We start from the raw sequence: 232,029 nt of genomic DNA, 5'->3' as shown, positions 1-232,029 counted from the left end.
GACTTCCAGTTTTTCTGCACCATTTGTTGAAGAGGCTATCTTTTCTTCAATGTATGTTTTTTGGTGCCTTTGTCTAGTATGAGATAATTGTATTTATGTAGGTTTGTCTCTGTGCCTTCTATTTTGTACCGTTGGTCGCTATATATGTGTCTATTTTGGCACCAATACCATGCTGTTTTTGTTAGTATAGTTTTGTAGTATAGTTTAAGGTCTGGTATTGTGATGCCTTCTGCTTCATTCTTCTTGCTAAGGATTGCTTCTACCACATATTTTCTAAGCAAAAGAATGAGTGAAGTTTAAATTAGATAATCTTTTCAATTTCCAATAAGGTAAAATTCTGCGTGCGTATGTATTTTAAAGATTTGAAGGAAAATATTACCAGTAGTATTTCTAGAGGATGAGATTAAAGATAATTTTTTTTTCAAAAATCTTTGCCTTTTCCCCCCTACCAATTTTTTTTTTTTACAATGAGTAAGACTTTCTCTTATATTAAAATCACACAAACACAGTTATTTTTTTTAAAACAATAGTTGTACTGAAAGGCTTTGAAGAGAAACCAGAGGTGACCTACTTAGGGCAACAATTTCTGAGAAGGACAGGTCAGGGCCTAAAGGACTACCCTTGTGACCCATGAAATCACTGCCCAAGGTGAGAGGGGAGCAAAGTATTGTCGGAGTCCTACCTGTTGTGGCTCATGTTTACTCAATAGTGACAACAGCCCCCAGGATCATACAGATTATTTTTTGTTATCAAGACCCCCGAGGAGAAGGGGTAGAGGCTCCAGGAAGATATTATATTATTATTATTATCCAGGAAGAAGGGGTATGGGCCCCAGGATTATTCTTTTAATCCTCTTTTTTATACATAATGCCCCCCGTGGAAAAAAAATGCTGAGTAAGTGAAGGAGACAGGAAATAGAAAACACTGTGGCAACAGAAGATGTGGACCTAATTCCTCATCCTATAATTTGACCGCTGTTTGGGGTCACACTCTTAAGTTTCTTAAAGGCTCTGAGTCTCAGTTTCCTCAGTATTTAAAATTAGAGGTTTGTACTTGATCAATGATAAACAATCCAAAGTTTACAAATGAAGTGTCTTGTCAATTAATGTCTGTACATTCATGGCTTTCCCTCCTACCTCAGTTGCTTTTCTCTAGATGCACTTGCCTTGCATATGGTTGCATCTAAGTTTCATGTGCCACGATTTGCCTGTTGTCAAGATGTGCCTGTTTATCTACAGAAGCACACATGCTAACATCTGGTCTCTGCTTATCTTCTACATATGCTTGGCATCCACCGAAAGGCCCAGCCTCCCTTCCTGCCCTTGGCCAGCAGCCCAGGCAGGACCCTGTGAGTCATTCTTCATTTCCTTCCACAGCATCTCTGTACGTCTAATAACTCTTTGTTCCCACATCTGTGTTACTTTGGGGCAAAAAAGAAACAGTCCAGCCTCCCATGACATCTTGTAGTACAGGGAAGCTCAGAAAACTTATCTCAGGATCACTAGGCTAGGCACTTCACAGCTGATTCTGTCCTCTACAATGCCCCTAGAAGGGCTGGTCACCAACCTAGGTTCTCCTTGAGAAAGGACATTTTGCTCCTAGATCCCTGAAATTTGTTTGCTTGAGATTCTCTTATCCCCTACCCTCTTTCCATTTCTTGGCCTCGGAGGAGAGATTTCTGGACTCTTTTCTCAGATTCTACTTGCATCTAGAACTCTTCACTTCCAACTTTCTTTTCTTCCTCATTCCCAGGGTAACATTTCTCCTTACTCATCCCCCTAAATCTCTTGATTCTTTTGCAAAAGAGCAATACAGTGTAGTGGACAAGTACCTAGACTCTGGAACCAGACCAAAAATGCTTCTCTCCTGCCTCTAGTACTTATGAGCTATGTGGCCTTAGGAAAGTTATATCATCATTTGTGCCCCAGTGTTTTACATGTAAAATAGGGTTAGCAGGTGGGTACAATAGTACCCATCTGTATTAGTTTTCTATTGCTGCTATAACAATTTATCACAAACTTAATGGTTTAAAACAACTCAAATCTATCACCAAACAGTGCTGGAAGTCAAAAGTCCTGAGTGTGGTCAGGGCTATGTTTTTTCTGGATGCTGTAAAGGAGACTTTTTTTTTTTTCCTTTCCCAGATCCTGGTGGCCATCTGTGTTCCTTGCCTTGTGACCCTTTCTCCATCTCCAAAACCAGTAGCATGACATCTTCAAATAGAGCGCTCATGCACACTCTACTTCCATCTTCAGTCATCACATTTTTTTTCTTTCTCTCTCTCTGACTCCTCTGCACACAAGGTTTTGTGTGATTACCTTGGACCCAGCCTGGATAGTCCAGGCTAATTCCCCTTCTCAAACACCTTAACTTAATCACTTCTACAAAGTCTATTTTGCTATGTAAGGTAGTCTATCCACAGATTTGGTGGATTAGGGCATGGACATTTTCAGGGGTGGGGGGGCATTACTCCATCGACCATAGTATCTAATAGGATTATTGCGAGGAATTAAATAAGAGGATTAATGCTTGGTTTGATACAATATTATGATTAAGCCTATGCCCAGGTTTTGGAAATTCATACACCAATAATTATTTGTTTTCTGTTATGTTATTTATTTTTCTTTGGCACAATGCATACCTTGAGCTCTTTCTACTATACCAAATAAATAGAAAGACCAAGGCATTTGAATAAATGTGAAGTTTTAAATGTTTATTAAATTGCAAAGATCTGCTCCTGCTATTTCTGTAGGCCTTTTCATTTTTCCTGACATAGCCCACAAGTAAAGAAATGTATTCACTAGTGACCTTGATGACCTCCGAAGTTCACTTCCACTAACACTCTTCTTCAACATTAAAGTCTTTTTTTCTGAGTGAGTAGGGGCTTGTCTGGGATCCCCTTGTGGCTTTTATTTTCACTCTGCTTTCCTCTCTTCCTCTTCTTCCTTCTTACTAAAATTCTTAAAGAGTCATTAGTGGCAGGACAGAGATAGTGTAGTCAGGCTGGGCACAGTTGGAACTGGCATTCTAGAAGGAGAGCCTTACCCCACAGAGGAAAGCAAATAGTTTCTGGTACTCCATTAACATTTGTGAAGCATGAGCATTTCCAGGTGACAGTTGAGAGAGGCTGGAACGTGAAATTGAGGAAATCTTGCTTGGTTCATCTGAGTGGAACCATCTGGTCTTTCACAGTCCTCAATATCTGTGCTAGCCCGACTATGCTGGGGCAAGGCTGCAACCTATCAACTCTGAAAATGACAAGAAGTGGGCAGCATTTAGTTCCTTAAGGCCAGGAAAGAAATTCTTTTAAAATGCTGGGAAAAACTTAAGCATGTATTCCCCTAAGTGGGGTCAGGAAGTCCCCAGAGGGGAGCTGTATCTCATTTTGTGAAACGATCTCTAGAAATTTAAGTGTGGATCTTGTGGGAACCAAAGGACTGCTCTAAGGATTAGAATGAACACTAAAATAAAGGAGGTAATGGTCTTAGGAAAAAAAGTCAAGCTATGCATTGAAAATTAGAAGCAACTGTAATATCTGGACCTGATATCTAGTTAGAAGACACCAAGAAGCTCTGGTGTATTTCATTGCTCAATAATTGGAAGAATCACCAGTTATTAAGTTACTGCTATGTTCAAGATTTGAACATTTGGTACTTATTTATTTCATCTTTAACTATAAAAAAATTCTGAAAGATCATTTCTTATTATCTTATTATTTATGTACTCTCACAGCTTTAATTTTATCATTAAAATTGCAATGATCACATCTATCTATAACATTGCTAGAAAAAGTGGAATAAAGTATGTCAACATGCTTGTATTTAACATGAGTCTGATTTACATTTGTGAAATGATTGTTGAATCAGGCAGAAAAGATAAGGATATAAATGATATTTTTATTGGTTATTTCATTTGGCAATTGTTTAGGGTGCCTATTATATTCCAGGCCCAAGACAATTAAAATATAATCCTAACCCTAGCACTAAAAATTATATCAATATTTGGTATTAAAACTGAATGTACTGACTATTATATTATCAATATTATAATTTCAAGCAGGAGCTGAAAATTCAGCTCTTATATACCTAACAAATTTTTGTTAAGTGAGGGGAAGCCATTGGAAGACTGTATGAAAGGTTTACTCTGTTCAGATTTGTGGCTTAGAAAGATTATTTAGGTGATAGTGTGGGGGGAGTGGGGACACAATACTCAATGCATGGAGAGTTAGGATACTGAAATTAGGTGGTGTAGAGTAATGGTCTAAAGTAAGACGTGTGGAGATAGCCCAGGTCTGGCTTTGCCATATTCTGGCAGTGTTATCATGGATGATTTACTTAATCTCTTTGCATCCCAGTTTTCTTAAACATAGAATAAGAATAAAAATAATATCTACCTCACAAGATTGATGTGACATTTATAAGTGTTAATAGAATACAACAAATAGTAAAATAACTGCTGTATAATGAGACCAAATAAATACTATCTTGTTGTCATTGTTAAAATATTAGTGCAAAAGAGAAATGATGAGGACCTGGGCTGAGGCAGTGGCACTGGGGATGGAGAAAGGGGGAAGGTGTCAAGTAAGTGGAATTGAAAGGACTGAGTAACAGAGTTAAAGTGAGTTTAAAAGCAATGGAGGTTCATGGGAGCTCTTTCAATTCACTGGGTGAGTAGAAGAGTCTGGATTCAAAGCTGTTCTGATTTATATTTTCCTCAGTTGTTCTTCTTGAGTAGGTCACACTATGATTCTATCATCCTGCATGTCCTGGATTTAAATCTCATCTACAAATACAGTAGTCCATAAAACATAAACTTAAGTTTTTTAAGCCTTCTCTTTGGGTGACAGAAACACATTTCAGTTACTAGAGTTTTGCCTCCTTTTTTCCATAATTGCATAAAACTGTCTTCTACAAGTGCCAGGATGAGAGACTGGGACTGCACACTATTCCTCCATGCCATCCAGCCAGGTCAGCATCCATTAAAGCTATCGTCACCTTTAAGCTCACTCCTCAAGCCTTTTCACGTGTAACACTTCTCTTGGGCATGTCACAATCAATCATTCTGCTGCTTAGTCAGGTTCTACCACAAAATGCTGGAAACTAAGAATGTTAGGGTCTCTTTTAGTTCATTTTCTATAAAGTAACAGAACTTATCTAATTTACAGTTTTGGAGGTTAATTTCCTCCTGTTAGGCAAGGCCCCCCACCCTCTAAAGATTCCACCACCTCTCAACATTGCACACTGGGGATGCAAGCTTCCAAAATATGAACCCTTGAGAGAAGTATTGTGTCCAAACCATAGCAGAATCATTTCTTACTTCTGTCCTCTCTTGGCTACACAGTAATCATTGCATGGTTTCTGCAACACACTGGGAATGTGGGTGAGTCTAAGGTGCAAGTTCTTTACCAGTTTCTTGCCACCTGCAGGATCTGTTTTCTTGGATATCCTAAACCTAGCCAAGGTTTCAATAGAGTCCCTCAGATCCCAATCCACTTGAGTGATGGAATAAGGCAGTGCATATGCCCTCTTCTTAAGGACCTTAGCATCTCTGCTCCCATTACTTCCCCTTAATTCTCCTTTCCCTTCCTCCTGCAGGCCCAAGCCAGGTTCGTTCTTTTCTTTCTTCACTTATTTTCCTTTTTGCTTAATTGCCCTGAGTCTGTTCAGTTCCCCTCAGGCCTTGAGTTTTGAAACTCAAAAGCTAGGAAGAGGCTTTTTAAAATCCTCTTTCTTCTGTAACTTACCTTCCCCGAGGCAATGAAGGAGGGGATGTGCTCAAAAATGGGAAAGTGTCAAAGAAAAATAATCCATTAATACTTCATAGACATTATCCAGATACATTTTAAACAGAGTCATCAGACAATAACCTACAATATCTTTTGTTTTTGAAAGCCTTTTATCTTTTCCCTAGTTGACAGATATGAGACATGGAATTTTGATAGTCATTTGACTTATTGATTCTGAGAATAGGCAGGGCTGAATGTAACGGGTGAAGAAATCTTTCAAAGACAAGAAAAAGCCAGTCTCTTTGAATTAGAGAAAAAATTAAGGTAGGAAAGAAAGATGAGTCTCTCTTCAATACCATCTTAGTGCCATGGGCTTAGGACAAGGCTGATTTGGAAAGTGTCTATGGAAAGCTGGAATGGGAGAAGGCACTAACTGGACTAGAAGGAGCACACACATGGATTTTCCTGAGATGGTACTAGGTTATTCCTTTTTCTCATGTCCTTCAGGTTAGTGCCCACTTTCTCTCTCAGAACCATCCAGGGTTAAAAGGTAAATTATGTGGTGAACTGGTTTCTAGCTTATATAAGCCTCTATTGTTCCTATTTGGAAAGAGACTGGAGACATAAAAAGCCTTATTTACTAATTTTTCTCATGTAACGAGGTCAAAGAAATTACTCAAAATTCTGAGCTCAAGAAGGATCTTTGTTTTTAGATTCTTTGATATAAAAATCATGTTTTCATTATAAGTAAATAAAGATATAGAGGATAAATAAATATTTATTTCATTTATTCACAACTATTGCTGTGGATTTGTAAACCTTCTTTACTCATTTAATTTGTTGTGGCAAATTATCTCATGTTATCTACTGTCCTGTGTTTTATTCCTTTTTTTTGAATTCTTAATTGCTCATGGGTAAAGTAAAAATATATACTACCTAGGTAAAATTTTCCTTTTCAACCATTTATATAATCTTCCATTAGGATTGTTTCTAGAAAAATGGACAAACTTAGATATATTATTCACAGATTGTGTGTGTGTGAATGCATGTACTCAGTGTTCTATGAAGCTGATTAGATTCTGAAGGGCAAAAATGAGAGACCTGAAGCCATAATGATCTCCAATAAATACAGTCCCTACTGCAAGGAGATGACTTGAAACACTGATGCAAGTGTTAGTGCCATTGCTTTTAAAGAAAATAGCTGCATTAGGCCTGTCCAGATTAAATTGAAGTCAGTGTTCAAATATTAAACATGCACTTAGGAGGACATTTGACAACCACAGTCAGCAGAATGGAACTCTAAGGAAATCAAGTTGTAAGAATTATCAGTTGGTGAGATCATCGAGGCATCTTAGAATTTGATGAATGAACTACAGACCAGAACAATCCCTTTTTTAATATTTATTTTTTAGTTAGACACAATACCTTTATTTTTTATTTATTTTTATGTGGTGCTGAGGATCAAACCCAGGGCATCACATGTGCTGGGCGAGTGCTCTACCACTGAGCCACAACCCCATTCCTCACCCATTCTTGTTCCTAGAGTGTCTCAGTCCATTTGTGCTTTTATAAGAGAATATCACAGACTGAGTAATTTATAAAAACCCAAAATGTATTTCTCACAGTTCTGGAGACTGGAAAGAGTCCAAAATCAAGGAATCAGTAGGTTTGATATCTGGTGAGGGAGGCTCCAGTATACCTGCTTCCAACATGGCACCTTGTTGCTGTAATCTCTGGAGGGGATGAGTACTGTGTCCTCACATGGTGAAAAGAATGGAAAAAGCAAAAGATCTTTTGTGCAGGAATTCTGTGAAGTCTCCTTTATAAAACCCTCGATTTCATGCATGAAAGAGGTGCCCTCATGGTGTAATGACCTTGTAAAGGCCACACCTCTAAGGTTACCGCATTGGAGATTAAGTTTCAACATGAATTTTAGAGGGACATAAATACTCAAACCATAGCATAGAGGATTCCTTTGGCTGTTCTCATTAGAAATATGCAGTTTTGTGTAGGGAATGCTTTTCTTCAGCTCTCTTATTGGAAATATAGTTATTTTATTGTTTGTCAATTTAAAACAGTTTCTTGTGGAGATGACATTACTGGTCCTCTTTTAAATGTCTTACTCTATAGCATATCTAATGGTCAATTTTTAAAAAATATATTTTTATAGTAGATGAACAATACCTTTATTTTATTTTTATGTGGTGCTGAGGATCGAACCTCATACATGCTAGGCAAGCTCCTTGCCAACTGAGCTATAACTCCAGTCCTAAGATTAATTTTGATGGAAAAATAAAACAATTCTGTTTCTGCCAATTTTAAACAGGCCTATTCAACCAATTTTAAGTGATTCTGTAAGTATTATGAAACAATTTCTTTATAATTTACACCATTTCAAGGATAAAATTTAATGGCTGTTTTGAGGAACCTGTAGAACATGTAAAAGTTCATAAAATATTTAAATTGTGAACAATATTAACAGTGATACAGGATAATGTGACTTGTAACCAAAATGTTGCAAAGATAAACATATAAAATAAGAGTAGCTTTTTAAAAAATGATGCATACTCCTGTAACTTATCTTTTGGCTGTTGAATGAGTAAATTATTACTAAAGAACATTAAAAATATGCAGGAGCTTAATTATTCCTCCAGGATATATGTGCATTAGATGAAATACTTCAGTTTCCAGTGAAGAGACAGGAAAAACTGAAGACTATTGAGGCTTCATTAAATGTCTATTGCCAGTATTTCAAATATATTAGATAGTTCAGGAGATATTAGAGTCTACCTAGAGAAAAGGAGTTAAAAATTGGAACAAAGGATACATTTTCCATGGCAAATAGGACAGGAAGATATTTTATTGACCAGGTGAAGTGAAATATTTCCACTGGACTTATCTGACAATTTGTTACACTGGAATCAAGTCAGCTATTTCTCTCCATAGACAGGAGAATGAGTAAAATAGCAAGCAGGAAGGGTAAACAGATAGGCAGGCACATTAGCTTTTAATCACAATAATGAAATGCCTTACAGAGATTACTTAAAGAAAATTATTTGCTCACAGTTTTAGAAGTTCAAAGTCCATGCATGATCAGGTGGCCCCATTCTTTTGGCCTCTGGTGAGTGCAGTGCATGGTGGTACATTCATGGTGGAAGTGTGTGTAGGAGCAAGTGGTTCCATTACAAACAGGAGGAGAGAGAAAGCGTGGGCAGGTCCAGGCCTGATCTTTTTATAATAGCCATCTCTAAGAACTACCAAAAGGATTGCATGAGAAATACCTAATACTCCCAGTGATCTAAGGACCTCCTATTAGGCCCACACCTTAAAGCTTCCACCACCTCCCAGAGGTCCACCATGGGGACTGTTTTAGTCAGTTTTTTTCGATGCTGTGACTAAAAGGCCTGACAAGAACAACTTGAGAGGAGGAAAAGTTTGTTTAAGGGCTCATGTTTTCGGAGGTGTCAGTCTATATTCTAGCTCCATTCCTCAGGGCTCAAGAGAGGTAGAATAGTGTAGCAGAGGGAAGCTGTACACATGATAAGGAAGGAAAAAGAGAGAGAGAGAGAGAGAGAGAGAGAGAGAGAGAGAGAGAGAGAGAGAGAGAGAGAGACTGACTCCACTCACCAGATACAAAATATATACCCCAAAAGCACACTCCCAATGACCCACCTTCTCCAACCACACTCTACCCACCTTTAATTAACACTCAGTTAATCTCATCAGGGGATTAATTCACTGATTTGGTTAAGGCTCTCACTCATTTCTCCTCTAAACCTTCTGGCATTGTCTCACTCATGAGCTTTTGGGGGATACCTCATATCTAAACCATAACAGAGACCACGCCTTTAATTACAGTAGATTCCTAAGAGACATAAACCATACTCAAATAGCAGCAGGTATGAGGAAGAAGCCTGATCTTTCAGTTGAGTATTTATAGTTAGGTAAATGAAGGCAAAGAAAAGACAACATATCAAGTTGTAAAAAGCAAGTGGAAAGCAGATTCTATTACAGGTCCTTGTAATGATATAGCACTGACTCTTCTCATAATGATAATAGCATTACAACCAGAGTTAGTTATGACAGAGTGGTCTAAGCAGAGGAAGCAAGATTTTAAAAATCACACAGTTTTGTAGCTACATTACCAGTTGAAAGAAGTATAATTAGTTCAGTAAATTAAGAGTATACGGAAAGAAGTAATATGGAATGATACAAGGGTATCCACAGGCTACAAACAGAAATGCTTATAGAGGCCATGTGGATACAGCCAATGAGTAAAGCATGCTGGGTAAAATACAGAAAGTGCAGGCTATGACAGATCAGAGAGCCCACATGCCATCTAAATGGGCAAACTTTGCTCACTCCATCTGATGTTGCCTCTGGGAATGCAGGCCCAGATGTTGCCAGATAGTTTGTGTTATTTTTCAAAAGAAGTCTAGAATATAGATTTTTGTAAAATGTGAATTTCCCCAATGATTAAAATATCATATGGCCAGATGAAGTACATCTGCTTGCAGTATCTGGACCAAATCATGATGACCCCTGTATGTTAAGATAAAGAGATTGAAATTCCTCCTGAACACATTCAGAAGGACATCACAGGATGTTAGGTATTAACACAATCATATTTATGTTTTGCAAAGATTACAGTTTATTGATAGAAATATGAAAAATGCATTGGAGAGAGGCAACACTGGAAAATAGATGACCTGCTAGACATCTATGGTAGGAACCCAAATGTAGCTGTAAGAGGCAGGGATGGTAATGAAAAGAGGGGAGATACAAGGTCAGTTTGGGATTCCCTGCGCTTAGTGACTGAGTAAAAAGGAAAGACAAAAAGAGACTGGCAATCCCGGATAATTCCCCTGTTCTCTGCATCAACACTTTTCTAGAAGTCCAGAAACAAATCTCCTTTTGTGGAATGTTCTGCAGCTGTGACAGAGAACAGCAAAATATTCCAGAAGTTGTATGATGAAACGAAACCTAATTTAATGTGTTTTATGGACTCCAACCAGAAATTGTAGTACTAAGCCCTACACTATCCCTTCTGCATGACAGCTGGTTATAACTGTGAATTAGGTAGTTTTCCATTACCTTTTTTTTTCCCTTTCAGAACATCTCTTTTATAGCAATCAATTTATTTCAGATCTTCAGATCCTGGTTATTACAATGGCCACCTCATTATTCTTCTAGATTATCAGACTCCATTCTCCAACTGGTCCTTAATGTGCTTCCTCTTTCCAACTATAGCAAATTAAACTCCTTTTCTTGACTTTCAAGGCCTTCCAAAATCCAGCAACAACCCTCCCTTGAACTACTACCTAACTATAGTCTGACTTGTATCCTAGACAGTTCTCCTCAAAGTTCATTTTTGCCTTTAATACTTGACTCTGAATGTCCTGCCTCATTCTCCCTTGCATTCAGAATGTTCTTTCCTCCTTAAAGGCCTCTATTTATTTTGGTCTCATTGTTCCTCTAGGTTCCTAAAATAGCTTGTGGCCTCTGCTAGAAGAGCCACAAGAAGAGTCTTTAAAAGGACCTCCACAATGAGGAATTGCTAGTTTTTCCCAGGCACACTGCAATGACTCTAGCAGGGTACTTACAATGACTCCAACTCAGTGTCATGGCCATAGTGGACTGGACTGGACAGACATTTCCTGTGCCAGAAACAACTGTATTGGGACCAAGTCATCTCAAACATGATTTGTCACAATCCTGACACCACGTTTCATATGGTGGCCAGTCCTCTGTTGAGGAAGGTTAATTAGATGAACAACCATTGTATTCATGTTGTTATGAGAAATCACACTACATCGACCAGTGCAGAAGAAACACCAAATCCAGATGCTCTGAATGGCTAGCAAAGGATCTCCTTCTGCTTATCCCAGATTCAAGCATATTTTTGCTAATTATCTCCATCATTGCAGGAAGTCTGTGCATGTTTTATATTAAATCAAGCAGTGTGTTTTTTTTTTTTCAAACTATTTTTTCACGGGCTTTAGGCATCTTTCCAAGAAGACCTCAGAGATACTTCAAATGGAAAGCACATGGGTAACCCCAGGCAAGACCTACTGGCTGCCCTGCAAGAAGCTCTACAGAATGGATTATCTTAGTGAATTTACCACAGCCCATGATCTAGCTCTCAGCTTTTGCAGATTTAGAACTGGGTTATATCAACACAGCACAGATCTATTTGTCATTAGTGGTTCACATTAATCAGTCCTCAAAGACCGATAGAAAAAGCCAGAACATCTATATAATTGTCACTGTCTCAAGGCCTGGAATACTTGCTAGGAACATGAAATCTGAGTAAGGGTTAAAGAGAGTTCCATGTGTTATGACATTCGTGAGAGGGAGATGCGTAAAGTTAGTGTTAGTGCCAGGAACTACACACAACCAGCAGTTGATATTATTGCTGGGGAAGCTGGCCGCAAACTACCCTTGTCAGTGGATGTTTGTTCCAGATGAGATGGTTTTTCTTCAGTTTGGTGTTTGGTGGTGATCTATAATGGAGTTACAGCTACACAAGGCACTTAGATCTGTGGCCAAGGGTACTGCCTCCACTGGATGATGAAAATGACAACTCACATGTAAGAAGTTGACTGACTGATTGGATCTACAGGATGAGATAAGAATCAAGGATGGACTCACCCCACCCCCACAACATACACACCAATTACTTTATGGCTTGAATAACTGTATATATAATAGAGCCATATTATTATCTAGAGATAAGGAACATTAGATCATGAATTCAGTTTTGAACATACTGGTGATTTAGGGATTTTTTTTTAGAGATCCAAACTGAAATGTCTTCTAGGCGACTTAGATAACATATTCAGATTCGCCTTACTCAGAATCATGATCTGTGCCAGAGATGTAAATTTGGGATTTATCAGTGTATAGATAATTGAAGTCATGGGAATTAATAATATTTTCCTTGGGAGAAAATATAGAGAACAAAAGTAGAGGACCTAGGATAGAATTCTTAGGTACATCAGCATTTAATTGTTAGAATAACATAAAAGAGCAAGAGAGAATAGCCAAAAATGAGAAAGAAAATCAGGAGTGTGCTAGCATGGAAACCAAGACCAGAGACTATTTAAAGAAAAGTGTATTGATGCTGTCCAAATGGTGACGTAGGTTCTAAGTATAAAATGGCCATGGCACTGCAAAGAGTTGAGTGTTTTGGATTTAGCAAAAATCTACCAGGACCAAATACTGTCCCAGGTCACTGGCAGCTATGTGTCCTATCAGGGAGACTTGGAAAAACCTTCTGTTTCATTTGGGCTGAATTTGCAGATTATTTGCTATACAAAGAAGGGAATGAGGAGCTTAATAGACTTAACAAAGAGAGGGGGATATTTTGATGTAGCAATATAAAAGTCTTAGATGATATTACAGAAGCAATGTTAACATAGCAGTGGAGTGGAATCGAAGTGTGCTGAGGGACCAAAGGCTTTCTCCTGGAGGAATACGGTGTGTGTGTGTGTGTGTGTGTGTGTGTGTGTGTGTGCGCGTGCTCGCATGCCAAGTATGTTATTAAAGATCAGGGTAAGAACTGTATCAGAGTCTGCTAAATATCTTTTAAAAAGTTATTTTATATTCAACCTTAGAAATTTCACTATAGTATGCTAGTAAGAGCCATCAGTAATGACTTTTTAAAAATTAAGTCTAGAAATGCTAGACCATTTCTGGGAATATTGGAAGCCCAAGGAGACAACTTGAAACACTGACATGAGAAGAATGTTAGTGTCATTGCTTAAAAGCGAGTAGCTGCATCTGGCCTGTCCAGATTAAACTGAGGTCAAAGATCAAAACTGAGAAGTAGTAAACATACGCTGAGGATGACATTTAAAAACCACAGTCTGTGGGATGTGACTCTAATAAAATTAAGGGACATGTGCTACACTCAGGCACACATTCAACTTCCACTGCTACCTAGAGGCACCATTCTTGGCTAAACCACACAGATATAAAGCATGCCATTCTTTTGCACTCCCTTTGGGAACAAATTAACTTTTAAAAATCCCCCAAAATGTCTGATTCATGAAGGATCAAGTAAAGGGGAAAAACCAGGTGCTTCCATGAGTAGAAGATATTTTCTCCTTTTGGGGTAGAAAGAGGGCTCAGAGGAGAAGAGGGATTTTCCTCAAATAGTGATCCTATATTCACACACTAATCACAATTTAAAATAATTCTCAGAACTAACATTTTCTTTCTTCTCAATGTCAAAATTAAGCACAACTTTTTTTTTAAGAGAGAGAGAATTTTTTAATATTTATTTTTTAGTTTTCAGCGGACACAACATCTTTGTTTGTATGTGGTGCTGAGGATGAAACCCGGGCTGCACACATGCCAGGCAAGCGCTCTACCGCTCGAGCCACATCCCCAGACCCGGCACAACTGTTTTTTATCCACTTTCCATAGGACTAGGGTTCATTACACCAGGATGTAGCAGCTCCTGCAGTACAATTATCCTGGAATTGCAGTAACCACAACTTGTATGGTTAAAGAATTTTCAATGGTCTCTGGAAAGCAGGCAAATACCAATCTGTTCTAAAGACCTGGAAGGTATGCCAAAGGAACCAATCTGCTTTGTTGCTTTCTGAAATGCCCTCAAGTGGGACAGCATTATTAGTAGGGCCACACCATAATTTGGTCAAAGACTAGAGGCTTTGGCATCAGTTAGATTCTGTACCTACTATTTGCTAGCTGTATGAGTACTTTACTTTGCCTCTTGGTGCCTGTTTTATTATTTGTGTAATAGGCACAAAAAGGACTATTGTGAGAATTAAATGAGATGATTCACATAAAAGCACTAATACAGTATTTGACATAAAGAACTCTGAATAAATGCTTTAAATATCATAAATTTAACATAATTGGCAATAATATTTCAAGTAAAAAACTTATTGGAATCACAGATTTCATCAATGAACTTTATATATAATAGAAATTTTCTTCTAAAATTTAAATGACCTTTAAAGAGACTTTGATTATGATTTCTATAAGGGCAAGAATTGAGAGCCTCTTTTTCAGACAGTTCTTCATTACTATAAAACCATCCTGGGATATTTTCATCCAAAAATTCTCATAGCATCAGTGTTAGAAACTCAGGTTGAGATGACATTGGTCTCTTTCTGGCTCCAATCCCAATTTTCATATGTAATGGTTATAAAGTTGAATAAAACAATAAAGACATTTAAAGATTCAGCATAGAAATAAATGAGCTTTAAAAATTTACAAGGTAAGGGGCTGGGGATGTGGCTCAAGCGGTAGTGCGCTCGCCTGGCATGCGCGTGTTGCTGGATTCCATCCTCAGCACCACATACAAATAAAGATGTTGTGTCCGCCAAAAACTAAAATAAATAAATAAATAAAAATAATTTAAAAAAATTTACAAGGTAATGTAAATGTTGAAAATTCTTAAAACCAAAATTTCTGAAATACAGCTTTCATTTTTAGAGAAGAGAAACAGGGTGAAAAACACTTATAGAATGAATAAAAAGGATAAGTCTAGTTAATACTACAAGATATTATATTTTCATTAATCACTTATAAAACTAAAATTGACCTATCTGTAACTCCACTTAATGTATCGGTCATTGACTAAAAACATAACTCTCTTTCATTCATTCATTTAACAAACATTTATTAATAGCTACACTAAATCTTGGTTTTGTGGTGAGCTACAACAATCTTTAATGGTAAGATTTCTCTTGACAATAGAGCATCTCTACACACTGACAAAAATATGTTTATGCTTGGATCTTTTTTTTAGGATTTGTAATCCATTATGTCCTTCCAAAAGGCAAATATGAATGAAGGTCAAAGTATTTTGTATTTGTTGACACAAAATAATGTGAGACCAGACACTAAAGAATTTAACTTGAAGTGAATGTTCTTATAGCATACAAAGCAGTCTTTGTCTCATTTTACTTGGCTAAGGGTGATAAAGAGTTTGAAAAGCAACAATATTGTCCAGAAAACAAAAGATCCTAGAGGCAAAAAATAACAGCTGGCTTCTAAACACAGCCCAAGTCACTGGCATCTAGTAAAGAATGGATTTAGGAATACAGTAAACTTTGTTTTCTTTGGAATTCAAACAACCAGCATATGCAAATAGCTAGAATGTTTTTCTTTCCTATTCTGCACTCTATTTTTAGGAAAGGAGATAAATAGGAAACACACTATTGCCAGAATTTTGGGTTAAAAAACAAAAGAGGGTATGGCATAGATCAGAATAGATTCAGTATAATTTCTCACATATCACATACAGTTAGCTCTATATTGAAAATTGTTAAGAGTCACAAATCAAATTTAGCCAGACCAAAATTTACCATACATTTAGTTGTATAAGCAAAAAGTACGTGTGGAGCCACCACATGACAGTTATAAAAATAGTCCCACAATACAATTCTGTGCAAAGCATTCAGGGAATATGCATGGATTAGAATCTTCATGTAAGAAATTAGTGAGAGAATGTTGGAAAAGTAGTTTGGAGCCTGACTCTGAAAAGCCTGGAATAGCAAACTAAAGAATCATAGAAGATTTTTGAGTCAAAGAATGAGGTGATCAAAAGATTTTATTGTACTCATTTGGAAGAAGTTTGCAAGCTAGTGTTCTCTCTCTCTCTCTCTTTTTGTTGGACCTTTGCTGAAATAAAATGTACAAAGGAGGAGAGGGGTTCTGAGTTTGAAATCTTTCTGTGAAAATAGATGGTGCTAATTTGGCAGCTGTTGTCTATGTAGAAGTAAAGACAGTGAGGCCAGCTTTGGCACAAAGGTAGAGGGAGGGGTTGATTGCCTTGTTTTGGGATGGCTTTCTGGTCTCTGAGGTGGATTTCCCCAGAACGTGCTTGTAGGGTGCCGGTGTGAGTTCGGGAATAAAGAATTGCTGTTTGAATCTACAAAGTGTGAGTGGCTCGTGATTTTGTGCCCAGCCAGACTGCGGCATTTGGCGGCCCAGTGAGGGGAACATCTGAAGAGAAGGTAAGTGAAATTGCTTGCCCCTGAGAAGAGCGGAAAAAATGGGTGACCATTTCAAAAAACAATGTGTTCTTGTTTTGATTTATTTTGTTTTTATTTCAAGTTGCCTGTTCCTAGAACTTTCTCAGGCAAACTAGGGAAAATGGTTGACTCAAGGTTTGAAGTTATTCGCCTTCCAGGAAGAGAAATTGTTAGAGGAAGGAGGCACTCCAGTAAGACCAAGAACAGTAAGGACATATGTTGATACGATACAAAAATGTAGCCCATGGCTTTTTAAAGAGAAGTTGTTAAATATATCAATGGGACCATCATGGTATCCTGTAGAAGGATTTTTCTTCAACAAGAAAGAGATGGCTAGTTCTGTTTACTACACTTGTCTAAGATCTTGGTTTCTACAAAGATCTGATTAATTTACAAAGCTAAAGTGTTGAAACATCAACCACTAAATATAAAATCAAGTACTCTTTACTTACTAAGTTCCATAAGGTAATATATTTAAACATTATGTGTGTTTTCATAAATTGGGAAATAGAAAAAAGTTTAATATTGCTTTGGTCTGTGTCTTTGCTGAAACAAGATTACTAAGTGTTAAGATTCTATCATGTGTAATTTATATACATAGAGTATAAGAAGTTTCAGTTGGGTTTCAATCATAGTATTATAGTACCATAAAAAAACATGAAAGTATTTCATCTTATTAAAGTGGAGTAATTTGTCTAATCAGAAATTTTATGAGTTGTTTCAAAATGTGAATTTATAAAAAGGGTTAACGGCTAAAAAAGAGATATTAAAAGATTGAAGATGTGTAAATATATTTTAATATGGAAGGTTAAAAGAAAAAGAAATGTTTCTAGATGAGATAATCTCTGTGTGGTAAAGTAAAAAGTTGTAAAATGCCATTTAAAAAGAATTTGAGGAAACTAGACTTACTTTAAAAGCTTGAGAAAGGAAGAAAGAAAAAAATGGTATTTGTACATGGCAGATTGAGACAAAGCTTCTTAATGGAGTAAATAAAAAAAAAAGCCTTTAGTTGAAGGGCAGCCATGTAAACTAACATTAAGCGATTTAAACAGAATCTAAGCCTCATTTAAAAGAATGAAGCTGTAGGTGGTGAAAAAGTACATTTAAAAATACAGTACATTACCCATACTTAACATGAACAATGAAAATATCATGTAATAACCCTGAAAGGCAATTGTTATTATACCCTTCTTAACCTGTAATTGCTAGATTAGTTGTAAATATTTTGGTAAGTCTAGACTTTGTTTTGTGAATGCAACTAAGGTACCCTTAATTTTATATTTTCTTTTTAGGAAGTTACATAAGCACAAGAATATGTGGTAAAACGAAGGTTTTATAGAAACATGTACATTGTCTGTGTGCATAGAATACTTCCTGTCTGGGTTCACTACAGGGAATTATAATGGAAAATATCAAAGGTCAGGAAGTTCTAATCCTGCTCACAAATATGAATGGATGGAAGTTCCAAGAACCTGGACAAGAGATGTTACATATCTGCTTTTAAAAACCAGAAGTAGTCTTAACCATGTTATGCCTGTGGGGCTTGAAATAGTAAACTGTGCCTGACATATCTCATCTTTAATTTCTTTCCTATCTACTTCCTCTCCAAATAAAACATTTGGGTTATTGCAGCACCAGGCATTTAAATTCCAGAAGCATGTTTCTAAAAGGAGAGAGCTTGTGTTTTCCTTTTTCATCCTATAGTCAAGGTATGAATGAGCAGGGAAATAACCTAAAGGCAAGTAGTACTCATGAGGGTAGTAGGGATCTGAGGCTTCAGAATAAGCCACAGAATTAGTGTATAGGTCTGGAATAATAGCAAGTTCTATGAATGCAAAGAAAAGGAAATTCTATATAAAGTACTTATTAAAGAATTTTAATGCTTTATTAACGCCAAAGGATTTTATGAAAAAAAAAACAAAACAGTCTTTTTCTTTTTAACCCTGAAGCCTCATTTTTTTTTCTCCTAATAGAAGTCTTGAAACATAATGAGTATCTTTCTGATGATGAAACTATACACGGTCTGGAAAAGATATATATCTTTTATGATAATGGGAATTAGCTTATTCCTAATCATTACCAGAGTAAGATATTCTGAAAAAAATTAAAGATAATAGTAACAAATAGAATATAGCAGATGGGGAAAACATAAAATGAAGAGATATTAATTAAAATATATTTGTATTGGGCTGGGGATGTGGCTCAAGCGGTAGCGCGCCCATCTGGCATGTGCGCGGCCCGGGTTCGATCCTCAGCACCACATACAAACAAAGATGTTGTGTCTGCCGATAACTAAAACATAAATATTAAAAAAAAATATATATATATATATATAAATACCAGGAAAAGTTAATTGAAGATTATTTGTTGCAATGAAAATATTTCAGTTCCACACACTTATTTGCCCTACTTTGGGGGCAATTAATGTTAAAATCACTAATATTAAATTTCTCTTTTTAGAAGGGGTTACCAGGGTTTGAATTTAGGGGCACTCAATCAGTGAGACATTCCCAGCCCTATTTTGTATTTTTATTTAGAGACAGGATCTATCTCAGTGAGTTGCTTAGTGCCTCACTTTTGCTGAGGCTGGCTCTGAATTCAGGGTCCTCCGGCCTCAGCCTCCTGAGCCACTTGGATTACAGGCATGCGCCATCCACTTGGTTCCTTTTTTAAAAGACGATCCGGCCATCTAGTGGTAAGGAGACCTACCAATGACATTTGACAGTATAAATTCCCTATAGATTACCTATGATGGATGATAAATGAAGGTCAGAGTTCTTTTGAGTAGATCACCTACTTTTTACAACAAAGAACTATCATGTAAAGATATCACCTTAGCTATAGACAGTATTTTGTAAAAGCATGTTTTTTTGCCTAATGTAGAGAAAGGGAGAACTTCAGCACAAATACACACACAAAAACACATACACAAAATGACTGAATTGATAGTAAAAGAAAATTAAATAACTATTTTATATTCAAGAGTTTATTTCATATGGTTGAGTTTCTTTGATCAAACTGAATGTTGGAGTACTCAGTTTTCTTCCTAATGGCTGTTTTAGTCCAAACAGATTTTTAACTTGAATTATTTACACATATCAACTAAAAAGTGAAATTCCAAATAATTAAGGCTTACAAATAATCAAGGCTTATTAATTGACTTTGTCAAAATCATTGTTATATACTATGAACTCTATTCTGGAAATAGAAATGCAAATTATTCATCTAGGAATTTGAACTCACTGGTATATAAACATGAAGTGGTTTTATTTTTCTTCAATCATTGCTCTCTCAGCAGAATCTTAAGCAGATCCATAACTTCCTTGTCTCCTTCAGTTAGCAAACACTGTAATTGATTTAGAACTCTAATCTCATCTTTTTTCCTTCCTCTATCCTGGCTTGATTATGGCTCAAGAGCTAAAAAAGGAGAGCTAATTATTATTATTATTATTATTATTATTATTATTATTATCATTATTTTGTCTCATTGCTTTTTCTCCCTCTCACTCTTTAAGTTCTCTGAAGCTTGAAGACAGGGAGGAGAAATGAAAGAGAAAAGGCATAAGTCTTTTTACTTAGTTGAGCCTATTATTGAAATTGTGGTAAATGTTAACCAGGCATTTGTACCCTCTCTGTGTCAGTTAACCAACTGCTAGTTTTTGTGGGGACACTTACATGGTTCTCTAGAGGAACCACTTCCTTGACACCCTCATGTGTGGCGCACTCCATTGCCTCTTGGTGCTGGGGTCATGTTAACCAGTAGAAGGCCCATCTAGCCAGGACACCAACAGGGCTTAAGTCCTACTCTCTTGATATTTGACCCATGGGAAACGGTGTTTTTGCTGTGCAAAAACAATCACTTCTCTCTGCCTCTATCCAGTTACCTTCTCCTTGCTTGTGCAGTTGCAGAACCGGTTATTATGATATGTGCTAGGAAGATGCCCACCTAGGGAATGAAATTTCAGTCTATCTGTATTATGTACGCATCAATCTATTTTTTTTTTCTTGATGCACCATTCATGCACCGTTCAGGGCAGGGATACCCCATGAGAGGTTTCTAGATCATGGAACAGGAAGTGAGAATCCAGATGGAATCTAAAAGAATCTCTGAGTTAATTGCTGAGAGTCCAAGGAGACCAAGTCAGCTGAAGTTCACTGGAAAGAGTTTCAGAGAGGAGAGAGATACAAAGACAGAAAGAACTCCAGAAATCGCAGTCCTCTCAAGTGCTCAGCCGAGTACTAATAAGCACATCACATAAGGAACGATTCTTACCTTTAGATGGGGAAACATAGGGAGATTCTGTTCCAAAATAAAAAGGGCTAGGAATATACCTCAGTGGTAGAGTGCCCCTGGGTTCAATCTCCGGTTCCAAAATATAGTCAGAAAAAAAATTTAGTTAATTCAAAGATAGTAATAGAAACAAGCTAAAATCAGACAATGGAAAAAATTTTTTGAAAGAGAAACAAGCAGCCAAATACACATAATAAAAGGAGGTGGAGGAGGAAGAGGAGAAAGAAGGAAAGGAGGTAAAAGTACTTGAGGAAATAAAAGCCAAAAAGAGTTTAAACTTGATGAAAAAATATAAGCCTACAGAGTCAGGACTCAATGATACCAAAGCACAAGAAAAATAAAGAAACTTACACTGTTTAATTCTAGTGATGAAGAGAAAAATAATAAAGGCAGCCAGAAGAAAGAAAAGCCACCATATGTACAGAGGAACAAAGATTAGAATGATACCACTTTTTCCACTGGAAACAATGCAAACAAGGATGGTGTAGCAACATATTTAAAGTACTAAAGTGGGCATCAGCTTAAATCCCATATCCAGTCTATGCTGGGTATGAACTTTTAAAAATTGAAGGCAGATAAACACTTTACAACATACGCAAGGGCTGAAAGAAGTCATCACCAACAGACCTTCACTGTGAGAAATGCTAAATAAAGTCTTTCAGAAAGACGGAAGGAAAATTATTCTACACTGAAAACACGGATCTACACTAAGTAATGATGAGCTACAGAAATGGTATCTACATGGGTAACTTTTTTTTCACTTATTATTTATTTCTCTATAAAAGATAATTTACTATTTATACAAAAATAATAAGCATTATTATGGGGATTATAAGATAGATAAAAGTAAAATGATCACTGAACAAACACAATGGCTGTGAGAGAAGAGATGGAAAAATAGTACTATAAGTTTCTCATATTTGATTTTTTTGTCAGTCATAATATTCCCTTATTATACTTTAATGTCCATGCAATTGTTAGTGATAGTATCTTTTTCATTTTTTAATTAGTTCTAATCAGTTATTACATGAAGTTTCTTATATTTGAGTTGGCAAAATATCACCTGAAGGTAGACCTCATGACATATAACAATATGTTAACAATATACATTCTAAACTTTGAAGGAATTCCTAAAATTATAATAATACCAAATGTTCAATTAATAAAATAAGGCAGAAAAGAGGAAAAAGGGAACAACAAATATATGGAAAAATTAAAAAAAATCAATCATTAACTAATTATTAATCATACTAATCATTATATTTTATAATTTCTTACTTGTATATAAGATTTTAAAATCTTAAATAATGCAGTTAATATAAGTTGTATCTTTTGTAAGTAAAATTAGGATTGAATTAAGCCATCCTAATTCCAGAAGAAACCTAGAGGAGATTTTAGGGCAATGATGGGCTGGGCTGATGTTAACCAAGGAGCTCAGAGAAAAACGGATAAAATCTGTTGCCTCATTACATTCTTCAGAAAATAACAGTTCTACCATCTTCTTCATAGCATGAACAACTAAATTTAGTATAGGTAAGTACAAAAAAAATATTTTTGTAAATATATTAAAATTTATATTTTTGTTTTCTCCTCTGACAGTTCATAATAATGACATCAATAATGTTCATTAGTAAGTTTTCATAATGTAAGTTACTATGCCAGGCTCTATATGCAAAATCTTATTTCTTCAACACTTTTGAGGTTGTTATCATCTGTTCCATTTAATAAGTGAGGAAACTGGGGTATAGAGAAGTTCAGTGACTCATCCAGGTACATTTGGCTTTAATGTGGAGCTCCAGGGCTGGGGACATAACTCAGTGGTACAGAGCTTGCCTAACACATACAAGGCCCTGGGTTCAATCCCCAGTACTGCACACAATGTAGGTCTCCAACACAGGTTTGGGTAATGCCAAAGATCCTGCTCCTAGCCAAACCCTATGCTTCTCTCCATAACTTTTCTTCAAATAATAAGCACAATGATGACTTTGAAAGTCCAATTTTCAGAAAATAGTAAATTAAAAAATCAGATACTCATTCTAAGCCTGTGAGTTAATAATTGGCATAATAATAATATTGTAGGTAAGAGAAAGAAGAATCTCCTAATGGTCTCAAAAGAAAGTAATTAGTATGACTTCTTAAGCATTTACTATGAGCAAATCTTGGAAAACACTATTACAAATTATACTTTTTTCCATACTATAAATTGGTCTACTGAACTTCTCTTTGTAAGAAACCATGAAATCTATGAACTTTTCAGTCACAAAGATTATGGATTTCAAAAGATCTTCTATTGTACTATTTAAGTCAGAAATAAACTATAAGATTTCTACTTGTTTTTCATTCGCTTCCAATAAGAAAAAAGTTTGGAGATTTATAAGAAAATTATTTTAAACCCTAAGATAGAACAAAGAAGCACACTGAGCAAGAATCTAAATCCAAGAGCTTGTCAGAAGTGTACAGAAATCTCAGCAGGCAAATATGAAATGTTTTTGCCATACCCAGCAGACCATGCACTGAAACCCTGAGACATAAAGCAACCCATCAAAGCAGTAATCATCTAGAGAGAGGAAAATAACAGGTTTATCACTTAAGGCATTGGGCTTAAAATATTAAAGATGAGGCAATACTTTAGAAAGGACTCTGTGGCTATTGTTAAAACAGATTTTGCTTGAGGACTGTGGTTTAGTGTGTCAAAGTAACTAGTTCCCTGAAGCTGTTTTAGCCTATCCCAGTCTTCTCCTGATCTAGGAACACTTTGATTAAAGGGCTACAGACACACAGAAAACTTGGACCCTGTTTATTCCTTTGCATCCTTGAAGTTCTATTTCCAGTATCATCCTATTATACTATTGTTAGGGAAAAAATGAAAAAAGAAAAGAAAAATGCTGTAGCATTAAAGATGCCACTTTGTTTGTTTTTAATTTCAAATTGAATCAATTGGACAAGTAGTATCATTGATTTCTTTATTTTACTAAATAATGATAGTAATGTACCAACACATCATTATGAAACGTGTGGTTGATTGGAAGACTCCAAGGAATTCCCCACCCATGAATAATCCTTAAAAGTATGGGAAGGGAGACCGACAGGATGGAATCCTGTCCCTGTTAACTGCTTCTGTCCTTGCTTTAGGCAGAATCACTCTATTTACTGATTGCTTTGGACTTTGGACTTTTATACAAGATTAAATTTTTTTTCCCTCTAGCATTGGGGTATTTTTGTTATTCTTCATCTATATAACTTGTTGGTATACAGGCCTATGTTTGTTAAATTATAAATTCAGCAACAAGATAAAGACCCACATTAACAACCTAAACCAACCATGGCCAAGCCAATTCAATCAAAAACAGTTGAGATTCTGTTTAAAAACAATCATGGCAGGATAATTCACAACATCTCTAGTTATCATCACTAATGTAATAAGAAAAAGGGGAAGGAAGAAAAAGAGGAGGAAATAAAATAGGTGAATGAGAGGAGGAGAAAAGTCCTTAAAGGAACCTTGAAAATAATGACCTTTCTTATGAAAACAACACTCCAACCACAAGACAAGGTCTCATTGAGTTGCTTAGCTCCTTGCTGTTGCTAAGGCTGGCTTTGAACTCAAACTTCAACATTTTAAATTGAAGACAGATGTTTATTTCTTTATTTCTTCTTGTGTAACAGTTTGGTGGTTGGTCGTACAGGGACACAGGGGCAGTTTTACTCCAAGAGGCTATTCAGGCACCTAGATTTTTTTCTATCCTGTTGCCACAAGGTATTTCTCATGCACATGTTGCCCCAAGTGATTCAACACTTCAAAGGGGATATAAAACCAGTGAAGAGAATAACCCTTCCCCTTAAGGGTAGACCAAGAGGTGCATACTTTCTTCTGTTCAAATACCACCGACCAGAGGATAGTCAGATGGCTGTATTTAGATGTAAGAGAGTGGGAAGTAGAGATTTTATTCTGAGCAACTAAAATTCAGAATTTTCATAACTGAAGAAAGAAGGAGAGAATAGATTCTGCATAGCAACTCATAGCCTTAGGCACATGGCCTTAATTTTGTGTTTCTAAAATTAATAACCAAAATATTTCCACTTCATATTAATGAAGTTCTCTGGATACTTTCTGAAACTTTTTATATTTATTTTGTGAATATTCAGCAGATTTTAGACTGTTATCATTTTTAGGGAAAAGGGGGAAAGGACTTGGCTGTTGTCCATGTCTTAGCCAGAGCCAAATTTATAAGAGGGATGCAATGTGGGTACCATGGTGGCACTAAGTAAATTTAAGTGGTTGGAGTTCCCCAGACATTCCACTGTCCCCATCTGCTCAAATCTTGACAAGAGAAGGAAAATGTTTTCATAAGAAAAGCCATTATTTTCAAGGTTTCTTTATGGACTTTTCTCCTCCTCTCATTCACCTCTTTTATTTCCTCCTATTTTTCTTCCTCCTCCTTTTTCTATTAGTGATTATCACTAGAGATATTGTGAATTATTTTGCCATGATTATTTTTAAACAGAATCTCAACTGCTTTTTATTGAATTGGCTTGGACATGGTTGGTTTAGTCTAGGCAAGTGCTTTACCATTGAACGATAAGTCCACCCAGTGATTAGTTTAGTCCAAGAGTCCATGTTTTTTTTTTCTCTTTTGGTGGTGGGGTACCTGGGATTGAACTCAGGGGCACTCAACCATTGAGCAATATACCCAGTCCTATTTTGTATTTTATTTAGAGACAGAGTCTCACTTAGTTGCTTAGCACCTCACTGTTGCTAAGGCTGGCTTTGAACTCAAGATCCTCCTGCTTCAGCCTCCCAAACCCCTGGGATTATAGACAGGCATGCACTACCATGCCCTGATCTGTATGAAATATTAATAAAAGACTTCCACTCTAAGCTTTAGATGGTGGTGGCAGCTGGAAGTTTACCCAAAGTGGGGTTCATACTGTAGCCATTCAATCAATGAGAACAAGGTATTATTTTTATAGAAATAAAGTATCACTACCTCAAAGATAAGGGATAAATCTTCAAGTTAAAATACAGCAGAGTCAGAGGTCAAAGTTTTTTAATTGTGATTGATTATTCAGAACAGAACTTTCAGTTGAATATGTTCAATTGAATATGGTCCATCTGACTATCCTATCTATCTTTGATGATGTTAGAGGAAAAACCTGTATTCCCAGAAGGAACTTTTGATAGCTTCCAATAATATTACTTTTAAAATATTTATATATGCATATATCAATATTCAAATTGTAAAACAGAATATGTTCAACAGACTTGGATCCTACTTTCTAAGAATTGATGTCAAAATTGGCATTGTTAGCTCAAACTACCAAATTTCCTGCACAGAATAGTAATAAACAGCAAAATAATTAGTCTGTCTAGCTTTAGTGACCAACTTTGAGTTTTTGTGGCCTGAAAAGTCATAATTTTTTGACACCATCCAGGCATTGTGGTGCACACCTACAATCCCAGTTCCTTGGGAAGCTGAGGCAAAAGAATTGCAAATTCAAGGCCAGCCTGGACAACTAACCAAGACCCTAGCTCAAAATAAAACTTTAATTTCACTTTTTTTTTTTGGTACCAGAAATTGAACCCAGGGGCACTTAACCACTAAATCACATTCCCAGACTTTTTAAAATGTTGAGACAGAGTCTCACTAAATTGCTGAGGCTGACTTTGAACTTGTGATCCTCCTGCCTCAGCCTCCCAAGCTGCTGGGATTATAGTCTTGGCAGATGCTGACTCACAATAGGAAGCAGGTAGGAATGGAGGGGTGGAAGTTCACCAATTGGACAGTGGGGAATGGGGATGGGAAAGACAGAAGAATACATCAGACATAACTTTCCTATGTTCATATATGAATTCACAACCAGTGTAACTCCACATCATGTTCAACCACAAGAATTGTAATTTATACTGCATGTATGTGTGCTATGTCAAAATATATTCTACTGTCATGTATAATTAAAAAGAACAAATAAAACATTTAAAAAGAAAAAAATTAAAAATTCTTCATCTAGTTAATTAATAAGCTACGTAACCATAGTCTATTTTGTTGACATAGTATTCTAAAAGAAAAGGAATTGAAACACACACACACACACATCTTAAGTGATGTTCATATAAACCTCCAATTAACCAAACTTTAGATCTTTAGTTCTTTGACTTTCACGAATTTGGGCCTGACAGTTTAATATCCCCTGTCTCTGCATAGAAGGGTGTATTTGGGGATCCAGGGACCTGGAAGTAGTGGGGTCAGAGAAATGGAGGCTATGGTTTTGAAACAAAAGACTAATTGAATTTAAAAATGAAGATGGAAACAACTTGATAAATAATATGGCTTTACTTTAAATGTAGAAAGCTATGAAAAAACATTGTGACATTAGTTATATTTCAGATTTACCAGTGATTGTTTTGGTAAGGACTTTCTTATATACATAAATTATAAGTAATATTGTTTTTTCAGTTTTATGGATTAGAGGAAAGAAGTGATCTATTAAAATTTACTTATTCTTCTCTGGGTCAGAGTCTGTACTATGAATATGACACATGCTTCATGAAACAGATATTTAAACAAATGATAACAGTACAGCAATATGTAGCACAGAGTTATGTAGGCTACTGTGGGGACACAGGAGGAAGACCCCTTAGTCCAGGAATGGAGACAGGGATACAGAAGCATTGTGGAGAAAAACTTCTCGAGGCAGTAAGGAATATTGAAAAGAACAGAATATTGAAGACAAATTATTTACCAGCCTGGGAGAAAAGGACATTTAGCCAGAGGGTTTGTGAAGATTAAAGTTTGGACCCTTGCTCTCATGGGGAGTATGATAGTAACAGTGTTTGTGTGGCTGGTGATAGATGATCTATACTGAGAAGTGGTGGTTCATTCCACTTTGTCCCTAATCTTCCTCATCTACATTTATTAAGTCCTCTTGTTTCTGTCTTAAGAATATCTCCAGAATATGGCCACTTTATTGAATTCCATCTCCACTGTCCTCGATCGATCTAAGCCACTATCATCTCTATCCTCACCATTGTAGTACCTTCCCGAGTGGAGTGTTTCCGCTGCCACTTTCACTGCCATTAAAAATAAACTTTAAAAAAATAAATCAAGTGAAGTTACTTCTTACTATGGCTCTGTATAAACTGTCTTCTGTATAAACTGTCACTGTCATGTCATTAGCATGTACCTTAACTATATTAACTAATTAATGAAAGGAAACACACACACAAGTTTAGTAACATTCATATAAACTTAATTAGTTAATTTTTTAATTTTCAGTTTTACTGGCTCGTGTGAACTCCACCAAGGAAAGCCTTGATGCTTGTTTGTATTTCCAGTGTTGAACACAGAGCAGAAACAAATAAGGAAAATAGGAAAGGTAAAATAAAAAAGAAAGCAATAAAAAGCAAGTTGCTATGATGACTAAATGTAATGTAGAATCCTGACTGAGATCCTGGGGCAGAAAACAGATAAAAACTAAGGAACTATGAAAAAATATGGACTTTGTTTATAGTAATGTATCAATATTGGTTTGTTAACTAAATGTATCATATTAATGTAAAATGTCAATAAGGGAAAACTAGATTCAACCTATGCAGGAACACTGAACCATCTTTGCAATTTTTCTGTAGATCTAGAACTACTCAAAATGACAAGTGTAGTTAAAACAAACAAAGAAAAAAAGGAAGAAAAAGTAGCTAATATATAGCTGGGGAAGTAGGCAGGAATCAGTTAAGAAGTTCTTCATATGTTATTCTAATGAGTTTGGCTTTTTCCCCAAAATAAGTGAATGAAAAGAAGATTTGTATTCTAGCAAATAATGCTCTAATGTTAGAAAAAAAAATCTTTGTCCTAAAGAGCCAAGTAATCAATATTTCAGAATTGTATGCTATATTAGATGCCTAAGCCTCCAATTAAAAAATGACCACATCCATTGTGGCTTAAAACAAATGAAATTTATTCTCTCTCACATCTGAAGGCAAGAGGAACAAAGTCAAGGTGTTGGCAGGCTTGTGTGGCCCCCCAAAGCTCTAGGAAAGATGCTGTTCCTTGTGTCTTCCAGGTGTTCCTTGGCTTCCTTGGCTTGTGGCCACGTTACTCCAATCTTTCTTTGTCTTTATCTTTGCATTGCCCTTGGCTCCTTGTTTTCTTCTCTGTGCATTTCTTATTGAATTTAGTGCACACCTGGGCTATCCAAGATGATCTCATCTTGAGATCCTTAGGGTAATTATATCTGCAAAAACCTTCCCCCGGCCCAACTAAAGCAATGCTTTAAGGCCCCAGGGACTTGGAGATGAATTTATCTCTGGGAATGAGGGCATGATTTAACCTACTATGCAGACCATATGGTCTCTCACAAACTCCTCAGTTCTTCAGTAACACCAAAGCAGCCACAGACAATGTGTAAATGAATGCATGTGGCTATGTTTCAGTGAAAATTTATGGGCTGGCTTTTACCCACGAGGCACAGTTTGATGACTCCTGATGGCAGTAAGAAGGAAGAATTGGAAGGCAGCAAATGAAGGCAGTTAAGCAAGTTAGGAAGGAATTATAATGGTCACTATTAAGGGTGAAAAGTATTTGAATAATATAACAGCAATACAGGGGAAGGAGAAGAACTGAGAGCTAGTGAAAAGAATCAATAGGATTGGGTGATCTATAAAAGGGGAGAGATAATTAAAGTTCATTAGAAAGGTGGGAATCATTATGTCACACTATAAGGGCAATAGTTTTGGATATTTAGAAGACCAACTTAAAACTTGTTTACTTTCATTACTTGAAAACTATTACTTTTGTACTGGTGTTGTATCTCAGTGGTACAGCACATGCCTGGCACATGAGAATCCAGGGTTCAATCTGGCACCACAAAATAAAATAATAACTTAAAAAAATTTTAAACCCAAAGTAAGGGATATTTAAAAAAGAAGAACTATCATTTTTATCAAGGCAAGTTTGTATAAAACAGAGACAAGTACTAAAAATTAAAAAGGTTCAAAAAGTACTAAGATATTTTACTATGCAGTCAAAGCTACAATGTAAGGGAGATTTTTAAGTCAAAGAAGAAAATAGTCATTTTGTTTATTTCTTAAAAAGGAATAGGACAGGGTGAAGAAGGATGTCTTTCTTGTTAGAAATCACAATGTATGGATAGTCTTTCCCATCATGCAAATATTATGGTGGTTGAAGTGGTTAATTATATATAACAAACTTTAGTTAATTATAACTAATATTCATTTATACTTACCATAGCTCTAGCATGATACATCATGTTATTTGGTCCTAAAAACATCTCTGAGGTAGGGAGGGCAGATATAATATACCTGAGGTGAAGAGACGTTGAATGACATGTTCAAGGTCACCCAGGAAGCAAACAGCTGTTTATTCTGGTATCCTAATTCCAAATCTTAGGCTATTTCTTATCTCTTTTTTTTCCTTTCTTTTAATTGATTTTTTTTTAATAAACGACGACAGAATGTATTCTTATTACACATACATAGGTTATTTCTTTTGTTGTCTCTGAAGTTGGGTCAGAGAGCTGTGACAGTGTGTGGCTCCCATAGCCAGGGTGGTCAGCATGACCAGGCAGATAAGGAGGAGATTTATGGGGCAGTCAGGGTGGCCTTCCAGCTGTCCTTGGAGGGCAGGTGGCCAAAGAGAAAATGCAGCCTTGAGAGCAAGAGCAGAACACATCATGGCAGTGAACACATCATGAGAGAAACTGGACCTAGAGCAGGGTTACAGAAATTATAGAGTACAGAGATAAAGCAGCAATGCCATGAATGTAATCCAAAGGGGGGTGCCAAATTCTAGCACAACACTGACTTGCAGAGCTTGCCAGCAACACAGCTTCTCCAGTTTAGAAACTTAAACAGCACACTGAGTCTTTTGATTGAGTCAATCTTGCCTGGGGGGGCCATGAAGGTAGCCCCCCCCAGCCTAAGAAATCTGATAAAGTATATTAATAATCCAGAGAATAAAAGAAGCAGACAACATTTAAATAGATTTTTTTTTCTGAAGCAAAGTGTTGGCAATGTTAAAACCTGGGGTCTTCTAGGAAACTGAGATAGCACTCCCTTCAAACCTTGGTTCTTGTGATCAAATTGGAAAGATTTCAGACGTGTTGCTTAGAGTAACTGCCCTGAGTTTATTTGAAGGGATATGAAAAGGGAAAAGGAAACCCTGACAAAGAAGAGATTGGGTCCTCTCAGAGAGAGAGAAGTGTACCTCTCCTGTCCTTCAGTTTCATTGGGGTCTCAGGGAATTTTCCAGAGAGTATACCTCTAGGTCCACTTCTTGACTTTTGACTGTAGGTTGGATCAGACTTTCAAGCCCCCACTGCCGTGACAATTCTAGGTCCCTTTGGTTGTTACTGACCAGTTCTGATTTGAATTTGTTCTTACAGATTTTATTATCCTTAGGAGGAATTATCCTTATCTCCCTGAATTTCAGGATTTGGTCTGTGAAAGGGTCACAAAAGTTCCCCCTTCAGGGTAAAATGTGTTTCTCTTATCATAATTATCTGGGGCCTATATTTCTCCTTCAGATAACAAGTAGTTTGCTGAGAAATGTAACGTATCTTGTTCACTTAAGCCAGGCAGGGCTGCAGGTAAATTGCTTTTCAAAGGCAAATGCATGTGGGGGTCAGCAGAATAGGCTTGGTTTATAGAATTATTTCTTTTTTTTTTTAAGAGAGAGTGAGAGAGGAGAGAGAGAGAGAGAGAGAGAGAGAGAGAGAGAGAGAGAGAGAGAGAGAGAGAGAGAGAGAGAAGAGACAGAGAGAGAGAGAGAGAGAGAGAGAGAGAGAGAGAGAGAGAATTTTTAATATTTATTTTTTAGTTCTCGGCAGACACAACATCTTTGTTGGTATGTGGTGCTGAGGATCGAACCCCAGGCCGCATGCATGCCAGACGAGCGCGATACCGCCTGAGCCACATTCCCTAGAATTATTCCCTTAACTTCATGTTCCCACCACTCCTGTTGGACTGTCCCTAGCAATATAATGACTTCTATTTTAAGAAACAGCAGCAGGAGTCTAGGCCTTTCTTAGAAAATAATACTATGTAATTTTTTTTTTTTACACCCTCCAGTACCACTCAGTTGCTGGGGATATAGAAGTGAATAAGGAATTCAGACAGACTTAGTCCTTGTGCTTCTAGGTGGCAGACTGATATTAAATAATTATATAGTTATTCTATAATAATCAGTATTATACAATGGTATGAATGTATTTTAAGAGAGACATACAGGGTATCAAAAAGCAGGGGACAGGGACTGGGAATGTAATTCAGTGGTAAAATACATGCTTAGTATGTGTAAGGCTCTGGGTTCAATCTCTAGTACACATACAAAGTAAGCCAGTCACATAGGAGTACATATTATAAAATTCATTTTATATAAAGTTGCAGTGCAAGCAATATTAACCCATGAACATTACCTTTGGAAGATTTTATTTCTTGCTTAGGGATATGGTAAGGTGTTAGCTTAAAAAAAAAGATTTTTGTACTTTCTATATGTTTATATGTTATAGTTCAAAATGTTTACTTGAGACCATCTAAATCTCTTGCTCTTTTTCCTTAGAGCACATTTGTGGTTACAACCTGAATAGCAACCTACTAAAATTAATAGTAGAAAATTCTAGAGTTAAATTTGTTTTATTAAAAAGTATTTTTTAAATGTATCTTTTATGTGATTTAGTTTTACATGATTACTTCGATTCTAAATTCCCAAATGGAGGATATTAAGATATAATAGAGGAAAAATGACTTGGAGTATTAATTAAGGTAGGCAAAGTTACGATGTAGTAACAAAGTTTCCTCCCCTCCACACATACTTCAGCCCTGCTCCCAAATTTCAATGGATTAAAATAATAAAAATTTATTTCTAACACTTATCACAGTCTAATTAGGTATTTGACAGGTGGCCTTCCATATTCAAGGATCTAGCCTCCTTCTATCTAATGACTCACATTTCCTCTAGCACCTCCAGTACCTCCTGGATCCTACAAAAAAGAATGGAGAAAGCATACTTGGCCCCAAGATGACATACACCTTCTAGTCATGTAATAAGAATTAGTAACCTGGTCCAGTAAAACACAATGGGCTGGGAAATGTAGTAAGTTATACTGAAGAAGAGCAAACATATTTTGTGAGCTGCCAGATATCTGATACATATGGAACTAGAGTCAGATCATTGAGGTGTTTAGCAAGGAAATAGAAATTTGAACACAAAGAGTTACCCAGTGGCATCTTAATCAGGAATCCTATTGCATTAAAAGGTACGAGGAAGAAATGTCCTTTCATGATTTGAGAGGAGATTTTTTTTTTGAGAGGGAGATATCATTTTAAAAAAATGATCTGGGTGCTGTGGCATGTGCATGTATTCCCAATAACTTGGGAAACTGAGGTAGGAGAATCATAAGTTCAAGTCCAGACTCAGCAATGTTGTGTGCCTCCGCAGGGAGATCCTATCTGAACGTCAAAAATAAAAAGGGCTCAGGATGTAAGTCAGTGGCAAAACTCCCCTGGATTCAAACCCAGAAAGAAAGAGGGGGGGGGGAGAGAGAGAGAGAGAGAGAGAGAGAGAGAGAGAGAGAGAGAGAGAGAGAGAGAGAAGGAAGAGGAGGAGGAGAAAGAGGAGGAGGAGGAAGGGAGGGAAGGAGGGAGGAAGGAAGGAAGGATTTAGTTTTATATGATTACTTCAATTCTAAATTCCCAAATGGAGGATATTGATATATAATAGAGGAAAGGAGAAAAAGAGGAAAGAAAGAAAGAAAGAGAGAGAGAGAGAGAGAAAGAAAGAAAGAAAGAAAGAAAGAAAGAAAAAGAGCCTAGTGACTCTGGAAGGTTGAGGCTTGAGGACAACCAATTCCAGGTTAGCCTGGGCAGCTAAGCAAGATCTAATCTCAGGGGAAAAATAGAAAATGACTGGGGTGTGGGTCAGTGGTAAAACACCCCTGGTGCAAAAAGAGAGAAGGCCCCATCTCACCAGAGCACGCACGTGCAGTGAGATGAAAACTCTATGAATGGAGGAAGAGATATATCAAGATTAAATATTTGAAGCAGACTATGGGAAGTTGGCGAATTCAGGAGATATTGTATAGGTGAGACAAAACAGGGAGATGAAGCAGGTAAGACTATGGAATATTTAGCAGTCTTTGGCCCTTAAGAATAAAGTAAGTCAAGAACATCGCACATATTTCACCAAAAAGAATCAATTCTCACAGAAAATGCTGAAACTTATAGCCACCTCTCAATGTCCTTGGCAATGGGACTTGTATTTAACAGCAATAACATAATAGAGAAAAATATGTAGGAAACATTAATTAAACTCTAAAGTAAGGGCCCTGCAATTGTTCAAAATGGCTCCTGGGCCTCTGGGCCAGGCTTTGGGAAAGACTGGGAAGAAAAAGGTGGGTGGGGTTTGTGCCAAAGAATGAGGTTAGGAGTTGAAGAATGTGAAGTATTCTAAGATGTTTACTTTCAAACCTTTCATTTCAGAGAGCCTCTGGGAATGAAGCATATATGTTATTTCTTATGTTGACCTTGGTCAAAGTTACTGCAGATGATAACTTATATTTACATTGTCCCACTGCCTAATCAACTGACAGCTGCCTGGGGAAGGGATGTTCTACTTGGAGTGGCAGATGTTCACTCTTTGGGTGCCCTGTGTGAAAGGACATGAGGCAGTTGTAGAATCTGTTGCTTAGGCTGTTCTTCCCACCTTTACTGTCACCTAAGAGTTTAGATGTTAGTATTAGTAAGGACTAGGCTAGCCTGCTAAATCAAAGACACCTAACATTCATTCAGTTTTTTTTTTTTAAAAAAAAGGTAAAGTTTTATTACTCTTTCATATAGTCGCCTGCTATGAATATTACAGGTTGGCAGGCAGCTTTCTAACTGTGTTCATTTAGGGACCATGTTCTGTTCCTCATGTGGCACTGTCATCCCTGGGGCATTCTTGTCATCTGCTTAGTTAAACTGGATCATTGTGGGTTTAGTTGATGGGAAAGAAAATGCATCTTAATGTTTTAGTCAGAAGTGACACACTCTACTTTCATCATATTTTATTGCCAGAAAGCCCAGCCATGTGGCTATACTTCACTGCAAGGGAAGTTATAAACACTGTCCCTTGCAAGATAAGCCCAGTTATAACTTTGTTTGTATGGAAAGTGGGAAGATGTATTGGGGTGAATGTCTGGTAGTATCCATTCAAATAATACAAGGAGTAAAACAGAATTATTAAAATTGTTTTACATGAATTGGCTGGGGATATAGTTCAGTAGTTAGAGCACTTGCCTGGCTTAGCAAGGCCCTGGGTTCCATCCTTAGCACTGACAAATAGAATAAAATAAAATAAAATAAAAAAATAAAAGTAATATATAGGTGAACATTATTGTTATTAGAATTGTATATAGCATTTGTTATAAAATATTTTTAAATTCTGAAAATTATAATTTTTGAAACTACAATGTATATTACAGATTCAGAGAATTTTCACTCCCAATTCTGACTTAAATAGTCAAGATTTCTAAATCCATATCTTCTTTTGGGAGAAGAGGATACTGGAGATTGAACGCAGGGGCCCTCAATCACTGAGCCGTATTCCCAGCCCTGTTTTGTATTTTATTTAGAGACAGGATCTCACTGAATTTCTTAGCACTTCACCTGTTACTGACACTGGCTTCCTACTTGCAATTCCTCTGCCTCAGCCTCCCAAGCCACTGGATTTACAGGAGTATGCCACTGCTCCTGGCTCTAAATCCATATCTTTAAGATTTTTCTGTCCCATCCTTTCTTAAGCCATTAGTGATAAATGAGCAAATACTTTCAATGTTGAGAGAGACCTGCTGCAGTTACAATACAGGCAGGTGGCATGTGGCAACCAACATTTCCCTAGAAAGTTGCCCAGTTTCTGGATGGAGGACTCAGGTGAAGGATACTGGGGCAACCAGGGCTGCAGCAGACAAAGGGGGAGTCACCACTATGAGGCTGCAGCTTCACAGATAAATTGCTACATCTTGCATTCAGTTAACTGTTTCTAAGGGCATTTCACCCTGGATTCAGAATTACCACCTTATAGTTCTTTCCTTTAGTGGTTTAAAAATGTCAGCCCACTTATTTCTGGCTTTCATATTTTTTCATGAGAAATGCTGTTATTTAAATTGTTTTTCAACTACAGATTATGTGTCATTTTTCTCTGGATGCTCAACGTTTTTTGTTTTGCTTTGTCTTTAGGTTTCAGAAGTTTGATGATGATGTGTTTTGGTGTGAATTTCTTTGGATTTATCTGTCTTGGGTTTGCTTGGTTTCTTGGATATATAACTTATGTCTTTTCTAAATATGAGAAATTTCCATCCATTATCTTTGATTACTTTTTCAACTCTGTCCCTTTTAACTTCTTCTAGTATTCTGATTATCAACCTGATTCTTTTGTTGGAGAAAGCAGGCTTTTGTTGGTGTTTTGTATGTGCCCTTGGTGTTTCTGGTTTGCTGGCTTCATCAGCTCCATGTTTGGAATAAACGAGACAAAAAGAAAACCAGAAATTCATCACTATGTGATTCCTCATGCCCCAAAGTTCCTAAGTGGTTTGCCGCCTTCTCTCTACTTTTCAGAATCTCCTTATGTTTATTCTAAACATAATGTCCAGGGTCTTAGTTATACTAAGTGGAAGAAATAAAGAATAGTATGGCCATCTTGCCAGAAATGGACATCTCCAAAATGGAAATTTTACAAATGAAAACTATAAGCCCCAGAGACAGAAGATGGTGGAATATAAGAAACTGCATTCCAAGAGGTACTGTGGCATGGGACCAAAGCAGAGGGTGTACAGATTCTCAGTGAGGTGTGTGAAAGAGGGATTTCACTAAAATTTAATATTGGACACTCAAAGCAGCTTAGGGGACTCAGAAATTTAGGTACAATAAACAAAGAAGAAAGAATACATTGGAGCTGGCCCACTGACCCAACCCACTGACCCCACTGCGGGTGCAGATTCACCACAGGGGAGGGGGAACATAGTCTTAGTATGGAGAAACCTGAAGTAAAAAAAAAAAAAAAAATGCTACCTAATCTTAGCTGATCCAGAGGCTTCACTGCATGGAGGTGCTTGAAAAGCGTGCTTTTGACCTAGGAGATCAGAAAAGCAAAGCAAAAAAGACACACAACCACAGTATCCCAGCAGGTACCTATTGACACAGTGTGGACTGTACGCAGGGAGATTCCAGTCAGAAGGGCAAGGGGGAGCCTGACTGGCTTCTCCCTTGTGTCTGGTTGTTCAAATGACCAGCTAAAATGCACCAGGAGTCTGAGCAGTTGGGGGTGAATATACTCCAAGACGCTTGGGCAGCAGTGACTGAAGGATCAATCCCCCTTCCCCATTATTGGATTTCTTGGGAGGTTCCTGAGAACCAAACCTGCATCAGAGATCTGCTACTATCTACCACATGGGCAGGTCAATCTCGTCTCTCCTGTCGGAGTCCAGCTCCAACAGGGGGTCTCAGGAGACGTATGGATGGTGAATTTTTCTTCTCTAGATTTTAATTTAATTTCTCAAAAACTTCCTTGACAGAAATACAGGGAGTTTTTCATTAGACATTAACAATTTACACTCCACAGTGGAATCATTGCATTTAGAGCAAACGGATCAATTCTTTAGAAGTAGTTGCATTAATTGGGAAAGTCATGTTTTTTCCTTCATACTTAATGGTCATATAAGAAGTCACAACTATACTTATTAAAGGAATACAAAAACAAATCAGCCAATTCCCAGAAACATACTTTGCTCCTCCAGAGGACGGATGCCTTGCGCCATCCACCTCAGTAGGGCCTTGCCATTGCCTGAGTCAGGGGAGGGGCGCAGCACTCTCCAAAGAAAACACCATCAAACAAAGCCCCTAGGGTCCAATTCCACGTGACCTCTATCTGCTGAAATTCCCCTCACAGAATGCTGCAGAAGTGGTATCCTGGGCAATTGTCAACAGAAAAACAATAATCATTCCTCTGGACCTACTAAACTATTCTGAATAGACAAATCACCAACTGACAATACATTTTAACCCAATCCCATCTCATATTGCTGAGAAAGAAAGCAAAGTCTTATATTAAATAAAGTCTTATATTCAAACATTGGCTGCTCCAACTTGCAGCTCAGGGAGCAACAAGAAAATAGGAAAGGGTTATCAACCTCCACTGTTTACTCTATCAGTGTACTCAAGAAGAACTGGAAAGAAAGATTGTTGGACATAGACAGAGACCACCCAGCTGGTCAACTATTTTGACCACCTCAGTGGAAGTTTCCTTCATCCTTCATCTTTCATCCTTTTTATTATTTTATTATTTCTGTGTGTGTGTGTGTGTGTGTGTGTGTGTGTGAATGCTGATTAGAGACATATATATATACATATATGCATACACTTATGTGTTTTTTCTCTAATTTTTAGCATTCTTTAAATGTAATTATCTTTTCATAGCATTGTTTTTTAAAGATTTGGGTTTTTTAGAATGTATATTTTGGTTTGGTTTATATTATTTTCATTTGACTATGTCTCTTTTTTCTCTTTCTCTCCTATCTTCTGCTAGTGGACAAATTTTCAAATTTTATTGTTCTATCAGCCTCTTTCCCAATACCTTGCTTCTTCTAATTTTTCCCCCTTCTTTCATATAAATGTCACCTGCTACATCTCTTATGCATCATGTATGTTCATTTTTTGAAATGGTAAAGTCTTTTCCAACTTCCTAATACATTTCCTATTTCCCATAAATAACTGTATTTTAACATATTTCAGAATTAATTTGTTTACATAGCTCCTGTCCCCACCATTAATGATAATACGATCATTACTGTTGTGGATGATATTGTTGACACTTGCTGTCTGCTTTAAAGCCAGATCTAGTTCATGATTATTGTTTTTCTGTTGACAATTGCTGAACCCACCATTCCTCTTTACTGGTGACAATTAATGTTGATGGCATCGTAATAGGAACTAGGTATTTACTTTAACATTCTGAATTGTTCATTGTTTGCAACTGTTGTTACTATTGTTTTGCCTTATTCTGTGAAGTGCTGACAACCTACAGGGACACAACAGTTTACAAATTTGAGACTCTGCTTCTGAATTTAACATTCCCTGACATTATTTCAACTCAAGAAGTGAGGAAATAAAAACCTCAAACCAACAACAAGAACCAAAGGAGAAACAATCAGAGAGGGAACTCGGGTCCCTCCATTGGCATCTACATATACATCAAATACAGAGAGAAGTCCCACAACTTAGTAAGATAATCACACATAAAAGGACACACATTAATAAAAGATGTAGGGGGATCCACCTCCTACACAAGTCCAAGACCTCTGAAAACATAAGAAAACAGGCAATCTCTGCCCCCTCCAAATCCACAATTTCCCAACAAAGGATCCCACTGATAGGCAAAGTGAATGAAAACCCAGAGAAAGTTTATTAAAAACTGATTATTACAATGTTCAATTAACTAAAAGAAGATCTAAGGAACGAATTAAGAGAGCAATTATAGGAGAGGAAAGTCCACTTTAATAAAGAAATACAAATAGTAAAAAGAAACCAAGCAGAACTCCTATAAATGAAAGACATAATCACTCAAATTTAAAACTCGCTTGAAGCCATCACTAACATATTAGATTGCATAGAAAATAAAACCTCAGCCCTTGAAGACAGAACTTCAAGCACTGAAGATAGGATATGTGATCTTAAGAACACAGAAGGCAACAAAGGAAAAAAAATTATAGAGCATGACCGGAATATACAAGAATTCTGGGACCACTTTAAAAGACCAAACCCAAGAATCATTGGGATAGAAGAGAATGTGAAGACACAAACTAAAGGCATAAAGAAAATTTTCAATTATATATTTATAGAAAACTTTTCCCATATTAGAAACAAGATAAACATCCACATATAGGAGGTTTACAGGACCCCAAACAGACCTAGGCAAATAAGAAGCTCACCTAGACATACAATGAAAATGCTCAACATAGAAAATAAGGAAAGAATATTAAAAACTTCAAGAGAGGGCTCGGGATGTGGCTCAAGCGGTAGCGCGCTCGCCTGGCATGCGTGCGGCCCAGGTTCGATCCTCAGTACCACATACCAACAAAGATGTTGTGTCCGCCAAGAACTAAAAAATAAAAAAATACTAAAAATTCTCTCTCTCTCTCTCTCTCTCTCTCTCTCTCTCTCTCTCTCTCTCTTCTCTCACTCTCTCTTAAAAAAAAAAAACTTCAAGAGAGAAACATCAGGTCACATTTAGAGGCAAACCAATAAGGTTTAATTCTGATTTCTCAGTTCAGATCTTAAAATCAAAAAAAGCCTGGAATGAGATACACCAGGCCATAAAAAATACAGCTGCCAACCAAAGTTATACCCAGCAAAGTTGAATATCAAATTTGAGGGGAAATAAAAATTTTATATAACAAGAATAAACTAAAAAAATTCAAGCCAGCACTACAAAGAATATTCAAAAATAAATTGCACACAGAGAAACTAAAAAAAACAATTCCCCAAACTCCCAAAGGAAGTTCAATAAAATAATTCATTAAATGAGAATCAAGATAGGTTACATATAGCAAAAAAAACAAATTGACAGGAAATCACAAACATATGTCTATACTAACATTCAATGTTAATGTTCTCAAATCCCCAATTAAAACACACAGATTAACAAAATGTATCCCTCCCCCCCAAAAAAAAAGATCCACCAATATTCTGTTTATAAGAGACTCATAGGCAAAGACACCAATAGGCTGAAGGTAAAAGGATGCAAAAAATATTCGATAACTACAGTCCAGGAAAACAAGCTAGAGTAGCTATTCTCATATCCAACAAAGCAGATTTTAAGCCAAAATTAATCAGAAGAGATGAAGAAACTCACTACATCCTAATAAAAGGCAATAATCCAACATGAATATGAAGATATATAATAATAGTAAACATTTTTGCACCAAATGCCAACACATCAAATTTTGTGGGAAAAAATACTCCATGACATTAAATCCCACATACACCCCAACACAATAATATTGGGTAATTTCAATACAACCTTATCACTAATAGTCAAGTCATGAAAACATAAAATCAATAAAGATCTCTCCAACCTAAACAACAGTATAAATTGAATGAGCCTAATGTACATCTTCAGAATATTCTACCTCGAAACAGATGAATTTATCTTCTTCTCAGCTGTCCACAGAACTTTTTTCCAAAAGAGACAATGTTCTAGGCCATAAAACAAATCTTAGCAAATATCAAACAAACAAACAAACAACAAAAAAAAAACAATGTAATCCCAGATAACCTATCAGATCAATAGAATGAAGCTAGAAATCAACAGCAAGAAAAAGAATAGAAACCATATAAACACAAGGAAATTGAACAATACTATTTTAAATGAAGAACAGATCAAAGAATAAATCAGAATAAAAATCAAGAGATTCTTATAAACAAATAAGGTGGGTAAACAACATAGCAAAATCTCTGGGACAGTATGAGAGCAGTTCTAAGAGGTAAATTTATAGCAGTGTATGCCCCTACATTAAATAATTAAAGAGATCCCAAGCAAATACACCTATGCTGCATCTCAAGGCCTATGAAAAAGAAAAACAAACTAACTCCCAAATTAGTAGAAAACAGGAAATAATTAACATCAGAGTAAAAATCAATAAAGTTGAGGCTAAGAAAATAATACACAGGATTAATGTAGTGAAGAGTTGGTTCTTTGAAAAGATAAATAAGATTGATAAAACCTTAGCCAAACTAACCAAAAGAAAGAGCTAGAAGAAGCAAATACACAAGATCAGAGATGAAAAAGGAGATATCACCATGGATACTTCTGAAATCCAGAGAATTATCAGAACCTATTTTTAAAATCTATACTCCAATAAACTGAAAAATCTGGAAGACATTGACAAACTAAGAGTCACATATGACCTACCCAAATTGAATCAGGAAGATATAGAAAACCTAAAAAGACCAATATTAAGTAATGAAATTGAAACAGCGAATAAAAGCCTTCCAAAAAATAAAAGCCCAAGACCTGATGGAGTCTCAGCTGAGTTCTATCAGACTTTTGCTAGAAGAATTAACACCAGTCTTTCTCAAATTATTCTATGAAATTGAAAGAGAGGAAGCATCCTCAAATACATTTTATGAAGCCAGTATAACTCTGATACCAAAACCAGACAAAGATGTTGTTTTAGTCAGCTTTTTTGCTACTGTGACTGAAAGATCCAACCAGAACAATTGTAAAGGAAGTTTCAGAGCTCTCAGTCTACAAACCGCCAGCTCCATTCCTCATGGCTTCAGGTGAGGCAGAACAACATGGCAAAAGTGTATGGCGGAGGGAAGCGGCTCACATAATGATCAGAAAGGAGAGAGAGAGACTCCATTTACTAGATACAAATATATACCCCAAAGCCCCACCCCCAATGCCATACCTTCTCCAGCCACCTACCTTCTCCTACCTACCTTCTGTTTCCAGTCAATTGATCCCATCAGGTGATTAATTTGCTGATTGGGCTAGGCTCTAGTAACCCAATCAGTTCTTTTTAATCATTTATTAAGATTAATCATTAACCTTAATCATTTATTCTCTTAACCTTCTTGCATTGTCTTACACAATTGTCACATTGTCTTACACAATTTTGGGGGACACCTTATATCCAAACCATAACAGATGCATCAAGGAAAGAACACTGAAAACCAATTTCCCTGATGAACATAGATGAAAACATCCTTAATTAAATATTAGCAAACTGTATTAAAAAACATATCAAAAAGATAATACATCATGATGAAGTGGGTTTATTCCAAGGATGCAAGATTGGTTCAACATATGCAAATCAGTGAATGCAATTCTTCACTTAAATAGAATTAAGGACAAAAACCACATGATCATCTCAATAGATGTAGAAAAGGCCTTTGACAAAATCCAATACCAATTGATGTTAAAAACACTGATTGAAGGAATTTACCTCAATATTGTAAAGGCCATTATGACAAACCCAAGGCCAACATCATACTAAATGGAGAAAAATTAAAAACATTTTCTCTGAAATTTGAACAAAACAAGACTGTCTACTCTTACCACTTCTATTCAATATAGTCATCAAAACATTATCCAGAGCAATCAGGGAAGAAAAGGAAATTAAAGGGATACAAGTACATAAAGAAGTCAAACTATGTTTGCTGACGATATGATCCTATATCTAGAATACCCAAAAAACTCCACCAAAAGACCTCTGAGCTTATAAATGAGATTAGCCAAGTAGCAGGATATAATATCAACACCCATAAATCAATAGCTTTTCTATATTCCAACAGTAATCCAGCAAGGGAAGAAGTCAGGAAAGCTGTCCCATTCACAATAACCTAAAACAACAACAACAACATCAAATACTTGGGAATCAATCTAACAAAAGGGATGAAGGACCTCTACAGTTAAAACTATAGAACACTTAAGAAAGAGATTGAAGAAGACCTTAGAAGATGGAAAGATATCCTATATTCTTGGATAGGCAGAATCAATATTATCAAAATGGCCATACTACAACTAAAAAACAATATGCAGATTCAATGCAATCCCCATCAAAATACCAATGATATTCTTCACAGAATTAGAAAATGCAATTCTTAAATTAATTTGGAAGAATAAGAGACCCCCAAAAGACAAAACAACACTAAGCAAGAAAAGCAAAGCAAGAGGTACCATAATACCTGTTCTAAAATTGTAGTATAGAGCTTCAGTAACAAAACATCATGGTATTGGCATCAAAATAGACACAGAAACCAAAGGTACAGAATAGAAGACACAGAAACAATCCACATCGCTATAGCAATCTAATATTTGGCAATGGTGCCAATAAAATATTTTGGAGAGAAGACAGTCTTTTAAACAAATGGTGCTGATAAAACTGGATAGATGAATGTATACAAATGAAATTGGACCCCTCTCTCTCACCCTGAATAAAACTTAAATTTTAAATGAATCAAAGACTTAGGAATTAGACTAGAGACCTTACAACTGCTAGAAGAAAACATAAGTTCAACACTCTGTCTGGCTCTGACTTCCTTAACAAGACTCTCAAAGCACAAGAAATAAAACCAAGAATCAATTAATAAGTGGGAAACCTTCAAAATAAAAAGCTTCTGCACAGCAAAGGAAATGATTAAGACCGTGGAGAGAAAGCCTACAGAATGGGAGAAGATCTTGTCGGTTTACTCCTCTGATAGGGAGTTAATATTCATAATATACAGAGAACACAAAAAACTTAACATCAAAACACACACACACACACACACACACACACACACACACACACACAATGACTAGCCCAATCAAAAAAAATGGGGAAAAATGACTAAACAGAAACTTCTCAAAAGAAGAAACACAAATGGCTAACAAATATAGGAAAAAAATGTTCAACATTTCTAGCAATCATGGAAATGGAAATCAAAATAACACCAAGATTTCATCTCACTCCAGCCAGAATGGCAATGATCAAGAATACGAACATCAATAAATGTTGACAAGGTTGTGGGGGAAAAAGGTACACTTGTGCATTGCTGGTGAAATTGTAGACTAGTAAAATCACTCTGGAAACCAGTATGAAAATTACTCAAAAACTAGAGATGGAACCACCCTATGACGCAGCTCTATTTCATTCCTTGATTTTTCCCCAAAAGATCTAATATCAGCATACTATAGTGAAATGCCGTATCAACCTTTATAGCAGCAAAATTCAAAGTAGCTAAATCATGGAATCAACCCAGATGTCCATCAGTAGAAGAATGGATTAATAATTGTGAAATAACACACACACACACACACACACACACACACACACACACACACACACGGAGTTATACTAGTCCAGCCATAGAAAAGAATGAAATTAAGACATTTGCTGGTAAATGGATGGAAATGGACATCATGCTAAGTGAAATTAGCCAAACTCAGAAACTCAGAGGTCGAATGTTTTCTCTCGCATGTGGAAGCTGGAGTAAAATAAAGGAAAGGGGTAGGAGAGGATAGGATAATATAAAGAGCCAATAAAAGATAAATTAATAGATGAGCAAAATAAAGCCCAGTAGAATAGAAGAAGGAGAATGGAAGAGGGGAGTGAGGGTGGGAGGGAAAAGGGAGAGTCATGAAATAAAATCAATTTCCATGTTTGTGTGAGTTTGTTGGAATGAACACAGTTACTATTGTAACTAAAAAATAAAAAATAAAATTATAATAAAGCTCTAATAAAAAATAAAAGTATAATCCCTGAAATATAATTTCTATGACTATATCAAAGTGGAGATGACAAATTAGTCAGTAAACTAGAAGACAGCTTAATAGAAATGATTAACACTAAAGAAACAATATGGAAAAAAGGTTGAAAAAATAATTAACTGAATCTCAGAAACTTGTGGGACAAAAACAAAACATCTAACATGAATTTATTAGAGCTGAAACAGAAAAGAAAAAAAGGAGGAAGCAAAATATATTTGAAGAAATGACACAAAACTCTCCAAATTTGAAGTAAGACATAAATTTTTAGAATCAAGAAGTTTGATGGACTCCAAATGATAAATCTGGAGAAACAGAGCCTAAGCACATCACAAACTACTGAAAACCAAAGGGGAAAACCTTACACCAAAGTATAATGACACAAGTAACATAGTTCAGATGATTACAGACTTCTATAGAATCAGAAACCATGGTGGCCATAATACAATGGAGTAATATGCTAAAAGAAAAAAAATCAACCCAAAATTCTCGATCCAGTGAAATTTTTTTTGAGAAATGAAGCCAGATTAAAGACATTCCACGTTAGAAAGAAAGAAAGGAAGGAAGGAAGGAAGGAAGGAAGGAAGGAAGGAAGGAAGGAAGGAAGGAAAGAAAGAAAAGAAAAAAGAAAGCCTAAGGGGATTTATCCCCATGGCCCTATGGTACAAGAAATGCTAAAAGAATTTCTTCAAATTGAAAGGAAATTATACCAGATGGAAGCCTGGCTTTTCAGAAGAAGAAAGAGGATGAAAAAGGCTAAATATATGGGTTAAGGTAGAAAACTATTTTTTCTCATAATTTCTTTAAAATATATACAAATTTAAGAAGCAAAAACGAGAACATTTTCTTAATGGGTTTAAAACATAAGTGTAATACAGGGTGCACACATGCCTGTAATCTCAGCAACTAGGAAGGCTGAGGCAGGAGAATGGCAAATTCAAAGCCTGCCTAGGCACTTTAGTGATAGTCTGTCTCACACACAATAAACAATTAAAAGGACTGGGGATGTAGCTCAGTGGCAGAGCACCCCTGAGTTTCATCCCCAGTACTACAAAACAAAGCAAAAGTATGTAGAAGTCATACCTAGAACAGCCATAACATAAAGAATGGTGGGAATGGGGGTAAATATACCTAAATTGCTGTAAGACACTATATTAACAGTAATTAAATTGTGAAAAATTTAAGCATGTATATATGTGATACCTAAAGCAATTACTAAAATTTAGGAAGAGGTATGGTTGAAAAGCTAACATATTAAAATGAAAATCTAAAAACTATTTAAATTATTTGAAAAAACCTAGGAAAGGAGAACAGAGAAAGAGAAAAACTGAGATGACAAATGGAAAAATTAATAAAATGGTAGCTATAAATCCAACTGTATCAATAACTACAGTAAGTGTAAATAAACCAAAGATTCCAATGAAAAAAATAATGATAATCAGAACAAGCTAAATAGCAGGACTAACCATCAATTGATTATAAGAAATGTTCTTTAAATATGAAGCTGTACTTTAAATATAAAGCTAAGGTTACATACACACAAACACATTCACTAATGGAATCAGTGTCAAAAAATTGAATCTCAAATATATGTCAATTTATTTTCAATGAAATTGCAATAGCAGTTCAATAGGGAAAGGAAAATCCACAAACACTGATGGAGAAACTGGATATCCATATGAAAACAACAACAGCAAAAGAACATCTACTTTTGCTTCATATAATACATAAAATTAAATAAAATGCACGAGGGACTCAAAAATAAGCCTAAAGCTCTAAAATTACTAGAAAATAAAATAGAAAATTTTTTTTGTCAATTTGAGGTAGGCAGAGATTTGTCAGAACACAAAACGTATTAAAAAAATGAGAGAAAAAATTTTGTGAATTGGACTTCATCAAAATGAAATATTTGCTTTTTGGAAGACACTATTGAAGAAAGTGAAAGGCAAGCCACGGAATAGGAGAAAATATTCTCTATCATATATCTGATATATGACTGACTGGTATTCAGAATAAATATTCAACAATGAGAAGACAACTCAATAACATCTCACAAAAGTTATCTTAAGTAAATGATAAGATGCTTAATTATTATCAGAGAAATGCAAATAAAACCATGACAAGATACCACAACAAATATTATAAATGGTGCAGTGAAAAAGACTGGCAATAGAAAGTGTTGGCATGGTGGAACATTAACTGGGACTTTTAGACATTAGAGACAGGAATGGAGAATGGTACAGCCATTTTGGAAAATACAGAATTTTCTTTAAAACGCAGTCATTTGCTATCATATAGTCTATTCATCCTATTCCAAGGTACAAACACAAGAAAAATGAAAACATATGTCCACATAAAATCTTTTACAAAAACATTTATAGAAGTTTTATTCACAATAACCCCAAGTTGGGGGAAACCCTAATACCCATCAATCAGTGAATAAATAAACAAAATGTAATATATCCATACAAAGACTTCACTACTCAGCAATACCACTGAACTATAGTAAACAATATTCAGCAAAAGAAATAAATTGCTGATGCACAAAACAATAGGAATGGATCTGAAAATAATTAGGCTGAGTGAAAGAAACAGACACAAAAGGGTATTGATATATGACTCCATTTACATAAAATGCAAACTATACCATAGTAATAAAAAGCATATGAGTGGTTGGCGGGGGCTATGGACAGATAGAAAATTTGACTATAAAAGAAAGGAGGAATCTTGGGGGTTCTGTTGTATTTTTTTATTCAAGTGGTGATTTTTCATATATATACAATTGTCATAACTCTTTGAATTGTATATTTTAAATACGTGTAGTTTGTTATACATAAATTACTTATCAATGCAATTTATGAGAAAAAATAGAAAGGCCTTTTTCATATACATCTTCTTAGCTGAAATTCATTTTTCACTGAGTAGTAACTTTAATCCAGAGGTTCTGGTTCTGCCTTCTGAAATCATGCCTACAAAAGCACAAAGAAAAATATTTATTCCATTACAAGAGTCCCTCAAATATCAGAAAAGAGCCAGTTATTTACTGAGTATTTTCTTGTCCAAATTATATACTGTTCCTCTCTAGTCTCCTAGCCTGTTTCTATAAGATATTCTTAAGTCCTAGGTTCCTTAACCTTCCTATTTTCTCATCTTTGAACATGCTTTAGTTTGTCATCATTCCTTGTAAAATGAATCATCCAAAACTGAATGCAATACTCTAATGTTATTTGCTAAGTCTTATTCAATGGAAATAGTGTGGTTTGTAGAAAGAGCAGGGGACCAGCCAGGTGCAGTGACACATGCATATAATTTCAGCAGATAGGCTGAGGCAGGAGGATCACAGTTCAAGGCAAGTAAGGGAGACCTTGTGTCAAAAATGAAAAAGGAAAAGGACTTGTGAAGTAGCTCAGTTGTAAAATTCTCTGGGTTCATTCCCCAGTGCCAAACAAACAGACAGACAGACCAGGTATAGTGTAATTTGAGTTCTCTGTCTCTGCCTTTGACTAGTTTTTTTTTTTTTAAACAAAGCAATCATTCCAGATTTTTCAGAATTTTAAAAGAGTTGAAATTATTTGTTTGAACTAAGATTATTTTATTCATTTTTCCCATCCAGAAATGAAAGTATAGATAAGAAACATCTGAGAAACTTTCTCAATTAGGAAACAAAATCAACTGAGATATGTTGTTTATAAGTGACTGAGGCTTAAAAATTCTTTTTGTGACTTGAAAAGAATTATTTAGCTTTGTATTAGATTTGCTTGGAGTGATATACATTTTTCCATTTGCATGTGGATCAATACCACTAACTTTTGCTGTTGGAGATTTTTCCAGTTATGAGAGTGCTTAAGACTATAAGAACAGACACTACATGCTTGGTCTTGGCCAAAAGGCTGAGAAATGGTCCAATCATGTGCTTTAGACCATGCAGATTTGTGACTTGCTATGCAGCATCTGTGAGTTGGAAAAATTCAAAACATATGGGAGCTCAGATGTTAGGTTGGGAGAAATAAAATATTTAAAAATTTCAGAGCTATTTAGAGTATGCTATGCTATATATATTTTTATGTGATTTGTGTATAGGAATGTATTGGGAAGGATGCCACTTGGAAGTTAAGTCAAAAGGAAAAAATATATTTTATACTTTAGTTCTACTCCAGATAACAATAGGTGTTGCAAATAAAGTGTGAATTTGTTCAGAGCCAGAGATTTTAAAAGTATACTTTTTTCTAATTGCAACATTTAAACAACAACAAAAATCAATGTCCACATCTGTTCAAGGGAAATGTTATAATTTGTAGAAGGAGCTGGAGATCAGGTCTAGGGAAGTTTATACACAAAGTCATTATGTTAGATATCAAATATTTATGTCTAGGATATTTCCCAATTTGGGGAATATTTCAGTTAAATCTTAAAAATGGTATTTTTACATTGGGAAAAAATGTTTAAACTCACTAAATGAGTTATCCTATAGGCTATAAGCCAAAACTTCCCCCAAATAGCTTGTGATACAAAGCATTCTGCTGGAAAAAGAGGTTTCCTATTAGTTACTTGCTCATTCCTATATGTGTTGAATCAACAGAAAGTGTCGACACAGGTTGTGGAATTTTTCAGGACTTATTTTTAGAGATACTGCTGTAATTTTTTTCAAGGATAGCATGTTTTAAATGTACTGTTAAGTAAAAAACATAAAAAAATACCTAAATAAAGTTCCTACTATTCAATGACACCTTATAATTTGATACTTATTCATGAGTATCTGAAATTTTTCTAATAATACATATTAAATTATTTCATTAATGTATTAATAACTCTCTTACTTGTTTTCTGGACTTACAGGGATTTTATTTCAGATCAGGTCTCCTTGTATTCTTTTAAATTCTAAGCCTTCACTTTTTGGGATGTGTTCCTAGCCCGAACACTTTCACTTGGACTTACTTTAGCCCACACTGTTCTAGGTACTAATGGAAGGACAATATTCCTTCTGCTTGAATATATAATCCATTCTCTACCAGTTGTCTACTGCATTCTTCCCTCATAACACACACATATATATACACTATATATAATCTCTCATTCATTCACTCAGGCATGCACACACATACACCATTCATGTGAATTCTCAGGCATGTGAATTTTCCCACATTCAGTAAATGAGCAAATGCTTATAAAAGGTTGAATGATATCTCAATTTTTTGTGACAGTGGTGTTTCCTAGGCTGTTAATCTGATATACACAACATAAGATAACAATATAGAGAACTCTTTCCCCACCAAAGACAAATTATTACTCTGAGACCATTTTGTTGGAATCCTAGTTTCTCTGACATATCCCATTGACAAGAGGACAGACCCTCTTGTCTCCTAGCTGACAACTGGGGGAATGGACTTGATGAACTGTCACCTTTAGTAATATGCCCTATTAACCACTGGAAATAGCATGTGCCTTTCATAAGCCAGGTTCACCTTCCAAAGATGATTTCATATCCTAGTTGTTGTCTACAATTCTAGAGCTGTATGTTAGCTTTTCATGGTTGTGACCTACATACCTGACAAGAAAAACTCAGAAGAGGACAGATTTATTGTGGTTCATGGTCTCAGAGGATTCAGTCCATGGTTGGCCACCTTCATTTCTCTGGGCCTGAAGTACAGAATACTATGGTGGAAGGGCATGGCAAAGGATATCTGCTTAGCTCATCTCATGGCAATCAGGAAATAAGGAGAGGGGCTAGGGACAAGATTAACCTTTCAGGCCACACCCCTAGTGACTTACTTCCTTCAAGTAGGCTCTACATCCTAATATCCAGTTGTCAATGGATTGGTTAATCAACAAATGAAGTCATGATTCAGTCATTGCCCCCAAACCCACCTCTGAATCTATTTGCATTGGGAAGATGCTTTCATACATGAGCTTTTGGGAGACATTCCAGATCCATACTATAAGAAGCTATCCTTTAACCTTGGTGACACTTCATCTGCCTGTTTGAGCTAGGTGCTTTCTAAGGGTAGTGGATCTCTCCTAAGCAAGATGCTTGATGTTGGAAGCCTTAAGGGTAGGCCCAGGTAATGTCTGTGAGCATGGCTTAAATGCTTCTGCTCCACTGCTTCACATTCAGCTCTTTGCTTCCTGGATGTCAGTGCCTCTTCCTTAGGTTGCCTACAACTTTTAGGTGCCTAACTTAAGCACTGAGATGTTTTTATTCCTTCTAAAATTTCCCTCAAGAAAGATATTTCATGTTCTTAGGACTGGCAGGAGCCATGAACAGCCATAATTTTTAAAGTAAATATTCAAATTTAGCCCCCTTCCTTCTCTGGTGATAATCAATAGTGGAGGCTGTTGTGAGAAAACCGATGTGTCTATTTTCTTTGGCTTTAGACTCACGGCAGATATGGACACAACACTCTCAACATTGTTTCAAGGATCATCCAAAATGTTAAAATACATGCTATTATATGTACTGTGCTTTCTCAATGCTTTGACAAAATTAAACATAAGATAACCCATGGTTAAAAGCATTGTAAGTCAACATAGATCACAAATGAATAATGATCTGCCAGTTGCAATAGTATCTCTCACTACCCTCCCTCCCTTCCTGGAAAGGATTCTAGGCAAATGTATTATTCCTGCTTCTTCATGACATTTCTCATTTTTTATTCTGTTCACATCTTAATCTGTCCAATATCATAACTGGTTATTTATAACACAACAAGATCTCTTAATATAATCTCTAGAAACTATCTTATTTCTAAATAATATGTGGACAATATTAAATAACCCTTGATCATATTATTTCAAGATCCTGCCAATTATATTTTTGCCTTAAGATAAAGACAGAACAAAAATGCCGGTTTAAAAAATCTGATTCCTGACATTTAAATATCTTTAAAATGCCTTTTAGTGGCTTTTGAAAGTTTTTTCAAGTAATCTTTTTACAGATATAATGTGTTCCATGTTTAATTTTGACAATCTTATATAAGATCAGAAGATTCTGAATGTCAGAATCTTGTAAGAGTCAGCTGAGGTCTATTCCATTCAGGTTCTAACCACCTGAAGGAATGTGTTAATTCTTATTTATCTAAGGACTTTAAAATGGTAATGAAAGAATTTATTAAGAATGGCTAAACCTAGTGTATTCTGCAATGAGAAGTGTGTACATACTACACAGACTTCAATACAACTAACCATAGAAGACATTCACTGGTTACCACTTTCCACTTACCCCTCCTGAAGGAACTGGTATTGTTTTTAACTAGAAAATGATTTTATTTCCCAAGTTTGACCTTTCTCTCCCGGGATATATGTTTCTTACTTCAGGATTTTGTGTTACCACATTTTGGACTCTATTTATATAATCAAGTACAAAGAACAATGATTGAATACTAACTAAATCTTTATCAACTGACTTATAATACATTTTTTGCTATCTGGGAACCCTGTCTGGAAGTCCTATTAGAACGAACATGCTTGGCTTTGAAGAAGAGAGATATTTTAAATTCATTTTGCAGGAGTAATAAATTTGTTTTATCTGAAAAACATTTCTCTAAAGTAATTGTTTCACCTTTTGGTGATGCTCATAACTCAAAAGTTAAGAAATGTCAAATTTTCTTTTTTAATACTTTTATTAGTGCATTATGGTTGTACATAATAGTTGGGTTCATTGTGATATACTCATGCATGTACAAAGTTTAATTTGGTCCATTTTAGTCCTCATGACTCTTTTTTCCATTCCTCCCCTTATACCCTTTCCTCTTTTCTAGTAGTCTTCCTTATATTTATTCATTTTTAATTGGTGCTTTATAGATATACATAAAGGTGAAATTCACTGCAGTATATTTATACATGCATATAGTGTAATTTTGACAAATTAATTCCACATATCTTCTCCTTTCCCTATCTTTATAGCTCCCCTGCAGTCTCCTTTTTCTATTCCACTGGTCTTCTTCCCTCTATTCTATGAGATCTGATTACCCTACCATCTTAATTTCCCTCTTACTTTGCTATAGCTTCCACATATTAGACAAAATATTTGACCTTTGATTTTCAGAGTATGGTTTATTTCACTTAGCATGATTCTCTCCATTTCCATCTATTTACCAGCAAATGTCATAATTTCATTTTTCTTTATGGCTGAGTAAAACTCCTTTGGGTACATATACCCCATTTTCTTAATCCATTCACCAATTGAAGGGAATTTGGGATGGGTCTATAATTTGGCCATTTTATTTTTTAAAATTTTTTTTTTATTGGTTGTTCACAACATTACAAAGCTCTTGACATATCATATTTCATACATTAGATTGAAGTGGGTTATGAACTCCCAATTTTTACCCCAAATGCAGATTGCAGAATCACGTCGGTTACTTGGCCGTTTTAAATTGTGCTGCTGTAAAAATTGATGTGCCTGTATCACTATAGTATGCTGATTTTAGTTCTGTTGGATAGATATTGAGGAATTGAATATCTGGGTCATACGGTGGTGCCATTCCTAGTTTTTTTAAACAATCTTCTTAAATTTTTTATAATTTTGTTTTATTTATTTTTATTACTTTTATGTGGTACTGAGGATCAAGCCCTGTGCCTCATCCTTGCTAAGCAAGTGCTCTACCACTGAGTTACAACCCCAGCCCCCATTCCTAGCTTTTTTTTTCTTTTATGAATCTCCATACTGTTTTCCAGAGTGGTTGTATTAATTTGCAGTCCCACCTGCAATGTATGCATGTACCATTTCCCCCAAATCTTTGTGTTCTTGATAATTGCCTTTCTGACTGGAGTAAGATGAAATTTCAATGTAGTTTTTATTTGTATTTCTCTGATTGCTAGAGATGTTGAACGTTTTTTCATGTTTACTGGCCATCTGTATTTCTTCTTTAGAGAAATGTGTATTTAGTTCTTTAGCTCTTTTATTGATTGGGTTATTTGGTTTATGGCATTAAGCTTTTTGAATTCTTTCTATATTCTGGATATTGATCCCCTGTGAGAGCAATAGTTGGCAAAGATTTTCTCCTGTTCTATAGGCTCTCTCTTCACACTCTCCTTTCCTTTGCTGTGCTGAAGCTTTTCAATTTGATGCTGTCCCACTTGTTGATTCTTGGTTTTATTTCTTGAGCTTTACGAGTCTTTTTAAGGAAGTCACATCTGTGCCATGTATTGACCCTATGTTTTCATCTAAACATTCAAAGTTTCTAGTCTAATTCCTAAGTCTTTGATTGACTTTGATTTGACTTTTGTGCAGGGTGAGAAATAGGGAACTAGTTTCATTCTTCTACATATTGGATATCCAATTTTCTTTCCTTGATGTGTCTTTGTTAAAAAGGCTGTCTTTTCTCCAACATATATTTTTATCACCTTTGTCAAGTATCAGATAGTTGAAATTATATGTATTTGTCTCTGTGTCTTCTGTTCCACTGGTCTTCATGTCTTTTTGATGCCAATACCATGCTGTTTTTGTTACTATGGCTCTAATATAATTGGAGATCAGGTATTTTTAAAAAATATTTATATTTTAGTTTTAGGTGGACACAATATCCTCATTCCGTCCTTACATGATGCCAAGAATCGAACCCAGTGCCTCACGCATGCTAGGCAAGTGCACCACCACTTGAGCCACATCTCCAGCCCCAGGAGATCAGGTATTTTAATGTCTGCATCATTGCCATTCTTGCTCAAGGTTACTTTGGTTATTGAGGGTCTTTCATTCTTCTGAATGAATTTTATGACTTTTTTTTCTGGTTCTGTGAAGAATATTATTGGTATTTTGATGAGGATTGCCCTGAATCTGTATAATGCTTCTTTTAGTATGGCCATTAACTAAATATTAATTCTGCCATCCAAGAACATGAGAGGTCTTTCCATCTTCTAAGATCTTCAGTTTCTCTCTTCAGTGTTCTATAGTTTTCATTGTAAAGGTATTTCACTTCCTTGGTTAGATTAATTCACACATATTTTAATTTTCTGATGTTATTGTGAATGGGATAGTTTTCCTGATCCTTTTTCGGCAGAATCACTATTGGAGTGAAGGAAAGTTATTGCTTAATGAATGTTGATCTTGTATCTGCTACTTTGCTGAATTTATAAGCTCTAGAAAGTGTTCTTGTGAAGTCTTTTGGGTCTCCTAGATATAGAATCATGTCATCAGCAAACAGAGATAATTTGACTTCTTCTTTTCCTATTTGTATGACTTTAACTTTCTTCTCTTGACAGATTGCTCTGGCTAGAATTTCAAGAAGAATATTGAATAGGAGTGGTGAGAATGGACAGCCTTGTCTTGTTCCTGATTTTAGAGGAAATGCTTTCAGTTTTTCTCCATCCAGTAAGATGTTGGCTTTGGGTTTGTCATATATAACCTTTATAATATTGAGGAAAGTTTCTTCTAGCCTTAGTTTCTCCAGTGTTTTTAAACACGAATGGGTGCTAGATTTTGTCAAAGATCTTTCCTGTAACTATTGAGATGATCATATGATTTTTTCCTTAATTCCATTTATGTGGGATGAATTATTTTATTGATTTGCATATGTTTAATTAACCTTGCATCCCTGGGATGATACTCACTTGATCATGATGTATCATCTTCTTAATGTGTTTGTAAATGCTAGTATTTTATTAAGGATTTTTGCATTTATGCTCATCAGGGATATTGCTCTATAGTATTCTTTCTTGGATGTGTCTTTGTCTGTTTTGGTATCACAGTTACACTGGCTTCACAGAATGTATTTGAAAGTGTTCCCTCCCTTTCAGTTTCATGGAATAATATGAGGAAGACTGGTATTAGTTCTTCTTTAAAGGTCTGGTAGAACTCAGCTGAGAATCCATCCAGTCATTGTTTTTTTTTGGGGGGGCGGTTAATTGATGTTTCAATTTCATTGCTTGATATTAGTCAGTTTAGGTTGTCTCTATCTTCCTGGTTTCATCTGGCCAGATCATAGGTGTATAGAAATTTGTCAATAGCTTCTAGATTTATAAATTTTCAAAATAGTTTCTAATGATCCTCTGGATTTCAGAAGTGTCTATGGGGTTATCTCCTTTTTCATCTCTAATATTGTAAATTTGGGTCTTCTTTCTCTTTCAAATTATTTGGCTAATGGTTTATCAATCTTGTTTATCTTTTCAAAGAACCAGCTCTTTGTTGCATCAATCCTGTGTATTGTTTTTCTTTTTTATCCTCAGAGCTAATTTTTTTAAAATTTTGCTTCTCATCTTAATTATTTCCTGTCTTCTGCTGATTTGGGCATTAGTTTGTCCTTTATTTTCTAAAGCCTTGTTGTGTAGTATTAGATTATTTACTTGGGATCTCTTTACTTTTTAATGTAGAGATTCAATGCTATAAACTCTCCTCTTATAATATCTCATTACAGGCCCTCCTTAATTTTAAAATTTGATTTGAGAAGTCAGAAGTAAGCCTTATTGGTTTGCCTCTAAATGCAATCTGACATTTTTTTCTCACAGCTTTTAATATTCTTTTCTTATATTCTGTATTAGGCATTTTGATTATAATGTGTCTTGAAGAAAATCCTTTTTGATTTTGTCTTTTTGGGGGTTCTTTTTACACAGGAGGAGTAAATATTTTTTCCTGAAGAAAAAAATTAAAATGAGATTTCCTGAAATATAGGTATGAGGTCTTGTGCAACACCATTAAACATTCTCTTTAATAGCTGAAAGTTAGGAAGCTATTTTCTAATCAATGCAGTCTGTTATATTTTTTTGGTTACATAGCTGCTTATTGAATTTTTCCCTAAAGACCAATTATCCCTGGATTTGTGCTTCATTCCGTCATCCTTTTGCTTTTTGAGCATCTACTAAATGCATAGATAGCATTGGACTCTTCCACACAGAATTGTGTATAACTCCCTAAACTTCTTTTTCCTTCCAAGAATTCCATCCTCAAAAGAACTACCATTATTTCCTTTATTCTTTAATTTTCTCAGGTATTAGTGATACAGTTTTCAGTTTCTTCTCAAATGATTGCCTAACCTTTTCTTATCCAAGTCTGATAATATATAAAGCAACATATTTTGGCTCTCACCCACAAAAATAGTTCTACGTCTTCAACATTTCATAGTTCCTGCTTCTTTAGAGTCACCAATTTTAGTGTTTCCATATCAACTCCTTCTAAATAGTTGGAATTTAAAAGAAGATTACAGAGAAACATTTGATGATGTTGGATATATGTTCTAGAAATCATGGCATCAATTGCATTAGCCAAAAACTGTCTTTCTCAGTGTCATTAACACCTATTATTTGTCTTTTAAACTCCTCTAGTCTAGCAATTAAAGAAATGCAAATTAAATTTACACTGAGATTTTATCTCACTCCAGTCAGAATGGCAATTATCAAGAATACAAGTGAGAATCTTTTCTCACTGTTTTTGGTGCCTTTGTCTAGTATGAAATAACTGTATTTATGTGGGTTGATCTCTGTGTCTTCTATTCTGTATCATTGATCTATATACCCATTTAGAAGCCAATACTATACCATTTTTGTTACTATAGCTTTGTAGTATAGTTTAAGGTCTGGTATTTTGATGCCTTCTGCTTCACTCTTTGCTAAGGATTGCTTTGGTTATTCTGGTAAATAGACTAAAGAACTGAACAGACACTTCTCAGCAGAAGATATGTAATTGATTGACAAACATATAAAAAAAGTGTTCAACATCTCTAGTAATTAGAAAAATGCAAATTAAAACTGCTCTAAGATTTCATCTCACACCAGTCAGAAGGCCGTTATCAAGAATACAATCAACAATAAGTGTTGGCAAGAATGTGGGGGAAAAGGCACACTCATACATTGCTGGTGTGAAATTTTTGGTGCAACCAATCTGGAAAGCAGTATGAAGATTCCTTGGAAACTTGGAATGGAACCACCATTTGACCCAGTTATCCCACTCTTCAGTCTATACCCAAAGGACTTAAAAACAGCATATTATAGTAATGTACCTCAATTCACAATAGCTAAACTGTGGAAGCAAACTAGATGCCCTTCAGCAGATGAATGGATATCAAGAAGCTGTGGTATATATACACAATGAAATATTACTCAGCATTAAAAGAGAATAAAATTATGGCATTTGCAGGTAAATAGATGGAGCTGGAGAATATAATGCTGAGTGAAATTATCCAATCCCCTAAAAACAGAGACTGAATATTCTTTCTGATAAGTGACTGCTGATCCATAAGCGGGTGGGGTGGGGGGAGGTATGGGAAAAATGGAGGAACTGTGATTGGGCAAAGGGGATGGAGGCGAATGGAGGGGGCATGGGGGCAGGAAAGATGATGAAATGAGATGGACCTCATTATGCTAGGTAAATGTGTTACTGCACACATGGTGTGATGCTACATCATGTACAACCAGAGAAATAAAAAGTTGTGCTGCAATTATGCATAATTAATCAAAATGCATTCTGCTATTATATATACCTAATTAGAATAAATAAATTAATTAATTAAAAAAGAATACAAGTGACAATAAGTGTTGGCAAGCATGTGGGGAAAAATATATAATCATAAATTGCTGGTGGGAATGACAATTGGTGCAACCACTGTGGAAGCAGTATGGAGAATTCTTAGAAAACTTGTAATGGAACTACCATTTTACCCAGTTATCCCACTCCTCAGCATATACCCAAAGGACTTAAAATCAGCACACTTCAGTGATACAGCCACATCAATGTTTATAACAGCTCAATTCACAATAGCTAAGCTATGGAACCAAACTAGGTGCCCTTCAACAGATGAATGGATAAACAAAATGTGGTACACATACACAATGGAATATTACTCAGCCATAAAGAAGGAAATAGTGTCACTTGCTGGTAAACGGATGGAACTGGAGACTGTCATATTAAATGAGATAAGCCAATTCCAAAAATAACAAAGGCCTAATGTTCTCTCTGATATAAGGATATAGACTCACAATGTAGGGAGGAAGGAAGATTGGAGTGGAGGTTCACCAGATTGGACAGTGGGGAGGTGGAAGTAAGGGAGTGTGGATGAGAATGGCAAAGACAGAATGAATCAGACATAACTTTCCTATGTTCATATATGAATACACGACCAGTGTAACTCCACATCATGTACAACCACAAAAATGGGAAGTTATACTCCAAGTATGTATGTCAAAAATACATCGTACTGTCATATATAACTAAAAAGAACAAATACAAAATTTAAAAAATAAACTAGTCTTTCTGGAAATTATATATTGCCCTCCATTTTTATTTAAAATGGGGTCCTCCCTTAACTCTAGTCCACATGGATCTACTTTGTTGATTCATGATGATCCTACCTCCCCTTGCATTGATCTAAACATAAGAGCTTAATCTATAAAACTCTTGAGAAAAAAACCCTGGATAAATCTTTTTAATTTTGGATTTCACAACAACTTCATGAATATATCACTAAAATCAGGGCAACAATAGAAAAACAGATAAATTTGACTTTATCAGAATTAAGAACTTTAATGCACCAAAGTATACTATCATAAAAGTATCATAAAAGACAATCTATTGAATAGGAGAAAAGATTGCAAATACATACACACACACACACACACACACACACACACACATTTACAGATTCGCTGAGGGCAGACTTTACAGTGCACTGCAGTGATGGACCCCACCCCACTGTCTGGCAGAGGTCCCTCCCAACTGGCAGCACATCTCTATCCCACCAGGAGCCCCCACAACCCTAACACCCAGCAGTCCACTCCCCACCTAGTGGGACTCATGGCCTGATGATTCCTCTTGTATGAGGAACTTAGAATATCCAAGCTCAAAGACATGCAAAGTAGAATAGAGGTTGCTAGGAGTTGGAGGGGAGGAAAGGAAAAAGGAGTTCTTGTTTAATGAGTACTAAGTTCTTGTGGAGGATGATGAAAAACTTTAGGTATAGATAATGGTGATGGTTATACATCAGTATGAATGTATTCAAAGTCATTGAATTATAAACTTATGAATAGTAGAAATTATAAATACTATGCATATTTTACCACAATTTAAAAAGGAAGGAAAGGAGGGAGGGAGGAAGGGAGAGAAGATGAGGGGAAGGAAGGAAGGAAAGAAGGAAAAAGAAAGCTCTTTAGGTAGAAGCAGAGGCAGAAGGAGCCCTTTGTTCTTGACCATAAGAGTCTAGAATAGTCAGACTCTCTGTCTTGCTAAGCTGCAAGGCAGAAGGAGGAATCAGTCTTGGTTAAAATACTAGACTCTTGCCTTTCCTGCTGAACTTTCATAGATTTTGTTTTTTCCTTGAACAGACCGATTTTTTTTTTTTTCTGTTTGCTCCTATGACCATTTCCAGAGGACATGACTAGTTGTTTCTATAATTTCACCAGTTTCACTGGGGAATGAATTAGCAGAGCTCCTCACTCAGAAGTTGATATGTATGACTTTTTATTTCAAATGTTAAGTTATTCTATTTAATTTGGAGAATAGTTATAGCATTGATTGTAAAATTAAATCTTTAGGATTAAAATGTTCTCTTGAGAAATGTGGCAGCATGGCTAAAAACAAGACAATATCCCCAAAATGGGATTTTGAGTAATCAATGTCCTGATGTTTCCTTTTAAAAACTAAACCTTTCATACTTGTATGAAGTTATTTTAGGGGAAAGGCAAGGCTCTGTAGCATTCCTAGTACATTCTTGAATAAATGATTGGATTTGTTTATGAACATGGTACCATTTGCTACTGTGTGCTTTGACGATAGGTTTCTCTGTACTAGCCTGTTGCTGAATCCCTTAATTTATCACAGATGCTGTTTTAGTTTGGGTTGCTACAACAAAATACCATAGAATAGGTGGCTTAAATAATTTATTTCTCACAGTTCTGAAGACTGAAAAGTGCAAGATGACTGTGCGGGCAGATCTAGTGTCTGCTGAGGGTTTCCTTTCTGACTCTCTTTACATTCTCATAAGGGGGGAAAAGAACAAGTTGAGTCTCTGGCCTCTTCTTTTATAAAGGCAATAATGTTATTCATGAATGCTCTACCTCTTGAATTAATTGTCTCCGAAAGGTTCAAATACCATCACATTGGGGATTAAATTTCAACATATGAATTTTAACAGATTGGAGGATTCACAAGCTTTCAGTTCCTAACATATGTATCTTATTTTGCTAAGACAGTTTCTTATATATAGGTCCAGTACCTTTGAGAGAAATGGTAATTCAGCTTTTCTAGTATGAATAGTTTATGAGGTCATTAGATTATTAGTTACTTTGCCCCAAATACTTAGTTTATCATTATTAAAATATTTGGTTTACCAAAGTCCTAGGATGATTTTATGTTCCAGGGAAGATGAAAAAATATTATTGAGCATTTATCATGTGCTAGGACTGTTACCACTATTATTTTATTTATCCCTTTTGAATTAGGAATCATTAGTGTCATTGGGAATAATGAACTAAGACTTAAAGTTTGTGTTTTTCCAAGGCTACATAGCTAATAAACAGAGATGCAGAGAGAGGAACCAACAGGAATCAAGCAGATAGTAGCATATGGACTCTATATGTGAGATGTGGGGGGTGTCAAAGAAAGGATAAATATCCCTGAAAGAAAGACATCATTGATTAGTTGCTATTTTTCCATCTACAAAAGTTTTCAGCAAAAGCAACCCCTGTCAATCTTCAGACAACAATTCTATTAAGGAAATTTAAAAGGTTAACTTATAGTTTGTTCACATTTATGAGTACACACATTTATGAGTACATACACTGTTTCTGTACACCCTTGATGGTTAAACATTTTTCAATGTCATTGCACTTTCAAAAATATTCATTTTTGAAATTTAATTTTATCTCTAAAATAAGTTCATCAAGGTCTTATTGCCCTCATGGGTGTCATTATGGTGTTTTGATAAATTATATATAAATAAATAAATAAAGCACTTTTTAGGTAATAATAAAATGGAGGTCCCAGAGCTGAGGCCTAACTTCCATGAGAAAGGCAGCTTGGAGTGTGTTTGCGAGTGGGGTGCTGTTGGGGCAGTGGGAGAAGCAGGCTGTTATAGAAGAGCTATCACTTGGTAGACTCTTAACACCTAAAATCAAGATATTTATTTAATGAGAGTTGACACAGTACACTGCGAATAATGTACTCAAAGTCAATCATAAATACTGGGGAAACCAGGAGCAGTGGAAAAGGAGAAGTCGAGTCCCAGCGATCCATTGCTTGGAGCTCGGCTAAGACCCCTTGAGGGGGGTCCTCCGAGGGGCTAGCGAATCGGCGCTCCGCCTCGAGCTGCGGGCGGGGAGGTGAGGACTGGGAGCGCAGGCAGGAAAGGTGGGGACCGGCTTGGAGGCCCGCGGGGAGGTAGGGACCCAGCCCAGGCGGGGCGCGGTGTTGGCCAGCGGTCCCCAAGCTTCAGACCCGCGTTTGGGCCGGCGCTAGGCTCCTCAGCGCTTTCCTGTCAGAAGAAGACGGGGCCACCTGACTCGCGCACGTTAAGGGACCCGCCCGCCACGGGGTTGGTCTTGTGGTGTTTTGTCCCAGTAGTTGTGGCCCCCCCCTTGGGTGTGTGTCCGGGGTCTCTCTCCTGAGCTAGAGCTGGGTGGGCCTCCGCATCTGTTTAGGCGCCTCGTCTTACGGCGGCGGGAAGGAGGCCGCGGTGGAGTGCGTGGCCCCAGCGCTCCAGGCGTGGGCCGCGCGGGCGCCCTGAGGCTCCCGCGAGGCCCGGGGAGTTCTAGTGGGCGATCTGGGATCTAGCGCCCCGCGGGCCACCACGTGGGAGGGGGAGCCTCGGGCTGGGGCTGCGACTGGGGTGCTTTTCGCTACCTGAGACCTGGAGACTGCAGGAATGTGTTCCCTTACTGTGTCAAACTCCCTGCAGTTGCTGAATGTTGGTCTTGGTTTCTTCACTAACGATTTCTAGCAAGTCAGTAATTTATTTGTATGTGAGTTTCTGCACTTTTGAAATTATATTTTTAACATTAAAAATGATAAAGTCGAAAATTTTATCAATAAGGATTATAAAAGATAAAAAGTGCTATAATATTATCAATGTAATTAGAGAAGGCAGCCTCAGCCTCCAAAGCCGCTGGGATTACAGGTGCCAGAGTGCCCGGCTATAATAGTTTAAATGTGTAGTTTTATTGTCTTATTTGCAGCTTATTTTACTCAAGCTGGGCGTGGTGGCCCACACGTGCAATCCCAGCAGCTAGGGAGGCTTAGGAGAATCCAGTTCAAAGCCAACTTCAGCAACTTAGCGAGGCCCTAAGCAACTCTTCCGTGAGACCCTGTCTCTAAATATAAAGTATAAAAAAGGGCTGGAGCGGCTGGGGTTGTGGCTCAGTGGTAGAGCGCTTGCCTTGCATGTGTGAGGCAATGGGTTCCATTCTCAGCACCACATAAAAATAAATAAAATAAAGGTATTATGTCCACTCACAACTAAAAAAAAATAAATAAAATAATAAGGGAGCTGGGGATGTGACTCAGTGATCAAGCGCCCCTGAGTTCAATCTCTGATACCAAAAAAAAAAAAAAAAAAAAGAAGAAGAAAAAGAAGAAAAGAAACACAAGCATATAAATGATGTTAGCCTTCAGATTTTCTTAAATTCTGAGGTATTATTTTAAAGCCAAGAAACATTTGTTATTTTTTTGGACAGTATAAAAATGACTAGCATTTTTTTTTCATATAATTGTTTTCAAGTTTTAACATTGGTTATCTAATAACGATGTTAACAGATTGTCCGAGATATGTATAAAACCATATTAATTTTTTTTACTATATCTTTTTGTTGATGACCGAGTGATTAGTAAATTGAGAAAAATAAAGTGGCCAGTTAAACATATTAGAGGACAGAAAACCCAGCAACTAAAACAGTGAAAAACTCCAACGTTCTAGATCAGTAAGAACAGTCTTAAAGTCCATTTGCAGGTTTAGCCCTCTTATCAGTGGTATTTCTCCAGAGATGGACTTGGAAATATTCCTTTCTTCCCCACATCAGTTCTACTTGTATCTTTTTTCCACATCAGGGAATTCTCAAAATTGGTAATGAGGATTTCTCCTCAAGATGGTACTCATATAATTTCTTTGATTTTAATGTCTATCCTGAGGATGAATTTGTAATGTACTAACTATCACAGAGTAAGTGAAATATAATTCACGTTTATGATTTGTGCATCTTATTTCATGTTTTGACCTATAGAATGTTCTGTCTTGTTTCAGAATTTAGAGAAAAAATTGGAAGGTAGATTTAGTGTGCACAGGGAAGTAATTGGAATAAGAAAGAAGCAATGTGAACCTGTAGAAATGGTGCTATGGTTTCCTTTCACATTTGAGTCTTTTTTCAGCCCTACATTTTTATTATATTCTTGGTGGCCAGAGGTGAACATTTTTAACCTTTACATCTCTGAATATCTTAAAGCAAAAAAAAAAAAAAGATTTTACACCATTTTTGAGTGTAAAAATATGTGTTAAATTTGTCTTTTGTAAAAGTTCAAACACATGAAAAATAAACTATTATTATGAACCCACACATACACGTTACATAGTTTTAGCAGTTACCAACTTGTCACCAATAATATTTTATCAGTACATTTCTACCATTCCCCCTTTATTTTGAAGCAAATTCCTGCATAGATACATAGTTGTATTAGAGGTACACACATTCACAATAAATTGTAATATCTCAACTCAAAAATAATACTATAAACAAAGTATTAACCCAAAAGGAGCAGTTAATTTTGTGTTATTGAAGAGGACAAATTTAGAGAAGTCTTTGAAGAAAAAAATGACATTTAACCTATACTTTGAAGAATGGACAAGAATTTTCCTGGAAGAAAATATTTTAAATATTGGTACAGTATGAAGAAAGGGGTACAAAATGTGAAAATATATGAATGAGTAGAGAACACAGTATGTTGATATTGAAATGCTTTGAAAGTCACAGAAGTTGAAACTGTAAGACTCATCTGTGGTTATATTTTAAAGGATGTTCTGAGAAACTAATGACTATAGTTTACTTATCCATATTTTCTCCATCTTTGTAAATAAAATATAAACTACCTTTTCTATATCTTGTAGATTTATGACAAAGTCCAGTTTTCAAAGATGTCAAAACTAAATGACTGCTTGTTTTCTGTGGATAGTTTGTTTTTTGAAAACCCAGATGAAATTGAAAAGTAAGTCTATCTCAAGGGCTAATAATACAGTATATTATTTTAGAGTTTAAAAAAATTAGGGAGTTTATTTTCTTCCTGATAAATACACAAATAAAAATGGCAGATCAACAGAACGATTGTATATTTAGAAACATGGAATTCAGATTCACTGGTAAGTAAGGTTCAGCATCTTAAATGTTATAGTTTTAAAAATTCAATTAATTCCTGCCAGTTTTATGTTCATTTGCTTTACATTTCTAATTTGTCAAGTTGTTCTTGACTAAGGTAAAGACTGGAAATAATGGTCAAAGAGTAGCTGAGAACAAGAAGTGATGACATGTTTTGAAAACAGAATGAGCATGTACCAAAGACGTAACTGTGATAAACGTATTTAGCTCAGGCAATGTGTAGGGATGGAAATAAAGATGTGAGACCATGTAGATTGCTCTCAATTCTGAATTTTATATGTATTTGTTATAATAACCTATTTTAATGAACCCCCTTATTGCTTTCACTCCTTCATTCTAATAGTAATTCAAATATTGATTGAATGCTGAAAGGATATAAAAAGAAAGAAACTCACTTCTAAAAGTTAAAATCTAATTGAGTTTAAACACACATATGGGAAGTCATTAATAAATAATCTGACTATGTAAATCATGATCCAGACTGGAATACTTTTTTTTAACCATATATTTTAATATTCTGTATTTAAACTCATTACATAGTATGATATAACATATCCATGACTCATATTCAGGTTTTTTGGACACAGAATCAGTATTTGAAATATTCTATGGTTAGTTATAAAGGAAATACTTTTAAATATTAAAAACTTATGATGGTAGTGGTGGCAATGATGATGAAGGACAATAGTTTGTTCTTGTTTGAGAATTGTGGTTAGCTCCTTTTAAGAGTATGAGAAAGTAGAAATATGTCACTTGGGAATTATTTTTAATTAATTTTTTATATATATGACAGCAGAATGCATTATAATTCTTATTACACATATACAGCACAATTTTTCATATCTCTGGTTGTATACAAAGTGTATTCACACCAATTTGTGTCTTTATACATGTACTTTGGATAATAATGTCCATCACATTCCACTATCATTTCTAACCCCATGCCCTGTCCCTTCCCTTCCCACCCCTCTGCCCTATCTAGAGTTGTCTATTCTTCCCATGCTCCCTCTCCCTTCCCCACTACCAGCCTCCTTATATCAGAGAAAACATTCGGCATTTGGTTTTTTGGGCTAACTTCACTTAGCATTGTCTTCTCTAACTCCATCCATTTACCTGCAAATGCCATTATTTTATTCTCTTTTATTGCTGAGTAATATTCCATTGTGTATATATGTATAGACTCGAAAACTTTTGAGAGTAAAAAAGTACATCCTGTTGGAGCAGCAGGAGTAAATCAGGACTGTAAGTCAGTGTATTAGGATTAGGGTTAGGCAAATTTTGGAACATATGATTGTTCTAACAATAAAACATTAAAAATGTATGAAAAATGATTAATATTCATGCAATAAAATTTCAGATTTGGAAGAAAGTAACCTTTAGCAAGATGATCAGGTCAGGCTTTATGGTAGTGGGGAGAGGCTTCAGGAGTCTTTGAAATATCTGATAATTCTTTGGACATAGAGGAAGTAGGCATTGAAGGCCCACTGTTAAAGGGGAAGAAAAAGGAATGAAGATGGGACAAGTCACAGTACTTGAGGGGTTAGTATATAGAAGTTTTTTAGAGTAGATGGTTCATAAAGGAGATAAGTGGTGCATAGAGTTCTAAAGTTGAGCATAGATTGTGGTGGGTGGTAAATGCTGTATAATTCTCTATGTGTTACAAGCTGTGAAATTAAATCAACAAACATTTCCTGAACAGCACACCTAATTATATAAAACACTGTGCTAAGTACTGCTTATATAAATGGAAATAAAAGCAAAGCCCTTAGATATTTACAATCTAGAGACAGTATCAGACTAATTAGCTATTTCTATCTATTATCTGTATACACACATATACACACACATAATACAATAAGTATGAGAAATATTGTGGATTCAGTGTATAAAAAGAGGGGGAGAAAATCTTTGAGAACCTAAGGAAATTTCTTGGAAAAGGTAGAATTTGAAGTGGGTTTTAAATGAACTTAAACTCTAGTGCCTAGAAAATCACCTGGCATGTACTAAATAGTTGTTGAATGGATTAATGAATGAATAATAGTAGAATTTCTATAGGTGGATATGGGTATGAGGCTGAGTAAAAGGTCCAGAAGAGTATAGAGTTTATCTTTTTAAATTTTTTTTAGGGGGGAAGGTGGCACTGGTGATTGAACTATTTAATTACATCCCCAGTCCTTTTTAATTTTATTTTGTAAGATAGAGTCTTGCTAAGTTGCTAAGGCTGGCCTCAAACTTGGAATCTTCCTGCCTCAGTCCCCTGAGTCACTGGGATTACAGGTGTGTACCCAGTTCCAGCAATAAAGGATGTATCTTTGAATAAAGATGAGGAGGCACAGAATGTGTTGTCTGTTTGGTATTGTACTAGCTTTCCATCACTGTGACAAAATACTTAAACAAAGCAAAAGTTTATTTTATCTCGTAGTTTTGAGGAGTTTGGTCCATGGTCATTTGGTTTGTTGCTTTTGGGCCTGTTGTGAGGCAATATATCATGGTGGGAGCACCTGGTGGAAAAAGCCCTCACTTCATGGCAGCTGGGAATCAAAGAGAGGTGAAAGGGTCAGAGTCACACTCTCTCTCAAGAGCATCCCTCTGATGATATAAATTCCACCCCCTGGGCTCCATCTCTTAAGTGTTTCACCACCTCCCAATAGTGTCACAAGCTGGTAAGCTAGCCTTTCAACATATGGGCCTTTGGAGTACACTTATCCAAACTTTAACAGGTATATAACAAGTAGTTCAGTTTACCCTAAACCTAAAGGTATGGGTAGAATTAAAACTGTAAGGTACTCTAAGTCCCTTGGGAAGTTTGTCATTATCTGAAAGCCACTGAAGAATTTTGAATAGAGTACTATGATGAAAATGATTCTAAATTAATGTAAGAATGTGTAAGGTGTATTAGAGAGAAAGCCTGGAGGCAGTGAATTCAGTTAAGACACTATTGTTCTCAATCAGATGTAAGTTGATTAGGATCTTAATTATAATAGTGACAATGGAAATACAAAGAAAATGATGAATTTCAGAAGCATTAAAAGGAATATGTATCTATATATTGTGAATAAAAAAAGATTATGCTATGGTTTGGAGTTGGTGACTGGGAGAATGATGGCACCTCTAGAAAAAAAGAGGGAAATCATAAAGAAGATTTAATTTTATGAGGAGACTGAATAGTAGAGCTAGATGTATACTTCTTATATCCCATTATTCTCTTTCTTGGATTTTCTGGAATGGTCTCTACGTAGAAAAGAGTTAACATAACAGGCCTAAATGGCTATCCTTGCAAAGCCTGTTTGCAAGGTTGACCTTTGGTTGGAATCTGAGAACAGATTTCAGGAAGGTTCCCACCATTAACTGATAACAGTGGCTCACTGTGCATAAACTGTTTATACAAATAATGTGGTTTATGTGAACACCTGCTTTTCTTCTGGGATTCTGGAATTTATATGTCCGACAGGGAATGCTTGGGGGTGATTAGTCCCCAATAAACCCTGACCATTGAGTTCCAAATGAACTTTCCTCATTGGTAACATTTCATGCATGTTGTCACAATTGGTTATTTAATGTGACCCTTGTGTGGAGAGGACTCTTGGAAACTTGTGCCTGGTTTCCCTAAGACTTTGCCCAATTGCTAGGAGTAGGACTCAGCTAGGAAATCGTTGAACTGAGTGTGATCTTAGGAACCCTCTGTCATAGTCCTAAATTTCAAATGCTCTGGCATTTGCTCAGTCTCTCAGACATTGTCAAATAATGTTGTGGATTTTTTATTTGAAAAATATAGTCATAGTAGCTATGTGCTAGGTACTAAGAGGGACAGAAAATTCAAAGATTAAGTCTCGTACTTGGGAGAACTTAGTACAATAAATGAAAATAAATTAATCTTAAAATGCTTGGGATTCAGTGTAGGCAGTATATATGGTTTTTTTCCTCAAGTTTTTCCTGTCACCTAGCACTTACTTTTTATCTTAATGAAAGCAAGTCAACTTTGATTGGTAAAGATATGTTAAAGCAGTATCAGTTAATAAGGTCACAGCTGAAATGTATGGACAGGTAAAGATGCCAACAGGGTGGCAAAAATCTCATCAATTACCATTGACTTATAAAGTCAACCAATTTCAACCAATTTCTTAGAGATTTTGTGGTTGCATATGGTTCTGAACCAAGTATTTGGGTTTGGACATTAATTTTCACTCAAGTTGTAGGAATACTCAAGAATACTAATAATGGAGTGATTTACCCAGTAAAGACCCATGATTATAGGTAAGATACATCATAAGTAATTTGTTACATGTAATAGTTAAAGTGCAGAATTTGAGAATGGTTTAGTACTTTTTAAAAAGTTGGAATAGATTTAAAATTCCTATCACTGGCATTTCAATTAGAGAAAATGAAGTGGAACTATTGCCATTCCTATTTAGGTAGCATATCTTACATGCAATGTTATTAATTTTTAAAAATATTTTTATAGTGGATGGACACAATACCTTTATTTCATTTTTATATGGTGCTGAGGATTGGATCCAGTGTCTCATACATGCTAGGCAAGTACTCTACCAACTGAGTTCCAATCCCAACTCCAGTCCCCGTATTATTAATTCTGTGACACACAAGGGATAAAAGATTGAGAACATTGCTGTATAGGGATAAATCATAGTGGTAACAGAAATTGAGTAAAGTTTAATAAATATATGTTTCTGATTGTAGATCTTTTTAAGCATATATTCACATTTTTTATATTTTATATAGCTATCCAGACAATGAAAAATCATTGGATTGGTTTCTTCCTCCTCCTCCATTGATTTCAGAAATTCCAGATACTCAGGAATTAGAGGAGGAAATAGAAAGTCATAAATTGCAAGGTAAGTTATCATATATTTGTTGTGAAACCAAATGCATGCAGTTAATGTCAATATAAAAAACCTAGTAACATGAAAATATTAATTCCTTTATTTTAATGGGAAAAAATGAGAGTCAAAGACTTCTCTTATTCAAAATAATGCTCACCAAACCTTATGATCTAACACATTTACCTTCTCCATATATACATACACATATGTGTGCATAGTACATAATATCCTATCACATACTTGTTCTGACTGTTGTTCAGTGAATATTTGTTTCTCTTTAACCATTAAAACTCTTGTCACTGCTCTTCAGTTTTGTTCTTTTCTAATTGGTAACATCTTCTGGGAGACAGAACTTTATGTGAAAGAACAAGATAACAGAAGATTATACATGTTGAGACCATTTTTTTAAATCTTGAGGAATGCTTAAACAATATATGTTATCTAATATGATGTTACTGGTAAAATTTTAATCTTAAATTGGTAATTTCATGCATAAATATTTTAATATTAAGCTTATAAGTTACATGATTTATATATAAATAGATATATGTATACTCTTGAATGTATCAAATACTATACTTCATGTATGGTATACATCTGGTGTAATATTTATAAATAGATGGTAAAGCAAATTTAAGCTCTTCTGAACTTCCTCTAAACATCCCATAGATTCTGGGGAAAAAAAACAACTCTAAAGAAATGTTTAAAATTCTAACACTCTGATGAAGATATTTCTTTATCTTGATTTTAGAAGCAGGATTACAAAGTTAAAAAAAGCACTATGTCCTATATTTTAATACTGGATCATATTCATTAAGATTTTGTATGATTGACCATTGTATTTCTGTGTGTAAATTATTTATATATAATTTTACATCCTCATAATTACTTGTATAAGTATGCCATTTGTAGTAGCCAGAATAGTTAAATATTAAAATTATTACTACTTTTGTCATCAGGATTTAAACCTATTTTATAACATAGATGCTGTATAAATTTTGAATTTAATCTTAATAATTCTGAAGTAATTTCTAAGTTGCTTTCAGAAACAACCTGGTATTTCGAAGCCATATATGGTATTATAGAGTATCTTGTTATTATACTAATACTTTTCTTGACTTTCATATTTAACAAAAAAAATTTAACTAGTAAACTTTTAAAAATTAATTAAATTTTTCATTATAATATTGAAAATGTGTTTTAATGAATAATATATAATAACCAATATATTCCTCTTTTGTAGGTCAGGAAAATAATTCAAAAATGTTAATGTCAAATTTAAAGATTACTAATGAAGACATAAATTATATTTCACCAACACAAAAATTCCAGTTTCCCTCTTATAAATATGAATATGATTATCTAAATTTAGGAGTAGCAGGTATTAATGACTCATCACATGTTGCTGGCAAGCTGACATATGGTTCTTCTCAGAAATATACAAACCACATGGGCACCAAGATAGCACCTGAGGATACTGTTCCTGATGATGCAAAATTAGGTAACGTTATAGAGGAAAAGGGAGAGAGCACACCAGCATTTCGAAAAAGGTAATTAATTAAATGTAATAAATAACATTCAGTGAATAAAGTAGAATATTAATGTGTTCATCCAAAAATATTAAACATGATAGATTCTGAATGAGAAAAATAGTAATAACAAAGTATTATACATTAAACATTCTGTTATATTTGGGATTCTAGATTTTTACCTTTAAGGACCTTACAATTTAGTGGGAAGCATAGATACATAACTAAAAATAATTGACTAAATACTTCATGGTATAACAGTTATTTTCATGAAGTAAGTATATTGTTAGAGCAGAGATTGTTAAACTTTTTATCATAAGTACCCCATTGCATTTAAAAAGTATTGAAGATTCCCAAAAAGTTTTTATTAAGGTAGGTTATATATATATATCAGTATTTAATCATATTAGAAATTAAAACCAAAAAATTAAAAAGTACTTATTTACTAATTCATCTTAAACTCATACTAAACCTACTACCGATTAATCTAATTAATGAATTTTCAGTTAAAAAGACTTTTCCTGCATGAAGTGTAGGAAATAATGTGTTAAAAATACATTAGAGTAACATATTAAAAATAATGTATTGTATACTAATGGTCCCTGACATAGTGATGGTTTGATATAGGAATTTTTGACCTTATGGTGGTTTGAAAGCAATGTGCATTCAGTTGAAACTGTACTTCAAATTTTGGACTCTGATCTTTTTCCATGTTAGCAATATATGGTACCATACTTTCTCACTGAAACTATGCGGGCAACAGTAGAGAGCCATAGCTCTCTGTCAGCCACTCAGTAACCAGGGTAAACAACAGATAATCTACAGTGTACTGTGTTACTAAGCTGCAATGTTCAATAAGTTAGAGATAGTAAGTGCATTTTTGATTTATGATTTTCAGCTTATGATAAGTTTATTGGTACATAACCCCACTTTAAGTCCAGGAGTATCTATGTATATAATAGAATACTATTGAGCCATAAAAAAACCTAGGAGGGGCTGGGATTGTGGCTTTGTGGTAGAGTGTTTGCCTCGTATGTGTGAGGCCCTGAGTTCGATTCTCAGCACCACATATAAATAAAATAAAGGTACATTTATAACTAAAATAAATATATATTTTTTAAAAACCTAGGAAATTTTGTCATTTGTGGCAACACGAATGAATGTAGAAGACATTATGTTAAGTAAACTAAGCCAGGCACAGAGAATCAAATAACATGATCTCCCTTGTATGTGGAATCTAAAGAAGTCAAACATAGGGCTGGGTATGTAGGTCAGGAGGAGAGCACTTGCCTAGCATATATGAAGTTCTGGGTTTGATCCCCAGCACTGCAAAAAATAAAAGAGGTTGGTTGAACTCTGAAATGGAGAGTAGAATTGCAGTTATCAGAGTCTGGGGGAGATGTTGAAGGAGGAATGCAGAGGTATTGATGAACAAAGTTGCAGTTATATAGAAGTTCTGGTGTTCTGTTGTGTAGTAGCTGCAGTTAATAGTAATGTATTGTATAATCCAAAATAGCTAGAAGAGAATGGTCTCATTCCAAAGAAATGATAAATGTTTGAGGTGACAGATTTAATAATTACCTTGATTTGGTTACTACAAACTATATATTTGTATCAAAATATCACTTTGTACCCCATAATTATGTATAATTACAAGTTATCTATTAAAATTAAAAAATTAAGTTCTATTTTCTAAAACAAAAAATAGTTTAGTGAGAAAAGTGGCATTGTTTTATATTTTTGCAATACAGTTGGATTCTCATTTATGTCTTTTAAGTCTGTCGTGATGTCTTGTGACTTGGCTTAGTAATATTGTGAAAATAATTTTGATTTAATGGACTCCCTGAAAGAGTCCCAGACTGTTCTTTGAAAACAGGTGTCCTGGAACATTTAACATGAGGACATGATCTACCCCAATCAGGAAAAACTTTCTTGAGTAAGTGGTGTTTACACTTAACCTTAAAGAAAAATAGAAGTAAAGTAGGTGAAAATAAAGAGGGAGAGTGTTAATAGGTAGAAAGAGTAGAATGTACAGAAGTCCTGAGGTAGCACAGAGTTAAGCAATTCTTTGCAAAAAGTTCCTTTAGTTTGAAGTAAGAGAATGCTGAGAGGTAAGGTATGAAGGAACTAAGCCATTCAGAATTTTATAGACCATGATCAACATCTTGTACTTTAAGGCCATGTTTCTTAAATTATAGTACCTAGACACACTGTATTGAGGCACCTAAAATGGTTTTTAAAATTTTAGATTTCTGGGTCCTACCTTAGACCTATTAAATCATAGTTTTAGTAAAGATGAGAATGGGATCTAGAAACTAATTTTAAACAAATTTTCCAGATGATCATATTGTATACTAAAGTTTGAGAATCATTTTCCTAAAAGTCCATGCAAAAGAGTGAAATTAGATTTTCTTTTCCTTTAAAATTGATTTTGGCCCCAGTATGGTGGACAAACAAGAAGGGAGTTAGAATATATTGTGAAGAGTCAATTAAAAGGTTATTATATTGGTGTAGGTGAGAGACAAGTCTTGACCTAGGACTTTGATAGCAAAAATGAAGATAGTCCAAAGTTATTTAGGAGGTAGAATCCCATTGTACTTAAATGATTACTGTATGTGAGATCTTAAACCTACATTTCTAGTTTGAACCATAATAATGAAGAATGGTGGGCCCTTAAGTAATAATAAAAAAAAACCTTAAAGAAAGATTAGATTTAGGGGAATGTGATGAATAGATTTGGACATATTGATTTTAGGTACTTATAAATTATGCAGACAGACAATTGAATATATAGGTTCAAGATTCAGAAGAGATCTAGTTTATAGTTTTTGTTCTCTCTATGACATAGATGAGGTTATCTGTCATTTTGAGAGAATAAGTAGGGCATTATGAAAGATTGGGAAGAATAGGAAAAATTATGGAGATTAGGAAAGCAATCTAATTAGACTAATGCTGGGCACTATAAATGATGCTGGATATTATAAAAAGAACAGTTGAGGTAAGTATGATTTCTTATATCAGATTTAATAAGTTATAATTCAGATAACATGAAATTCACCCTTTTGAATGCACAAACTCATTGGTGTTTAGAATACTTATATAGTTGTACAGCCATCACTATTATTTAATTTTAAGACATATTCATTACCCCCCACCCAAAGAAACTTAATAATAAAGTCCTACAAAATTATTTCTGTTAAAGAATGCCAACCAGGAAAGCAGGGTGCCCAGACTCCTTACCTCTCTATGTGCCTGATAAACTCAGGTTTTCTACAACCCAGTCTGTATAGGTTCATTTGCCAGAATGACTTAAATCTCAGGAAAACACATTTCTTGCATTTACTGGTTTATTATAAAGGCTACAACTCCAAATAAAGAAATTCATAGGGCTGACTATTGGGGATGAGGTGGAGTAAGCCTCTATGAGTGTGCCACCCTGTCAGCACCTTGATGTGTTCACCAACTCAAAAGCTCTCTGAGCACCATTGTTTGTTTTAACAAAGGTCCCATTATATGAGCATGATTGATGAAATGATTTGTCAGTGGCAATGAGCTTAATCTCCAGCCCATCCTGAAGGTCAAAGGGGAAAGAGTAGGGAGACCAAAAGTTTCAACCAGTTAAGCACATGGTTGGATGGGAGAGAGAAAAGAGAAAAAAGGGAGAGAGAGAAAGGAGATCAGAGTCCTTCTGGGGCACACCTCCAATGACTAGAACACCTCCCACTGAGCTAAAAGTCTCCATTATGTCCCAGTAGCTGGGGATTTGACCTTTAACACTTGGGCTTTTGACCCAAACTATAGCATTTCTGACCCAAACTATAGCATTTCTGACCCAAACTATAGCATTTCTGAACTCTTTATTTTATTCCATGGACTAATATATGCTATTTTTATGCTACTCCTACAATGGAGCTTTGTAGTTTAAATTAAGAAGTGTGAGTCTTACAATTTTGATCTTTTTTTTCAAGATTGTTTTGGCTATTTTGTGTTCTTTGCATTTTCATATGAATTTTAGTATAAGAAGCCAGCTGTTATTTTGATAGAGATTGTGTTGAATCTGTAGATCAACTTGAAGAATCTTACCATCTAACAATTTAAAATCTTCCAATCTAGGAACATGAGTTGTCCTTCCATTTTTAAAAGTTTTCTTTAATTCTCTCAATTATGTTTTAGTTTTTCAGTGGATAGTTTTATACTTATGTTGTTAAATTTATTCTTAAGTATTTTATTTTTTGGCTGTTATTTTACATGGACTCTTTTTTCCCTTAATTTTTTTCTTCAGATTTTCCATTGCTAGTTTATGAAAATATAATTGGTTTTTGTATATTAACATTATATCCTGCAAGCTTGTTGATGATGACTCTGAATTTTAATACTAATCACCTGCTCCAAAGTTGTACTTTTTACCCATTCATATTCCACTGCCTTGCTGTAATTATTTTAAAAAATCATTCAGGAGTGAGGTTTTGTGATGTAAGTATGATAAAAATAATAAAGTGAATAAAAGTTGTCAGAATCAAAATGGAGTCACTTTTGTCAAACCCTAACAAAAAGGGAATAGAGAGGTCATAAAGAAGGGGATCTCTCACACAATGGCCTATGATAAAAACTGTTATATGAGTACTCTGAAAACCACAACCTTGCATAAAGGCATTAAGGTACCACATCCTTACACAAAGAATACTTTTGCAATGACATTTGCCCAACAATTTGTCAGCCTTGAACTGACACTGCTCTTCTTATTAAAATCCTTGCTGAGGACAGTTTTTTCAGTGCAACTTATTAACCTTATTTTACCTTTCAGAAGCCTTGCCATTCTTTGCCTCTCTGGTATGCATATGGTTTGCCATTACTCCAAGTAAATTCATTTCTTTGTAGAGCCTCTTGCTCTGTTTTTTTTTTTTTTTTACTATTTTAAAGTTTTTTTTATTTTTGACTGACACAATTGTTGTAGATATTTATGGGATACCATGTGATATTTTGATACATATATACAACTGTGTAATGATCAAATTAGGGTAATTAGCATATCCATCACTTTAAACCTTTATTCATTTCTTTGTGATGAGAGAAATTAAAAATTAAAATCCTCTCTTCTAGCTATTTTGAAATAGATTATATATTATCATTAACTATAATCACCCTATTATGCAATAACACATCAGAACTTGTTCCTCCTACCTGTCTGTAACATTATATCCATTGACCAATCTCTTCCCATCCTACTCCTATACCCTCCCCAGCCTTTAATAACCAATATTCTATTCTCAATTTCTATGAGATGAATGTTTTTATTTCACATGAGCTCATGCTGCATTTGTCTTTCTGTTCCTGGCTTATTTCTTTTAACACATTGTCTTCCAGGTTCATCCATGTTGAAATTGACAGCATATCATTATTTTTATAGATGAATGAGTCCATTTTCTCATCCTCTGGAAATGCAGTCTGTCTTCTTTATCCATTGGTCCATTGAATAAATGTGAAATGCTTCATGAATTTGTGTGTCACCTATTCTTCTCTGTACCATTCCAGTTTTAGTATGCATATGTTCCTCTGCGAATATTAACATCCCAGACCAAGGGGTTGCAGTCTTTCCCTCTGCAGATGTCTGGCATTCTCCCTTGAATGTGTATTCTTTGCTTCACCTCCAAAGACATCTCACCCTGGGCCTTTCTCTTCAGTATTTCTCCAGTGTTTAAGCTCCATGTTGCAGAAAGCTCAGTCCTTATCCCCGGTGCCAGTACAATAATGAGGACATGGTTTTGAGAAAAAGGAAAAAGGTTTATTGCTTTGCTAGCAAAGGAGAAACACAGGGGACTCCTGTCCCAAAAGCTGTGATTCTTGCTCTGTTTTTTTTAATTAGTATTTTTGGGTTTATTTTTGTTTGTTTGTTTTTGTATCAGGGATTGAACCCAGGGGTGCTTAACCACTGAGCCACATCCCTAGCCCTTTTTATTTTTTTTATATAGGTACAGAATATTGCTAAGTTGCTTAGGGCCTTGCTAAGTTGCTAAGGCTGGCTTTGAACTTGTGATCCTCCTTCCTCAACCTCCCAAGTGGCTGGGATTACAGACATGTTCCACTGTGCCCAGCTTCTGTTGTTATTTTTATATTAACAGGATAAGCAGAGTTTAGAATATTGGTAAGAAAGTGGCCATGGAATTTAAGTCCACAAATGGTAGACAAGAAAAGAAAAAGGGAAGATAGCTTAGGAAAAAATAGGTTAATTACAGTTAACTTGTTCTTTGAACTCACTGGTTCCTTGAGCAAATAAACTAACAGAATAAAAGTTTGAAGTTGGAAAAAATATATCGGAATCATTATTCATCAGATTATTGAGAGGAAGGGCAGTTTGGGATAATGACAGACTCTGGTGAGACAGTAGATGACTGAGGTCATGTGAAGGAGAATTCCTTTGGAAATGAATTTTCTGAGGAATTGAGAGATAAGGATTTTGAATGGGTTGTCTCCATGAATGTTGCAGTAGCACAGAATATTGGCAAAATTCTGAAAGCAAGAGGAAAGTATTCTGAAGTGACCAGAAGGTTGATAAGTGATATATGCTATTAGGAAGTGGCATAGATGAATAGCGTAGATTACTATTGTGAGAGTGGAAAAATTATCTAGATTTGGAATAGAGAGGAAAACACTCTCAATCTTCAAGTACATTGAATGTGAGAGAATTAGGAGTTTCCACTTGGGGGTTTTCTTAAGAAGCAACAGTTTTCTAGGGCAGAGCCACATTGTTTGTTTGTTTGTTTGTTTGTTTTTAAAGCCAGGGATAATAAATAATCAATGAGGAAGTCAAGGACCTAGGGGAGTTTATTAAGTGGGAGTTCCAGAGGATTTAGGAAGATTCTGAGGTCCAGAGAATTTTGATAACTAGAATGTAGATAATGTCGTTACAGTTTGTAAAACTTATTTCAAACTCGTACTAACTTTAAAGTCACACAGCTACAAAGCAGAGGAGCTTTAAACTTAAACCTAGGTCTGTCTGATTCTAACCAATATCACAGCATATTGCAGGGAATCATACTATAGCTTGAATATCCTTGTTCCCAGTACAATATGTATTATCTAAGATTATCTGCTTTTGAATTTTCCATCTTCAAAGATAAAACATTAGAGGATGCTAAAATACATTTTTCAAGTTTTTTCAGAGACTTGTTCTTATACAAAAGCATATCATTGTGACAGAGTAATTTACAAATTATTTCATGTTTGCATAGTGTTTAAGTATCATTTCTTATACAATTCTGTAAGTCTGATACCTTATATCATCCCCATTACTTATTCTATAAGATGTAAGTGTTATATTGGAAACCTTAATGATTACTACATCTCTTGAGGCTATTTTGAACAAATTACTGTGGTAGATTTTCTTTTGATCAAATATAATACATAAGTCATAAAGATGATGTCTCCTTGTTTTTCAGAACTTTGCCAAGAAGTATTCTTTACACTAGGGTTATTATTAGATAGTGTTTGGGATGATTTGATCTGCTGATACACTTTCCTATTTGGGGGGATGATGTAGGCTAGGGTATACAACCTTGAATTGACTGGCAAGTAAAACTGAATGAACTGATACTTTCTGTGAAGCTAAATGTTATGGATAACAACTTTTAATTCATGACAAGTATGTTGATTTATTCCTATAAATTTAATACATGTGTTAATATATTGTTATATCGAATCACTTTAGTAAAATATAACTACTATTAGATGAATTACTTTTTTTGTGACTATATTGTGTGGCCTTTTTCCCTCCCTTTAGCACTTTTCTGACTTATTCAGCAGTCATTAATTATCTTGTTGTGTACAGCTTATCCCCAAACTTAGTGGCTTAAAAACAACAATAAATGCTTTTCTCATTGTTTCTGTAAGTTAGGAACTTAGGAACAATTTACTTGGATGTTTTGGCCTGGGGTCTCTCATGAGAATGCAAAAGAGATTGGGAACTTCTGACAGGGCTATAATCAGAATTTTGGCACAGTCTGTGGTCATCTGACACTTGGCAGGGGATCTTCTTTCATGGTGGATCATTCACCTTGGCTGACACGTTGCTGCTGGCTCTTGACAGGAAGCTTCAGTACCTATCCACATGGGCCTTCTTCATAAGGTTGTTTGAGAGTTCTTAGGATATGGTATTATTGATAGAGTTCCTTCACAGAGTGAGTCATCTAAGAGACTATGTGAAAGGGACAGTGTCTGATGTCTTTGTCTTTTTGACCTAGCTTTAGAAATCACACACTTGGACGTGCAGTCCTCTACTAGTTACAAAGGCCAGTTCTGATTAAATGATTCAATTTGTTGCAGACTGCAAGAGTGTGAAAAAAAAGGAGGCAAGGATCATTGAGGCCATCTTAGACACTGGCTACCACAAATGGATTTATCTGAGTTTTAGGAAAATGAAAAGATGTATATTCATAGTAAATTTAAAAAGTCACATTTTAGGAGATTGATTGAATTTTTATTTTTATGGGCATGTTTAAAGAGACAATTTAATGCTATTTTTAATATTCTAAGCAACTGTTACAGGTAAAAAACATGTGGTTCTTTTTCAGATTATTTAAAATATGTGACAATATGCATGGAGGTACTTATTCTAATAACAGTGCAAACTTGGACTCCGTAGTTAACTCAGTGAAAATTATTCAAACAGAAATGAACAAGGAGAAATCATGGAACTGTAGCAATAATAAGCAAAAACCTCAATCAAACATGTTTATAGCAAATGAAGCTTTTTCATCTTCTGAAACTGGAGATGACATACTCAAAGTACCATCATTTTCACTTGCATCCCAACCTCATAATATTCAAGGTGATTTCTTGCTTTTTCATTTGGTTTTATAAAAATACAAATTAATCTGCATTTTGTAGCATAGAGAAAATACAAAATTATAGTATATTTAAGTGGGTTATCTATGTGCAATTTCTGCCTTTCTTTATTATGTTGCATTATTTTTTAGCTGTGTTCTAATATTTTTGCCTATGTTCTCAAAAAAAAGTTGTGTAAGTTTTATTGAAGCAATTTTTTTGTAGAAAAAGTTTAAAAATATTCATCTATGATTTTTTTAGGGGTAACCAGAAGTGGTATAGGTTCCTTGAAGGCTGTCACAGAAATTCGTATCCTTTAAATTATTTTACAACATATTTGATATTGTGAAATCACATTATTAAAATATTGTTTCATTGTGTTCCTGTGCATTTGTTTTGGTTACAAAGAAAAAATGAAAAGTGTATCTTTTGAGTCATGTAAGAGATACATGTGTATGATAGTGCTATTCCAAGTGTGGTCTGTGTTCTGGTGCCAGCTTGAATTGTATGTACCAATAGAAGACAAGATAAATACAGAAATCAGATTTGTATTATTGATCTGCGTGCTGGTGCCAGCTTGAATTGTATGTACCAGTAGAAGACAAGGTAAATACAGAAATTAGATTTGTATTATTGTCAGAACTCTGGTCAGCTTTACTTACACATAGATACAGATAATATCTTATGTTTTGGATAAGATCAACTATAGTGGATTAAACTGAATAGGGGAAATGGAAAGAAATGGACTTTTTGTTAATTGGGTACATTTTTACAAATCTATCATTTTTTTAAAGAACCTAGTTTATACATGTAATCCAACTTACATGTTTGGCCATTTCTAGTGCAAATATTTTGGGTGTATTCTGATTGTAATATCTTCTTTGCCTCTTAATACCCTGTGCATGTCAATTTTATTACAACTTACCAGCTGTTAATGTGACTATTTCTTCAAGACCTAAGAACTCCTTGAAAGCAAGGGTTGTGCTTTATCTACTTTCCCATCTCCAGATACTTTTAAAGGCAGATAAAGTAAAGCACATAAGTAAGAAACCTTGTAGGCAGAAAAGTAGCCATGAGCAAGGGGGAGAGTAAAAAATTGTTTGGAAATAACAAGCATTCCAGTTTGATTAAAGATATAAAAGAAATAGGAAATAATCCTGGATAGGTATCTTAGGATCAGATCATTTAATGCCATAAATACCAACATAAAGAATATTTTATGTTTTTGTTTTTAAACTCCTCCTTAACTCTATTGTCATATAATTAACAGGTAAAATCTGTATATATTTGAAGAATGCAATGATGTTTTATTATTATTTTACAGTCTGAAAATGATTACCATAATCAATATTTCTGTCACCTTATGTATTTGCCTTTTGGTATATGTGGTGAGAATACTTAGGATCTGTTCTCTTAGCATTTTGTTTTTATTTTTTTAATTAAAAAAAATTTTTTTTTTAGATAAAGTCTTGCTATGTTACCCATGCTGGTCTTGAACCCCTAGGCTCAAGAAGTCCTCCTGCCTCAGCCTTTCAAGTATCTGGAACTATAGCTACATGCCATCATGATCTTGTTTTGTTTTTTAATATTTATTTTTTAGTTGAAGTTGGACACAATACCTTTACTTTTTTTTATTTATTTTTATGTGGTGCTGAGGATTGAACCCAGGGCCTCACACGTGCTAGGTGAGCGCTCTACTGCTGAGCCACAATCCTAGCCCCATGTCCTTGTTTTTATTTTTAATAAATTTATTAAACAATGAGGAGAAACCATGTAAGATTTTTGAGCAGTCAAGCTAACTCATCTAAACTGTGCTTTATGGAATTAGTGACGCACAGCTGAGGAATGTTGTAGAATTCACAAAATTATGGTTTGGTTAGCAAAACAAAAAGTGAATTCCAGATATTGGGAAATGTAGGCATTAGTGACTCTAGTCCCAAGTACTCAGAGGCTCATTTGAGGCAATTCTGAAGTATGGTTAGAAAATATTTTCCTGAACACTTATGAAAAGTTGTATCCAATGCATATAACTAAATTGGGTTAAAATGGGGGAAGGCCGACATGATATTAAACTTCAGATGTAGTCAGTCTTTAGCACTGCTCTTCAGCACCATGTCTCAATCCTGCTGCACTTCTCTCTTGTGATCTAAATAAAATGGAACATAGGAAATAGATTAACTATCTTTAAACATGCTTTTTACTAAACAATCAACTATTTGTATAACTGGGCTTTCCATAGTATGGCACTACCTTCTTAAGACTTTTAGAGATTTTCAAGCTATATATTAGCTTAAGTGGTTCTGTAGTTTAGGTATCTTTGTTAGTTAAGACTACTATGTATACTTCTGTTCATTGATTTATTGTCAAAAAATTTCATTTGCTATAAAACTGAAGTACTGTGGGTTATTGTTTCTGAATGTATACAGTAGAAGACTGAAGGCTATTCCTGATAATTTGAGTTTGTGGATTACTTGGACACAATATATTTGCTGATTCTTTTCCAATATTTTACAATATTTGAATACTCAGGACAGTAAGTTTTGTCAGATTGATCCTGTCACAATACTCTTGTCATTTTCAGTTCTAGAGACAGTTTTCCCCTTTATAACATATAATTATAGTGCCACTACTTAGTTTGTTAAAAATTTTTTTGAGTGTTGATAATAATGATAAATGATGTTAGTGATTGAGTTTTTTCATGAGCTGGGAAACTGATTCTACACCTACTCTGAATCAAAGATTCATTTTTGTTAATATAAATTGATGTATAACTATCTAATGAGAGAAAAACAGCATGATACCTACTTCTGGGCTTGTTATGAATAAATATTTTAGAAGAAAAGACATATCTTGAAGGAAAATGAGATTCCTTCAAAATCTGATGGATTGACAAACTCAAAATTTCATTTTTATTTTGGAATAAATATTCTGACATGCATAACAGAAAGTAAAATAAAAATTTCTAAATTAATGGCTTGACTTAATGCAATCATATATTAACTGAGTTACTGTGTGTCAGGCATTGTTCTAGGTATTTGGAATATATCAGTTAAGAAAATAGACAGTAAATCCTTGTCTTTGGAGAGTTAACCTTGGGATAAGGGTGGGGAAGAAGATAGATTGAACAATTATAATAGTATATAAATAAGTCATATAATATTTTAAAAGGCAATGAGTAATATTGAAAAAGAAAAATTGTAGAGCAGGGTAAAGGAGGATTTAATTGGGACTGCTGGATTTGAGGATTCAGGATGTAGAATTAATTAGAATAGTTAGGATAGGGCTTCATGAGAAGGTACAATTTAAGCAATTAAAGGATGTGAAATAGCCAAAGAAATTTGGAAGGAAGAATAATCTAGGCAGGGGGAAGGCTTCATGGAAGGTATATGACTGATGTTTTCAAAGAACGGCAGTATAGGTGGAGGAGAGGAATGGGAGTGGGGGCCAGTAGTAGAACATGGAGTCAGAGAAATAAAGGCTAAATCAGGTGCAGGAAGGAGCAGTAGTAGGGTGACAAGACTACATAGCTGTCTACATCAAGAGAAAGAGGGATTTTTTGCAGAGTCATATAATCTGAGCTATAAAAGGATCACTAGAACAATCCGTGAATTCTTATATATCTTCTTAAAAACATACTGCTTACATAATTTTATGTTTGAGTTTTCAGATATATTATCTGTCATATCATTTATTAGAGCATAAAGTCTCTATGGTAGGAACTCATTTTCTTCTTTATTTGCAGTTTTCTAAATTTAATAATGCATCATGCTTATAGTGTTTAATAAATGTAGTTAACTAATAGTGATTCAGAATAAGAAGAGTGCTGTAAAATCTCTTTCAAGCTTGCAATAGATTATCACCTTGGAGGATGTTTATTCTTTAATCTATTAATTTTAAAAACGTTTTTCATGGGCTGGGCGCAGTGGCACATGCCTGTAATCCCAGCAATTTAGGAGGCTGAGGTAGGAGGATCATGAGTTCAAAGCCAGCCTCAGCAAAAGTGAGGAGCTAAGCAACTCAGTGAGACCCTGTCTCTAAATAAAATACAAAAATAGGGATGGGGATGCGGTTCAGTAGTCAAGTGACCCTGAGTTCAATCCCTAGTACCAAAAAGAAAAAAACTTTTTCAGGGGATGATTTAAAGAATTATTTAAATTCTTCCTGAGGAGCCAGTATGCTGATAATTCAGTTATAATTATCAGAAACAAAGGGTTTCATTTCAGGGTTAGGTGACCAGAAATAAGACATTATCTAATGAAGCACAATCAACAATCAATAATTAGTGAAATTTGAAATATTAAAGAAGTAAAAATAAAGTAGCCTCGTCAAAGTGTACTGTGGAAAAGATAAACTAGAAGCAAAGTTCTGATAGACTTAATCTCTGTATATTTGCATCTCTTCCATCATATTTAACTTTCAAGTTATAAGCCTTATGTAATCTCTTATTTCCCTATAGGGACTTCATAAGTTCTTTGTAAAACAGAGTGGGAGTGGAGACTCTAATAAAAACTGTTAATTTCTTTCTTAAGAAAACAGAAATGTGAAAGCCTCATTATTAAATGCTGTTGGAGTCAATATCAGTTTAACTGAAGTTTAAAATCAAATCAGATGTAACCTGTTTTTAAATTTCTGAAATATTTGACTCCTTAATGTTATTCAAAGCAGCAAAATTTAGAAGTATTTTCAAAGAATTCCCATATTTCAACTATATACAGTCCAAAGCCTTTGATGATGTAAGTATCTTATAATTATTTACTTATCTTCCTCTTCTCGCCAGGTTATATGCTCTCTAAGGAGAGAGACTAGATCACATTTTGGTTCCCAGTGCCACATTCAGTGACTAGTACATTATAGAAGCTCAGAAAATGTTTGTTAGATACATATATACAATTCTCACAGGTAGATTAATTTCTATTTGTTAGATTTATGAGAATTTCTCTAGAAGATAAAGGAATGATTTTCTTCTATGTCTAGTACATCACTTTGACAAATAAAAGAGATTAAATATTAATAGTATTATTTTTTTGATGGTGGAGGTTCTGGAGCAAGGTTACAGTTTTAATAATTGAATGTTTGTATTATTATTCCTTAGAGTCTTCGTAAGACATATTTTCTAACAAGTTGAGGATGTGTGTGAAAAATTTGATATTACATAATTGATTAAATTTTATTTTTTAGCTTCTTTATACAGATAGAAATTTTGTAATTTGTGCTCCAACTGGTTCTGGAAAAACTGTAATGTTCGAACTAGCTATAACAAGATTGTTAATGGAAGTACCATTGCCATGGTTAAACATTAAAATTGTTTACAGTAAGTATATATTGTAAGAATAGTGATTAATTATAATAAAAGCTCAGTAAAGCAAAAATGAAGTAAATTCAGCTCAGTCATAGGCATTATTATTTGGTTTCCCATACATTTTTAAAGAAACTGATTTTATTTATTTATTTGTGTTGCTGGCGGTCAAACCCAGGGCTTTGTGTATGCCAGGCAAGCGTTCTATCACTGAGCTATGCTCCCAGCTCTAATAAATTCTCCTTCTGGTTTTTTTTTTTTTTTTTTGGTGGTGCTGGGTATTGAACCCGAAGTCTTGTACTGCTAAACAAACACTACCATTGACCTATACATCCAGCTCTCATATATTTTTAATAGATATATTACAATTGGTTTTGTCTGTTCCATTAAACTCAAAACACATTTTCTCAGAGTTATAAATAAAAAGTAATATTTGAATTGAGGATTATAACTTCACATGCTTGTTTTTTAAAGGTCAGTTAAAATGAACAAAATAAACATTTATAATTCTAGAAATTTACATAGACGCCTCTGCTCTCCTGTTCTGGGTGTGTATTTTTTAAAATTTCCTCAAAGTAGTATATATACATGGTTTAAAAACCCAAATATTACAAAAAGCCTTATAATGAAAAGCACTAATGTTCTGCACTCAGCCCCGCCCCCACCTCTCTCTCCGCTCTTAGCTATAAGTTCCTGAGTAATTATTTCTATTTATCTTTAGTTCTTTTTGGTGATTACCTTTTTAATCTCTAAATGATATGCCTAAATTACTAACTTTTAATTTGTCAATATTAGTACCTAGATGTATACTTTTTCCTAATTTTCTTAACTAAAATTTGCGAAAATAATTTTAAAATTGCATTTATATTAAAAAAATGTATCATTATAGTGGCACCAATAAAAGCCCTATGTAGTCAGCGTTTTGATGACTGGAAAGAAAAATTTGGACCAATTGGATTGAATTGTAAAGAACTCACTGGAGATACAGTTATAGATGACCTATTTGAGATTCAGCATGCCCATATTATTATGACAACTCCAGTAGGTATTATTTATCCTTTATTATTTCCTTGGTTTATTAGAAAAAATCTTTCTTTTCATAAGAAGTTCAAAGAAATACAAAGTAGAAGCATATATTTGCAAAGTAAAAAAGTAATAGTATTCAAGGTACAAAAAAAATTACCTACAAAAACATAAGTAAAAGACAAATGGCCAATAGGAAAAATGGACAAAGAATATCCAATTTGTTATTGTTGATAATTTATAATCATATTTATTCCTCTTATTTTTGTGCCCAAGTATTATGTATTATAGAGGGAGTACCTTGGTAGAGTTTAAAAGTATATAATCAGACAGTGAATTTAAATGTTGTGTGGTTAAATTTAGTAATAGAATTGAAGGCCTAGTTTTAAAACACTGACCAAACTATCAAAATTCAAATTTTTAATCTTTAAATCTTTTTCAGAATACTTTTAATGTATCAATCAAACCTTTACCTGTCATTTGTATTATGTCATGGTAAAATTTTTGTTGATGTCCTAAACAGTACTTATTATAATTCCTTATTACACTAAACTACTTGCACTTTTTCTGTAGGAGAAATGGGATAGCTTGACTAGGAAATGGAGAGACAACTCTTTGGTTCAACTGGTGCGACTATTTCTCATTGATGAGGTAGTGAACACATTATTCACTTTCAGAGATAGCATAAAAAGATGTTTAGAAAGAAGACAACTTCAATGTTTGTTTAATTGCTTCTAGGAGAAATTGCTGGAAAGTGCCCATTTTCTCAAAGAAAAATGTTAATTTCATTGTACATTTTAATTTTTTAAATAGATTGTAGTTTTACAGCTAATGATTCTTTCTTGATTTCTTGTATAGGTACATATTGTAAAAGATGAATATCGTGGTCCAACTCTTGAAGTTGTAGTCAGCAGAATGAAAACTGTACAGTCTTTATCTCAGCCTTTAGAAAATACTAGCACTTTTATCCCAATGAGATTTGTAGCTGTGTCTGCAACAATTCCAAATGCTGAGGATGTAAGTTAGAATTTCAATATACCATCAGGGTTTTGTTTTATGACTGGTGAAATGTTTAGTTATTTTGATCTTAGAGAACAGTGAGGGGTTTTGTTTTTTTTACCAGTCACTTAATAAAGTATGTTGTAGAAATTTATGGTTAGATTTCTCAGATATAAAAATTTGGTCGTTCAAGTTTAATATTTTTAATAGATGGCTGTTTTAGCTAGTATCTAAAAGTCTTAATTTTATGGATTTCATCCACCTGTCATAACTTGACTAATAACATGGTCATTATAGCCAGCTGTCTCTAATTGTATAGAAAAGTATAGTAGACATAAAAATAATTGCTGAGATGATTATCACTCTCCCCCCCAATTCTATATGCCTAGCATTACAGTAAGCCAAAATGATTGATGCAAAAGTGAGAACATATGGAACTTGTCCTTGAGGAGGATCTCATGGTTAATGGTAGAAGGACATGGAAAGAAATAGTTACATGGAATATTATACTTCATATAATGAATATACAACTTAATTTGTGTGTGGAGGAGTACTAGAGCTTGAACTCCCGGGGCTCTACCACTGAACTACATTTTGACATGCTGAAATTTGTGTATCCTTTTAAAATTTACTATTTGAGACAGGATCTCCATAGGTTGCTGAGGCTGTCCTTGAATTTGTAGTTCTATTACTTCAGCCCCCTGAATGGCTGGGATTACAGGTGTGTACCACTGTGTCCAGCCTTTTTCTTTCATTTTTAGGCAAACTTCTTGAGAAATGATACAGTTTCACTCTACTTTATTACTCCTGTTTACTTGTCAGCCTACTATAATGTATCTTTTTTTCTCCAACACTTCTTAGAAAAAATACCTCCTGTATTTGCTCTTCCAATGGAAAATTTTGTCTTTATTCTTAAATTTACACAGTTAATAATTTTCTTATTCATGAAATGAAAACTTGTTTTGTTCATATTCAAGAATAATATATAAAAATTTAAAGTTTATAAAAACAATAAAACTAATACCCAGACTTTGTCCTTTCAAATGTTTACATGTGCATCAGTCTGTTTTCCATTGTTACAACAAAATACCTGAGGCTTGGTAATATGTTTTTTAAGGAGGTTTATTTAGTTTACAGTTTTGGAGTCTGAAAGTCCAAGATTGGGTGACCTCATCTGTTCATCCTGGTGAGGGCCCTACCGGCTACCTCATAACATGGTGGACAGTATCATGGCAGGAGTATACCTGACAGGGAAAGATCCCATGCAATCCAGAGAGATTCTAGAGTCAGACTCACTCTTTTTTTAACAATGCACTCTCATGAGAACTTGCTTACTTTGGAAGATCAGCATTAATTCCTTCCAAGAACATTGTCCCCAGTAACCTAACCACCTTTTACTAGGTCCCACCTCTTAAAAGATTCCATCACCTCAGTACTATTACTACACTGGGGAACAGGCATTCCAGCAAGGAAATTTTGAGACACACTCTCTAACCATATTCAGACTATAGTAACATGAAATTATAATATTATAGTTTTTTGATCTACATTTTCATTTTACCTACAAATATTTCCATGTTATTAGTCTTTACTACTGTTTTGTGTTGGGGGTATAATTTATTTATCTAACATCATAATAATGGAAGATTAAATTATTTCCATTTTTCTATTATAAACAATCCTGCAATTTGAAAACATCCATAATTATTTTTAGGATGATTTCTAGAGTTAAATAATTGAGTCAAAGGATGCAGAACTTTTAAGGATACACTGCCTTCCATGTTACATTCATTTATTTTAGCTGCCATTTCTCTGAATCCTGCCAGCTGTCATTTTCCTATATCCTAACAGTGTGTAATATAATAATAAAATTGTTATTTTTATTTAATTTTGAATATTAAATATTTCTCAAATTTATTATTTAATATATCTTATTTTTTTATCTTTGATTTTTACTGTAGTAAATATTTAAAATATATTTATCAACAACTTTTAAACTTTTGTTTTTTGTTACTTGCCAGGTCATGCCCTTTATCCTTTTTTCACACTGGGAAACTTTTACTTATTGATTTGTAAGCAATAATTATATAAATATAAATACCCTCCAATTCTTAAAATTTTCTTCTATTTTGTGGTAGTTACCAATTCTGATTGCTATTTCTCTGTCCCTTTCTTCTGGTCCTCTTCCTCAATTTCCCTATATGTTAAAGTCTTTATCCTTGATCCTCTGCTCCTCTCAGAATGTAAATTCTTGTGTGATCTTATTCCTACTCATGATAACCTTGAGAATATTTCAGTATTCCTTCCTGTGCAACAAGAAACTTTCTCCTGTCAAAGCAGTGGTCAATTTCATAGCAGGGCATGGAGCCTGATTACTAACCAGATTAAGCAAAGATAAGGATAGCTTGACACAGCTCTGTAAACTAACTACTGATTCTTGCATTAAGCCTGAAATATGCTTTTGGCTCTGCTTTCTCTCAAGTGTTTATGTTTTGATTAAAAATTATCCACTCTTGCCAAAGCAATTTTAATTTTACTTTAGACTCTCATGAAGGAAAATAAAATAACTAATTAGAAAATTACCTGCCAGGCGCAGTGGCGCATGCCTATAATCCCAGTGGCTCCGGAGGCTGAGGCAGGAGTATCCAGAGTTCAATGCCAGCCTCAGCAAAATCAAGGAGTTAAGCAACTCTGTAAGACCCTGTCTCTAAATAAAATACAAAATAGGGCTTGGGACATGACTCAGTAGTTGAGTGCCTCTGAGTTCAATCCCTGGTTACCCCCCACCAAAAAAAACAAAACAAAACAGAAATACTGCTATTAGCAATATTTACCAATAGCATTTACCAGTTTATCAACAGAGTAATATCAATGGAATATGTAATACTGAAAAAGACTATCTGATTCAGTACTTTTATACCTTGACTTTAAAGTAATCTAAAATTGGGGGTTTTAGGCCATAAAAATTGACTAGAAAAAATGCTTAATGTACATTTTTTTGTTTTTTCAAGATTGCAGAATGGATTTCAGATGGTGAAAGACCTGCTGTATGTCTGAAAATGGATGAAAGCCATAGACCTGTGAAACTTCGGAAAGTGGTTCTGGGATTTCCCTGCAGTAGTAACCAAACTGAATTTAAGTTTGATTTAACCCTCAACTACAAAATTGCCAGTGTTATACAAACATACTCTGATCAGAAGCCCACACTTGTGGTATGGATTGTTGGTCGATTATCTTTTAGTGTGATGTTTGCTTTTAACATGATTAATATAGAAATTATTAATGTATTTTCAGTTCTGTGCAACTAGGAAAGGTGTGCAACAGGCTGCTTCTGTTCTTGTGAAAGATGCTAAATTTATTATGACTATGGAACAGAAACAAAGGTAAATTTTTTTGGTTTTTTTTTCCTTGGAAGTAGAAGGACTTTTAGGATCACTTAGATGAAATGAGAAAAGTTGGTTTATCCCTTACCTTGATCAAGTTACTTGACAAAGCCTCAGGTTTCTCATCTGTATCATAAGAATAATAGTAATTTTGAGGATTGAGATAACAACTCTTTAGTGTAGATGTGATTGTATCTTTCTTTCATAACTGAATTTCTTGAAATATAAAGTTATCAATATTGCTGTCTTCATTTTTTCAAATCCACTTTGAATCCAGTATCTTTTGTTATCTTTCACTAAAAACCTTGCCAAGTAATTTCTCATGAATCTCTAACATATTTGATCATGTCTGTTATCTTTCACTAAAAACCTTGCCAAGTAATTTCTCATGAATCTCTAACATATTTGATCATGTCTACCTTATTTTAACACACTGGATTCTGCTCTTCCATGATCATCTTCTACCAGTTTTCTTCCTGCTTTACAGGCCACTGATTCTCAATCAATTCAATTCTCAGTCAATTCAATCACTGTACCTCTTAACATTCCTGCGTTAACATAGGATCTTTGGGGGGACATCTTATATCTAAATCATAATACTACCCAATTCTTAAATTTTGACATTGTAGAGGGGTCTGCCTGAGGCTCATTCTTTTCCCCCAATCTTTATCATTTATTATTTTTATTTGGACAGCATATATACATAAGTAAAATATCTACTGGTAGAATCCTCTGATAATTTCATTTGATTTAGAAAAATGGGATAGCAAAATAACTTAGGTCATTAATACTGTACAAAAATAAAACTGGTTAAACAATTGTAGAAATCAACATTTTACAGTGTTACATACATTCATCTGTTTGGAAAGAACATCTTTTTCTACCCAAAATGATGAGTACTATGCCAAATCTGTCTGCAAACCAGCAAAGCTAATTTGTTTCTGCAGTTATAACTACCAGATATGATTCTCAAAAGATGCATGATATGGAGCTTAAAACTCCATATCATATCAGTTTCCCATCAAAAATCTTTATAATAGCTCTGTCTTGTTATTAATATAAAATCCTAAATCCTTAATATAGTTTGCAGTACTCTATATAATGTGATGCCTAACTATTTTTCAGACTCATCTTGACCATGTTTTTTTCTATACTCATATCAAGCCATATAAGACTCTCTATTCTGTGAATATATTAAACTGCTATAGCCAGGGCTGTCAGGCATCATGTTTTCTTTTCTTGGTATTGTTTTACCTAACTCCTGCTTATTCTTTAGGTCATATCATTAACATCAGTTTTCTATAATCTTCAATTTCCCTTTATTCACTTTTATAAGTACCCTGTACTTTTTTCATAGCACTTATTATAATTGTAATAAATATCCTTTTATTCAATTGTTATTAAAACATTTGTTTAACTTAGATTATAACCTTCTTGAGGAAAGGGGGACTTTATGTTCATTTTATTTACCCCTGAATCTTGGCAGGTCTTAGTGGAGTACTAGCACTTGATTACTACTTAATGAATATTAGCTTCTTCTTATTATTTATTTTATTTTTTAGAGAAAGATAGAGAAGTTTTTAATATTTATTTTTTAGTTTTTGGCGGAACAACATCTTTGTTTGTATGTGGTGCTGAGGATCGAACCCGGGCTGTACGCATGCCAGGCGAGCATGCTACCTCTTGAGCCACACCCCCAGCCCCAAGCTTCTTATTATTAATTTTGGCTTTTGGGTCAGATCAGCTTCCAAATTACCAGTCTGTCCCTTTGCCACTACATTCCATCCTTTCTATTTTTCCCTAATTCCTGCACAGATTATTAATTTTGTTTCAGGTAATCATTTTCTTAAACAGAAGCATATGCAGTATCTAAATTCCTTTATCATTTTCCACTTTTGCCTAGCTACTCAAGGAAAATTTCTCTTTCAACTCTTGTTTTTCTTCATTCTTTGTCCCTCATTTTTTTTTCTTTATTTATCTCTTTTTAAATTCTTGTGGGGGTTTTTTTGTCAATAAAATACTGGTATTAGAACTAGCATGAAGGTAGAAATGCAGATTTGAATAACAGTACCATTTTTTCTAGTTGTTAGAAATTAGGCATATTACTTCCTAGATTCAATTTATTCCTTCTTTCATTTTTTTTCTTTCTTCTTCTTGTTTTTTTTTTTCCTATTGGTGCTGTGAATCAAACCCAGGGCCTCACTTTATGCTAGGCAAATGCACTACCACCAATCTAAATCCTCAGCCTATCAGCTTCAATTTCTTAATTAAGTTTCAACATATGGGAATCAATTTTCTTATCATTTTTCTCTGATAATTAAATTAAGCAACATTTCTGTAATACCTGTGTATTATAGAAAAAATAGTTTAGGTTTAATAGTATATTGCCCTTTCCACTTGACTTCTCTTCATTCCATTGTGAATTCTTTTGAAAAAATCACAAGTATTATAAAATAATGTTTCTTACTTTCATGTCTGCAACAAGGAAATGGAAAAACACCAGTTTGGGAGATCTTAGACATGTTCAAGAATCAAGCCTACCAACCTCCAGAATCTTTGAAAGTACAAGAATTGCTTTTTAAATTATTAAGAAACTTTATTAACTTCTGTTTTAATGTTTTCTTGGTTTTCTTTACATGACATGTCTCAGAGCACAATAAAAAACAATTTTTTTATTTTAGTCTTTTTGGTTTACTTATTGGTAATATAGCAGAATTTTATTTTATTTTATTTTATTTTTTAAAGAGAGAGTGAGATAGGAGAGAGAGTGAGAGAGAGAGAGAGAGAGAGAGAGAGAGAGAATTTTTAATATTTATTTTTTAGTTCTCGGCGGACACAACATCTTCGTTGGTATGTGGTGCTGAGGATCGAACCCGGGCCGCACGCATGCCAGGCGAGCGCGCTACTGCTTGAGCCACAACCCCAGCCCAATATAGCAGAATTTTAAAACTTGTTATTTTTTACAAATATATTTTAGGCAAATTATGAATATAGACTTTCATATTCTGATCCATGAACATAATATTTATAATGTTCCCCCCCTGTGGGTTTGAAAGGGAACTGTAGTGTTTTAGCTAATAAATCAGGGACTTCTAAATATGAATGTTATGTAGTCTATTCTGTTTAAAGACAGTTTTCAGATAATATTATGAAAACTCTTTTTTATAAGTTTCAAAATAATTAAGAAACTTCTAGAATTTTCTGATGTTAATAGGAATAACTCAATAATTTTATGATATTTTAAAATAGGTTACAGAAGTATGCATATTCCACAAGAGATTCAAAACTGAGAGGTAGGTTTAGAGATAATTTTTGAATAACATTTTCAAATATAGATAAAATGAGTCAATTGATGAAATATTAACGGTAACTGACAGGTGTCATATTTTTATTATAGATATCCTAATACATGGTGTTGCTTATCATCATGCTGGCATGGAGCTGTCAGATAGAAAAGTAGTTGAAAGAGCTTTTACTACTGGAGATCTACCAGTTCTTTGTAAGTAGAATGTGTTTCTTACCCATATTATAAATTATTTTGAAAAATTATTTTTAAGAGAAAAAGGTAAAATCTTAAATATTATGATTTGTTTCTGCTTTTCTTTTAAGAAGCTAAAATTATGTAACTACCTATGTTTGTGCATGCTGTGGTAAATTCTTAGCAATGTTTTTAGTTTTTTATCATGTTATTGAATGAAGTACAATTTGAGAAGTAAAAGCTTAAATGAGTTTTTGGTTTTAGCATGTGTTATTAGTTTAGATTAAAATTTTATTATTTTCTTCCTCTTTGAAATTTTTTTGTGAATGAGTCTTATTGCATTTATAGCGATGTCTTTTATAAGAAAATGTCTTCCTGGAGTGAAAAAATTGTAAGGCTTGAGATTAATAATCCTTAATCTGATGCAGTTACTACCAGTACTTTAGCTATGGGAGTAAACTTGCCTGCTCACCTAGTAGTTATAAAATCTACAATGCATTATACTGGAGGGATGTTTGAAGAATACAGTGAAACAGATATTCTACAAATGATCGGTAGAGCTGGTCGTCCTCAAGTAAGTAACAGTAATTTTACTTTTCATAACCTGTATTAGAGACATGGCAAAATAAAAACTGTTTTGTGTATTTTTTAGTAGCTTTTCATAATTAAAGTTGAAAGTTATGTAACTCAGAAAATCTACTTTGATGAAGGAATAGAATTAAAACAACTCTCACTAACTGGGATATATCAGACCTCTCCTCAAACTCCCACAGTCTCTCAATTTCCATTGGTTAATGAAGGGATGGAATTATGAATGAATATACTATTGAAGGATTTTTGGTTTTGAGTTTTGGGGGTTCTGTTTTGTTTTATTCTGAATCTAGGGATGTTTTTAGCATTTGGGATGAGTAAGTTTTTCATTGTATAGGGTTGTCATGTGCATTATAGAACATTCCTGGGTTCTAACACTAAATTCCAGTAGTGTCCCCAGGCATTGTAACAATTAAAATTCAGCTTATATACATTTCAGAACTTATCCTATTCTGACAAATACTTGATTGAAGAAGTCATTCATATAGGTTACTAAGGCAACATTCAGGAAGAATATCTTTTCAAAGAATGTCAAAATATTAAGTTATACATATTTATAATTATGTAGGATAAATTAGATTATGTGTAAACTACATCAAATCTTAAAACTTTTACCTAGCTGGGCACGGTGGCGCACACCTGTAAACCCAGCAGCTCGGGAGGCTGAGGCAGGAGGATCCAGCTTCAGCAAAAGCAAGGTGCTAAGCAACTCAGTGAGACTCTGTCTCTAAATAAAGTACAAAATAGGACGGGGAATATGGCTCAGTGGTTGAGTGCCCCTGAGTTTAATTCTTGGTACCCCACCACAAAAAACAAAAAAACCCCAAGCTTTTACCTAGTTACTGAAGTTTGCTTTGATTTTAACATTGCCAAAATTTTGTTCCATTGAAACTAAAGTGGCATTTACATTCATACTCTTGGAAGGTTTTAAAATTAAATTTAACATTTAAATTCAGAAGCGTTTTTTAAGCCTTTTGACTTGTTATTTAAGACAAAGGGATAAGAAACTCTTTAATATAAAATTTAAAGTCTTGAAGTATTAAAAGGACTGGTGCAGGTCTGAGGCTTTGGCTCAGTGGTAGAGTGCTTGCCTAACATGGGTGCAGCACTGGGTTCGATCCTCAGCACTGCATAAAGAAATAAAAGCATTCTTGTCCATCTACAACTACAAAAAAAAAAAAGAGAGAGAGAGAGAGAGAAAATAAAAGGACTGTTGCCACAATATGTCCTTCTTTACTGAATATACCTATGTGATGTTTGTTTATTTCTAGTTTGACTCTACAGCTACAGCAGTTATTATGACTCGGTTAAATACAAGAGAGAAGTACATTCAAATGTTAGCTTGTAGTGACACTGTAGAAAGCAGGTAATACAGAAAAATTCCAAAAAAGATAATAATACTAATACAAATATTTTCTTTTAAAATATTATAAGGAAATTTTTAGTTTTAAGGCTATTTTTCAGAAAAATTTTAATAATTTAATTAGAATGTTTGTGTTATTTTAAGAAATTTAATAGTTTTTTTAAAAAAGATAATAGAATAATTTTACTCAGTGATGTTTATTAGCATATGGTAACATGTATCCTTGTTATAAAAGGCCTACCTTGTAGTAAGTTCTTACTAATTATCGTTATAATTTACATACTAAATTATATATATTTATAATTACTAATTTTTAGTAAGTGGAAATATTTTTATATCTTTAAAATTTTAATTTATAATAATAATAAGAGAGATAATCTGGGACTTTTTAGTAGAGTATTTGATATATTTTTTCTTGGGGAAAATAGAATATTTTCTCCCCCCACCACCACACATATACACTTTCTTAAGTAATAGTTTGCCTTCTAGACCAATGAAGTAAAGAGAAATGTAAAAATTTTTAAGAGTTGAACTGACTTAAGGTTTTCTTACAGTTTTTGAAATTAAATTGTCTTTCATGAATTATTAATGTAGCAATGAGTATATTATATATTATTAAAGTTTAAAAAGTAAGAGTTATAGTACTGAAATAAATATTAGTAATGCAGAGGTGTTTTTTTCCCCCATTAGTTTGCACAGACATCTTATTGAACATTTAAATGCAGAGATAGTATTGCATACCATCACAGATGTGAATATTGCTTTGGAATGGATACGATCAACTTTGCTTTATATCAGAGCCTTGAAAAACCCATCTCATTATGGTTTGTTACTTTGACCTAGAAAAGTAGTACTTTTTAAAATCCTGCTGTGACTCTGTTTAGACTAATAAGTTACTGAATAGACTCCAGAAACTAAAAGGTAATAAAAGGTAACAGCATCATAAATATGTTTAGAAGCAAAAGTAGAAAAAAGTGAGAAAACTTTTATCTGTTTTACTTCTAGTCTTTTAATAAGCTTTGAAATCAATGCCTTTAAAAACAGATATAGTAGAAAAAAATTCAATTCTAGTAGAAATAGCAAAAATGCCTAAAGTAATTTAAAATAAGTTAGTTTTTCTCTGTACTTAGTGTTTAGCTATTTTCTTATTCTGAATTTGTGATTGGTTTTCAATTTTCATAGCTATAGCAGTGTTTGAGAATGCCATATTTCTTCTATTTCTTCAGCCTTACCTTAAGGGTGTATAGTATATTTTTTAAAATATTATGTGTGAATAATGATATGCTTTAATTTGCATTTTTTCCTTCTCATGAATCACTTTATTTTTGTAGTTATTTTTTAATTTACATACATATATATTGCAGTTCCTTTTTATATTGAGTTATTACTAATATACAATAAAATGTACAAATCTTTAATATCAATGTCAGTGAAATTTTACATGTGTATACACACACACACACACACACACACACAAAACCACTGCCCAGATCAAGATACAAAGAATTTCCCAGAGGTTCCCTCATGCTGATTTGGTTAGTATCTACACACTCAGAAGTAAATACTGTTCTTTCACCATAGGTTAGTCAGTTTTGTCTATTCTTGAACTTCATATCAATGTAGGCATATGTGTGTATACATATGTATGGTATTTTCTCTTTTTAGCTCTAGTTTCTTTTGTTCAACATATTGTTTATGAAATTTATTCATATTATTGGATTTTTAGTAGTAATTTGTACTTTGTTATTTAATATCCAGTTGTATGAATATGCCACAATTTAAGCATCCATTTTCTTTATGAAGGACATGTGGGTCATTTTCAATTTTTTACTATAATGAATAAAACTATTATGAATATTCTTCTACATGTCTTTTGATGGATAAGACATTCATTTTTCTCAAGTATATACTTGGGAGTAAAGCAGGTAGACTTATTAACCATGTTTAGCTTTAGTAGATACCCTCAAATACAGTAATTTTCCAAAGCAGTTGAGTTAATTTACACTTTCAGCAACAATGTGTAAAGAATTCTAAGTCTAGCAAGGTAAAGCGATCCAGCTACATGAGAGGCTAACGTATGAGTATCATTTGAGCCTTGCACAAGTTCAGGGCCAGCTGGGGCAACATAGTGATATATCCCATCCACCTGAAAAGAACCTGGATGGGTACTTCAGTGGTAGAACAGTTGTCTAGCATGCAGAAGGCCCTGGAGGCCCTGGGTTGAATCCCTAGCACTACCAAAAAAAAAAAAATCTAGTTGCCGAATTCTAGTTGCTTTACATCCTGGTTTACGTTCTTGTCAATGGTTGGTTTTATTTCAGCCATTCTTGTGTGTGTGTGTGTAGTGGTTTCTTTGTGATTTTATTTTGTATTTCTAAGACAAATATTAGAATGAGGATCTTTTCATATGCTTATTGGGCATTTAGATATGCTATTTTGTGAAATGTCCTTTCAAGTCTTTCATCCATTTTTACTTCAATTGTTTGTATATTTATGATTAATACAGAGGAGTTCTTGACATACTCTGGATGAGTTATTTGCAAAATATATATATTAAATGTCTTCTCACAATCAGGCTTGACTTTTTACTTTCTTAAGGAATCTTTTGATAAAAGAAAATTCTTAGTTAAATAATGCCATTATAAGGCTGCGGATGTGGCTCAAGCGGTAGCGCGTTTGCCTGGCATGCGTGGGGTGCTGGGTTTGATCCTCAACACAACATTAGAATAAAAAGTGAAGATATTGTGTCCACCTAAAACTAAGAAATAAATATAAAAAATTTTAAATAATGCCTCTATCAACTTTGTTATATGTCCTTTGATACCCTTATATACATACATGCCTAAGAGTGAAATTACTATTATAGAGTATATGTAGTTTCAACTTCAGTATATAGCAGTTTTCTAAAGTGATAGTATTATCAAACATTTTTTCATAGGCACATCTATTTTATAATGAAAGTCCACTAGAAAATATTCATCACTTGACAGAAATTTATTATTCATAAAAATTAGAAGTCTGTTCTTATCATTCCTTTTAAAATATTCCTGATCACTTTTACATAATATAATAAGCAAAAGAGAGCCAATTGATATGAAAGGATTTCAAAATAGTGGTTGTGTTCTATAGATATTTAAGCCTTGTTTGAACTTAACAAGCTGTTTTCTTTTTTCCTATATAAGATTTAGTTAGATGCTCTTTTGTAGTTAAATGGAGTATAAATTGAGACTATAAAGATGAATTAAACTCATTTTATTTTTTATATATTTTCATGACTTATACAGGTTTTACATCTGGATTGAACAAAGATGGAATTGAAGCAAAATTACAAGGTTAGATGTACTTCCTTCTATAAAATATATATTCTATATATTTTAATGAAAAACATCAGTTATTATTACAGTTAAGGATTTTTTTATAATTTTTTAAAAATAAACTTGTCTAGAAAAATAATACTTTTTTCACACAAATAAAGCTTGGCAAAGATACTTTTTCCTTCTTATTTATTATAAAAATTAACTCATTAATTGTACAGATTAATGGATTTTACTGTGACATTTCCATATATGCATAGATCATGTTTTAATCATATCCATCCTTCCTACTGCCCTCTTTTACCCTCCCCCACCTCCTCCTCTTTCCCCTACTAGTTCTTCTCCTTTCAGGATTTTTTTTTAAGGTTTTCACGTGTAAGAGAAAACATGTGATACTTATGTTTCTGTGTCTGCTTTATTTCACTTAACATAGTGACATAATTTCATTTTTTATGGCTGAATACTATTCTGGTTTTTCTGCAGAACCTTGCCAGCATTTGTTATATTTTATTTGTTTTTGTATTGATGACAGTCATTCTGACTGAGGTAAGATGTTATTGAAGGGAATTTTTATTTGCATTTCCCTGATGACTAAAGTTGTTGAACATTTTTCATGTATTTATTGTATTACTTTTTGTCCTACTTTTGAGAAATGTCTATTTAGATAGTTTGCTCATTTTAATTGGATTACTTATTCTTTTGTCTTTTAAGTTCTTTATATATTCTGGATAACTGTTCTCTGCCATTAGTAGCTGGCAAAATTTTTCTCTCATTAGGTAGATTGTCTCTTTACTATATTGTTTCTTTTGCTATGCCAGAAGCCTTTTAATTTGATGTAATCTCATTTGTCAGTTCTTGCTTTTATTTCCTGAGTTACGTGAGTTCTATTCAGGAAGTTATTGCCTGTGTCAATATCTTGAAGTATTTCTCCTAATAGATTAAAAAGTCAAAGGTTTCAGGTCTTTTATTAAGGTCTTTGATCCACTTTGAGTTGATTATATATATATATATATATATATATATATATATATATATATATATAGTGAGAGATAAGAATCTATTTCAGTCCTCTACAGATGGATAACCTGTTTTCCCAACACCATTTGTTTGAGAGGCTATCTTTTCCCCAACATGTTTTTGGCACCTTTGTCAAGAGTCAGAAGACTATATATACACATGAATTTATTTCTGGGTTCTCTATTCTATTCCATTGGTCTATGTGTCTGTTTTTATATCTGTATTATGCTGTTTTTGTTACTGTGACTCTGTAGTATATTTTGAAATCAGGTTTTGTGGTACCCCTTTTGTCTCTAATTTTATTTATTTGGGTCTTTTTTTTTCTTTCTTTTAGTTAGTTTGGCTAAGAGTTGTCAATCTTATTTATCTTTTCAAAGAACCAGTGCCTCCAGCATTGCTCTTTTTGCTCAGTTCTGCTTTGGTTATTTGGGTTTTTTTGTGTTCTTTTTGACTTTTTAGGACTTTTTTTTAGTTCTCTGAAAAATATCATGGTATTTTGATGGGGATATCAATAAATCAGTAAGTTGCTTTTGGTGGTACAGTCATTTTAACACTGAGAATTCTCAATCCATGAACATAAGAGGTTTTTCCCCCGTCTTTTAGTGTCTTCTTTGATTTCTTTCATTAGTTTTACATAATTTTTTATTGTAGAGGTCTTCACTTTCTTGGTTAGGTTTATTCCTAATTTTGTTTTTTTTTTAATTGTTTTCTTGATTTCTTTCTTAGTGAGTTTGTTATTGGTATATGGAAAAGCTAAAAATATTTTAATGTTAATTTTGTATCCTGTTCCTTTGCTGAATTCATTTATCAGTTCTATCAGGTTGATTGACTCTTTAGGTCTTCTAAGGATAGAATCATATCATCTGCAAAGGACTTCTTCCTTTCCTACCTGTATGCTTCTCATTTTTTTCTCTTGCTTTATTGCTCTGGCTAAAATTTCAATAGGAGTGATGACAGTAGATGGATTCTTGTCTTATTCCTGTTTTAGAGGAAATGCTTTCAGTTTTTCCCCATTCAGTATGATATTTGCTATACATTTGTTATATATAGTCTTTAAAAAAATGTTGAGATGTGATCCTTCTATAACTAGTTTCTTTATATGTCTTTTTTCTCATGAAGGTATGTTGAATTTTATCAAGGGCTTTTTCAGCCTCTATTGAGATGATCATTTGATTTTGTTCATGATTTTGTCTGGTGTTATATTCATTAATTGTATATGTTAAACTTTCCTTGCATCCTAGGAATCAAATCAACTTGATCGTGGTATATGATCTTTTTAATGTGTTCTTGACTTTGATTTGCAAGTATTTTATTCAGAATTTTTGCATCTATGATCATCAAGAATATTGGTCTACAATTTTCTTATTCGTTGTTGTGCCCTTTTTAGTTTTTGGTAGCAGGGTAATATTAGTTTATAGTAGGAGTTTGGAAGAGTTCTTTCCCTTTCTGTCTCATGGAATAGTTTCAGGAACACTGGTGTCAGTTCTTCATTAAAAGTTTGGTGAATTTTAGCAGTGAATCTATCCATTCCTGGGCTTTTCTTTGTTGGGAAGTTCAGTCTCATTGTTTGTAATTGATCTGTTTAGGTTTTTAACATTCAATTTTGTTTTTAACATTTGTCCATTCTATCGTTTCCATTTTATCAGAATGTGATTTTTTAAAATAGTCTTTAACGAGAGTATGGATTTCAGTAGTATCTGATGTAATGTCCCTCTTTTGTCTCTAATTTTATTTATTTGGGTCTTCTTTCTTTCTTTTGGTTCGTTTGGCTAAGAGTTGTCAATCTTGTTTATCAAAGAACCAATTTTTTCTTTCAATGATCTGTTGTATTGTTCTTTCTGTCTCTATTTCATTAATTTCTGCTCTGATTTTTATTTTCTCTTTCCTTCCACTGATTTAAGATTTTCTAGGATCTTAAGATGCATCATAAGGTTATTTATCTGTGATCTTTCAGTTTTTTTTCTTTTTTTAATGTATGCACTCATAATGTGTTGTGTGCAAGGATAGGAGTGCCTAGGGTGCGATCCCTTATAGTTACAGTGTCTACGACAGTTATGTTATTTCTCTCTGCCCTGCTTTGGGGCCAGGGGATCTAGTATCCAGGAAAGAACTTAGAGCCCCCATAGCACTATATGTCTACTTGGGACTGGGTCATCAGCTGGAGGTATTTATCTCCCCTGTTCTCAAAGTTGAAGTATTTGCCAAAGTTTAGGCGGGACTAGGTTGTTACTAGAATAAAGTGCTTTTCTTCTCAACTGTGCTAAGGTTGTACAGAGCACTCACCTAACCTGCTTGAAGCAGTAGGCTTGATATCCTGCTCCACTCAGAAGGAAGAAAACTAGTAACAGTAATACACATAACATAAAACAAAACAGATGTATAAAAACAGTAGGCATCAACAATAACACCAATAACTACACAAAAATGTGGCAAACAATTACACAATAAACTAAAAAGGGAAAATGAGACAATGGAAGAGTAAAGAGGGAAATCCTATTAAATTATAATTAAAATTTAAAATAAAGAAATAAAAAGTAATAAAATAAAAATAATAGAAGGTAGAATAGTGAAAAAAAGAAAAAATATATACCAGTTAAAAATTCCCCTAAAGCTTCATGTTAAAGCTGAATTTAGAAAGTCAAAAGATCATATATTTTTATTCATATGCAGAATCTAGAGAGCAAAAAGGAGAGGAAAAAAAGAGAACTCATGAAAACAGAAGGGAAACTGGTATGGTAGAGAAAGGGGTTTCAGGGGAAGGAGGAGGAAAAGGCAAGGGAAGGTACTGGGGAATGAAACTGACCAAATTATGTTAAGTGCATGTATGAATATATCTATTATGTGTAATTATTATGCACTTGCTTTTTTAAAAAAAAAATGAGAGAGAGAGAATTAAATTAAGATTCCTCCTAGCTGAGATGTTTGGATTGGAGACACTTCTTTCCGAGCATGTGCACACTCATGCCAGAGACCCTTAGTCTGAATGCCTGGTGAGATGGTCACTGTGGCCTGGCAAATGTCAAAGCTGAACCAATCAATCAGGATACCTCATGTGAGTCAAGCCAGCAAGTTCTTCACCAGAAGGCGAGTCATGAGAACCAAGCATTTTGCCACCCACAGTCCCAGCACTCTCAGACCTAGATTCTTGCCATGATACCCACATCTTTTCTCTTTCCTCACAGAGGGAGAGACCATTAACCTCTGTGTCTTCCATTCTCTGTCCCAACCCATGATCTCTGCTGCTTAAACTACTTATCAGACTCATTCTATATTTCTCACCACCTACAGCTGTCTTGAATGGCCATCTCCCACATAGCCAATGTGGTGCATGTCCACTGAGACCCCTAATTGTGATTCCTCTTTGAGTTTTCTGCTCCCCAGAGCGGTTTGGTCTCTATCAGTAGGACCCTCTCAAGATGGTTTCTTGTTGTAGCTCTGTGAGGGTTTGCTGAATAATGTATTGACTTTCTTATGATTGAACAGGTTGTCATGTTCACTCTGCTCTGAACTACCTCACTTCTGGGCTGTAGCATGGGGTAGAGTAAGAAATGTAAGCACCAGACTGCAATTAGTATTGGTCTAGTAATCTCTATCAATTAACATGAAATAGTATTGCTTCCTGTTCAGAGGTTCCTTCCAGGTAGCAATGATGGAATATATAGAGAAATGGAAGTAAATACTAAAAGCATCAGGTGAGACAGATTTAAGAGGTTGCCTCAAGAAAGTGGCAAATGGGGGATGTGGGGAAAGTAACAAACTTTTAGAAGTATTTAACTATCTTTAATTTATGCATATATATCTTTGATTAAAGAAGAGACAAAAGAAATAGAAAACTACTGCTATAATGGAAGACAGCTAACAAAGCAGTTACTTAACATCTGGAACAAGTTACTTAGATTATATTCTTAAGTCTCCTAACCTGTATATGGAAATAATATTGATAAATACCTTACTGTGTTATTATGAGAATTAAATAAAGTAGCACATGTGTATCTTTTTAAATGCTCCAAATGGCAAATGTTATTTTACCACTTATTGAATGTTATTTTTATTATTTGTATTACTGTTACTATTAGAAAATCTTTTTAACATGTTATTTGGCTTCTTAATTTTAATTGTTTTTTCTCACTCCTTAAATAGGGAATACAGTTGTTCCCATAACAATTACACTAAAACATAACTTTAGCATATTTAATAATAACTTCTATTTTGTCTTGCTTCCTTATTTTACTACAATTAAAATGTATTTTCTATAATTGAACAGAATTATGTTTGAAGAATCTGAATGATTTGTCATCTCTTGACTTGATAAAGATGGATGAAGGTGTTAATTTCAAACCAACAGGTAATTTTCCTTTGAAAGTTGTTAGTGTATTTAATAATTGCTTACTTAAGACTAAATTTAAAAATTTTTATACTAAAATTTAGATGATGGTAAATTGAATTGTGATAGCCATTCCCAATAGAGTATCATTATTATTAGCTGAAGGGCATAATAAATTTACATGAGTACTCTTTATAAAAGTGTAGGACATCTTTTTGATAGAGAGAATTTATCTTCACTGATTCTGCTACTTTTTGCAAAAGATTTGAAATGCTTGAATCTTTGGTTGCTTCATACCTTATATAACTATTGTAGATATTTTGCCAGTTCTTCTTTATGCAAGCATTAATTATCTGGATTGTTAGGCTCTTGAAGGGCAGAAAAGTATCTTTTCCTTCTACTCATCATAAGTTCATTGGCTAGGGCCCGTGTAATGAAAGAGATTAACAAAAGAGAAACATACATATTTATCTAATGTAAGTTTCACATGACATGGAAGCCATCATAAGAAAACAAAGACCCAAAGAACCCAAAGAAGAGGTTAAACCTGAATGTTTTTATGCTAAGTTTGATGAAGAATGGAAAGTCATAGAGAAATATAATAGGACAAAGGGAATATGAACTAAGTATAATAAACTGGGGGAAACTTAACAAGGCCTGTACATTCAGATTCCTTTCTCTGTCCTTTTTCTTCAGAGATGGGGTCCTGTTTTCTCCAAATATAGGGAGGGAAAATCTCAAATGAGAGGTTCATGCATTGTGGGAAGATTAGAAAATCCTCCTTGCACATACTGCTTCTCAAATTCCTTTAGTTTAAAATATTTAATATGTCATGATGTCATATTTTGGGGGAGAGTGTCCTAAGCCCTGCCAATTCTGTTCCCTCTTTTTTTCATTTAGTTTTGTTTATAGTGTAATAGAAGAAGGAAAAAAATGTTTCATAGTTTTTAGCCCTCATGATTAGAAGCATTTGAGGGAAAATATCAACTTCATTATTCTAATTAATCCTTTTAAGAAAAGATATTTAACTATATAAAAGTTGGTAAGTATAGAAAAGTTTTTGTTTTAAAACCTTTTAACATTTGGCACATATCCTTCCATTTTTTACATTTTTATAACCATATTATAGAAGTTAATGATTTTATGTTATATTTTATTTGTATTTAATATAAAGTTGAGTTTTAAAAATAATTTACTGCCCTACTCAGGCCTAAATTAATAACATTTCCCCCTTGATTTCTGGTCCTTATTTTGACAAGTCTAATTTTGTTTGTGAGCATTGGTTTCTGTGTATTCTAGGGTATCTCATTAGAGGGAGCATGAGAAATACTAATTAACTTCTTCATTTATTCTCAGATATTTTACCTTCATAAAGAATATTATTCCCACTATCAATTTTTCCTGTGATACCTCTTGAATCTGATACAATACCTTCTGTCTTTTAATATATATAATAAGCATGTCTTCTTTCTCAGTCATCAGTGAATACTACCTGATTAATTTTTTTCTTCTTAAAATTCTATTTTGGTTTTCCTTTTGCTTTTTCAGTCTCTCTTTGTTTGCCTTTCTGCTTACTATGGGCTTAAAGTTTCAGGTCATGGATCTTTATTCCCAGTTTATTTTCCTTTCTTTGAAAATATAATTTACCTTCACAGCTGTAGCTATAATCATTATGTAAATTAATTTACAATTATATTTTTGATCCTAGTTTCTCAACTGTGCTGCAAAAACTGACCCTCAATTTCAAGTAAAATAAAGTAAATCTTCACTTACATATATGACTTGAAAATTGATTTTGGCATTTAATGATATTGGCCAAATTGTACTATTAAATCATGAAAATTGAGAAAAAAAGAATTCATTTGACCTAGAATATTGTGAAGTGGGGTGAACATAGATTTTGGCTTTTAAATACCTGGATTTCAGTCCCAGTTCTACTGCTTGCTAGTGTGACTTTTTGCTAAATAAGCCTTAGTTATTTATCTGAAAAACAGAAATCTATTACATGTCCTATTTACCTTATTGGGTTGTTGTGATGATCAAATGGAATAATGAATATAAAAACATTTTACTGTAACAGGAATTGTTCATAGCTGGGGAAATATTACTTGCCTATTATTAGCATTTTTGCTAAACCTAAGATAAAATATTGGATACCTTTGGTTTCTCTTTCATTCCTCAGTTACTCCATATTCAGTTAATTATTAAACACTGAAAGCACAATCTAGACTTAGAACTGAAAATATTCTTGTCACACACTAGCGTAATGTTTCTTTAAGTGTGATTAGGTTTACAACATACAGTCAAAATCTACTAAGTGTGCTAGTATGTTAAAAATGAAATTAATTAACTCCACCCAAGACATACAATCTTCAATTTTTAGGACTGAAACCTAGGAATTTTTATTTTACCTGTTTGATTTAAGCCCCCTCCCCCCCGCACTGTGTGTGTGTGTGTGTGTATGTGTGTGTGTGTGTGTGTACATTGTTAGTTCCTTGATGCTTTCTAGAAGATACTCATATTTCATTTAACTATTGTAGTTACCTTTATCAGGAGGGTTGTTACATAATTATTTAGCCTGACATTAATATAGGTGGAAATTTCTTATGTAGTATTTCTTTCTTTTTTTTTTTTTGGTACCAAGAACTGAACTTGGGGGTGCTTAACCAGTGAGCCACATCCCTAGCCCCAGTAGTATTTCTAATTATTTCTTTTTTTATGAGTTCTTGTTCCTTCGTATTACTAATATTTTTTGTCCTTTTGGGCTTCTTTTTTGTATATCAATTATTAATTTATATGTTTCATTAATTCTGTTTCTTAAAGTTTTTGCTTTTGAGTTTGTGATTATAATATTCAAGTATCTAGGTATTTTTATTTGTTAACTTGTGCTCAGACCTAGGGTTTTGCCTATTTTAAGAAGGATTAACCCTTTAAAATAGTAACTTAAGAGGCTTGAGAGTCATTAAATTGGAATGTAGATCTTACTTTTATGAAGGAAATGATGGAGGAAGGGAGAGTCTTGGCCCCCATTAAAAACTAAGTACATTTGCCAAAGCTGGTGGAGAATCTTCAAGCTAAAGGTCCATCAGGGAAATTTCTTATCTCATAGATCTTCCTTACTCTTTCTGCCATGCTCAGTCATTGAGAAGATCTCACAAAAACATGAGCTTGGTGTGGATTCCATGGTGATGAATTCAGAACACAGCAACCATCAGTCAGTGACACTTCTTGCAACAGGAGATCTGTATTAGGATTCTCTAGAGGAACAGAATCAACAGGAAGTGTGATTATAAAAAAGGGATTTATAGGTTGGCTTACACAACCAGAAGCTGGATAGTTCACAGTGGCTATCTGCAAGCTGGAAAATTAGAAGAACCAATAGCTGTGTAGTTCAAAAGGCTGAAGCTCCAGTACAAGAGGGATCAACAGTGCTACCCTAGTCTGAGACCACAGGCTTCTGGAGACTCCCTGGAGAAACACTGGCAGAGTCCACTTTGGAAGAGTGAAGAAGCAAGAGTCTGATATCCTCAGATGATGGCTGCAGCAATCAAGAACCCATTCAAGAAGAATGGAGCTTGCATCTACTGCTGCTTCCTTGTTCTTCCAAATTTATTCTATCCAAGCTGCCATCCTATTGGATGGTGCTGTCCATGCTTAGGGAGAGTCTCCACTTCAGTTGGCTATCCCACGTGCCAATCCTAAACACACCCTCATTGACACACCCAGAAGCCTCCTAATCATCAGCATCTCTTAATCCAATCAAGTTGACAATTCAGATTAACCATTGCAAGGTCTGAGAGTTACAATCTCAGACCTCCATGTCCTCCCTGAAAACTCTATGGTCTTTAAATTGAACCAATCTGAATTTGTTACTGTGAAACTGACTATTCAATACTGTGAGAGCTTTTGTTAGCTATCCTGATAGCAAATTGCCTATATTTCCTGTTTACTTTCAGATCTTTCTCATTTCTTTCCATTCCTTCAACTTTGACTCCTTTTCTTCATGGTTTTCATTCAAGGTTATTTTTTCTGTCTTACCTAAGAGCTTCATCCCTGCTAATAAGCCAGAAAGTATCAAGTTCTTTCTTAAAACTTTTCATTTTCTCTAGCAGGGAGATACTTACATTAATTTTAAAACATCAAGAATGAAAGGACCATGTTTAAATATAAAATAAAGATTAATATACTAGTTCCCTTGGTAATCCTACTAATGATTCCTAACATACTTCTCTTAGAAGCTCCTTTCCTTGACTCACTGCATCACCCACCTTTTGGCTGACATATTCACCAAGCTCCTAATTGAGAAAATGGCTCTTAAATTGGGTTGGCTACTTCCCTATCTTTGATTGTTAATTCTCTCTGCTGTACCATGTCTTCCATGCCTATAACTCTGTTGAAATGCCAAAAATATTCTCTTCCTCAGCAAAACAAGTAGTGCCTACATAAATGTTGACCCTTTCCTTGAAAAGCAGCATGTTACTTTCATCTTCCCAGCTGTTTTCTGTGTGTGTTCACAATGCTTGAAATTCTTTGAAATGCTTTTAGACAACTTAAAATTGAAGCTAGTATCTTCTTATGTGTATTTCATTCCATCAGTTACCTACCCCTACGGCGTTCACCCCCTATCCCCAACTGACCTGCTTTTCTATTTTTTGTACAGTTAATTTCAAACTCCAATTCAATTAAACTATTTCTTGATACTTTTAAGTGGCCCTCTATTATTTTCCAAATCAAATCCAAAATGTGAACTCCTTTAAATAGCATTTCAAGGCTCTTTATTGGCCTCTCTAGTCTATCATCATTTCTTAATAACAAAAGTAGGTAACATTTATTAAGGTTAATCACTATGCCAGGTGCTGTATATGTATTTTTTAAAAATTGCATTTAATTTTCTTCACAAATTTCCAAGAGGCATACATTTATTATCCTACAGTACATTAAGAAACTGGTAAGAAAGTTGCATATGATTATCTATCTACCTCATAAGTGGAGAAAACAAGGATTCTAACTCAGTTGACCTGAACTTATAATCACTATTAAGCCATACCTTTCATTACAGTATTCTAAAGCTAGTCTTTTTAATTTTACTCTTTCAATAAACAATCCTTGCTTTTCCCAAACTCATTGGTTTTATTTCTCTGGATTTTGTCCTCTAGCTACTTAACATGTAATCATCTCCTTAGGCAACCTACAAGTTCCAGAGATGTGCGTTGTACAGTTTTTGGTATATCTTTTGTGCCAGGTATCACTGTAGACACAGAGTAGATATTAAGGAAATATTTATTAAACTGGTGAAAAGGTAAGGTGTTTCAGCTAATGTGAGATATGTTTATTTTTCCATCTTTTCTCACAGAGGCAGGAAGACTAATGGCTTGGTATTATATTACATTTGAAACAGTGAAGAAATTTTGTACAATCAGTGGAAAAGAATCTTTATCAGATCTGGTAAATTAATTTTCACTAGAAAATAAATATATAATGATAGAGTACAGAATGATATTGAAGAAACTACTGATTTATGTCTTGTATAATTTAAGAATGAATGATCATTTCTAATGATGCTTATGCCTCAGTGTATCTCTGATCATGTGATATGGAATATTCCTCCTTAGAATATATTGTATTTCTTATTGGAACTTAGAAAGTATATATACATAAAGTAGGTGTGGTGATTGTCAATGATGATTACCTTGGTAGTGCCTACCAAATGTAATATGCAAGAATTACCCAATTTGCCTGTCAATAATGATTACCTTGGTAGTGCCTACCAAATGTAATATGCAGGAATCCAAGATAATATAGCATCACATATTAGGTGAGTCTGCCATGTATGATGACGAGTTGCAACATGGTGCAGTGGTGCCTTGTACTTGCAGTTCCTTACTAAGTCTTTTGTATCAGAATAGCAGTAACAGTGAATAGAGGAAAACTGGTGATACCCCAGAAAAAGTGATTGTTGAGAAAAATACTAAAATATCAACTATTGGGGGAGAATTTGCAGTTGTAGGAATTAACAGAACATGGGTATATTGTTGGAGTATGATAATTACATTGGTCCTTTCTTCCTTTACTGAAGATATGAACAGGAAATAAGGGATTTGCAAAAGAAAATATTTATTCTCAAATTTAAGCCATTCATTTCTATTTTAAATATCTGGCTAATAAGATTATACTAAAAATTGAACAATAAAAGTCTATTATTAAGGAGTCACATGAACAAAAATGTTAAAAGGTGAAAGGTTTATATTTTCTTTTTTGTTTCTTTTTTTTGATTTTTTTATTAGTTGCTCAAAACATTACAATGATCTTGACATATCATACATTTGATTCAAATGGGGTACGTAATCTTATTTTTCCACATGTACAGATTTCAAGATCACCTTGGAAGATTTAAATTTTCATGTATATATTATTCTTACTAAGAAGAAATCAGGAATGGAAAATACCCAGTATTGATATTAACTCATTTTATCTTGAGTTCAGCAAGTATGTAGGAAAATTAGAGTTAGTTTTATTTTGCAGATGTGGGAAAACAAAGCACCGAGAGTTCCTGCCCAATTATCTGGCAGAACTGGGATATATTATCCAAATTCTTAATATATAAAGCATTCTTTCCAATACTGAATACTTGGGATAATGAGTTGCAAACTATAGAAAAGCAGATAATAGTAGTAATTGTAGTAGTAACAAAAACAACATTTTTTGAGTGCCTGCTACTATGTGGTGGGCATTGAATTGTAAATTTTATCTTGTTAATCTTTACAATTTTATTGGTATAGTTCTAATGTCTAACAACATTATAGGCCTCATCATCATGACATATAACAGATGTATGTAAGTACATAAGATGTAGTATATAAGTAAATCCTTAAAAAAGCAAAATGTGTAAGGCAGGTTTTTAACTGTTAACTAATAAAACTATGATGGCCCAAGACAACATAAACAAATAAATAAATTTAGAGAAAGAAGATGAAAGAAAGGAAATAAAAAAGTGTACTTAATTAAATTGACAAATGCTTAAATTTTATAGGTTGCAATGATAGCTAGCTGCAATGAATTTCTAGATGTGCAGTTAAGGATAAATGAAAAGAAAACACTGAATACTTTGAACAAAGATCCAAATCGGGTAACCATCAGGTACATAAATTACATATTTTTTAAATAATTTTAAGAGGTTTTATTTAGTGGAAACAAATAATAAAATTTTTGCCTTGTGTTTTTATTTATAGATTTCCAATGGAAGGAAGAATTAAAACAAGGGAAATGAAAGTAAATTGGTAATAATATTATTTTTAAATGTCTTAACATTCATATTTATGAAATTTTTTAAAGTTTTAAAACATTTTAAATTTGCTTTTCTTAATAAGAACATGTAAATAAAAGTAAGTAGTCAAAATATAGATATGGAATTAATTTCCAAGAACTCTGAGGTGTTAATTAAATGAACTGTGGATATTTTTAATCAACAAATATTTGTTGAGAATGTGTTCTGTTGAGGCAAGATAGACAACAGAATATGCTTCTCATAATCAGGAGTTTTCAATTTAGTTTGAATGAAAACTATGCATATAGAAATAATGGGTAGAGCTGGGTTGTGGCTCAGTGTTAGAGTGCTTGCCTAGATATGTGAGGTACTCGGTTCGATCCTGAGCACCACATAAAAATAAATAAAATAGAATAAATGTATTGTGTCCATATACAACTAAATTTTTTTAAAATAATGGGCACATTAAAATACATATAATCAATGTCTTTTGAATGGTAATGGCATTTGGGGAGAAAAAATACTAAAAGCAAAAACCTGAGTAAAAGCATGCATATATGCCTATGGATAACTTTTGCTAAAAATGAGGATTTTGTATGGAGGAGTAGTAACTGGAAGAGTAAACTAAGATTATTCTGCTATGTCTGCTATGCTGGTTAGGGGCAGAGGGACCATCACACCTGAGAGTGTGAGGACAATCATAGGAAGTTAAGATCACAGTACATCACGGCTTTCTTTATCTGGTGAAAAGCAATAGTTAGCCATGTGTCTTGGTTCTATACCTAGTGGAATCCCTGTTCTCTCTCCCATTCCTGTTTTATTACTACTTGTAATAACAGGGAGGTTTGATATTGAAAAGTGTCCTATTTATTAATAGAAATACTTATATTAAATAAAGTATTTTTACTTCAGATGTAATGAATATATCCCACATTAGTGTATCCCAAGACATCTTAAAGAGTTTTACTTATCTGTATTTAAAAGCACCTCATGCACATTTTTCCATCAGTTCCTTCTTTGTTAAATAAAAGGTTTTTGAGAGAAAGGGATATTGAGTGAGTGTAGAAGAGTTAAAAAATAAAAAATAATAATAAGGACTGAACATTTAAGGGTTGGGGAAAGTAAGTCAATAATGACCTGCAACAATAATAATGCAAGATACAGAATCATGCAGTACGTGGAAATCAAGCATAGATAATTCTAAGAAGAAATACTTGAGTCAATAATGTCAAATACTGCCAGGCGAGGTAGCACATGACTGTAATCCCAGCAGCTTGGAAGACTTAGGCAGGAGGATTCCAAGTTCAAAGCCAGCCTCAGCAACTGTGAGGTGCTAAGCAACTCAGTGAAACCCTGTCTCTAAATAAAATACAAAATAGGGCTGGGGATGTGGCTCAATGGTTGAGTGCCCCTGAGATCAATCCCCAGAACCCCAAAATAAATAAATAAAAATAAAAATAATGTCAAATACTGTGAGATTCTAGCTTTTAAAATAAAATAATGAAATTTCTTCTTTCTTCCAGTCTTATACAGGCTCAATTAGGATGTATTCCAATACAAGATTTTGCTTTGACACAAGACACCTCAAAGATTTTCAGAAATGGCTCACGAATTACAAGATGTATGTTACAGGATTAGTGGGTTTTCAATATTTTTCCAATAAATTAGTACTGGGTTTAATATTGAAAAAATATGTTTTTCAGGGTTGTCAGATTTTGTGGCTACTCAGGAAAAGAAGTTTGCTGTACTGTTGAATAGTTTGATTTTAGCTAAATGTTTTAGATGCAAACTATGGGAAGACTCTCTGCATGTATCCAAACAGCTAGAAAAAATTGGTAGGTACTGTGTACAGGAAGCCAGGTTAGTAATGTCAGCAATTTATTTCATATTTCACCATTAAGCAAATTATTCTGTTTATAAACCATTTAGGAAAATATGTGTTTATAGACATAAATAAGGTACTGTACTGTACTTTGAAAATCTGGTTTTCATTTGCTCCTGCTTAAATGATTCCTTTTGAAAGCAGCTGAATAGTACATAAGAAATCTAATAAAAATACTCTTATTTTAAAATTTGTTTTCATACCAAGAGTAAACTTTTCTTTTAGTAATTAGGTAACTAACTATATGATGCTGTTTCTTTCACTTCTGTGATTAATATTTTGCTGTGATCTCAATGCCAAAGTACAAAGGTAACAATCTCGGATATTCTCAATTACCAGAAAATTATATCAGTCATTTGTATTTGAACTTTTACCTGTTTTCAATAATAGTAAATAAAATAATAAAATAAAATAATAGTAAACAAAGTTTCTACCACTCAGTACTGCCACACTTAGGATCAAGCATGGAGCACACAAACCTTAAGGGAACACTCAAACCATATCCAAACCATAGCAGTTAGATATTTGACTGAATCTTTTTTTTAAAGTTCTATCTTTAAAAATGTTCTTACTAATATGTTATTAAATAATTAAAGTATAGATTTCATTTTAAGTGGATTATTTTAAAATTATCCTTTGATTACTTTTCCATAGGTATAACATTGTCAAATACCATGGTAAATGCAGGTTTGACCTCCTTTAAAAAAATAGAAGATACAGATGCAAGGGAACTTGAACTGGTATTTAGTATTTACTTATTCCTAATGTTACCTTAATTGTATTTAAATTTTAGAACCTAATTTTTATATCTTCTTTTCTTTTGAATTATTTTCTTTTTATATTCCTAAGTATTATAACTTCATTATCATTACTAAAACCTTATCCTAAAAACATTTTACTAAAAAAGTTTCAAGTGTTGTGGTAAGAATATAATGATGTAAATATGTTTAGATTTTAAATAGACACCCCCCTTTTGGAACCCAAATAAAAGAAGCTGTGTTATATCTGCCAAAATACGAACTTGAAGTGGAACAGGTAAATATTTTGTTTATTAAATATTTTGGTTCTTTTCAGGAATAAAGCTTCCATTACTAGACTTAGAACTGAGTGTGAGTAATAATGTTATATTTTAACATTTCTTATGCCTATCCTTTTTTGAAGATTACAAGATATAGTGATACTGTGGCTGAAATATTAGTGACCATTATATTAAGGAACTTTGAACAGCTACAAAATAAAAGAACAGCGCCAGATTCTCACTATATTACCTTAATCATAGGTGATGCAGATAATCAAGTGGTTTTTAAGCACAGAGTTATGTAAGTAATTATGACATTTATTTGATTTTATTTCTAAGCATATACTGTAGATAAAAAATTTTTACTGAAAAATAGAGTAATAATATCACTGTGGAATCAACTTAATTACATTTTCCTAAGACAATAATGGGGTAGTTTTTTAATTTGTCTATTAAGGACAGTATTAACATTAGGTCTATTTAGATCTTTATATTTAGTATCCAAATGAACAAAGCGTAAAATCTGAAACAAGTAAATATATGAACTTTAGGAGATCTTTCTTATTTTGCTGCTTTTCTCCAGTCATTTATGGCCTTCCTACTTTTTTGATAGTTTTCCTCCTACTCATCTCAAAATTTATCTTCTATTTCCAGATTAAAATCTAACAAACTACTGTGGTTAGTTGTAGGATCCAGGCCACCAGATCACATGTATAAATGGAGGTACCCTTCCTATGCTTAGTTCTCTAGCATGCCATGGTATAATTTTTCCAGAAACTATTATTTTCTTCCAGGATATCATAGCAAACTGTTAAGGATTTTCATTCCAGTTATATAGCTACTACTTGGATGGTTCCAAATATTAAATTGTTTAATATTTATATGAGACAGGAGCTATCATCATCTACATTTTGTAGAGGAGTAAATTGAGAAAAAGAATAGTAATTTCTGCCAAGGTCATATATAATTCATAGCAAAGTCTAGATTTGAACCTAAGCATTCCTATTCCAGAACCTATGCTCCTAATTATGTTACTGTATTTGTAAGCACAGGAATGACAGTGAATCTAAGATGGGAATCTCCTAATGGTTGACAGTATAAAGGATACCTTCCCAAAAGGTCATATACAAGGTTACTAAAGAGACTGCAGAAATAATAAGATAATTCTTTCATTGGTAACTGCTCTCTGCAATTAACCATTATACACTTAGAATATGTTGTTGTACAAATCTTTGTTTTCTGTGAATCTTAAATCTAATGATAGCCCTGACTGTCTGAGACTAAACTAAATTTAATTATAAAATTGGTGGCTGGTTTGTTTGTGATATTATTAGATACAAACTATTTCAGAACAATTTTAAAGATATTATTGGAGGTCTGGGGCTGAGGTTCATGATAGAGCATTTGTCTTGCATGTGTGAGGCACTGGGTTCGATTCTCAGCACTGCATATAAATAAATGAATAAAATAAAGGTCCATCAACAACCCAAAAAAAAAAGGGCATTTCTTTTTAAAAAAGAGATATTATTTAAGTTTTTCTTACAAATAAATATAACTATGTATAGCCACTTTAATATGGTAGTGACTTGGGGACAAGCTCGTTTGTTATTGGTAGCAGCTCTATATTCCAGATGAGCCTCAAATGAATCAGTGAAAATTGGAGATAGTTATAGTTAAGAAAATTATGGTCACCATAACTTCTCTGATACTTTATTCTCCCTCCTCAGAATTTGGGTAAAGTAGTTTTTAGTAATCAATTTCACTCTACTACTACAGAGTACCTATCTTAGAGACAGTCAGCCATTAGGATTTAATGCTATTTCATTTAGTATTTGGATCACTATTTAAATTATGCATTACTATTTTCAGGGATTCTGCTTTGCTCAAAACTGGAAGTTGGACTAAAAAAATTGATGTGAAGAGAGCTCTTATATCTGAAGATCTTAGCATAAATCTAATTAGTTCTGATTTTGGTATGTTAATTAAATTAATGAAGATATAAATGTAAAAAAATACAATAGTATTTAAACATTATTTCCTTTATGTTGATACAGAAAAAAATAAAACTATTATGTAAAAATAATATATTTAAATAATATGAATAAACTTTAAGGGAAGTTTCATGTATTAGATATGGAATAGGTAACATGGACAAGATAATATAATTCATATTTTGTTCATTTATAAACATTTTCTTTCTAGATAGTTGAATTTCAATTATTATGGGAATATTGACTTATTTTTATTAAGATGAAGGTTTGAATTTTCATTGGTTATATTTTTTAACCTTTTTGAAATATTTTCATTTCCTGGACTTCTCGACTCTATAGTTAAAATAATACAAGAGATATAAAAAGAAATAAATGGTCTCATTTCTGGACTTGTATAACTTAAATGAGCACTTATTTACTTTATTTTCTTTTCAGTTGGACTTGATATTCAGCAGAAATTTACAGTCTTTTATTTAGGACCCAAGAGGTTTGGAAATCAAATAATTATACAAAGAAAATCAGAAATGGAGATTTCCCATTCTAAATATTCAGCTGGATCTACTGTAGCAGGCCCCAATAAAGGTAAATAGCTCTAGTCAGATTATGGATACTCTAGAACTAGATATTTAGACCTTATAATATTTACTTTAGTAATATATAGTAGAAATGTTTTCTTGTAGTTAATGTTTGTCATTGTTTGATGTTTATAACACATGCTATTTTATTAGTCTTTTTATATACATTTCCCCTTTCTCATATCAACTTTATTCTTATGGCCATTATCAGAGGGAGAGCAAGTGATGTACAAGAATCTACAGATTTGATGAGGCAAACTAGAATGAAAATAAATTAAATTTTTTTGTGATGGGAATTTCCAACATACATAAAAGTAGACAGAAATGTATAATGAACTCTCAGGTATTCATTAGCTACCTTAAATAGTGATCAACTTGGGGCTGGGGATATGGCTCAAGCGGTAGCACGCTTACCTGGCATGCGTGTGGCCCGGGTTCGATCCTTAGCACCACATACAAACAAAGATGTTGTGTCTGAAGAAAACTAAAAAATAAATAAATAAATATTAGAAAATTCTCTCTCTCTTTTTAAGAAAAAAAAAATAGTGATCAACTCATGGCTAATATTGTTTTAGCTATACCTCATTTCAGTTTTTCCTTTCATATGTTAAAGCAAATCACAGATATATTATTCACTATGTGAATATTTCATTGTATATTTGTAAATGGTAAGGATGTTTTCACAAAAACATAACTGCTTTACTTTATTATATAAAAATTAATGCCATTCAATACTCAATCAATGTTCAAGTTACTAATTGTCTCATACATGTGGTAGATATTGACCTCTGAGTCCCTGGTAGTTTTGACAGCTTCCTTCTGTCCAGGCTGATATGCTATTCCAGGTTCAGCTTGTATATTTCTAGCTTCATCCCTTTAATAATGCTTTTCTCCAAGGAGCCTTGGTTTCTTTTAATAATAGTAGTTTTCTGACATCACAGTCTGTGTCCTAGAGGAATTCCTTGCCATTGAGTGATCACTTGGATTTTTCCATGCAGAGTTAGGAAATAAGTAATTTTGTTTTGTTTTGTTTTAAAAGATAAAATTCATCATACTCATATGTATAATTCATTCTTACAAGTCCAAATTAAATTCAGGAATATAGGCTTTATCCTTAACTCAAATATCTATATCTCTTTTATATCATGCTGAGAAATATGGTTTTAGTGACTCAAAAAATGATAAAATCTTGCTAATTTTCAATCATTCATACACAATATACTCACAATGAACAATATAAAGGATAGCAATACCAAGCTATTCCACTTAACGTGATTATTAAAATTTAAGAATATTTTACAGATATTTTTGTTCTCAGAATATATCTATTTATATACAGTCAAATTAATGGGTTTTAAATCACTTGGAATAGTTCTTCAACATGGTAGACTATCTATGCCACCAAGTACTAACAGTAGTTAGTGTTTGTTTTGTAGATTGGACTATGGAACATGTAGCTGTTCCTCACTCACTTGCTTCTATTGTCACTGTTTTCACTCTGTAAAGGGAGCTGTTAACAGATACTAGAGAATATGAAAGCTGTAGCTTATACCAAAGTGCCTGAATAGTTGTTTACTCTGAATGGTATTGGTAGTTATAATAGGTAGAAACTGCATTGAGTAGTGGCAGAAAGAGTATATTTACAAATAATCTGTGAACCACTGAGTACTCAACTCATTCCTCTTTAGAGAACACAAAAGAGCTTTCATTTCGGAACAGGATACAGTAGTTTGTAGCAGGCTGGTGCTCCCACAGCAGCAACTATGAAAAGCTACCTAGTTAAACCTACATGCTAAAGTTTGGGTCTTGAATGTCCCCTAAAGGCCCATGTCTTAAAGGCCTTGTTTCCAGGGTGGTGCTATGGGAAGTAAAACCACTTACAATAACATCAAAAATATATACTTAATAATGCTATAATAAAAGATGTTCAAGACCAATACATGAAAACTAAAAATTACTATTAAGAGGAAGTTAAGGAAAACATAAATTAATCAAGTGATATGCTATTTCAAGGACTGAAAGATTTCATGTTGTAAAAGATGTCAGTTCTCAAATTAATCTTTAGGTTCAATATAATCCCGATCCCAAACCCCAGTGGGTTTTTTGTTGTTATTGTTGTTTGCTTTTTTTCTGAAACAACAGGTAACTATAAGATTCATGTGAAAATTCAAAATAACAAGAATATTCAGGACAGTCTTGAAGAAAGATATATCTGGGAGACTATACTAGATATCAGGACCTCTTAATCAATAGATACTAAGAGATTTTGATGTATGCAAAGGATAGACACATTAACTAATAGAATAGATTAAGATTCAGAAACAGACCTATAGTTATATAAGCAATGATTTATGACAAAGCACAGTAGAGAAAAAATAGTCTTTCAATAAATGAGACTAGATTAATTGAATGTTCATATTGGAAAACAAAATTGTGCTGGATATGGTTTGAATGTGTTCCCCAGAGATTCATATCCTGAAAGATTGATCTACAGTCTTGTGGTTTTGAGATAGAACTTTTAAAAGGTGAGGCATAATGGAAGGTGATTGGGTCATGCCTACCCTTGGAAAGGATTTATGCTGGTCTCCTAGAGTAAGTGAGTTCTTCCAAGAGCAGCAGGTTCCACATGCTTGCCCCCTTCTTTATGCAGGTAGTTTTCACTTCTTCTCTACATTGTGATATAGTGAAATGGTCCCTAACCAGAGGCTAAACCACTGTATTCCTTTGAGCTCCAATATACTCCAAAACTGAACTAAATAAATTTCTTTTTAATGTACCCAGCCTCCAGTATTTTGTTAAAGCAACAGAAAATAGACTAATATAGATCATATCTTGGTCCCAAACTCATACTCTGAACAATACTTACTTCTAAATAAATTGCTGATTTAAATGTAAAAGAGAAACAATAAAACTTTTAAAGGAAAAACAGATTTTTCAGGCCTTGGAATATATAGATTTAATAGCACACAAAAGTTTTAATTATAAAGCATTTGGTAAATTTGACTGTTAAAATTAAGAACTGTTCATCAATATACACCAATAAGAGAGTAAAGGCAACTCATGGAGTATGAGAAAAAAATTTCAATACATATTCCTGGGTATTGTAGGCTGAATTCATATGTTGAAGTCCTCATAATGTGACTGTATTTGTAGAGAGGGTCTATAAAAAGGTAATTAAATTAAAATCATTAGGGACTCTAATCCAAAATGACTGGTCTCCTTATGGAAAGAGGAAATTAGGACACTGACACACATGGAGGGAAGACTACATGAAGACACAGGAAAAGGCAGCCATTCACAAGCTCTCTCCTGTGTTTGCATATTTTTTTCTACTTACCAACAGTTATTTCTTTAAAATGGCTTGAATTGTTTTCTTTGATTGTTTCTCTTACTTGCACCTGTAGTGAAAGCTGGAATGTCTGCTATACTTTCTACTATCACGAGCCTTTTTTATAGGCAGAAGTTCCCCTTATACTCAGGAAAATCCTGTGGAAAGCAGACAGATCATGCACCCTATCAGACAAGTAATGTTTTATTACATTCACACAAATATACACCTTTTGCATATATATCTATACACCCATCCCAAATCTTGTGAATTTACGTAAATCCTGATGTACAATTCAGTTTTTACATGAAAATTCATATATTCCCAAATAAAAAAATATTTTTATACCTTTAAACATAACATATATTCACTGTCTACATTCTCTTTCTTAGTAACAAACACAAAGAAGAGACCATAGTTTTACCCTACTACAGTTGTAACACAATCCAAATTTCAGCTGTTCTGATCTCTTGTCAGATCATGTTATTAAATTATACAAACTAATGTCGATGCTTTTTGACTTATGATAATGAGGTTATATCCTGATAAGCCCATATCATGAATCAGAAATACACCTTAATACTAAATTACTGAACATCGTAGCTTAGCGACATAGTACACTGTAGACAATCTATTGTTTACCCTCATAATTATGTGGCTGATAAAGCTATAGCTCACTGCCACTGCCTAGCATCACAAGAGAGAATATTGTATACATATTGTGTACATAGTGCTACCCCTGGAATAATTCAAAAATTGAAGTATGGTTTCTACTGAAACATATCATTTTCCAACCATCATAAAATTGAAAAAACATTAAGTTGAACCACTATATTATTGGAAAGTGTCTTATATTTAGTTCAGAGCATATAATTCAATGCATTTCTAGTTAGTATCATTAATAAATTTGCTTGACTTAGAACTGGGGGCTGTAAAAACATGTTAATTAAAATTTCATGTGTTATAACTATGAAACTTTATGCATCTCACATTGTGATAATATAGGATCTGCTATCTTGAAAGTATACTGAAAAGTATAGTTTAGATTAATATTCTCTGAGAGCCTTATTTTTTTAAATTATCAATCTCCATATTTGTTAATAAGACAAATTCAGATAATTCTCAGAATGTAGGGTGGGTGAAGAAGCACTTATATACTACGTGGCATTGAACCCAGGGCTGTTCTATCACTGAGCTACTTCCTTAGTTTCCCAGGCTGGCCTTGAACATGTGATCCTTCTGTTTCAGCCTCATAAGTAGTGGGAATTATAGGCATGCCCTACTGCCTAGGTCTAAGTACCATTTCTAACGAAAATACAGGGAAAATTTTTTTTGACATTTAGATAACATTCATGTGCTAGCATTCTTAATGGACTTGTATACAGTTCTTATTCCTGACAAGATTTGCCAACTCTACTTTGAAATATTGGGAAGCTCTTAGAAACTGATAGACATCCATATCCTGGGTCAGTTTTTGCCGCGGGCAGCAAATGTTTGTGCATAGTCATTGTACACCATCTTGTGGCGATATTTAAAAATGCAGTTGTGTGTGAAGTCCTTGGATTAAGAGACAAAGCAACTCTATCCCTTATTGGATAAAAAAACTTGCAAGGCATTTCTTCTTAATTTTCCCATTCCCAAAATAATAAATTCCTTCTCTAAATATATTAAATGAATCCTTTGAATAGCTCTAAAACAATTAGTATTACCAGAGAGGCAAAATTGTTGAGAGATTAGACTCTGGAATTAAGACTACAGGAATTAGAATGCCAAATTTGCTCATTATTAAGAGTATGGTCTTGACCATGTTATTTAACCTCTGCATTAATTACTTTTCTCTTATTGAAGTGAAAATGTAACAGAAATACCTGATAGGCAAACAACCAAGGATGACCAGATATGTGAGGAAAATTATAGAACAATATAAATAAATAGAAAGTGGATGAAACATCAACAGAATAATTCAGAAATGTAATAAAACAATATAAAACTTCAAATATTAACTTCAGAGAAATTAAAGATTAAATTGCAACCATAAAATTAAATAGGATTCCTAAGGGGAAAAAAGGACAAGAGCAAGTACAGGGAAGTAAACTATAATTATAAAAACAAAAACACTAAATGAAAGAAAAAGAAAGGGTGAGAGTGAATTTAGGAGACAAAGGAGGCAATCTAGGAGCCTACTATCTGACTAACAAATATTCCAGAAAAATAAGAATTAGAAGAAAAATATTGAGAAAATTTTCTAGATCTAAAATAAGCTACAAATCTGCACCTCAAAAAGGCTCACTTAATACTAATTAGGGTGAATGAAAGATAAGGCATAATTACAACATTTCAGAACATCATGACAAACAGAAAATCATAAATATTTCCAAGAAAAAAACTAAGGTCTTTTATGAGCAAATTGGATATTAGAAGATAATGGACATAAATTCCAAAGAATAAATGATTTTCAATCCTGTGTTCTTTATATCCAATCACACTCTTAATTAAGTGCAAAAGTAAAATAAAGACTCAGTACATTCAAAGGTTCTTAAGTTTCACTCTTATACATTCATTCTTAGGTAGTTGCTTCAGGATGAGCACCAATAAAACAAGAGAGTTACCAGGAAAGAAAAAGTCAAAAGAATTCAGGTATAGTGAATTCAGCTTATTTAGCTTAATGAAAGGAAGTTCCAGGATGACAGCTATAAGGCAGGCTTCCATTGTATTAAGAAGAGGATGTAGGGCTCAAGAAAGGAGGTATCTGTGAAGGGGAAATAAATGGGCAAGGTGTTTCCTTATATTTTTCTATATAACCCTGAAATATTGAGTAAACTTTAAAAAATATAAGGTAGATATTGCTAAACTAAAAAAAAAGCAATAAAACTTCAGAGGAGGCAGTGTGCTGCTTAAGAAAGAAAAACACTTCACTTGATTCTTCATTAAAAATATTTTTACTTTCTATGTCTCTCAAATCAGCCTATTTTTTTGGTTTTACTACTACCATTACTATAGACTGAGTTAACATCATTTTTTTTTTTTGCCTACACTCCTATAGTAGCTTCTTAACTAGTTTTGTTGCATCCATTTTGTTCTATCTCAAATCTCTTTTCCATATTACTTTTCATAGAGTAATGTTTTTCACAATACAAATCTAAAATGTCTCTTGTTTGGTTAAAAACACTTCAGTGACTTCCTATACCTCTTAAAATTTAAATCATTAGCATGCCCTACAGGGTTCCACACAGTCATATGGTCAACCTATGCCTAAGCAACAATGTGATGACAGCTTATACATGATCTTGCCTCATTACTGAAGAGTTGGCTGGAAATGACATAAGAGACTCAGTTTAATACTTACACAAACAGCAAAGCACAATCAGCATGGTATCAGCTACTCAACATCCTTCATCCCACAGGATGACATTGGACTTTAGGGGCCAAACATGAATGGTGGGTTGCTTTTTTTGAGGTATGAACTCTATCCTGCAGCTATGTCTGAAATGGGAAAAATGGAAAGTCTCATGCCTTATTGGAATCAGGAAAGCAGATGAGAAACTGCTTCATGGCAGCCTCATGCAAGATAGGGAGCCTCCTACAAGCTAAGGAGTCAAATGAGAAACAGCTCCTCATAAGACTGCCTATTTTCCAAGGAGGATGGTAGGCAATTTTGCCAGTAGTTGAGCCTTATCAACATGGTCTATGTGAAAACATGCAATTGCTAGGGTGCCAATGGTAGAGCTGTTCCCCTACACACATAAGCTATCTTTTCTACCAGTAGTCTCATGTACTCTCTTTTATTTGCTTGCATCAGCCAAACTAATATTTTGATTTCTCCAGTGGGCTATGCTTTTCCTTTCATAGAGCTTTAGTATGTGCTGTGCCCTCTGCCTAAAACTCTTTCTCCTATTTCTTTGCCTTTTTAACTCCCACTCTTTCTTCAATCCTCTGCCCAACATTCCTGACTAGGACAACACCTCATTACCACATAGCATGGTGATATGTATAGTGTGTTCCTCTTCTTCATGATATTCATAGGGTTATTTTTTAATATTTTTTTATTTGTAGATGAACACAATACCTTTATTTTATTTATTTTTATGTGGTGCTGAGACTCAAACCCACTGACTCATACATGCTGGGCAAGCTTTCTTACTGTGAGTCACAACCCCAGATATCAGAGGTTTTAATTTTATGATTATTTGTATAATCTTGAATTAATGTAAGATTATAGATGATACACACATTAATATATTATTTTTTCACTTAATTTAAAAATACTTTTATATACTTAAGTTTATTTTCTCTTTTTACCTTTCTGACATTAGAGAGACCAGATATTTTTTTAAGACTTTTATTAGTCCATTGTAATTATACATAATAGTGGGATTTGTTGCTACATATTCATACCTGCACATAATATAAGAAGATAATTTAATTAATTTTTTCCCTCAATACCTCCCTTTTATCTCCTAACCTGCCTCCTGTGGTCCCCTTCCTCTATTCTGTTGGTCTTCCTTCTATTTTCACTGCCTTTTCCCCTTTTTTTCTATCTACTTTCCACATATGAAAGAAAATATGACTCTTGACTTTTTGAGTTTGGCTTTTTTTACTTAACATAATGCTCTCAAGATACATCCATTTTTCTGCAAATGACGTAATTTCATTCTTCTTTATGGTGAATAAAATTATCTCATGTATACACATATATAATTTTCTTTATTCATCCATTGATGGTCACCTAAGCTGCTTCCATAATTTGGCTACTTTTGTAGCTATAAACATGGATTTGCACGTATTGCTATAGTATGCTGACTTTTTTTTTTTTTTTAAAGAGAGAGTGAGAGAGGGGGACAGAGAGAGAGAGAGAGAGAGAGAGAATTTTAACATTTATTTATTTTTTCTTAGTTCTCGGCGGACACAACATCTTTGTTGGTATGTGGTGCTGAGGATCGAACCCGGGCCGCATGCATGCTAGGCGAGCGCGCTACTGCTTGAGCCACATCCCCAGCCCAGTATGCTGACTTTAAATACCAACGAGGGGTATAGCTGGGTCATATGGTGGTTGCATTCCTAGTCTTGAGGAATCTTCATACTGATTTTCACAATGGTTAATTTACAGTCCCACCAACAGCATAAAAGTATTCCTTTTCCCCAGCATCCATTTGAGCTTTGTTATTTGTATTATTGATTGCTGCCATTCTAGCTGTAATGAGATGAACTATCAGTATAGTTTTGATTTGTATTTCCCTAATTGCTAAAAAGGGTGGACATCTTCATGTTTATTGGCCATTTGTAATTTTTCTTTTGAGAAATGTCTGTTTAATTTATTTGCCCATTTAATAATTGGGTTATTTATTTTGGGTGTTGTTTTTTGAGTTATTTATATATTCTGTATATTAATTTTATTTATTTATTTTTATGTGGTGCTGAGGATTGAACCTAGTGCCTCTTACGTGCTAGGCTAGTGCTCAACCACTGAGCTACAACGCCAACCCCCCGTATATTAATTCTGACATAAAAATAGCTAACAAAGATTTTCTCCCATTCTGTAGGTATTCTCTTCACACTTGTTTCCTTTGCTATGCAGAGGCTTTTTAATTTGATACCATTTCATTAGTTAATTTCTTGAGCATTAGGAGTCCTAGTGAAGAAGTTATTGTCTACACTTACATGTTGAGTGTTGACCCTTGGTTTTCTTCTAGTATTTACAAAGTTTCTGGTTCAATTCCTAGGTCTTTGATCCATTTTGAATCGACTTTTGTGCAGGATGAGCTATAGGATAGAGTTTTATTCTTCTCCATATGGATATTTAGTTTTCCCAGCACAATTTGTTACAACTTATATTTTGGGCACCTTTGTCAAAGATAAGATAATATCTGTGTGGGTTTGTCTGTGTCTTCTATTCTGTACCATTGATTTTGTGTCTGTTTTTATGCTAGTGACAGGTATTATTTTGTTTAATTTTTTTAAGATATTGGTGGACTTTTATTTTATTTATTTATTTATATGTGGTGCTGAGAATTGAACCCAGTGCCTCACACATGCTAGGCAAGTGCTCTACCACTGAGCCACAACTCTAGCCCCAACAGGTATTATTTTTAATTCTTGTTTTATATTGTTTTTCAGATAAAAGTTCATATTAGAACTCATGTTTTTTTAATCTAATGTGTACTTTACCTATATAAATATAAGGTAGCATATAGTAAGTGAAATGTACAATAATAAGCCACAAGGACTCAAAGGAGAAAGAAATTACTTCAGATTAAGTGATCAGAATAGATTTGTGGTAGAGGTGCCATTTGAGTTGTTAAGTTGATAAGTTTCTGATAGACAAGAAAGTGAGGGTCTTCTAAGATGAGGTAATATCAAAGATACAGTCAGAAAAAGGCATGGGATCATTTGAAGAATGGCAGTTGAACGTGTTTTGATGGTTGTAGGATTAATATTGATGCTATAAAGGGAATTCCAGATTATGCAGGACCTTGGATGTGGAATTAATTTTGTCAGTGCAAAGTAACTAATGTTGATAAGTGGGCAAATTATCTAATCAGAGTTGAACTTTATGAGGATTAATTAAGCAACAGTATATGGAATATATGAAGCATGAAGGATTGACTTCAAAGAAACCAGATACCATCTAAGTTATAGGTAAGGAGACCATGACTCTGGGCACAACTTCCAAACAAGTAAGTCTTGGCACTCCTTACAGAGTATAATGCCAACAAGCCTTTCAACCAAAGACCCCTAGGAATGCACCTGCCTTTGAAGAAAGTTAGCTTTATCTAACATTCTTCAGCAAACAAGAATATAATACCAGCTGAACTATCGATCATCTCAGGAAGTTGGGAGAAACTGACAGGATTTCATCTTACGTTGGGTGATTCTTAGAAGGGTTTAGGGAAAGCAGAGATTAGTTCTAAATTGGATACTTTGGGGAAGTGAAAAATGGGTTATTTTGGTCTTTTTATCTTGGAGGTGGATTTTAAAAATAGTAGTCATCTGTGTTAGCCAGAAGAGGGGGATATTTCATTATTTTTGTGGTTCTTGAGTGTTCTTTTCTATAGTTTCAGAAATAATTGCATAGTAATCTTTGTCTTCCACTTTGGTAACATTGTATATTGTTTATATTCTCCAAGTTGTTTATGTTTAGTTGGGAACATTGTGGTTTACCTGTCAGTTTTCAGATACCAGGGATTTTTTAAAAATTACTTTATCAGTACTTAATTCCTTGATAAGGTAAGGTACTGATTAAGGCCACAAAAGAAACCAGCCTCTGGCTGAATTTATACCTCAATGGTAGAACGTTTGCCTGGCACTAGTGAGATACTGGGTTTAAACCTCAGCACCACATACATACATACATACATACATACATACATACATACATACGTAAAGGTGTTGTGTTCATATACAACTAAGAGTAGATTTAAAAAAAAAAACAGAGAAACCAGCCTCATCTGAGGAGCAGCCTCATCCATTTATCCCACACTGCTAGACATATATTATCATTGTCTAGGTGTACCATGACTTGACTGAAAGTTGATTGAAGAGTGACTCTGAAAATGAAGAATAAAAAATCTAAAAAAGGTTGTAGAAGTCTTTAAATAAAAACTCTCTACTATCTCCAACATTTCTACTTCACTTAAAATTTGTGTTCTAGCAAAAATAAGCTGATGTTGGTTCCTATAATATAAATAATATGTCATCTATCTGGAATATCTTCTCTTTTTCCCCTTTTCATATCCTAATCCTGTCTATCCTTCAAGGACCAATTTAAATATCTCTCTTCTTATCCATGTTACTAGTCAGAATTAAGATCAAGAAAAAGCCTATTCAAAGTACAATAAATGAGGAATAAATTATATATATGGGTATGTTAATTCTAGCTTTGAGAAGTCAAGCTGGAAGCAATCTTTCCTTTCTTTGAATTCAAATATCAAATTTTTTATATCCCTAATGCATTTATTTTTAACACTTATGAAATATGAATGGTGTCCTATCTACTAATGAGTCAGTAGTGCCATCAAAATGCCATGAGGTTTGCTTCTTTCCAGATTCTCAAGCATAAGGATAAAGCAAAGCAATGTTTAAATCTCTATCCTCATTCTCACTTCATTAAAGATAAAGTTTGTTACTTATATTTCACTGTATTTGATTCTGTCTATACCAGAGAGGTTGTGATAAATTTATAGATGGCTAAATATTCTTTGTGAAAATGGGTTAGAGCTATTAATGGGACAGGAACTGTTATCAAAAATACTTTTTTAATTGTATGGGTTAACACTTGAGGAAATGTGAAGTCAAAATCCTTTTGTCTGTCTGAGAGAAAAGAAACTAGATAAAAATTAATTATATTAAGTTAATTATAATAGCTATCCTAACAAATAGGTCTTTTTTTATATTGTTTTAGGAATAACTCTCTGCAAAAAACCTGGGAACCGAGAATGTAATCATCATTGTAAAAATAAACATACATGTGGACATGACTGCTGTGAGTTCCATAAAACAAGTTCATTTTAGGCATTAAAAATTGAAAGTCTTTGATAAATAGTAATGACATCCTAATTATCTGTCTATGATATTTATATCATGCAACTTATAACTCTCATATAATATTCAGTCTTCTGTGGGCAACATGAAATAAATATTAGATTTGAAATTTTGAAAAAATTTGGCTTTATATGAACAATGCGTAAAGTTTAACCTAAAGTTTCTGAAATTTATTTTTATAGGTAAAACTGGAGTTGCACAGAAGTCAGAAATTAAAGAACCAACAATTTCTTCATATTTATCTGATTTAAGAAACAGGAATGCTACTTCATCTCTTCCTCCAGTTAAACGTCTCAAGGTTAGTACTAATAACATTTATTCTTTGTTCTGCAATTAAATGAATAAATATCACTTATTTTGTATCTCAATTAGATAGGTATTCACAGTGTACTTTAGAATTACTTGTGGACTTGAATAGAAATATGACCATTATAGTCAATCTGTAAACCTACTTTCAGAATGTATTTATACAGCTACTTTCCCTTTAGCCTTTTTTTAAACCTTTTTTTTTTTAGTGTAGAGAGAAATGAAGATGAAGAAAGAAAATGAGAAGAATATGAGTTTAGCTTAATTCAGCAACAACTGAACTAGACATTCTTGCCCTTTTCTTGCTCTTCCTCTATATTGGGGAATTGAATTCAGGGGCGCTCTACCTCTGAGCTACACCCCCAGTCCTTTTTATTTTTTATTTTGAGACAGAGTCTCCCTAATTTGCCAAGCCTGGCCTCAAACTTGCAATCATCCTGTCTCAGCCTTTCAAGTCACTGTGATTATAGGCCTGTGCCACTAAACCCTACCCCAAGAAAGCATCTGGGTGCCACAGGAGCCCGTTTGCAGCATGTCCCTGGGTGGGCAGGAATCCTTGCTCCTTCTGTGCTGGATTGGATTGGAAATTCTGAAGTCGATTTGGATTCTTGAATCTAGAAGAACAAGAGCCTTCCTTCCAAGAGATAAAAAAATGAGAGTCTACTGGTTTATAGGCTAGTCACTAAGTGACTGTTCTTAAACCTAAGTTATATCCTAGAAAAGTCCTATTCTGGGCTCTTATAAGAATAAATATTTTAAGGCATGAGTCTAAATAAGAAGAATGTCTGAAAACAGGGAGAGGAATGACACAGGAAATAGTCACCATCTTCTCTGAAAAGATAATTTTTATTGACATGTTTTCCCTCCTTTTCTCCCTTCCTCCCCATTTTTTCTCCCTTTCCCTTCCTTTCTTTCTCTTTTCCTTCTATAATCATTGAATATTAAGAATATTCCCAGGGCTAAAATACAGTGATAAATAAGACAGTTTTATTTCCAGTCCTCATAGAATTTATAGTTGAACGAAGGATACAAATAAGTAAAACAGGCCTTTTCAATATAGTGTGATGAGTGCTTCTATGACAGAAGTATAAAAATGCTTCAGTTTAAAAGGGGAATGAAGGGAAGGGATGGGAGATGGAAATAGGAAATACAGTAGAATGAATTGGACATAACTTTCCTATGTTCATATATGAATACACTACTAGTGAAACTCCATATCATGTACAACTGCAAAAATGGGATCCAAGTTAGATTAAGTTATACTCCATGTAGGCATAATGTGTCAAAATACACTTTACTGTCATGTATATCTAAAAATAACAAATAAAAAAAGTTTTTTAAATGCTCAGTTTAGATTTAAACAAAAGTATACAGAAGCCTCATTCGATGGGCCAGGAAAGGATTCTTAGTAGATGTGATTGAGACCCAAAAGATAAGCCAAGTATGGAGGTATCTAAGAACAGAATGGCCAATGGGAGAGATAGAAAAATATATTGAGGTATTAAAAATACTCAAATATCCCAAGGGAGAGGTAGGGAGAAGAAAGATCTTTAAAGGAACTGAAATAATACAGTATGTCTAGAGTTCAGTTGCAAGTAGTATAGAGTGAGATGAGGCTAAAGAGCTAAGTACAAAGTAAATCATACTGACCTTTTCACTATTTAGGGATTTATATTTTATTTTGAAAGTATTGGTAAGGCACTGAGGGCTTTACTCAGTGAAATGATCTGAATTACATTTCATAAAGATCACGCTGGCTGCAATGTAGAGAAGGAATTAGAGGATGAAAAATGGGACTCATTAGTTTGTTTTTGCAATATTTCAAGGAAAATGATGTCCTAAGTTATGGTAGTGCCAGTAGCAATGGAGAGAATAGATAGAGCTTAAAATATTTTCAGAGAAGGGATCAACTACCTTGGTACGTCACTGATCCTAAAGGGGAAGGTTGAAGGAAGTAGTCAAAACTGATGTCCAGCTCTCTGACTTGAACAACTGGGAGAAAAGTTAAGTAGGAGAAGTAAAGGAAAAACAAGTTTGGGGAAACAGAGAAGGATAAATTCGATTTTGGAAATAACCAAATTTAGAGGTACAAAAATGTCTAGTATAATTGCCCTACACACAGTTGGATGTAACTGAAAAATCAGGAGGGAGAGCTAAGCTAGAAACAGATTTGAGAGTCATTCACATGAAAAATAATAGTTGACATGGGACTAAATCAATTTTTAAGAACAGATAGAGTGAAAAGAGAAGACCTAGTAAAGAACCATAAAGATTGCAACATTTAAGAAAGACTGACAGGCTGAGGTTGTAGCTCGGTGGTAGAGTACTTGTCTAGCATGTGTGAGGCCCTGGGTTCCATCTTCAGCACCACATAAAGGTAAATAAATAAAATAAAGGTATTGTGTCCATCTACAACTACCAAAAAATTATATATATATATATTCATATATATATATTCATATATATATTCATATATATATGAATGATCTGAGAAATATTTGAGCTGAGAACTAGCCTGAGTTGTTTCTAGTTCACGGATTTCTGTGTATATACTAGATATGACTGTGATGTACCATTTGACTCATTTATTAAAAGGTCTTCATGTAAAACTGATAGTTGAACTCATAATTTTTTTCATTAGGTACAGATGAATAAATCTCAAAGTGTGGACCTTAAAGGGTTTGGTTTTACTCCCAAACCTTCCCTTCCTAGTTTATCAAGGTACAAATATAATGTTAATATCTAAGATAAAATATTCATCTTAAATTCTCTTTTCCTTCAGATAACTACTTGTTCAGAAAAAGGTGATCACTAGTTACTATTCACAGTAATCACAGTAATCATTTAGTTCTATAATGAAGCAATAATATCATAAGGGTTTCATTATCTTTCATACCCTAAATTTAATTAGAACTCTACAGTTACAGAATACTTTAACATTCATTGAATTATCTCTTTCCTAGGAAACTACTTCAGGTTCTTTGCCTTCTTAACTTAAGTGACAGGAATATACTGTGCTTTAAAAAGATAAACCATATTGGTATACAAAGTCTTATCTTTCTATTCAGGTGCTCATTCTATATTAATATACCTCAAATTTATAAAATATTTTGTAATTTTAAAATTTCACTTTTGTGCATTATCTCTCTTGACCTTAACAACAACCTGGCTTATAAAATAAGGTATTTTTATCTCTTCTTATTGATGAAAAAATCCAAACTTCGTATTCCCAATTAGTAAGCCAAGGACCTCAGGTGATAATTCAGTGTTCTTCTGTCATGATGCCTAGAAACCAATAGCACATGTAATTTTCCATTCAGATAAGAGCATTCTAGATATAGGGATGACATTCAATTTATTCAACAATCAGTACAGAACAAGAACTAACCATCAGAATACTAAATTCAGAACTGCTTTTAAAGATTTCAGCTTTTGTTATCTAACTGTAAATGGCATTAGCAATAGATTTGTTTAAAGATTGTACAACGATAGCAATATATACTGGGAGCATGTAAAGAGGACTAAATGTTGCTCTCTTCCATTGAACATCTGTTTTTACCCTTTGCTACCTAGTCTGAATATATTTTATCATTGAAGTACTGAGTTGATAAACCATGGGTTTTTCCTTTGTTATAAGTAACTAATTTTTAAGTTTAGGTTCTTTTTTAATATTTACTTTTACATTTTTACTATTTTTTTATACCTTTATAAAGGTCAGAATATTTAAACATACCTGAATTGCCTGTAATGGAGCAATGTGATCAGCATGAAATCCATGGAAAAGTTCAACAAGAGCCATCTGAATATCAAGACAAAAGTAAATTATTGGTGATACTGATCTGAGAGGGAATATGATTTGTCATTACTTTAGATTGACAAGTAATATTATTGAAAAACCAACACCTACAATTATTTTGACTTTTAACTAAGCAGCATTTTTTTCCCTTGGGTCTTTGAACCAATTTTAAGTTCTTGAGTTTGTTAATTCAGATAGTCACGGATTTAGAAAAGTATATATATATTTTATATGTATATATATATATACATATGTGTGTGTTCATTGATTTCTGGACTTTATGTACTAGATATGACTGTAATGAATATATATATATATTTTTTTCCTACATGGTGTTGCCTAATTTAATGATAATCTGAGAGAAAATAGGGGATTCTTGGATAAATATAGGATTAAAATGTTAAATTATTACTTTCATGTATTTTAGAATTATTTAAAATAACTTTATGTTTTAAAAATTAGTTCAGTTTTACAAAATAGCTGTGACCTTGGGGAAACTACTTAACCTCTTTGGACCTTATTGGTACCTTTAAAATGACAGGATTGAAATGGGCAGACCATTAATACCTCTTCAGTTCTTAACCTATGATTCTTATGGTTTCTATGATAATATGAGATAATGCATATAAATTCTTCAGCACTATGCCTGGCTTATTATTAGTCTGCTTCCTACTATGAAGAGCATTATTTCCTTTGATCATGCCATTAACTATAAAACTATTAAAATGCATGAGAAATAATCCTATCCATTGAGTTGTTTGTTCAAGTGCCTGTATGTTAATGTAAATGAAATGGTAAGCTTGATGTTTTCTGAAAATAATTTCGTGTTTAACATTGACTTCTATTCCCACTCTTTTCTTTGTTGCTGTCACTTTATACTTTCTTTAGTCATTTTAGGAGGCCTAAAAATGTAGCTCAGTGATAGAGTGCTTATGTAGCATGTGTGAGGCCCTGGGTTGGACAGAAAGAAGGAAGGAAGGCAGGGAGGGAGGGAGGAAGGAAGACACCTTAGGGAGGCAAAGACTGGAACCTCTTATGACATGGTGGTAATTAGACCCAATATGGAAGATGAGAGGAAGGGAAGGAAGAAAGAAGTAAAGGAGGGAAAGAGGGAGAGGGCCAGATATTATTAGAAAATGGATAGGAGGTTTAAAATTTTCAGCCCTTTTATTTTTATCTTACTTCAATCTATAGCTCTGACTTATTTCTTCCTGTACTGCCACTCTATTCCCTGCCTTTTTCTCTGTAGTTTATCTTATCTTTTCCTCTTTTTACTTCCTTTCTTTCTTTTTTCCTTTTTTGGTACTGGGATTGAACCAGGGGTACTTTACCACTGAGCCACATCCCCAGCCCTTTTTTTATTTTTATTTTTTTAACTTTGAGACAAGGTATTAACCAAGTTCCTCAGGGCCTTGCTAAGTTCTGAGTCTGGCCTCAAAATTGTGATCCTCCTGCCCCAGCCTCCCAAGCTGCTGGGATTACAAGTATATGCTACAATACCCAGGCCCTCTACTTTATTTTATGTTGTATTTACATAGGTTTATTATTTCTTTCCTACCACCATCCCAAATCAAATTTATATCATGATATGAAAGTTCCATCTAAGATACTTTAACCCTCAATAATAACCATTTTCCAGTTTTACTGAGTGGACCACTTTTCATATTTTCTTTTACTTTTTTAATTTTTCTCTTTGTTTTTTAAGTAAGGAGTCATATAGTATAGAAGTTAAGCTCACAGGATCTGAAACAGTCTGTTTTGGTTCAAGTTCTAATTATGTCATTTACTGTGGCCCCTTATAGTATATTTAACCACTTTGTCTCAATTCCCTCATCTGAGTATGTTTTAGAAATTTTAGAATTAAATGAAATAACTTATATAAAGCTCTTAGAATAATATTATGAACTATTTAGAATAGTAATTGAGCATGTTTATTATACTTTTGATACATTAGTCTTTGTTAGCAAAACATATTTCAAATATATTCAAATACTACTTTTGAGAATGTTTTAAGAAAAATATGGCAATTTTTACTATCTGTATTCCAATTTCAGAAGAGAAAAAAATGTTAGAAATTATATGAGAAACCTGTGTTGAATCATAAAATTTAAATTGGAAAGGACCTTTGTGCAATTTCTCATTTTACAGTGAAAGAAGCCAAGACTCTGAGAGATTAAATGGCTTGCCCAAAATCACATAGCTAATTAATGGCAGGGCCAGAAATACATTCCATATCTCTTGATTCCCAGTCCAGTGCCATTTCTAGAAAACAAAATTGGCTTTTAGATATCAGTGGAGAATTGAAAATTGAACCTATAGTGTATGAACTCTTTCAGCTTTCCACCATCCTATTCAACTTTCACTCTAACTATGTTATTTCTCTGTCTCTGAACCTATCCTTAATCCTCTGTTTGTCTGGAAAGATGAATTATCTTTTCTTCTATTCAAGGTTTATTTCTCCTCTTGCAAACTTCTTTTATTGTAATTCTCCAACACATTAATTGTACAAATTGGGTTTCACTGAGGCATTTCCATACATGTGTATATTAAGATTTGATCATGTCCACTCTCCCTTCTCTATGTAATCCTGCCCCACCATCCACCTCTTTTACTTTCAAGTCATCTCTTTTTTTAGTTTCCTTATATGAGAAAAAATATGTATTACTTGTCTTTATGTGGTCTGGCTTATTTTGCTTAACATTTTGTCTTAGTTCTATCCATATTTCTGCGAATGGCAACATTTTATTCTTTTTTTAGCTGAATAATATTTCATTATCTATCTATCCATGTATGTATAGGTATGTGTGTGTGTGTGTGTGTGTGTGTGTGTGTGCGTGTGGTGTTTTCTTTGTCCATTCATCTGTTGATACATATCCAGGCTGATTTTATAACTGGGCTATTGTGAAAAATGGCAAAATAAACATGGGTGTGCAAGAATCTCTTTTGCATGTTGACTTCATTTCCTTCAGATGTATATACCCAGAATGGTGTAGCTGGATCATATGGTAGCTCTATTTTTAGTTTTTTGAGGAACTGTCACACTATTTTCTATAGAGAGTGAACTAATTTGTTTCCCATCAATAGTTAGGGTTCCTTTTTCTCCACAACCTCACCAACATTTGTTATTTTTTGTTTGTTTATTGTTTTTTGTTTGTTTTTGATAGTAGCTATTCTGAGTTAAGGTAGAATATCAATGAAGTTGTGATTTGCTTTCCCTGATGACTAAAGATATTGAACATTTTTTCATATATTTATTAGCTATTTGTACTTTCTCTTTTGTGAAATGTCTAATCAGTTCAATTGCCCATTTATTAATTAGATTATTTGGCTTTTGTTAAGTTTTTTGAGTTCTTTTTGTATTCTGGAAATCAATCCTCTGTCTGATGAATGGCTGGCAAAGATTCTCTCCCATTAAGTAGATTGTCTCTTCACTGTTTTGTTTCCTTTGCTGTGCAGAAACTTGAATTTTATGTAATCCCAATTGGTAATTCTTACTTTTGAGGGAAAAAATCATTGCTTGTGCCAATACCTTGAAGTGTTTCTCCTGTATTTTCTTCTAGTAGTTTTAAAGATTTTGGTCTTTAAGTCTTGAGTTGTTGTTTCTTCAGGGTGCGAGATAGGCATCAAATTTCAACCTTCTACATTTGACTATTCAGTTTTCCCAACTTGTTGAAGAGACTCTCCTTCCAACGCTTGCTTTTGACACCTTTATATAAAGAGTCAGTTGGTGAAGGTGCATGAATTTATTTCTGGGCTTTCTTTTTTAAATTTTTTAATTTATATATGACAGTGGAATGCATTATAATTCTTATTACACATATAGACTATAATTTTTTATATCTCTGATTGTATACAAAGTATATTCACACCAATTCGTGTATTTATACCTGTACTTTGGATAATAATGACCATCACATTCCACCATCATTAATAACCCCATTCCCCTTCCCTCCCCCTCCAACCCCTCTGCCCTATCTAGAGTTCGTCTATTCCTCCCATGCTCCTTCTCCCTATCCCACTATGAATCAGTCACCTTTTATCAGAGAAAACATTCAGCATTTGTTTTTGGGGAATTGGTTAACTTCGATTATCATTATCTTCTCTAACTCCATCGATTTACCTGCAAATGCCATGATTTTATTCTCTTTTATTACTGATTAATATTCCATTGTGTATATATGCTACATTTTTTGTATCCATTCACCTATTGAAGGGCATCTAGGTTGATTCCACAGTTTAGCTATTGTTAATTGTGCTGCTATAAACACTGATGGGACTGTGTCCCTGTAGTATGCTGTTTTTAAGTCCTTTGGGTATAGACCAAGAAGAGGGAGAGAAAGAGACCCAGAATAGCTAAAGCAATTCTTAGCAGGAAGAGTGAAGCAGGAGACATCACTACACCAGACCTTAAACTATACTACAGAGCAATAGTAACAAAAACAGTATGGTGTTGGCACCAAAATACTACAGAGCAATAGTAACAAAAACAGCATGGTATTGGCACCAAAGTAGACTGGTAGACCAATGGTACAGAATAGAGGACACAGAGACTAACCCACAAAGCTACAACTATCTTATATTAGACAAAGGTGCCAAGAACATACATTGGAGAAAAGATAGCCTCTTCAACAAATGGTGCTGGGAAAACTAGAAATCCATATGCAACAAAATGAAATTAAACCCCTGTCTCTCACCATGTACAAAACTCAACTCTAAATGGATCAAAGACTAAGGAATAAAACCTGAGACCTTGCATCTAATAGAAGAAAAAGTAGGCCCTAATTTCCATCATGTGGGATTAGGCCCCAACTTTTTTAATAAGACTCCTGTGGTGCAAGAATTAAAATCAAGAATCAATAAGTGGGTTGGATTCAAACTTAAAAGTTTCTTCTCAGCAAAAGAAACAAACTGTGAGGTAAATAGAGAGCCTACATCTTAGGAGCAAATCTTTATCCCTCACACATCAGATAGAGCACTAATCTCTAGGGTATATAAAGAACTCAAAAAGCTAAACACCAAAAAAAAAAACAAAAAAAAAACAACCAAATAACCCAATCAATAAATGGGCCAAAGACCTAAACAGACACTTCTCAGAAGATGATATATAATCAATCAACAAATGCATGAAAAAATCTTCATCATCACTAGCATTTAGAGAAATGCAAATCAAAACCACTCTAAGATTTCATCTTACTCCAGTCAGAATGACAGCTATTATGAAGACAAACAACAATAAGTGTTGGTGAGTATGTGGGGAAAAAGGTACACTCATACATTGCTGGTGGGACTGCAAATTGGTGCAACCAATATGGAAAGCAGTATAGAGATTTCTTGGAAAATTGGAATGGAACCACCATTTGACCCAGCTATTTCTGAGCTTCCTATCTATCCATTGTCTATAGGTCTGTTTATGCCAACACCATGCTATTTTTGTTACTGTTGTTATGTAGTATGTTTTGTGATGCCTCTAGTATTATTGCTGTTTGCTCAGGATTGCTTTGGCTATTCAGGGTCTTTTGCATTTCCTTATGAATTCCAGGGTTGTTTTTTTTTTCCCTAATTCTGTGAAAAAAGTTACTGGTATTTCAATGGGGATTTCATTGAATCTACAGATCACTTTGGGTAGTATGGCCATTTTAATAATATTAATTCTCCAATCCATGAATATGGGAGGTCTTTCTACCTCCTAGTGCTGTCTTCAGTTTCTTTCTTCAGTGTTTTGCAGTTTTCATCCTTACTTAGTTGGGTTTACTCCTGGTATTTTATGTGTAGTGGGTATTGTGAATGTGATTGCTTTCCTCATTTCTTTCTCAGAGAGTTCATTATTGATATACAGAAAAGCAACTGATTTTGTATATTTTATATCCTGCTATCTTACTGAATTTATCAGTTCTAAAAGTCTTTTGATGGAGTTCTAAGTAATTTCTTTTTTTTATTTTAATATTTATTTTATTTTATTTTTTTTAGTTTTTGGCAGACACAACATCTTTGTTTTATGTGGTGCTGAGGATCGAACTTGGGCCGCACACATGCCAGGCAAGCGCGCTACCGCTTGAGCCACATCCCCAGCCCAATTTCTATATGTAGAATCATATCTCTTACAAAGAGGGATAATTTGAATCCTTCTTTTCCTGTTTACATGCCTTCTATTTTTCTCTTGCCTCATTGCTCTGGGTAGAATTTCTAGTATTATATTGACTAAGAGTGGTGAGAGCAGATGCCCTTGAAATGTTCCTGATCTTAGAGGAAATGCTTTCAGGTTTTTTTCCAATTAAGTATGATATTGGCTATGGGTTTGTCATATGTAACCTTTATTATGTTGAGGTATGATTCTTCTATACCTAAGTTATTCAGAGATTTTATCATAAAGGAATATTGAATTTTATCAAGACTTTTTCTGCACCTATTGCTATGATCATGTGGTTTTTAATCTTTGACTCTATGTGTTGTGTTACATTTATTAATTTGTATATCTTGAACCATCCTTCCATACCAGCTTGATCATAGTTTATAATGTTTTTTAATGTACTGTTGAATCTTATTTGAAAGAATTTTGTTGAGGATTTTTGCATCTCTGCTCATTCAGGGATTTGGTCTATAATTTTCTTTTGCTATTGTTGTATACTCATCAGATATTGGTAGCAGGGTAATACTGACTTCCAAGAAAAAGTTTGGAAAGGTTCCTTCCCTTTCTTTTTGTAGATCAGTTTGAAAGACATTGATGTTAGTTCCTCTTTAAAAGTCTGATTAAATTCGCTGTGAACCCATCCATGTGTGGACTTTTCTTTGTTGGGAAACTTTTTATTTTTCAATTTCATTACTTGTTATTAATCTATTTATGTTTTTGTATTATATCCTCTTGGTTCAATTTTGGTAGGTTATATGTATCCAGAAATTTGTCTATCTCTTCCAAATTTTCTTAATCTTATCAAATGCTATCCTCTCTGGGACTTTAGAAAACCAATTAATCCTCTCCTCTTTCCTATATTTTCATTCTTCCTTCTCTATTGTCTTTTTTCTCTAACATATGCATAAGCTTAAGTTTCTTTCTTCTTCATCTCTAGATCTTCACCTAGCTGGTCATGACCTTTTTGATTATAAATGATAAAAATTCTATAAAAGTGAGTTAAACACACAAAAAGGTAATTGATTATCTCATGTAAACTGAGACGTCCAAGCATTAATCCAAGCTTTAATCTCCAGTGGTCTCATCATTGCCTCTGGCTTTCTCTCAGTCTTTTAGTTATGCTTGGTTACTGATTGGCTTTATTTGTTGAATGAGCTTTTTCACATGGCAGGTAGTCCCTAATTTAAATCTTCCCAGGTTAGAATACTCAGTAGAAAAAGTTACTCTTCCATGTTAGTTTTGAACTCAGACCTGAATTAATCTTGACTATCCTCCTTTGAGTCCCATGTTTATTCTTCATTAATTCCTATGGCCTGGGGTGGGGAGTCATTTTATCTCTGTGGCCCCAGCGAAAGCAGGCCACCTTGAATGATGACCTTCCCAGGATCACATGGAATGGTGAAGGCTCGTTTATCCAAAGGAAAATAGAGGTACTTTTATGAAAACAAGCATGCCAGACAAAAGCAGAATCCTAGAGTCTCTGTAACCTCTATCTCTTGCTTTTTCATGCAAACAAAAATTCTTGAAATAGCATTTTACTGTTAGCATGCTTATTTTCTTACAGCCTTATCATGTTTCATTCATTAAAATTTGGGTTCTATCATTACTTTGAAATGGCTTTTATTCCAGTCATTTAATGACCTCCTAAGTACTGAATTCAGTGAACTTTTTTTCAACTTATTCTCTTTGGACCTCAGTCAGGTTTTTTGTTTTTGTTTTTGTTTTTGTTTAGAAACAAAATCTTTCTGTGTTCCCAGGCTTATCTCAAACTCCTGAGGTCAAATGATCATCCCACTTCCAACTCCCAAATCCTGGGACTACAGATGTGTGCCACTATGCCAGGCCTTTTGTAGTATTTGACACTTTTGATTTTCTAGTCTTTCCTTCCTTTCACAAGTTTCTCCTTTGGTTTCAATTAAATCATTCTATTCATTTTTCTCCTACTTCTCAGATCATTTGAGCTTTTCTTCCTATTGATGTTGCAAAGATTTTTTTTCTTTTTCATTCCTCTCACTTCTCACTTCAAAACTTCTAGACATTATCACCTAAGCCTATGTCTTAAATCACTTAACTATATTCTGATGATTTTTTAAATCTGTATCTCCCATCAAAATATAACTCCAATTCCTTCTATATAATCACCTTCCTGGAGATGTCTGCCTAAAAGTTAACATAGCAGCACCCCAAGTCCTTCCTTCTATCTTCTTTTGGCCTCACTCTCTGTTTTCCTTAACCTTGTGATTTAACCCTCTGCTTATTTAAGCTGCTAAAGGCAGAAAATAATTGTCATACATATCTCATCACCAAATCCTAATTATTTTGCCTTCTACACATTTCTCATATCAATTCTTCCCTCTTCTATCTTTTTACTAATACTCTAGCTCAAGCATTCATTGTTTTTCATTTATTTCAATTAACTTTCTCTCTTTTTCTAGTCTATCCTCTAATACATAACCAAATAAGCATCTCAATTAAGTAAACCTGTTGCTAAAACATCTTCCATCTCCTTAACGTGACAAATAAACTTCAACATGACCTGGCATTTATCTCCCTGTGCAGTCTCAATTGGGTCTGCCTTCTCCTTGTGCTGTGTGCTCCAAAAATCCTGAAAACTTATAGTTCCCATCTTCTTTGGTCTCTCATCCTATGTCTTTCACATGCTATTGTCCCTTCATATGTATCTTGCCTTTCTTCATAATCACAGCTCTATCAAGCTTAGAATCCTACTACTTTTCTTTCATCTATTTTCACCTTGAGGAGTCTTTTTGACTCGCATTGCTCTTTCTTCTACCTTCCCATTATACTTTGTATCTACTTCCATTTTTAGTACATTGTGTGTATGGATCAACTTATAAAAGTAGAATAATGTGAACTATAATTGTAGGTACAGTTGAAGAGTAAAGTAGGATTTGAATAGGTGAATAAGAGGGCAGAGATTATTTATTTATTAACTTACTTATTTATTTACAGTACTGGGGATTGAACGCAGTGGTGCACCACCCACGATCATTGAGCTATATTCCCATCTTTTTTTTTTTTCTTTTCTCTTTTGACATGGAGTCTTGTTAAGTTGCCCGGGCTGACCTCAAATTTGTGATCCTCCTGCCTCAACCTTTCAAGTTTCTGGGTTACAGATATGCAAATTGTTCCCAACTAAGGATGGGGGGATATTTAAAGTAAAATGACCCAGTGGTGTACTGGCACAAGCTTATGAAATATGATTGGAATTTTTATTTATTATTATAATTTTAATTATATGAAATTTCAATTAAATTAAATAAATTATGTTAAAAACAAAAGCAAAAATGCTCAAAATTCATCATTTCCTCATTATTCTACTACATTTTACTATTATCTGTATTTTTGAGGCTGTTATCTATATGGTGTAAATAATGTATAATAGGGTGCTACTGTACATTTCTTCCCAACTTCTCATCAGTAATATCACAAGTAGCTTAAAATCAGTTATGGTGAGAAAAGTTTTACTATTGGAATAAAAAAATACTGCCTATCAGGATTTGACTTATTGGTTTGTTGTTTAGATTTAAGAGACAATACTGAAGATTAAACTTAACAGTATGTTGTAGAATCATTACATTGAAAATAACACAAAAAATTAAGGGAATATTCTTTTAGTATTTGAAAACTACTGTTTAATTCAGAAAAAAAGTTACTTAATCAATGATGCATGAGTGAAGTCCCAACATATGTCTTTATTTTACTTTTATCTTGCTAAAGTCAACAAAAATATTAAGCAACATTTATGAGAGAACTCTGCTGATTTGTCAATTGCAACCATAGGTTGGCTATAGATAGAAGAGTGGCAAAACTGAATGAAAACATTTAGTGAGAATCAAATAATTATATGGGAGCTAGGGATGTGGCTCAAGTGGTAGCGCGCTCGCCTGGCATGCGTCTAGTTCGGTCCTCAGCACCACATACAAACAAAGATGTTGTGTCTGCCGAAAACTAAAAAAAAATAAATATTTTTTTTAAAAAACTCTCTCTCTCTCTCTCTCTTTAAAAAAAAAAAGAGGGAGCCTACTTTGAACTCGGGTTTAAAATAATAATAATTATTATTATTATTATTATTATATGGAATTTACAATTAAGCATACTGTATATAATATTTTTGTAAATTATGTAATATACATCTATAAAGTTTAGGGTAAAGTTATGTATATATACATGTGCATACTCTTCAGAGAGGCAGTTATTAAATATATATTAGTATACATCTATGCAAAAGTGTTTAAGTAAAGGGATTTAGTCTTCACAACAATTTTTGAAATAGGTGCTATTATTTTTTTCCTTTTTCAGGGGAGAAAACTAGGCTCAGGGAATTTGAATTACTTCTCTAAAGTCATACAAATAAAAAAAGTAGAATTTTCACACAGGTAGTCTGTTCCTATACCTAGGCTATAAACAATGAAAATACTGAGGATTTTTTAGCAGCAGAAAAATATGTATTTTGGACAAATGTATGTCATAACAATATTCAAAATTAATTTGTAAAGAGCTGGAAGCCAATTAGAGTAGAATCATTTTTACCTAGGAATTAAGATGAAAAATTAATTCTGTCTTTTAAAATCTAATGAAAAATATAGTGCAACTATCAGTACTTGTAATATGGTTAATAGAGTTGACTGAATATAATATTCAACAATGCTTGACACAATGTTTTGGAAACTGCTGCTCGAAAACTCTACTTAGTAATTGAAAGATGTGTTTGCTATATCAGTATAAAATGATGTTTAAGACTTTAAAAGTAATTATACTCTTTTATATATACACATAACAGATTTTTTTAGATGGAACTATTCTACAACTTCAAAGGAGAAAGACTCTCAAACAATGGCGTTCAACAGAAATCTTAATATATCTGGAAACCAAAATTTGATAGATACGGATAAAAGTAATTCCCCATTTTCAGAGGTTTTGAATGTGAACTTTGAATTGGGAAATGAAGTTTGGGATGATTTTGATGATGAAAACTTAATAGAAGTTACTAATTTTTCAGTTGATACTAAGAATATAAAGACACCAGGTAAATTTGTATTTTAGCATGAAGTAATTTCATTAGTAATTCTTTTGAATGTTTTTCATTTTAGCTCCAAGAAGTAATTTTCTTCACCTTTTTATGTGTGCTTATTTAATTAGTTTTGATTCAGTAATATAATTTTTAGTAAAACTGAAAAAGTGACCCTTCCATACAAAGCATTTTACCATTAACCTACTAAGAACAGAGGTCAAGGTTACTTCACAATGGTGATATAGCAAATGAACTTTTTCTATTTTGTTGCTCCCCTCTCTCTGGTTAAAGACACTATTTAAATTCAGACTGTTGATTGAATTTTTCCTTATAATACAGAGTGTCCTGCTCTTACATTCTAAGATCACACATGGTTTGCTACTTTTTGTGAAGGACAAAAGTATTCTATTTTTGAAAGTATTCATCAGCTTGCAAAAAAAAAAAACTTTTATTTCTAATCAAAATATTGACTTCAGATATAAATAAGTACAAAAGAAAGGATTTGTTTCTCCTGTGTGGGCAATTATATTTAAATAATATACAAACCCGAATTAATGAGATGTAGTTCTTTGAGTTACAGGCAGTTACTCCATTTCACTGAAACAGAAATTGAAAGTCATGTCAAGTGTTTGACAAGATAACAAATGGAGATACTCTTACCCATAAGGGCTGACAGAAGGAAATCAGTCCTTCAGCTTTCTCAGTACAGACTCTTATTCCTAAAATTATAGTTTTGTTGATTTTTAATATATACCACTGTATGCTCTTTTTAAAAATATACATATATATTTCTAAGAGAAGCAATTAGCCATGGAAATGTTGTTTTAGTATCCTAAGAATTACCCTAAAAAGTAAACGCTTTTCTCAGAAAGATAAGGATTTGCTCACCTTCACAAAATAGGCCTGAAAAATTTTTATTAGATCAGTATGTATCATTTTCTATGTCAACTAACAAGTCTCTTTCTCACAATTAAATGTTATTGTGTTCTGCAAGTTAATAGACAACGTGCTAATCCTTTGATGTAGCCTAATTCTATGAAGGCATAGATTTATCACTGGGAAAATCAATAAATGCTACTTACCCTCATTTGTGGAGCACTTCTAAATGATCACATGAAGACCATTGAAAATATTGAATGAATCTCAACTTGATCATTTACCTGAATTTTAAAAATAAGTAAATAAATAAATAGTGGTGGTTTGAAGACCTTTTAACATAGTAACTAACAAGCTAACCTTTATGTTTTATAATTTTACTCCTTTATCTTTACACCCTCACTTTAAGCAAATTAAATTTGATATTGAAAAAAATTAGACATTTCTTTATTAACCAGATCATATCTGTTGGACAGCTCCCTGATAGAACTTGTGAAAAACTTCATTCAGTCCTTTACTGGCATTTTATTTGAAACTATTATCTCTTTATATAGGGTCTGAAAACACTTTGATTTCAAGTATCAGGGGAAGTAAGCTACCTTTCCAACAGTCAAAGAGCAAATTCCAAAGAGAAATGTCAAACAGGCAAGTGTTAAAAAACTTTGGTTTGTTATTCTTACAATTTTATATTTTTTGAGACATAATTGGAGATGAGGATCAAGTCATTAGGTGTCAGAGAAGATATATGGTATTGGTGAATTTAACCCTCTTAATGTTAAACGTGTGTTTCTCAAAGTGCTGTTGTCAAAACAGAATTTCAGATGATGGACAGTTAAGCATAAGACTAAATTTTTAAAACGTTGTTGAACGATTATTTCTATAGCCCCTTAAAACTAGTACTATTATCAAATTTGGAATATATAAATTATGATATGGTCTAAATGAAAGGAAATACACCAAGTTCTCCTTGAGTATAAGAAACAGCATCAATTTTTGTGATAAATATGAGAAATAGTACTTCCCAAAGAATCACTATTAATGCAAATTAAAATGGTTTGTTTTCCCATTTGCCATATTTTACAAATAATTAATTTTAATTTTTAGTTTTGTTTCGTCACACGAGAAGCCAGCCATTTGTTTGTCAAATTCTGCTATGTCCAAGTTTGATATATCCTCCATGACACAATTTTCTCAACAAGCTGGAAATGCAAATATTGTAAGCAAAAGCACTTCTTTGTTTTTCCTATAAATTTTGCCTAAATACTTAAACTTTCATTGATTGCAATTTTTTTACATCGAAATATAGGACCATTTACAGGAAAGAAAAAAGCAATGTTTGTCACCAGAGATTGAGAAACTGTCCTTTACTCACTTCAAAAATATTTCAAATTTTTCAAATTTCAAGAAAGTAGATTTTTTTTTTAGAAACAGTGAATCCATAAAGGAAGTTGATTCCAGGTAAGAACTCTTAATATATTCATGATTATGTCAGTAAAGACATCTTACAAAGAAATTCAGCTTTCCTTTTTCCTTGATTCATTTTAAAGACCAGAACCTAAACATATGAAAGACATTGAAATTTTAGACCTGTAGTGAGCTAAGCTCTTTTAAGATATTTCACAGCATCAAATATTCTAATTTTTGAAACTATATTGAGTTCATAAACTTATTTTTACTGATTCAAATATAGCTTTTTTGTATAAAGTATAGCATCATTTGAGAAATACAAATGAAATCAGCTAATTTTTAAGAAATTCAGTTGTATTTGAGCTATACAGTTATTTCACAATTCAATAGGTTCAATGAAAAAAGTCACAGCCAGGGGTGGTGGCATATGCCTATAATCTCAGTAACTCAGAAGTCTGTAAGACAGAAGGATCCCAAGTTGAAGGTCAGCCTCAGCAACTTAGTGAGACACTAAGAACTTAGTGAAACCCAGTCTCAAAATAAAAAATAAGCACCCCTGGGGTCAATCCCCAGTACAAAAAAAAAAGAAAGAGGGATGGAGGGAGGAAGGGGGGTAGGGAAGAAAGAAGAAAGGGCGGGAAGAAGGAGGGAGGGTAGAAAGAAGGAGGAAGGGAGGGAGGGGAAATTGTCAGGTTAAATCTTCTGGCCATTTTTTAAAGAGAAACTGCAGGTGACAAAGTTTACATGTATGTTTATACTTTCATTAAATGACATTACTTTCCAATATATTTAAATAAATTATGTCTGATATTTGGTCCTTTTATAGTTTACAAAGTCTAATTTTTTTACCCACAAATTTCTTGCAAGGTTATACATACTGAAGTTTATTTGACATATTAACCTCACAGCAATCAAGTTTATATGTTCTGTTAGTATTGTATTATTTATTGTGTATTTTTTTAATTGTCTTACAGAAATAGTTATTTTTGCATTTGCTTTTTTTATCCAGTAGGTATCATCCTGATGATGAAGCTGAGGAAATGAAGTCTTTTCTGGGAATATTTGATGGCATTTTCTAAAACAAACAAAAAAAATAATGCTTCTTATTAATACAAAATAAAGTATAAAGATAGCTAGTCACAAAGCAGATTTTTATTTGTATTTTTTGTGCTTTATATTTTTGAAAAGTAGTTCATAATTGTTCAGATTTTTGTATCTTAAATGAGATCAATTTTGTTGATTTTTTTGTGCAATGAAAGATAAAGATTTGACCATTATAACATCTTGAAAAATGCTTTTTACGGTAGCTTTGTTTTAATAAGCTGATTGAAATTCAAAAATTTATACTTAGAAATAACTGTGTAGTTACCAATTGGATTTTGATTGAATTTTGACAGGACTAATATAAGTTTTCATTTTTAAATTTTTCTTAAGAAGGTTATTCTGTGAAAGGAAAATAATGTTAAATCAGTGAATCTATTGTATGGTTTATTCACTCATATGGTTTTCATGTGTTTTATTTTATTATTTACTATTTTAGATTTTTAGAAATCCCATGGCTGTTTGAACTGTTATCTAATTTTGAGCAATGATAAATGAAATATTAATCAATATAGATTGTTGGTTTTGTTTAGTTTGTTTTTTCAGTGTCATGAATTCAAAAACCTTGTTTTGTTGACCTTTAGCAAAAGGTATTTATATTATTTTCCAATAAATTATGTCTCAACTTCAACTTTGATTAACTTTATTAATAAGTAGCATATAGGGTACCATAAGCAATGTTTATTTCTAATGTATTTAATACATAGATACCAAGTGAAGTTGATACCCACTTAAAAAATTTTAGAAAATACTTATTTTCTTTAAGCATAAAAACTTTAGAGATGAGAAACTTCCAGATAAGATTGTTATTTTTATTATTAGTAAATATTTATAAGGAATGATATGTATTAAGCTTAGTTAAAAAGATTAAAACAAAAGAGATTTTGTCTCATGTTGAAAAGTAAGGGCAACTAGTTCCTTTATTTTTGTCCTCTTTACAATGGGTATGCATCTGTATCTGAATCAATCATACTACTACTTTTAAAGATTTTTAAACACCATTAAAATGAAAAAAAATGATGCACTAAAATCTATTTATCTTATGTACACAGACTTTGACACTAAAGAAATAGCAATTTAATTCAACCTAACTTATTGTGATCTGCTAAGTGAAAAGCACTGTAGTTGATACTGTACAAAATGAAAACAGTGTTTCTGTTCTTAAGGAGCTTACTTTACATTCTAGTAGAGAAGTTAAGATATACAGTATAGGCATACCTCAGAGAGATTGCAGGTTAGGTTTTGGTCCACAACAATAAAGCAAATATTGCAATAAAGAAAGTCACACAAACTTTTTTTGGTTTCTCTGTGAATATTAAAGCTATGTTTACACTATACTGTAGTCTATTATGTATGCAATAGCATTATATCTTTAAAAATGTATATACCCTAATTTTAAAATACTTTATTGCTAAAAATGCTAACAGTCATCTGAGCTGTTGGAAAAATGGCACCAATAGCCTTGCTGCATGCAGAGTTGCCCCCAAGCCTTTAAATAATAAATAATGTGATGTCTGTAAGGTGCAATAAAGTGAAGCACAATAAAACAAAGTATGTCTATAATATAAAATCTAGAATACATTGGAGCAGTGGTTCTTAAACTTAAGGGTGCATGGAATCATCTAGAGGGCTTGTTTGAAACAGATTATCCTGAGTTTATGACTCAGTGTGTCTGGAAAGTTCCTGAGAATTTAAATTTCTAACAGATTCCCAAATGGTGCTGATCCTACTGGTCCATGGACCACACTTTAAGAGAATCACTGCAAAAGAGATTAAAATAGTTGTGGGTGTATATATGAAAGAATATAATCCTGGCTGGAGGGTCAGGGAATTATTTATAGAAAGTTTAAAATTTGAGTTGAGTTGAACCTTGAAAGATGAATAAGATTTTGGGGGGAAAAAATAGAAAACTGCCTGAACAAAGGTGCAAAGGAGGAAAGTATCTATTAGGGGGGAAATGGATAGATTTTTTTTTAAACATAGGTTAATTTTGTGGTTGTTTGAAATATAAGGCCCGACTAGGAGGGGCTTTAAATGAAACTCAGGTTTATTCAGTGGACTAGTGTCTCCCAAACTTGTTTCATCATTTTAAAAAAATGAATAAGATATTGAATATATAGAGTACCTTAACTTCACCTCAAATCTACTGATTCAAAATCTCCAGTGGAGGGAACTAGGGATTCTGTAGTTTTAACAAAGATTCCAAATGGTACTTATGATCAGGTCAGTTTGAGAAACACATAGATAATAGATTCACCTCCTAAGTGATTACCTGGGAAATTATGTGTATGCTAAATATATGTAACTCAAAACCAACAACAACAATGGTGCTGTTACACATATACTAACCACTTAAAGGAGTCCAATTGCTGGCTGTTCTTTTCATGAAGTAAATGATAGTCCTAAATTTTTCTATCTGTAAGTTATATATTGGATTTATTTATTTATATACATTGAATCATACAACAGAGCTTTTCACAAAAATCACTGGTGGATTAAAATCTTTAAGGTTTTCTCAATTGAAAATTCCTCAGTAGGCTGTTTTCTTATTTTGTTGGCATAATAGTATGTACCTTGTAAGAATGTAGTGAGAATTTAATAAGTCACTGCATAGAAAACTTAATTTAGGGATGGATTCATAGTTTTGTTCAGTAAGGGGATAGCTGTTTGTACCGCTTTAAATGACCAACTGAGAAGGGGGGAATAATACAATATCCAAGTTGCATTGATTTGCATATGGATTTGAATTTCCATAGATGTAGCATTCGTAGGAAAAAAATGTTTTCCAAGATCATTCTTCTACATAAACTTTTTCTTTCAGGAAGATATCCCTACCCGTATCTCCTCACCAACTCTATTGGTTGATATGTGATCAGAGAATACAAATCTGTATTATTGTTACCTTAAGTAAAACATAATTAGAAAATAAGTCTTCTACAATTTTTATTATTATACATTATAAAGCCAAATAGAAATGATTGTTAAATTACTCATTATTCTAAGTTTTATCACAATTTACTCATTTACCAGTTTCTTTACTCTGACCCTATTTCTAGAAAATATTTTCATCAAGCACTGTAGGGAACCACTCTTTGAGAACCCCAGTCTATGACTCACATGGATAATATTTGCCTGTGACATCCTAGATAATAACAATTGACTGTATTTAAGAACTTTTACTTTTGTGGGAATAGAGAAGGCACCAATGAGGAGGAAGTTGGGGCAAAGAAAAGTAAGCTAAGCTTAAAATTAAATTAAGTAAATTTCAGTCTGAGTATTGGTTAGTTTGTAGAACAAAACAAAAAGGGAAATCCTGCCATTTCTTTTGTCATTTCAACTCTTGGCTGCCCATAGTTTTAAACCTTGCTACTCAAAAGTCTGATCCAAAGACTAGAAATATGGGAACTGCCTGGAAGCTGGCTAACAACTCAATGTCTTAGGTTTCACCCTAGGTGGTCTGAGTCAGAATATGCACTTTAACAAAATCCCCAGGTGATTATGTGCACATTAAAGTGTAAGGAGCACTTGTATAATGTGGAAAGGAAGGAAGATGATACCACCCTTAAAAGAGGATCTATTCCAGAAGACAAGTATAATAGTAATGATGATTACTTTGTTTTCTGTACATATATTTCCTATTTAAAATGTAATAGGATGATATAGCTCTTGTTTAATTGCCTTTTAGAATAGGTTTTTTTCTTCACCAACTGTATAAATTATATTTATAATTCTCATGCATCAACTGGGTATTTTTTATGCAGCTTGAGAGGTACTTAGACACTCTATAGAGTTTTCAACTAACATAATAAAAGCAGACAATTCAAAAGAGCAATTTTTGTTTCAATTTGGAAACTTTTCCCTAAACTAACACGTCTTAAAAATTACTGCATGTTTTGGCAAGACAAAACAGAAACACCCTCATAATATTCTGATACCCTAGGTACGTGTATAATCGCACATATGGTGCGACGCCACATAGTGTACAGAGAAGTGAAAAGTTGTGCTGCAGTTGTGTACAATGAATCAAAGTGCATTCTTCTGTCATATATACCTAATTAAAATAAATAAATTTATTTAAAAATTTTTAAATTATATCTGAAAGAATAATACAATAGAAAAGTGTGCATAAACCTACACTTGCATACATATATTAAAGCTGTAAAATTTTTATTTTAAAAAGGAATTCTGACTAAGCTAACACTAGCATTTTTCTGAGGACTCCTTTATGACAGCAGATAGTTTCAACCCTTTAGACACTTAACTATAAGTTAACACTTATAACACTTAAAATTGTTATTTTAGTTTCTATGTTGATCAGATTGAAAACTTAAAAACTCTTTACCAGTTAAAAATTATAATCCTTGGGTTGGGACTGTAGCTCAGTGATAGAGTGCCTGCCTCACATGTATGAGGCACTGAGTTTGATCCCTAGCACCACATAAAAATAAATAAATAAAGATATTATGTCCATCTATAACTAAAAATATATATTTTAAAAAAATTATAACCCTCCTCTCCCACACTGAGGCTCAAACCCAGGGCCTTGTGCATGCTAGGCAAGTGCTCTACCACTGAGTTACATCCCTAGTCTGGAAACATTTTTTTAAGCTAAAATAATTTTATATTTTTAAAATAACTGGTTTATAATGAGTTTTGTTTTTTAAATTATTTTTATTCTTTCTATTGTTATCTGATATATTTTTTAAATAAGGGAAATAATTGATACAATGAAAAAACCTAGGGATTCTACTTCAAAATTTCAGTTTGTTTTAGGGAAAATTGAACCCCTCAAAATACTAATTTCCCAAGCTCAAGAAGTGAAATCAAGAATCAATAAATGGGATGGTGTCAAACTAAAAAGCTTCTTCACAGCAAAGGAACAATCAAGAGCATGAAGAGAGCACCTACAGAATGGAAGAAAATCCTTGCCACGTGTAACTCAGAGCATTAATCTCTAGGATGTACAAAGAACTTAAAAACTTAACACCAAAAAAGCAATTAACCCAATCAATAAAAGGGCAAAGGACTGGACAGGCACTTCACAGAAGAAATACGAATGGTCAACAAATATATGAAAATATATTCAACACCTCTAGCAATTAGAGATATGCAAATTAAAACCACTGAAATTTCATCTCACTCCAGTAAGAATGGCAATTATCAAGAATACAAGCAACAATAGATGTTGGCAAGGATGTGGGGGGAAAGGTACACTTATGCATTGCTGGTGAAACTGCAGATTGTAACCACTATGGAAAGCAATATGGAGAGTCTTCAGAAAACTTGGAATGGAACCACCATTTGACCCAGCTATCCCACTCCTCGGTTTATACCCAAAGGACTTAAAATCAGCATACTGCAGTGACGCAGCCACATCAATGTTTATAGCAGCTCAATTCACAATAGCAAAATTATGGAACCAACCTAGGTACACTTCAACAGATGAATGGATAAAGAAATTATGGTATATATACACAATGAAATATTACTCAGTCATAAAGAAGAATGAAATCATGGCACTTGCCTATAAATGGATGGAACTTGAGACTATCATGCTGAGTGAAATAAACCAATCTCAAAATCCAAACGCCGAATATTCTCTCTGATGTGGATGCTAACACACATTGGTGGTGGGGATGGTGTCTCATTGTCAGATTAGAGACTGTGCAAGCATTATTCTTTGTATTCATGAAAGTTACAAAGTTAGCAACATAATGCAGCTTATTCTGCAGTTACATTCTACAGCTGCAATGTAGGCAATGTTAGGAGCTTTGTGTAGCTCTCGAGAAAGTCCATTGTTTAAAGTTACTGTTAAGCAGGCAGCTTCAGAAGTAGTGAAGCTGGTGGACATTGTGGTTGTCTAGCAGGGCAGAGGAACTATGGGCCTGAGATCAAGGTCAAGGCTGATAGAACTCTTCTGCAGATGCTTCTCATGTAGGGCATTGCCACAGCAGCTAGGCATCCTGCACCTTTGCACAGAAACATTCCCATGCCACAGCCATGAGGTAATCAGAGTCCCCAATCTCAGACACTGCCCTCCTATTCTCTGTCCCCACCACTCTCCACACCAGCAACCCCCCCCCCATTTTTTTCTTTAGACAGGGTCTTACTAAGTTGCTTAGGAACCCACTAAATTACTAAGGCTGGCTTTGAACTTGCAATCCTCCTGCCTCAGCCTCTGAGCCTCTGGAATTATAGGCATAGGCCATAATGCCCAGCAATAGCTCATTTCTAAACACAACTTTACACATGATTGTAGCTGCACTTACCATTTTGAAACATTACAGGCATATGCCATATGTTATATGTAGATTATGATGATCTTGCTACAACATGTTGTTTGGAAACAAATATCTCACTGTTTTTTCATTCTATAGTGTTTGGACACCTACTATATGCTACCTATTGTGTCTTGCAGAAGTCTGGGAAAAACCTTGTGTATAAGAACCAGCTGCCAAACATGGAAACTGCTGAGAGCCCCAATAAAAAGCAGACAAATCCAGGATTGCACAGAGTATAATTTATTAAGGACTTAACAGACAGAAACATGTCTTGGGCAGCAGCAAGATACGAGGATCCCACATCCCAAAGCAGGAGTAAGGGGTTTATATGCTATGCTAGACAAAGGTGGGCGTCAGCCAACTGGAACATACCTGGACTTTCTCTAAAACTATTAACATGTCAAACATCAGCTAAGAAACAGTTTGGCTATCTTAATGACTTTGTTTATTTTGTAGGGTTTGGAGTGGGTACCAGGGTCACCTAACAGATAAAATGGCATTTATAGCCAAGATGGCTATAGTCATGTCAAGCTATATCCCTGCACATCCTGGAAAGATGAATATGACTAAGTCTTATTTCAAGGGGCCAAAAAATAGATGATTAATTCAAGTTACAGTGATCAAAATGCAATAAAAATATGGGCCTTGAAAGTTTTATTAATAGCTTTAAAATTAATATTATCTCCATGAAGTTATATTTCCAGATATCTCTTGATTTTTAAAGTTTTTCTAGAGTCTACCTAAATCTATGATGTCTGAATTTCTTAAGGAGGTAACACATAGACAAGTACACATTTTGCAAAAAGCAAAGCTACATATTCTTTTTCATAATGGATTATTCAAATAGGAAAGTTAGAAGATGGAGTAAAGTTAAGAAAGGACAAAAAGTCACTGAGGAACAGATTGATTTAAGGAAAGAGAAGAAGAGGCAATAAAAAGTACTGAAGACAATGAGTCTTCCTCATCTGGAAGACTGATATAAAGATCATATATATGCATTTAATTATGTGATTAATATTTATAATTTGAGCTGACAGGTCATTAAAAAGTCAAGCACTTTTCAATAGAATATAAAGCAATTTATGCTTTTAACTAAAAGAAACTATTTTATTTGGAAGACTACGTGTATTTAAAATGAGGTTTTAGATGGAAAGGGAAAAACAGGCATTCCTATGTACTTTGATGTATTTTGCTGTATTAACCAATATTGTTGGTAGTTTATTTTTACTTTTTTCCTGTTGCTTCCCTTGTTGAGGCAGCTAGATTATGAAGTAGATATTCTTCAAGGAAGAGTTGTGAAATTCTTGATTTTTTTTTTTAAATTTCAAAAGCCAAGATCCAGACTAACACAAAAGAATTGGAAAGTGCCTAATGGGTCAAAAAGTTTTTTTCTGTGCCCCAAAGTGGAGATTCTATAGACTTGTGGAAAAGGAGAGAAGTCAGAGGAAAAGAAAATCACTTAGATGTTGGGTACCTCAAAGAAGACCCACTTCCAGCTTCCTCCTGGATTTCTTCTAAAGTAGGGTGGGCAGTAGGTTTAAAGTATAATAGAACACTCCCCTCCCCTTAATTTTGGAGACTCAAGAGAAGAAGGAATATCACTTTTTCAATTTAATCTGGGAAGGTGACAAATCCCAGAATTCACCCTGTTAATGACACAGGAGCAATATAAAGAGATAACAGTGATATGTTAGACTTAGAAGTGGGCCTGAAATAGCCTCATAAAGTACCTTTATTGTGTCGCATGGCATGAAGGAGAAGCAGGATCTTTTTCCATGAGCCAGGGGCTAGTAGAGAGCTGAGAATCCTTTTAGTGTCCCACTACTCATTTTTTTCTCTGTCCCAAAAGTCACAGAATCTAGTGTCCAACACAAGGGGGACACAGCTTTAAATTTAGGGGACTCACCAACCAGGACTAGACTGTATGCCTCAGCAGATAGTAGCATAGCCAGATGATGACAACTAACAAAATGTTATTACCTCCTGGAACATGTATAATCTAGTGTTATAGGGTATGGGGTCATTTACATCATAATGCCAGAATACACAGTCTTGAATGCCATAATCCCAAATGTTGAAATCCAAAAGATCAAACTCTCTAAAATCTAAAATCCAGAAAGATCAAAATTCCAAAAACAATATAACTCTGAAAAAAAATGATTTAAAACTTTTTTAAGACATTTATTTATATTTTATGTATTAACATTATAAAGGGGGATTTATATGAGAAACAAAAACATGATAGAATACTTTCTAGAAAACTTTACAAAACAAAATAGGTAATTATAAAAAACTTATTTTTGCAAGCATAAAAAAGTTGTATAGGAATAACAGTTATGAGCAGATGAACTATACTCATAAAGAAATTGGACAGACAGTGAAGTCTGTAAATACATATCACTACAGTGGGTAATTTGTGGACCCAGCTTTAAAACCATGCTCATCTGAAATACCATAATGGACAACCTAAGTCTTTTTACAAGATCAGTCCAAAACCATGATGGCTTATACCACATATTAAGTCATCCTAAGAGTCAAGATCTGAAGAAATTTTATCTTTTACAAATGCAGATGTACAAAAGAGGACATCTCTTTATTTATTGAAGAAGTTTTAATATTTTTACATACACACCAAATGATTACACACAAACTCAATATTGTTGTGCTAAGGCACTTTTGTGGAGTCAAATTTGCAAAAAAATGCATAAAATGAATTAGAACTCTCTGAAAGTCTGTATACAATTTGTACCTCCAGTATTGGAAATGATGCAAAGATGAAATGCAGAGTATAGCACATTGTAAAAAAATAATGTTAACAATTTTAAATAGTTGGAGAAAAAACTTTAAAAAGGAAAAACAAAAACTAAAATAGTTCAACATATGAGTATCACCAGCTAGCCCAGCTGGCGACCTATACTGTGTTCACAAAATTGGACTACATCAATAACTGAGAAAATGGTGAAGAAAGCACGCAAGCACTCCGAAATACCTTTTCAAAATCTGGGATGGCTCTCTACCTTAGGGGTTCATTAGAAAGAGAGCTTGCATCTGTATTATTTATTTTTATGGGGGGGGGTGGCACACATAGGGAGGTTCGATGGAACGTTCTTTCCAAATAAGGCAAGGGGTCAGGTTTCAGGGGGTTGAGTCTAGCTTTGTGATGTCTTATGGTCAGTAGATTGATGGACATCTTGACAAGTCACACCCATCTCAGTTGCTGTGTGGGAACACAGAGCAAGAGGAAAGTGCACACATGTGTTGCACGGCCCAAAGAGCATGCAACACCAGGCCAGTCCTCCCATATGCTCAAATGCGCATAGCTCACACACACAATCCATGGATGGCCTGTGACACATGAAAGTGTGTTTCAAAGATAGGTTATAGGCAATTGTGGGGAGGGAGTTCTTATAAACTGGCCAACTATATTTTGAAGTCTCGCATCATGATGAATAGTGATTTTTTTTTTTCATTTAGGACATGGCTCTGCTTGGAGAATGCATTCACATTCACTTTTTACATGACACACTCTTTAATGATTTAGTATACACCAACATGAGTGTTCCCTAATACATTTTCCCATCTTCTGTGCCATGCTTCTATATTGTATTGGATGTGCAGGAATACTTTCTTTAGGCACTCATGTACAGACCAAAGATTTGGCAGAAACTATACTAGTTTCCTTCACTGGCTTCTTCAGGTAAATGCAACTTTACTTCCTTAAAAGTTCCTGTAATTTCATTAGCTGAAAGAAATACCAATGCTGACAAATGGTGTATTATGAAACTGAAGTTTTTGTCATTGCTGTATAGTGTGGCCAGTCCTTTCCCCAGAACTCGGCTTTCTACACCTTATATAGCCTCCCCTAACCCCTGGAGAATTGCAATTTTCTGAATTTCAGCTTTCAGGATTTCATCATTTGGGATTTTAATTTTTCAGGATTGTGTCCTTCAGGATTATTATGAGCATGGGTGGGGGAGCCTTGAGTTGACTGAGATTATTTTCTAACATCTTAGTGGAATGGGGACTTAAAATAGAAATTAAAACAATGTTTCCTGTATACTTGAAATTATGGAGTGAGATTTGTGCCCGCTGTATTATTAGTGATAGATCTGAAAGAAGTTTCATTTCCTAATGTGAGTAGCAAATAATGTCTTCTTCACATTGAATAAGATCTATCAAAAACATTTCAACATACTAATCTCCCATCGATGTCTCAGGCAGATGGATGCACAAATGGTAAACATTCACCACTCTTGCTTTTTCTACAAACTACTACAATACCTGCTGACATATATTGAATATGTACTAGGTGCCAGAACTTGTCCTAAGCCCTTTAGAAGATTTATTTAGATTAATCATTTCAATAATCCTATGGTATGAATTCTCATGTGTGTGTGTGTGTGTGTGTGTGTGTGTGTGTGTAGATATATAGGTATCTATATCTAGATATGTATATGTAGATATCTGTATCTATCTATATATATACATATATGTGTATATATATATATACACACACATTTATGTATTTTCTTCTTACTCTACAGATGAGGAAACTAAATTTACAAAAGTTTTCCAAAGCTTGAACTTTAGGAATTCAAAAATTCCTAGCAGAACCAATAAGCTATTCTGCTTAGAAATGAATGAGATGATGGCTACATCTTTAAAGTTACAACAAATTGTCTATCAAAACCCATGCTTTTCCTAATCTTTATAGTGTTTTGGTTGGAGAATCTAAGGCAAATTTAAGCAACCTTTTAGTTAAGACATATTCTATGGTCTTGGTTTCTAATTTAACTCTAGTTCCTAGAGAAGGAAGATAGTTAAGACTTCTCCCTAGATCATTTAGTCATTGTTCCGGTCACTTTCTGAATTTAGGTCTGTCAACAATAGTATACATCCCTTCTTCCCATTTATCCCTGAACCCTCAGATGCCTATTTTGGTTGTTTTCACACTTAAACTTCTGTACTTTAATGAGATTTTTTGACCTGCCTTTGGGTCTCTGAAGACCATTTATTTATATCTTTCCTGGGTAAGTGACTTCATTTTGAAACCAAATATCTGGACAAGGGGTTGCAGGGGGTAGGGGAGCTCTGTTTTCAACAAAACATTCTTAGTAAGAGCTGCTTGGTATTGGCTGCCAGAGATGTGTTATAAAGCTCCTCTGCTGTTACCAGTGAAAATTATTCTAATAGGGGAGAGAAGCACAGTTCTTTCTTACCTTTTCTGGGATCATAGCACTCCACTGACATCTACTTTGAAATTTGATTACCATTTTTCCATTTTCCTCCCATAATATATAGTCTATGTGATTTCTTTTTTTTTATACCTCTCATATAGGAACATGAGGTTGTTTTGAAGAAAAGTTTGAAAGTTAAACACAAATCTTTACAAAGAGCATTAGATGTCTATCTTATAAAAAATATGACTGAATAAAGTTACTCTTGAAGTTCTATTTTTATCCTTAAATTAAAGTTTAAAGAAAGGAAAGGGATTAGCAGTTATTATTAGATTTTTGTGTTAAAAATTATGAACTTTCAATATATAAATTTCAAGTTTTTCCCAATAGACTTTATTGCTTCCTCTGTCTTTTCATTTTCTTGTGCTGTCCATCAACCGTTTCCTATTCTTTTGGGATTTTCCTTAATTTCTGTTTGCATTACAATATCATACTTCTTTTATTTTAAATGATATTAATTTCATTTTTAATATATAGTGAGAACACACTGTAATAAGTTCATATCACTACTTTTCACTTTCAAAATAACTTTGTCTTTTGAAATTTTTGCCTACTAAAATAAGTGAAATATTTTAGAGTCTACATAGGAAGAAACATTTGCTTTTCTCTCTGAATTATTTGTATTTATATATATATAAAAAAAAGAGTTTCCTGCATCCAAGTGTTTTATTTTTTTCTATACTTTGTGATTTTATTTAGGTCAAATTCTTAGTACACAGCAATAATTAATTCCAAATACAATTAAAAAATTAAAAAGTGAATGTAGCCCCAGTCACCTGGAGGTGGTTTAATGGCACACACATGGAACAATTACTGGCAACAGACTGCTCCCTCAAATTTCCTGAATGGTTTTTACTTAACACTACCGACTCTCTGGGAGCTAAAAAGTACAACTGGCCAGAACACAAATTGTTTACATTCTTTTTGTAAATCATTTTGTTAAGAAAAAAAGGTGCATGGACACAAAATATGATAAAAACTGCTTTTCCATATAATTCTGAAGTTGCAAAAGAGGTTTCATTTTAATGTGAAAATAAGCTTTTTGTTGTGTTTTTATTACAAAAAAACTTAAGATATTTAGCAAGGATCATTTATACACAGCTAGGCCCTGTCATTTCACTTGTAACTTTTAAATAGAGATTCTCAATGAAACAAAGATCAGCATAAAGTAAACTTAAAGGTATGAGCGCAACGCTTCCATTTAATAATAACTTTTATAAGGCTCTCTTAAATAAGGCTGTTTTGCTGTGCTGTGCTCCTGCCAGTGTTGAACTAATATAATGTGTTTTTGCTACATACACCTTATGGAAAAGAGTGTTTATACTGAGTGTAGTTTTAGAAGGGGTAAATTTTTTTTCACTAAGGTTGCACTTAATATACTCCTTTAAACAGTCTGAATACTCTGATGGTTATTTACCAAAACATGGCATATATTTTCAAGTATATTCCTGAAAACATCAAGTAGAACTCTTAATTGTTAAAGAAAAATACAGCACATTTAATTAAGACAGTTGTGGTGCAGTGGAAAGAGTACTGGGCCTTAAGTCAGGAACTCAAATCTGAAACAAAGAATCTAATAACCTCAATAGTCAAATGAGACTGAACCAAAAATTTTAAAAGCTCATCTATCTCTAAAATTCTGTGATTCTAAAGTAAATTATGTGAGGGAATTACTACCTTAACACCAATCAGGAGTTTCTGGCCGAAGTTAAGAAGTAAACAGATCCCCATTCTTTCCAAATGCCTGGCAGTCACCTGCCAACTCCTCCAACCCTTTTCAGTGGTAAAGGTGGCCTTCAGGACATGCCATGCTCTCTCCAAGAGGAGAAAAGGTAATAAAAGGTAAAAGAACAGACCTGCTAAAAGAAAATGAGAAAAGATAAAAGCAAACTGCAATCATTTTTGATGCCTCCCAAACAGAAAAACCTTTATCACCTTTAGTCAATATCAAATGCTAAGGAGCACAGCTACATTTACAGATAATCATTGTAAAGATGCATAAAACATTCCCTCTAGCTGGGTATTAAACAGCAATGGAAGGAAAGAAAACGGGGGATGAAAATGTCACACCCAGTGATTTAGGAACATAGCAAAATTAGCAGTCCCTTACCAGCTCCAATGTGGGAACAGCAGGTACCTCTGAGGAAGATAGACAGAAGTAGCCAAAAGATGGGAAATACTGAATGAGAAAAAAGGTTTATACTTATTCCAAACACACAGCAGGCTAATGAATCTCCCAGAACTAGATTTTTAAAAACTGGCACTATTTTCTGTTTCCAATTTATTGTCTTAGCCACAAAGTCAAAAGTAAAAATGTTTATGATTACTCATATGTCCTTGTGGACTTTCAAATATTAATACCAATTAATACCAAAAAAATTTTTTAAACCCAACTATTCAGTCCTCTTCTTGAAGGGAAAAAGGGGAGTGGCCACACAATCAAGAAAATCTGGAGGGAAGACCATCATATTAGATTTCTGCTATCCTGATAAAATAGTTGTTTATTGGTGAGCAAATTTCAGACTTGGATCATCTTTGCTATAATAGCAATACATCTTTGCAGCATACAAAGATTTCATGAATTCATTTGAAATTCCTGGTAACAACCACCTTTGAGTTTATAAAAAAGATAGATGGGGAAACTTACAATAAAACAGGAAATACTACTCTTATAGACTATTAATAGCATGCAATCTATGTAATAGTGTTTTATTAATGTAGAGGTTCTTAATAAAACAGAATCTCCAGTATAATAGATATTTTTCCATTTGGATAATTCCATTGACAAAATCATTTACAGTTATTTTGTACCCTTTGTCTGCTCTTATGTTAAAAGAAAGGTTGTTTCCCATCTCTTTTTGTCTTCACAATAAAAATAACTTCCTTGAACTTTTTTCTGATTATGAAAGTAGCACATGCCTATTCTTAGAGTTTACAATACCTATATTTAAAACGTCAACAGTTGTATGAATTAGACTAGATTTACACATAGCTATATAGATCTAAAGGTGTAGTCTAGGTAAAAATGTAAGAAATAGGATGTGAGTATAAGTAAATACCTGTACAAGAAGCAAAAATATATTTTGTATATATATTAGTCAAGGTTCTCTAGAGGGTCAAACCCTATTAAAATTACACCTAAAATTACCATCACAGTAGAAGTATACATAAAACTAAAAAATTTACATAAAACACATTAAAATAGTTGTCAGTGTGTATGTGTGTGGGCAGCCAGTAGAAGGGGTTGGGTGATCTAACTACAAAATGGGAATAAAAGAGAACAGAAAAATTTGCAGATAACACAGAAATGCACAAGAATGTAAAATTACCCTCAATCCCACTACTTTTTTATAATCACATTTAACATGTTTTGGCATATATCCATCCAGATACACACACACACACACACACACACACACAGAGTTTAAAATGAGATTATGACCTGTTTTTAATTTTTTTACTTAGCAATATAATATAAATGTATTTATATATCTAATCATTTTATGTAGTATCTTTGTGGATGTGCAGTTTATTTAATGGCTACCTATTGATATATATTTATAGTAGTCTCAGTTTTCTGTTACAACCAGTATTGTAATGAGCATTCTTACAAATATAACTATTTGTCTTTGCAGGGGTTGGGGGGGTTGGGGCACAGGGTACTGGAGATTGAACTCAGGGGCACTCAGCCACTGAGCCACACCCCAGCTCTATTTTGTATTTTATTTAGAGACATGGTTTCAGGGAGTTGCTTAGCACCTTGTTTTGCTGAGGCTGGCTTTGAACTCAAAATCCTCCTGCCTCATCCTCCCCAGCCACTGGGATTACAGGTGTGTGCCACCACACCCAGCCACTATTTGCCTTTACTTTAAATGCATATTTAAATTTTGAAACAAATTGTCAAATTGCCCTCCAGAAATATATCATTTTACATTCCTAGTATGAAATTTTCTGATCCCTACAAAATTCTGCAACCAAAAATGCATGACAAAAAAACTGAACAAGCAAAAACAAAGCTATCTCTGTAATCTCAGGCCATCCAAATGTCTTCTCAGCAATTGAGTAAACTTACTCAAGAGTCCTATTTAGTGTTGTGTGAGATAAGAGAGTGTGAGACACGCTAAGGTCAGTGTACTACTGACACTATTCTATTCTCCACACCAGGGACTGAGAAAAAGCGGAAGGGGTATACTTGGAACTACCTCCCATTTCATTTGTATGTATTCACTTCAGAAATATGTCAACTTTTCACACTGTTTCTGTGCATCAGAATCCTGAAATTAATCCCTCAAAATAAATAAATAAATATACCTTTAATTACTAACAATAGAACATGTGTTCTGAGTGATTTTGAGTTTTCTATTTTTCAGCTTTATTTCTAAAGTGCCTTTTAATTTTTCTAACATCATGCCCTAAACAGTTGAAAAGATATTCAAACATCCTCACCAGATCAGAGAGCAGTTCCAACTCCCCAACTGGAAGAGGTTGGGGATGAGGGACACGTGGTGTGAGCTGAGCTGTTGCAGCAGTGAGACTCTGGGCTTCGCCCACAAGGATGCTCTGCAAGGCCTTGGACTTGCCACTTGAGTCTTTTAAGTCCCTTTTCCCTCAACTATTACATGGGGAGAAGGATATCTACTTGGCTCTATCTCCAGTATTTAGAATAAATATTTCAACAAATATTTCTCAGTGAGTTAACTCAAGATAATAATTAGGAATAGTGAATATGAAATGCCTAGAACTCATCAGGTGATACCCATTGTCATTATTAAGATAAACTATAGGGATGTTGATGGACAGAAGCAGATAGCTAAAAAATTTCAAATAGTCCTGTTGGCTGTTGGGAGTCTGAGGTTAGGCACTGGGGCCAGTATGAGTTGAAAATGTAGGAATTAGTGTTGACAGGTTAGAAAAAGAGAAGGAGTTTCCCTGAGTTAGGCTTAGCATTCAGGGTTACCAATAGCCTCTGTGATGGAAACTACCCATGTGGCTTTTAACAATGTGTGAATGTGAATAATCAACTCATCAAGGCAAAGTCCTTAAGCTTTATCTACCAGATAGCATTGCTATACTCAAAGCCACACTGCAGAAAGAATTGCTAAATGCAAGTTTTTCTTAATGCTACTATGTAGCAGGAATTTAAACTGATAATCTCTTCAAAGCATATCTTTATTAAAAGGATATTATTCAGAGCCATCTGAGTGATAATTACTATATAAAGTTTAATTGACCTAATTAATCTAATATGGGTCGATGGTTCAATAGAACCCAAAGAATGATATTTTCAAATGGGGGTGGGGAAGAAAATGAAAAAGAAAGAAACTCCAAAAGGAATTTATTTAAGTGAACATCCTTAAATTTAGTGGATCTGGTTTATTCTTGCACACAGATATTATATTGCTGGATATTATATTGCTGGAGTGGCTGAGCCAGGATAAAAAGAGATAGAAAGACTAATTCTCTGAGGATACTAAGGAATATTCTGTTCATCACTCAGGGGAAGGCACTATATAAATTACATTATAACAATACTCTCTCTTTCTGATAACAGCACTGAAAGAAGAATTCATCATGACAAGAAGTCAAATTTACTATCATACTGTTTTGATTCTCTTGGTGATGTGATAAAGTGCATGCTGATACCTGCTTTTTATTTGACTAGCTTCTTTGAATGTCAGCTTGTCCCATTAGAAGTCTTGACTGCAAAATATAAACTGGGACTGATAATAACTTGGCCCTATGACAAAGGAAAGAATATACGATCCACACCTAGACAAAATAATAACACATTATTTAATTTGCACATGTAAAGATCTTGAGATGGGGAGATTTTCCTGGATTATCTGGATGGGCCAAGGATCACAAGGAGACTTATAAGTGAAGGGGGGTGCAAGGAGAGTCAGAGTCAGAGAAGGAGATGTGACCATAGAACAGAGAGAGAGCCAGAGAATGAGATTTGAAGGAGGAAAGGTCCCATCTTGAGGAAGGAATGTATCCCCAAATTCTGAAACCAAGGAATATGATTTTAGTTCAGTAACGTTGATTTTTGGACTTCTGACGTCCAAAACTTACAACACAGACTTATCATCTGTGTTATAAGATAGTAAGTTTGTGTTGTTTTAAGCTTCTAAATTTATGGTAATTATGGTACAGCTGCTCTGAAAACTAACACAGCATCTTTGGTCACATGGCACAGAACTATATTCTTATCATTTTAGTTAGATTGAACTGACTTTCCCAAACTGTGTCTATAATCCAAAGAAGTCTGATCACAAACCAGAGAGGTCCTGTGGCAGATCCTGCTTTGCCTTCTATTCATCACAGGCTCACTTCTTTGCTAATAGTTTTCAGGTTTTTAGAGAAGTGGTGTATTAGTGAGAGCTCCTAACTATGGGAAGAAATCAATTATTTTGTGATTAATTTCCATCTCCCAGACTTTTAAAACCCAAACAACATTGTCTAAAAGGATATTTACAATTACAAACTATGACTTTTCACTAACTTGGCTAATGTTCTCTACTCAAAGTTAAAAATGAACCACCTGGAGGCTGAGGAGAATGTTCACAAGCCTTTAGAATGTGGTTAAGTATCTTCAGTGGGAGTCATGAGCTGTGGATATGCCCTTGAGATAATAGGATATGCTTGGAGGGGGCTTTGGGCTGTTGACCAAAATATCACATGGGGCCAAGAAATTGAATAATGATAACATTAATAGCTACTGTGCTAAAGAGCATTTATATTATATCAAATTAAAGAACATATGTGGCATGTTCTTATCTTAGACTTATCCTCATTTTCAATTAAAACTTAAGACACGTGTATTAGCTATCTGACACTAAAACAAAATACCTAAAATATTGCACTTAAAAAGAAGGAAGGTTTGTTTTCGGTCATGGTCTCAGAGGTTTCAGTCCATGACCAGCAGGCTCTGTTGCTTTTGGACCTGTGGCAAGGCAGAACATCATGGTGAGGCATGTGGTGAGTAAATTGTTCATCTCATGGAAGCCAGGAAGCAAAGAGAGGAAGATACCAGCATCCCACAATCCCCTTTGAGATCATACTCTCAGTGACCTAAGACCTCCCACTAGGTGCATCTCTTAAAGATTCCACAACCCCAGGACAGGAGACTGAGACAGGAGCATTGCAAATTCAAAGCCCAGCCTCAGCAAAGCAAGGTGCTAAGCAACTCAGTGAGACCCTATTGCTAAATAAAAATACAAAATAGGGCTGAGGATGTGGCTCAGTCATTGAATACCTCTGAGTTCAATCCCTGTTCAAAAAAAAAAAAAAATTCCACAACCTTCTAACACTAAGCTAAAGACCAAGCCCTTACTTAACACATGGGCATTTGGAAGGTATTCCAGATCCAAATTATAGCAATATGTAACTACTTCACCTTGACCTATAGCAGGCTGATGTAGGTTTGAGTTACTGCAGGTCTGGATTGTTTACCACGATTCTGTGTCCCTTGTGCATTCCTTTCTTCATAGCAGAAGCTATTTTGGAATATTATTGCTATAATAGTCATGGCAATGTTTTCTTGATGTTCTATGTGTGCTGCCCCAGAAAATCCCTGAGAATGCAGAAAGACTTTGCTAGAATACAGTTATACAGTCTAAATGTTACATATAGCACCAAGCAAATTTCTTCTGCCAAAAGCACTCAGCAGAAAATGGGCTGACTCTGCGCTACAAGCTTGACTTTCTCTGAAGTACCCTAATTCTTATGGTCCCAATGGAAAAGAACTGATGTCCCCGTGGTGAATCCATTAGAGGTGAGGCAAACAATGGAAAGGAAAGGACTCATTTTCACATTTGGTTCTGACTAATGGCCCCACTGAAAAGGAAAGCTGGAAGAATCCAAAGAGACCACTTAGGTTGGATAGCAAACTTTTTGATGAGCATGAATTCAACGTGGACAAGATGACATAGACCCAAAGTCTTAGGCTGACTTAGTAAAGAACATTGGGGAAGAATATAATGCTCAGAATAAGATGAAAATGCTAAAGAAAAGAAGAAATCCAATGCAGAAAGACTTGAAAGATCCCATTGATGTGCTTTCAAAGGGGGTTATGGGATGCTGGTATCTTTCTCTTGGCTTTCTGGCTTCAATGAGGAAGGGAAAGATCCCAACTTGAAAATCATGATGCTAGGTCAGCACAACAGTCCTGAGGAAGCATAACTTTTCCACTTCTACTTTACTACTACCCTCTTATTTTATTTATTTTTGTTGGTGGTAGGGAGTACTGGGGATTGAATCCAGGGCACTCAACCACCGAGTCACATCCCCAGCACTATTTTGTATTTTATTTAGAGACAGGATCTCACTGAGTTGCTTAGCACCTCACTTTTGCTGAGGCTGGCATGAATTCGAAATCCTCCTGCCTCTGCCTCCTGAGCCTCTGGGATTACAGGCATGCACCACTGCACCCAGTTTATTCCTTTGCTATTTCTAGGCAAGGAGATAACCCACCAGAGTTAACTGGAATGCTCTTTAGAAGGAATTGAAGACCTGACTTGTTCAAGATTCCACATCTGAACCAAGGTAATCTATAGGCTGAGAAAATGGACTCTGGAGGCAATAGACCTTAGGGTCTCCTGTGTTCTCTACCTCTAAATTTTAGCATCTTCACTTTTAAAATTCAGGTAACAATGTATACCTCACAGAGTTAGGGTCAGAATTCAATATAAAGCACTGTATCATAGCATCTGGCACCTAATAAGTTGATTTTATCATTTTCTTCATAGACTAAAATAGTTGAAATGACAATAATCAGTGATCTTTAATATATTTAATAAATTATGGAGAAAGAATAAATATTACGAATAAATAATAAAACTAGAACTAATTATTTTAAAGGTATTTTTTCCAGTTTCTAAAATAAATAGTAATTTCTAGGAATGAGTTGAATAGTCATATCAACCAAAGTATATTTTCCTTTTTCTAAAAGTCTATCAAAAGAATTACATAGACAAAGGGTATTGGAATTTTGGCATAACTAAGAGTCTCACAAATGCTCTTATGAAAGATTTGCAGGCTGTCTGTCACACTTAGGAGCATTTTAAACTTGTTGAATAACCCAAACAACATTAGTTAAGAAATAGTGTAAATCTAGAAGAAGGTTTCTAGGATGAATAACTTGAAGTGTGGTTCTTAAATTATGCAATATTTTCTTTAATGACTATTATGCCATCTTCTGAAGCATGCTGATCACCTGAAAGGATTTAAGTTACAAAATTAGATTTCAAAAAATTCTCAAAGGGCTGAAAAAAAACAGATCAAATCTAACTATGATATTTGCCTGCAAAAGGGTCTAATCTTTCAGTCTAATATCAAACTCTATAAGCAGAATATAAGGTACTATCTGAGCAGCTTTGTACTTAAAAAAAAAAAGATTTTATTCAAGAGCAAATAAAGCCAGTATAGGTCAACCTTGTGACTTTGCTTCTATCCCTGGAGATACTCAAACACACAGATGACAACCACTTGACAGGCCTTTGTTGAGGGTACTGTGCCAAGGATGAGAGTCTGGATTAGATGAGCATTAAGATTCCAGCATCAATCATTCATTAGAGCTTGGGGTACTCTTTGTTCTGCAACTAAAACATGGTCCATATATCTAGGTAGTGGTTCAGCAAAGTCCCCTTATGATGAAGATGCGGAAAAACATACATCCTAGATAAAGGAGAAAAGGTCAGAAGGAGGACCTTTCATATTGCTGATGAGTTGCTAGACAAGGCTGAATGTTATACAGCCACAGCTCACACTGTCACTGTACTGCTTCACGGGCTGAGATTAGGCAGCAGACCAACTGTGTCCAATTTGGAGGCAGATCTATGGTGTAGATTAAACAAGTGCTCATAGCAGTGATGACCACAGGGAAGGTGCAGTCATGGCTACCAGAAGTCAGCTGGGGTCCTCTGTGCAATAGAATTGAGTTGACTTGAGCTGCCATCCATTTGCCATAGGATTGAGATTAATGTCCATTTTCCTTGACTGGTTCACATTAGAGTGCAGGAATTTGAGAAGGAATACTATGGTTGTGGTTGAGGGCGAAAAACATTTCTCCATCTCTATGGATAAGCCCTTCTCAAACTTTAATGCCCATGTCATGACCTGGGGAACTACTTAAAATGAACATTCTGATTCAGTGAGTCAGGGATGGAGACTGGGATTTGAATTTCTAAACTCTCAGGTGATGATGATGATGACAATGGTGACCTCAAAACCATCATTTTGAAAAGCACTGGACTAATATTTAAAATTGCAATAAAATGCATGTAGATTAGCAGGGGTTTGCCACATTAGGGTTATTAGAATCACTTGGGGAACTTTAAAAATACTGACACCTGGACTTGACCAAGAACAATTGAATTAAAATCTCTGAGGTTCTGCATGTTTTAAAGTTTTTGAATATTCTTACTCTCTAAAGGAAGACTAATTTATTTATGTAAAAGTTTTATGAACATATGCATCTATATGCATATATATATATATATAACTAAGAAGCTTTGCAATTGTATATGTATATAAATTGTAAATCTTCTTAGATATTGCTATAACTGTACTGTAAATTATGGCATATATATAATTAGACATATAAACAACTTGGGAGGCAAAGTTTTATATATATATATATATATATATATATATTCATCCAATATATATATATATATATTCATCCAATATATATATATATATATATATTCAGCCTATATATATATATATATATATATATATATATTCATCCAATATATATATTTAGAGACTGGGAATGTAGCTTAGTGTGGAGTTCTTGCCTAGCATGCGCCCCCTACATTAAATCCCCAGCACCGGGGGAGGGGCATATGTGTATATATAGAGAGAGATATGGATATAGATAAAGATAGATATATATATATATAGAGAGAGAGAGAGATACATCTATATAGAGAGATATACATATATATATATGCATATATGTATGTATGTATGTGTGTGTATATATATATATGTATATATAATCTGACCTATGGTTAAAAATACAAAATTCATTCTAAATGTAAAAACTTTAAATTATATCAGACAAAGGCCTTTCTACATCATTGTATTTGAAAGTAAACCAATATATATTATCTCACATCCATTTGGATGACAACTATTTAAAAAGAACAGAAAATAAGTGTCATCAAAAGTGTGGAGAATATGGAAATTCTGTGTGCTATTGGTGGCAATATGAAATGGTACATTGTTGTAGAAAGCATTATGGTGGTTTCTTGGAAAATTAAATAAAGAATTACTATACAACCCAGTATTTCCGCTTCTGGATGCCTACCTGAAAAAATGCAATGCAGAGTCTCTGAACTATTCATACAACTGTTTTCATAGCAGTATTATTCACAGTAGCAAGAAGGTAGAAGCAACTCAAGTATCTATCAATGGAAGAATGTATAAACAAAATGTATTTTGAAATATTATTCAACTTTTTAAAGGGGGTGACACTTTTAAAAAGGGGTGCACACCTGTAATTAGAGACTAGAGAGGCTGAGACAAGAGGATCTCAAGTTCAAGACCAGCCTCAGCAACCTAGTGAGACCCTGTCTCAAATAAAATATTTTTTAAAAAGGGCTGGAGATGTAGCTCAGTGGTAAAACACCCTTGGGTTCAATCCCCAGTACAAAAAATAAATAAAAATAAAAATAACATGGATGAGCTTAGCACAGTAGTGCATGCCTATAATCCCAGAAGCTTGGGAGGCTAAGGCAGGAGGATCTCAAAAACCAGCCTCAACAACTTAATGAGGCCCTAAGTAACTATGCAAGACCTGTCTCAAATTAAAAAAGGCTGGAAACTTGCTCAGTGGTAAAGCACCCCTAGGCTCAATTCCCGGTACCAAATATAAATAAATAAATAGATGAACCTTGAAGACATTATGCTAAGTGGTTAAAGTCAGTCACAAATAGAAAATACAGTATGATTCTACTCTTACAAGGTACTTAGAGTATTCACATTCATAAAAACAGAAAATAGAATGGTAATTGGAAAGTGTGAGAAGAGAGAGTTACTGCTTAATAAATACAAAGTTTTTATTTTGCAAGGTGAAAAGAGTTCTGAGATGGATGGTGATAATGGTTACATGACAATATGAATAATTAATGCCACAGACACCACACTTAACAAGTGGTTCTGTGTATTTCACCAAATTTAAAAAAAAACTAATGTAAAATTGAAAATATAGCAAGAGTAACTTTATACAAGAGGATAAAATCCATTATTGTTAAGTACTTTGTATTTTGTATTTTTAAAATTGTTGATAATAATATTTAAGAGATAATACACATGATATATTTTCAAAATTAAAGAAACTGAGGCTCCAAGAGATGGGACTAGAGCCCAGTATTCGTGGTCTAAAGGGCTGATATCATTCCCTTCTAAATCTTCCCTAGGAGAACTTTGCTTCAAGTTTGTCTATATTTTGAGGGGTGTGTGTGTGTGGGGGGGGTGTTTTCAGTTTTCTAGATTAATATTCTGCCTGCAAGTTTTTGCAATTATAAATATCTCTGATATGTTGACATGGTAGGGCTGCTTGTCTCTTTGCTAAACTGATGACAATTTAATGATGGTATTGTTAGCTCGTGCCTTCAATGATTATACACATTTATTAGACAGTATAATCATCTGCTATGCCAGTTGCTCACACTCTAGAAATGAAACTCCAGAAACAGTCCATTACCTTGACAAGGATAATAGGTCATTATTACCAAATCAGCAGCCAGTGCTTTAAAAGTAAACGACCCTATTCCCCATCATTATTCATTTTTCATAAGTGCTTCACATTTGTCTTGCATCTAACAGCAGGAGACAATTAAGCTAATAATATTTTCTCACTTTTTTAAAAACATGCCTTAAATGGTAAATGCAATGTTTCTGATGGCCCCAAAGTAGAAACATGGGTGCTTCTATAGGAGGTTTAACAGAAAATGGGTAGAATTAATGTTATATGCATACCAAATGCATATAATCATTTCCTTTTCCATTCTGGTCTATAGGAAAAAAACCCCACAAAGATATACACACACATACACACACACACACACACATACACATACACACACACACACACACACACACACACACACACACATATATATCTCAGTTAGGAAAGAGGGAAGAGAAGTACTGTGTGATTATCACATGAATTATGGTGAGTTTTTGATGTCTCTTACCGTTGTTTGATTGGGCAGAAAGTCCCCACACTGTCCCTTACCTATACAGAGCATTTTAAAACAAACTCATAACTCATAAAAGGAAAATTTCTTCTCCACCTGCCTAGGAGTTTCCCCTTCCCCTTCTGCTCTTCAGACAGGACAGCCTGAGGGGAGCTGGAGGGGCCTTTCCCAGTTGGACACCTGCCCTTAGCACCTGGTAAGAGACTGTGCTCAAAAAGCAACTCTCCTCACAATGAAGTCTGGATTAAGTTACCCCCCAGCCTGGAGGTTGTAACATGCCTACAGCTCTGATGGGGAAGTCACCATCAAAGGGAAGCACATTTTTTTCCCCCTAAGGAGAGAAGTGGGAGAGAGGCTGGATAAGGAATATGTTTCTCGGCAACTGAAAACCATCCTGTTAGAGGTGGCCGCTCTCACTTTCAAAACAAAAAGAAGCTTGTAACTGTAAAAGGCTATGATGGGTTTCTTGCTCCCCCACCCATTTAGAGGCAAAACCTATTTATGAGGCTTTATTAAGTGCAAATAAGTCCCTGGGCTTCAACGGAGAAGCAGCAGCTGCTGAAGATGTGGTCATTTGCATATAAATGACATGATTTCAGCTCAGAGAAGAATATTGAAAAATATACATGTCGACAATGGAATCCTGATAGATTCACACATATTAAGGTCAGATACTGTAATTTTTAAGGCTGCTGCATTCTGATGACTGCATCATATCACACATTCAATTCTGTTTGGGTTATATTAGTTTTATCTTCTATGAAATGGAAGATTTTTATTGTGAATTAATTAAACTACGTTTTTTTCCCCCGGAAGATGAGAACATTTAGGTCAATAAGCTAAATGTTCTACAAATGCATAGTCTCTGTGACAGCCAAAGTTACCAATACAAACTTGGTTTTCTTCACAGCTAACAAAGAGGGCTGTGTGCTCAGGTGTCTCCTGGGGAAGAGACTCTAGAGCACTCTGATTTCAGTCTCTCTGTTGCAAAAAAAAAAAAAGAGAGATCAACCTTTTTTCTTTCTTTGAAGGGCCAACAAAACATCAGTTTCCATATTCTAAGAAGTTTTCCAACAGTGTGGCTTAAAGATTAGGAGGGAAATATTGTATTCCAGATATTTCTACAAACTTTCTAGGTGCCCACCATTGTTTCCTTGCCCTGTGACCTGTGGCTTGAAGTTCACAGTTGAAAGAAAAAAAGAAAACAAAACAGCTCCTGGAATCTCCATAGTGCTTGTATATAGGAGCCCTCTGTGATGCTCAGAGGAAGTAGGTGTGGGTCCCCATGAATTTGCCTCAAATTCTGACCCTGCATTAGGGTGCTTATTGGCTCTTTTCCCCACCTGCAAAATAGAGATTTTTCACAAACTGCTAGATGTATGTGAGCTGCTAGGAAGGCATCGAAATGCACATACTTCACCTTCACCTTGCCAGTCAGACCAAAGCTCCCTCAGGGAGAAAGTTTTCTCAAAAATGATAATTACTTAAGTGATAACTTGAGGGTTTCTCTTAGAAAATTAGTATCTTGTGTTCCTCTAAGCAATAGGCAATATTGATACTGATTGGATAATTGACTGTTGGATTATTTGATAAGCCAGGTAACTGGCTTATTTTTAAACCCTATGCATATCATATACTGGGTGAATAAAGTTCTTGGCATACACACACATTTTGAAAGAGATAATTAAAGATGGCTGATAAATAATTAAAAACTAGTAGGGAAAAGGGGAAAAATAGAAACTCACCATAAATTTATGCTTCATAAAGTACTTTAGAGAACTCTATTATGCCAATTTGGATGGGAAATCTCAATTTGCTGAGGTTTTTAATATGTTCTCTTTAAATGATTCACGGAGATATATATCTATATATATATAGTGGTTTAGGTTTAATAAAGATTTTAAAACTATAAATTCTACAAAGATTAGACCTGTAATTGATCAAATTAAATAGACAGAATATGATCCTATTATCCAATGTTTGGCATCCACAAATTAGAGAAGGGTGATTTAAACTACGGGGTGAATCCAGGTATTGTAAGGCCTTTGAAGCATATAAAGTTTGGAGGTCTTTCTTTAAAAAATACAAAATCACTGATACAAAATTGAGTACAAAAATGAACATACATGATGAGAAAAAGAAATCAAAACAAATTGTAAACCTGACAAAAGCCACAAAAGTAAATTACTTTTATGGATTAACTGGTTGACAGACCTCTGAACCACTTTTCCCTCTACAATTGATCACCTCTTTATTTTTGATAAAAGTTGGTTTTTGGTATTGGTAGTTTAGAAGAATTTATCTCACTTCTAAAAATTGCTGTGGGTAATTTCATGTGAAGTTTTAGGTTTGTTGTCCATTTTGGGAGAACCTTTCTTTCACATATGAGCTGTAAAATTTCAGGGAATTTCAAGTTTTCTTGTGTAGTGACTGAAGGGCATGGTTACTTACCTGTCTTTCCGCCCCGCCCTAAATGATCCTGCCATCAAAATTCCTCCCATGACCTGGCCCTGCCCGCTGCCCACCAAAATGGCCCCCCAAAAGTAACTAACTCCGCCTATGGCCTGGCTCCGTTAAAGCTGTATATAAAGCCCAGAACCCCGTAGCCAGCAGCCATTTTATCCCCCAAAATGAGCCACATCAGGGGTTTGTCCTATTGACTCCACCACTGAATAAAGAAGAGCTTGCATTTGTGCGCCTAGGTGCTTACAGTGACTAATCCGAAATACACATTCTCCCAGCGACTAGGACAGTGGAGGCATCGCTGTCTACTGCAGTAGGCAAGGAACCCTGCACGGCTGTGTTCCCAGCAGTAGAGTTTCTCAAAGCTGTCCCTGAATCGGGGTGGTGAGGCCCTCACCATAAGCAGATGTGACTATAAAACACAGATAAAATGTTCTCCAAATGAGCGTATTCCCAGTGCAATGCTGCTGCGTGTGAAGGAGAAAGCATCTCGTGAATCCTGCTGCAAGATTTCTGGCCCTTTCTGCCTTTAGATAGATGTGGTTCTTTATATCTGGTTGTTGCTGATTTCAAAATATGGTATGCGTGACATGGAAAGAGAGGCTGTGGGAAAGCAGTAGAAGACTTTTTTTTTCCTTCTTTTTTTTTGGGGGGGGCGCGGTGTGTGTGGATAGGTACTAGACATTGAACTCAGGGGCATTTAACCACTGAGTCACATCTCCACCCCTTTTTGTTTTGTTTTGTTTTTGAGACAGGGTTTTGCTAAATTGCTTAGGGCCTTGTTAAATTGCTGAGGCTGCCCTTGAACTTGGTATCCTCCTTCCTGAGCCTCCCAAATTGCTGGGATTACAGGTGTGTGCCACCAGGCCAGACCAGTCGAAGACTTTTGAACAGAGTTTTCCTCTGGCAGCTCAAGCTCCTTACAGTCAAAAACAAAAACATAAAAAAATCAAAAAGCCTCTTCTCTAAATTCACAAAAACAATGCCTTCCAGACTCCCTCTTCCTGCATTGTCTGGACTACAGGTCAGGTCCACCAGAATAGAATAAAACTAGAAAAATGCCACCAGGAATAGAACGATAAGAGCCCTTGAGTGGATTCAGCCTCTCTGGGGTGTGACTGACTGAATGCCACCAATTCTCTAGCGGATCAAGAGCCATCGTCCCCTGGAAGAGCTTTGCTAAAAGCAGAGCATCCCGGAGCCACCAGAGATGACACAGGTACTCTGTTCTGTCCTAGAGAAGATGAAGCTGGCAGTTTAGATTGCTGAGAAACAGTTTGAGATAAGCTTGTAGTTCCATAGAAATTAATCCGTGCCTCTAGACAGCACGTAAGCCTATTGGAAGCTTCTTCAATTCAAGCAGTTAATAATATATCAAGTCTTGTAGCTTAAGGGATACAATTTTCAAAATTATTGTACTGAGGGAATCATAAATTCCACCAAGAGGAAGGTTGTAGTCCAGATATTTTATTTTAGATTTCCATCTAGGGTGCATTATGACACTCCACATGAAAGTCAAATCGTCCATGTAAAATGGTTTCCAGGTGATAAGTTTACCCCAAGGGGTCCCACAAAGTAATACATTCAGAGTTATATCTGACTTTCACAATCTATAAAGACTAGTTATCAATTTTTTGAAAGATTTGATAAGCAGGAACAAAAAAATAGCTTATGGATGCTGACATTTGTCTCATTAATGGGAGCAACATAAGAAGTACAAGCTCCTTCTGGATTTGGCTGTAAATACACCACTGACATACATTTTGGAAGGTTGCTGTTTTGTGCTGGTGGGAATGTATTTGTCTAACCTTGCACCGGCTATAATAGACATAAGAAAGCAGTGATATTACTCTCAGCCACATTCGGCTTTTTAAAACAGGGGCACCCACTCTGCCAATATCTGTCAGATTCCAGGCCACTGCATATTAAAAATTATGTTCCATCAACACTGTCTGGCCTGGTAGAAGTTTTATTAGGAAATAATTCTCCTGTTGTCTTTTGGGAAAGGGAAGAAAAAGAACCACTTTACACAATAGAATTCAAAGGAATAATTAATGTTTCCCCCATCCCCAGAACAGCAAAGCTACTGACTTCTCAGGTGTTTCATAAGGAATTCTGCAACCCCACTTTGCAGGCAAACTAATAAACATGTGAGAAACAGGTGGGAGACCCAAATACTAATTAATTGCCAGTTTGAATGTTGCCTATCATTCCACCATTCTGTGTATTGCAGGGCAATATTTTCTATCAGTCATTCCCTTGTTACCAGGGAAAAAGGATTAGATTCTTTTCATTCAGGATGACAAGATTGGTACATTTGCTGAAGATGCTTAATAAAGCAATAATTGTAATAACAAGGTGCTTACATCTGCTTGGTTTTGGTTAAACTTTCTAGTTTTAAGTGCCTCACTGGGAGAGTGCTGCTAGCCCACGCTGTGGAACAAATGCTTCGAGCTCCTCCATCGTCTCCTGGGCTCATAGGGTGTCCAGAATTTAACACTAAAACCACTCTGAAAAACTCGCCATGCTCTTGAATGAAAGCATATCTCAGTAATAATACTTTGTTCATCTAACACCGTCAGTAAAGGGGGTGTTTTCTATAAAAGTGAATCTTCTAAACAACTAAATTTAAAATGGGATCCTAAACCATTTGGTGTAAAACTATTGCATTTTAGCCTTTCTAACACAATTGTGTACTTCCTTATCTTTCAAAGTTGAGGGAACAGAACAATTTCTTTATAAAAGTGAATTACTATCACCAGCGACCACACCATTGTGGCTCCCAGGGCCACTGAGCTGTATTTGGCTCTTTGGCTGTGGCTTTCAATCTCCTCTTTTGCTTTAGAATTTCCTTTTATTGCTTATTGTATGTTTACCTATAAATTCCACTTACCTCTTCTAATCAGAGGGAGACAGACCATGACAGGTGGGAGGGGTTTTGGAGTCCAGAGCCCCTGGGCTCTGTCCTAGCTCCATCGCTTACTACCTCTATGCAGTTAAGTTTCCTTGTTTATAAAATGGAAAACACTTGCTCTCGGAATCAGGCACAGAGACTTCTGAGAGCTGAGACACCAATCATCAGCTTTTATAGAGTATAGCTAAAAGTGAATTGTTTCTTAGAGGACCCTGAGGCTTTGTGACAGCTTGCTTGACTGGTCTTCAGGGGCCTTATTTACCTGTGTGCATGTTCTTTGGTGGGTATTAGAGGTCTGACCCTGTTGCACCTCACTGGTGGAGACAAGGACAGACCAATATTGTTGTACCCACTGAATTAAAGCAGTACATCCAGCATCCTCTGTGCCTTTTTTGTTAGGTTCTTGGTGATTGATCTATATAAACCTTGTTAAATTTTTTTTTTCTTTCACTATTTTTTTCATCACATGAAAATGATTAAAAAGATTTCACCATATTTGCAGGCCTGACTTTGCATATAAGCTATACAGAATCAACAGTAACTTCAGAAAGACCTGGGGGGTCCTTAGTCCCATGGTTCTTAAACTCAAGCATGCATCAGCATTACATAGAGAGCTTGTTAAAACGTGGATTCTTTTTTTTTTTTTTTTTTTTAAAGAGAGAGTGAGAGAGAGAGGGGGACAGAGAGAGAGAGAGAGAGAGAATTTTAACATTTATTTATTTTTTCTTAGTTCTTGGCGGACACAACATCTTTGTTGGTATGTGGTGCTACTGAGGATCGAACCCGGGCCGCACGCATGCTAGGCGAGCGCGCTACCGCTTGAGCCACATCCCCAGCCTCCAAAACGTGGATTCTTGAGCCTCACTCACAGAATTTCTGATTCAGTAGATGTAGGGTAAGGCTAAAGAATTTACAAGTCTAACAGATTCCCAGGTGATACTAATGTTGTTTCTGGTCTGGGGACCACACTCTGAGAACTGCTGCCTTAAGAAACACAAAATAGAATGGGCAGTGTTGATGTGCCACTTGGCCAGCCGCCCCTATGTGCTACTCAAAGGGCTACTGATTCTCGGATGCAGGCTGGGAGGCCAGATAGTTCTGCTAAAGAGAATCTTACTCTTAGGGCCAAGTGATCATTTACAACTTGACTCCTAAAGAGTATGAGCAAGGTATGTCAGGAAGAATTTTGAAGCTATTCCTTCCCACCCCCTACTCTCTAGTGAGTGGGCATACTTGGAGCAACTCCGTTGGTGCCTTACCTCCTGTTTCCTGCCCAAATCCATAGTGGCAGCTTGGGTTGGGGTTTCAGTGAGGTTTTTGGTCTGGATTTTTAACTCTCGGGTATATCAAGACCCATTTAAATTGTTGCTTTTAATTTTCCACCCTAGGCTTAGGTCCAGAAGGAAGCAATTTTGTAACTATTTGCAAACAGGAAATTGTGTTCATAAAACATTTAATTGAAACAACACCCACATTTTCAAAATCCAAATCACACTTAGCTAATTGAAGTAGAAAACAGCTTTCTGAGACCTAGCCCCAATGTCCCTGGCAGTATAGGTGACAGCATCCAGAGAACTCTTGCCCAGACCCAAGGAGGAGAGCTATAGCTATGGACCAGGGTTCCTCTTCCATGTCCATGTGTGTGGCTGGGGAGAAAAAGAGACAGATGGAATGTGGCCGGGGAGAAAAAGAGACAGATGGAAGTCTGGGGAGAGAAAGAGATGATAAGAGACTTTGTAAGAACAAAAATTACTAAATTTTCAGTTTAAGTTTTTTTGATGTGTACTATTGTGGTATAACCCCCAACTTTAGGACAAGCCCGCTGCATACTCTGCTGTGTACTAACAAGGTGCAGAGGGGATGTCATCTCCATAGGAGAATGAACAGCCCCCAAACTACTACTGTGTGTACATCAGATGGAGTTAGCAGGCACGGGAAGTTAGTGAGAGAAGTAACACAAGGAACTCGGGTCTTGGGGATTTACTGAGATCCTGGGGAGACGCTGGACTTCCCATAGTATTTGGCCCACAGGATTTGGAGTATTTTTATTTAAATAGTAGAGAAAAAGGTGACCTAGCAAGGGGACACCCAAGTGACAGATTTCTGAGTAACCTCAGATTATAAGAGATTATGAAATCAACAATCCTCATTAGTTTTTCCTTTGATCAATGTTATGGTTTGGATGTGAGGTGTCCCCCAAAAGTTCATGTGTAAAATAAAGCAACAAGCTTTGGAGGAGAGATGATTGGATTACAGCCTTAACCTAAATTAATCCCTGATGGAATTGACTGAGTGGTAACTAGTGGCAGGTGGGGTGTGGTTGAAGGAAGTGGCTCACTGGGGACATGGCTATGGGGTATATAGTTTGTATCTGGAGAGTGGAATCTCTCTCTCTCTGCTCCTTGATTACCGTGTGAACTGCTTCCCTCTGCCACACCCTTCTGCCTTGATGTTCTGCCTCACCTCCAACCCTGAGGAATAGAGCAGGCCTTCTATGGACTAAGACCTCTGAAACTGTGAGCTCTCAAATAAACTTTTCCTTCTCTACAATTGTTCCAATAGGGACCTGTTAGTCACAGCAGTGAAAAAACAATCAGGTTTCTCCAACCTGAAGAAAGTGTGTCCTTTATTCATAAATTCTTCCTGGTAGTTGTTGGGGGCCCAGCTGTGTTCCAGATGCTAGGTCAATAATGTTGACACAATGCTGATCTCCAAGAGCTGCTTTGTCCAGTTATCCTGCACATCTGCATTTCTATTCCACCTTCCTCTTCATGCTTTCATCAGTGGCCTGCTCCCAGGGCCCAAGGCATTCATTCATTTATTCAACATCTGTGTGCCTGGCAATATGGGGGGCAACAGGGACTCAGTGGTGAACAGAATAGATAGAAACCCTACCTTCTTGAAGTGGAAGACAGACAATACCTATGATATAATATAACAAAGACTATGGTGTTAGGCAGGGGCAGGGAGAGAAAGCAGGGGAATAGAAGATGTGTGGGGTGGGTGAGATGGCCTAACCAAGGCAAGCCTGTTTGAAAAGGTATAAAGACAAGAAGGACTAGAGAGGAGATCCCAGGCAGTAGAAACAGTGCAAAGGCCCAAAGGCCCCTTGAGGAAGCTCAGAAAAGACACTGTGATGGAAGCAGGGTTCAGGAACCAAGAGCAGGAGATGAGATTAGAGAGGGATGGGGCTGGGGAGCACAACTAGAAGGTTGTTGTTGGGCATGGTAAGGGCTTGGCTTTTACTCTGCTGAAGGAAGTCATAGGAGGATTTGGAACTGAAGGGTGACATGACATATCTTCATTTAGCAGGGTCACTGTAGCTGCTGTGGGAACAGGCTGAAAGAGAATAAGGGAGAATGAGTAGGAGGCTCTTATGGAATCCAGGGAACAGATGTTGGTGGCCAGGACCAGTATGTGATGGTGGAAATGGTGAGAAATAGTCCAATCTAGGATGTATTTTTTTTTAGATCAAGCCAACAGGATTAATTGACAGATTATGAGATGTCAGAGAAAAGAAAGGACCTCAAGGTAACAAAAAATGTCTTGACCCAAGCAATTAGGGAAAAGAGTCATTACTAAAATGGAGGAGGGTACAGGAGGAGCAGAGGAGAAAGATCATGAGCCCAATTTTAGATCTGTTGAAGTTTTGAGAAAACTATTAGAAAGACTGAGTGGTGATATCAAGTTGGCAACTGGATATCTGAATCCAACCAGGAGAGGAGTACAGGCTTGAGATGTAAATATGGGAGCAACTATGATTAACCGTGAACTTGAAGCTGGGAAGAAGTTGGGGGGCATGAGGGACAGTGAGAAAGAAGACAGATCAGCAGACTTAGGGTCCACCACTGAGAAGCAATGTCCTCAGAAGAGCAAGTTTCACAAGGTGAAAAGAATGTTTAGAGAAGAGGGGGCAGATGTGGGGATTTTGCAGATAGCTGACTGTTCAGGAGAAAGCAAAAGTGTTTCTGGAGAGGGGAGGTTGGGGGAGGGAAGGAAACACAGCCAGAAAGTGAGATTGAAACGGATTGAAGGTGAGTGAGGGAACAGGGATTGAGTTTGAGACCTCTCCTAGGGACAGAGGCAAAAAGGCAGGGCACGAGGAGGCTGGACCTCTCTCGCACCCGCGGAAGTGGCCAGGCGTTGAGTGCGCGCGCTGGGGTGCGGCAGTGCGCGCTTCCCAGCCTTGGACTTGGCCTTCACGCAGTTGCTGGCGGCCCTCTGCATGGCTGGTTTTCTCCATTTTGTCTCCAGTCGCCACTAGGGGCTCTTTACCTGCTGGGCCCAGTGACTGCGGGCTCCCTGGGCCTCCGTCCTAAGCTGCTTTGGAGATGCCCTTGTTGTGCTGCGGTTCTTCTTCAGTGTTTGGGGCTTGGATTGACCGTGTGCGCTGAACTGAGCTCGTTTTTCATAAAACCGTCACTTTTTCTTAGTGTCTTTATTTCTATTTCCTTTCCCTCACGTCCACCCACTTATGTAGCCATAAACGAAACGAGGCTTCTTAAAGCCAAAGGTTTGCATTCTTTGTTTTTAATTTTTTAAACATTAAGGGACAGTTTTCGCTCTTTGTGGATCTTTCCCTGCCTTCTGTGGTGAAATAATTCCCTGGCTCACTTTTAGCCCTTTGAAGCACTTAATCCTCACAATTAGGAATATAACTTTTATTTATTTATTTATTTATTTTTGGAATTTTTTTACTGTTTTATAATGCTTATACATAGTAGTGGGATTGCTTGTTACACATTTGTACATGCACACAATATAACAATATAATTTGGCCAGTTTCATTCCCCTGTACCTTCTCTCTCCCTCCCCACCTCCTTCCTCCTGGTCCCCTAGTTTCATGAGCTTCCCCCTCCCACCCCATACACACTTTCCTTTTTTCTTTTAGCTTTCACATATAAATGAGGGAAAATATACAATCCTTGACTTTCTGAGTTTGGCTTATTTTGCTTATCATAATGAAGCATTTAATTTCTAATAACTTTTCTGGGACCTTCTCCTGTCTGGGGACAGTAACACACCCACAGCCTTTCTCCAGCCCAGGGTTTCTTTCCTCTGGCCACATTCTCTGGACTCCTCTTCCTGACTACTGTATTGGCTGTGCCCCCCTGGGAACCCCATCTGTCTTCAAGCAGTACTGAAAGCAAAAAAGGCACCTGGCAGAAGCAAAATAGGAAGATGGTGTTGGATTTAACATCCACCCAAGAAAAAGCAAAACCAGAAAAGGCTCACTGTATGTGACACTGTCAGATGGAAAATACAAGGGCAATTAGAAGGACAGGGAGGAAAAAAACCCTTTGGTGGCCTGGCTATTCCCTCTAGAGATACAGGCTTTTTTATCTATTGTTTGCAGCTCTGCCAACAGTTTTCCTGGCAGATTCTGGGGGCAGAATAGAACTAATAACTATTAAATGTTCATTAGTAGCTACTGCAGAGTTGGATCAGAGCAAGTGATGCTGGGTACTGTGTTGTTTTCCTTCCAACATAAGTGCCCAAGATTTGCCCTGCTTCTGCTGAGTTCTTCAGAATGTATTTTCTTTTAACAGATCAGAAAGGAATATGTCTCCCCATCATACACTGCTGGTGGATGGGTTCAGCCTGTTTTCCACTCTGGACATCACCTTCTAAACTAGGATGATAGTATGAAGCTTGAGGCACTTGAGAGGTCATTCATCTGCCTCTGTATATATGCTGTGTGTGTGTGTAGTGTGTGTGTAGCAAGCACATGTGTATGTGTGTTCTTTCAGACAAGAAAAACTATCCCTTTGCTGTTTGAAATATCTTGTCATGCCATATCTTTAAGGAGATAGCCTGAGGCAGGAGAAATGGGAGCAGGTTATATTAAGTTTGCTTTTTTTTTTTTAATATATATGTCAAATGATTAATGTATATAAAAATAAAATTAACAGAATAGACTAAATCAATTTTAAATTGTTTTAGCTAACATTTACTGAATGTATTTGGTAAAGTTTCAGGCATTTTATGTGCAGAAACATGCTTAAATTCTATAATTACTCCAATTATGTAGGTAGATAGTATTAGTCCCATTTCATATATAAGACAAAATAACTTCCTCAAGAATATGCAGTCAGTGTAGTGAGAGACAAAACATAGAGTTTTGAACCCAGCTCCAATTCAAACTAAAGTCCATATTTACTCTCTTCTATCATGATGACTTTTTTTTTTTTTTTGGCAGGGATACTGGTGATTGAACTCAGGGCCCTTTACCACTGAGCCACATCCCCAGACCTTTTTATTTTTATTTTGAACAGGGTCTTGCTCAGTATATTAGGGCCTTGCTAAGTTGCTGAAGTTGGCCTCAAACTTTCAATCCTCCTGCCTGAGCCTCCCAAGTTGCTGAGATTACAGGTATGTACCACCATGACAGGCTTCATGATAACTTTTAAAAAGACCAAAGGATCTATCTATAAGGTGAAATGTCCTTTGCCTTTCTGTTATGGTTTGAATGATGGCATCCTCTCCAAAATTCATTCCCAATGTAGCAATGTGTGGCCTTTGTGAGGTAATTAAGTCATGAGGGCAGAGTTTCTTATAATGGGATGTACACCCTTATAAAGGGGCTCAGGGTTGAAGGAAGCACTTTCCTTCCTTTCTGTTCCTTCACCATGTGAGAGTATAGCTCCCCTACCCTCTGGAGCATGCAGCTACAAAGTGCCATCTTAGAAGTAGAGAGTACCGCTCACCAGACACCAATCTGGTGCTTTGATCTTGGATTTCTCAGTCTCCAGAACCAAAAGAAATATTTTTCTGTTATTTATAATTTACCCAGTCTATGGTATTTTGTTACAGCAGCACAAATAACTAATCAATGTGTATAAGTACTGACGGGGTAGGCAGCACCAGGTTTGAGGCTAAGAACCCTTTATACATACAAATAGGGTAGAAGTTAGTCCTCCTGAGTTCTGGTTGGGTCACTGGTTGATGTCAGGTAGAGGACAGCAAGCATCCCTTCTGAGGGAATGAAAGCTGAAATTACTGAAGTTGCTTGTCTGAAGGGAACAGAAAGAAACTAGGTCCATTCTACACAGACTTGGGAGGTGCCTCAACTCTAACCTAAGTTTTATTAGTACTGGAACTGTGTCTTGGTGTTGGCTTCACGGGCAAGCCTAGCTGAACGGCATTCTGGCTAGAATACACACACACACACACACACACACACACACACACTCCACAACACCTGCCCCTAGCTGATGAAAATTGTGAGCAGTCTGTAAAACCTTCTAAGGTCCTCAACTCACACAGTGCTACTTATCGTCTGGGGTTAATGTTACAATTACGACACATTCTTTCTGTCCTCTTTGACATTTTGAAAGAGCCACACTACATCTAGCCAAAGTAACTTTGCTCTTCTTATGGAATCTTTCTTAGAATTTTTGTTTCCTTAAAGAGCCTACTAGACTCAGAATAGCCTCAAATCCATAACTTCCTAAGAGGCATTATCCTCTTGCTGGGCCTCGCTGACACTCTGCCTCCATGTCGTTGGCACATAAGGGTAGACCTTGGTCCCCATTGTTCTTGCTGGGGCCAGACAAGAATGTGGGAAACAGGCTGGTTGGTTGTTCTGGGCGTACTACCAAGGCCACTGCCACTGAACAACTTTGGGCAGTGACTGTAAGTCTTGTCCTAGTCTTGCCTGAGGTAAATTGGATCCAGGGAAAACACATGGCAGGATCTTGGGATTCGCCCCGCTATTGGCCATCTTGCCAGAGAGAAGCTGCCAGATCAATTAAAACTCAAACAAAAGAGAGGCCATACACACTCACACCCCTACCTCAAGGAAAAGGGGTCCCCAGGGGAAAATAAAATTTAGGAGGTTTATTGATCCCACTGTAGAGCTGATCCAGAATTTAAATTGATTCCATAATTTATTGCATTTTAATTAGCAATCACAAGAGACCAAGCATTGTTTACTCTCTTGTTAGGAGCTCTAGCTGGAAACAAATACCAGAGAGCCTTAATAAGGATGAGTTATATTTACTGTTTTCCATTTTACAGTCTTGTTATAATCATCACAAGAAGAGATTCATTTAGTGCTCATCTGTTCTTGGCATGACATTTGTTGACCACTAGGGTGACATAAAATCAGAACAGACTCCATAAGCCAAGAAAGAGCCCGTCCACCCGTCCTATCCTGTGCTTGCTCCTGCATTGTTTTCAATAATATAATTTAATGGGAAAATACTTCTGGCTTAGGTTTGATGAGATGAGTTCCTGTGTGCCATCGTCACCCAAAATACATCTAAATAATGCCTGTTGGTTATTTATTTAGAGCAGAATAATGCCACAAGCAGACAGACAGCAGTATTTATATGTGCCACTCCTACTTGGAAACATCGGGAACATTGACATTTCTCCAGAGTCAGAGATTTGGGGGCTTCCAAATGGCTCTTGTTATTACTCAAGCAGGAAGAATCCTGAACCTCTACTTGTGGGATGGCACTCTGAGACGGTGGGTTTCTTTGGGAGCCCTCTGGGTCTCTATTCCTTGCTGGGAGCATTATAATTATTACAATAATTCTCAGCAGTCATCCCCACTCTCCTTCTCAGATTGGGCACCCAGCAGGTAGCAGTGCTCCTTATCTCAAACTGAAAGGATATTCCATTTAACAGGGTAGGAAGACTTGATTCCAAAGGCCACCCTCAAAAAAAAAAAAGAATGTTTTTGTTACCTGAATACACACACCCTTTTGAGACTTTTCATTCAAAATGGACTTCTTTTCTTAAAAGTGGATAAAGTAGGTACCATCATTTATTTACTCCTCTTTCTTTTTTTAACCTAGTTTTTCCATCCAGCCACAGAGGCACCAGTTCTAGGTTCAGGTTTTAATTAAACCTTGCTCCCTGTTAAAAAGCTGCTATTGTTCTTTCCATTTAAATAGGATTCTTCTTAGATCTTTAACAAGACCACTGAGGAGTAATAAATCTAAGTAATTGTCCTTATTAAGAGGAGATTATTCTCACAAGACTATAACAGTCACCAAAGTAACTAAAGCCATTTCCAGGTAACTCTGGGGGTGTCCTCCTTGTACCCAAAACAGAGTGCCTCGTTAGTCACTTTCTTTTGCTACTCAAATTAAAGTAGATGTCATTCTGTTTATTTTTCACATCTTTTGCTAACTAAAAGAGATTTGCTCTTTGAAGATATTAATCAGGAAACCTGAAGTCCATCTACACTGAGTTTGTGGATGGCAAAGACTCCTCCCTTCCTCTCTTCCTTCCTTCCTTCCTTCCTTCCTTCCTTCCTTCCTTCCTTCCTTCCTTCCTTCCTTTCTGAACTGATGCCTGAGTTCCAACTATACCGAGCATTTTGCTAGACATTAGAGATTCAAAGATGAAAGACACAGTCCCTTGGATGGTACATAATTCACTCATCTAATATTTATTTACTAAACATCTTCCATGTATAAAGCATTAGGTGCTGAGTTTTCAGAGGGAAAAAAAAAAGCCTGCCTTCTTGGAACCTGAAATGTAGCAAGAATTTAGACATTAACCCAATAATCGCATAACTGACTAATTATAACCATGACAAAAAGATTATAAAGGAGAAGACAGATTCCATGTGAGCACATTCCAGGGAGTTGGAATTATTCACTTAGATAATTTTATTACAAATGATCAGATATCTGCTTTTCTAGCCTATTAACCTTCTAAGGAGGCTTTCTCATTTCTGAAGTTCTTATATACAAGTGATTTCTGATGTTTTCAGGTTCTATTTAAAATCAATGTTTTAAACTAGCCTCCCTTGGTAAGAGAAGACAAACTTAACATTTCTAGAATGTTGTTAACAAACTGAAAAATGATAGCAGTCTTGAGCACCTGCCAAAGCTTTATTTCAGAAGCATATACGTGGATACATGGTATCCTGTCAAGAAATGGACTCTCTAAGGAGCTTGGAGAGAGAGAGAGAGAGACAAAGAGAGAAAGGAGGGAGGGAGGGAGGAGGAAAGAAAGAAGGAAAGAAAAAAGAGAGGAAGAAAGAGGAAGGAAGGAAGGAAGGAAGGAAGGAAAGAAGGAAGGAAGGAAGGAAGGAAGAAAGAAAGAAAGAAAGAAAGAGAGAGAGAGAGAGAAAGAGAGTTGGTTGTCAGCTTTATTGGCTCCAGTCTTTGCCTTCAGGTCTTGAAGATACAGTTTACATCAGCTTAGTTCTTATACACAATTCTTGTTGAGGGTTCTGTGAGCTCTTGTTTGGGAAGGCAAGTAAAAACTGATAAAGTTGTCACCTCTAAGGTTGCCAGTAACCTAGAAATTGTGGGCATTACTTGCGAAGTTCATTCCTGGGGCACAAATGAGAAACAACCTGGAGTTCTGCAGAGATGAGGATCAAAAGCTTGCCATTTGAATTAGCAAATATCCATCACTTGACAATAGAAAAAATAGCACTCACCCCACAAGACAAAGAATTTTCTGGAAGATCAACAGTTCATCTGCTGGGAAACTTTGACTTATGGGCTTTATTACCTTTGTAGATTGTCCATGGGCTAACCTGGACTTCAACTTTGCAGGCTCAGACTTGGACAACCCACCACGAACAGGTCCATTTTTCCAGGTAGAAACCCATTAGCCACATAGTGAGACTAAGGGACAAAAGCACTGTCAGAGCAGAATACATCAGACACTAGAAAGGCGATATGTCAATCAATGGAAGGGTAACTGATGTGACACAGCAATCTGTATACGGGATAAAGTTGGGAGTTCATAACCCGCTTGAATCAAACTGTGAAATATGATGTATTAAGAACTGTGTAAGGTTTTGAATGACCAACAATTAAAAAAATAAATAAATAAATAAATTTTTTAAAAAAAGACATTTTAAACAAAGGCAGGAAAATAACCAAATAAATGAAGATGATATAAACTAAAACGAATCAAAAAGGAAGTAGCTGAAATGGAAGATCAAGCACATGCATATAATTGGAGTCCTACAAAGAAAAAGAAAACAATGGAACAGAACTAATCTTTAATGTTATAATACAAGAAAATGATTTAATATATGTTCTTTCCATCTAAAAAAAAAAAAAAAAAAAAAAAAAAGCACTGTCAGGGCACTGACTGTGTACCAACTGGCAATGGGGCTGTCTTACAGAGCCCCAAGCACTCAAGTCTGCATATCCAGTTCATTCTTTGTCTGAAGTAGCTTCCACATCATGATCAGAAGATTGTTGGAAGAGCATAGATTCACAAGCATTAGATGACTTGACTATTTAGTGAAATCAAAATAATATGCATAGCGCTCCCTCCTGGCAACTGGGATCTAGAACTAACTGGGGCTGGAAGAAGTGAACACAATTGTCTTCAACCCTCTGCATTTTTTTTGGCAGGGGGTTTGCTGGGGTTGAACTCATGCCCTTGTGCATGTGAGGCAAACACTCTGCCAACTGAGCTATATTCCCAGTCCCCCTCTGCATTCTTCTTCACATTAAGGTTGTCTTTGTCATGGACACAGAGTGACTCTGTTTAACCTGGATGCATCTTCCCCCAAAATCACTTTGTTATTTAAGAAGTTGAGAGAACAGCCTCAATGAGAGCTTTTGAGGTCTTAAAAATTATGCTGCTTCCCCTTTACCAAGGGATTCTGTTCTGGGGGAAGAGATTTTCATCTTCTATTTGAGCATGTATGATAGAATTTTATGATCAAACAAAGAATTGCCAGGTGCAAGGGCACCTGCCCATAATCCCAGCAGCTCCGGAGGTTGAGGCAGGAGGATTGTAAATTCAAAGCCATTCTCAGCTACTTAAGGAGGCCCTAAGCAACTTGGTGAGACCCTGTCTCAAAAAATAAAAAGGGCTAGGGATGTGACTCAGTGGTTGAGCGCCCTAGGTTCAATCCCCAGTACAAAAAAAAAAAGAAGTGGGAGAAGGAGAATCAACAAGTAAGGATCCGAGCCATGGCCTATCTAGGGCAAGATTCCCAAGACTCCTTTCCATGGCTTCTCTTGGCCTCTGGGCTCTCGTCCAGGCCCCTTCCCACAGTCATTCAGGGTCTTTGTTCACACCATCAGCATGTGCCCTGGAGCCTGTCCTTTCTGTAGGCTGCCAGTGTTGAAGAGCTGCTCTTTGAATGGTCACATTCCCTGGGTTGCTGGTAGGGCTTTGGAGACCCTGAAGCCACTTTGTCTCTTTAAAGCAATTTCATTTCTCTCTGTTGCTGATCTTACTGATTGGCAAATGTTATTTCCTGTTATTTCTTGTTCTTGGGGAAACAAGTGGGGAGTGAGGTGAGGTAGAGAGTATCTTACTGAAGCTCCAAATACACAAATAAAGGCACCATCATCTGAGCTTTTTTCAAACTATCAATAACGGGTACCAAATTATAGCAAATGTACATGTATGAAAGCACACACATACCACCCCCAGCATCCCCATTTTCTATTCCTTTTTTTTTTAATTGTTGGTCGTTCAAAACATTACATCTAATTTGATATATTTCACAGTTTGATTCAAAAGGGTTATGAACTCCCATTTTTACCCCATATACAGATTGCTGAATCACATCAGTTACATCAATTACATTTCCATTGATTTACATATTGCCATTCTAGTGTCTGATGAATTCTGCTCTCTATCCTATTCTCTACTATCCCCCCTCCCTTCCCCTCCCCTCCCCTCTTCTCTCTCAACCCCCTCTACTGTAAAACACTTCTTCCACTTGTATTATTCTTTCCTTACCCCTCACTTCCTCTTGTATGTAATTTTGTATAACCCTGAGGATCACCATCCCTTTCCATGCAATTTCCCTTCTCTCTCCCTTTCCCTTCCCCCTCTCATCCCTATTAATGTTGATCTTCTTCTCCTGCTCTTCGTCCCTACTCTGTCCTTAGTTACTCCCCTTATATCAAAGAAGTCATTTGGCATTTGTTTTTTAAGGATTGGCTAGCTTCACTTAGCATAATCTGCTCTAATGCCATCCATTTCCCTCCGAATTCTATGATTTTGTCGTTTCTTAATGCAGAGTAATACTCCATTGTGTATAAATGCCACATTTTTTTTTATCCATTCATCTATTGAAGGGCATCTAGGTTGGTTCCACAATCTTGCTATCGTGAATTGTGCTGCTATGAACATCGATGTAGCAGTGTCCCTGTAGCATGCTCTTACTAGGTCTTTGGGGAATAGACCGAAAAGGGGAATAGCTGGGTCAAATGGTGGTTCCATTCCCAGCTTTCCAAGAAATCTCCATACTGCTTTCCAAATTGGCTGCACCAATTTGCAGTCCCACCAACAATGAACCAGTGTACCCTTTTCCCCTCCCATTTTCTTTTTTACTTTTCTTTTTTTTTTTGGTGGGCTTTACTTTAAGATCTCAAATGGGAAAATATTTTTGAATGAAAATGTGGTGACCCAAGTAACAAAGGGGAAAATACGGATCTTCCCTTAAGCCCAATAGAGTTCAGTACTGTAACTGTTTCTAGGACTGCTTAGAATCCCAGATGTTTATTGACAGACATGTGCAGACAATGACCAGAAATGAAAATGAGTATTTTTGGATCTAACTGTGTCTTTCCAGTTAGGAAGAGAATGATGTTTTTAAAACCTAAGGTTAGGGGCTGGGATTGTGGCTCAGTGGTAGAGCACTCGCCTAACACGGGCGAGACCTGGGTTCGATCCTCAGCACCCCATACAAAAAAAAGGCATTGTGTTGTGTCCATCTACACCTAAAAAAAATAAATGTTTAAAAAAATAATAAAAAATAAATAAAACCTAAGGTAAACCTACAATTCAAAATATGCCACATACTCTGGGCTTATGTATAGGTCCCAGAAAAATAAGCTAGTTTTGTCTTCCTTACTAGTTACCTTTCTAGAATTCTCATTAGATGTGTCATGCATTTCTTGTATTATTAGTATCCATTTCTTGACAGGCAAAGAGGCAGTCATCACTCCCACCCCACCACAGTGAGCTTCCTGTCTTACCATATAGGGCTTTTCTTTGGCTCTGGGCAGGAGGTGGGCAATTCAGAACACCTGTATTAAAGAGTCACTGTTTTGGGATAGGGATGTAGCACAGTGTCAGAGCACCTTCGCAGCATGTACCAAACCCAGAACCATAAAAAAAAAATTAATTAATCATTTAAAAGTCACTGGTCTAATGACATTAGACATATTAGATAAAAAGTCAGACAGATGGGATAGACAAATTCTAGAAAATGACCCTTGAGCTTTAAAATCTCCCCAACAGAAGCTTTGTAGTAGAGATTGCCGGTGCTCATTGGGACCCTCAACTTCTCTGTTTCCCAGCCTCCCTTGCAATTAGGAGGGGTCATATGACTGGGTTCTATCCAATGCAAGTGGAAATGTGTGTGACACTTTGAGGCCTGGCCCCTTTGATGTCCCACAGCTTTTCTGTGGTCCCCCTCTTTGCTATCTGTGTCCCTGGAGCAAAGGAATCTGAGATGTCAGAACTATACATGATATTGGGAGCTGGACCCGTGAACTCAGAAATACTCTACCAGTGACACTCACATAGAATTTTGTGTGAATGAAGAGTAGCTTTCATTTGTTAACCACTGAGATTTTGCAGTGGTCTGTTACCACATTTAGTTTAATCTAGTCTGACTGGGAGGCAGGTGCCCATCGAGTAAGCCTGCTGCCAGTGCTGCATGCATTCTATCCTCGGGTGCATCAGTTCTTTGTTCTGACCTGAACAGGAGGCACCTACAACCCAGGACATTTTTCCTTCTGGGAATCCAGCCAGTTTTCTACTTTTTAGCACATTTGCAAATGATTTTTCTTATTAAATAAGTATTACAGATTTAAAAAAAAAAGCCCACCTGACCTAATATTTTGACCCAAAGTATCTGGGGGTCTACTCAAAGTAGACTTTGCTTTAAGGTTGGGCCTGAGCCAAGGTCCCTGAGGAGTAACTGGATCAAAGCTTGAATTCAAATGTAAACCAGTGCCTGGGATGTATCACAACCTCCATAAACATTGGTTGGAGGACAACATCCTGATCCTGGGAAAGAAAACAGGAACCAAAGTCCTAGGTTAGGAACAGGAAGAACAATCTGAGAGCAGAGATTGGCAGGGAGGGGCTGCACATGGTGTACAGAGCTGACCAGAGGCATATATAATTTTAAGAGTAGTTTTAAGTTCATAGTGAAATTGAGCAGGACTTACAGAATTCTTGTATGCCCCTCCACCTCAGGCATGCACAGCCTCCCCCATTATCAATATCCCTCACCAGAGTGGTACTTTTCTTGTAAATGATGAACCTACATTGCCATGTCACTATCACTCAAAGTCTATAGCTTGCATTAGGACTTTACCTTTGGTATTGTGCATCCTGTGGGTTTGGACAAATATATAATGACATTATCCACCATTATAGTATCATACAGAGTAGTTTCCCCACCCTAAATATCAGAGGTACATTCTTACACTGGGTGCAAATAACTATGTCCACAGCTTTCTAAGAGACATTTTCCCAGTATACATCCAAAAGACCCCAAGAATTCTTTAGGTATCCATGAGGGAAAGGAAAGCCCATCTCAGATCCTGCCAGTCCTGAACGGAGGCTATCGTCCCATTCCCAGCATTCTCTGGAGTTTAACTTGAGAAAATAATAAGAATCCTATAGGATCAGTGATCTCACTCATTTGGACTACAGTAAATCTCTTCTATATTACTGCTCAGCCTCTGAGAATATTATATTGGGTCTCATTTTATTAAAGAATGTCGTGCATACCCAGAAGTCGCTATTTAATTTTTAGCTGCAAGATACAATTTTGAAAAACCATTATCTAGAAAGTGCAATAATCAAACAATGTAATCATGAATGTTAAACCTCCTTGGAATATTATTTTAAATGCTTGCCAGCTGGAAGCAAGAGTTGACAAGGAAGCATCTGACTTGGTTGGCTTCCTAATTTGTCAAACCATCTACACTTTCCAACAAGATATTATTTGTTAAAATGTGTTTTTTCTCTGCATGATTGTTTTGAAACTATCAAGGAATGCAAAATCCTTAAACAAGGAAGACAGATTTGCATTTTCTATTTGTTCCAGGCCTAAGATTTAGGATTAAATCACTTTAAGAGACACAATTGAATCCTTCCTCAGAGGAGCCAGACGGTTCACATACATCACCAATTGCCTCTGAGCTTTCTGGCTTCTCTATGAGATCAGACTCATAAATTTTGTGACATATGGAAAATATCAGAAAACCACAGCATGCATTTTAAGAGAGCTCAGAAAACAGGACTGACATTGTCATGAATGATCCCTGGTAATTCACCCATTCTTCCCATCACCCACCCCTGAATCTCTCCAGAAAGGGTCAGCTGGATCAGTGGTTGAGAATCTTGGGCATGATCCAGCTGTCTGGAGGGATGTCCCATCCTCCCTGCCCAAAGGAGGTCCAGTGAAAGCTATGGATCACAGAGTGGTTTCCCAGGAAGCACATCCCTTTTTTTGGCTCTGAATTTGGGGACATGCAGCTTTTCCCATCTGGAATACTTTTCTATCCCAGCAAACTCCCCATTCTGGTCCTACACACTTCCTACCCACCCCCTCTCAGCACTGGCTTGCTTATTCTATAACTTGCATGTCTGTCTTGACTATCATGCATTGAACATATGGAGGCCAGAGTTTCTTTGTAGGTCTTATTTTCTTTGCAGGACCTGAATTCAGCACATACCAGGCACAGGAACAGATAATTGGACAAATGTACCACTTGCCTGGGGAGCCTGGGGTAGAGCAGGGATTGATCTTAGCTCCTGGGTTCTCTTTTTCACACAAAGGTCATGGAATAAGGTCAGATACTTAACCTTTCTATGCCTTAGTTTCCTTGTCTATCAAATGGGAAAGATAATGGTGCCTATCCCCTAAAATGTTGTGAATATTAAATAGTTTATTCATATATTACACTTTAAATGATAAGTTGCATTAGTAAAAGCTCAATACATCTTAGCTAGCAAAGTGTACTCCCTCAAAATGTGAGCTGTCCTTATTTGTCATAATAATGTCACTCCAAATGGCCCAACTCCACTGAACTTCCTGCCACAGCCCAAGTCTTTATGTAAATAAGAGAGGGTTATCAGATATACTTAGAGGAGTAATTTGCTGAAGGTCTCAGGGACTGTGGTAAAGAGAACAGAAATTGTTCCCCCCTTGAGTGGGCTCTTCTAGCAGTTTGAATCCCTCAACAGTATGGCTTAGTCAGTGCTTCTTACAAAGAAGACTGGAAACAACCTTCAAACATGTTTCCTCCCTGCACCATCTCTGTCCCTGGATCCACAGAAAGCAAGTTCCAGCTCTCTGTCTGCTTGCTGGGGGCCTCTGGGTAGTCACTTAACCTTGCTGAGCCTTGACCTCTCCTCCTGTAAAATGGAAGGAACACAACTGTGTCACAGAGCCACTGTCTCAAATAAAATAAAGCTTATGATGTGTTCTGAGAGCTCTAAGGTAACAAATTAATAGCAAGCATTTTACTTACAACAATTGTATGTGCAATAACTTAAACACTTATCTGTGGGTAGAAATTAACCAAATTTGGCCTTAGAAGCTAGCAGCTGTGATATCAACAGAGGGAGAGAGTTTGGCTCAGATACTCCTTTCCAAACTGGCCTCTCTCCCGTCCCCTTCCTCTGAGCCTGGAGAATGCTGGTATTACAGGATGGAAGGCATGGGGAACCGGTCTGCCTGCATTTCAACCCAGTCTTTGTCACTGCCTGTCTTCATGGCCTCAGGCAAGATACTTAACCTTTCCATACTCCAGTTTCCTTGTCTGTAAATTGGGAATGATATTGGCACCTACTCTGCAGAAAGTCATAGATACTGATTTATTACTTGTGTTGTATTTTAAAATGATAACTAATGAAGTAAGCACTCCAAAATCGAGAGCTGTCCTTACCAGTAAGGGTAATGCCATTCAAACAGCCTACTCCATTGCCTCCCTCCCTGCTCATTCAAGGCCCACTGGGTCTTTTCCAGCCTGGCAAGCCAACCACCAGGACTGTCCCCTGATGATGCCATTTGACTTCCTTTAGAGGGAAGCTCTCAGGGAGGCACCATCTTAGACCAGTGGGACCAGCTCTCCTCTAATGCTATTGCCCCTGAAGAATCATATACTTTTAAGACTTGGAGGAATCCTACAGGAGCATTCAAACCAATGGGGTGGTAGGATCCTGGGGAGAAAAACATGTAGCTGAGGAAGTTCTATTCTCGAGAGGAAAAATCCACTCTGCCTCCCCAGGACCAAGTGCAGGAATGGCCTTGTGCTGTTAATGCTGTTAGTGGCTCACTCCAATCCCTCCATAACACTCCTTGAGTGCCAGCCACAGCCCCTACTAATCAAGAACCTTTGGCAGAGGACGGAGCACAGCTAACATTTCAACACAATGTGGTTACAGCCATGTTGAGGGTGTGGGGGATCCCAGGCCGGGCAATAAAACAGCCAGGGCCATCTGCAGGAAGTGCTTTGGAGATGCTGGTGACACTTGAGCTAAATTTGGAGAGGCGAACAAAAGTAAACCTGAGCAGGGAGTTGGAAAGTGGTCCATTCAGAGTGAAGAGGATGAACAAGCAGCTCAGCCTGGCTAGAGGCAAAAGTGCCAGAGATGGTGGCAGCAGATAGGGCTGGAGAGACTCGGGAGCCTGAGGGAAGCAGGCCCTTGTATGCCTTGTTAAGGAACAGAACTTGAGTGTGGGGAATGGGAGTCATCAATGGGATTTTCAGCAGAGGAAATGTGCAAACTAATGTGCAATCTGAAGAAGAGATTCAGGATCTGGGAAAGTAGAGGATGGACTGGGGCCCACAGGCCTGGAGGAGATTGTTCAGTTAGCCTCCTCAAAGCTCAGTTTCACTGGTTCCTTGGTGGACAGCAGAACTTTCCAGAGACCTGGAGATCCGAGTGGCAAAATTCCACATACAGCTACCAAACATCCCCACACATGCAAATCCAGCCCCATGCTAACCATTCTGGTTCATCCAAGTGGTCCCTTACCCCAACTTAGTCTATATACATCAGGGGGAAACTGACTGCACCCTTGGAGCATGAGACTTGGGCACAAGTGAATGAGGACAATTCTTGCCTGCCTGGTCATAGTGTTTGCTTTAAGAATGGGCAACTGAATAGGAAAGACTGGAAAGACTCTGAAACAACTTTCCTATATACAAGTAAGAGTATACCACAGTGAATCCCATAAGATGGGGGGCCCTAATTAGAATATATTCCTTGCATGTATAATTCTATCAAGATGGACCCTACTGTTATGTATAACTAAAAAGAACCAGTAAAAGAAAGAAAGAAAGGGAGGGAGGAAGGAAGAAAAAAAGGAAGAAAACTAAGCCAGACACAGGAAAAAAAAAAAATGGGTAACTGACTCAATTCAGGCCACAGTAACCCATGGCACCCCTTTTTGGAAGGCTTTGAAGGGTGAACTGTCCAGATACAAGGACTGGAACTGCTGTTGCTATTGAGGAAAGACTGCCTTGGACAAAGCCAACTCCCAGTTGGGAATAATGTCAGAGAAAAAGATCTGAGATCCCAATGACAAGGTGAAACTGGATAAAACCAGATCTGAAGCACCTATCCCTCTCCCCAGAATAAAGCTATGGCCTTTCTAGTTACCTGAGCCAATGCAGTCCATTATTTTATGAACTTTTTTCTTGCTCTCAAAAGCTCAAAGCTCAGGAGCAATAATACAATAATATCTTCATCTAGCACATAATGAATGGCCAGAACTGACTGGTTCTAAACATGTTTAACAGACACACACACACATACACACACACACACACACACACACACACACACACACACAGAGGTTGTCCTGACAATTTTTAAAAACGTAAGAAGTGTGAAATAGAAACAGTTTTGCAAAGATCTCCATGGGACTTGCCTCTCAAATCTTCTTGGGGTTCCCCTAAAGCAGTGGTACGCTGCCACCTGCTGGTCACAAAGCAGAAGGAGCCCCAGAAAGTAGTTGAGAGCGCTAACTCAGAGAATGGCCTAAAATATCTGTGTGGGATTAAAATTAAATGGAAATTCATTTTCTGCTAATGTTTATTTCTGAGCTTCTAAGATTCCTTTTTTGCATGTGTTATTTTTATAACATAAAAAATAGAGATGTTAGCTTTGTGCCATTTAACGATTTTCATTAAAATCTTGTTGTTTGAACCACCACCAGCACAGCCTTATCAGGAAACACACACACACACTCACACACACACACACACCACAAACACACCTTTCCCCTACCAACCCTTCCAGAAGCAGCTGCCACTTCTTACTCTTCTTCTCTGGCAGCCAACCAGCCATTTCTTCTCTGTTAAATGTAGGCAAAATTCACACCCCAGTCCAGCATCTCTATTCAGGAAGTGATTATCAATATCTCCCAGTAGTCTCTTTCCAACTCCTCTCTTGGCCTGACTCAGGCAGGAGCCATGGTCCACTCCCATCAACCCTGGGAGGGACCGGTTGCAACAGCTTCTCACTCAAAATTCTCTTTGAAAAATCCTCTTTGCCTTTTCCTAACAGTCAAGGATTAAAAGTTTGGGTTTTTTTGTTTGTTTGTTTGTTTGTTTTTTTGTCAGCCAGTCACAATGGCACCCTCCTGTAATCTCAGTACTCAAGAGGCTGAGACAGGGCCTGGGGATGTGGCTCAAGCGGTAGCCTGGCATGCGTGTGGCCTGGGTTCGATCCTCAGCACCACATACAAACAAAGATGTTGTGTCTGCCAAAAACTAAAAAATAAATATTAAAATTCATGTTCTCTCTCCTCTCTCTTTAAAAAAAAAAAAAAAGAGGCTGAGACAGGTTCAAGGCCAGCTTCAGCAACTTAGCAAGCCCCTGTCTCAAAATAAAAAATAAAAAAGACTGAAGATATGGCTCAGTGATAAAGCATCCTTGGATTAAGTCCCCGATGTTTTTTTTTTTTAATATTTTTTAGTTGTTGATGGACCTTTATTTTATTTATTTGTTTTTGGTGCTGAGAATCTAACCCAGTGCCTTACACATTCTAGGCAAGCGCTCTGCCACTAAGCCACAACCCCAGCCCCAAATCTCCTGTAAAAAAAAAAAATAGCTTTTCTTGTTCTTGTGGTCCCTTTGGAATTTGGCATCTATTGTATCCATGCCTCAACCAAAATTAAAATAGCAAGAATGCTCTACAAATTCCCTCCTGTCTCCCTTTGACCAGGACCGGGAAGTAGCAGCGACCGCTGGCCCCAGCAGGTGGCGCCCAAGTCAGCTTTATTGCCAGTGCTCCACCTAGGACTGAGCTTGGTGCCAGGGCGTCTGACCATCACCTTCCCCACACCCTCCCTCCACTACAATTCCCTTCTGCTTGCCACAGTGTGGACTTGTCGCCTGGGTTTTGGCTTTGGCTTCTGGGACCTGATAAGCCCTGAAACAAAGGCCGGATACCGGCCTGCCTCTCTGACCCCATCTTCCAGGGGTCTCTTCCCAGTTTGCTCCAACCCCACCCCCCTCATCACTTGCTGGGCTGATGTGTCTGGGCACCTGTCAGGCAGATTCCCACAGCCACATTTTGCTCCACATCAGAACAACCTCCTCAGACCATGGTCTCCTGAACGCAGCTTGAATTCCTCAGATCTTTTTGGACACAGTATCCTGCATTGTCAATCAACTTTACAGAGTTCACCCTCTGGGGGGAATTTTCCCCCTGCATCCTTCACAGCTAGTCCAGGGGCTTCTTCCTAACTTGCTGCAGCTCCCCCATATTCTCAGTGCATATTTACTGTACAGCCTGGAGCCCTGGAGGCCCAAGATGATCAGCACCCATCCAGGCACACCTCATCTCTTCCCCTCCCTTCCTTGTCTCCACTCAGCCATGTTGGTAGAATCTCCAGCTTTTTAAAAACCAACCTTCCCACTATTTCAAGATCCATCCAGGATTTTCAAGATCCATCCACCCATCCAGATGGGATGTCTGCTGCTGAAGGTTCTGTGGCCTGCCAGTCCCCTGAAGGAACAGAGGCCCTGCAACAACTGCCATCTTCCTGAGATGTCCACCATGTTGTGTGATATGACCTTCAGCTTAACAGCTATGGGCAGTAAGTGTTCAGTGACACAGGCAGGTCCCCTTTCCCTGGCGTGTATAACCAGAATGTCCTTCCCCATCTTGTCTATCTCCCATCACTTTGGAAACATCATCAAGAAACTATGTGAAACTACCCCTGTATTTGGAACAGGAGACACCTATATTCGGTCTGCAGAATCTTTGCCTTGATCCTGCAGCTCCTCTGGCCCAGACTTCCAGGCTCCACTCTAATCTCTGCTGAGCTGGCTGCACCAGGGCTCTTGAATTCCCTCTGCCTATGGGCTTTAGGGTAAAGCATACCTGGGTTCAAAACCTGGCTTCCAGCTGGGCATGGTGGCACACTCCTTGAAATCCCAGAGAATCAGGAGGCTGAGGCAAAGAGACAGCAAGTTCAAAGCCCTCCTGTCTCAAAATTAGTGAGATCCTGTATCAAAATAAAATAAAATAAATAAATAAATGAAAAGGGCTGGGGATGTGGCTCAGTGATTAAATGCCCCTGGATTCAGTCCCTGATACCAAAAAACAAAACAAAACAAACAAACAAACCAAAAAACCCTGGTTCCTCCACTACTCATACTGTGGGAACTTGGACAAGTTGCAGAACATCTCTAGGTCTCTGCTGCCTCTTCTGTAAAATGGGCTTAAAAATAGCATCTGCCCCCTAGGGTTGCCATGGGATTAAAATGAGATCAACACTCTACAGAAAGCAGTTGTAGAATGGCCTGGCAGGGAGTTACTGGTCGCCAAATGGCAGCTATTATTTACTCCAACAAAAAAAGGCTGCTGCCCACATTATTCTCACCTTGTTGGTGCTACATTTGAAGACAGGAATAAAGATTCCTCAATTTTATATTCCCAGCATCTAGGATGGTGCTTGATACCCCTAAGACTCAAATATTTGTTGGGTTAAAATATTTGATGGCACTATGTTCTCTCTTCATTCAGATTTTATCTTTCTTTTAGATAAAAATTATGTGGTTTGTTGTTGTTGTTGTTGTTGTTAGCATGACTTTTTATTGTGGTAAAATATATATAACACAGGCCTCACCATTTTAACCATTTTTAACTGTATAGTTCAGCAGCATTAAGTACATTCACATTGTTGTGCAATATTGTGGTTTTGGGTTTCGTTTTTTCTTCTTTTTCTTTTTAATCTCTGCAGCCAGCTAGAGTCTGAGTAGTCTCCACAAACATGAATAAAGAAGATGTGCCTCACCTGGAAGGTGTTTCCCAGTACTCAGCACCATTCCTTGACATAGCAGGTATTCAATAAATGTAACATGAGTCACGGCAGAAGTTGCACATTGATAGGAGGACAGGACAGAGTCATCAGAGTCGTAAGACATGACGTTGGGGCCTCACAAGTTTTTCTTTTTTAAAAATTTGTTCTTAGTAAGTTACACACACACACACACACACACACACATCCATATTCTGGTTTCTCTTGAAAAACAGAAGCCTCTGTGTTCTTGGATGGCAGCACTCTGCAATTGCTGAATAACAGCACCTGAGTAATAGGGATTAAATTTCCAACACATGAAATTTGGAGGTCACATTGAAAACATTCACCTGCCCATTGCATCTCCAGGGTTTTGAAATTGAACACTCACCTGGACAAACACCAGATCTTAACCAGCCAGGGCATTAGGGTCCCATCTGGTCAGCATAGGCAACTGCCAGGTGTTCCCCTTGCCGGTCAGTCATCTTAGACTTTTGCAAAGACCCTGCCTGGGTGTAGTACAGCTCAGAGCAGGATATCCATGAACAGGCCTGCACTCCAGAGCCCCTTGCAGAAGGGTCCTCCAATACCCTGAACAGAGCTCTCACAGGCAACTGACTCCAAGATGCACATCAGAGTGAAACTGCATGCATATTTTACACATCTTAAAACCAGCTCCTCATACTGGTACTGAGAGGTTGAGTGTCAGAGCACCACCAATCTCCTATCCCTTCCCTGCCCTCCTGGGGCTTGGTTTCTGTGATACCTCTTGTTAACACCATTCTTTCAAAAGCTAAAGGGCTCTCTTCCTTTCATTCTTTTAACAAACCCCTTTCTCACAATTCACCTCAAAACTCAGGTCAACTGTGTTTCATTAGCAGCATCTTGATACTGAAAAAGAGCTCAAGACAGGCAAGAAACAGAAAAGTAAGTCGAGCGATGCAGTTTTGAAATAAAACAAGTTTGTATAGTAACTAGTTCCAGATTGCCTTACAGTCTTGCTTGGCAGGTAAGATTTATCTCTGATAGCATACCAGATGTCACACTTGCTCTTCTAAGACATTGCTTTTATCTTCAGCAGTTCCTGATGGAATAGATACAGAGAAAAGACTGGAGCCTTGTGTACGCAGGGACTAGCGTGTTTGCATCCTGACACCAGAGATCTGATCACCTGAGAGCTTCCAATCTAGGGTTTAACAGCTTAAAAAAAAAAAAAAAAATCAAACACGTTGAAACAAAACGCAGCAATGCAAAACAAAAGCACAGAGAGGCACTTGAGCATTTTGCAATGTTCAGGTAAGGAGAAATAAGATGCGTCTGATGCAAGAACTAACAACCACCTAAAATGAGATTCATGGTTTGGTTCATCTGGGAAAAAAAAAAAAAATAAGGCCTCTAGAAATTGGCTCCTACTTTCATAGAATCACTTGACAACAATGCATTGTGACAAACTCCTCTGAGACTCATTTTCTCTGGGAGTGGCAGCCTTTTCCCCTGCAGGGATCCTGAGAAGCTTCCTGCCCTGGGCCTTCTCTGTTGCCTTCCTTTCCTCCTGTCCACTGTACAGTCCTAGTGGGACTTTCTGGCTTTGTAAAAGCAAGTGCTAGTCTCTTTGGCAAGTTGTACAAACCCACTAAAAATTAGTGTAAGCAAAACGGCACAGCCTCAGATACTCAACAGCATAAATCCACAGCCCATTTCACCAGACCCCTGTCAATAAGAGCAATCAGCTTCCAGCCCCTGGGCTCAGTGTCTTCTTAGCTCAAAATCTCAAAAAAGAGAATCTGTCTGTTCCAGTGTGGATCACCTTTCCATTTTGCTGCATGCAGGTTGGAGAGTCTCTGTAAATGTGGTTGCTAAGGTTCATCCAGCAATTGGGAGATTGAGTAAAGGAGTGTGTCATGGGCCGCCCAGACATCCTAGGAGGAATCTGCCACTTTATAGCACTTGGTTTTGACTAGTGGCTGCAGCAGGAGTGGGGATTGTTCTGTGGTGAGTCATTTCCAGCAGAGGAGCACTAATCAATGGGGATGAGAAACCACATGATTACTTTCAAGGCTGGGGTTGGGAGAGAGTCATGGGAGAGAGTCACTTTCTATACCTGCCGTAACAAATTACCACAAACTTCATGCAACACAAATATATATTCTTATAGCTCTGTAGGTAAGAAGTCTTACCAAGGTCTCACCTACATGAATCAAGGTGTTGATCTAAAATCAAGATGTTGACAGAGCTGGGCTCTATTCTGGAGGTTCCCGTGGAGAACCTGTTTCTTTGCCTCTTCCAGTTTCTGAGCCACTAGCAGTTTTTTGAAACATGGCAAATTTCTTCATCTCCAAAGCCAGAAACTTTGCATTTCTCTGACACTTCTTGCACCATCATCACTCTGTCTCAATGACCACAGATGAGAAAGATTCTCCATATTGAGAACACATGTGACTAGATTGAGCCCACCCAGATTATTCCAGATAACACCCCATCCTCAAATCCTTATATCTGCAAAGACCCTTGTATTGGGTGGAATTTTGATGAAGTCCTAACCCCCAGCATGTGATCTTATTTGGAAAAAGGTTGTTACAGATGCAATTGGTTAAGATGAGACTTGAAATTGGGTCCTAATCCAACATGACTGTTGTCCTTTCGAAAAAGGGGAAATTTGGATACAGAGACAGAGATGCATAGAGACAGGACAATTTAAAGAGCTACAGGGAGAATACAGCTATTCTGTATTCAAGCAGAAGGGAAAGGCCTGGGACAGATTCTTCACTTACTGCCCTCAGAAAGAACCAACCGAGCTGACACCTTGATCTTGGATTTCCAGCCTCCACAACTGTGAGACAATACATTTCTGTAATTTAAGCCACTAAGTTTGTGGTACTTTTAATGGCACCCCTAGAAAATGGACACATCCTTTCTCCCGTGTGAGGTAGCATATGCCCAGGTGTTAGGGACTTGAACACAGGTAACTTTGGGGAGGGACAGCCACTATTCTGCCTACCACAAGTTTGGATGGTGGTTCTATGTTGCTTACTTGACTTCATCTGGATTCTGCACTCAATAGCTTCTACCATAAATGGAAGAATGCACCATAGGTCTGTTGCTCACAAACACCCTGCTGGCACCAGAGTAGTCTTAGAACAATCCATCTTTGTATGAGAACAGTGTCCAGCTTCAGGCACACTCACCTTTGTAAACCATAATGAAAGGTGATACTATTTTCTGCCATTTTTAAGAACAATTGTGTTTGCAGAATCCATTGGAATGGACATTGTTAACTACTTTCTTAAAACATATGTACTGTTTTACCCTCCAATGTGAGTTCACTCTAAGTTGCCTCCCCTACACTTAAGTGAGCAAGCATGCTATACCCTGGGATGCCAACTCTTTCATCCACATGTAGACCAGTGACAGCTCAGCAAGGACTCTCTCCCCTGCAGGTCACATGGATGCCTACTAGTTTAGCCCAGTTGTCAGACAACAGAAACTGAGGTGATAGTTGGGAGACATGGAAAACAACACAGAAAAGTAAATTTGAGACTGATAATAAAATAACAGGGGCTGGGAATGTGGCTCAGGCGGTAGCCCGCTCGTCTGGCATGCGTGCGGCCTGGGTTCGATCCTCAGCACCACATACCAACAAAGATGTTGTGTCCGCCGAGAACTAAAAAAAAAAAATGAATATTAAAAAAAAATTCTCTCCCTCTCTCTCTCTCTGCTCGCTCACTCTCTCTTTAAAAAAATAAAATAAAATAACAGGTTTATGTTCACTACAAAAAAAAAAAAAGAAAGAAAGAAAAAAAAAGTGCTTCATGTCTCCTATCACTGCCCTACCCTAATCCTGATCCTCTTTGATTTGAATCATGCAATAGTATCCTAGGTGTTTTCCTGTCTTCATTTTCCCCTGCTTTTTGTCCTCTGGCTGTTTTTTTTTTTTTTTTTTTTTTTTTTTTAGTTCTCGGCGGACACAACATCTTTGTTGGTATGTGGTGCTGAGGATCGAACCCGGGCTGCACGCATGCCAGGCGAGCGCGCTACTGCTTGAGCCACATCCCCAGCCCCCCTCTGGCTGTTTTTGTAATCAGGAAAGATAAAAATATCACACACAGAGATCCGATAATGTCATTCACCTGCTCAGGGTTAGAAGCATCAGTGATTCCCCATGACCCATAAAGTCCAAGGTTCTAACATTGGCATAAAAAGGTCCAGCCTGCTTTTCCATCCTTGTCATTCACTGCTGCATACACTCAAGAATCTATTCTAGTTTTCTCCAAAATACAGGGAAACCAGGTATGGGGAGTACCCTGTTTTAGCATCACCTGTATTAGCATCCCTGTATTAGCATTACCTGGGGTGCTTGTGAAAAATCCCAGTCCTCCTGACTCTGAGTTTTAGCAAGCACTTGAAGCCTTTTATGTGTGCACCCCAGCTGGGGATCATTTACCTATTGCCACTGCAGTCTTTCTGTCTCAGATGCCCTTCTCCTCTTCTTCCAAGAGGAGGGAGATCACATAAGAACAGAGCAGAGACAGGATACGGGATGCCAAGGGCAGAGTTATAGAGATGGAGGCACTTTGGGAAATTGCAATAGACCAACCATGAGGAGCCTTTAGGCTTTTGTTGCTTAAATACACATCACTGTAATGTCCCATGTGCTTTTGGAAAGACAAATGTGCTTTTTTTAAAAAAAAAAAAAACAACATTGTTTATATCTCATCTTCTGCTTTTCATAAGCCAAATAAACTGCTTCTCTATCCCTCTTCCCTTAGCACTTCATACAGACCCTAATAATACAGTTCTGTTTTACAGATGTTTGCTACAGATCTGTCTCTTCTACTGAATTTTGAATTCCTTACTATTAGGAACAATGTCTTTTTCACCCTTTTCTCTCCAAGTAACAATATGATTTCTCTCTCTCTCTCTTTACAGTGGGAATTTGCAACTGACCATGATTTCCTTTTCCCTTGGCCACTTAACATGCTTAGAGTCAAATTCTAGTTCAAGCGTAACAATTATAAAGGCTCCTGTTGGCCTTGTATTTGTGTCCTCCTTTCCCCCTGGACTTGACCTATTTTAATTTGTATTTCCCTTGCCCTAAGTTTTAAAAACTTGCATTTAGATGTTTTATTTATTTATTTGTTTATTGTTTTCCTGCTACAAGTTGCCTCAGATCCTTCCTGAAACAAGGTAGGAGAGAAATAAATTATTCATCTCAGTATTCCTCCCACCCTGGACACTGTCTGGCAGACAGAAAATACGCAATAGCTGTTTGTTAAATTTAATCAAGGGATAAAGTTATGTGGATTCTGTGACAGCTATTTTACTCATCACTTGGAAGACGTTTTACTGACTTTTTTTTTTTTTCATCAGAGCTCAAGAGCCAAAACTGCTAGAAAGATATATGATGGGCAAGTACCTATTTTTTGAACAAATTTACTTGATTGCATCAACCCAATTATTGCAGTTTTCCACCTTGATCCAATTGTCACCGTGTTGCAACCCCATTTAGAAATTCAGACCACTCTTCAACTGTGTAATGGTGATTAAACTTAAAAGTTGGTAAACAAGTAGCCAGGAAATGAGAAAGAAAACAAGGACCAGAGGAACAGGGAGAGAGGTGTTCAAGGGAGATCACACAAGAAGAGACCAGAGACAGGACATGGAATGCCAAGGACAGGGTCATAGAGATGAGACATTTTGGGAAATGGCAATAGACCAACCATGAGGAGTCTAAAGACTTTTGTTGCTTAAATACACATCACTGTAATGTCCCATGTGCTTCTGGAAATACAAATGTGCTCAAGCACATAGTTAAAGATGTCAACATCAAATTATTACACGATAAAACTATGAAGAAACAAGAGAAAAATCTTGAGAAAGAAAAATAATCTCACTTTTTATACTCATTTTTCTTCAATTTACATCTAATGTTTCCTTAAGAAAAGCCATCTTTTCCATCCCTTACATATTATATCTGAAGAAATAGCAGCAGTGCCCAAGTCTCTTTAAATTGGAGATTTTTTTTTCCCTAGGAAACACATGAACATGTGTAGTCTTGACTTTCAGTTGTCACCTCAACTTTCTAAACAAGTCCCTCACGCTTCCAGCTAGCTATTTTCAAAGCACCACTCAACTGGAATTATTTTCCCCTTGAAGAAAAATAAAGGTATGCTAACCTATCGATTGATTCACATAACCAACTACACGCAAAGCCACATGTCTAATTTAAATTTGTTTCAATCAAAAACATCAATTCAATGTGTTGACTTTAATCATATTTTTCTTCATGAAAACCTAGAGAATCTGAGAGAATTCTTTGAACAACATAAAAGAAAGGTGTTAATATTAAATAGATTAGAATGGAAAGTTCGTGGCAATGAATTTGGTTACAACGTAACTATGTGAAAGCATGCATATGATGAGACAAAAGTATGTTTCTTTTCCCCGAATGAATTGAAAAAAGGGATTGCAAGTTAAGGTTTGGATCTTTGGCTTATGTGTGTCATCTTGACCCTCTACTTGCATTGGCTGAGAGTTTGGTCTGGGCCTCAGAGAACTGAGTGTTAACCGGGTTGTCACCTCATCAGCCAAGGCGAGGAGGCCATGTTAACCCCTGGTCTGAGCATCAACTGGCTGGATACATCAGATGGTGTCTGGGGTCGAAGGTTATATGCCAGCTGCTCTATGCCCTGGGCTTCTTGCTCAGCTGCTACTGAGCTGAGACTCAGATAAGTCTCTAGTTTGCTGAGCTGAGACTCAGGTAAGTCTCTACCCTAACCCCAAACTGATGGCACCAGTCCCTTCGATGTGTAGACCTAGCTCTCCCTTTCCACTCTACCATGTGTCTCACAACTACACCTGCTGTGATGTTGAAGCCATCTTCATAATATAAGCTTCCATTTCTTTAGCCCTTGCCATGTGCCTAGCAGTATGCCAAAAAGTTAACATACATTATCTTAGGTCACTGTCACAATAACAGAATGAGGTAGATGCACTGTCTTAATTTTGCTGACAAGTAAACTTAGAGCTCAGATAAGTTAAGTCACTTGCTCAAGAGAACAAAATTCACAGTGATGGAGCCAGGATTCAGACCTAAGACTTCAGGAGACCAAAATTAAAGTTTCAACTGTGTACTCCTTGGAATGAACTGGTAGCAAAGAGACCACAGAAGTAATCAAGAATCTTAGAGGTATTTCACTGGAACTGGCTGGTTTATTGACATATCTGTGCACTACTCCAAATCCTGTCGGCCTTACCTAGTCCTCCAGTAACTGAAAAAGCCTCCAGCTTGTGCCTTATGCACAAGCAACCTGGCAGGGTCCTGCCTCCGTGCGTCTCAGCCTTCCACTTCCTGCTTTGTGACTTCCCTGACGTCACCTCATGGGCTACCACAGCATAGCATTTTCACATGGACAACTCAAAAGGTAGGGAGTTACTCCAGTGGCAGATGACTGATAAATAAGTGTTTCCTTCTTTCATCCCCACGTGGACATTCTAAAACATTTCATATGGCTCCTCAGAAAGTCCCACATGGTCAAGCCCTGGCCCACGGGCATGGTCATCCCAGTGCATCTTTATATTGGCCTTCCTTCTTCTGTGCTTCACTTTTGCTCATCCCTCATTTCCGCCCCCCTAGAACCACACTCCCAAGTAAACCACCTGTTTGAAAGTCTTTGTCTCAGGCTGACAGAAAAGTGCTCATTTCTCAAGATAACAAATCCATTTATTCACAACTTACTCTCAGGGACCACAGTGATTTTTCTCTGTTTCATTCAATATATTTCATCCTGGAGACAAGATGGAATCCCAAACTCCCTTGTCCTGAAGTCATACTGATTAAAATGTCCTGAAGGATTAGTGGGGAGATCTGACTGTGACAGACAAGACAGTTAACATCTCCCTCCTAAGCCAAAGGCTTAGTAAAGTGGGGCTTCTGTAGGGCTGCCCAGGATGGCACTTTAGACAGAAGATCGAAGTTTTCCTGCTACAACCATGGAAAAGTTCTTTGAGTGAAGAAGCACACAAAGAACATTGCACATCACCCAAATCAGGCATCAGGACTGCCGCTGCAGGTCTGTGCTTAACCTGTCCCATCAGGCTGCTGGGCATTTCCCTCCCCACTGCAGGCAAGAACTAGGTAGAGCCTTTGCTTCCTTAAACCATTGTTTGTTTGTTTCTTTCTTTCTTTCTGACAGTGGAATGCATTACAATTCTTATTACACATATAGAGCACAATTTTTCATATCTCTGGTTGTATACATAGTATATTCACACCAATCCATGTCTTCATACCTGTACTTTGGACAATAATGATCATCACACTCCACCATCATTAATAACCCCATGCCCCGTCCCTTCCCCTCCAACCCCTCCCAATCAACAAATGGGCCAAGGACCTGAACAGACACTTCTCAGAAGGTGATGTACAATCCATCAACAAATACATTAAAAATTGTTCGTCATCACTAGCAATTGGAGAAATGCAAATCAAAACCACTCTAAGATTTCATCTCACTCCAGTCAGGATGACAGCTATTATGAAGACAAACAATAAGTGTTGGCAAGGATGTAGGGAAAAAGGTTCACTCATATACTGCTGGTGGGACTGCAAATTGATGCAGCCAATAAGGAAAGCAGTATGGAGATTTCTTGGAAAATTGGGAATGGAACCACCATTTGACTCAGTGGTTCTCTCCTTGGTCTATACTCAAAGGACTTAAAAACAGCATACTACAGTTACACCGCCATATCAATGTTTATAGTAGTACAATTCACAATAGCTAAACTGTGGAACCAACCTAGATGCCCTTCAATAGATGAATGGATAAAAAAAAAATGTGGTGTATATACACAATGGAATATTACTTAGCAATAAAAGAGAATAAAATCATGGGGTTTGCAGGTAAATGGATGGAGTTAGAGACAATAATGCTAAGTGAAGTTAGCCAATCCCCCCAAAATAAACAAATGGAATGTTTTCTTTGAAACAGGCACGAAGGAGGCTGATTCATAATGGGATAGGGAATGGGAGCATGGGAGGAATAGACCATTGTTACTTTTAATCAACATCTTTGCCTCTTCTGTTCACATTCACTCTCAGGGGCAGCTGGTGCCCACTGTCAGCATAAAGATGTGCCTAGGGAAATCAGGAAGATGAGACAAAAGAGAGAATTTCATTGCACACACTGGCATCTTCTCTGTTGGCTGAGATGTGCACAGAGCATCCAGGGTGCCCCATGTGAATTCCCTCCATCTACTCAAGCATGGGAAAACTGGGAGAGAACCAGCCTCTTTCCCAGCCCTGAAGTGAGATTTATTCATTTTTCCAGAGCTTTATTTAGAGTTTGTTAGAAATTCTGAGTTGCCACAAGAAATCGAACACATGCTGGGAAGTGAGTGGGCAAGGCATAGTTTACTTCTGCCAAAACTGAAGCTGGCTAGCAAGCGCACCTGGGTGAGCAGTCCACCTGCCTTCATCCCTAATGCTGCACTCCCCTTTGCCCTGATAGGAAGAGCTGGGGGTCCTAATCTACACAATGAGCTGGTTTTAAAATTGGGGAGGACAAAGAGAAGGGCCATAATTAAAATGGCTACATTTGGATACAATTAAGGCTAAATACTATATTCTGAAAATGGACCACCAGACTTTCTATTTCTCACAAGTTGATTTTACATGAAGCCTTTCTGCTAAAATAGGTTTTTTACACTTCCAATTATTTTAATTCTGGTGACCCTTATTTAACTTTTGGATATAATCATTTATTTTTTAAGAATCTTATAATTTAATAAAAGAACATGGTACCTATGACTCCTAACAAATTACACTAAGAAACAGCATTTTCTTTTCTTTTTCTTTTAAAAAATAAACCCAATAATGACTAATGATTCCTACAAGTACCTTAAACCACTATAGCCATATTCAACTCAATGGCCACTACATTCAAGGCTGTGTCACAAGACTACAGACTCCTAAGGCTTTTGGAGATTGTTTAAAAAGATCTCAAATCCAAACATAATTTGTAGTCTGAATGCCTAATTCCTATTATAAACACAAAGATATGATTATTGAAAAGTGTTTGTAGAAGCTGTTATGACTAACAAAACACAAATCCATTAACTCAATAGATATAGTGCTAGGGGAATGTAATATTTGAAATATTTCAAATACTAAAATGAAGTCCTAGTGACCCACAAGGTTAAGGTAATTGGTGTCATAGAAAGAAGCCCCAAGATGTGGCTCAAGCGGTAGCGCGCTCGCCTGGCATGCGTGCGGCCCGGGTTCGATCCTCAGCACCACATACAAAACAAAGATGTATCCGCCGATGATTAAAAAATAAATATCAAAATTCTCTCTCTCTCTCTCCCCCTCTCTCACTCTCTCTTAAAAAAAAAAAAAAAAGAAGCCCCAAGATAGGAGTCAGAAGACTTAGACCCATGTTCTAAATTCAGTTGTCAATAGGCTCAGCAACCTCCAGTAATCCATTGGTCTTGATGATTTTATTTCTTTGATTGAGAGAAGATAACCAACCTACATCACAGAGTCTCTGTAAGAAATATAAATGAGCAGGCCATGGTGTTGCACATGTGTAATCCCAGCTGTTCAGGGGCTGAGGCTGGAGAATTGAGAATTCAAAGCCAGCCTCCGCAAAAACCAGGCACTAAGCAACTCAGTGAGACCTTGTCTCTAAATAAAATACAGAATAGGGCTTAGGATGTGGTTCAGTGGTCGAGTGCCCCTGGGTTCAATCCCTGTACCAAAATAAGAGGTACAATCAGATCATATTTTGGTTTCTCATTTTGTATGTGTGTGGTGCTGGGGATCAAGCCCAGGGCCTTGTGCATGTAAGGCAAGCACTCTACCAACTAAGCTATATCCCCATCCCCTCAAATATTTTTAAAATACAACTTCCCCCCCGCCGAGGTTCTGATTCAAAATTCTTGAGTGGTATCTAGGATTAAAAGATCTTCAGATAATTCTGACATACAGCTACATTTGAAATAATCTACATGCTAATAAAATGTAGGCTAAATTATTTTGCAATCATAAACTGCTATAGAAATACAAAAAGTTGTTTGTTTGTAGAAACTAACGTTCCAGGAGTCGTCTTCCAGCAACATGCCCTTGGCCACAAGGGTGTATCTGAGATGAGTTAATTGTAGCATAGCAATTCTATGCCATTTGCCCAAAAATGAAAGAAGCAGGGGACCAAAAAAAAAATGTTTTTTGTTCTGTTTTGCACTGGGGATTGAACCCAGGGGCACTTTACCACTGAGCCACATCCCTAGCCCTTTTATTTTTTATTTTGAGACAGGGTCTCTCTAAGTTGCGCAAGTCCACGCTAAATTGCTGAGGCTGGCCTTGAACTTACCATCCTCCTTCCTCTGTCTTTGGAGTCTCTGGGACTACAGGTGTGGGGTGGCATGGCTGGGGGCCGGGGGAAGAGACCATTAGAATCAATCAAAAGAAACAGGAAGAGAATCACACCAAATTGCATCAATAATCAAATTTCTGAAAACCAGTTATAAAGAGAAAATATTAAAAGTAGTCAAGGATGTGGGATGGGATGATAGGGGTTGGAGAAAACTACTAAATATACTAGGGAAAAATTAGGATTTCTCATTAGAAGCAGGGCAAGCCAGAACACAATGAAGTAATAACTTTAAAGTACTGAAGCAAATCTAATGTTCTATAGGCAGAAATATATCTTTCAAAAATGACAAAGCCTGAAGGTGGGGTTGTAGTTCAATGGTACAGTGCTTGCCTGGCATGTGTGAGGCACTGGGTTCGATTCTCAGCACTGCATATAAATAAATAAAAATAAGTTCCAGGGCTTGGGGTATAGCTCAGTTGGTAGAGTGCTTGCCTTGCAATCACAAGGCCCTGGGTTCTATCCCCAGCACCACACACACACACACACACACACACACACACACACACACACACTGTTCCATCAACAACTAAAAATAGAAATATATATTTTTTTTAAATATGACAAAGCCTGAACAAATTCACTGCCAGCGGACTGGATCTACAAACTTAAGCTAATTCATACCAGGTCACACAAGCTGATTGTTAAGTATTCAGGAATTTTGAAAACTAGTTGTTAAACTGCTGGGGGCTTGAAATTGACCATTGTAGGAGTATCTGCACCATGGAAATATCCAACGAGCAAATTGGGGCTCTTTTTACTTCTTAGAGAGCAAGTTTACAGACACCACTGACAAGAATATTAAAGGACGTGTTGGGCTGGGATGTGGCTCCGTGGTAGAACACTTGCCTGGTGTGTGTAGTGCCCTGGGTTCAATTCCCAGTACTGGGGGGAAAAAGTTTCCATTACTTTTGTAAGAATCTTACACTGCACACAAATGACATGATATTAATTGAAAGTGGTTTGATAATGTGAAGATAGATGTTATAAATTGTACTGTGATCACTTAAGAAAAGGTGACATCACTAACACACCAATTGTGAAGACAAATTAAATCATTAAAAATATTCGACTAATACAAAAGAAGACCAAAAAAAGGAAGAAAATGGGAACATAGAAGAGATGGGACAAATAGGAAACAATTAGCAATTAGGTAAATTCAGACCCAGTCATATCATTATTATAAGTAGAATTATAATTAGATATGTATGATCTCAACATATTAATCAAAAGGCAGAAATCATAAGGTTGGGTTTAAAAAACTAAAAATTGTTTGTAAGTAAACCACTTTAATATACAGACATGGATAGTTTGGAAACAAAAGAGTGGAGTCTGAGAGTAGCTCAATGACAAAGTGCTTGGCAAACACGCATGACACCAGGTATGACACTCAGCACCACAAAAAAAAAAAAAAAGGGAAAAGGATGAAAAAACACATCATCAAAAGGAAGCTGTTCCTTCATATAAAAATTGACATTTTTATATGAAGGAACATTCATATAAAAATGTCAATTTCAATTCAAGAAATTTTACTAGTGATAAAAAGAATCTTTTCATAATGATAAAGGAGTCAAGTCTCAAAAAGATGTAAAAATCCTAAGTGTGCACACACCTGACACAGGCTCTAAATATGTGGAAAAAAAACTGATGAAAATGTAAGGAGAAATAGACAAATCTACATGATATTTAGGGATCCCAAAATTCCTCTCTCAATACACAATGAGACAAAAAGAAAATTAGTAAAGATAAATAAGAATAATGACTTACAAATGAACTTGAGTTAATTGAAATTCATAGAATATTTTCCCTAGTAATATAAAAAATAAAAATTATTTTCAGGAATAAATAGATTATTTATGAATAAAGGCCATATTCTGAGCCACAAAACAAGTTGTCACAAGTTTAAAAGGTTTAAAATCAATGTACACTGACCACTGAAGATTAAAAATAGAATCAGTAGCAGAAAAATATATTTAAAGTCCTCAAATATTTGGAAATTTAACAACATTCTTCTAAAAATTTATGGGGCAAAGAAGGAATCATGAGGAAAATTAGAAAATATTTTTAATAAATGAAAATAAAAATATGACATATCAAAATGTCCAGGGTAAAGTTAAAGCAATACTTAGAAAGAGATCTATAGTAACAAAAGAAGAAAGGTCTCAAATCAGTGGCCTTAACTTTCACATTAAGAAACTAGAACAGAAGAGCAAATGAAACCAGAAGAAGTAGAAGAAATAATAAAGATCAAATAAGAAATCAATTTCATGAAAAAAGAATAACAATAGAGAATATTAATGAGAATGAAAACCTTGCTCTTTGAGAAAACCAATTAAGTTGATAAACAGACAACTAAAATTGAAAGGGAGAAGACAAAAATTACAAATATCAGGAATGAAAAGAAGGTCATTGTGAAGAATCTATAGACATTAAAACTATAATAAGATTATCTATGCCAATGAATTTAACAACTATGATGAAATAATTGATCAACTTTGTGAAAAACTATCAAAGCTCATTCAAGAAAAAGTAGATGGCTCATATAACCATATATCTATTAAAGAAATTGAAATTGTAGTTAAGAACAATCCCATAAAAATAAAATTTAAAAAAACCTCAAGGTCTAGGTATGTTATGATTTTAATATATGGTGTCCTCCAAAAACTCTTGTGTTAGCCAAAGCAAGGACATCCAGAGGTGAAATGATTAGATTTAAGAGTCATAACTCATCAGTGAATTAAGCTACTGATATGGATTACCTGGGTAGTAACTGTAGGCAGGTGGGGTATGGCTGGAGAAGAGAGGTCACTGGTGTGTGTCTTTGAGCATATATTTTGTCCCTGGTGATTGGAGCTCTATCTGCTTCCAGGTGCCATCTCCTGGGCTACTTTTCTCCACCCTATCCTTCCACCATGATGTTCTGCCTCACCTCACTCCCAAAGCTATGGAGTCAGCTATCTATGGACTGAGAGCTCTGAAACTGTGAGCCAAAAGAAACTTTTTCTTCTCTATGTTGTTCTTGTTGGGTGCTCAAAGCAGCACAAAGCTGACTGAAACAAGATAGCTGCATTGATGAGTTCTATCAAGTGGTTAAGGAATCAACAATGTTAATTCAACAAAACCTCTTCCAGAAGAATAAGAGGGAAACTTCCTTAATTCATTCTGTAAATTCAACATTTATTCAATATTAAAACCATACAAAGACATGATAAAGTGAGAAAAACCACAGAGTCTATAACTTTCAGGATCATGCAAAAATTCTTAACAAACTTTTAGGAACTTTATTCCATCGATACACAAAAAGATAATATATTCAAACCAAGTGGGGTTTGTCCCAGAGATAGAAGATAGTTTTACTTTAAAAATTCAATTAATAGAGTTCATAATAGTCACAGGCTAAAAAAAAAAAAAAAAGTATATATGATGTTAGCCAAGAAAAGTATTTGACTAAATTCAACATCCACTCATAACTTTAAACATATATATCTTAGGGCTGGGGCTGTAGCTCAATGGTAGAGCACTTGCCTGGCATGTGTAAGGCACTGGGTTCAATCCTCAGTACCACATAAAAATAAATAAAATAAAGGTATATATATATATATATATGTATATATATACATATATATATATATATATATATCTTTGGGAGCTTCTAGCAATTGTCCCCTCACAAAAACATCAATTTGAATAATTATCCACACGAAAAGAAATTCATGTAAGAGATGACAGCACTTGGTTGGAACACAGAAAGAAGAAAAGACTCCTTGGCATGGGTAGGAAGGACAATTTCCTATTACTCATGTCACTCCTCCCACATGTCAGTGGAGTGCAGTACAGAGATCTCCTCTGGGTGGTGGAAAGAGAGGAAAGCGAATACCTGAAATTTTTTTCATAGATGCCAGCACAAGTGAATTTTCCATCAGGAGAGCCCCTATTGTTGTTGTTGCTGTTCTAATTAGTTATACATGACAGCAGAATGCATTTTGATTCATAGTACACACATGGAGAACAAGTTTTCATTTCCCTTGTTGTACACAAAGTAGAGTCACACCATTCGTGTCTTCATACATGTACCCAGGGTAATAATGTCCATCTCATTCCACCTTTCCTACCCCCATGTCTCCTCCCTTCCCCTCCTTTCCGAGAGCCTCTGTTTTAGTTAGCTTTTTCACTGCTGTGACCAAAAGACATGAAAAAAAAAATTAGAGGAGAAAAAGTTTATTTAAGGGCTCACAGTTTCAGAGGTTATCAGTCCATAGATGGCTGACTTTATTGCTCTGGGCCTGAGGAGAGGCAGAACATCATGGTAGGAGGGAGCGGCAAAGGAAAGCAACTGGGAACATGGCACCAGGAAGCAAAGAGAGAGCCTGCTTCCCTCACCGTGGCATGTCCCCATGGACCCACCTACTCCAGCAACACCCTCCCTGTCCACAGTTACCACCCAGTTAATCCCTATGAGGGGATTAATTCACTGAGTAAATCAAGGCTCTTATAACCCAATCATTTCACCCTTAAACTTTCTTGCATTTTCTCACACATGAGCTTTTGGGGGACACCTCATATATAAATCATAATAGTCCCTATGGCCTAGGCTCTAGGCAGTCCCCATGCCAAAGCCACCATGATAGCACCTACCTACAGGCTCCAGGCTGATCTCTATGGACCTATGTTCTAAGCCCAACCCTGTGACCTGGGCTTTACTTCAAATGTAAATGTGTTAAATTCTCCAATCACTCAAAAGACATAGAATGGATTAAAAAAATAATAAGACCCAATTTATATGCTGCCTACAAGAGACTTAATTCAGCTTTAATGGCACACTTAGACTAAAGCGAAGGGATAAGTTTTTCATTGTGAATACAGAAATGCAACTGATTTTTGTATCCTACAACTTTGCTAAATTTGTTTATTCTAACAATTTGAGGGGGTGAAATTTTTAAGAGTTTTCTACACATAAGATCATGTTAGCCAGGAACAGAAATAAGGTCTTTAAATTTGGATGTCTTTTAGGTTTGTTTGCTTTTCCCCTAATTTCTCTGGCTGAGATTCCTAGTACTGTATGGAACATTAATAGCCAAGAATGGGCATCCTTGTTTTATGCTCACTCATAGAGTGAAGGCTTTCAGTTTTCACTAATGAGTATGATGTTAGCTGTGGGCTTTTCATTTATGAACTGAACAACTCAGCATAAACCTATGCAGTAATTGTCAAATGGTCTTCAGCAAGGGTGCCAAGAATATACAATAGGGAAAGGAACCATTTAATAAATGGTTTACTGGTGGTAAACAGTGGGTAGGTGGGGCATGGCTGGAGAAGTAAGTCACAGGGGAGGTATGTCTTTGGGGATTATATTTTGTCCCTAACTCTTCACATATTCTCTTTCTCTCTCTGCTTCCTGGATGACATGAACCAAACAGCTTTCCTTTGCCACACCCTTGCACCATGATGGTCAGCATCACCTCAGACCCAGAGGGAAGGAATTGACCCATCATGGACTTGAACCTCTGAAACCATGAGCCAAAGTAAACCTTGCTTCCTCTAAATTGTTCCTGTCAGGTATTTTGGTCACAGTGATACAAAGTTGACTAGCACAGTACTACAGTCTGAACATTTGTGTTCTCCCAAAATTCATATTTTGATTCTTAATCCCCAATGCAATAGTAGTAAGATGTGGGGCCTTTGGAAGGTGATTAGGTCATGAGGGGGGAGTCCTCATGAATGGAATTAGTGCACTTCTAAGAGGCCCAACAAAGCTTGTTTGCCCCTTCTGCCATGTGAGGACAGAGAAAGAAGGTGTAGCTGCTATGGAAAACAGTAGGGAGGTTTCTCAAAAAAATAAAGCAGAATTACTATTTGACCCAGTGCTACTACTTTTGATATTTAACTGAAAGAATTGAAAAGAAGAACTCAAAGATATTTGCACTTCCATGTTTTTTTTCCAGCATTATTCACAATAGGAAAGAGTAGAAATGGCCTAAGATCTACCAATAGATGAAAGGATAAAGAAAACGTTTGAAACATAGATCCAAAAAAAGACAAATCTAGGATACATTAAATACTTCTATAACCCAATATTAGAAAGATATTTTTTAAAAATATCAGTTAAAAATGGGTTCCTGGAAGGCACATGCCTGTAATCCCAGCAGCTGGGGAGGCTGAGTTGGGAGGATTTTGAGTTAAAGCCAGCATCAGCAAAAGCCAGGCACTAAGCAACTGAGTAAGACCCTGTCTCTAAATAAAATACAAAATAGGGCTGGGGATGTGGCTCAGCAGTTGAGTGCCTCTGAGTTCAATCCCTGATACGCCCCCCCCCCCAAAAAAAAATGGGTTCCTGGATTTAACATACCTGAAGTCATATCTTCTTGAACTGCCTAGTTACTTGACTAATAAATTCCCTTTTCTAACTAAGCCAATTTGAGTTAGGCTTCTGTTTCTCATAATAAAAAGAGTCCTGAATAATAAACATGTATATTACAAGGTAATATTAGAAAAGCACTGGCTTGTGCACATACTGTCTTGGGAATTCTAAAGCTCTGAGTCTAGGTTTCTGATCTCATAGAAGTGATGGTATTGGGATGATAGGTTTCCAGAATAGTTGCACAAAACTAAGGCACCACAGTGACCTCAGTAGGAAATGAGAGAGAAGCACAATCCTTTCCTCAACTAGACTAGAAATAAACACTCCTTTAAAAAAAAATGTTTTAAATATTGAACCACACAAAGACTTTCATGTGTAAAAAATAAAAATTCCTTTGCTTAAAACAAACCAAAAAAACCTTCTGTGATCTCTGCTTCCACAGTTCCAATGCTCTGTGTTAATTCTTGAGAGACAGTGCGCACTATAGCACTGCGCATTACAGTACACCCCATGCCTTGAGTCTGGATTCAGCTGCACCCCTTACTAACTGCATGACCTTGAGCAAATTTCTCTGTTCCTTGGTTTCTTCATCTGTACACTAGGAGCAACGATTCTGTCTTCTTCAAAGGGTTGCTCTGAGAATTAATTAGCAACGTATGTAAATCCCTTCCATTCATTCCTGGCACCTGGTACCTGCTCAATCCCTGTTAGCATTGAGGATGAAAATGAGAAGACCTGAACTATTTTCAGTGAGGCTGACTTCTGGTTTGCCTTTGTCAGCTCCCCCAAAGAATGAGCTGGAGAAAGAATGGAGACTCAAATCGGGTCACCTGATTCTTCCCTGTAATTGTGTCAATAGGTTGCAGGTAGTGAAAACCTTCCTCTTTGTTCTTTTCTGAATATAATCACCCTTTTAGCTAAAGTTTAGCCCAAATAATAATTTTTTGAATGTGTTTTTTTTTCTGATTTTATTTACAACATAATATGCATTGATTCAAATATGTAAAATTAATTTAAAAAGAAAATATTAAAGCACTTGTAATTCTGCTACCAAGAGATAAAGGCTATTAACATTTTGATTACTTCATATTTTAACTTGGTGTTATTTGCTTCCAGGTTTTGTTTCAAAGCATTTAAAATGATGCCCAGTAGCAGAGTGCTTGCTTCGCATGTGTGAGGCACTGGGTTCAATCCTCAGCACCGCATAAAAATAAAATAAAAAATAAAGGCATGATGCCCATCTACAACTACAAAAAATTTTTTTTAAAAATGAACACACAAATGCACGTTAAAAACTCTGTGTGTGTGTGCAGGCATGCGCAGTTTCATATCTTTCTTTTCTCAAATAAGGTTATATTATAATTTTCCATGACATTAAATATTCTTTGGAAACAACAACATTTCATCATATGCCTCTACTATCATTTATTTGACAAGTTCCCTATAAACCTTTTAGTTATTTTTTTTTTGTTTGGATCTAGTTTAAATAATACTGTTAAAAACATCATTAGATATCGATCTTGAAAGATATCTGGTTAGGATCCTGAGAGTACCATGCCCAGAGGTAGAATTCCCAGTTAAAGCTTGTGGTCCTGTATAAGAGTTCTGATATATATCATCAAATAGTCCCACAGAAGGTTTGCACCAGTTCACACATTGAATGGCACATGGTGTCTATAAATAGAAACTGTTTGAAGTTCTCCATGCTGATTTCCATGAGAGGAAATAGTAAAGAAGCAACTTGCTGAACACATTGCCCTTTGAGAACTTGAACTAAATTATCAATTTTCACAGTGTTTTCCTTTAAAGTTTATGAAGCCAAACTTTTAGGGCCCAGTACAGATCACATATTTCTTTCCTGAGCTTTTAAAGTTTAATTTTGTTTTAAGACTCATTCTTATAGGACCATAAAATAAGAAGTTCATCACACACAGAGTGATTCAGATTCTTTATAAGCCATGATGTCTACTAATTTGAAAATAAAGAAAATATAATTGTTACTATTTCAGTTATGAAGTTAGATCCCATCATTCACAGAGTGTGGTTAAAGAAATTGCTTATGCGGTGCTGATGCTGACTTACTCTAGTCCTAAAACACTTAATGCTCTGTAGTTTAGACCAGTGACCTTTGATTCATTAAAAGTGAACCGTTAGCTGAGTTTAAGTAAACAGCAATTTGAAAATATTCCTTACATGTTTATCATTCAAGTTGGAAACTATTGGTAGTCAAATGTTGCCAGGGGGCAATTTTGTGATTAGAACGTCAAATTGTGAAAAGAGCATCACCTAGAACTTAAAATAATTTCTAAAGCCTCAAATTCAAATTCCCTGAAGCTATGGCTTGTCCACCAGACCAAAATGTGCAGCTAATATGACAGTTTTTCGGCTTCCTTCTTCTGTGCCCGCCTCAACCCCAGCATTAACTGTTCTTTGTATCCTAAAGGACACTAACAGAAAAAATGAATCTGATTATGTATCCATCCTCTACCTACTTAAGGATCTTCAGCAGAACAAGTGGACCCCTGACAATCTGGACCCTGTGGATCCATTCTCAAAGGGTTTTATTCTCCTTCACCCTTCTCTTCAATCATATGTTCATCCCACCATTCTCTCATCTGGACCTTTAGTCTCTAGGTCTGCATCATCCATGTCCCCAGAAACTCTTGTTCCTTTGCTGGTCTGGTAAGTCCTAGTCATTGATCAGATTTCTCCACATAGCTCCAGTTCATAAATACTAAGACCAAGATTCACATTTTGTTAGGTTCTTTGGTTGTAAGGATTAAATTACAGTTATTGGGTTTCTTATTAGCATGTCCATGGAGGTAATCAGCAATGAAAGGATCTCATGGAAACAAAGAGTAGCCCCTGTTCAAGATTCAAGATAGTCACAAGACCTAAAGATCTCCATTCTAGTGCTCTCTTGTTATGGTGACACCTAGTCTCTCTGGTCCTGTGCATCTTTGTGTGCCTTGTCATTTTCTTCTCCCTGCCTACACCTGGCTTTGTTATGACTACCCTTTCAGACTTACTTTAAGTGATTTCCTGGGTGTAGCTTCTCAGACAAGAACATCTCACAGATATGGACCAACCCCCAGTCTGGCTGCCTTTGGTGTCTGTTTCACATTGGTCCAGTCCAGCAGCCACCTTGTGTCAACCCCTGCCTTCTTGTAACAGAGGAATGGCTAAGAGAGGGCAGCTCCCTTCATAAAGAAATAAAAGGCAAGTTGGGCATCTTTCCAGATATCTCTGATGCACCAAGTCCCTAAATATGGCCCTGAGAATATTTCTTTTGATAGAATATAGAGACCCATAGTTCTTTATTTGCTTTACATGTTGTAAAGGGGAGGATTTGTGGTGACTCTTCAAACAGTATCCTGGAACTACATCAGAGAGGTTTTTTACCCAGGAAGTACAGTCATAGGCCACAGCTCTCCACCCACCCTTATCCCCAGTGCAACTTCCATAACCGCTTGGCTTCATTCTCTAGCTCCTGCCCCTCCATTTTCCTCTTTCTGGATCAGCTCTGCTGTAGCTCAGCATCTGTTGCTCAGAGGAAGCCACTGCTGCCAGTCGCCGATCCTCAGCGCCCCTCTCTCTTCTCCATCCTTACTCTCAGCCCTCAGGGGAGGAGGTTCATAATTCAGGGCAAAGTGGAGGGTTGCCTTTAATGAGCTTTGGTATGGATTATGGCTGAGGTGCCAATATATTCTACTTACCTCAGATTTGCTGAGAGGACTAAATGAGATAACATATGTAAGTGCTGTGAACAGCGTCTGTGCTTCTTATTATATTTCAGTACTTGGAATCCTCTTGGAAATCTCCTGAGTTGCTCATCCTTTCAGAACAGAATCAGCATGCTCTGTGTCACAGTCCAATTTTTGCAGAGAAATTATATCCCCAAGTGATAAGTGAGGAATTTCATCTAGAAAAAGTACAAACTATTACTAATAATAGCTAGTATTTATTGAGTTTACTAAATATCAAACTCTATGTCAAGTGCTTTGCAAATTTTACCTAATTTAGCCCCCAAGAAGTAGCTCCATCATTAGCTCTGCTTTATTGATGAGATGTTTCTTCATCAATAAAGGCACAGAGAGGTTAAGTAACTGACTCCAACTCCCTTGGTTATTGGAGTCAGCATTCAAATCAGGAAGTCTCTTCTGGTGCCAGAACTTTCTGCCACTAGCCAGGCTGTATCCAGTGACAATAACCACATTATTTAAGCAAGAAATTGCCTTGAAAATCAACTTGCCCTCACTCCCTCACTTCATAGACAGGGGCACTGAGATCCAGGCAAGTGAATAATTTGTCCTGAACTGCAAACCTTGTTAGAAACATAGCACTAGGTAGACCCAAGATACTGCTTTCGTTTCAGCTCTCCATTTTATATCTCTTAGACTAGTTTTATTAGCATTTTCAGAAATGCTATCTTCAGATAATAATGAAAAACAGTTTTGTTTCTCCCCACTTATCCAAAACAAGCTTCCAAATTTAGATGTATTCGCAAAACTTTGAGAAATTATATAACTTTTCAGGAATCAGTTTCTTAATATAGTAAAATGCTGGTTGAGTTTGATGAGTGATTTCTAGATATTTTTAATAAGGCATATACAAAAAATAAAAACAAATGACCATCTAAAATGCTATCATCAGACTGGGCACAGTGGTGCATGGCTGTAAACCGAGCGACTCAGGAGGCTAAGTCAGGAGGATCATGAGTTCAAAGCTAGCCTGGCCAACTTAGTGAGGCCCTAAGCAATTTAGCAAGGCCCTATCTTAAAATAAAACATAAAAATGGTTGGGGATGTTGCTCAATGATTAAGTGGCCCTGGGTTCAATCTCTGGAACCAAAAAGTAAAATAAAAAGCTATCATTAGGAGCTAGGGGTGTGCAGCTCAATGGTAGAATGTGAGCTTAGCATGCACAAAGCCCTGGATTGAATCCCCAGCACCCAAAGATAAAATAATAAAATAATTCTGCAAAAGAGGGATCCTTCCTTCCTTCCTTCCTTCCTTCCTTCCTTCCTTCCTTCCTTCCTTCCTTCCTTCCTTCCTTTCTTCTTTTGTACCAGGGATTGAAGCCAAGGGTGCTTAACAACTGAGCCACATCTCTAGCTTTATTTTTAATTTTAAGGCTTCACTAGGTTGCTTACAGCCTCACTAAGTTGTTGAGGCTGGCTTCAAACCTGTGATTCTCCTGCCTCAGTCTCCTGAGCCACTGAAATTATAGGCCTGTATCACCACACCAGGCTAAGAAGGAATATTTCAATGCCAAAAAAATTAGGAAGACTGCACTCTTAAAATAAAGGATAAGTCATTTAAAATGAAAAAAAGATGTGTTGTATGGAAAGACTCAAGAAACTGTCCTAATTGTTTTCATTTTTTCATGGACCAGCATTTGAGAGTCTCAGCTGACCTTTGAGGATCTCTCCCGTTCCAACTCTAAACGCTGTGATTTTGAGCATCATTTTCCCACTTACAATTATTTTAGAGGTTCCTAGTTGTTGGGTCTTTGTAAATTAATCCTTCCTAAGCTTATCTTTAAAAGCTTTGTTACATTGTGCGTGGAATGACTACTGAAGGTTTTACATTCAGCATAATAATGCACAGACATATGGTTATCTGTATTCCTTCTTAAGACTGTGCAAGGCTTCCAGCCTCCCTCACTCCTACCCCAAGGAAACAGAGCAATGATTCTGACCTCTCCCTTCTCCCCAGAGTCCTTCAGACCAAGGGAGTCAGGCTTAAGCTTCAGTTGAAGGTTTTATTTCTCTACTGAGAGCCTTCTAATGACTCCTCCTGCCTAGGGTCTAACTGGCAGAATACCTGTCCCCAAGTAACCATCTGGAGAACAGTAGAAACCTGGCACAGATCCCTTTTGAAGTTGTCTCTTTGAAAATCATTTTTTTGTTTTCTACTTCATGCTGCCAGGTCATTCCTATGTGTGTGTTCGCCAGGAAGAGAGCCTCAGTGCCTCAACGGCAGTGGTTTGGCCCCCAATTCCCTCCGGATCTCTAGCATTTTGTTTGGCCACAGCAAGTACTTGTCATACGTAGAATAAATCAAAGTTTTAAGCATACTAATTTAATAACAACAACCACTTATTGTGTGACTACTAGCGCCAGGAAATGTGATCCAGGCTTTACAAGACTTGTGATTCTTACCAGAATTCCAATTGGTGAGTGCATCGATATTCCCTTTAGGTAGACAAGGATACTGAGGCACAAAATGAGCTTAGCCAAAATCACAGAACTCCTTTTAGCAACTGAACCAAATACTGTTTCCAGCATGCTGAGCTGCTGCAGAGCCTGTACATAAGTCAAATTCTGGGAAAAGGAGGGGAAAGGCAGCTGGCTTCTCCTTTTAGGGGCTGAGCAAATCTTCTTTTCTGGCCAAGTCTCTGTACAGGCAGAGAGGCAATCATGTCATCAACAGAAACAATGGAATCATTGACCTGCTTTTTAGACTCTCCAGTCTCTATGATCATGTAGGTCCACTGGGAAATGAGAAGTAGAGCCCAGACTAGCACCAGCTCTTCTGATTATCTGGTGCTTTCCCAACCTCTAGGGACCAGCAGAAACAGAAAAACTCACGGTTTACTTCAGGCAAGCTCTACAACCACCATCCACTCACAAATATCAGTACTTAACGCAAGAACTTTGATCTCATTTAAATCACTGCAGATAGGAGGTGGACCTTCCTTGTTCCCTCCAGGCTAGCCCTATCTTGGGCTCTTGGTATCCTTTTTGTTCTCTTCATTTAGCCAACAAATGGAGCAAGAATTGTGCCTGGGAGGGGTTAGCAGACCAGGCCTAGAAGTACCTACCTCCCTTATCAGGTGGCCCCATCTGACTGCAGGGGAGTCAGAGGAACGTAGTCTGTTTGCTCAGTAGCAGAGTGCTGGGGTACACTCTTCCATTCTAGAAGTCTATTCTGAGGGCAGAAGCTATCTAGACTCCAGTCCCCAAACTACACTTTTGTCCTGGAAAGTGCTATGGGCACTTGAACTTTAAATCCCCATAATATATTTATTTAAATACAAATCTCTTTGAAATCATTACAATCAGCATTTCTGCAGACTGGGGTTTACGTGAAAGGGACAGTGGCAATTTCAAGCAGCTAAACAAAACAAAACAAAACTGTGCATAGACTCTTCAGGGCTTATGGTACTGTTCATGTTGTTGTTTGGATGGTTGGGTTTTGTTTGGTTTTGCTTCATTTTTTTGTTTTGTTAATATTTATTGTATACTTACTAAGTGCTGAATACTGTATGATGCATTTGACATTTTTATCCTTGTTAATTCTCATAGCAACTCTTTTAAAAGACTGACCAAGGTCACCAAGCCATGAAGTGTGAGAGTCAAGATTTGACCTGGGTGTCTCCCATTCCATATCCTATGCTGTTCACTACATTGTCTTACAACTGGCAAAATTCTGGCCAGAGCTGGAGGCTAATAACAGCCTGGAACAGTTCTCTGAGGTCTACACCCCTCTACCATGTAAGCTGCATGTATTAGCATGTTGAGGCCAGGGTCACCATGTACCCCTTTCCTTATAGAAGCTGCCAGGAGAACACAGGCTTCCTATATTCTGACCAAGTGAAGGGACGTCAGTATTGCTTAAACTCTTGAGTGTAAAACAAGTTCTTTCATGTCCATACATTATTGGTCCACATGTTAGAGATTAATTTCACCCAAAATGAATTAATTTATGTTCAATCCAATATCTGCTAAATAATTTTTAATTCAGTGGGATATTTCAAAAAGAATTAAGTAGCAGTTCTCTTAAACCACCGTGGTTACAGGCTAGTTAGATCTTTCATTCCATGCTTTTAAATACTTAGAATGCCCTGGGAGTGAAGTGCAGGATCAATTAGGTCAAAACGACGAAAGGTTAATTTAACAGAGCCCTGAGCTCAGGCTCTGCCCAACCTGGCAGTTCCATGATCTAACAAGCTGAGTTATTTTGACTGTGTAAACACCATTAAAGTATAATGGTTTGTGTACCCACCCTACCATTAGATAGTAGTTTAAAGAACCTTATTAGAGGAAGCCATTGGGTGTGAGGGTGGAGAGCAGAAGGGGATGGAGGGGGTCTTTGAGCTATGAACTCTAATTGAACTACAAACAAGGGCTTATGATAAGCACCTCTCCCAGTACTCTCAGCACATGACCCCCTTTGGGAGTTTCAGTGTAAACAGAATTTAATCGCCCACCTGTCTTTTTAGGGCACTGTGCCACTCCACTTGCCTCTAGTTCAAGGAACTAAAGGTGTGAACAACACAATTTGAAATCATGGTGCTTTAAGGGTAGATTATGCAAAGAGCTCTTATAGCACAAGTCTAAGACTACTCTAACATGGTCCCATGGCTCAGGACATAGGCTAGGATCTGGTTCCAATCCCATGAGCTCTCCTGCAGCAGTGACAGCCATCATGGTGATGGGTAGCCATATGTTAATTTCTCAGGGAATCATTACCTGGTTTTCAGCTTGTCCTCACAAAGGTAATGGGTGCTCCAGGAGAACCTGAGTCCCCCATTTTTGGGTTCTACATCCTAGTTGGATCTTTAAAATACTGATGCCTGGCCTCTCCCCCAAGCGATGGTATTTTTCACAAAGCCATGAAGTATGAGAGTCGAGATTTTACCTGGGTGGACCTTAAGTGCAGCCCATGTTAAAACTATGGGTGTTGCCCCCACCCTTCTCCAGGAGGAAGGGTGGTTTGGTGTTGAACATCTTGGATATGGAAAATAGAAGGTGGGCCTGACAGATGTTCACTGTGGCCAATAGTAGTCATTGGGTGAGTTCAGTGTGCCCAATCTTTGTAATGAACAAGGAGGAGGTGGTACTGATAACCCGATGTTGTTAGCTCTCAACACAAGTCCTTTATTTTTTCTTCTTTCTGCTACATTGCCTTGCTTTTTGCCATATGACAATTTAGTGAGCATTTATTGAATGTTTTCTGTATGCCAGACACCATAAGGAGAAAAGGAAGAAGAGAAAGGCATGGTCCTTATCCTCAAAGAACTTTCCAACCTTTACCAGGAGAGCAAATTCAGAAATCAGTTTCTTCTTATTAAAGTTCCATAGGGTGAGATAAAAATGTAGAGTTTTTAAATATTTTCAGGAATTCTTGGTGTTTTTTCCCATTATAAAGGTAATGAAGAGTTATCAATGTCCCTTCTCCAGATCCATTCACACACATGCATGTGTGCACACACATGCACACACACAGACACACACACATACCTCATCCAAAATAGGATATTTTATATACAAATCACAAGCCTTGATGTTTTTTATATGGTGCCTGTTTGTAGGAAAATGTGGGTGAGTTAAGGTTTAAGCTGCTTTTATTGTAGAACATTGTTTTCACTTGAAAACAACAGTTTGTTTCTTTTATTAAATCACTACCATTGAGTATACAGCTTTATAATATTCTGTGTGACAAATGGGAACTAAGCAAAAAAAGTACTTCTACTGTATGTAGAAGTATAATAGTTGTTTTGAAAGAAAGCACTTGTTTGATTTTTTGAGTTGTAAACAGAACTAGCTGCTTTTTTTGTAGAACATTGTTTTCACTTGAAAAAACTGACAAACTAGGGTTATTCCAACTTGGATAGTTGGCAGACATTTTCTTGAAAATGAATAAATTGAACTTGTCACTTCAAGGAAAATAACTGACAGTATTTGTTGCCAAAGATAAAATTCAAGCTTTCAAACAAAAATTAGAATGTTAGAAAACCTGTAGCCACCATCATGAGCATGACAGCTTCCAAACACTTAGAGACTCCAATGAAATTGATGATGATACCAATTAATGTGATTTTAAATATTGTGTAATGAAATATGTTAACATTTGGAAAATCTATATAACTCAGTGAACTATTTTTTTTCCACGTAACTAATCATAAGGTTACAAGATTATACTTGAGGAAAAGGACCCATTCAAAGTGCAAGAGAAGACTATGCAGGCCTGTAATTCCAGCAGCTCAGGAGGCTGAGACAGGAGGATTGCCAGAGACAGAAGAATTGCCAGTTCAAAGCCAGCCTTAGCAATGACAAGGTGCTAAGCAACTCAGTGAGACCCTGTCTCTAAATAAAACACAAAAATAGGGCTGGGGATGTGGCTCAGTGGCCAAGTGCCACTGAATTGAAACCCTCACACCCAACAACCCCCCCCTCAAAAAAAAAAACAAAAAAATAAAGTGAAGGGCTGGAGTTACGGCTCAGAGGTAGAGCACTCGCCTAGCACATGTGAGACTCTCTGTTTGATCTTCAGCACAACATAAAAATAAATAAATAAAATAAAGGTATTTTGTTCACCTATAACTAAAAAATAAATATTAAAAAAACAACAACAAGAAAATGCAAGAAAGGTTAATGAATTTTAATGTGAAAGAATAGGAAAAGTTCATTAATAGGGTCTTAGATTTCATATTGCAATAAACTTCTAAGAAACTACCACTTTTCAAGTTTTGATGTAGTATTCAAAAAAGACTATCTGCAGTTATCAGAAAAAGCTACTAAAATACATTTCTAAATATACTTTCTACATGATGACAGATTTTCTTTATATAATTCAACAACAAAAAACAGATCATAATTGACTAAATTCGGAAACAGATATGAAAATTCAGCTGTCTTTAATTAATCCAGAAATTTTAAAAAATTGAAAACTCTGCCATTAGTTTGTTTTTGGAGCTTTCTGTTTTTTATAAATTATCTGTATTAAAATGCAGGCAGCCAGGCACAGTGGCACAAACCTATAACCCCAGCAGCTTGGGAGGCTGGGGCAGGAAGATTGACAGTTCAAAGCCAGCAATTTAGTGAAGTGCTAAGCAACTCAGTGAGATCCCTGTCTCTAAATTAAAAAAAAAAAAAAAAAAAAAAGTTGGGGCTAGAGTTGTGACTCAGCAGTAGAGTGCTTGCCTAGCATGTGTGGGGTACTGGGTTTGATTCTCAGAACTTCATATAAATAAGTAAATAAAATAAAGGTCTATTTAGAAATCAATGATAATAAAAAATAAATAAAAGCTACTCCAACACCTGGAGACTAAATAATATGCTACTGAATGAACAATGAGTTGCAAAAGACATCAAGAAGGAGATTAAAAGATTCTTAGAGGTAAATGAGAACACAGATACAACATATTGAAATCTTTGGGACACTATGAAGGCAGTACTAAGAGGAAAGTTCATTGCATGGAGTTCATTCCTTAAAAGAAGAAAAAGTCAACAAATAAATGACTTAACATTACATCTCAAGGCCCTAGAAAGGAAGAACAAATCATCACCAAAAGCAGTAGAAGACAGGGAATAATTAAAATCAAAGCTGAAATCAATAAAATTGAAACAAAAGAAACAATTGAAAAACTTGACAAAACAAAAAGTTGGTTCTTTGAAAAAATAAATAAAATTGACAGACCCTTAGCCATGTTAACAAAGAGAAGAAGGGAGAAAATTCAAATTACTAACATATGTGATGAAAAAGGAAATATTACAACAGACACTACAGTACAGAAGATAAGTAGAAATAATTTTGAAAACTTTTACTCCAAAAAAATAGAAAATATTGAAGGCATTGACAAATTTCTAGAGTCATTTGATTTTCCCAAATTGAATCAGGATGATATACACAATTTAAACAGATCAATTTCAAGTAATGAAATAGAAGATGCCATCAAAAGCCTGCTAACCAAGAAAAGCCCAGGACAGAGGGTTACACAGCCAAGTTTTAGAAGACCTTTAAAGAAAAACTAATACCAATACTCTTCTATTTATTTCAGGAAATAGAAAAAGAGGTAGCACTTCCAAACTCATTTTATGAGGCCAATGTCACCCAGATTCTAAAACCAGGCAAAGGCACATCAAAAAAAAAAAAAGAAAACTTCAGACCAATATCTCTAATGAACATATATGCAAAAATTCTCAATAAAATTCTGGAAAATTATCCCATTTACAATAGCCTCAAAAAAAAAAAAAAACACTTGAGAATCAACCTAACAAAAGAGGTAAAAGACCTCTACAAGGAAAACTACAGAACACTAAAGAAAGAAATTAAAGAAGACCTTAGAAGATGGA

General features: G+C 35.7%; 1 protein-coding gene and 1 long non-coding RNA gene across 17 annotated transcripts; one reads left to right on the top strand and one right to left on the bottom strand.

Moving 5' to 3' along the window:
• Positions 1-62,473: 62,473 nt before the first annotated feature.
• Hfm1 (helicase for meiosis 1) lies at positions 62,474-149,448 on the top strand. Of its 16 annotated transcripts, none has more exons than XM_078026708.1 (39): positions 62,517-62,590; positions 65,334-65,431; positions 70,339-70,451; positions 71,683-71,989; positions 80,536-80,792; positions 81,050-81,097; positions 85,451-85,521; positions 85,967-86,099; positions 86,974-87,125; positions 87,681-87,758; positions 87,966-88,124; positions 91,118-91,318; positions 91,401-91,489; positions 94,739-94,782; positions 94,887-94,988; positions 95,396-95,541; positions 96,830-96,924; positions 97,612-97,745; positions 100,206-100,253; positions 105,517-105,597; positions 110,930-111,021; positions 112,607-112,713; positions 112,806-112,853; positions 114,364-114,461; positions 114,544-114,675; positions 115,377-115,462; positions 115,674-115,757; positions 115,884-116,041; positions 117,610-117,713; positions 118,167-118,313; positions 130,033-130,113; positions 130,355-130,470; positions 133,120-133,199; positions 134,192-134,295; positions 145,203-145,448; positions 146,864-146,954; positions 147,414-147,525; positions 147,616-147,767; positions 148,726-149,448. In XM_078026708.1, the coding sequence occupies exons 2-39, from the start codon at positions 65,361-65,363 to the stop codon at positions 148,793-148,795; spliced, it is 4,437 nt and encodes a 1,478-aa protein (XP_077882834.1). In that variant the 5' UTR covers positions 62,517-62,590; positions 65,334-65,360; the 3' UTR covers positions 148,796-149,448. The 16 variants fall into 16 exon arrangements, 14 of the variants coding, with proteins under 14 accessions (XP_077882840.1, XP_077882842.1, XP_077882841.1 ...); XM_078026710.1 differs by having other exon boundaries at positions 62,524-62,774; positions 148,729-149,448; XM_078026709.1 differs by having other exon boundaries at positions 62,525-62,774; positions 85,454-85,521.
• LOC144368127 (uncharacterized) lies at positions 108,009-137,927 on the bottom strand. The gene is made up of 5 exons (XR_013427900.1): positions 137,804-137,927; positions 134,212-134,277; positions 121,644-121,792; positions 118,721-118,790; positions 108,009-108,833 (listed from the first exon to the last, which is right to left on the bottom strand). It is a non-coding gene; the product is annotated as an uncharacterized LOC144368127 (long non-coding RNA).
• Positions 149,449-232,029: the final 82,581 nt, after the last annotated feature.

This window comes from Ictidomys tridecemlineatus, chromosome 11, assembly GCF_052094955.1.
Source record: "Ictidomys tridecemlineatus isolate mIctTri1 chromosome 11, mIctTri1.hap1, whole genome shotgun sequence".
Classification (NCBI taxonomy): Eukaryota; Metazoa; Chordata; class Mammalia; order Rodentia; family Sciuridae; genus Ictidomys; species Ictidomys tridecemlineatus.
The sequence above is the reverse complement of the archived record's forward strand: the minus strand, read 5'-3'. Positions and strand labels throughout refer to the sequence as shown.

Excerpts from the sequence above, each read along its gene's own strand:
- Hfm1 (XM_078026708.1), top strand. The coding sequence starts at position 65,361 with ATGTCAAAACTAAATGACTGCTTGTTTTCTGTGGATAGTTTGTTTTTT. Across the intron at positions 114,462-114,543 it reads TGGCTCACGAATTACAAGAT|GGTTGTCAGATTTTGTGGCT; the intron begins GTATGTTACAGG and ends TATGTTTTTCAG. Across the intron at positions 118,314-130,032 it reads TGTAGCAGGCCCCAATAAAG|GAATAACTCTCTGCAAAAAA; the intron begins GTAAATAGCTCT and ends ATATTGTTTTAG.